This window comes from Neoarius graeffei, chromosome 14 (genome assembly GCF_027579695.1).
Source record: "Neoarius graeffei isolate fNeoGra1 chromosome 14, fNeoGra1.pri, whole genome shotgun sequence".
NCBI classification, from domain to species: domain Eukaryota; kingdom Metazoa; phylum Chordata; class Actinopteri; order Siluriformes; family Ariidae; genus Neoarius; species Neoarius graeffei.
In genome coordinates, this window is record NC_083582.1 from 25,673,123 (window position 1) to 25,961,480 (window position 288,358).

At 43.6% G+C, this 288,358-nt stretch overlaps 3 protein-coding genes and 1 pseudogene across 5 annotated transcripts; 2 read left to right on the top strand and 2 right to left on the bottom strand.

Moving 5' to 3' along the window:
* Window positions 1-57,720: 57,720 nt before the first annotated feature.
* On the top strand, window positions 57,721-59,250 carry med9 (mediator complex subunit 9). The gene is made up of 2 exons (XM_060938777.1): window positions 57,721-57,820; window positions 58,085-59,250. Exons 1-2 carry the CDS (start codon window positions 57,744-57,746, stop codon window positions 58,302-58,304), a joined length of 297 nt encoding a protein of 98 aa, XP_060794760.1. The 5' UTR covers window positions 57,721-57,743; the 3' UTR covers window positions 58,305-59,250.
* Window positions 59,251-62,007: 2,757 nt separating this feature from the next.
* Window positions 62,008-63,414, bottom strand: rasd1 (RAS, dexamethasone-induced 1). Its single transcript, XM_060938778.1, has 2 exons — window positions 63,089-63,414; window positions 62,008-62,945 (listed from the first exon to the last, which is right to left on the bottom strand). The coding sequence occupies exons 1-2, from the start codon at window positions 63,357-63,359 to the stop codon at window positions 62,425-62,427; spliced, it is 792 nt and encodes a 263-aa protein (XP_060794761.1). The 5' UTR covers window positions 63,360-63,414; the 3' UTR covers window positions 62,008-62,424.
* A 29,934-nt stretch (window positions 63,415-93,348) lies between these two features.
* Window positions 93,349-240,654, bottom strand: pemt (phosphatidylethanolamine N-methyltransferase). Of its 3 annotated transcripts, none has more exons than XM_060938780.1 (7): window positions 240,548-240,654; window positions 237,083-237,190; window positions 194,598-194,713; window positions 143,638-143,783; window positions 115,227-115,338; window positions 94,912-94,986; window positions 93,349-93,888 (listed from the first exon to the last, which is right to left on the bottom strand). In XM_060938780.1, exons 2-7 carry the CDS (start codon window positions 237,182-237,184, stop codon window positions 93,834-93,836), a joined length of 606 nt encoding a protein of 201 aa, XP_060794763.1. In that variant the 5' UTR covers window positions 237,185-237,190; window positions 240,548-240,654; the 3' UTR covers window positions 93,349-93,833. The 3 variants fall into 3 exon arrangements, with proteins under 3 accessions (XP_060794763.1, XP_060794762.1, XP_060794764.1); XM_060938779.1 differs by lacking the exon at window positions 240,548-240,654 and adding an exon at window positions 240,384-240,539; XM_060938781.1 differs by lacking the exons at window positions 93,349-93,888; window positions 94,912-94,986; window positions 115,227-115,338; window positions 240,548-240,654 and adding exons at window positions 130,122-131,633; window positions 240,384-240,539.
* Window positions 167,140-188,742, top strand: LOC132898629 (uncharacterized; annotated as a pseudogene).
* Window positions 240,655-288,358: the final 47,704 nt, after the last annotated feature.

Consider the following 288,358-nt stretch of genomic DNA (forward strand, 5'->3'; position numbering starts at 1 on the left):
AGCACAGCCAGTGCCAACTTGAAAAGGGGTATTAGGAAAGCTAGCATTCTGACAAACCTTGCATTAAGTGCAAGGAACTTATACAACAACTCTGACCCCAGACACATGTGGAAAGGCATCCAGACCATCACTGACAACAAACCAACTCCATTACTGACATCTTCAACCTGTCCCTGGCACAAGCTACTGTCCCCCATGTCTGAAGACAATAACCATCATACTGGTGCCTAAGCATTCTGTTGCAACATGCTTGAATTAATTCAGCCCTGTTGCACTCACCCCCATTGTAATGAAATACTTTGAGAAACTGCTTTTGAGTCACCTCATAGTGGGCCTACCACTTATGCTGGATTCCCACTAGTTTGTCTAGCACCCAAAAAGGTCAGCAGAGGATGCCATTTCCACTGCTCTTCATTTAAACCTCATCCACCTGCACAAGAACACCACCACAACCCTGATTCAAAAAAAGTTGGGACGCTGTGTAAAACGTAAATAAAAACAGAAAGCAAGTATGTGCAAATCCTTTTTGACCTATATCCAATTGAATACAATACAAAGACAATATATTTAATGTTCAAACTGAAACTCTTTTGGTTTATGTAAATATACACTCATTCTGAATGTGATGTCTGCAACATGTTTCAAAAAAGTTGGAGCAGGGGCAACAAAAGTTGTGGAATGCTTAAAAAACCCATGCGATGTTTGGAACATTCTACAGGTAAACAGGTTAATTGGTACATGGATACTGTTCATTGATTTTAGCTCTGCATTTAAGTGGTCACACAAAACTGGTCACCAATTCAATTACCTCCATCAGCACCTCCATTTGCAGTTAGATTCTGGACTTCCTAATCCGTAGGCCTCAGTCTGTTAGCTTAGGCAATCACAGGTCCTCTACCCTCATCCTGAACATTGGCATCCTAAAAAGCTGAGTCTGCTACTCTGCTCCCTGTTCAACCATGACTGCGTGCTGCTGCATAACTCCAAAATAATAAAGTATGCAGGTGATACCATGGTGGTAGGTCACATCACCAGCAATGATGAGTCAATTAGCAGCATGGTGTTCTGTTAATAACCTAACACTCAATGCCAGGAAGACCAAACAGCTCATTGTGGACTTCTGGAAATCCATTTACATCAGTGGGACTAGAGCATGCCTCTAGCTTCAAGTTCCTTGGCGTCCACATCTCTGAGGATCTGTCATGGCACCATAATGCTTCAATTCTGGCACAACAGCATCTTTACTTCCTGAGGAGACTGAAGAAAGTTCATCTGTCTCCCCAGATCTTAACAAGTTTCTTTAGCTGCACCATTAAGAACATCCGAACCAACTGCATCACAGTGTGGTATGGCAGCTCCACAGGGTCAAGAAAAAAACCCTTTCAAAACATGGTGAAACGTGCCCAACACATCATTGGTGCCCAACTCCAAGGCATTGAATACCTTCACGACAGGTGATGTCTGCACAGAACACATATCATCATCAGGGACTCCTCCCTTCCTGGTCACAAATAGTTTTTCTACTATAACCTAGTGTAATTACCAGTCATACTGTTATCTCCTCATTAGCTCCTGCACATATCTATCTATCTATCTATCTATCTATCTATCTATCTATCTATCTATCTATCTATCTATCTATCTATCTATCTATCTATCTATCTATCTATCTACAGTGGTGCTTGAAAGTTTGTGAACCCTTTAGAATTTTTTATATTTCTGCATAAATATGACCTAAAACATGATCAGATTTTCACACAAGTCCTAAAAGTAGATAAAGAGAACCCAGTTAAACAAATGAGACAAAAATTTTATACTTGGTCATTTATTTATTGAGGAAAATGATCCAATATTACATATCTGTGAGTGGCAAAAGTATGTGAACCTCTAGGATTAGCAGTTAATTTGAAGGTGAAATTAGAGTCAGGTGTTTTAAATCAATGGGATGACAATCAGGTGTGAGTGGGCACCCTGTTTTATTTAAAGAACAGGGATCTATCAAAGTCTGATCTTCACAACACATGTTTGTGGAAGTGTATCATGGCACGAACAAAGGAGATTTCTGAGGACCTCAGAAAAAGCGTTGTTGATGCTCATCAGGCTGGAAAAGGTTACAAAACCATCTCTAAAGAGTTTGGACTCCACCAATCCACAGTCAGACAGATTGTGTACAAATGGAAGAAATTCAAGACCATTGTTACGCTCCCCAGGAATGGTTGACCAACAAAGATCACTGTAAGAGCAAGGCGTGTCATAGTCGGCGAGGTTACAAAGGACCCCAGGGTAACTTCTAAGCAACTGAAGGCCTCTCTCACATTGGCTAATGTTAATGTTCATGAGTCCACCATCAGGAGAACACTGAACAACAATGGTGTGCATGGCAGGGTTGCAAGGAGAAAGCCACTGCTCTCCAAAAAGAACATTGCTGCTCGTCTGCAGTTTGCTAAAGATCACGTGGACAAGCCAGAAGGCTATTGGAAAAATGTTTTGTGGACGGATGAGACCAAAATAGAACTTTTTGGTTTAAATGAGAAGCGGTATGTTTGGAGAAAGGAAAACACTGCATTCCAGCATATGAACCTTATCCCATCTGTGAAACATGGTGGTGGTAGTATCATGGTTTGGGCCTGTTTTGCTGCATCTGGGCCAGGATGGCTTGCCATCATTGATGGAACAATGAATTCTGAATTATACCAGTGAATTCTAAAGGAAAATGTCAGGACATCTGTCCATGAACTGAATCTCAAGAGAAGGTGGGTCATGCAGCAAGACAACAACCCTAAGCACACAAGTCGTTCTACCAAAGAATGGTTAAAGAAGAATAAAGTTAATGTTTTGGAATGGCCAAGTCAAAGTCCTGACCTTAATCCAATCGAAATGTTGTGGAAGGACCTGAAGCGAGCAGTTCATGTGAGGAAACCCACCAACATCCCAGAGTTGAAGCTGTTCTGTATGGAGGAATGGGCTAAAATTCCTCCAAGCCGGTGTGCAGGACTGATCAACAGTTACCGCAAACGTTTAGTTGCAGTTATTGCTGCACAAGGGGGTCACACCAGATACTGAAAGCAAAGGTTCACATACTTTTGTCACTCTCAGATATGTAATATTGGATCATTTTCCTCAATAAATAAATGACCAAGTGTAATATTTTTGTCTCACTTGTTTAACTGGGTTCTCTTTATCTACTTTTAGGACTTGTGTGAAAATCTGATGATGTTTTAGGTCATATTTATGCAGAAATATAGAAAATTGTAAAGGGTTCACAAACTTTCAAGCACCACTCTATCTATCTATCTATCTATCTATCTATCTATCTATCTATCTATCTATCTATCTATCTATCTATCTATCTATCTACTTACAACAACACAATACTTTGAATAATTGTAATGATAAAGGTATTTTTTACTTACACTATATGGCCAGAAGTAAGCAGACACCCAACCATCACACCCATTTGTGCTCTCATTCCAGATCCTCCCCCACCCTTGCTCATACCTCCACTCAACAGGTCAGCAGGTCAACAGGACTCAACAGGGCTGAATTCATTCAAGCATGTTGCAACAGAATGCTTAGGCATCAGTATGATGGTTATTGTCTTCAGACATGGGGGACATGTGTGTGCATGTGTGTGTTCACTGCTTCAGATGGGTTAAATGCAGAGAGGAAATTTCACAAGTGTGTGATAAATAAAGCTGTGCTTTCTTTCTTTCTTTCTCTTCTGGGAAATCTTTCCACTAGATTTTGGGGAATGGCTGTGGGGATGTGTCCCTTCAACCACAAGAGCATTAGTGAGATCAGACACTGATGTTGGGTGAGGAGGCCTGGGGTGCAGTCAGTGTTTCAGTTCATCCCAAAGGTGTTCAGTGGTGTTGAGGTCAGGGCTCTGTACAGGACACTTGAGTTCTTCTGCTCCAAACTTAACACACTGTGTCTTCATGGAACTCCTGCGCTTTGTTTACAGGGGTATTGTCATTCTGGAGCAGGTTTGGGTCTCTTGCTTCCAGTGAAGGGAAAGTGTAATGCTACAGCAAAGAACAATGATACAATTCCATCCAATTTTGTGCTTCCAAATTTTATCTTGTACTTCCAATATTATGTTTATATGTCAAGTGTGTTATATGTGTAACAAAAATATTTAATATAATCTTTTATAAATGAATGACCATTACATTGCCATAAACATATACTGGAAATGGGCTGCATGGTGGTGTAGTGGTTAGCATGGTCGCCTCACAGCAAGAAGGTTCCGGGTTCGAACCCAGCGGCTGGTGAGGGCCTTTCTGTGTGGAGTTTGCATGTTCTCCCTGTGTCTGTGTGGGTTTCCTCTGGGTACTCCGGTTTCCCCCACAATCCAAAGACCTGCAGTTAGGCTGACATGGGGTGGCCTTGGGCTGAGGTGCCCTTGAGCAAGGTACCTGACTGCTACCTGGGCGCTCTGGTGTAGCTGTGTGTGTGTGTGTGTGTGTGTTCACTGCTTCAGATGGGTTAAATGCAGAGGATGAATTTCACTGTGCTTGAAGTGTGCATGTGACAAATAAAGGTTTCTTCTTCTTCTGAAATGATCTACTGTTATGAGTTCTACATAAATATTAAAGATTTGACTGGTCAGATGTTTCTTCAGGGTCAAGCATCTCAGATTTAAATAATAATAATAATTATTATTATGCAATAAAATAAATTGATTTTATATTATACAACCAAAGGCAGATGTGCAAGGTATAGGGTGTGTGTGTGTGTGTGTGTGTGTGTAAAGTTACCTTAGCAACTGATATTAAAAAGTAATCTTGTTGGAACCATGCTAATCACATATTTATAGTATGGTCTGTGTTGTGTTTGGTCTGGAGAAAAACTGGGCAGATTTTTGTGTACAAATTCAGAGTGTGTGAATATGAATTTGTGTGAGAGTGTGGGGCAAGAAAATGTTCACTGCATATGTACATGGAGGGGGAGAGAGAGAGAGAGCGAGAGAAGGGGCTGTAGGAGAGGGAGAGTGAGAGGAATTTTCCTCTACAGTTGTCTGGACATACACGTCAGTGATTTAATAGAGGCTCATGACCTCCTCCGGTCCCTCATCTGCTGGTCACAACAGGATGACGTTGCACTCTAAGTCCATTAAGTTGCCTATTAGGTCAATCTTTTGTGACACATTTTCCCCCACTTTTTCTTTAAACCAAGCTCTCCCCTCTCTCTCTCTGTCTCTCTCTTACTCACACACACGCATGCGTGCACGCATATGCATACACGCACGTCTGGGTTTAAGAGTGTGGCCCTGTTGTGACTGATTTCTTCTTGGTGGGACTCTGACAGGAATTATTACAACAACAAGGCCTTTAATGCAATACGCAAACTGCACACAAATGGCTCCAGAACAGTCACTCACACTCGCATCTGACACAGGTCAGACGTCATCTACAAACATACACTCATACACAGTGTATTACCCGTGCCTGCGTGTGGTACGTGTGTGCATGCATGTGTGCGTGTGTGAGACCACTTGTTGAGCTGTAGACTAGTAGTGAACTAAAAAAAAAAAAAAAACAACCTCCAGCATGGTCAAGTCCTTGTATGTGTGTGTTGTGAGTCAACTCTGCCAACTACCAAAAAAAACCAAATTTTGCGTTGGAGGCGGCAGTGTAGTGGTTAGCACTGTCGCCTCACAGCAAGAAGGTCCTCGGTTCGAGCCCAGTGGCCGACGAGGGCCTTTCTGTGTGGAGTTTGCATGTTCTCCCTGTGTCTGTGTGGTAGTCCAAAGACATGCAGGTTAGGCTAATTGGTGGCTCTAAATTGACCGTGGGTGTGAATGTGAGTGTGAATGGTTGTTTGTTTCTATGTGTTAGCCCTGAGGCCAAGTTTACATTAGACCGTATCTGTCTCGTTTTCTTCGCGGATGCACTGTCCGTTTACATTAAAACGCCTGGAAACGCCGGGAAACAGGAATCCGCCAGGGTCCACGTATTCAATCCAGATCGTGTCTGGTCCGGTGCTGTGTAAACATTGAGAATACGCGGATACGCTGTGCTGAGCTCTAGCTGGCGTCGTCATTGGACAACGTCACTGTGACATCCACCTTCCTGATTCGCTGGCGTTGGTCATGTGACGCGACTGCTGAAAAACGGTGCGGACTTCCGCCTTGTATCACCTTTCATTAAGAGTATAAAAGTATGAAAATACTGCAAATACTGATGCAAATACTGCCCATTGTGTAGTTATGATTGTCTTTAGGCTTGCCATCCTTCCACTTGCAAGTGGTAAGTGACGCGCATACCCGATATGCACTGGGATCACACACACAGCGGCTCAGTCCCGAATCACTGCTCGTGCGCTTCACTCACGCGCTCTGTGAGCTGCGCAGGGCCAGCGTGCGCACCCTCCAGAGGGCACTCGCTGTTCAGGGCGGAGTGATTTGGAGCGCAGGATGCCTGCGGAGCCAAGCGTATCCGTGTATTGGCGTTGCTGTGTGCACGCGAATCGTGTATTGGCGTTGCTGTGTGCACGCTAATCGTTTTAAAAATGTTAATCTGATGATCTGCTGATACGGTCAACCCCACCTGATGAGATGACCTGGTGACTTGTCCAGGGTGTACCCTGCCTCTTGCCCATAGTCAGCTGGGATAGGCTCCAGCTTGCCTGCGACCCTGTACAGGATAAGCGGCTACAGATAATGGATGGATGGATGTGTTGGAAGCAAAATTGCAACTTGTACCTTCCCCGCCTACTACTGGTAAAAACCATCAAAAGCACCCCCTTGACTTGAAACTTAAAGGAACAGTCCACCGTACTTCCATAATGAAATATGCTCTTATCTGAATTGAGACAAGCTGCTCCGTACCTGTCCGAGCTTTGCGCGACCTCCCAGTCAGTCAGACGCAGTCAGACGCGCTGTCACTCCTGTTAGCAATGTAGCTAGGCTCAGTATGGCCAATGGTATTTTTTGGGGCTGTAGTTAGATGCGACCAAACTCTTCCGCGTTTTTCCTGTTTACATAGGTTTATATGACCAGTGATATGAAACAAGTTCAGTTACACAAATTGAAACGTAGCGATTTTCTATGCTATGGAAAGTCCTCACTATAATGACAGGCGTACTAACACCTTCTGCGCACTTCGGCAGCGCATTGATATCTGAGCTCCGTATGTGACAGCGCGTCTGACTGCGTCTGACTGACTGGGAGGTCGCGCAAAGCTCGGAGAGGTACGGAGCAGCTCGTCTCAATTCAGATAAGAGCATATTTCATTATGGAAGTACGGTGGACTGTTCCTTTAAGCTCGTCAACTTGGGATAGTCTTCTCAAATACCAGACACAGTCTCAGGCCCTGTCCACATGGCAACGGATTCAGGTGAATCTGATAAAATTGTTTATCATTTCGGCCTGGCGTCCACACGGCACCGGCGTTTTGGGTGCCCCACAATGATATTTTTTGAGAACGGGTTCCAGAGTGGAAAAATCTGGCAACGGCGCCATTGCGAAGTTGTCTGGATGAGTAGAACGGATTTGTTTACGATGACGTCACAACCACATGACTAGAACAAGCAGCACTCTTGCTGTTTTGTATGAACCACTGCATTGCATTCACTTTTGTATACAGCTTTTCTTTTAAATAAACAAGTAACTGAACCATTTCTTGAATTTCTTTTTTTTATTGGATAAGACTGCTTTTCAAAATGTTCACACACAATATAAAAAGTTATATAAATTATATAAAAATGCTTTTCAAAATGTTCACACACTAAGAAAATTAAGTTATATAAAACTATGTACACTAATAAAACTAATTTGTACACACAGAAGGCACGATTTCCTCGCGTAGTCGCAGCCATCTTCTTCTTCTTGTTGTGTGTTTGTTCCTGACAGTGCTTCACAGCGGGTAGAAGAAGGGGTTTATGCGCATGCGTCTACTTCTTCTATTGTTCTGGTGTCTCCGATGGGACCGTCTTACAGCGCACGTAGAGGTGTGGCATGTGTATTGCATCGTTTTCAGCAAGCATTGCGTTGCCATATGTACCTGATATTTTACTGATCCGTTGCCCATGTGGACGCGATATTTTTTTAAATAAAATCTCGTTGCCGTTGTCGTGTGGATGTAGCCTCAGTGTTTAAGTCTAGATTGAAAACATATCTGTTTAGTCAAGGCTTTTGTTAATAGTTTTATTAGGTAAAGAAGTAGATCTGGAGGGTCCTCAGGCATAGAGTGTTTTGGTAAACTGGGATGTATGGATGCTGTCAGCCCTCCACTCACTCGCTCACTTGAGTTTGTTGACAGTGTAGTGGCTGCTGCTTTATGTCCCAGGGTGCCCTCATGCTTGTGTTACCTTCTGGCTCTCCCCTTTTAGTTATGCTGTCATAGTTAGTTTTGCCGGAGTCCCTGCTTGCACTCAGCAGAAAATGTATATTGTTCTTACTCATCAGGTGACATTGGGCATACCTAACAACCTGTGTTTTCTCTCTCTCTTTCTCCTCCCCCCTTCCCTCTGTCTGTCCCTTTGAGTTACATATTGATCCTGAGACACCAGTAAGATGCTGACCTCTTCTGCTCCTCAGACCTGCCTGATCCATCTTGATGCCCTACGTCTGGCTGGAGTCTCATCACATTGCTCCTGTGGAGGATGGCCCCATATGGACAGTTGAAAGTTGCACTTGGAATATGGCTCTGGACACTTACAGTTCTTACTCATCAGGTTCTTACTCATCAGGTGACATTGGGCATACAGTACCTAAAAGCCTCCCCCCCCCACACACACTGTCTCTCCCTCTGATTTACATATCAATCCTGAGGGACAGTCGAAAATCGCACTTGGAAGATGGCTCTGGACCCTTACAGTAATGCTTTTATGGCTGAAGACTACAGTCAGTTTGCTAACTTTAGGACTGCAGTTGTCATGAACAGTTTTGCACTCAAGTTTCCATCAATGAACACTTTATAACTTCAACAAAACAAACTTCATGTTAAAACTATAATGAATTTCCTGGTTTCACAGTTATACTTTGTGACTATATAGGATACCGTTATAGAAGCAAGTTATTTATAATCACGCTATCTGTTACCACCCAAATGAGGATGGGTTCCCTTTTGAGTCTGGTTCCTCTCGAGGTTTCTTCCTCATGTCATCTGAAGTTTTTCCTTGCCACCGTCGCCACAGGCTTGCTCATTGGGGATAGATTAGGGATAAAATTAGCTCATGTTTAAAGTCTTTACATTTCTGTAAAGCTGCTTTGCAACAATGTCTATTGTTAAAAGTGCTATAAAAATAAACTTGACTTGATTTTCACTTTGGAAGCATCCATATTTTACTTTGTTTTTTATTTTGTTGCCACTTAATGTCACGGGGAGAAATGATGTTAGTATAACTTGCACATTATACACTGCTAGTACAATTATATACAGCTAGGCATCTGATCGTCCTTTGAGTATCTGAAGGACACAAACATATCACAAACTTAATTGTACTTGTTTGATTCTTCTTCTTTCAGCTGTTCTCATTAGGGATTGCCACAGCAGATAATGTTATTTGATTCATACAGGGAAAAACAAAACAAAACAAACAAACAAACAAAAAAAATCTTTTGTCACTCTCAGATGAGTTGGTAGCCTCTAGTGTAATGAATTCAGACTTTATTTATGGAGCCACTCACCATTGACAGGAATAGTTTCCACTCACATGTTTTACCATACATATGAATATTTAATCTATAACAAATGAAATAAAGAGGGGACACAATGACCTGTCGGAAAGAGAGAGAAAGTGGAACTTTCCAGAAAGGTGGGATAGGAAAAAAAGCTGTCCATTGCCACCTCAATTATAGTGCTGCTATAATATACAGTGTACAACTGTGTGTGTGTGTGTGTGTGTGTGTGTGTGTGTGTGTGTGTGTGTGTGTTAGTTACAATTCCCAACACCCAAAATGAATCACCAAGCTGTGAAATACATCATCTACTTTCTGCTTTATTTAGATCTAACTCAGGAGTGATGACTCATGAACAGAGAGTGGGGGACGACACAATACGCTTGCGTGTGTGTGGGTGTGTGTGGGTGGGTGTGTGTATGTACGTGCCTCAAATGAATGAAGTCTGTACCAGGATTTGTTTTAGATGACAGTGTTTCAGAGCACATTTGTTTCAGAGGACAGTGTGATACCACACCAGACGCATTCGAAACAATGTTAAACACATTGTATATGTTTCTATTCATACTTGTGTTTCATTCAACTATTCATTTCTATTCATGTGCTGTTTATTTTAGTGAGACAGAGAAGACAGACAGACCCAGAATAAGAGAGATGGGTTTAATTAGTTATTTAATTAAGCAAGTTATTTGAAATGCAAGTAACAATGTACAGTACCAGGAAAGTCTATAGGAAAGAATAGAAAGAGGAAAGAATAGAAACATTTTTGCAAATAAGTAGACAAATATAAATGTTCAAAAATACAGATTACCATATATTCCAAATTATAGTTACTTTCTATCTCTGTGATTCAGATGACAATATACACTTACCGGCCACTTTAATAGGAACTTGTTCTTGATTCTAAGATTCCTGTTCTTGGCTGCAGGAGTGGTCTTCTGCTGTTGCATGCTGAGATGCTTTTCTGCTTCCCACAGTTGTAAAGAATTGTTATGAGTTACTATCCTTCCTGGCAGCTTGAACCAATCTAGTCATTTTCCTCTGACCTCTAACTTCAACAAGGCGTTTCCACCCACAGAACTGTCACTTACTCAATGTTTTTTTGTTTTTCGCACCATTCTGTGTAAACTCTAGAGAATGTTTTGTGTGAAAACCTCAGGAGATCAGCAGTTTCTGAAATACTCAAACCAGTCTATCTGGCACCAACACCCATGCCACAGTAAAAGTCACTGACATCACAATTTTCCAATTCTGATGTTTGAAGTGAACATTAACTGAAGCTCTTGATTTGTATCTGCATGATTTTATGCATTGTGCTGCTGTCAAGGGGTTGGCTGATTAGATAACTGCATAAAATAAGGTGACCAGATTTCTGAGAAGAAAACTGGGGACATTTTCAGTTCGGTGGTGTAAATATTAAAACATCTAATGTTTTCATCTTTGTAATAAAAAGGGGGGGACATTTCTGGTTTTCATGTATTTTGATCATGTGTATTGGCCTTCCAAGTTACTCCAGCTTCAATATTTCCAACTAGGCTGTGGGCGGCATGAGCAGTGGTCATTTTATATGCACTTCCAATTCTTTGTTTCCAAAATGTATTCCATTTATTTGCTCCAAAAATATCAACAGAAAAAGCTTCGATAATGCACAACAAACTCATAGGTAAACGGAACTTAATTCATATTCCTTCAAAAAGTTAGAAAGTTGTCAAAAAATCGTATTAAACCAACATCACGCCACCCAAGATTTGACTTGCAAACAAATTCTTACTCAAAGGCCTACCGCTGGGCTGCCAACTCTCACGCAATGAGCGTGAGACACACGCATTTGACTGTCTTCACACGCTCACACGCCTTACCTCCGATTTCTCACGCTAGAAAAAAATCTAGTTTATCTACAGTGGTGCTTGAAAGTTTGTGAACCCTTTAGAATTTTCTATATTTCTGCATAAATATGACCTAAAATATCATCAGATTTTCACACAAGTCCTAAAAGTAGATAAAGAGAACCCAGTTAAACAAATGAGATAAAAATATTATACTTGGTCATTTATTTATTGAGAAAAATGATCCAATATTACATATCTGTGAGTGGCAAAAGTATGTGATCCTCTAGGATTAGCAGTTAATTTGAAGGTGAAATTCGAGTCAGGAGTTTTCAATCAATGGGATGACAATCAGGTGTGAGTGGGCATCCTTGTTTATAAAAAGAACAGAGATCTATCAAAGTCTGATCTTCACAACACATGTTTGTGGAAGTGTATCATGGCATGAACAAAAGAGATTTCTGAGGATCTCAGAAAAAGCATTGTTGATGCTCATCAGGCTGGAAAAGGTTACAAAACCATCTCTAAAGAGTTTGGACTCCACCAATCCACAGTCAGACAGATTGTGTACAAATGGAGGAAATTCAAGACCATTGTTACCCTCCCCAGGAATGGTCGACCAACAAAGATCACTGTAAGAGCAAGGCGTGTCATAGTCGGCGAGGTCACAAAGGACCCCAGGGTAACTTCTAAGCAACTGAAGGCCTCTCTCACATTGGCTAATGTTAATGTTCATGAGTCCACCATCAGGAGAACACTGAACAACAATGGTGTGCATGGCAGGGTTGCAAGGAGAAAGCCACTGCTCTCCAAAAAGAACATTGCTGCTCATCTGGTTTGCTAAAGATCATATGGACAAGCCAGAAGGCTATTGGAAAAATGTTTTGTGGATGGATGAGACCAAACTAGAACTTTTTGGTTTAAATGAGAAGCGGTATGTTTGGAGAAAGGAAAACACTGCATTCCAGCATAAGAACCTTATCCCATCTGTGAAACATGGTGGTGGGAGTATCATGGTTTGGGCCTGTTTTGCTGCATCTGGGCCAGGGCGGCTTGCCATCATTGATGGAGCAATGAATTCTGAATTATACCAGCGAATTCTAAAGGAAAATGTCAGGACATCTGTCCATGAACTGAATCTCAAGAGAAGGTGGGTCATGCAGCAAGACAATGACCCTAAGCGCACAAGTCGTTCTACCAAAAATGGTTAAAGAAGAATAAAGGTAATGTTTTGGAATGGCCAAGTCAAAGTCCTGACCTTAATCCAATTGAAATGTTGTGGAAGGACCTGAAGCGAGCAGTTCATGTGAGGACACTCACCAACATCCCAGAGTTGAAGCTGTTCTGTATGGAGGAATGGGCTAAAATTCCTCCAAGCCGGTGTGCAGGACTGATCAACAGTTACCACAAACGTTTAGTTGCAGTTATTGCTGCACAAGGGGGTCACACCAGATACTGAAAGCAAAGGTTCACATACTTTTGTCACTCACAGATATGTAATATTGGATCATTTTCCTCAATAAATAAATGACCAAGTATAATATTTTTGTCTCATTTGTTTAACTGGGTTCTCTGTATCTACTTTTAGGCCTTGTGTGAAAATCTGATAATGTTTTAGCTCATATTTATGCAGAAATATAGAAAATTCTAAAGGGTTCACAAACTTTCAAGCACCACTGTATCTGATCTAGGCTACCCATTGTGTCATGCCAACCACTTGTGATCGATCAATTACGCCTTACGCCCGGCTAAACAGGCAGAGAGGTGTTCCCTTCTGTACACACTCCCCTATGGTAGGTGGCACATCTAATGATGCTGCACTCGCCGGAAGTTGGATAATTTCCTACCGTCAATTTAGAGGAAGAGGAGAGAGAAGAAGGTATCCGAGTTGAAGACGGGTGTCTCAGACAGGTTTGTACATATGCATGCCAATGTGTGGTGTTACTGGCGTAATTATGAACTTCTATAAAGTTTCTTAATCGTTTTAGCCTGTAAGTGTTGTGAGAATATTTAATGCCATATTGAGAGCTGTGTACTAGGCATGCTAAATCATTATAGGCCTCTTGCCGTGCCACAGTCTCTATCTTCCCCAACAAGCAGCACGGGAGAGCACCTCCTTAGCACACGTTTATTAAGGCGCATTTTTAGTTTGTTTACTGTATGTTATCATACTTTATGACTTTATTTGAAGCCATACTGGAAATGTTGTAAAATAAAGCAAGTAAGAGATAATATTACAAATGCAAGAAGAGCCATTAGCCACCATACCTATTGTTTATTTACAGGGTATTTATTTTTCATTATTTATGATGTATATTATGTAATTGCTCAGTTAAAGTAAATAAAGCATGGTCACCTGTAATATCAAAGAGCATGACCGTTTTGCTGTAGGCCTGCCTACCACTCAGAGCAGGTAAGATTCAGAATAAACACAAGAAACTTGTCCTCCAGGAAAAGGCATGTTGTTGTGACAGCGTAGATTTATTAAACCAACATGACTATTTGAATTCTTTCAAAGGTAAGATGTCCCGAAGGGTAAGACCACTGGCAGGACAAAAGTGGAATATTTTATTTTGACAGTCCAGCCAAGCCAGAAAAGGCAGACAGGACAGACAGAACAACAGACAGAAGAGCAACAAACAGGGCAGACAGAAGAGCAGGTTTATAGGGCTACAGGAACATTGGCAGTCATCTGTAGTTTTCTAGTGTGGGGGCTTTTAAGCCAAAACTTGGTGCTTTTGTTGGCCACAAGCTGAAGGCCTGGCAAGTCAGGGTGTGTAAGAATGTAGGTATGGCACAGCAGGCCACTCCAAAAATCCACCAGAATGCAGGAACATCTACTAAATCCAAAATCTCAACCCCCCCCCCCCCCCCCCCCCATTGTCCATCTCCAGCTGGACGACCCACAAACAAAACACCAGAATGCAGGGGGACAAGTGAATATCAAACTGAATACAAAATTCCCACTTACTGCGTGGTGTGCGGAAAAATTTTGCCGTCGACCCCCCCCCTCAAAAAAAAAAAAAATCTCACTCCAAGGAATTTTGAAAAGTTGGCAGCCCTGCCTACCGGGCATGACGTATGTAGAGCCAAGTGTAGGCGTGTTCAAGCTAATTACCAAATTAATGACCAAATTAACTAACAGACTAATAACTAATTATCGACACAAAATCTACAATAATTTAACAGTAAAGATATACAAATTCAGAACAAATAAATAAATAAATATCATTTTAAATTTTAAAAACATGAAATCTAGCAAAATGGCCATAACATCATGCATTGCATAAGAAGTGGGATTTTTCTCACTGAGTGCACTGTAGGCCTATTCTGCAACTGCTTTAGGTTAACATTAATGAAAGACAATGTGAAAATCTCTGGTATGGGTATATGTAGTTTAGATTTATATACTCTTAAATTGTAGGCTAGCTGAAATAGATGTTTTAGACCCATGAAAGTAAATATATTTAATTACCATATATGCCACTGGTAATGGACAATGTATTTGAAAATATACAAAACACACAACACAATTTAAACAAACAGTTTACTTCAATCCAAGTAAGTTCAATGTATGGTAACATATTATTATTATTATTATTATTATTGAGGATACAAATGATTCCCAATCTCCCATAGCTGAATTGATGACCTAACCTAAATGAGTAGCCTTAATCAAAATGTGCAGTCCACTACACATCATAACGAATTATACAAATTACTGATACTTTGGTAACATTACCATAAGCCTACAGCTTTACATAGCCAGCTACTCTGTGGGAAAACACACCAATTTGTGTGTAAGTTAGCTTATGCCATTGAACTGTTACAATTTTACCTCAGCTGGATTTCTGTTACAGCAATGCTACATCTAGCAACAACTTCAGCTGACTGATTGGCACTGCACTGAGCTTTCTCCTGCTAGCATTGGCCACAGTAGGCTACGGTTTGTTAGGTCAACCGCTACATCTCAATACAGTGTGACAAGCAATGTTATGTCATATACAACATCGCAATATGTAGCTTACACATTTAAAGGCTACATAACATAGATGGCAAACAATGTCACTTAGGCCTACAAGAAAAGACTATGGTTCACCTGTTCAGGAGCAGATGAAGCGATCTGTCAAAGCTGAATGAATGACTTCAGTTAAGGCAAAGATTCTAGCGCTCCACTAAAAAAGTTGTTCCTCAGCTCCACCAATCAAAATACTGGAAAGGCTCTCACCAGAGGTGTTCTAGAACATCTCTGCTATAGAGATCTTGCAGTCACGTGACCGGAAAGTACACAGCCGCCATCTTGTCGGTAAAAAACACCGCTGAATACTGCTGCACTCATATACAAAATGGATAAATTTCAACCGACGGACTACACGGCTCATTTTTCTAATGAACAGATAACTAGATATATGTTTAAAATAAACGACCTACAGATTAGTGACCCTTATGGCTTACCGGACGTAGTTTTCACGACCGTGTCAGTGGATATTGAACTGCCAGAGGTGGAATACCCAGACGTGTATAATTACCTCATTAACTTTCCCTCGCTGTTCAGTGGTGAAGCACTGTGTGCTTATAAATCTCTGGACAGTTATCTTTACAGAAATTCAGGATTTGTCAGCCACCCTCAGATGTGGCATCTTGTAAACAAGAAAATAACAATCCTCATTGGACGGGTAAGTCACTTAAGTATTACTAGTGCTGATACTAGATATATCAGTAGTATCTAGTATAGCACTGACCAGCCGATTATAGAATAGAATAGAATAGAATAGAATAGAATAGAATAGGGTAATTCCAGCTGTAATTCCAAATCGTCCATCTTGTTTACCATGGATCTGACGTTGGAGAGATAGAGGCTTGGCAGTGGAGATTTGAGTGGCTGTTTTCTGAGCTTAGTCAACAGGCCGGCTCTGCCTGAAGCCTCGCTTTTGCTTCCTCTCCCGACGCCGCCTCCTTCGCCTGCCAGACCCAATAACAATCCACGGAGACCCCGCTGGTCTCGCTATCTTGTCCGGAATGTTGTGCATGCAATGGAAATCGCTACAAACCGTCATTTTCTGCTGGAAACCAATGTCCAGTAAGTCCATACGGTTGTAGTGGATATTGAAGTCTGGTACAGATGAACAACACGCAGAAATACACACAAAAAGCCATTAAAAAACATGCACAGGTAGGGAGAGCTTGTAGCCGCAGCCGTTGTAGTAGAATTGTATATAGTAGGGTTTTCCAGAAGAAAAGGTAGAAGTAGAAGCAGAAGTAGAACCAGAAGTAGAAGGCGGAAATATGGCGTTTGACCGACAAGATGGCGTCTGTTACAATCTGGATCGGCTGTGACGTCACATGCAAGATCTCTATTGGCCTGAGCCCATCTTAAAGTGATCCACAAAACAATAAAGGCTTTGCACCATCACATGACCACATAGCAACAGTAACTAGGGCGCCATGACGGGGCACACTTCAGTGCTTCATTCAGCTGAGTTAATTGTTATTGATCAGTTTTGCCATGTTTTTGGATGTACAAATCATTTTGAACGAAATAAAGGCATCAGATTTTTTTAATTTACCAAAAGTAATTCATCTTCAGGGAAAAAATAGAGAAATTTCCAAACGTAGAAGGGGAAAATGGGGAAAACGCATTCAGCGGGACTCGGTGTCGAATGGAGAGGTCAAAAACCCTGTATAAATGTTTTGTGAAAGCTGTATAAATGTTTTGTGTCTGTTCCTTTAAATGAGTCATCTGTCTCTCACTCTCACACTCCACATAACAGTGAGAGCAACATGACATTATCATGATGAAGTGCAGACATTTTGTAAGCAGTGCTGGCAAGTGTAAGCAGGCTTCAAAGATGAAACCAGCAGAATCAATCTTCTGATTTTGTAGTGACATTAAGATTTCAGCTAAAATGGTTATTTATTTATTTATTTATTTTTATTTTTGGCTTGATGGTAGCTCCAGAGTGTGCTCAAAAGATAGATATACACTGCCAATCAAGAGTTTTTGAATACCTGGAGTTTGTTTTATTGCAGTTTAGTTAACAATTATTCACTGAATGCAAGGTGAATATCGGTAAATAACTGAGATATTATTATTCACCAATATTCACTGAGCCTGAGGTGGATAATTGTTATAGTATAACTACACTGGTGATTGTTTAAAAAAATGAAAAAAAAAAATTCAAACTTAAAAAGTGGCATGCAAATGTAATGCGCACAGACTTACAGCATGTGTGCAGACTTGTGTCACTTATCTATGCCGAGTCACATAAAATACTTTGTTTTGAAATAGATAAAATAAATCACAATTCTACCTTTGAATAGTTTTAGACTAGCCTGGCAAGCCAGACTAAATGTGAATATTTAGTCTGGCCTCGATCCGTAGACATTTCCGACAGGGGTGGGTAGGGACAACCCGCTGTCTTTCAAACTGTCTCTGTGCGTATAGGCCAACGCTCTGACCAATCAGCGCAACAGTGACTGTGACGTAGTCAGAGCGCGCAGTGGGGGAGACCTTGAAATAAATAATTTTTCAAAATGCGTATTAATTAATAAACAGGTTCTAGATATTACAGTTTTTCTCAAATGCTAAAACACAAAAGCCAATCCTCTAAACCAAATGACCAGTTGTCTAAACACATTTACTAAATCTAGCCATCATTTGCCAATATCATAAACACATTTCACATGAAGACACAATTCACAAAACACAACCCTCCGTTCTCATAAATCTAAACACATTTTTCCTTGCTAAAACACAAGTTGCAAAAGAACTCTGCTCATATTCTCAAATGAAAGCTCATGTGATGCAAAATGATTGCCACAGTCAGCAATATTTGAACACAATGAACACACCTGGCGTCATTAATTACACACAACGACTCAAAATTGAAGACACTTGTTGCTAATGCTGTGACCACATGTATAAAAGCAAGTTCAGAGTGCACAGTTTGCTGAAGATTCCAAACAAACACAATGGATGAAGGCAGAGTCAGGGGAAGAGGAATTCGAGTCAGAGGAGGGAGAGGAGCTGACCATGGAGGGAGAAGAGCTGGCCATGGAAGAAGAGGAGCAGGCCAACGAGGAAGTGGAGTTCAAATCAGAGGAGGAAGAGGTGCAGGCCAACGAGGAAGAGGAGGAGGCCAACAAGGGAGAGGACAAGGTCCAGGAGGAAGAGCAAGACAACCTCGCACCATCATTACGGACGAGATGCGAGCAACAGTCATTGACCATGTCATTATCCATGGCATGACAATGGCTGAAGCAGGACTAAGAGTCCGTCCAAACCTGAGTAGGTTCACCGTGGCCACCATTATCAGGGCATTCAGACAACACAACAGGTATTGTACTCTATTGCTTTCTTTGTCACAATACAGTTTTACAAGCCTGTGAAAGTAGTCTATTGGTTTCAAATCAATTGTTATTGTAAAACATGTCAATTGACAACACATGTTTCTTTCTTTAGAGTTGAAAGAATGCCACATAGAGGTGGGAGGGTTGCCATATTTACAGCGGCACAAGAAACCCTCATTGTGGATATGGTTCGTGAGAACAACCTCATCAGACTCCGGGAGATCAGAGACAAAGTCATTGCCGATAATGTCAACTTTGAGAGCATTGATGATGTCAGCTTGGCCACAATAGACCGAGTTTTCCGGCGCCAAAAGATGCGGATGAAACAGGTCTGTAGGGTTCCCTTTGAGCGCAACTCTGCGCGACACAAAGACCTACGTTACGAGTATGTGCAAGTAAGTATACATCCATCTTCACAGTACAGTTAGTGGACATACTGTGTTGCTCAGTGGCCTACATTACTTCTGGACAATACTGTGCTACCTGATTGACTGTTGTTCTGAACACCTGTGCACTTTCACATTTTCACAGACGATATTACAGTTGGACGCGATGGCCAGACCTCATGAGTACCTCTTCCTGGATGAGGCTGGCTTCAACCTGCAGAAACGAAGGCAAAGAGGCCATAACATCATTGGCCAAAGAGCCATCACTGAGGTTCCTGGCCAACGGGGGGGTAATACTACTCTTTGTGCGGCCATGGGTTCGGAGGGGCTTGTCCACCGGCATGCTGTCCTTGGGTCTTACAACACCCAACGTCTCCTCACCTTCCTAGAGGAGCTAAGAGACATCCTCCTGGACCGCCAACACCACCATCCTGGGCCCGCACATCCCATTTATGTGATCATTTGGGACAATGTCCGCTTCCACAGAACAAACCAAATCAGAGAGTTGTTCACCACCAACAGTAACCAGTTTTTAAACGTCTGTCTGCCACCCTACTCCCCTTTCCTGAACCCTATAGAGGAGTTCTTGTCATCGTGGAGATGGAAGGTTTATGACAGACAACCATACACTAGAGAGAACCTCCTAAGGGCAATGGAGCTGGCCTGTGGTGACATCCCAGTGGAGGCCTTCCAAGGATGGATGCGCCATTCCAGGGAGTTTTTCCCGCGGTGCCTGGCAAGAGAGAATATAGCCTGAGATGTGGATGTGATGTGGCCCCGATGCAGCTCAGCGACATGATGCCGCACAGTGATTGTGGTGTGTGTGTGGTGTGAATAAAGTAAATAAAAAAACTTCACACCCTGAACATGTTTTCAAGAGTACTGTTGTGTGCAGTAGATTCTGTTTTTGCATTGAGTTGTGTTACAGTAGTGTACATGCAGTATTTTCTATAGATTTATACTCTTCATATGAAACTCACAAATCTAAATGCCTAATCCTCTACAGAGATCTAAGATCCGTTACTGTAAAGTTTCAAAAAATATGCATTGGCAGTTATGAAACAAAGAACCTTCTCACAAATTGAGCATTGTGTTTTCAATTGTTTTGCTGTAGTGTAATGATGTGTATAGTGTTTACATTTTTGAAAGCTTCGAGCTGCTCTTTTGGTGTGAAAGTTTTAGTTTTGAAGTGAGAAGGTGTGGTTGTGTTTATGTAGCTTTAGAAAAGGGTGTTGTGTTTAGACATTGGGGAACATAGAGGAAAGGTTTGTGAAATGTGTTTTAGCATTTGAGAAAAACTGTAAGAAGTTTGGAGATAATGACCACAAGTTTGGAGTCTGTACCACATACTTAACATACACTCTTATTTTTTCCAAGTGTTTTTCAAGGGTTTGCTTAAACTGTTTTTGAGAGTTTTTATTTAGTGGTGTTTGGTGAAATAATTTCCCTTAAATTTAAAATAACGGGAAAATAAGAAACAATCAAAAAGTAATGTTTCAAAGCTGTTCATTAATTCTTCGTACTGCACAAACTAGCCCCATCCTTTTGGCTATGAGCGGAGCCAGCTGGTAGATCAGACTTTTGCCATAGCCGATCGGCAAAACAGCGAAAACATCCTTCTTGAAAAGGAATGAGCGGAGAGCCTCTTCCTGCTCATGTTTCAACGAAAACTCCAAGTCTAATTCTTCTAAAACTGATTCCAAAGCGGAGTCAAACGCGCGCTGTTCACTAGCGGTAGCCATCTTTCCTGCTGTGCTTTCTCCAGCATCGCACAGCTTTGTCGTCACTCCTGCAAAAGCCCGCCCAAAGAATCCAAACAAAAACCTTGCGTTGTGATTGGCGGGCACGATTTGATGCCCGGGGTGTTTTTGTTTATATGGTGCAAGGCTAGACCCATTCGCTAGGCAAAAATATTTTTGGCCGCTAGGCGGGTGGGTCTAGTTTACTAGGCTAGTTTTAGACCAAACTTCATCGCATATTTAGTGCTTTTAGGAACAGCATTTTCTTTCATAATTTGTAATTCTTCATCACTACAGTGATGCAGTTTGGCTGCCATTTTGCCGAGTCGCTCGGGGTGATTATCGAGAAATAATCTGAAACTTTCAACCAGTCAGCATGCGTGATTTCCTATAATCACCTGCATATTTATACTAATCACTATTATTGCCAAACAAATGATACAGAATAGCAATTAAAGAAGGAAAACTAAATCTTTGTGGAACTTATTAACTGCCCACTCTTAGATCCTATTCATTTTCTAAATGAGTGTTTTATTAAAGGCTGGAACACTTGTTAGGAAAAATAGTGATACTTGTCACCTCACAGCTCCAACAGGTCTGGAAGCTTACTAGTGCATTTCAAACAATTAGAATCTCATCTCATCTCATTATCTGTAGCCGCTTTATCCTGTTCTACAGGGTCGCAGGCAAGCTGGAGCCTATCCCAGCTGACTACGGGCGAAAGGCGGGGTACACCCTGGACAAGTCACCAGGTCATCACAGGGCTGACACATAGACACAGACAACCATTCACACTCACATTCACACCTACGGTCAATTTAGAGTCACCAGTTAACCTAACCTGCATGTCTTTGGACTGTGGGGGAAACCAGAGCACCCGGAGGAAACCCACGCGGACACAGGGAGAACATGCAAACTCCGCACAGAAAGGCCCTCGCTGGCCACGGGGCTCAAACCCGGACCTTGCTAAGCGAAGATTTGATTATTTTTAATAGGGGTTTGATTGCTTCTGGTAGTATTTGTTTAAGAAACCGCACAGGTAAGGCATCTCAGGAACTCAGTGAACATAATTCAGTTGGTTAGACTTTGGTAAATGATTCTAATCACACTCTTGATATGGTTGTATTGTTCTCTACATATCTTGTGTTTAAATTGTTTGACATAAAAAAAAACCCTCATCAAGTAGCAAGTCTTCACTATTACACACTGTTGGAATTCAGTTTGCTTCAGTCTTCTTTCTAGTTAACTTTGCTACTGTATTATGGAACCATTTAGGTTTTTTGTTGTCTTCTGTTAGGATGGCACGGTGGTGTAGTGGTTAGCACTGTCGCCTCACAGCAAGAAGATTCTGGGTTTAAGCCCAGCGGCTGGCAGGGGCCTTTCTGTGCGGAGTTTGCATGTTCTCCCTTTGTCCGCGTGGGTTTCCTCTGGGTGCTCCGGTTTCCCCCACAGTCCAAAGACATGCAGGTTAGGTTAACTGGTGGCTCTAAATTGTCCATAGGTGTGAATATGAGTGTGAATGATTGAGAGGAGAAAACCTCTATCATTATCCAGTCGAAGGCAACAGGAAATCACTACTGTAATGTTCCCTAGACACTTTGATGGCCATGTCACTGTAGTGATACGCCAAATAGATGGATGGATTAGGGTGGAGAGATGTGCTGATCTAGCAGCAATTAAAAAAAACCTATACAGAATTAAGAAAACTCTCCTTCTATGCAATTTAGATGATTACCAGTTTGTTTTTATTCCATTTATGTTCAAACTTTTACATAACCTTTTATAATGTGTGAGTGTGATCATTATTCCAGGGTGCTAGTTTTTTCTCTCTAATTATTTTTTGAGGACACTAATTACTGAGAGTGCAGCAGATCATTTACTTTCAGTCACTCAGTCAACATTCAGTCACTCAGTCAAGTTCTGTGGTATCAGATCCTTTACAAAAAATAAGTTTATTCAAATGTGCTTCTAGTATACTACTTTTAAACTAAAAATAAGAGCGTATGCTTTCAGTTTACTTTTTATTTACTTATCAGAGATATATTTAATAAAGTTATACATAAGTATACTTGGCTTATACTGAAAAGTGTATAGAAAAGTCGAAGTGGATGAAGCTTATACTTAAACTTTTGATCAAGATATACTTACAAAAGTATAATAAAGTATTAAAATATTTGTGCCTTATGTTTAAGTGTACTTGCCCTGTAGTTGTGCTTATCCTTTTGATAGTAGCCTATAAAATATTTCTTTTTCACGCATATTGGCTTCTTTGTGATATACGGCAGCATGTTTTCTGTCACTGCACTTTGCTGGGTTAGACAGCATTGTTGACTCTTAGGTATGTCTGTGGGTCCATATAAGTTTTTTTTTTTTAATTTCTCCTGAGTTGGATAATTTTTTTTCTTTAGAGCTTGGATGTCAATTTTAGTTGTCATTGCCATATTTTTATACTCTGGCATTTAATACAATGTTGCTTTAAATTTTACCTTTATAACTTACCTTTATAACTTCATTGTACCTTAAGGTACAAAACACTTAAATTGTCTACTAGTGGTGTGCATGAGTTAAGGGTTAGGGCTAGAAAACTAATAGTATACCTAGAAGGGTAATTGCAGTATACTTCAAAACTAAAAAGTGGACTAGATGTATATAACCAGTAACTAATAGTATATTTCCAGTATGCTATAAAGTATACTTTTATAAATTAAAAAGTGGACTAGAAGTGTGTAACGAGTAAACCAATAATATATTTCCAGTATACTACAAAGTATACTTTAGTAAACTAAAAGGTGGACTAGAAGTATAAAACAAGTAAACTCAGTATATTTCCAGTATACTATGAAGTATCTTTTTGTAAACTAAAGAGTGGACTACAAGTATAGAACTAGTAAACTATTAGTATATAAGTTTACTTGTGGTATACTTGCAGAACAAAATAAAAAATACTAGTTGTATACTCAGAGTTTACTTCTCTTAGACTTAAAGTATACTTTTTATAAACTAAAAGTGGACCAATTTAGTCCCAAGAAGTATTAGATTAGTTTACTTACAAGTATACTGTAAGTACATTGATATCAGTATACTTGGTACACAAAAGTATACTTAAGGAAATATACTTTAACTTTACTTAAGTATACTTAATAAAATGAACTTGAAGTATACTTCTTTTTGATAAGGGAAGGTGAACCCATTTTCCTCCATAAAGCTGAGTATGACTGTTTAACTGACATGACTGTTTGGTGTGGTACTGTAGCAAGGTGAAATGCATATACTGTACGAATGTATGACTAATGTATGACAGGGTATAAGATAGTCATCAGAGATCATTTCACACTGGACTAGTGTGACTACCCCCCCCCCCCCCACACACACACACACACCCAATATTCGTGGCTATCAATTTAGTTGTTATGAGTGGGTTCTGTTATATTCAGACAGAACCCTACTGAGTCTAAAATAAAACACTGCTGTCTTGTGTATGATCAAAATCAGTGTTCTTAATCAGTAAGTCTTCATCAGGTGCTGCTTTTTCTATTGAAACAACTAGATTTAAGAGGAAGTCTGCAAATTCCTGTAGAAATTCAGAATAGGGCCCTGCTAATCTGTAGATACTAATACTAATTAGGGGAGTCTTACTTGTTTTCAACAGCAAGACATCATTCATAACAGAGAGGCTTGTTTATTTAAAACTAATATTTCTCTACTTTCACCATGCCTGTAAGTGTGCTAAGTGCTTTTGTAGACAGTTGCTTTTTATAAGGTTCTCTATTTTTGTCTAAATGGAGGAGAATTGGTTGAGCTGGCATCTCTGACGTACACAAGATACGGCTGTTAATACTCCTATATGAGTCATCCATGTAAACGTTCTACACTGCTCTCTTTCCTTCATAATGGCTTTTGCCACTGCATGTAGCATTATTCAACTCAGAGTTATAACTGAAAGAATAAAAAGCACGACAGCATGGGGAGGTCATTTATTGTTATATCAGACTTTTTTTTATTGTTATTTCATACAAAGAAAATTCATTTTAGGAAAAGATTGATTTAATCATGAAGTGGCTGATAATGGGGCAATTACATTTTTAGCCGTAACACGTAACACTATCACTTGTTTCTTTGGCAACCTGATGCCATTCTGTGTCCCACTAAGGTTAAACATAGAGCAGTGTAAAGTTTGTGAGAAGGTCTCCATAAGCACTACAAACAGTCTAACGAAGAGAAATCAAATCATTCATTCTTAGATAAAATAGCACCAGAATTATTGGAACTCATCATTAAAATGAGCAGAAAATTCACAATGTCAATTTTCTGGGAAAAAAAATTGCTCAGTAAAGGAGAATAATGTGATCTAGGGTATTAAACACTGCACAAATTTTGAATACAATAAATGCTGCTCTTGCCTTTCCAATAATTAATATTTGATGAATTATAGTAATGGTAATAGTAATTATATTACAATAATATTTGGTTTTGGTAATTGTAAAAAGAGTCTGTACTTGAAGTCACATGAACATGAAGTCACATGACCACAGCATATACACTCACTAGCCACTTTAATAGGAACTTTTTGTTGGTTCTAACCCCTTCGGACATAATGTGTAAAATTGTACATATGAAGTTCCATAGCATTTTTCCTTGTGTCCGAAGGGGTTATGGTTCCTGTTCTTGGCTGCAGGAATGGAACCCAACGTGGGTTCTTCTGCTGTTGCATGCTGAACTGCTTTTTTGCTCACCATGATTGTAAAGAGTTGCTATGAGTTGTTCTACCCTTTCTGGCAGCTCAAAGCAATCTAGCCATTTTCCTCTGACCTCTCTTATCAACAGGAGGTTTCCACCCACAGAACTGTTGCTCACTCAATGTTTTTTGATTCATTTTGTATAAACTTTAGAGACTGTTGTGTGTGAAAACCCCAGGAAATCAGCAGTTTCTGAAATACTCAAAGCAGTCCATCTGGCACCAATACCCATGCCACAGTGATCACAAGAGATGTCACAGAGTGTGTCACAGAAATCACAATTTTTCCCATTCTGATGTTTGAAGTGAAGATTAACTGAAGCTCTTGATTTGTATCTGCATGATTTTATGCATTGTGTTGCTGTCAAGGGATTGGCTGATTAGATAACTGCATGAAACAGCAGATGGATGGGTGTACCTAATAAAACTGACCAGTGAGTGTACTCTGTGCTGGATGTGTATGAGAATCAATATTTGAGGAGTTGCAACTATAAGTAGTGATGCTACTAGCTTAACTTCATTCATTTAATTGGCATGGCAGTATGCTATTTTTAGAATAATGTCGTTTTTCCAGTAACAAGCTACTTTTTCACCAAGTAGTAGTGTAGCACAGCAAAATGTTGTACTGCATTCTCTGCTTTTATATAAGTTGAATATTATTTTTTAAATCAAACAAGCTACCAAGTGTAAACTGTACTGTATATACGGCTGCAACAACTAATTGACAAAATCAATAAAATGCAATAAGTTGGCAAAGAATTTCATGATTGATTATTTGGACTGTGTCAAAACACATTCCAAATAATCAATAATGAAATTCTTTGCCAACTGTTTTTATTATTGCATTTTATTGATTTTTTTAAACATGCTGTGGCATACAACGTCATTTCATATAGAATAAAAGCACATTTGATCTTGAGCATGTTATACAACAGAGAAAACAGGATCACTTTGGTATAGGGATAATGCTGACTTCTTTGAGGCATATGGGGACTGCAGAGAGAGAGCGAGAGAGAGTGAGAGGTTGAAGACATCTTGAAGTGAGTTGGTTGGAACAGTATTCGAAGACATGCCCAGATATACCATTGTGGCCTTGCTGTTTTGTGCATGTTTACACTCCACAGAGCTTGCCTCACATAATGTGTGTGTGTAATGTGAGTGTTGTATTACAAGCAAAAGGGATTTTAATAAATTGTTAGTTAAGGGATGGGCATGCTTACATAACCAAATTATTGTATTTTTGTATCCCTCCACCACTGGGTGTGTCCAGCCATCTGTCCGAGATTCTCGCTAGCTTGATATCTCAAAAACGGGTGATTGGATGTTTGTAGGATTTTTATGACATTATCATTGTAGCCAGCATTGTTATTGATTGTTAGAGCAATGAACTGATATTTGGGAATTGATTCAAACAGGGTTAAGGTCACAGCAAGGTCAGTGTCTGAAATGGTTTTTCTTCTCTTTTTTCCCTCTGAAATAACAATTTTTTTGTTTGTCATACAGAGACATTACATGTTCATGTTCAGGAAATCAATGCTCATTTTCTAGCAATCCAAGATTTTTGACCATGTGTTCAACCATGTGTCTGTATGAGATTTTCAGTAGTGCAATATCTTAAGAAGGAGAGATTGAATTGTTTGTTAGATATTTATGGAATTATCATCGTGGTCAGTAGATGTACTAATTAGAGCCTGAGCACCAGAGGTGCAAGGCCCTATTATTTCTGTATATATTTTTTGTTATTATTATTATTATTATTATTAGGGCAGGCGGCACGGTGGTGTAGTGGTTAGCGCTGTCACCTCACAGCAAGAAGGTCCGGGTTCGAGCCCCGTGGCCGGCAAGGGCCTTTCTGTGTGGAGTTTGCATGTTCTCCCTGTGTCCATGTGGGTTTCCTCCGGGTGCTCCGGTTTCCCCCACAGTCCAAAGACATGCAGGTTAGGTTAACTGGTGACTCTAAATTGACCGTAGGTGTGAATGTGAGTGTTGTCTGTGTCTATGTGTCAGCCCTGTGATGACCTGGTGACTTGTCCAGGGTGTACCCCACCTTTCGCCCGTAGTCAGCTGGGATAGGCTCCAGCTTGCTTGTGACCCTGTAGAACAGGATAAAGCGGCTAGAGATGATGAGATGAGTGTCCACCAGAGGCCATTGCACTGGAGGTGCAAGGCTCTATTGTTTCTGTAAGGATTCTTATTATTAGGGCCAGAGCACTGGACGTGCAACTGCACCGGAGGTGGAAGGCCCTATTGTTTCTGTAGGGATTCTTCTTCTTCTTCGGGCCTGAGCACCGGAGGTACAAGGCCTCTGGTGTCCACCAGAGGCTGCTGCACCGGAGGTGCAAGGCCCTATTGTTTCTGTATCGATCCTTCTTCTTCTTCTTCTTCTTCTTCTTCTTCTTCTTCAACACTTTGCCATTTTTGAGGTGGTTACCATGGGCAGGAAACTCATGAAATTTGGTACACACATCAGTCATGTGCACCACTACTCAGCGATAGGGGCTTGACCCCAGGTGTGTCTGGGGGACTCCAAAGCACCCCCAAATGTCATTGAGACTCCTGCCCAGGATATAGTTTCACATATCCATGTCAAATTTGGTAGGTGTGGCCCAAGTTGAACAAAATTGCAATATACATTGCATTAGTCATACTTAACAGGAAGTGAGTTATTTTTGGTTTTGTGTGTTTTGACAGGTGTTATATTTTAACATACTCCTCCTAGGCGGTTTGTTGAATTCATGCCATATTTGGTATACGTGATAATCAATATCTCATCTCATCTCATTATCTGCAGCTGCTTTATCCTGTTCTACAGGGTCGCAGGCAAGCTGGAGCCTATCCCAGCTGACTACGGGCGAAAGGTGGGGTACACCCTGGACAAGTCACCAGGTCATCACAGGGCTGACACATAGACACAGACAACCATTCACAGTCACTGATAATCAATATCTCGTCTCGTCTCGTCTTCTTCCGCTTTATCCGGGACCGGGTCGCGGAGGCAGCAGTCTAAGCAGGGAAGCCCAAACTTCCCTTTCCCCAGACACCTCGGCCGGCTCCTCGGGAAGAACACCAAGGCGTTCCCAGGCCAGCCGAGAGACATAGTCCCTCCAGCGTGTCCTGGGTCTTCCCCGGGGCCTCTTCCCAGGGGGACATGCCTGGAACACCTCCCCAGGGAGGCGTCCAGGAGGCATCTGAAAAAGATGCCTGAGCCACCTCAGCTGATTCCTCTCGATGTGGAGGAGCAGCGGCTCTACTCCGAGCTCCTCCTGAGTGACTGTGCTTCTCACCCTATCTCTAAGGGAGCGCCCAGCCACCCTGCGAAGGAAACTCATTTCGGCCGCTTGTATCCACGATCTTGTTCTTTCGGTCATTACCCAAAGCTCATGACCATAGGTGAGAGTCGGAACGTAGATCAACCGGTAAATTGAGAGCTTCGCCTTTTGGCTCAGCTCCTTCTTCACCATGATGGACCGGTAAAGCGACCACATCACTGTGGAGGCTGCACCGATCCGCCTGTCGATCTCATGCTCCATCCTTCCCTCACTCGTGAACAAGATCCCGAGATACTAAACTCCTCCACTTGAGGCAGGACTTCTCCACCAACCTGGAGAGGACAAGCCACCCTTTTCCGGTCGAGAACCATGGCCTCGGACTTGGAGGTGCTGATTCTCATCCCAGCCGCTTCACACTCGACTGCAAACTGCCCCAGTGCATGCTGAAGGTCCTGGTTTGAAGAAGCCAACAGGACAACATCATCTGCAAAAAGCAGAGATGAACTCCTGTGGTTCCCAAACAGGATTCCTTCCGGCCCCTGGCTGCGCCTAGAAATTCTGTCCATAAAAATTATGAACAGAACCAGTGACAAAGGGTAGCCCTGCCAGAGTCCAACATGCACTGGGAACAGGTCTGACTTACTGCCGGCAATGCGAACCAGACTCCTGCTCCGTTCGTACAGGGACCGGACAGCCCTTAGCAAAGAGCCCCGAACCCCATACTCCCAAAGCACCCCACACAGAATACCATGGGGGACACGGTCGAATGCCTTCTCCAGATCCACAAAGCACATGTGGACTGGTTGGGCAAACTCCCATGAACCCTCGAGCACCCTATGAAGGGTATAGAGCTGGTCCAGTGTTCCGCGACCAGGACGAAAACCGCATTGTTCCTCCTGGATCCGAGGTTCGACTATTGGTCGAATTCTCCTCTCCAGTAGCCTGGAGTAAACCTTCCCTGGGAGGCTGAGAAGTGTGATTCCCCTATAATTGGAGCACACTCTCCGGTCCCCTTTCTTAAAAAGAGGGACCACCACCCCAGTCTGCCACTCCAGAGGCACTGTCCCCAACCGCCACGCAATGTTGCAGAGGCGTGTCAACCAAGACAGCCCCACAACATCCAGAGACTTGAGATACTCAGGGCGGATCTCATCCACCCCCGGTGCCTTGCCACCGAGGAGCTTGCAAACCACCTCAGTGACTTCGGCTTGTGTAATGGATGAGTCCACCTCTGAGTCATCAGCCTCAGTCTCCTCAGTGGAAGACATGACGGTGGGATTGAGGAGATCCTCAAAGTATTCCTTCCACCGCCCGACAATGTCCCCAGTCGAGGTCAACAGCTCCCCACCTGCACTGTAAACAGTGTTGGCAGAGTACTGCTTCCCCTCCTGAGGCGCCGGACGGTTTGCCAGAATTTCTTTGAGGCCAACCGATAGTCCTTCTCCATGGCCTACCCGAACTCCTCCCAGTTCTGAGTTTTTGCCTCCGCAACTGCCTGAGCTGCAGCACGCCTGGCCTGCCGATACCCGTCAGCTGCCTCAGGAGTCCTGGAGGTCAACATGGCCCGAAAGGACTCCTTCTTCAGCTTGACGGCATCCCTTACTTCTGGTGTCCACCACCGGGTTCGGGGATTGCCGCCACGACAGGCACCGGAGACCTTGCGGCCACAGCTCTGAACAGCTGCGTCCACAATGGAGGTAGAGAACATGGTCCACTCAGACTCAATGTCCCCCGCCTCCCTCGGAAGCTGGGAAAAGCTCTCCTGGAGGTGGGAGTTAAAGACCTCCCCAACAGAGTGCTCGGCCAGATGTTCCCAGCAGACCCTCACCATACATTTGGGCCTGCCAGGTCTGTCCAGCTTCCTCCTCCGCCAGCGGATCCAACTCACCACCAGGTGGTGATCAGTTGACAGCTCAGCCCCTCTCTTCACCCGAGTGTCCAAGACATAGGGCCGGAGATCAGATGAAATGACTACAAAGTCTATCATCGACCTCCAACCTAAGGTGTCCTGGTGCCACGTGCACTTATGGACACCCCTATGCTCGAACATGGTGTTCGTTATGGACAAACCATGACTAGCACAGAAGTCCAATAACAAAACACCACTCGGGTTCAGATTGGGGAGGCCGTTCCTCCCAACCACGCCCCTCCAGGTGTCACTGTCATCGCCCACGTGAGCATTGAAGTCCCCCAGTAGCACAATGGAGTCCCCAGTCTGAGCACCCCTCAGTATCTCTCCCAGGGACTCCAAGAAGGCCGGATACTCTATACTGCTATTTGGGCCATAGGCACAAACAACAGCAAGAGCCCTCTCCCCAATCCGAAGGCGCAGAGAGGCGACCCTCTCGTTCACTGGGGTAAACTCCAACACATGGCAGCTGAGCTGGGGAGCTATAAGCAAGCCCACACCAGCCCGCCGCCGCTCACCACGGGCGACTCCAGAGAAGTGGAGAGTCCAGCCCCTCTCGAGGAGCTGGGTTCCAGAGCCCAAGCTGTGCGTGGAGGTGAGCCCAACTATCTCTAGCCGGTACCTCTCAACCTCCCGCACAAGCTCAGGCTCTTCCCCCCCAGCGAAGTGACATTCCATGTCCCAACAGCCAGCCGCTGTGTCCGGGGATCAGGTCGTCGAGGCCCCTGCCTTCGACTGCCACCCAATCCACACTGCACCAGTCCCCTACTGCTACCTCTGTGGGTGGTGAACCCACAGGAGGTCGGGCCCACGTCACCTCTTTGGGCTGAGCCCGGCCGGGCCCCATGGGCAAAGGCCCAGCCACCAAGCACTCTCATATGAGCCCCAACCCCGGGCCTGGCTCCAGGGTGGGGCCCCGGCTGCGTCATACCGGGCGACGTCACGGTCCTCGGTTTTTTCTCCATAGGGGTTTTGGTGAACTGCTCTTGGTCTGGCCTGTCACCTAGGACCTGTCTGCCTTGGGAAACCCTAACAGGGGCATAATGCCCCTGACAACATAGCTCCTAGGATCATTCAAGCACACAAACCCCTCCACCACAATAAGGTGGCAGTTCTAGGAGGGGTGATAATCAATATGTTGCTGATTTTAAATTGTGAAGGGATTTGCAATATCTTGCAAGATGTTGAAATGGCTAACCAATAAATTTATACGTTATGCCACACAAACAGGAAGTGTGTCCTAAATTCATCATGCATTGTCTGATATGGCTAAAACTTCACAGGTTATAGGATATAATGGTTCTGATGATATCCACATGCCCAAAGTGAACCTCTGGTATATTAACGCTAGCCTGGCTAACGCGACTTCAAAGCTCTCCGAGCATTTGGTCTGGCCAAGCTATTAAGCCAAACAGTTTCCCAGAGCCCGTGGTTGACCCGCCTCCCTGAAATGCCTCAGTTTGCTACTGGTTGAAGCCAGAAAAGGCTGTGACAAAGCTTAAACCAATCACATCACTCTTTCCTCTGACGTATGTGACGCGACGGGGCTAACTGGTAGATTAAACTCTTACTGAAGCTGGTTGGGAGCAAGGCAAAAACGTCCTTCCTTTCAATATATACCTCCAGGGCTGCTCTTTGCTCCGTTTTCAATGAGAACTTCCCGTTGAATGCTTTCAATACAGCATCTACCGCTGTGTTAAAGGCTTGCCGCTGCTCCATGTTCGTGATGTGAATGAAGCGCTTCCGGCATAGATTCTGTAAACAATCTATGGCTTCCGGTCGCAGTTCTACTACGTCACTGCCTTGAACACGCCTCTACCCAGGGCCGTTGGAGATGCTCAAAGTTGATTGGTTCCCGATTTTTCGGGAGCTTGGAAATGCTGTAGATAGCCTGCCTTGGCCAGACTAAGCTCGGAACAGGCTCTCGTGTTGCATCACGCTTAGGATGGGCGGGCCCAGGCTATATTAACACCACCATTTGGACCTGGACAGTAATGACTCCATTACCTAAAAACTCAAACTCATGAAATTTGGTACACACATCAGTCCTAGCCACCATTACTCAGGGATAGAGGCTTGACCCCGGGTGTGCCCAGAGGACTCCATAGCGCCCCCACATGCCACTGAGATTTCTGCACAGTATACAGTTTCACTTATCCATGTAAAAATTGGTAGGTGTGTGGGGTGCCCCAAGATGAACAAAACTGAAATGTACATTGTATTAGCCAATTTAATTGTGAACAGATTTGCGATATCTTGCATGATGCTGAAATGGCAAACCAATAAATGTATATGTTTCACCATGCAAACAGGAAGTGTGTCATGAATTCGCCATGCATTGCCTGATATGGCTCAAACTTCACAGGTTAGAGGATATGATGGTTCTGATGCTATCCACATGCCCAAAGTGACCCGCTGGTATAGCGCCACCATTTGGACCTGAACAGTAATGACTCCATTGCCTAAAAATTCATCACTGGTGGTGCAAACTTCAGATACCCAGGCTTTTGTCTCAAATCTCAGATGTGTGTGCATTGTACAATGAAAATGTGTGATAGGTTGCAGAACCGGAGGTGTGAGGGCCCCTCATCGCTGCTTGCGGTTATATTTAGATTTTGGAGTTGGTCCAAACTGGGTCAAGGGTCAAAGTCAGGTGACCTTTTCTAAAATAGTTTTTCTTCATATTCGAAGTACAGTATATAGCCAACTGTAGCAGTTCTCGTGTAGGGGTGGAGCACAGAAGACGGCAGGACAGAGTTCAGGTTGGTACAGCGTTTTATTGCTACACTTTTCAGTCTAACACTTAGTTCGAATTTCACAGACACACAAACAGAATCGGCGTCTGGTCCGGGGGGAGAGCTCCCCTGCTCTCGCTCTCCCTCCTTAAGTAGGGCACGGTCACTGGGAAGACACACAAATACAGGTTAATTGACATCAGGTGTAGTGATTCTGCCACTTACCTTCCCCGACTCCGCCCTCCTGTCACAGACTGGCGCTTGACCACACCCCCACTGCCACATACCCCCACCGCCCGACTCAGGCCGGGCGGCCGTCCGGCCTGCAGCCAACTCCCCCCCCCCCCCCTTGATGGGAGAGGAAGTCCACCACGACCATCTGCGCCCCCGGCCTGTGGACCACCTTGAAATTAAAGGGTTGGAGTGCCAGATACCAACGGGTGATCCGCGCATTGGCATCCTTCATGCAGTGGAGCCACTGGAAGGGTGCGTGGTCCGAACAGAGGGTGAAAGGGCGTCCCAGCAGGTAGTAACGGAGGGCGAGGACTGCCCACTTGATCGCCAAGCACTCTTTTTCGATGGTGCTGTAGCGCCCCTCACACACCGACAGCTTCCTGCTGATGTACAAGACTGGGCGGTCCTCCCCCTCCACCTCCTGGGACAACACAGCCCCCAGCCCTCTGTCCGACGCATCCGTCTGCAACATAAAAGGGAGAGAGAAGTCAGGGGAGTGTAAAAGCGGCCCCCCACACAGTGCAGCCTTTACCTCAGAGAAAGCCCGCTGGCATTGCTCCGTCCACTGGACCGGATCTGGTGCCCCCTTTTTAGTCAGATCAGTCAGCGGGCTGGTGACGTCTGAATAATTATATAAACCTACGATAATAGCCAGCCAGCCTCAGGAACTGTCTCACCCCCTTTTTGGTCTTGGGCCTCGGGCAGGCCACAATTGCTGCTGTCTTGTTAATTTGGGGACGCACCTGCCCGTTGCCCAAGTGGAAGCCTAGATACTGTACTTCCACCCGCCCAATCGCACACTTCTTTCGGTTGGCTGTGAGACCCGCTCGCCTCAGCGACCTAAGGACGGCCCTCAGATGTTCGAGGTGCCTCGGCCAGTCATAACTGTAGACGATAATGTCATCGAGGTAGCCGGCTGCATAAGTGGCGTGGGGGTGGAGGACCCTGTCCATCAGCCGCTGAAACGTAGTGGGCGCCCCAAACAGCCCAAAAGGAAATGTGATGAATTGGTGTAATCCAAACGGTGTGGAAAAGGCCGTTTTTTCTCGGGATAGTGGAGTCAAGGGGATCTGCCAGTACCCCTTTGTAAAATCCAGTGTCGAATAAAAGCGAGCCATGCCTAGTCGATCGAGCAACTCATCAATACGAGGCATTGGGTACGCGTCAAATTTAGACACTGCGTTGACTTTTCTATAGTCCACACAGAACCGGACCGACCCGTCGGCCTTGGGTACCAAGACCACCAGGCTGCTTCAGTCGCTGTGGGACTCCTCGACGATGCCCATTTCGAGCATGATCTCAAGTTCTTCCCGAACCACTTTTTTTGTGTGTTTGGGTAGCCTGTAAGGGCGGCTACGCACTACCACCCCTGGGGGCGTCTCAATGTGGTGCTCTATGAGGTCGGTGCAACCGGGCAGGGGCGAGAACACGTCTGAAAACTCGTTCTGTAACTGGGCGACCTCAGTGAGTAGGGTCGGGGAGATGTGGTCTCCACAGGGGACCGGAGAGGTACATGACGCCAATGCCCCTTTTTGAACCTCCGGCCCCAGCTCTGCCTTCTCCGGAACCACTGACACCAACACCACGGGGACCTCCTCATTCCAGAGTTTAAGCAGATTGAGGTGGTAAATCTGTAGCGCCCCACCCCTGTCCGTTCGCCTCACCTTGTAGTCGACGTCCCTGACCCGCCGTGTGACTTCAAAGGGTCCTTGCCACTTGGCGCTCAATTTGGAGCTCGATGTGGGCAACAGTACGAGTACCTTATCTCCTGGTGCGAACTCCCTAAGGCGCATACCCTTTTTGTACAGGTGGGCTTGCCGTTCTTGGGCCTGCCGCAAATTCTCCTGGGTTAGGTGGGTGAGCGTGTGGAGTTTTGCACGCAGGTCCATAACTTATTGAATTTCGTTTTTACTTTGTGAAGGTCCCTCCTCCCAATTTTCCCGCAGCACATCTAGAATGCCGCGCGGCTTACGCCCATATAATAATTCGAATGGGGAGAACCCCGTGGAGGCTTGGGGGACCTCTCGCACTGAAAACAACAAGGGCTTGGGCCACTTATCCCAATTACGTGCATCCTCACTTACAAATTTTTTAATTATATTCTTGAGGGTGCGATTGAACCGTTCAACTAAACCGTCCATTTGTGGGTGATACACACTGGTGCGGATCGGCTTAATCCCCAATAACCCATACAGTTCGCGCAGTGTCCGTGACATAAAAGTGGTGCCTTAATCAGTCAGAATCTCTTTCGGGATTCCAACTCGGGAGATAACGTGAAAGAGCACCTCTGCAATACTGCATGCTGAGATATTGTGCGGTACCCTCGTGCTGACCGATCTAATGGCCCGACGAGATCCATCCCAATTCTTTCAAACGGGGTCTCGATTAATGGTAGAGGGCGCAAAGGCACTTTTGGAATGGCCGCTGGATTTACTAACTGGCATTTGCGGCACGCCGTACACCACCTACGGACATCGCCGTGAATCCCCGGCCAATAGAATCGGGCCATTATTCGGGCTAGTGTCTTATCCTGCCCTAAGTGTCCAGCCATGGGATTAAAGTGAACTGCCTGGAATACCAATTCCCGGCGGCTCTTTGGAATTAAAAGCTGCGTGATTTGCTCTTTCGTCTGAGTGTCCTGCGTCACTCGGTATAATCTATCCTTTATAATAGAAAAATAGGGGAAGGACAGGGTGGCGTTTGGCTGAAGCATTTGACCATCGATTACTCTCACTTGGTCAAACGCATGCCGCAGAGTCTCGTCTCGCGACTGTTCTAACGGGATATCCGCAAGGGATTCCCCGAGAGAGAGAGGAGGAGCCTGTGGCTCCTCACTCTGACGCGGAGATGACGTAGATGGCTCTGTGACAGCTACTCCTGCCAAGGCAACACCGGGACCTCCCCCTGCTGACATATGGCAGGACCCACTCGTCACTAAACGGCTCATCAACTCCCCGAATCCCAGCCAATCAGTCCCCAAAATTATCGAGTGGGTGAGGCAAGGATTAACCGCCGCCTTTACTATAAATTTTTCCCCTCAGAAAAAAATGTGGACCGACACCAAAGGGTAGCTGTGAACATCCCCGTGCACACACAACACCTTCATTGCCGTGCACTGCTGTTGGAGGTGGCCCGGCTCCCCGCAGCGCCAGCAAACCGGCCCGGGCTTCCTCTCTGCACCGGTGTTCTGGGGCTCACTCACCTGAGGGGGGGGGGAGAGACAGACACGGAAGGGAGAAATGGGAGGGCACCGCGGGTGCAGCGGGCCGGCTGGGGTGGCGCCGGCCCCCACCTCCGCGGTGGGGGAATGGGGCAAGGACGGGACACAGGAGGAGAGAGAGAGAGAGAAGAGGAGAGAAGAGAAGAGGCTGTCTGCTGTCCTGCCGCCGGGACAGCTGCTAAATGGTCCTCCGCCAGCTCGATGGCCTGATCCAGCGACGCCGGGCGGTGGCACTGGACCCACTCCGCGGTTCCTGCTGGCAAGCGTGTGACAAACTGTTCCAGTACCACCTGGTCAACGATCTCCTCAGCGTCGCGGTTGTCGGCCCTCAACCACTGCCAGCTGGTGTCCCGGAGTTGCTGGCCAAACGCGAACGGCCGGCCGACTTCCTCCAAGCGCAGAGCGCGGAAGCGCTGGTGCTGCTGTTCGGGGGTGCGCTCCACACGCTGGAGGATGGCCCAGCAAAGGTCCGCGTAGGCCAGCCAGCGGTCGGCGGGGAGCTGCAGCGCGGCCAGCTGCGCCTCTCCCGTTAGCAGGGGGAGGAGGTGTGCCACGCGCTGATCCATCGGCCACCCCGAGGTCTCCGCAACTTGCTCAAAGAGCGTGATAAATGCCTCGGGGTCGTCCTGCGGGCCCATCTTTGTTAGGGTGAGGGGGGACGGGCCTGCGGTGGGAGCGTTGGTGGACCCCGCCGACGCGAGGAGGTGCCGGAACGCCTGTCGATCCTCTTGCTGGGCCAACACCAGGGCCTCGAACAGCTGTTCCTGCTCCTCACAGAGAGTGACTAGCACCTGGTGCTGGATTTGCTGGGCCGTGGCGAGGGTGTGGACCAGGTCGGCGAACGGGGAGGACTCCATGGGGCTGTTTGGCTTCTGCGCTCCAGGTCCCAGGTTTCAGCACCACTGTAGCGGTTCTCGTGTAGGGGTGGAGCACAGAAGACGGCAGGACAGAGTTCAGGTTGCTACAGCGTTTTATTGCTACACTTTTCAGTCTAACACTTAGTTCGAATTTCACAGACACACACACACACACAGAATCGGCGTCTGGTTCGGGGGGAGAGCTCCTCTGCTCCCGCTCTCCCTCCTTAAGTAGGGCGCGGTCACTGGGAAGACACACAAACACAGGTTAATTGACATCAGGTGTAGTGATTCTGCCACTTACCTTCCCCGACTCCGCCCTCCTGTCACAGACTGGCGCTTGACCACGCCCCTGCTGCCACACCAACATTTTGTGGATACCTGACCATCACACCCTTATGTGTTTATTTTTTTACCCAAACTTTTGCCACAAATTTGGAAGCACGTAATTGTCTAGAATGTTTTTGTACAATTTGTATTATTTCTAAATCCACTTTAAAGGTGGAAAAAGATCTGACATGATTGATTTTGGTTTCATTTTTTACTCCCTACTATAATAATGCCAAATGCAAAATGGTATGTTGAATTGCATGAATTGAACAAAAAACAGATCATAATAACAATTTTTCTGCACTGCAATTTGACACAAATTGAAAACAAAACAACAATAACAATAATTGGATTGCAAATCAGTGAGGTTGTATTCTTTAATTGAAAACAAAATTACAAAATTACAGCATTCGAAATTCAATGTACCTTCCTAATATACAGTTCCAAAATTTTGCAAGTGTTAAAACACCATTTTCATTATTCAAGAGGTAATATTCAACACATTATTTTTCAACCTCACAAAGTCTGTCTGCCAAAATTCAGGTTGAACATTTTGGTATCACAATGGATTGCCAATATACGATTGTAACCGATGCTGCGCAAAGCCTGCTCCAAGCTTTGGTGGTTATGTGACTGCAATTAAGCCAGCTGTTCTTCCTAAAAACATGGTTAATCTAGCTGCACATAAATTTTAGGGGCGCAGCTTTTAGCCACTTAGCGTACCATTCTACATTGAGGGCATGTGCCACTATTATACTTTTTAAAACAAAACAAAAAAAATTTAAACAGGGGCTTTTTTGTATCCCCTGTATACAGTAAAGATTATTTTCTCTTGCATTAATGTGATGAAACAGTGAATTGGAGACAACTGGTTTGACAGAGCATGATAACTGACCTCAGGTATTTAAGCCATGGGATGATTAAGCTAAGATATTTAATAGATAGCAAAAACTAATATGTTGTAACAAGCAATAATGATCCTGTCTGTATCTGTCGATATTCCTCAGTGATTGTTCCTTTACAGTTAAGTAATATTAACAGCTTCAAGCTAACAGTGTTTTACAAAAGAAATACAAAATGTCTTTGTTATGGCATACCCTGTGCAAGCCTTTATATTTTTTATTTTTGCTTGTACATTTTGTGCAATAAATTGACCTCAGAAATGAAAACGCTACGGTCACTTGCATGGGCGTAGCGGACACGGGGTACACGGGGTACATGTCCCCCGCACTTCCCGTATTTGTGCCCTCTGTCCCCCGCACTTTTTACAGCCATTACAACCACTCAATTCATTTTTAACACGTGGAAACGCGTTTTTCCGAGCCGCCTCTAAACGCATCATGAGCAGGCGGAGCTAAGGCGGCAAACAAACACCGCTGTCGTGTGTGATCAGAGACGCTTTAGAAAATATTGTACAAGTATCTTTGGTGTGATTCAGATCTGGGCAGTGCTTCTGTATGTTCAGCAAACCAGCCAAGAGGCTAAAGACTTTAGACAGTTTTTTCCAAACAAACCATGTAAGTTGAGTGATGCTGTTGAATGTAGATAATCTCATCTCATCTCATTATCTCTAGCCGCTTTATCCTGTTCTACAGGGTCGCAGGCAAGCTGGAGCCTATCACAGCTGACTACGGGCGAAAGGCGGGGTACACCCTGGACAAGTCGCCAGGTCATCACAGGGCTGACACATAGACACAGACAACCATTCACACCTATGGTCAGTTTAGAGTCACCAGTTAACCTAACCTGCATGTCTTTGGACTGTGGGGGAAACCGGCGCACCCGGAGGAAACCCACGTGGACATGGGGAGAACATGCAAACTCCACACAGAATGGCCCTCGCTGGCCACAGGGCTCGAACCCAGAACCTTCTTGCTATGAGGCGACAGTGCTAACCACTACACCACCGTGCTGCCCTGAATGTAGATAATGTTTAGCTAAAAGATGACAAATAGATGTCAATTTAGTTAGTTAAGCTAGCTAGCTAACTTAGAGGTGGTAGTAACTAGTTACATTTACTCCGTTACATTTACTTGAGTAACTTTTTGGATAAATTGTACTCTTAAGAGTTGTTTTGGGGGCGGCACGGTGGTGTAGTGGTTAGCGCTGTTGCCTCACAGCAAGAAGGTCCTGGGTTCGAGCCCCGGGGCCGGCGAGGGCCTTTCTGTGTGGAGTTTGCATGTTCTCCCTGTGTGGGTTTCCTCCGGGTACTCCGGTTTCCCCCACAGTCCAAAGACATGCAGGTTAGGTTAACTGGTGACTCTAATTTGACCGTAGGTGTGAATGTGAGTGTGAATGGTTGTCTGTGTCTATGTGTCAGCCCTGTGATGACCTGGCGACTTGTCCAGGGTGTACCCCGCCTTTCGCCCGTAGTCAGCTGGGATAGGCTCCAGCTTGCCTGCGACCCTGTAGAAGGATAAAGCGGCTAGAGATAATGAGATGAGATGAGAGTTGTTTTGTTGCAAAATACGTTTTAATTTTACTTGAGTAATATTATTCTAAAGTAACAATACTCTTACTTGAGTAAGGTTACTATTTTGGCTACTCTAAGATTACTCATTTCTGGGTAGAAAATAAGAATATAACTGTATTTGTGTTCCTTTGTTATTTTTGTAAAGATTTAATTTATTTTTGTGGTAGTTAAAGTTTAAAGTACATGAATTTGCTGATTATTATTACTGTATTCCTAATTCTATTTCAAAATGTTGTTTTCCACATTTTTTTTAATCTTTATTGCCACAATAGAAAGAGCAGGGTGAGAGAGGAGACAGTGGACCAGAGGCCAACAGGGAGGATTATGCAGGGTCACAGGTGAGAAGAGAATATAACTAGCTATGTCACTACTACTATTCTTAATTCTATTTATACATTTTACTTTGCACATTTACGATCTATATTATTGTAGGAGAAATTGTAGGAGAAATTATAACTGGCTAAAGAAATGTACATAGGATAATTATCTGGCTGTAGATGCTCCAGGGTCATTCTATGTCAACTCAACCAGAGTTTGGCAGCTTTAGATTTATAGATTTTGTCTTTAGAGTTTGATAGTGTATAATTTTAAAGAACTAAAGTCGGTTCCCTGGTGCTGTGCTGTCTGTGGTTATGTGGTTCTTTAGCTGCTAAGGAGAGGTGCAATTGAATGCGAGAGGATGATAAATCACTCAATAGACCTCTGAACAATTTGTCCCCCCACTTCTAAAATGATGGCTACGCCCCTGGTCACTTTTTCTTCAGTGGAATGAAAAGCCACCAAAGTATTTTCAGTGGATGAAAAGAATAGCTCATCTTCAGCTTAGCTATTTTAAATCAGAAGCAGTTGGTAGCCGGTAGCAAATTACTATTGCAAAATAGCTTCCCAAACACTGATGAGAACAGAATGTACTGATCCATATATACTGATGTACAGTGGTGCTTGAAAGTTTGTGAACCCTTTAGAATTTTCTATATTTCTGCATAAATATGACCTAAAACATCATCAGATGTTCACACAAGTCCTAAAAGTAGATAAACAGAACCCAGTTGAACAAATGAGACAAAAATGTTATACTTGGTCATTTATTTATTGAGGAAAATGATCCAATATTACATATCTGTGAGTGGCAAAAGTATGTGAACCTCTAGGATTAGCAGTTAATTTGAAGGTGAAATTAGAGTCAGGTGTTTTCAATCAATGGGATGACAATCAGGTGTGAGTGGGCACCCTGTTTTATTTAAAGAACAGGGATCTATCAAAGTCTGATCTTCACAACACATGTTTGTGGAAGTGTATCATGGCACGAACAAAGGAGATTTCTGAGGACCTCAGAAAAAGCATTGTTGATGCTCATCAGGCTGGAAAAGGTTACAAAACCATCTCTAAAGAGTTTGGACTCCACCAATCCACAGTCAGACAGACTGTGTACAAATGGAGGAAATTCAAGTCCATTGTTACCCTCCCCAGGAGTGGTCGACCAACAAAGATCACTCCAAGAGTAAGGCATGTAATAGTCGGCGAGGTCAGAAAGGACCGCAGGGTAACTTCTAAGCAACTGAAGGCCTCTCTCACATTGACTAATGTTCATGTTCATGAGTCCACCACCAGGAGAACACTGAACAACAATGGTGTGCATGACAGAGTTGCAAGGAGAAAGCCACTGCTCTCCAAAAAGAACATTGCTGCTAATCTGCAGTTTGCTAAAGAGCACGTGGACAAGCCAGAAGGCTATTGGAACAATGTTTTATGGACGGAGGAGACCAAAATAGAACTTTTGGTTTAAATGAGAAGCGTTATATTTGGAGAAAGGAAAACACTGCATTCCAGCATAAGAACCTTATCCCATCTGTGAAACATGGTGGTGGTAGTATCATGGTTTGGGCCTGTTTTGCTGCATCTGGGCCAGGACGGCTTGCCATCATTGATGGAACAATGAATTCTGAATTATACCAGTGAATTCTAAAGGAAAATGTCAGGACATCTGTCCATGAACTGAATCTCAAGAGAAGATGGGTCATGCAGCAAGACAACGACCCTAAGCACACAAGTTGTTCTACCAAAGAATGGTTAAAGAAGAATAAAGTTAATGTTTTTGAATGGCTAAGTCAAAGTCCTGACCTTAATCCAATGGAAATGTTGTGGAAGGACCTGAAGCGATCAGTTCACATGAGGAAACCCACCAACATCCCAGAGTTCAAGCTGTTCTGTATGGAGGAATGGGCTAAAATTCCTCCAAGCCGGTGTGCAGGACTGATCAACAGTTACCGCAAACGTTTAGTTGCAGTTATTGCTGCACAAGGGGGTCACACCAGATACTGAAAGCAAAGGTTCACATACTTTTGCCACTCACAGATATGCAATATCGGATCATTTTCCTAAATAAATAAATGACCAAGTATAATATTTTTGTCTCATTTGTTTAACTGGGTTCTGTTTATCTACTTTTAGGACTTGTGTGAAAATCTGATGATGTTTTAGGTCATATTTATGCAGAAATATAGAAAATTCTAAAGGGTTCACAAACTTTCAAGCACCACTGTGTATGGTGGTTGTTTTGTAAGAAGATTCGCACACAAATATTCACTATTTTTATTTCAGCTATGGTAGCAAGGACGACACTTTATAATGTATCCAATCTCTCAATTCTTCTCTCTTCTTCTTACAAAGACAACCACCATACACACATGTACACCAGTGGCGGCTGCTGGTTTTTAAAACAGGGGAAGCCCATTTTACGCATTCATCGTAAAACCTGTAGGCCGGATATCAAAGCATAGAAAGGTATGCCCCATTAGCATAGTGAACTAGACAACCCTACCTAGTGGCAGAAAGTATTTTTGCTTGTACATTTCATGTTATAGTCTGGCTTGCCAGGCTAGTGCCTCATATCCTTAATCAAAAATATCAAACATCCAAAAATCACTGGCTATTCAATGAAGAGCCTTGAACATCATACCCTGATATGCAACACAGAGTCTTTAACACAACACCCAGCTGTGCAACACATCCTTGAACATCTTCTGCAACACAGTCTGGAAATTCATAACCAGGTAGGCTATGCAACACACAGAACCTTGAATATTATACCCAGGTATAACCTATAACACAGAGCCCACCATTCTCTTAACATTACTGAACAATATACACACTTCAGATTCATGAACATGAACACTATTTATACACAAATTCTGCCCTCCGCTCCTTTTCCAGAAAATGGTCTGTGACCCTGTCATACCAGCTGGTTGTGCTTTCCAGAGACTTTACCAATTTCTGTTAGCAGCTAGCACTGCAGATCCCAATAAGGCTCAAGCTAGCCTACAACCAGATTGAACTACAAATGAAATAAACGAGTGAATTCACGAATGATCAAACTGATAGAATGGATGAAAGTTAACGGAGCACAACGAGTAATATTTACATTTATTTACAGAGTAATGTACAGAGACATCAATGAGAAGAACCGTTTATATGAAAAGAAATTCGGACAGCACTTTAGCACACGACTACACTTTCTTGACATCCGCTAGGGATTGACTGATCATACTTCCGTGTTCCTCGCCGAAGTACTGCCCTCCTCATGTCTTTCAAACACTACCTCCAATAATCCTTTATCAGCCCGGCTTCTTGTCCCTCCCACTGTCTCGTTTATCCCAGAGAAGCCCGGCTTCCCTGGAAGTGATGATTTTGTTGATTTTAACCAATAACAACTAGCCGAAATTGGCTGTTCAGAGCCGTCTCATAGACTGCAACGGATACCCGGCTGCCAGTCAGTGTTGCCAGATACTGCTGACGTTTTCCATCCCAAAATATGTTCAAAACCCGCCAAAATGCACTTAAAACCGCCCAATCTGGCAACACTGCTGCCAGTCCATAGAGCCCATTGAAATAAGAAAGGTTACAGCCTGGCAGCAAAGGTGATTCTCGTAGCGAACTGCAAGTTCGTCAGACATCACTCAAATAAGTTACAGGATAGTTATGAACATAAATACAATCTTGGGCATATATTATGTTACGCAAGTTATTGTTTTAATGAGAATTCAACGTCGTAGACGCCGCAGTTTGGGGAGAGAATTTTAGGGGAAGCTCGGCTTCCCTTGTTGTCTCTGAGAAATCGCCCCTGATGTACACAGCACACATAGCTGTTTGTTGTCTAAGCCTCTGGAAAAAGCCACAGATGGACAGATGCAGACAATGCAAATTAACATCAGGCTATTATTATCGGAAATTGGAAAACATACACACGCGCACACACACACACACACACACACACACACACACACACACACACACACACACACACATACATACATACAGTATATAGTGCTCAGCGTAAATGAGTACACCCCCTTTAAAAATTAACATTTTAAACAATATCTCAATGAACACAAACAATTTCCAAAATGTTGGCAAGACAAAGTTTAATATAACATCTGTTTAACTTATAATGTGAAAGTAAAGTTAATAATATAACTTAGATTACACATTTTTTCAGTTTTACTCAAATTAGGGTGGTGCAAAAATGAGTACACCCCACAACAAAAACTACTACATCTAGTACTTTGTATGGCCTCCATGATTTTTAATGACAGCACCAAGTCTTCTAGGCATGGAATGAACACGTTGCCGACATTTTGCAACATCAATCTTTTGCCATTCTTCAACAATGCCCTCTTTTAGTGACTGGATGCTGGATGGAGAGCGATGCTCAACTTGTCTCTTCAGAATTCCCCATAGGTGTTTGATTGGGTTCAGATCAGGAGACATACTTAGCCACTGAATCACTTTCACCCTGTTCTTCTTCAGAAATCCAACAGTGGCCTTAGATGTGTGTTTAGTCAAGTTGGAAAAGTGCATGACGACCAAGGGCACGGAGTGATGGTAGCATCTTCTCTTTCAGTATAGAGCAATACATCTGTGAATTCATGATGCCATCAATGAAATGCAGCTCCCCGACACCAGCAGCACTCATGCAGCCCCACATAAGGACACTGCCACCAACATGTTTCACTGTAGGCACCATGCATTTTTCTTTGTATTCCTCACCTTTGCGACGCCATACAGTTTTGAAGCCATCAGTTCCAAAAACATTTATCTTGGTCTCATCACTCCAGAGTATAGAGTCTTCATCTTTGTCAGCATGGGTCCTGGCAAACTCTAGGTGGGCTTTTTTGTGACTGGGCTTTAGGAGAAGCTTCTTTCATGGACAGCATCCATGCATGCCATTCTTCTGCAGTGTACGCCGTATTGTGTCATGGGAAATAGTCACCCCAGTTTGGCTTTTTACTTCTTTCGATAACTGCAGTGAACTTGCATGCCGATTTTCTTCAACCCTTCTCATCAGAAGATGCTCCTGTCGAGGTGTTAACTTCCATGGACGACCTGGATGTCTCTGTGAGATGGTTGTAGTTCCATCTTTCTTAAATTTTAGTACCACTTTTGCTACAGTATTCTGACTGATAAGTAAAGCTTTGCTGATCTTCTTGTAGCCTTCACCTTTGTGGTGTAAAGAAATTATTTTCTTTGGGGAATTCTGAAGAGACAAGTTGAGCATCACTCTCCATCCAGCATCCAGTCACTAAAAGAGGTCATTGTTGAAGAATGGAAAAAGATTGATGTTGCAAAATGTTGCCAACTTGTTCATTCCATGCCTAGAAGACTTGGTGCTGTCATTAAAAATCATGGAGGCCATACAAAGTACTAGATGTAGTAGTTTTTGTTGTGGGGTGTACTCATTTTTGCACCACCCAAATTTGAGTAAAACTGAAAAAATGTGTAATCTAAGTTATATTATTAACCTTACTTTCATGTTATAAGTTAAACAGATGTTATATTAAACTTTGTCTTGTCAACATTTTGGAAATTGTTTGTGTTCATTGAGATATTGTTTAAAATGTTACTTTTCAAAGGGGTGTACTCATTTACGCTGAGCACCCCATATATATATATATATATATATATATATATATATATATATATATATATATATATATATACACACGCATGCACACACAAACACACACAATTTGCATTCAAGCATCCTTATTCTGTATGAATGCTGTTGATTATAACCAAATACTTTCAATATTTAGAGGTGGGTTACATTTTTATGCTCTTTACATTTACAAATGTTTAAAACAGCAGCAATTGTTTTAACCATAAATAATCAGTATCTTGGCAACAAAATGAAAACAGATACAGTGGAGCAAAAAAGTATTTAGTCAGCCACCAATTGTGCAAGTTCTCCCACTTAAAAAGATGAGAGAGGCCTGTAATTTTCATCATAGGTATACCTCAACTATGAGAGACAGAATGGGGGGAAAGAATGATGATGATGATGATGATGATGATGATGCCCTTTATTGTCACTAGTCACATGTACCAGCGAAAATTAACCGTCAACCTGTCCGTACATATACAACATACAATTGACATAGGGTAGACAGGACAGGAAGACAGGGATAAAGATAAAAAGGAAACACAACATGAGGAGAGATAAGGAAAAAAAGAACACCCCCCCCACTATGCTCCTGTCAGGAGTACAGTGTGGGAACATTTAAAAAACCTTTGCATAAGCACACAACAACACAAGTACACTTTAAACACAGGACTTGAGGGGGGGAATCAGGGGTAGGGGTAAGGGGGATAGGGGGGAGGGGAGGCAGTAATCCAGTGCAAGCAAGCAGCCGTCCGCTCCTGCAGCCATGAAGGCGCTGGTCACGCACCCACTTGTCACACTGGGGGTAAAAAAGAATCCAGGAAATCACACTGTAGGATTTTTAATGAATTAATTGGTAAATTCTTCGGTAAAATAAGTATTTGATCACCTACAAACAAGCAAGATTTCTGGCTCTCACAGACCTGTAACTTCTTCTTTAAGAGGGTCCTCTGTCCTCCACTCGTTACCTGTATTAATGGCACCTGTTTGAACTCCTTATCAGTATAAAAGGCACCTGTCCACAACCTCAAACAGTCACACTCCAAACTCCACTATGGCCAAGACCAAAGAGCTGTCAAAGGACACCAGAAACAAAATTGTAGACCTGCACCAGGCTGGGAAGACTGAATCTGCAATAGGTAAACAGCTTGGTGTGAAGAAATCAACTGTGGGAGCAATTATTAGAAAATGGAAGACATACAAGACCACTGATAATCTCCCTTGATCTGGGGCTCCATGCAAGATCTCACCCCATGGGGTCAAAATGATCACAAGAACGGTGAGCAAAAATCCCAGAGCCATGACCTGCAGAGAGCTGGGACCAAAGTAACAAAGGCTACCATCAGTAACACACTACGCCGCCAGGGACTCAAATCCTGCAGTGCCAGACGTGTCCCCCTGCTTAAGCCAGTACATGTCCAGGCCCGTCTGAAGTTTGCTCGAGAGCATTTGGATGATCCAGAAGAGGATTGGGAGAATGTCATATGGTCAGATGAAACCAAAATAGAACTTTTTGGTAAAAACTCAACTTGTCGTGTTTGGAGGAGAAAGAATGCTGAGTTGCATCCAAAGAACACCATACCTACTGTGAAGCATGGGGGTGGAAACATCATGTTTTGGGGCTGTTTTTCTGCAAAGGGACCAGGACGACTGATCCGTGTAAAGGAAAGAATGAATGGGGCCATGTATCGTGAGATTTTGAGTGAAAACCTCCTTCCATCAGCAAGGGCATTGAAGATGAAATGTGGCTGGGTCTTTCAGCATGACAATGATCCCAAACACACCGCCCGGGCAACGAAGGAGTGGCTTCGTAAGAAGCATTTCAAGGTCCTGGAGTGGCCTAGCCAGTCTCCAGATCTCAACCCCATAGAAAATCTTTGGAGGGAGTTGAAAGTCCGTGTTGCCCAGCGACAGCCCCAAAACATCACTGCTCTAGAGGAGATCTGCATGGAGGAATGGGCCAAAATATCAGCAACAGTGTGTGAAAACCTTGTGAAGACTTACAGAAAACATTTGACCTCTGTCATTGCCAACAAAGAGTATATAACAAAGTATTGAGATGAACTTTTGTTATTGACCAAATACTTATTTTCCACTATAATTTGCAAATAAATTCTTTAAAAATCAGACAATGTGATTTTCTGGATTTTTTTTCTCATTTTGTCTCTCATAGTTGAGGTATACCTATGATGAAAATTACAGGCCTCTCTCATCTTTTTAAGTGGGAGAACTTGCGCAATTGGTGACTGACTAAATACTTTTTTGCCCCACTGTACATGTCATGTGACTGCAAATCCAATGAGTTAGGGCTTGAAAGTTTGTGAACTTTATGACCTAAAACATCATCAGATTTTCAGATTTAGTGTTGGTTAACATAGTCCAGGCTGAGTGTCCAGGCTGTCACCTGCAGAAGTTAATTCAGGGACGTTAATGTTAATGGTAATGTGTGTATGAGTCTACTATCTTTGCCAGTAAATCCTTCACCCTTACAATAACAGCTATTACCCATAAATCATTTATGCTCAAATACACATATATTATCCAATGGCTTCCTAATGACATATCAAACAAAACGTGTGCCACTGATAGGCTACAATTCCTCAGCAAACGTTAAATGGTGTCAATATACCCCTTGATAACAGTTTGATAACATCAAGTGAGAGGCCAGCCACAGTTCTGCCATCAACACGTCTGGTTCTATCTACAAATCATACATCATATATTTACATGGAGTGGAAAAAACAACCAGGACAGCTACTTATTAATGATTAATAATTGGAGCATTGTGTGTGTGTGTTGTTCCATGTGCTTTCGAGAAAACACATTGTAACTGTCATTTGCATCACAAGATCAGATAATTATGAATCAGAGTTCAGGTGAGGCATAATAATGTACATTAAGCAAGAAATGTATTGGTAAGGATTATTAGGCAACTATAAGGTGTCATAAGTAAAAAAATACAGTCACAAAATTGCTGGTGGCAAGACATGTAAGGAGTAAAGGTGCATTGTTATAGAAAAATCATAAACTGTGAGGTGGTGTGATAAAGTGGAGTTACTGTTACCACCCCCAGGTTGATTGTTTTTGAACATGTTTTATTCATCTTAAGCCTTTTTTTAACTAAAGAACAACACATCATGCATTTTACCACTATAAAAGTACATTTAATGTGGAGTGTCCAGGAAAATAAGTTAATTCCTGTTATTACTTACATTATAGCAACTCTAAACAGTTGTTCCCTTCATCAGACTCTCTTTTTCTCTCTCTTGACTTTAATAAAACAAAAGCAATTTATTTATTATGTCACAAAGGAACAATAAAGTGTAAAGGCCGACAATTGAATGCCTTATGTCAAATTAAATGTTGCTGGTAACAGTCTGAATGGTCCTTTTCATCTTTGATCCAGAGTACACAACATGCATTTCTTCCAAAAAAGACCTGGAATATGGATTTGTCTGACCACAATACACATTTCCATTGTGTGATGGTCCATCCCAGATGCCTCCGAGCCTAGAGAAGTCAACAGCGCTTCTGGACACTGTTAACATAAGGATTCCTTTTATGCACAGTAAAGTTTTAACTGGCATTTGTGGATGTAACTCTGTATTGTAGAGCTTGACAGAGGTTTGCCAAAGTAAACCCGAGCCCATGTGGTTATATCAGCTATAGATGAATGACGGTTCTTGATGCAGTGCCGTCTGAAGGATCGGAGATCATAGGTGTTCAGCTTAGGCTTGTGCCCTTGCCCTTTATGCACCGAAATTCCTCCATATTTCCTGAATTGTTTAATGATGATATGCACCATAGAGGTGAAATATCCAAATCCCTTCATATGTTTCTTTGAGGAACATTGTCTTGACCTGAACCCCATTGAAAACCTGTGAGGTGAGCTGAAGAGGAGAGAGCACAAGAGAAGGCCTAGGACCCTGGATAATCTGGAAAGATTCTGTAAAGAGGAATGGTCTCAGGTACCCTGCTCTGTATCTCCAGCCTTATAAAATGTTATAGGAGAAGACTCAGTGCTGTTTTACTGGCAAAGGGAGGTTGTACAAAGTATTAAATGCAGGGGTGCCAATAGTAGTGACACATGTGTTTGGTTGAAAATAATTATTTCTTGATGAGGGATTTGTTTTTCTCTGAATAAATTTATTTCAATTAAAGGTTGGATTTTTCTCATTTATTTCAGTGTGACATGAAACTACTTCAATAAAAAGATTTTTTTCCCTAACCTTTTTTACTCATCTTCACAAGGGGTGCCAATTATTGTGGAGGACACTGTATATTAACAATTGAAATGAAGTTGACCAGACAAAACATGACATATCTTGGGATCATACTCTCTGCAATGAAATACTGTCAGTAATGGTGTTGAGAGCACCAGCTCTAAACAAACTTCAAACATGGCTTCTCAGAACTACAACACCCAAGAACCACAGCGCCCTCTATCACCTGTCTATTAATTACACCTGCCACTCGTTTCCTGGTTCATCAGCCCTGCTACTTAAGCACCTTTCCCACTCAACGCGAAGTATTGTTCAGTGTTCATTCCTGGTTTACTGCCCTTGTAGTAAATATCACCTATGACCTCGAGTTCCCCCCAGTCCACCTGATTCCTTGAGACGGGAAGTTGTTTGTAAATTTCATCTGCCCTCATTCTCGTATTATTCTCATCATTCTCTAGTCCTGCCTGCATTGCCCAGTTTACTGGTCGACCAACCCTTGCTTGTCCTTCGACCACGATTCTCGTCTACCATTTTGGCTTTGTTTCTAGTTTGCTTCTCCCGCTCTTCATAAGTGCCTGCACCCTGACAAATACAAGTCAAAATAAATTCAGAAATCACTGCTTTCTTTTTATATTTGCATTTTTCATACCATCCCAACTTTTTCAGATTTAAGGTTATATTATTAGCTTTAGATTATGTGGAATGTCTACCACACAAGTCCCAGTGAATTACTATAAAAACAAAAATGTATCAGAATATATGCATTAATGAATGGCTTATATATTTATTGGTTTTACTGATTTTTTCCAAAGTCCATTACAAAGGCATGGGAATCAAAAGTTTGACTGTTCTTGTGTTTTGTGCAGGAAATCCAGACATAGGCTGAAAGATGAATGTGTCTAAAAATTGTATTGAATTAGTTGTTTATTGCTTTATTAATTTATTGCTTGATAATGAAGGAGCCAAGGTGAAGACTTTGCTATATTGGCATGGAAGTGATTAAATGGGAAACTCACTACTTCTGAAGGCAGTCTAGTATTTGTTTGTTTTTGCACCATGAAAAAGATATGAATCAGCTTCTATAAGATGAGGGAGAGATGAAAAGAACAGCAAAGTAAGACAGATGAGTGCAATCAGTGTGAAATGCAGTTACTGGGCCAATATTTGAACTATCTGTAAGAAGTAGTACTGGGGTTCTATCAGATAATGCATGGTTAAGAAACCATCATTGAATTACAGATGAGCGGAAAATCACCACTGCGGCACCACCATGTAACACTGCCTCCTCACAGCCCTGCTTTGAGGGACAAAGGCTGTCTGGCCATTTTATCAGCATATTCCCTCTAAGATGTGTGTGATTTTAAAATTTAAAATGACCATGGTAAGTTTGAGCCATGCAAGTTCAAATAAATATCTAACCTATAAATGGAACTTTAAAGTGCTGAGTGATATTTTGTGTCCACTACTGAACCTACTCTTTTGCTGCTCAAGGAGAAGAATACATGATCAACAAGCCTGCAATCACCCTGCAGCATCAGTGGACACCTGTGCTCCACACTCCTTGCTGCAGTCTGGTAGTATACCTCCACAGTCCTGATATAATGTGGCCTCAGTTTAGATGACTTCTATTGTAGTTATACAAGGGAAAGAGATATTGAATGCTGGTCAGCACACATTAGCTGGTGTGACCTTTGAATTTCAGGTTGAATTGCTGATGGTGTTAAAGTTAATTATGTTGAATTGTGCAACCCATCAAGCTAGTCTGTGACCTTTTTAATGTGATTTTTAACAGAAAGCAGTAAACAGTCCCAAGGAGCATGATGAAGCAAGGACGATTTATTTGCTACCTGAATATGTGTGTCTGGTCCCAATTAAAGATGAAGACTCCACTACTTCTGAAGGCAGTCTGGAGTAAAAGGAAGTAGAAATGTGTTGTTTACACTATAAAAAATTATTTTAAATAAATCAATTGATGGAAAAATATTTTCAGGAAAAAAACTTTCATTCATCCAAATATATTAACAGAGTTTGCTGAGGACTGAACATGTTTTTACACATGAAAAAGATAATTCATTTCATAGTTGTCAATTTAAAAAAAAAATGTTTAGAATGCTGTTTAAGAAAGGTTAGCAAATCAACTTTGTTCTTGTGTTTGTTCTGAGAACAACAGAGCTGTAACATGCAGAATGATCAGTAGTTGTGGGCGAGAAATAGAAAAGGGCTGTCCTGCTCTTTCTTTCAGAACAGCCATCATTATGCACTGATTATCATCTTGGTTTTCTCAATGCATTCCCATACAATTACACACTGCAGTGATGGTGCCTGTCTATCAGAAAGTTTGCTCCTACTAGTATCCTTGTAGGGTTTTTTTTTTCTTCTAACCTTTTCATTAAATAGATAAAAAGTGTAGATGAAGCAAGTCCTTACAGCAGAACTGACTCCGTGTCAAAAAAGGCAGAGAACAAAATGAGAACATTTCTTATTTACATAAGAACGTGGGTAATTATCATGCACACAGGAGGCAAATTAGTGGACAAAATTAAACAAATTAGAGCTGCTGATGAGTTTATTTTAAATTTGTAATTATGTTATTTAAATAATATTGTACACAAGTGCATATAACATGCAGTACGAGACCTGATTAACTAGGAAAAAGGGGGAAACAGATCAGAATTGGAACAGGGTGGATGTCTCTGTTTTTTTTTAATTAAACATCTGTTTTTGTATTTTCTGAGCCAAGTTCCAACTTGCCACAGACACAAAGAATATTGCTAAGAGACGATGAAGCAAAGTTTTCCCAGTATGTAAAATATTTTCCCAATAAATGTAAAAAGATGAATGAAATAATATTAATTGTTAGTAATTATGCATAGTTAGTAAGCCCTTCATGAGAGGGTGGAACGGTGATGCAGTGATTAGCACTGTTGCCTCACAGCAAGAAGGTTCCGGGTTCGAACCTCACAGTTGACAGGGGCCTTTCTGCGTGGAGCTTGCATGTTCTCCCCATGCCTGTGTGGGTTTCCTCCAGGTCCTCCAGTTTCCCTCACAGTTCAAAGACATGCAGATTAGGTAAAGATACCCAGCCACTGGGATTGTACAAGCCAGTGCCCAAGCCTGGATAGATTGGGGAGAGTTGTCTCAGGAAGGGTATCCAGTGTAAAAACTACGTGGAATCAAATCAAAATATATGGAACAGTGCTGCTGTAGCGACCCCTAAGAGGAGCAGCTGAAAGTAAGCCCCTCATGTGAATATTCTAATCCTCAGCCTCTTTATCATTAGCTTTGCTTCCTGCAGTGTCTCCAACTCAAATACATTATGTTCTTGCTATTTTGTTGTTACCACATTTCCATATCAGACTTGCTTTATAAATTGTTCCTTATTCCTCCTCATACACAGCAAACCAGTTCTCACAACAATCCTGTGCTCTTCAGTATGAAGTGATGTGAGCCCACATCAATCTCAGTGTTTAGCATAAACACTGTAATCACATCAGTTACACAGAATAATGTTTAAGAAGGGATGGTTAAGCGAACAATCTAAGAGTGTATAACATTTCTGAAGAACACACCCCGTGAAGCACGATGGAAAATCTTGTCTGTGTTACAAGGACATTTTAGCAGGTCAAACTGTAAACAAATGTACAAGATAGAAATATATACAGAGGGCTCCCCGACCTGCTACAAGATGAACACTATCATACCACTGCCAAAAAACTGATCAAGCAACCTGTCTCAATGACTACTCCTATAGTGATGAAGTGTTTCAAGAGAATAATCTTGAGCCACATCCAGACCATTGTACTGGATACTCTTGAGCCTCTCCAGTTCACAAACAGACCAAACAGGTCCACAGGGGATGCCATCAGCACAATACACACAGCCTACAAACACATAGGGACAGCTATGTTTGACTGCTGTTTATTGACTATAGTTCTTGTGTTCAACATGGTGATACCATCCAAACTCATCAGCAAACTTTCCACCCTTGGTGTGCCACCCACCATCTGTAATTGGGTACTGAACTTTCTTACGAGCAGACCACAGTCTGATAGAATGGGGTATCACACATCTAGGACAATAACTATAAAAACAGGCATTCTGTAGGGTTATGTACTGAATCCCATGCTCTACACACTCTTCACCCATGACTGTCTGGCCTCCCAACACCAAATTTGCTGATGATACTACAGTCATTGGACTGATAACTGGGGGCAATGAGTCAGCTTACAGGAGTCACAAGGCTAGCCTTGTGAAGTGGTGCCAGGACAATTGCTCCCTGAATGTTAATGAAACAAAAAAGAAATGATTGTTGACCCATGACGCTGGAGGGAGCAGCACTAACACTGCACATTGGTGTGACCGAGGTAGAGTGAGTGAGCACATCTTTGGTGTTCACATCTCTGAGTACCTGGTCTCACTTCACCTGATCTCACAACATGACACACCTTATGAAGGAATCTTGGCAACGTCTGTACTTCCTGAGAAGACTGAGGAAATTCAGCATGCTAAGCAAAATCCTCAGCAATTATTATAGCTGTACAAGCAAGAGCATCCTCACCAACTCCATCACAGTTTGTATTGGTAGTTGCACAGTTCAGGACCACAAGCCTCTACAGGATGGTAAACATCTCTGGAACAGCCTTACCAATGCTGGAGAATATCTACCAGACCAAGATCATCAGGAGTGCCCATGACATCATGAAGGACAATAGCCATCAAAAAGATACTACAGGTGTGTGAAAGCAAGGACAAGAGGCCATCAGGCTTGTGAAGACTTTTATCCTCTGCCCCTTCCCACAACATTGCAGACACAGACCGTTTCCTGTACAGATGATTCTTGAATTGAATGGAACTGAATTTAATTGAATCAATCTTATTTAGAATTTTCATTTATTACCATTTTATTTGGTGCTACAAAAGTGATCTTGAACAATGTGTTAACAAAAAAGCAAAGAAAAATGACAACAAATAAACATCATAGCCTGGAAGATGATGTGGATCATCATCACACACACACAAACACACACACACATCATCTATATATATATATATATATATATATATATATATATATATATATATATATATGCATGCAATATAATGATAGGGGAGAGGGGGAGACTTGGACAAGTTTTCAGCTTTTGTAGATTATGTGAAGTTCTTTGCAGGTAGCATTACGTTCATATTGCATCGGAGAGGATTTACTATACCCTCTTACCACAACATTAGTTTCTCAGCTTGTCATATATCCTTCACTTTTTTTGTGAGGAGACATGAGACATTGAGGGGAGACATGGGGCATTATGTTGGGAGACTTGGGACATAGTGGGGAGTTATGGAACAAAAATAAAATATTTAGGCCTACATGTTTAATTCTTATTTATTATCAAAACATGTAACATATGAACTGTATGAACACACAATGCTGGTACAGCTATAGAAAAATGCCAGTTTACCCAAACCTGACTCAACAAAACAGTTCCATGTTCAAGAAGGAATGAAATAAGCTTAATCCTCATGCAGCTACATGCCCACATTTTTAATCAACATTTTAAACAATTTTATATTGGTAAACCACAAGAAAAGCCTGTAACATGAACTGTCCCACATCTCCCATCTGGACATTTTGAAAATGAAATCCTTAAATGTTTTCCCCCGCAATTTAAATTTAATAAATAATACTATATATGGGGACGGCACGGTGGTGTAGTGGTTAGCGCGGTCGCCTCACAGCAAGAAGGTCCGGGTTCGAGCCCCGTGGCCGGCGAGGGCCTTTCTGTGCGGAGTTTGCATGTTCTCCCTGTGTCCGCATGGGTTTCCTCCGGGTGCTCCGGTTTCCCCCACAGTCCAAAGACATGCAGGTTAGGTTAACTGGTGACTCTAAATTGACCGTAGGTGTGAATGTGAGTGTGAATGGTTGTCTGTGTCTATGTGTCAGCCCTGTGATGACCTGGTGACTTGTCCAGGGTGTACCCCGCCTTTCGCCCGTAGTCAGCTGGGATAGGCTCCAGCTTGCCTGAGACCCTGTAGAAGGATAAAGCGGCTAGAGATAATGAGATGAGATGAATACTATATATGGTAACTCTAGGATACATACTTTAATTCCTAACAAATCCCAAATTCACCAGCATACCTTACACCATAGAATGGAAGTGGAAGTGAAGTTGAAAATACAAGTTTTGGTTGACAAAAATATTGAACTGCATGGCCCTTACTGCAGTGTCCAGCTTCGTAGTTTCAAACTAGGTTACTCTAAGGGGCCACATCTAACTTCTGATGTCATCTAAAACCTGATTGGTTGAAATTAATTTATGAGAATACCAACTGTCCCAAGTCTCCCTGCTCCCCCCATGAACGTCATAAAGGGTCAACAAAGAAATAAATGATTTTAAATACAAAAAAAGAAAACAAACAGGAGAAAAAACAAACTGAGTAAAATAATTATTATAATAAATTGAATAAATAAAAAAGACATAAAACGTTACCTTATGATTAATCAAGCTTTACAATATGCAATACTCCATACAAAAGAAAAGAGTCTTTATGTCTGTAATACTTTCACACTTTTCCAAAATGTTCAGGTAAGGTCTTTGACTCGTAAATTTGCTGGAATTTATATGAAATATTAGAGAAGGTGGACAGCAGAGATTCCACTTGAACATATATATGTTTGTTTCAGATATGATTTAAATCCACTTCATTTTGAGGGATGGAGGAGAAAATACTAAGACATTAAAGCGCTAGAACAAAGACCGTTTAACATTTTTTTAGGTCATAGTTTATTTAATAACAATGAAACGTCACATGACGTCAACTTTAGCGCTAAACCAATCAGCTAGTTGATTCAGTCACGCGTGCTTATGACGTTTGTGGGCGTGGTTGTAAGCAACAAACATGGCGGCTCCCGTGTCTGTGGTGGACGATGCGGAAGTTTACTCCTTTTTGCCGCTCATACACGATATTATCAAATGGTAGGAGTATTAACAGTACATATGAGAAATCCTGCGTGGTATGTAATCCGAATAAAATGTCAGTGACGGTGCAAGCTGTGAAGTTATTTTTGTTAGCTAGCTAACGTTAGTGTACCATCTCTTGTTATGGTTGACACATTTTCACTCTACTTTCCGAGACTGAAACGCGCGATCACACGCACTGCTTGTTTGTCTTTATTCAGATAACTTCTCAGCCCTCATAACTTACGGTAATGATAACCTGTATTCACTTTATACCAACAGCATGGACAAAGACAACCAGGATGTACACCAGGAGCTAAATAAGTTGAGGACGCGGATCCAGGACACGCGGGAACAGATCTTGGCCATGTCCGGCATCGACTTGAGCTCTGAGGTGCAGCAGCACAAACTCCGCACCCTGAGAGAACAAGTCCGTACCAAGAACCAGCTGTTACAGAAATACAAGGGCTTGTGCATGTTCGACATCCCCAAACCCTCCTGATGTCCACAGGAAGCATTAAAGAACTTTCGGACTCTTGTTTAAACGTCTTTAAAAGCAGACGTGTTGTGGATCCTGCTCTGAAATGTTGGTCTATATAAGGACACTTTTTTTTTCTTCTTTACAATCACTTTTGCATAAATCAGCATACCCGTGTTAACCTGTGCTTTTATTTTGCATAAATAAACTCAAGTGTTTAGTCTGTACATTTAACTATCTGCCATCAGTATGTCCATCTGTCAACATACAGATGTATGCTGATGGCACAGTTCTTTTATCTCATCTCATTATCTCTAGCCGCTTTATCCTGTTCTACAGGGTCGCAGGCAAGCTGGAGCCTATCCCAGCTGACTACGGGTGAAAGGCGGGGTACACCCTGGACAAGTCGCCAGGTTATCACAGGGCTGACAACAGTTCTTTATGTACATGCAAAAAACAAACAAGCTGCAAGCAAGTTAACTGCAGCCTTGGTCCATGTTTCTGAGTGGTTAAGAAACTCATGCTTACATTTAAACATAAAACAGTTTGTATGTTCTTTTTACAGAAACATGTTAAGAGACATCAACCTGATGTTTTAATTAATGGAGAAAAGCTCATGGTTGTATGAGCTTTTCTCATACAACCATATCTTGGTTTTGTTTTAAATATCTTGGAATCATTTTAGACTCTAACCTAACGTTCAAAAAACATGTTAAAAAGGTGATCAACACCATTAAATTCAACCTGGCAAATTTTAGACACATGCGACCATATTTAACAATAGAGGCAGCTAACCTCTTTATGCATGCCATGATCTTTTCTTACATTTCATATTGTTTCACAAGTTGGTCTCAAGCTAATAAGACAACTTTGAAGCCAATAGAGGTCCTATATAAGCAAACTAAATCAGCATACCTGTGTTAACCTGTGCTTTTATTTTGCATAAATAAACTCAATTGTTTTGTCTGTACATTTAATGATCTGCTATCGGTATGTCCATCTGTCAACATACAGATGTATGCTGATTACACAGTTCTTTATGTACATGCAAAAAACAAGCTGCAAGCAAGTTAACTGCAGCCTTGGTCCATGTTTCTGAGTGGTTAAGAAACTCGTGCTTACATTTAAACATAAAACAGTTTGTATGTTCTTTTTACAGAAACATGTTAAGACACATCAACCTGATATTTTAATTGGTGGAGAAAAGCATGAGCTTTTCTCATACAACCATATCTTGGTTTTGTTTTAAATATTTTGGAATCATTTTAGACTCTTAACGTTCAAAAAACATGTTAAAAAGGTGAATAACACCATTAAATTCAACCTGGCAAATTTTAGACACATACGACCATATTTAACAATAGAGGTAGCTAACCTCTTTATGCATGCCATGATCTTTTCTTACATTTCATATTATTTCACAAGGTGGTCTCAAGCTAATAAGACAACTTTGAAACCAATAGAGGTCCTATAAGCAAACTTTACACGTTCTTGACAAAAAAACAATCAGCTATCACCACTGTCATATTGTTAAGTATTGTTATTTAATTTTGATAGTTTTTTTTTTTTTTTTTACATTTTTTAGATGCTTGCCTAATTTTTTAAGATATTACATGGGCTTGCACCTCCCCCATTGAGTGAATTTGTGAAGCAGATGGATGGTAGTGCCAGGGTAACTAGGGCAACCACCCGAGGAGACTGTATGATACAACGCAGATATAGTAAACTTGGGCATACAGTCTTCTCAGTAAGGGCCTCTAACTACTGGACTAGTCTTCCTTGTGAGGTAAGGGAAAGTTCAAATTATACAACTTTTAAAACCAGGCTTGAGAGATGGATCAAAATTAACCAGTCTTGTAACCATGAATAGCCCTCAGGTCACACATCACTCTTATACAGTACAAAATTACTCATTCTTGTGCTGGGTGCTTGTATTGTTTTTTGTTGTTTTATGTTGCTGTACTGACCTGCCAAGGGACTACAGATGAAAATTAGCTAATTTACTAACTGGCACATTTCCATTTTTAATTCAGATGATGTTGATTAATGTGCATTGTCCCTTTTAAATAAACAAAATAAATGAAAAAATATTAGTACATGGGAATGATACGTGACTAATATCTACAGTAAGTTAGCACGGAAAAGGTTGAGATGTAACCATTTTACTGAATTGACCTGAACAAGTTGGAGGAAGTCTGCACAGATGAATTGGCTTTGTTGGGAACTACATGTTCTTTAGCATCAAGGTGAAGTGGGTTTGGCTAGCAAGTTGTCTTGCATATTCATTTGTATCCAGAAATGTGGGATAATTAAGCCAGTAACATGTTTAGAGCTAGCCCGGGGGGGGGGGGGGGTCATTTAAAGTAATGAATCAAAACTCAATGTATCTTCAGTAATCTTAAGCTTACTTTTAAACTGCTTGTATATGGCCAACTTTGCAAACAAGACTAGTGTGTGTAGTTTTCCTTCTGCATTTTATTCAGTGTATGTGTTCACTGAGGACATTTAAACTAAAGCTGTGTTCACATATATACTGGTACGATAGTGGTATAACTGTATCGATACAAAGTATACCGGTACAGTTTAGTGCATCTGTCCATGCTAGCGAGAAATGTTTGCGGTTTTCTTTCACGGTAGTTGAAATGCGCGTGTGCGAAATGTTTCCGTGGTTACCGAGTAACTTCCTTCCGAGAATATGGCGGATGAAACAACGTGTGTGTGCTTTTTGTTGTCAATGTACAGTCTGTATTTCTGGTGGTCATTTATTCAGTCGAATCGTATAAAATGCACGAGGCAGTTGAGAAAGAAACAAAGAAAACGAATCTCCCTTTCTCCCCCCTCACTTTCTCCCTCTTCCCTTCTCTTCCCCTCCCTTTCTCCCTCTTTCCTTCTCTTCCCCTCCCTTTCTCTCCCTTTTCCCCTCTTCCTCCTTTCTTCCTCCCTCTTTCCCCCCCTCCCCCCTCCCTTTCTTTGCTCCATGTAGCTCCACGGTCGTTTTGAGCCATTTTGATGTTTTATTTACAGCTGGAAAGCACGGGCGTATTGTATGAATAACCTGGAAGACATAGGAATGGTTCATTGCGCATGCGCATTATATTTGTATCGATACAGAGCCACTTCATCTGTCCACACTACAGCGAAGCGCTACAGTACCGATACTGTACCGGTACGAAACCCATATATTTGTGGGTTTCGTACCGATACAGTTATACCGCTACAGTACCGGTATAGTTGCTAGTGTGGACAGGTGTTGCGGTACGAAAGTAGTATCATATCGGTACAAAATCCCTAGTGTGGACAGGGTATTACATTTGTGGGTTTCGTACCGATACAGTTATACCGCTACAGTACCGGTATAGTTACTAGTGTGGACAGGTGTTGTGGTACGAAAGTAGTATCATATCGGTACAAAATCCCTAGTGTGGACAGGGTATTACATTTGTGGGTTTCGTACTGATACAGTTATACCGCTACAGTACCGGTATAGTTGCTAGTGTGGACAGGTGTTGCGGTACGAAAGTAGTATCACATCGGTACAAAATCCCTAGTGTGGACAGGGTATTACATTTGTGGGTTTCGTACCGATACAGTTATACTGCTACAGCACCGGTATAGTTGCTAGTGTGGACAGGTGTTGCGGTACGAAAGTAGTATCATATCGGTACAAAATCCCTAGTGTGGACAGGGTATAAACCCACTGCTGAGGAGTAATGACAGGAACAAAAGATGGATATATTCGTTTAGCAGTTTATTTAAAAAGACATTGGTCATAAAGAAAACATTCACAAGTTGCTCAGAAAGCAAGATTTCACGTTATTTTATAAAACAGTGAACACTAGCAGGCAATTTAACACTGCAGCTTTGCACGCGTGGCGTCTTTCACCACACCGATAATAAAAACGCAGATGGAAAAAAAAGTACTATTTTCTCACGAGCAGCTACTCGGGACTACCGAGCGCTTTCAGTGAGCCGAACAGTCAGTCCACTAACGGGAATCTCGCTGGTTTAATGAAGCGCGCGACCAGCGGGCGTCCAGCGAACGGTTCGAGTCGTGTGCGTGCGCACTCACTCAGTCTCTCCATTCGCGCGTGCGGTTCAACAACCGAGTATTTTCAATCTGAGAAGTCGCTCATGAGTGACGCGCTTAGCTGATGACACACCTGTCCTTGCTGTGGGCGCCACCGACCGCCTTTTCTTTGATGTACATGAGGTCGCTGTGCACGCTGGGGCGGCGCGCGAAAGGTGCAACCACACCGTACGCATCGCAGTCTTTCGGCTTCTTGCCCTTAAAGGACTTGCGGTGCAGCATGTCGCAGTACTGCGCTGAGACTTTGCGGTGCAGGTCAGGGCTCATCTCGTTGGGCAGCTTGGCCATGGCGAAGAGGCGGTGGAACATCAGGTCCACGTTGGTGTTGCGCTTGGCGGAGATCTCGAAGTAGGCGCACTGCTCATCCCCGGCCACGAGCTGCTCGATCTCCTCACGCGCCACTTCGCGCTGGAACTCGCGGTCTCCTTTATTCCCGCAGATCACCAGCGGCACGGCCATGTTCTCCTTCGTCTTGTTTTTCAAGCACGATTTGGTCTCATAGATCTGGTGCTTCAGACGCTGCACTTCATTAAACGATTCTCGGTTGTCCAGACTGAACACCAGGATGAAGACATCACCTGCGGAGCATGACAGAGTCGCATTAAACTCCGAGAGCAGTTCATCTCTAACAACACCAATGTCTCAGACATACTCAGAGCACAGCAAAGCAATACTGTATTTCAAAACAATAATACAGGAGGAGGAGGAGATGATGATTTACCTGTCAGTATAGATAGTCTCCTCATAGCAGGAAACGGATGATTTCCTGAGGTATCCAAAATATCCAGCTGGTAAACATCTCCTTTGATACTGTAAAGTTTTCTGTGGAAGTCCTCTATGGTCGGTGTGTACTGATCATCAAACCTTCCGGTGAGGAACCGGGACACTATAGCCGACTTGCCAACTTTAGTGGAGCCCAGAATAACCATCCTGTAGCAGTTCTTCGCCGGGATGTCAAACTCGTTCTCGGAGGGAGACATTTTCTTAATCATGGCTGAGGGTTACAGGTCCTCTAAATGAGAGAAATGAGCAGTCTGGACCTTCAGGACTTGGATAACTTGTGCGCTGCAGCTCCAGGTGGCGGGTTTATATATTATATGCAGCCTGTAGGGCAGTCGGACCCCGCCTCCTTTGGTGCGCGTCACTCCCACCCGCTGGTCAGCTGCACGCGCCCCTCCGAGGGTGGCCAAGTTGGGTTTGTTTGTTTCTCTTGTGAAGAGAGCATGCGCCCAGCGGAGTGCAAAAGACTGCGTTATTTTATAGCATGGTTAAACATGGACTCCTTTTAAATGAGGTATTGGTTATTAGCAACTAAGTAATATCTAGCAAGTCCCATTTATTGTGAATTTTAAAAGAACTAATCAGCTGGAAATGATAAAACCTCTCTGCAGGGGTGCCACTAGAAATTTTTGGGCCCAATGAAAGAACATAATTAATAGTGTAATTAGAGCGGCGGCTACAATTATCAACACCTTAACAATCTTTTGGCCGTTGCAAAAATAGCAAAGATTTTCAGTACGTCAATTGTGCATGAATAATTACTCAAACTTCTCATCTCATCTCATTATCTCTAGCCGCTTTATCCTGTTCTACAGGGTCGCAGGCAAGCTGGAGCCTATCCCAGCTGACTACAGGCGAAAGGCGGGGTACACCCTGGACAAGTCACCAGGTCATCACAGGGCTGACACATAGACACAGACAACCATTCACACTCACATTCACACCTACGGTCAATTTAGAGTCACCAGTTAACCTAACCTGCATGTCTTTGGACTGTGGGGGAAACCGGAGCACCCAGAGGAAACCCACGCGGACATGGGGAGAACATGCAAACTCCACACAGAAAGGCCCTCGTCGGCCACGGGGCTCGAACCCGGACCTTCTTGCTGTGAGGTGACAGCACTAACCACCGTGGCGCCCACAAAAATAGTTTTTATTTAAAATTTGTTTTACATAGACTTATATTTAGTACAAAATATCTTTTCTATAAATATATGGATGTCAGTGTTTACGTAAGTAATGCTAATATTTGTAAGCAAATGAACTGATAATGTTTAACCTGTGTCAGAAAATCTTTTTGTTCCACTTTCTAAAGCATTTTCATAGATCACATTTTGTTCATCATTCGTTGTGTGTATTAATTTCTAGTTTTGTGGTTTACCAATAAATTTCAACAGGCAATTGACATTGTAACCACATGAACATCCAGGTCAAAGATCGCATGTCATTCATCGAACCAAAACTTTATATTTTTACATCTAAAAATATAAAATGTCTACTGATATTGTAGTATGTGGTAAATATTTACAAAAAACTGAATGGAATAGAAAAATCTGAATATTTCAAGCATGCAATTTTTTTTATATGCTAGGAATTTAATTCTGGTCTAATTCTATTTATTGCAATAGGATTCCAAATACTCTATAAACATTCCATTCTGTTATGAATCAGAAAAAAGTTATTATAAATCATAGCACTTTTATTTTTTTAAAGTAGTTCAACAATGTTATACAAAGATCAATACATAACAGTTGTAAATGTCACTTAATTCCACAGGGTGTCGATAATGGTGGACACCAGTGAAAGTGATCACTATTACTGAAACATCACTTGACTTCTCAAATGCACGTTTAGATACAAAATGGCGACTGTCAAATGAAAGAGTAAAAAATAAAGTAGGACAAGGATATCATGAAATGTCAATGAATTTGATCAGTAAAAACATGTCCATGAGCTTTCCACCCATGAGCTTACCTGTAATGACAACATCTGGGTTTTTCTCAACTTGCTGATCATGCTAAAAAAGTTCCATCTCAGGTAATGAGCTGTATCATCAGACGACAAGATCAAAGGGTGTGTGTGTGTGTGGGGGGGGTCTTCCGGTTGATTAATTAACCAATAATAACTATTGTAACTAAAACTTATGTTTGTAAAATTATTTTTCATTGGTAAATCTGAAAAGGTGTCTAATTATGAACTGTCGATAATTGTAGTCGCCACTCTAGTTTTAGGGTTATTAGTGTAATTTTCTAACAAAAAACACATGAATTCAAGTCTGGCAAACACCAGTAATGACCCACTGGATCTGAACACCTCCACTGAATTGGTCACAGAAGACACAGACCTTGTTTATACCCTGATATTATTTTTCACCACTAGGTGTCAGTATTTAGTTAGTAACCTACCCAGGCTGTAGCTAGTAGATAAATTAGTAGATAAGTATAAACTTAGTGTAGACTGGATTTGCTGTCGCAAACATATTTCCAAATTCATCCTTATGTCTCCTTCATGTACTGACTCATTATATGCAGTTACTGAGTGGTTTTTTTTTTTCTTCTTTTTTTGGCTGTGCCAATTTAATAGAAAACACAGTAAATACAGTAATCAACAATGCAGTGAGGAAAAACTCAGCATTCATCAACTTTATTAAATAAAGACCTGAACAATAACAACAAATATAAATGTGAACAATGGCAAAACATCTAAACATGCAAGAGGTCAAATGGCAGAGAATAAATCCCTCAACCTCAAATATTTAGTATCTCAATGTTCAACAGCCCCAAATGAGCTAAATAACCACTGTACATACTCTACATACAGTTTTAAAGTGACTTATGGGCTCTGTTGTGCAACAGAGGGGAACTTTTTTTTTAACACAATAATGAATTTTACATCAACAAATTGGTCACACCATGCTGCCTGCTAATGGATGCAACAAAAACAGAAAATGGTATTCTTTCTGGCTGCATCATGGCTTGAAGAGGGCCCTGACTCTAAAGTATCCATAAACTTAACAATAAGGTACATAATTCAGAATCTGTCATCTAATCATACTAACACTGTGTTGTGAGAACTATGTGTATGTATTACTAACGTTTGGATGGAATGAGCTGCATGCTTGGTTAGAAATATTAGTTGATCATAAAGGGAAACAAATTTCTTAAAAGGGTGATCTTAAAAGTGGCAATGGCATTATTCCCTTTACATTTTAAGTCAAGCTATCTAACAGTCTTTTTAGCCAGTTTTTGTCCATTTCATATGCCAGTTGTACATTTAATTATTGGAATGTCTATATGAACGTTATCAGCTAAAATTGTACTTGCTTGCTATAGCTAGCTGCTCACATGGTTAATGCAGCATAAATACTAAAAATCGGTCTCAATGAGCCTTAACCCCAAAGCCCTTTATTCACAGATTGCACTGTAAATACATTATCAACAAAATACTGCTTACCTCCTTCTGTTTCAACTGGGAGGGGGGTTGAGGCAGGGTTTCCTAATCCTGAGACTGCATCTGTGCATGTTGAGGGCAGACCTCATTAGTGAACAAGCTAGTTATTAGCATGTATGTTAACCTAGCTGGCGCACTAGCTGTCTAGTGGACCTACAAATTCACTGAGCTCTTTGCAGACCAAAATTACATTCATTACTTGTCTCATTTTCAGTGGCAATAAAAGTAACCTATAAAATATTTAAGTAAAACGACAGTGCATTGTAAATTAAGTTGTTAGCTTGATCATTCAAGCAGTAGTTAAGCCACAATAATAATCTTCTGTAGCATTAATGTTAGTTTGTTAGGATAATAGCCACCAATGAAGATCAGTGTATAGGCTACCTTTCTTTGGGAAAACAAACAACAACCCTGAGTGACTATTGGCCCTCTCTCTCTCTCTCTCTCTCTCAGCTTTCTGCTCCCTCTCTTTACGTTTCTGGTAATCCGACTTCTACATGATGGTGCAGCTAACATTAGTGCTTGATTGGAAAGCACCAAACCTAACGCGGTGTCACACTGGCTCTGCCTACACAAGACTCATCTAATCTCATCTCATTATCTCCAGCCGCTTTATCCTGTTCTACAGGGTCGCAGGCAAGCTGAAGCCTATCCCAGCTGACTACGGGCGAAAGGCGGGGTACACCCTGGACAAGTCGCCAGGTCATCACAGGGGTGACACATAGACACAGACAACCATTCACACTCACATTCACACCTACGGTCAACTTAGAGTCACCAGTTAACCTAACCTGCATGTCTTTGGACTGTGGGGGAAACCGGAGCACCCGGAGGAAACCCACGTGGACACGGGGAGAACATGCAAACTCTGCACAGAAAGGCCCTCGCCAGCCACGGGGCTCGAACCCGGACCTTCTTGCTGTGAGGCGACAGCGCTAACCACTACACCACCGTGCCGCCCGCCTACACAAGACTGTACCATGTAATGAATAGGGAGAGGGGTGAAATATAAAGACTATCTATTCTAATAATTTTGTGGAAAATGGAAAACCAAACCAAAAGGTTGTTGCATTTGCTCAATATGAGACAATTATTAAAATATATTTTATTAAATTAACTTGCACATGGTAATAATATGAATATTGTCCTCTGAGGGCCCTCTGTCAATGCTGGGCCCTTAGAATCGTCCTAAGTCCCCCCCCCCCCCCCCCCCCCCATGACACCCCTGCCTCTCTGGCAACCTAGATCCTTCAGCCTGTTCAGAACATCAGGGTTTTTACTGTACACTTGAAAATCGTAGTGAAAAAGCACATGGTGTGTGCAAAAGCCCAGTGCATGCCTAATGATAATGTTAATGTCAAATTGGACTTGTTCATTAATATATAAACATCAGAGTGGCTCATTTAGTTAGAAGAGGTGCTTTCTTCCACAGGATTGCGTTTCAACAAATTCAGATATTAAGAAAGAGGCTGCATCTGAAGTACACTTTAATCCATGCAAGATGAACACTCAGGGGCGTGTTTAGCCTATTTTTGGGGGTGCTCAAGCACCCCCAAAAATGAGCTCAGCACCCCCTAGCTCAGCACCCTCAAAAACACTGCTTTTGGAAGTAATTTTCAGAAATAAGTGCCCTCGCGCACTGCGCAATGAATGTGTGCGCGGGCGTGTGTGTTCTTGAATTCACCTGTTAGGTGATAGTTCTATGACCAGTAAAATACCTCTCCCCCTTGCGTCCTCTCTGATTGGGTTGCCTGTCCGTGCGAGTGCTTGCTACGACATGGTGTTTTTTTTAACTGGATTCCACGCCGATGAGGAACTCGAAGTAGCACCTGAGTATTACTGGCATAGCGAGATGTGAAGGTACGGACTGGAGTTACAATTGTTAAACACAACACAATAATATGCATAATGCAATATTGATGTTCCCTGGTCTATGAACAGAATGATAAAAACGACATTTACCATCCATATCGAGATACTTTTGTGCAGAGCTGTACAAGTGCTACGGTGCTAGACCACCGTGTGTTAGTCAATTTTATTTAATGTAACATAGTGTTTACTAATGTAAACTAATGTAAAATCATAATAATACACACTTATTACACAATAACACATTAATTAACAATTACCACTGTTCAAAATGAATAGCTCCAACATTACAAATGCAGTAGTAGGTCTTGTTTAGTTAAAAATATAACGTAAATATTTGTGTCAGTGGTTGTAAATGTGTAGATATCATAGTTTATTGGGTCAGCTTCTGTTAAAACATTGCATAAGTCTAGTCTTGTCTAGTCTAGTCTTCTTGTCTAGTTAAGTCTAGTCTAAATGCGGAATAAATGTGGAAACACTGTCGTTCAAGCCAGGTGCCTCTGTCAGTTCTGGGGGCTAAGCACCCCCAAAGATCAGATGCTAGAATCGCCCCTGAATGAACACAGTAGTGATCTCTGGCCACATATTTATTATTCAGTCATAAGCATGTGCATTTGGTTATTAATGGTATGAATATTGAGCTTGTACTCCAAGATAATGGTTCACTGATGCATGAGAGAGACTGAAGGAAACACAAGTCAGTGAAACAGACCGAGACGAAGAACTGTTTCGATCCATATGGTCTGTTTGATCCACAAGGGGTCGCAAATGTCAGCCTATGTCAGGTAGACAGCTGAAGCTGTTTCATACATATAAATCATGTTGTTTTCTCATAACAAATGAACTGTTCCTTCCTTCCTTCCTTCCTTCCTTCCTTCCTTCCTTCCTTACACACACACACACACACACACACAATGTTTTCTCAGCATTTGCAGTTCAGTGAATACAGCAAAGCTCAGCTAAAGCTACTGTAGCTGTTGAAACACAAAACCCTCTCAAATCCATGTCCCTAAACACATTAGGATTGATGTATGTTGGTGGTCCACATGATTTCTCCAATTTGTAGAACCTGAGGGTTTCTCCTCAGTAAGCAGACATACTGTATCCGAGAATATGAGTACACATTTTGGACTTCACTAGGCATTCCAAGAATGTTTTGAATTAAAAATAATGGATCACACTTTTATGGGATATTTTATGTTACTTATTCTGGCAGTGTGGTCACAACATAAACAAATACACTATATAGCCAAAAGTCTGTGGACACCTGACCTTCACACTCTTCTGTAGTTCTTCTCCAAATAGTTGACAAAGTTAGAAGCACACGATTGTACACAATGTCTTGTGTGCTGTAGTAGCATTTCAATTTCCCTTCACTGGAACTAAGTGGCAAAAACAGCATGACTGTGCCTCTGTGTGCACCCCGAGGCATGCCAAGGTTGGAGTGGAAGTGAACCACATTGAACACTTTTGAGATGAACTGGAATGCTGACTGTACATCAGGTCTCCTTGGCTGTTATCAGCGTCTGATCCCACTAAATGCTCCTGTGGCTAAAGACACAAATCCCCACAGATACTTTACAAAATATAGTGAAAAGCCTTCACAGAAGAGTGGAGGTTATTATATTAAATCTGAAATGAGATGTTCAAAAAGCACATAATGGATCCTTTGTCATATAGTGTAGCTATTAGAGCTCTAATGACATTAAGTAATATTATAACTAATGGACATTCACCGGCCACTTTATGAGGTACACCCATACACCTACTGTTTTATGCAGTTATCTAATCAGCCAATCCCTTGACAGCAGCACAGTGCAAAATGTTGATACAAAATCAAGAGCTTTAGTTAATGTTCACTTCAAACACTAGAATGGGAAAACTGTGATCTCTGTGACTTTCATTGTGGCATGGGTGTTGGTGCCAGATGGACTGGTTTGAGTATTTTATAAACTGCTGAACTCCTGGGGTTTTCACACACAACAGACTCTCAAGTTTACACAGAATAGTGCGGGGGGGGGGGGGGGGGGGGGGGGGGGGGGGGGGGGGGGGATTGAGTGAGTGACAGTTCTGTGGGTGGAAAAATCTTGTTCATGATAGAAGTCAGAGGAAAATGGCCAGATTGGTCTGAGCTGCCAGGAAGGATAATCATATAATCACTCTTTACAACCATGGTGAGCAGAAAAGCATCTTCTGCAACAGCAGAAGACCACATTGGGTTCCATTCCTGCCAGCCAAGAACAGAAATCTGAAAATCAAGAGCAAGTTCCCATTAAAGTGACCGGTGAGTGTGTATACACAACTGTAACTTGTGTGTTTTCAGGTAGATGAATGATGAGTGTCCTAGATTGCACCTGAACAAAGAAATATACAGCAAGCTCTAATGACAAATGCATGATGGAACACTGGCCAGGCTAGAATGAGATAAAACAGGACATGAGGCTGCTTCATCAAATACTGCTTTGCTCTCCAAATTGGTAAATTAAATATTAATTAAATATATCATTTGTACTGATTCGCCCAGTAAAAATCTACCAATGCAACTGTTAGGGTTTTGCTGGGATTCGAACCTGGTTCGTTGGTGTGATGATCCAGCAAACCCCCACTAGGCCACCAGGGGAATGACTCAAATGCAGAGGCGTGAGGCGGAAGTAGAAAAAGTAACAAAAGGTTTATTTATACTATGTACACTATATACAATCCAGGGCAAAACAAAAAAAACAAAAACAAAGAGTATAATTCAAAAAGAAAAAGGCAAAAATGCAAAAGCTCAGAAGATCCACAAAACACAGTACAAAGGAAACTGGAGATAAACATAACAGCACAAAGACTCCGTGACAAGAGGACTGAACTCAGGGGTATAAATACACAAACTAATTAAGGACACAGGTGAAGATAATTAGGACTAACAGGCAATTAACAAAAACACAAAACACAGGAACAGTGGCGGCCTCTAGAGGCCAAAATAAACAAGACACGAAAAGGAAATAACAGCGGCCTCTAGAGGCCAAAACAGTCCAAGTCCTAACAGGACCCCCCCCCTCTAGGAGCGTCTCCTGACGTTCCCAGGGCGATCCGGATGGGCCGAATGGAAGTCCCAACACAGTTCTTTATCTAGGACATCCCGAGCAGGAACCCAGCAGCGCTCCTCAGGACCATAGCCCTCCCAGTCCACCAGATATTGCAACCCGCCGCGGACCCGGCGGGAGTCAAGCAGGCGATGCACAGTGAACACAGTCTGCCCCTGGAAGATGCGGGGGGGGTGGGGGGTTCCTAGGGGCAGGGGCATACGTAGACGTCAGTACAGGCCGCAACAGGGAAACATGGAAAGTGGGGTTGATCCTCAGAGTCCGGGGCAACTGGAGCCGGTAGGAGACAGGGTTCACCCTGCGCACCACCTTGAAGGGGCCAATGTAGCGAGGAGCAAGCTTGCGGTTCTCCACCCGCAGCGGAAGGTCCTTAGTGGACAGCCAAACCCGCTGCCCAGGGCGGAAAGTGTGTGCAGGTCTTCTGTGGCGGTTGGCCTGAGTCTGGTTGGTTCTGGAGGTCTGTATGAGGGTCTTCCTGACCTTGCTCCAGGTCTTGCGACACCGTCTCACATATTGGTTGACCGAGGGCACCCCCGCGTCCTCCTCCTGGTCCAGGAACAGAGGTGGCTGGAACCCGAATTGGCACTGGAATGGCGACAGCTTGGTGGCCGATGACTGCAGGGTGTTGTGGGCGTACTCTGCCCATGGCAGCCAGGTGCTCCATGATGTCGGGTTATCCATAGCCAGGCCTCGCAGGGTGGTTTCCAGGTCCTGGTTGAGCCTCTCCGTCTGACCATTGGACTGTGGGTGAAACCCAGAGGAGAGGCTGGCAGTGGCTCCGATGACCTTGCAGAACCCGTGCCACACTCGGGAGGAGAACTGGGGCCCTCGGTCTGAGACGATGTCCTGTGGAAGACCAAAGACTCGGAAGACATGATTAAATATAAGTTTCGCTGTTTCAAGAGCAGAGGGGAGTTTGCACAGAGGTATGAAGCGGCAGGCCTTGGAGAATCTGTCAACAATGACCAAAATGACCATGTTACCTTGTGACTCAGGGAGACCCGTGATGAAGTCGACTGCCACGTGGGACCAGGGACGCCGGGGAATGGTCAGAGGATGCAGGAGACCCTGGGGACGCTGTCGTGGGTTCTTGGTTCTGGTGCAAACCTCACAGGACAGGACAAATGACCTTACTTCCTGCTCCATGTTAGGCCACCAGAAGCGTCTTTTCAGGAAGTCCAGGGTCCTCCGAGCTCCCGGGTGGGCGGTGAGAGGGGAAGAGTGACCCCACTGGAGAACCTTGGCCTGGGCTTGATGTGGGACGTACAAGAGGCCCGGTGGCCCCGTCCCAGGACCGGGGTCCTGGCGTTGGGCTCGTCGAACAGCCTCCTCAATACCCCAGCGGACAGGGGCCACAATCCGGGACACCGGGATAATAGGCCCGACTTCATTCTCCCTGTTAGTGGCAGAGAACAGCCTGGACAGTGCGTCAGGTTTGGTGTTCTTGGAGCCGGGACGGTACGAGAGGGTGAAGTTAAACCGACTGAAAAACAGGGCCCACCTAGCCTGTCGAGGGTTCAGTCTCTTGGCTTGCTGGAGGTACTCCAGGTTCTTGTGGTCAGTCCAAACCAGGAATGGATGTTGCGCTCCCTCCAGCCAGTGCCTCCACTCCTCAAGGGCCAGTTTGACCGCTAACAGTTCTCGATCCCCCACATCGTACCGGGACTCCGCAGGACTCAGGCGGTGGGAGAAGTAAGCGCAGGGGTGCAGCTTTCCTTCCGAACGTTGAGAGAGTACCGCGCCGACACCACTGTCCGAGGCGTCCACCTCCACAATGAATGGTTGGGAGGTGTCCGGGAGGACCAGAATGGGTGCCGTGCAGAAGCGGGCCTTGAGGTCTTTGAACGCCTTTTCTGCCTGAGGAGACCAGCCATAAGATCCACCTGTCCCTTTGGTGAGGTCTGACATGGGTGCTGCCACAGAACTGAAGTTCCTGATGAACTTGCGGTAGAAGTTAGCGAATCCTAAGAACCGCTGAACCTCCTTAACGGACTTGGGAGTAGGCCAGTCCCGGACGGCCAGGGTCTTGGCAGGGTCCATTTGGAGTTGGCCTGTCCGTACAATAAATCCCAGAAAGGAGACCTCGGGAACATGAAATTCGCATTTCTGGGCCTTGGCGAACAGATTGTTCTGTAGCAGCCTCTGGAGAACCTGGCGGACATGGTGGCGGTGCTCCTGCATGGTCTTGGAAAAGATAAGGATGTCATCGAGGTAGACAAAGACGTACAGGTTAATCATGTCCCTTAAGACGTCGTTGATTAGGGCCTGAAAAACAGCTGGTGCGTTGGTGAGTCCGAAGGGCATCACCTGGTATTCGTAGTGCCCAGACGGGGTGTTAAAGGCAGTCTTCCACTCGTCTCCCTGTCGGATACGGATGAGGTGGTATGCGTTCCGTAGGTCCAACTTGGTGAAGACGGTGGCGCCTTGGAGCAGGTCGAAAGCAGTGGACATCAGCGGAAGGGGATATCGGTTGCGCACAGTGATCTTGTTCAGGCCCCTGTAGTCAATACATGGTCGAAGCCCCCCATCCTTCTTGCCGACAAAGAAGAAGCCGGCACCAGCAGGTGAGGTGGAGGGTCGAATGAACCCAGAGACCAGGGCGTCTTTGAGGTATTCCTCCATAGCCTTGCGTTCTGGCTGAGAGAGGGAAAACAGTCTGCCACGAGGAGGGGTAGTCCCAGGGAGCAAGTCGATGGCACAGTCGTAGGCCCGGTGCGGAGGAAGAACGGCGGCCCTGCTCTTGCTGAATACTTCCTTGAGATCCCAGTACTCTGTGGGAACTTGAGATAACTCGGTGAGATCAGGGGGCTCGGCAGGAGACACAGGAGAGCTAGAGAGCAGACAAGAGGCATGGCATGCAGGGCCCCATTCCACAACCTGGCTTGTTACCCAGTCTATGCGAGGGTTGTGGCGAATAAGCCAAGGAAGGCCTAGAATAACTGGGAACTCAGGTGAAGGAATCAGGTGCAGGGATATTTCTTCCTTGTGACCTTGAGACTGGAGGAAGACTGGAGAAGTAACTTGGGTGACTCTTCCATCACCTAACGCTTGGCCATCGAGGGCAGACACAGACAGAGGGACTTCAAGAGGTGCAGTAGGTATATTGATGCTTTGGGCGAAGTGAATATCCATAAAGTTCCCAGCCGCCCCTGAGTCTATCAAAGCTTGACAAGAGTGGACAGACTCACCCCAGGAGATGGAGACCGGGATGTAGATTCCTTGACCAGGGAGTCCGGGAGAGAGGGTAGGCCCCGTCACAACCCTCCCTCGGCTGGACGGGGCGGTCCTTTTCCCAAGAGTTCGGGACATGATGCTCGGAAGTGACCAGGCTTGCCACAGTAGATGCAGCACTTGTCCCTCCTTCTGCGCTCCCTCTCAGATGCGGAGAGGCGAGTACGACCCACTTGCATGGGTTCTGGACAGTCACTGAAGGAGGTAGATGGTCTCCAGGTAGAGGTAGGGAGGCTGGGGGGGCTCAAGGCTTGGTGGCGTTCTCTCATCCTGTTGTCCAGACGAATAGCATGTGAGATGAGGGTTTCGAGGTCACTTGGGCATCCAATAGAGGCCAGACCGTCCTTGATGGGGTCAGACAGACCATGGTGGAAGGCTGACACCAGGGCAGTCTCGTTCCATCCACTTACTGCTGCGAGTGTTCGGAACGAGATGGCGTAATCTGCGACGCTTCCTCCTTGCCGGATGGACATGAGCTTTCGGGCTGCGTCGGTACTGATGTCTGCCTGATTGAAGACCCGAAGCATCTCTTCAGAAAACAGCTGGAAATCAAAGCACTCAGGTCCCTGTCTTTGCCAGATAGCAGTAGCCCAGGCTCGCGCCTTACCAGCTAATAAGGTGATCACAAAGGCAATCTTGCGGCGATCCGTAGTGTAGGTGGTAGGCTGAAGCTCAAAGGTGAGTTGACACTGGGTAAGGAACTCTCGGCACTCACTGTGCTTGCCGTCATACCTCTGTGGTGCAGGAAGGCTGGGTTCACGAGGTGAAGAAGGCAGCATGGCAGGAGGCACTGGAGCAGGAGTGGGAGCTGGATCAGGAGCAGGAGATGCAGGCAGAGATGTCAGCTGTGCCAGGGTTTTCCCAATTTGCTGAAGCAGTTCCTCGTGGCGAGCAAGGGCCTCACGTTGGCTGGTGAGCGTACGTCCATGAGCGTCCATGGTCGCTCCGAAGCGTGTCAAAGCTGCCATAATTCCCTGAAGGTTGGCCGGGTAGACAGTTGAAGCAGCCTCTGCTGAGTCGGTCATGACGGAGTCTTTCTGTTAGGGTTTTGCTGGGATTCGAACCTGGTTCGTTGGTGTGATGATCCAGCAAACCCCCACTAGGCCACCAGGGGAATGACGCAAATGCAGAGGCGTGAGGCGGAAGTAGAAAAAGTAACAAAAGGTTTATTTATACTATGTACACTATATACAATCCAGGGCAAAACAAAAAAAACAAAAACAAAGAGTATAATTCAAAAAGAAAAAGGCAAAAATGCAAAAGCTCAGAAGATCCACAAAACACAGTACAAAGGAAACTGGAGATAAACATAACAGCACAAAGACTCCGTGACAAGAGGACTGAACTCAGGGGTATAAATACACAAACTAATTAAGGACACGGGTGAAGATAATTAGGACTAACAGGCAATTAACAAAAACACAAAACACAGGAACAGTGGCGGCCTCTAGAGGCCAAAATAAACAAGACACGAAAAGGAAATAACAGCGGCCTCTAGAGGCCAAAACAGTCCAAGTCCTAACAGCAACACACCACTGACATTTCCCTTTCCTTTACTGATTGTAGATTTTATATGCTTGAACTGTTTTTTTTTCTGAAGCTAATTAGCAACTAGTGATCTAACAGGAATCTTCCATTAAAGGGGACATATTATAAAAAAATTCACTTTTTCAGTGCTTGTGCACATGCATGTGGGTATCTGGAGCTTACCAACCCACAAACTCTGAAATAAGACACCCAGTCAGTTTCTTTTGGGCTCCTAGTTCAGAAAACATGCTTTAACATGCTGTTCAGATTTGGTTCCACTTTGTGTCATTAGAATTATGACCCCCTCATCTGAGTATTTCCACTCATGGCATGAGAACTGCCTCTGCAATGAATATCCATAAGGAAAATGCTACCTGATTGGCTGGTGAGAGAGGAGGGTGGAGTAAGCAGTGGCTCATTATCATTGAAAGGTTCCTTGACCGTTACTTGAATCAGCTGTTTTGAACAGGGCTGTTTAGACAGGGTGAGAAGGGACCTATGATGCTTTATTCTTGTGGTATTTTGACCAAAGCATGTCACAGACATTTCATTTAGACTTCAGGGAATTATGTCAACTTGTGAAAAAGGGGTATGATATTAAACTGGGAAGAACAGTAACATAGACAGTTCCAACAAAACTTCTGCAATACTTAAGCTGATAGAGGCTATAGAAACTCTATAGAGTTTACAGTGGTGCTTGAAAGTTTGTGATCCCTTTAATCAAATGAAATCAAATCAAATCAAGTTTATTTGTATAGCGCTTTTAACAATAAACGTTGTCGCGAAGCAGCTTTACAGAATTTGAACGACTTAAAACATGAGCTAATTTTATCCCTAATCTATCCCCAATGAGCAAGCCTGTGGCGATGGTGGCAAGGAAAAACTCCCTCAGACGACATGAGGAAGAAACCTCGAGAGGAACCAGACTCAAAAGGGAACCCATCCTCATTTGGGCAACAACAGACAGCCTGACTATAATATTAACAGTTTTAACAGGTATAACCCTCAACTGTCCTCATGGGGCCGTCCTTCACAGGAGCGGTGCGATAAAACTCTGACCAGACACAGGGCACCAGGATGGATCAAGCAGGTCCGAGGGGCAGAAGAGGCCAGCATCTCAATCCCAGGATCAACATGTAACTCAGAGGGACAGATTGGGGGGGGAGAGAGAAAGAAAACACAGGTTGTTAGGTATGCCCTAAAAATGACAAGTATTAAATCTGTGTGGTAGGCTCGCAGAGACGAGAGTCTTTATATCAGGCATAACACACAACAATGGCATGTTAATATGGTAAAAAATATATCATGACCTGCTCTGGCTGGATGCTTGATTGGGTGATGGGAGCACACTCCTCAGCAATGATGAGATGCAGATGGGACCCTTAGGGCTGGCCAAGACAATTCAGTTACATTTCACCAGGTCTGGGACATGCAACAGAATGTCTGACGGCCGATTCCCTGCAGGCTACGATAGCCAGTTGAGGTCTCCACCCTCTCCACCAAAAGATTTCCTGTTAACTCCATGTAACTCAGAGGGACAGATTAGGGGTGGGGGGGAGGGAAAGAAAACACAGGTTGTTAGGTATGCCCAATGTCACCTGAATAAGTAGGAACAGTATACATATTGCACCGAGTACAAGCAGGGACTCCGGCAACTAACTATAACAGCATAACTAAAAGGAGAGAGCCAGAAGGTAACACAGGCATGAGGGAGCCCCGGGACATAAAACAGCCAGCCACTACACTGTCAACAAACTCGAGTGAGCAAGCGAGTGGGGACTGACAGCATCCATACATCCCAGTTTACCAAAACACTCTATGTCTGAGGACCCTCCAGATCTACTCCTTTACCTCATAAACACCATTAACAAAAGGCTTGACTAAACAGATATGTTTTCAGCCTAGACTTAAATGCTGAGACTGTGTCTGATTCCCGAACATTACTTGGAAGGCTGTTCCATAACTGTGGGGCTTTGTAAGAAAAGGCTCTGCCCCCTGATGTAGCCTTCACTATACGAGGTACCAGAAGATAGCCTGCACCTTTTGATCTAAGTAGGCGTGGCGGATCATAGAGGAGCTGAAGTTCACTCAGGTACTGTGGTGCGAGACCATTCAGTGCTTTAAAGGTCAATAGTAATATTTTATAATCAATACGAAATTTGATTGGGAGCCAATGCAGTGTGGATAAGACAGGCGTGATGTGGTCATATTTTCTAGTTCTGGTAAGGACTCTTGCTGCTGCATTTTGAACTAACTGGAGCTTGTTTATGCACTTATTGGAACATCCGGACAGTAAGGCATTACAATAATCCAACCTGGAGGTAACGAAAGCATGGACTAGTTTTTCTGCATCATGCAATGACATTAAATTTCTTATCTTTGCAATATTTCTGAGATGAAAGAAAGCTATCCGGGTGATGTTATCAATGTGAGTTTCGAATGAAAGACTGGGGTCAATAATCACTCCGAGGTCTTTTACTGCTGCACGTGAAGAAACAGAAAGGCCATCCAGAGTCACTGTGTAATCAGAAAACTTACTTCTAGCTGCATGTGGTCCTAGCACAAGTACTTCAGTCTTGTCAGAGTTAAGCAGAAGGAAATTAATAAGCATCCAGTGTCTAATGTCCTTAACACATTCCTCAATTCTATTAAGCTGGTGTCTCTCATCAGGTTTTGCAGAGACATACAACTGTGTGTCATCAGCATAACAGTGGAAACTAATACAATGTTTATGAATAATATCGCCCAGAGGTAACATATATAGAGAAAAAAGCAGTGGACCCAAGACAGAACCTTGTGGAACACCAAACTTTACCTTGGTACGTCTAGAAATATCACCATTTATATCAACATACTGATAACGATCAGTTAGATAAGACCTGAGCCAGGAGAGGGCCATTCCCTTAACTCCCACAACATTTTCTAGTCTATCCAGAAGAATGGAATGATCAATGGTATCAAATGCTGCACTAAGGTCAAGCAACACAAGTAGCAAGACACAGCCCTGATCAGACGCCAACAGTGGGTCGTTTACTACTTTAACCAGTGCTGTCTCTGTGCTATGATGAGGTCTAAATCCTGACTGATACATTTCATGGATGTTATTCCTATGTAAATATGAGCATAACTGCTGTGCCACAGCTTTTTCAAGGATCTTAGAGATAAAGGGGAGGTTTGATATTGGCCGATAATTGGACAGCTGACAGGGATCAAGGTCAGGTTTTTTAATCAGGGGTTTGATAACTGCTAGTTTAAAGGATTTGGGTACATAGCCAATCATAAGAGAAGAATTTATTATTTTTAGAAGTGGTTCAATTACTCCAGGCATTATCTGTTTGAATAGATGTGTCGGTAAGGGATCTAGTACGCAAGTTGAGGCTTTTGATGTAGAGATTAATGAAAGTAATTCAGTTTCTTTTAGGGGAGTAAAACATTCTAACTGATGATCTGTCTCGTCTCGTCTCATCTCATCTTCTTCTGCTTTATCCGGGACCGGGTCGCGGAGGCAGCAGTCTAAGCAGGGAAGCCCAAACGTCCCTTTCCCCAGACACCTCGGCCAGCTCCTCGGGAAGAACACCGAGGCGTTCCCAGGCCAGCCGAGAGACATAGTCCCTCCAGCGTGTCCTGGGTCTTCCCCGGGGCCTCCTCCCGGGGGGACATGCCTGGAACACCTCCCCAGGGAGGCGTCCAGGAGGCATCCGAAAAAGATGCCCGAGCCACCTCAGCTGATTCCTCTCGATGTGGAGCAGCAGCGGCTCTACTCCGAGCTCCTCCCAAGTGACTGTGCTTCTCACCCTATCTCTAAGGGAGCGCCCAGCCACCCTGCGAAGGAAACTCATTTCGGCCGCTTGTATCCGCGATCTTGTCCTTTCGGTCATTACCCAAAGCTCATGACCATAGGTGAGAGTCGGAACGTAGATCGACCGGTAAATTGAGAGCTTCGCCTTTTGGCTCAGCTCCTTCTTCACCACGACGGACCGGTAAAGCGACCGCATCACTGCGGAGGCTGCACCGATCTGCCTGTCGATCTCACGCTCCATCCTTCCCTCACTCGTGAACAAGATCCCGAGATACTTAAACTCCTCCACTTGAGGCAGGACTTCTCCACCAACCTGGAGAGGGCAAGCCACCCTTTTCCGGTCGAGAACCATGGCCTCGGACTTGGAGGTGCTGATTCTCATCCCAGCCGCTTCACACTCGACTGCAAACCGCCCCAGTGCATGCTGAAGGTCCTGGTTTGAAGAAGCCAACAGGACAACATCATCCACAAAAAGCAGAGATGAAATCCTGTGGTTCCCAAACAGGATTCCTTCCGGCCCCTGGCTGCGCCTAGAAATTCTGTCCATAAAAATTATGAACAGAACCGGTGACAAAGGGCAGCCCTGCCGGAGTCCAACATGCACTGGGAACAGGTCTGACTTACTGCCGGCAATGCGAACCAGACTCCTGCTCCGTTCGTACAGGGACCGGACAGCCCTTAGCAAAGAGCCCCGAACCCCATAATCCCGAAGCACCCCCCACAGAATACTACGGGGGACACGGTTGAATGCCTTCTCCAGATCCACAAAGCACATGTGGACTGGTTGGGCAAACTCCCATGAACCCTCGAGCACCCTATGAAGGGTATAGAGCTGGTCCAGTGTTCCGCGACCAGGACGAAAACCGCATTGTTCCTCCTGGATCCGAGGTTCAACTATTGGTCGAATTCTCCTCTCCAGTACCCTGGAGTAAACTTTCCCTGAGAGGCTGAGAAGTGTGATTCCCCTATAATTGGAGCACACTCTCCGGTCCCCTTTCTTAAAAAGAGGGACCACCACCCCAGTCTGCCACTCCAGAGGCACTGTCCCCAACTGCCACGCGATGTTGCAGAGGCGTGTCAACCAAGACAGCCCCACAACATCCAGAGACTTGAGATACTCAGGGCGGATCTCATCCACCCCCGGTGCCTTGCCACCGAGGAGCTTGCAAACCACCTCAGTGACTTCGGCTTGTGTAATGGATGAGTCCACCTCTGAGTCATCAGCCTCAGTCTCCTCAGTGGAAGACATGACGGTGGGATTGCGGAGATCCTCAAAGTATTCCTTCCACCGCCCGACAATGTCCCCAGTCGAGGTCAACAGCTCCCCACCCGCACTGTAAACAGTGTTGGCAGAGTACTGCTTCCCCCTCCTGAGGCGCCGGACGGTTTGCCAGAATTTCTTCGAGGCCGACCGATAGTCCTTCTCCATGGCCTCCCCGAACTCCTCCCAGTTCCGAGTTTTTGCCTCTGCAACTGCCCGAGCTGCAGCACGCCTGGCCTGCCGATACCCGTCAGCTGCCTCAGGAGTCCTGGAGGTCAACATGGCCCGATAGGACTCCTTCTTCAGCTTGACGGCATCCCTTACTTCCGGTGTCCACCACCGGGTTCGGGGATTGCCGCCACGACAGGCACCGGAGACCTTGCGGCCACAGCTCCGAACAGCTGCGTCCACAATGGAGGTAGAGAACATGGTCCACTCAGACTCAATGTCCCCCACCTCCCTCGGAAGCTGGGAAAAGCTCTCCCGGAGGTGGGAGTTAAAGACCTCCCCAACAGAGTGCTCGGCCAGACGTTCCCAGCAGACCCTCACCATACGTTTGGGCCTGCCAGGTCTGTCCAGCTTCCTCCTCCGCCAGCGGATCCAACTCACCACCAGGTGGTGATCAGTTGACAGCTCAGCCCCTCTCTTCACCCGAGTGTCCAAGACATAGGGCCGGAGATCAGATGAAACGACTACAAAGTCGATCATCGACCTCCGACCTAAGGTGTCCTGGTGCCACGTGCACTTATGGACACCCCTATGCTCGAACATGGTGTTCGTTATGGACAAACCGTGACTAGCACAGAAGTCCAATAACAAAACACCACTAGGGTTCAGATCGGGGAGGCCGTTCCTCCCAACCACGCCCCTCCAGGTGTCACTGTCGTCGCCCACGTGAGCATTGAAGTCCCCCAGTAGCACAATGGAGTCCCCAGTCTGAGCACCCCTCAGTACCTCTCCCAGGGACTCCAAGAAGGCCGGATACTCTATACTGCTATTTGGCCCGTAGGCACAAACAACAGCAAGAGCCCTCTCCCCAATCCGAAGGCGCAGAGAGGCGACCCTCTCGTTCACTGGGGTAAACTCCAACACATGGCAGCTGAGCTGGGGAGCTATAAGCAAGCCCACACCAGCCCGCCGCCGCTCACCACGGGCGACTCCAGAGAAGTGGAGAGTCCAGCCCCTCTCGAGGAGCTGGGTTCCAGAGCCCAAGCTGTGCGTGGAGGTGAGCCCGACTATCTCTAGCCGGTACCTCTCAACCTCCCGCACAAGCTCAGGCTCCTTCCCCCCCAGCGAAGTGACATTCCATGTCCCAACAGCCAGCCGCTGTGTCTGGGGATCAGGTCGTCGAGGCCCCTGCCTTCGACTGCCACCCAATCCACACTGCACCAAACCCCTACTGCTACCTCTGTGGGTGGTGAACCCACAGGAGGTCAGGCCCACGTCACCTCTTCGGGCTGAGCCCGGCCGGGCCCCATGGGCAAAGGCCCGGCCACCAAGCGCTCGCATACGAGCCCCAACCCCGGGCCTGGCTCCAGGGTGGGGCCCCGGCTGCGTCCTACCGGGCGACGTAACGGTCCTGGATTTTTTCTCCATAGGGGGTTTTTGGTGAACTGCTCTTGGTCTGGCCTGTCACCTAGGACCTGTCTGCCTTGGGAAACCCTGACAGGGGCATAATGCCCCCGACAACATAGCTCCTACGATCATTCAAGCACACAAACCCCTCCACCAGAATAAGGTGGCAGTTCTAGGAGGGGATATTCTCAATTTTGTCTTTTTTTTTTTTAATGATATTCTCAATTTTGTCATTAAAAAAATTCATGAAGTCGTTGCTACTACATACTGCAGGTGTGCATGTGTTGATAGTGGACTTATTCCTGGTTAATTTTGCTACAGTATTAAATAGGAATCTAGGATTATTTTTGTTATCTTCTATTAGGGAGGAGAAATATGTTGATCTCGCAGCACTAAGAGCTTTTCTATACTTCAGGAAGCTCTCCTTCCAAGCTAATTTGAACACTACCAATTTTGTTTGACGCCATTTACGTTCCAATTTTCGAGTGGTCTGTTTTAATGTGCGAGTGTCATCATTATACCAGGGTGCTAATTTTTTTGTCTCTGACCATTTTCCTTTTTAGAGGAGGTACATTATCTAAAGTATGGCGGAATGTTGACTCTAAGCATTCAGTTGCCTGATCAAGTTCTGCAGGGGCTGACAGTGACCCAATCAAAGTTGACAGCTCTGGGAGATCATTTATAAAGCTCTGTGCAGTAGTTGACTTGAAAGTACGTTTAATACAGTAGCGTGGTGAGGTGCATATATTATTACTCAGACATATCTTGAATGAGATGAGACAATGATCTGAGATAACTTCAGACTGTGGAAGTATGACTATATTATCTACGTTTAATCTGAATGTTAGTATTAGATCAAGGGTGTGACCACCATTATGGGTCGGTCCTAGGACATTCTGCTTAATCCCGACTGAGTCTAAGATGGACAAAAACGCTGTTTTTAAAGGGTCTTCTGGGTTATCGAAGTGAATATTAAAATCTCCGACAACTAAAGCTTTGTCTAAGGAAATAACCAGATCTGAGATAAAATCTGCAAATTCAGAAAGAAACTCAGAATATGGCCCCGGAGGCCTGTAAATAATAAACAATGGAATTAACTGGGTAGACTTATTTTTCGAGGCTACATACATTATATGAGTATGAAGAACTTCAAATGTATTAAATTTATAACCAGGTTTTTGTGTTACACCTAGATAATCGTTATAAATAACCGCGACGCCTCCTCCTCTGCCAGTTAGACGAGGCTGGTGTATATAACTGTATCCAGGAGGACTCGCTTCATTTAATGCTATATATTCATTTGGCTTAATTCATGTTTCTGTTAAACACAGTACATTAAACTCCTGATCAGTAATGAGTTCATTAACCATTAGTGCTTTAGATGTAAGAGATCTAATATTTAATAGCCCCACCTTTAGATCAAAGGTGCTGGCAGCAGCTGTACAGTCAGTATGATCTAATTTTATATTGATTAGGTTACTGGAACAAACTCTCTGAAAATTTCTACCTTTTTGTTGAGCTCGGGGAACAGACACAGTCTCAATGTAGTGGGCCCTGAGTGACGACTCTGTGCAGCTAGCAGACAGTCGGTTTAGCCTGTTTGTCTGCTCCCTGGCCTTGGCTCTGGATTGTCAGAAATTAACTAGGCCTGTTCTGAGACTATGACCTATGCTGCAGGAAATGAGAGCAGCACCTTCCCGAATGGGATGGATACCGTCCCGCCCTAACAGGCCAGCAGTGCCCTCAAAATTAGCCCAATTATCAATAAAGCCCACACTGTTTTCAGAGCACCACCTGGACAGCCAGCAGTTCAGCGACCATAACCTGCTGTAAGCTACATCGCCACGCTGCATTGAATAGAATTTTCTATATTTCTGCATAAATATGACCTAAAACATCATCAGATTTTCACACAAGTCCTAAAAGTAGATAAAGAGAACCCAGTTAAACAAATTAGACAAAAATATTATACTTGGTCATTTATTTATTTATTTATTGAGGAAAATGATCCAATATTACATACCTGTGAGTGGCAAAAGTATGTGAACCTCTAGGATTAGCAGTTAATTTGATGGTGAAATTAGAGTCAGGTGTTTTCAATCAATGGGATGAAAATCAGGTGTGAGTGTTCTGTTTTATTTAAAGAACAGGGATCTATCAAATTCTGATTTTCACAGCACATGTGTGTGGAAGTGTATCATGGCACGAACAAAGGAGATTTCTGAGGACCTCAGAAAAAGTGTTGTTGATGCTCATCAGGCTGGAAAAGGTTACAAAACCATCTCTAAAGAGTTTGGACTCCACCAATCCACAGTCAGACAGATTGTGTACAAATGGAGGAAATTCAAGACCATTGTTACCCTCCCCAGGAGTGGTTGACCGACAAAGATCACTCCAAGAGCAAGGGGTCTAATAGTCGGTGAGGTCACAAAGGACCCCAGGGTAACTTCTAAGCAACTGAAGGCCTCTCTCACATTAACATTAGCCAATGTTCATGAGTCCACCATCAGGAGAACACTGAACAACAATGGTGTGCATGGCAGAGTTGCAAGGAGAAAGCCACTGCTCTCCAAAAAGAACATTGCTGCTCGTCTGCAGTTTGCTAATGATCTTGTGGACAAGCCAGAAGACTATTGGAAAAATGTTTTGTGGACGGATGAGACCAAAATAGAACTTTTTGGTTTAAATGAGAAGCGTTGTGTTTGGAGAAAGGAAAACACTGCATTCCAGCATAAGAACTTTATCCCATCTGTGAAACATAGTGGTGGTAGTATCATGGTTTGGGCTTGTTTTGCTGCATCTGGGCCAGGACAGCTTGCCATCATTGATGGAACAATGAATTCTGAATTATACCAGCAAATTCTAAAGAAAAATGTCAGGACATCTGTCCATGAACTGAATCTCAAGAGAAGGTGGGTCATGCAGCAAGACAACAACCCTAAGCACACAAGTTGTTCTACCAAAGGATGGTTAAAGAAGAATAAAGTTAATGTTTTGGAATGGCCAAGTCAAAGTCCTGACCTTAATCTAATCAAAATGTTGTGGAAGGACCTGAAGCGAGCAGTTCATGTGAGGAAACCCACCAACATTCCAGAGTTGAAGCTGTTCTGTACAGAGGAATGGACTAAAATTCCTCCAAGCCACTGTGCAGGACTGATCAACAGTTACCGTAAACGTTTAGTTGCAGTTATTGCTGCACAAGAGGGTCACACCAGATACTGAAAGCAAAGGTTCACATACTTTTGCCACTCACAGATATGTAATCTTGGATCATTTTCCTCAATAAATAAATAAATGACCAAGTATAATATTTTTGTCTCATTTGTTTAACTGGGTTCTCTTTATCTACTTTTAGGACTTGTGTGAAAATCTGATGATGTTTTAGGTCATATCTGATGGTATTTATGCAGAAATATAGAAAATTCTAAAGGGTTCACAAACTTTCAAGCACCACTGCAGATTGCGCCATAATCATGCATAGGTGTGCATCATTAACATCGCACGTGCGAGAGTCCACTTTCAGTCCGGAGCGCATTTGAGAGTCCAACTGGTGCACACTTCAAAGCACTCAAGTGGAAAATCCATCCTACCTTGCCCTGGGGATGAGGGCCTGATATTGGATGCTATGCCATCACCGCGTAGCTCTGGGTCGATGTGGCACTGGATACTTGGCTCAGGTGGGGGCTTGGGCTCAGGACAGGATTTGGACTCTTGGCTTGAAGTGGATTCAGGCTTAGAACATGACTTGGACACTGGACTGGACTCGGGCTCAAGCTTTGAACATGGCTTGGACTCTGGACTGGCCTCGGGCTCGAGCTCTGAACGTGGCTTGGACTCTGGACTGGACTCCGGCATGGGCTCAAGCTCTGGACATGGCTTGGACTCTGGACTGGATTCAGGTATGGGCTTGAGCTCTGTCTGTGCATCACTCTGGTCCTGATCAGGACCCAGCAGCAGGATGGCTGGGTGGCAGCGGGGCGACGATGATTTCAAAGCCGATTTGAGGCAGAGACCATGTCATTGTCCTCTGGCACTGGTTCAGGAACTGGCTGAAGTTCTGGCACTGGCTATTGTGTTGTAGCTGGCTCAGACACTGGCACTGGCTCTGAATCTGGAGCTAACACTGGCTCTGGCTCAGGCACTGGATCTGGCTCTGGCACTTGCAGTGGCTCTGGCTTGTGCTCTGGTTCAGATGCTGGCTCTGGTTCTAGCTCTGCTGGCTCTTGCAGTGACTCTGGCTTGTGCTCTGGTTCAGACTCTGGCTCTGATGCTGGTTCTGGCTCTTGCAGTGGCTCTGGCTTATGCTCTGGTTCAGGCACTGGCTCTGGTTCTAGCTCTAATGCTGGCTCTTGCAGTGGCTCTGGCTCATGCTCTGGTTCAGGCACTGGCTCTAGCTCTGGCTCTGACTCTGGCACTGGAGCTGGCACTGGCTCAGGTTTAGGTTTGTGTGCTGGCTCTGGCAGTGACTCTGGCTCGTGCTCTGGTTCAGGCTCTGGCTCTGATGCAGGCTCTGGCTCTTGCACTGTTTCTGGTTCTAGCTCTGGTTCAGGTGCTGACTCTGATGCAGGCTGTGGGACTGGTTCTGGAGTGACAGCTTCTAGGAGGAGCTCTGGAGCAACTGTCTCCTCTGCTGTCACTGCGTCGGCTACTGGAGGGAGCTCAGGAGCAATGGCCTCCTCTGCTGTCACTGCGTCAGCCTCAGGCGTGGTAGCCCTTCTCAAAAAATTTTTATGGGGGTCCTTCTTCTTTAAGGACTCATAAATGTACCAGAGCATGACCTGCAAAACATGTGAGCTCCAAAGGCACAGGTGCTGTATTCTAATGAGGGACTTGGCCCATTGGTGTGCTCATCCAATCAGCCAGGAAATCATGCCTCTTGTTCACATGGGTTCTGGAGGCTTGGGTTCTTCAAGGTCCGCATAAAAAGCACCACACTCTATGGTGAATCTACAAGGGTGATACTCTCCATCATAGGGTGTTGGAGCGTATACGCCAGTACACTGCCAGAAAAATAGGCCTGGAGGCTGAAGTACAAAATTCTGGAAGTGGCATGGCATGGTGTACTGGAACCGTTCTGCTACATCCATTTTTGTGGCTACTGCCTCACATACAGGGTGTAGCCACTATGTCATCATGTTGTAAGAATGTAAGAATGAGTGTAACAATCGTGCACTGCGCATGCAAATACGCATACACATGTTCTGATTAAAATGACCGGTGCGTGTATACAATTTGGTTCACCATTTGAAATAAATGGACTAAAGAAATCGCTTTCAGACATGTTTATGCTTATTACAGAGGGAAAGTGCATTCCTATTTTAAAATATACTCCAGGTTGTCCCCCTTTCCTCAACTTCTTCGGCCAGTGGTCCCATGTGTGATGTAGATGCGACGCACTTCCAAGTTGTTACGGGAAGTTGTCGAAAAGAGTATTGAGACCACTGAGCTCTAGTGCCAAGTCTTTTCTGGGAAATCAGAGTTTCGGTCATGGTGACAGCGCGTTCAGCCTCGGTTCGGAGATTTCAGTTTTGAAAATTGTAAGAGGTAAGAGTAGAATAATATAAAAGTACAGACACTTGGTATATTTTACTCAGACACACAGCTTGTGAACAGGCAAGGCAGGCAACTGCTTGGGGCCCCCTGGCCCAGGGGCCCCCCGAGAGTCGGGGCCTGAGGGCTTATTTATTTTGTTTTTTATTGTTTTTATTGTTCTTTACCATTGTATTTTCACATTTGGAATTTAAAAAACTTTGGTTTCATACATTTTTTGTTGGTGTCAGATTATTTATAACATATTGGTGATGAATACTGGTCAGAAGGGCCCCCTGGAAATTTTTGCCTGGGGCCACAACAGACTCTAGAATCACCTCTGATTTTACTTCTGTGATTTTTAAATTGTTCATTTTGGATTACGCTTCATTTTTGTGGCTACTGCCTCATAGAGTAAATATATATGATATATTTACTGTATGGACATGGTATCAGAAAACAATTTTATTTATAAGCAGTAGCCACATGTACCCATAGGGTACCTATTTTTTGGTGAAATATTCTGTCAGGGATTGGTAGTAGATGGATGCAAGTGTAGAAGTGTTTATTAGAAACAGCATGACAATCAGACAAACAATCCAAATCAGCAGACAATGTCATAAATGTGAAACTAGCAAAAGGTCGGGCGAGGCACAAATAGGCTAAATCAGGAAATGACAAACGGAAACTAGGAACAGGAAACAGGATCAGGTAACCAGGAAATCTACATGGGAAATCTAAGGCTCGGTAATGTGCACTGACGTGACATAATACTTCACACTTGAGTGTGTGTTTAACCATTCTTTATTATAGGTGAATAGATTGCACCTTAATCATGCTCAGGTGTGCGTCGTTAACAGCACCTGTGCAAGAGTCCACTTAGAGCGTGCTTGAGAGTCCAACTGGAGGTCTGACATACTGTTTTAGTGCTAGTTGTTATTTTTGTACTGTCCTTGTTGTTTGTACTTTTTGTTGTCGATATTTGCTTTATATTGTGTTTAGTTTATTGTCTGCAATGTTTGCACCCGCTACACTCTTGCACTTTGTTGTGATATGTAGATTTGTAGTCCTGTGATGTTTAATGTAGCACCATGGTCCTGGAAAAATGCTGTTTCATTGTAACTGTGTACTGTACCAACTGTATATAGTTGAAATGACAAAAAAAAAAACTTGACCTTCATCCTCATCACCCTCTGTCTTCTGCTGCCTCTTACTAGTTAATTTGGGGGGTCCATCTTTCTGATGTACTCATAAATGCTTCTTGTTTCATCCTGGATTGTGGTTCTGATACTCACTAATCCTTGCCCTCCCTGTTTCTGTGGCTTGTAGAATTTCAGGGTGCTGGACTTCAGATGGAACCCTCCATGCATTGTGAGGAGTTTTCGTGTCTTGACATCAGCTGCATCTATTTCCTCCTGTGGCCAGCCTACTATTCCAGTGACTGAAATATGACTAAAAAAAAAAAGCAATACCGGCTCAGGTGTTGCCCAGAGTAACAAGGTCCACAGGACATGCTGATGACAAGTGGGCTACTGAAATAACATATATGACGAGGGAAAAAAGGGTGTGTGTGTGTGTGTGTGTGTGTGTGTGTGTGTGTGTGAGATATAAAATGAGAGAAAGAGAGCTGCAGGCCCAGGGCCCAAGCATGCAAGAGGCCCACTGTTTGGCTGTGAAGGGTAGGGAATTGGAAAAGGACAAAAGATAAACTCATCTTACAGCTCAAATTCCAAAACTACACAATTACTTCAATTCATCTCCACATCTTAAGAACGGCATGAACAACCTTGATTCTACATGTATGTGCTCTTTTAACAGTTTCTAAGCCTCGGTCTCAGAAACAATTGGCTTCAAATGAAATTGAAATGTTTGAGACTGTACCACTCATTTCTACCATCACTCCACCAGAAGAGCTCCCAAAGTAAAAACGGAAATTCAGACATGGAGCAGGAAAATTATGTGAGTGACACATGATTGGCATAGAAGAGACAGAGTACAGAATCAGTGACAAAAAATAGGGCATCAGGATGAATCAGGCAGGCCAGTACCTCAGGAGTAGCATATGTAACTCAATTGGGGGGGGATGGAGTGAGAAACACAGATGTCATATGTCCTTTCAGCTGTCATGTGTTTGTATTTCAGAAAATGCAATAAATTCTGTTTTTAGTTTGTTAGTTATGTTTTTTAATCAGTTTAATTTCACCATTGCATCCAAGAGAGTACTTCAGGAGAGTAGTTGTTCTTTGGCAAGCTCATGTATACAGAATATACATTCGCTATCCACTTTATTAGAGCGGCACAGTGGTATAGTGGTTAGTACTGTCACCTCACAGCAAGAAGGTTCTGGGTTCCTTTCTGTGTGGAGTTTGCATGTTTTCCCTGTGTCTGCGTGGGTTTCCTCTGGGTGCTTTGGTTTCCCCCACAGTCCAAAGACATTTGGTTAGATTAACATGGGGCAGCCATGGCCTGAAGGTTGGGCTTAAGTGCTCTCGAGCAAGGCACCTAACACCCAACTGCTCCCTGGGTGCTGTAGCATAGCTGCCCACTGCTCTGGGTATGTGTGTGTGCTCATTGGTCACTTGCGTATGCATTAGGGTTATGACTGTGAAAGTGTTTTCAAAATTTCTACTTTCCTGATGTTGCATTTGGTGAACTTTTACTCATATATTACTTTTTGAAGTTATTTTTATTGGGTCATGCAAAAACCTCCCGCACCCAACATTTTGATAAATACATGTATATTAAATAAATAAATCATGATTATAAAATAAATTCATTGAAAGATGTGTAAAGTACTTTTATATAACAATAAATTGCTTAACAATTGTAATAATAATTATAATTGTTAATTAATACAACAATTATAATTATTATTACAACAATTGTTAAGCAATTTATTGTTATATAAAAGTACTTTACACATCTTTCAATGAATTTATTTTATAATCATGATTTATTTATTTAATATACATGTATTTATCAAAAGTGAGGTGATGTTGGGTGCGGGAGGTTTTTGCATGACCCAATAAAAATAACTTCAAAAAAGTAATATGTGAGTAAAAGTTCACCAAATGCAACATCAGGAAAGTAGAAATTTTGAAAACACTTTCACAGTCATAACCCTAGTATGCATGTGTGTTCACTGCTTCAGTTGGAGACATTTCACTGTGTACTTAAGTCTGTGCTTGAGTGTACGTGTGATTAAATAAAGGCTTCTTGTTCACCTGTACATTCATGCAGTTATTTAATAAGCCAATCATGTGGCAGCAGTGCAATGAAAAATTCATCAAGATCAAGAGATTCAGATAATATTTACTTCAAACATCAGAACAGCAAAAAAGGTAATCTCTGTGACTTTACCTGTGGTATAATTGTTGGTGCTAGATGGACTGGTTTGAGTATTTCAGAAACTGCTGATCTCCTGGGATTTTCACACACAACAGTTTCTAGAGTTTACAGAGAATGGTGTGAAAAACAAAACAAAAAAATCTTCCAGTGAGTGGAGGGTCTGCAGGCTGAAACGGCTTGTTGATGCGCGAGATCAGAGGAGAATCATCAGACTGGTCTGAGCTGACAGGAAGTTGATAGTAACTTAAATACTAAAATAAATGTATGAAGAATACAGCAGTTATGTTCTCCTCCGAGTTCTCAGGTGCCCTGTGATATTATATGAGAAGCAGTTTGAAAATATTTTTTTGTTACCCCTCACCCTCAGTATGCAGCATTCTGTAGTGCATTGTGTCTCTCAGCTTCAGTAATTATGTAGAATAGATGAATTTTTGTCTAATTTTATTCTTTATCAATGTGTGGTCAACATCTGCTTAAAGAATGACTAGAACTACAAGCTCATTAGAACACAGGAGACAGGTTTGTCAGTATATGATTGTGTAAAAAATTAACAGATCACGTTTTACCTTAGAGAAGACAATGTTTAGGTGTAGAATGTCTTTGCAGTGTACATACTGTAATGCAATGAAAGTGTATTTTATTTTACACCATTTTTCCATAGACAGATGTACAACTTCTACTCTCAATTGCTAACATTTTGTTCACAAAATAAGCATTTTTAAATACAAAATATTTAAATACAAATACTAGCATATGGCTAGTTTGGCTCAGTTTAATTTATTATGCACTGTTCCACTAGTTTTTAAGTCTAACTTTCAGTGTTTCAGTCCTTCTTGTCTTTCTAACATGAACATTTTAGGTTAGCTTTTACAGTGAAAAGTGTTGAGTTATTGATGTTCCTGGAGTAATTCATCCTCTATAGTGTAATGTTGAATTCAGGAAAACCTGAGAGGAACGTATTTGAGCTTAGTCACGTTAATATATGATGTTTTGCTGATCTAGATACAGTCCAAAACAGAGATGCTGGATGAATGACCATGTGATCGTAATGTACAAAGCAGCCAGCCATAAAAATGAGTGGGTTTGTTCACTCAGCCATCATCTAGCACTTGCTGTACACTGGAAAAATCTGATTTGTTGACTTTCCATGGATGGCATATGGAAAGGTCTCTCCAGGATTTGTGACACTTACTTCTGTTGAGTAAAGTGCAGTAAATCATCATGTAAAGACAAAGGAGTCAAGTTAGTTTTCCACAAATTGGATTATTCCTAATTATACTTCAACATTCACTGGGAACATTTGTCTATCTTCACCCAAAGACATTAATAAGTTTAAGTGAAAGAACTCTGTCTGACACTGTCTTCACAACCAGAATGACATCACACAAGGATGGTTCATGGGAAATCTTCATGCTTTTCCCAAATCAGCCATTACAGAAAGAAAAACGGTAAGGGCACTGACAATCTATTAACTAACCAAGTACTTTAGTGTCTTCCAGAAACAACACACATAGTTTAGTTTGTTTTAATAAGCATTATGTTACAGCACAAAATACAGTATTTACATGCACAATTTATTATTAGTCTGTATCGGGCAGACTGGGTTTTTATTTACTCAAACAACGGACTGATTTACAAATACTGCATATGTTTGCTGAACTGACTTTAGCTTTAGCAGACTGTCCTAGATAAAGTCGGCAGGGTCTCTAGGGATATAAAACTTAGCTAAGTAATAATCCAGAATAAGTACAATTAAAACACTGTGAGTACAAATAATATAAAGTTCTCACATCATTATGGTTTCTGTTTGCCCTCTGATACAACAGGAAATTGACTTACAGAAGGTTTTCCTTTAAAATAGAGCTGTTGCTTTAAATGTAAAGGTGACATCTGGAAATGCAGTTGCTCTGATTCTTTACTGCTACTTTTTCATGAACAGGTAACATTTAGAGTGGAATCTGGAGAGTCTGGGGCTCCGCTGTGATCCTCACGCAAACACACTCAAGAATTATTGGTGTTTGCTGCATAGGCTCTTTTGCTGATAGATTTTCTCCATGAATGGTCTGCAAATTCAACAGAATAAACACAGGGAGTGCGGAGGTCATAAATCTAGAGTATCACTGTATTGTACCAACCTGCTCCTGGCACAGACCAATTCATATGTGCAAACACAACACACAAATGTGAACTAACACTGCACACAACTGATCACATAAGGACCTGAAGGTAAACATCCCCAGAAACATATTCACACCCCATAAGAATGGTTTTAGCTGAAAATGGCAAGTGATTATCAATGACTAAGCAATCACAGAGAACTTCATAATGATAATTATGCAAAGAGGATCCTGAGAACAGGACTGCACTAGATTTTATTCAGCATGAAGAGAGTTTGCAGTTTTGCAAGGAAGTGCAGTGCTGTTAAGCAAGAAAAAATCCCATTCAGTATCTCATTATTAGAAGAAAAGCATCTGAAATTAGCAGTGCAGCTGAAATACAACATTAAACGAGTATCCAAGAATTCAATCGAATAAACACACTTTCTGATACATACTTTCTGAGCAGAACTGAAGTGGTGCCAGAAGATTAGACACATTTATGTACAAAAATGCAAATGTGATCTTTTTAAACCTTGTGCTTTCTGCACAATGTGCCCAAGCAATGACTCAGAGAGAGAGAGAGAGGAGAGAGAGAGAGAGAGAGGGAGGGGAGAGGAATTTAAGTTGTTGACTGCTTTGTTCATCATGATTTTCGCCACACGCTGAGGCCAGACTACTAATGAGCTGCTTCTGCTGTTGTTTTGTGTGTCCCTTAGTACTGTCTTTCTCTCTTTCCCTCTATCCCTTGGTCTGTCTGTGTACATGGATAGACCAAAATCTGTTTTTCAATCTCTGAATTTTTTTTACTTTCATCATTTCCCCACTAAGCCTTTTAAATGTGAGATGTGTTACCTGTATTACCTATTATAGATTTGGGTCTCAGATTTCACAAACAAAATAGGATTTTAAATGTGAGCAAAATGTTCTGAGTTAATCAATGAGAAATATCAAAATAAATTATACTGTAAAACATTTTATACACCTTACCCTTCATACGCGATGGCCACTCTGTAGCACAATGCTACCACTGCAGAGAGGAGAACCCCTACAAGACTGGCGTTCCTAAAACACACAAAGTATATAGGAGTGTAACAATCATGTAGGTCTTGAAATAAGTGTCATTATTTACATAAATAATATAATTATTTGAAATAATATTAATACCAGTAACAATTTAATTTGTCTTGGTTAAAAGTGTTATTGTTGAAAGTCCTCATTAACAAGCAACTAGCAAGCCACAGTTTCCCAGTGTGGATCACTTTTATTATGTTGAATTTGTAGAAATGTTGGATATTTTGGCGTGATGCCCTGTTTGCTCTCTGTTTTAGGTCTGTCTTTACCCAACATATTTGTTTCACATTTAGTTTCACATGAGACATGCACAAATAATATCTAAGATGGGGAAAAAAAGACACTAATATGAACATTACCGTTTTTGTTAATAGCTTTTTTTATTAGGTAAAGGAGTAGATCTGGAGGGTCCTTGGGCATACAGTGTTTTGGTAAACTGGGATGTATGGATACTGTCACCCCCCCATTCTCATACATTCACTTAGGTTTGTTGAAGGTGGAGTGACTGGCTGCTTTATGTCCTAGGGCTCCCTCATGTCTGTGTTACCTTCTGGCTCTCCTTGTCCCCCCCCCACACACGCTATTCCTGAGATACCAGTGATTCTGATCTCTCCTGCTCTCCAGACCTGCCTGATCCATCCTGATGCCCTACTTCTGGCTGGAGTTCTCATCACTTCGCCCCATGCAGGCACCCTAAAGATACACTTAGAACATGACTTTGGACAAGTAATACAAACAGTTTTGCTACGATGGCTGAGAACTACAAGACCCATGATAACTTTAGGAGTGCAGCTGTCATGAACAGTCTTGCACTCAAGTCTCCATCAGGAAACAGTTGATAACTTCAAGAAAATATACTTCACATTAAAACTATAATTAATTTCCTGGTTATAAAATTGCACTTTGCGACTACATAGAACACAGTTATAGAAGCGAGTTATCAATAATAATGTTCTCTCTTATCATCCAAATGAGGATGGGTTCCCTTTTGAGTCTGGTTCCTCTCAAGGTTTCTTCCTCATGTCATCTGAGGGAGTTTTTCCTCACCACTGTTACCTCAGTCTTACTCATTAGGGATAAATTTATTCATTCATATGTTGAAAATTTATAGCCAGAATTTGTATATTTCTGTAAAGCTGCTTTGTGACAATGGTTGTTGTTAAAAGCTCTATACGCATAATTTAATTGAATTTTTGCTTGCAGGATCTAAATACCCTACATACCCTTTGTAAATAACAGCTATCTGACCTCAGCCCCACCTTCTTTGTATGACCATGCCCTGAAATTTGGATATGACCTCAATGTTCTGTATGAGACTTTCCCATTTCGTGTGAATCCATGCAAGCAATCATGAGTTACAGCTTTTTGAGCAACACTCAAGTCTCTGCTTCATTAACATTGACTGAAATGTGTTTACAAATCTCAACAGTAAGCTAACTGGCTCTTGAGGCTATTTTGTTTGGGAGAACCCATGGAATCAGTAGAAAAAATGTTTGTAGGAATCACAGTTCATGAGGGGCGACACGGTGGTGTAGTGGTTAGCGCTGTCGCCTCACAGCAAGAAGGTCCAGGTTCGAGCTCCGTGGCCGGCGAGGGCCTTTCTGTGCGGAGTTTGCATGTTCTCCCCGTGTCCGCGTGGGTTTCCTCCGAGTGCTCCGGTTTCCCCCACAGTCCAAAGACATGCAGGTTAGGTTAACTGGTGACTCTAAATTGACCGTAGGTGTGAATGTAAGTGTGAATGGTTGTCTGTGTCTATGTGTCAGCCCTGTGATGACCTGGCGACTTGTCCAGGGTGTACCCCGCCTTTCGCCCGTAGTCAGCTGGGATAGGCTCCAGCTTGCCTGCGACCCTGTAGAAGGATAAAGCAGCTAGAGATAATGAGAGAGAATGAGACAGTTCATGAGATATAGGCTAAAACATAAAACCCTGTGCTACAGCACCACCATATACCAGGAGGGAGTATTACCTACTGACAAAATTTCATGTCTCTATGACTTTCAGTTTACAAGAAGAAGAATTGCAACAATTACAATATGGTTCCAGCACCTGCAGTGCTTGACCCCTAATTATGATCACAGACTTGCTGTTAAAAAAATCAGTACCAGAGTTAGCAACATTTAAAAAGTGGCTTTCAAAAAAAACCTCAAAACAGTTCAAGTCCAGAGAGGAGCTGAAAGAGCTCCAAGTACCATTAACATTCTTCTTTTCTTTGAGATTTAATCCCTTCATCCTTAATGAACTGTGTTTAAAAATGTCTGTATCTAACTGAATAAGATTCAGAAAGATTAGTCTACCATGGTACATGGATTCAGTCATAGACTCAACAACCCCATACAAGACAACTGCACAAATGTTGAGTTCATCAATTCATGGCAGGTTTCTCTTTTGGGTCATCAGTGCTAAAGTAGGATTTATTCTGTAACTACTGCAAAGTTCAAAGTCTTGACCACAAACCAGTATGAACTGAAATACTGGTGCAGTGGCATGATGACTCAGTGTTGTAAACAGAACAGCAGCATGTGTTGAGCTGAGTAGCAGATGATCAGGTGGTTTTCTCAAGCTGTTGCTTGCTTCCTTTAAAGGACGGCCATCAATCATATGTAGAGAGCCAGAGCTCAACATCTTCAGACCTGCATCATATCTAGCGCACTGATACTGAAAATATATAAAAATAAATTTATAGTAAAAATGCTTTCATCTTTTTTGTACAGGTCAATAAAGATCCATCCATCCATCATCCACAACCGCTTATCCTGTGCAGGGTCGCAGGCAAGCTGGAGCCTATCCCAGCTGACTATGGCTGAGAGGCAGGGTACACCCTGGACAAGTTGCCAAATCATTGCAGGGCTGACACATAGAGATAAACCACCATTCACACTCACATTCACACCTATGGTCAATTTAGAGCCACCAATTAGCCTAACCTGCATGTCTTTGGACTGTGGGGGAAACCGGAGCACCCGGAGGAAACCTACGCAGACACGGACAGAACATGCAAACCCCACACAGAAAGGCCCCTGTCAGCCACTGGGCTCGAACCCAGAACCTTCTTGCTGTGAGGCAACAGTGCTAACCACTACACCACCGTGCCACCCCATCAAAAAAGAAGCAGTCATAAACATATCTGTGACGTATTAATTTTGAAAAACTATAGTGTACATGGACATCAACATAGCATAGATCCATTTGACTACTGCGCTAAATAGTATGTAAAAATATATGGGGACACGATCTGTGTTATACTATACTTTGAGGTTGATGACATGAAAATAAGGTCACCTAGGCATGCATAACCCATACACTCTTTGTCCAAGAATTGTTTTGAACTATAGGCTATGTAGTCAAAGGGAAACATTTACATTTTAATTCACATAATAAACGTCACTGTGCCATCCAAAGTGATGATTTCCTACTATCTGGAGGATTAGTAATAGCAGGTGAGACATATTACTCAGCCATTAAATACAGTTTCTGGAAGCCTGAAATGAACACTGAACTCCCCATGCTTTAAAATTCATGGTGTGTTGGGTTACACTGATGAAACAGGTTAACCTGGGTAAAAAGGATGGCCTCACTGACCTGCAGCAGTTGAAGAGAATATGTGTATTTAAATTTTACAAAAGTCTTATGACCTGTGGGGTAAATAAGTCCAATGAAAGCAATGATACAATAAAACAAACATGAAAATATGGTTATACAACAGAACTATTTCCTCTCTTACCCAAAAGAATAAATTTGCTTAAGTAACAAATCCATGCAAATTCTGTAATACAACCCTGATTCCAAAAAAGCTGGGACAAAGTACAAATTGTAAATAAAAACGGAATGCAATAATTTACAAATCTCAAAAACTGATATTGTATTCACAATAGAACATAGACAACATATCAAATGTCGAAAGTGAGACATTTTGAAATTTCATGCCAAATATTGGCTCATTTGAAATTTCATGACAGCGGGGCAATAAGAGGCTGGAAAAGTTAAAGGTACAAAAAAGGAACAGCTGGAGGACCAAATTGCAACTCAATTGGCAATAGGTCATTAACATGACTGGGTATAAAAAGAGCATCTTGGAGTGGCAGCAGCTCTCAGAAGTAAAGATGGGAAGAGGATCACCAATCCCCCTAATTCTGCGCCAACAAATAGTGGAGCAATATCAGAAAGGAGTTCGACAGTGTAAAATTGCAAAGAGTTTGAACATATCATCATCTACAGTGCATAATATCATCAAAAGATTCAGAGAATCTGGAAGAATCTCTGTGCGTAAAGGTCAAGGCCGGAAAACCATACTGGGTGCCCGTGATCTTCGGGCCCTTAGACGGCACTGCATCGCATACAGGCATGCTTCTGTATTGGAAATCACAAAATGGGCTCAGGAATATTTCCAGAGAACATTATCTGTGAACACAATTCACCGTGCCATCCGCCGTTGCCAGCTAAAACTCTATAGTTCAAAGAAGAAGCCATGTCTAAACATGATCCAGAAGCGCAGACGTCTTCTCTGGGCCAAGGCTAATTTAAAATGGACTGTGGCAAAGTGGAAAGCTGTTCTGTGGTCCGACAAATCAAAATTTGAAGTTCTTTATGGAAATCAGGGACGCCGTGTCATTCGGACTAAAGAGGAGAAGGACGACCCAAGTTGTTATCAGCGCTCAGTTCAGAAGCCTGCATTTCTGATGGTATGGGGTTGCATTAGTGCATGTGGCATGGGCAGTTTACACATCTGATAAGACACCATCAATGCTGAAAGGTATATCCAGGTTCTAGAGCAACATATGCTCCCATCCAGACTACATCTCTTTCAGGGAAGACCTTGCATTTTCCAACATGACAATGCCAAACCACATACTGAATCAATTACAGCATCATGGCTGCGTAGAAGAAGGGTCCGGGTACTGAACTGGCCAGCCTGCAGTCCAGAGCTTTTACCCATAGAAAACATTTGGCGCATCATAAAACGGATCATACGACAAAAAAGACCTAAGACAGTTGAGCAACTAGAATCCTACATTAGACAAGAATGGGTTAACATTCCTATCCCTAAACTTGAGCAACTTGTCTCCTCAGTCCCCAGACGTTTACAGACTCTTGTAAAGAGAAAAGGGGATGTCTCACAGTGGTAAACATGGCCTTGTCCCAACTTTTTTGAGATGTGTTGTTGTCATGAAATTTTAAATCACCTAATTTTTCTCTTTAAATGATACATTTTCTCAGTTTAAACATTTGATATGTCATCTATGTTCTATTCTGAATAAAATATGGAATCTTGAAACTTCCACATCATTGCATTCCATTTTTATTTAAAATTTGTACTTTGTCCCAACTTTTTTGGAATCGGGGTTGTAGATCCCTTTGTTAAATAACACAAAAACCACCAATTCTAAATCCATCCATCCATTATCCATAACTGCTTATCCTGTGCAGGGTTGTGGGCAAGCTGGAGCCTATCCCAGCTGACTATGGGCGAAAGGCGGGGTACACCCTGGACAAGTCACCAAATCATCACAGGGCTGACACATAGAGACAAACAACCATTCACGCCTATGATCAATTTAGAGCCACCAATTAGAGCCACCAACTGTGGGTGAAACCGGAGCACCCAGAGGAAACCCACGCAGACATGGGGAGAACATGCAAACTAGTGTCTGAATCCCTTCGAAGCTGAAGATTGGCACCAGCTACTGTATGTGTTCACTGCCTCATCATCCACACCCAAATACTACAGCCAAACAGCTCATCAGTAGCAAACACCCACATCTGGTAATGAGTGATAAAAATAATAAGAAGCCCCAGAAGTAATCTGGATGACTTTCTAGGCAAATTAAGGATTTGGCAGTAAGCATGGGTCAGCAGAATTTGATGATTCAGCAGCTGAGACCACAAAAATTGGAGACTAGGGTCTTTTAACAGAATACTCCTTATAGTCCAACTAGTATAGTCACCTGCATAATTTCTCATTAGAGATTCACCTGGGCCCATAATGACAAAGTAGGTGAACCAATGTATACAACTCCAGACTCAGCAATACGTGATAATGGATCCATGCTGGCCTATGATAACTTGCAGGTCCAACTGGCAGAAATGAAATTATCCACTGCAGTGGCCGAAGCATCATTAGGTAGTTACACAATACCTACCTACCCCAAATATGCTTCCCATCCCCACACAGTGCTAGTCCGAAAATAACTTACTATGCCTTACATTTGCATGTGTTTGTTTTGGGGGGTTTCTCCCTTCAGTCTCCTCTCCAGCAGGTAAAATGCTGCTTAGTTGGATTAAGGTCTGGTGATGGACTTGGCCAGTCTAAAACCTTCCACTTGTTTCCCTGATGAAGTCCTTTGTTGTGTTGGCAGTGTGTTTTAGGTCAGTGTCTTGTCTTTTTTCAGTTACAAATTAGCTTGCTTTTCTCCAATAGAGAGATCTTTGGGCATCATGTTGGTTTATCCTTTTCAACAACAAATGTAAACCCCAATGGGTGAAAACCAGAGCTCAGACCAAGAGCAATCATTCAGAGCTATTAATTTTTTAATCAATCAATCTAACAGGGCACATCTGGGCAACAAGAAACACCTGTCAGCCATATGTTCCAATATTTTTGATCACATTGATTAAATGGGTGGGGTCCAACAAAGGCACCATGTTCTAATTGGTTCAACACATGTCGATATAAATATATGGAAATGAAAGGTGAAGTTCTGATCAACTGTCTCATGTTCATCTTTGGTCTCAAACCCAAATGTCTTCAGTGTATAATAAAAACAAAAGAATTAGCCGTCTGTTCACCTTTATCCTATGGATAAACATTTCTATCTTAATGGGAGTGGTCTCTTCCAGGGTGACTCTGTCTCCATCCTAAGGGCATGAGATATCGTTGAATGGTTTGATGAGAATGTTAATAATGTAAGTCCTAAGCTACATTATTGGGCATACCCTAACAACCTGTCTCGTCCCCCCCCCCCCAAAATCTGTCCCTGAGTTTCATGTCGATCCTGAGACACCAGTAAGATGCTGACCTCTTCTGCTCTTCGGACATGCCTGATCCATCCTGATGCCCTACGTCTGGCTGAAGTCTCATCACACACATTGCTCCTGTGGAGGACGGCCCCATATGATCAGCCGAAAGTTGCATTTGGAAGATGGCTCTGGACACTTACAGTAATACATTTATGTCTGAGGATTACAGTTGACTTGCTAGCTTTAGGACTGTAGTTGTCATGAACAGTTTTGCACTCAAGTTTCCATCAATGAACAGTTTATAACTTCAACAAAAGAGACTTCATGTTAAAACTATAATGATTTTCCTGTTTTCATAGTTATACTTTGTGACTCTATAAGACACAGTTATAGAGGCGAGTTATTTATAATCACGCTATCTGTTATCACCCAAATGAGAATGGGTTCCCTTTTGAGTCTGGCTCCTCTCAAGGTTTCTTCCTCCTGTCGTCTGAGGGAGTTTTTCCTTGCCACCGTGGCCACAGGCTTCCTCATTGGGGATAAATTAGGGATAAAATTAGCTCATGTTTAAAGCTCATGTTTAATTTTCTGTAAAGCTGCTTTGCGACAATGTCTGTTGTTAAAAGCGCTATACAAATAAACTTGAATTGTCATTTGCCCTTTGCAGTCACAGGATCTCAACCCAGTTCACACAAGTCCTATAGATGATGATTTTAATCTATTGTGTTACCATACGCTCACACCAAACACGGCGAGAGCATCAACATGACTGGAAGTCATTCATTTTCTTTGTGAGCCAGCATCTCTTGGTGGCAAGGTTGGTGGCAGCACATCAGAATAAAACTGAAGTCCAAGCAACTTTATGGTAATAAGCTATGATGCTGTTCTGCGGTAACCAATTAGAATTTAGAAGAGCACTGCTCTAAAGAATCCTAGAGAACACAGTTGTGCAAATTTTGGTTCCGTTCAAACCGTTTCCAAGTAGCCTACCATGGAGGAGAAACTGATAATTGCGGTGGTGGGTTTTCACATTATTTATGATGTGGCCCTGTTTGCATACAGGGACATAAAAAAACGAAGAATGGACCAAAGAGTCGGAAACTGTAGGTGTTTCAAGTGAGTTCGTGAAGTGCATAATATATTTTGTGAAAATAGGAGGAACTGAAGGCTAACTAGTACCAGAGAATGCAAAAGAGTGCTGGCTATTTATTTACATGTGACTTGAATGATGCTGTTGAATGGGAGGTGTTACGAAACAAGAGGTGCATGTTGGATATGTTAAAATGAAAGCAGACACTTTTGGTGATTTTTTTTTTTTTACAAGTAAAAACAAAAAGTCTACCCAATCTCCCTAATGGTATTGTTCATGATTTTTTAAAAATTATTGTAATAATTTAAATTATTGTATATTATTTATTATTATTTTAATATTATTAAGATATACCGGTCGACATGTGTTTGCTTTGCATCCCCTTTATATAAAGTTTGCAAGATAAAGCATTCTGAACAACCTTGAAGCCACCTATTTCATCTCCATGACAGAGCATCCACAAAATTACCAGTTGTTTGCAGGGTGGCGAGAGCGAATTTTGATGCCCTTGCCACGTTTAGTGTGAACATGGGGTTAGACAGCACTTCACCATCATCATCAAAAACACCAATTGTAGAATTTACACAAAGGAACACTGAAGTGATATTGGTGGCTCATGGTGGAACACTATTTTGTCCTTCAGTTGTGAAATTAAGTTACATAAAATATGATACAAGCTGGCGGCACGGTGGTGTAGTGGTTAGTGCTGTCGCCTCACAGCAAGAATATCCGGGTTCGAGCCCCGTGGCCGACGAGGGCCTTTCTGTGTGGAGTTTGCATGTTCACCCCGTGTCCGCATGGGTTTCCTCCGGGTGCTCCGGTTTCCCCCACAGTCCAAAGACATGCAGGTTAGGTTAACTGGTGACTCTAAATTGACCGTAGGTGTGAATGTGAGTGTGAATGGTTGTCTGTGTCTATGTGTCAGCCCTGTGATGACCTGGCGATTTGTCCAGGGTGTAACCCGCCTTTCGCCCGTAGTCAGCTGAGATAGGCTCCAGCTTACCTGCGACCCTGTAGAACAGGATAAAGCGGCTAGAGATAATGAGATGAGATCATACAAGTCCAATTTCAAAAAAGTTTCAGTGTGGAAAACATAATGTGATAATTTACAAAGCATGGAAACCATATATTTAATTGAAAATCGTACAAAGACAATGTATTAAGTGTTGAAAAAGAAAATTTATTATTTTTGAAAAAAATATAAGCTTATTTTGAATTTGATGTCAGCAACACGTTTTAAAAATGTTGGGACAGGGGCATGTCTACCACTGTGTTGCATCACCTCTACTTTTAACAACACACTGTAAACGTCCGGGAACTGAGACGAATTGTTGTAGTTTTGAAAGAGAAATGTTGTCCCATTCTTGCCTGATATACAACTTCAGTTGCTCAACAGTTCGGTGTCTCTTTTGTCGTATTTTGCACTTCATAATACACCAAATATTTTAAATGGGACACAGGTCTGGACTGCAGGCAGATCATTTTAGCACCCGGACTCTTTTACTACAGAGCCATGCAGTTGTAATACGTGCAGAATACAGATTAGCACTGTCTTGCTGAAAGAAGGAAGGCCTTCCTTGAAAAAGATGTTGACTGGATGGCCCATACAGCGATTTCCACTACAGAACTGTGGCTATTTTTAATGCAGTGTCTCCTGAGGGCTCAACGATCACAGCCATCCAGTATTGGTTTTCATCCTTGTCACTTGCGTACAGAGATTTCCCTGGATTCTCTGAACCTCTTTAATCATATTATGTACCGTAGATGATGTGATCCCCAAATTCTTTGCAATTTTACATTGTGGAACATTATTCTTAAATTGTTGAACTATTTTCCTCACACAGTCTTTCACAGAGTGCTGAACCCCTCCATATCTTTACTTCTGAGAGACTCAGCCTCTGTAAGATACTCTTTTTATACCCACTCATGTTACTGACCTGTTGCCAATTAACCAATTTAGGTGGGTTTTTTTAATTTATTTTTTTAACATTACACAAATTTTTCAGTCTTTTGTTGCCCCTGTCCCAACTTTTCTGAAATATGTTGCTGGCACTATATTCAAAATGAGCAGATATTTTCCAAAACACAATAAGACTTCTCAGCTTCACCATTTGGTATGTTGTCTTTGTACTATTTTCAATGAAATGTCAGGTTTCCTCCAGGATGTACCCTGCCTCTCGCCCATAGTCAGCTGGGATAGGCTCCAGCTTGCCTGCGACCCTGTAGAACAGGATAAAGTGGCTAGAGATAATGAGATGAGATGTCAGGTTTCCATGATTTGCATATCATCACATTCTGTTTTTATTTACATTTTACACAGTGTCCCAACATTTTTGGAATTTGGGTTGTACATTTTGAGAAAATTAAACGCAATCATATTGATGGGTGGCACGGTAGTGTAGTGGTTAGCACGGTTGTTCACAGCAAGAAGGTTCTGGGTTCGAACCCAGCGGCTGGCGAGGGCCTTTCTGTGTGGAGTTTGCATGTTCTCCCCGTGTCTGCGTGGGTTTCCTCCGGGTGCTCCAGTTTCCCCCACAATCCAAAGACATGCAGTTAGGCTGACATGGGGTGGCCTTGAGCTGAGGTGCCCTTGAGCAAGGTACCTGACCCCTGACTGCTCCCCGGGTGCTCTGGTGTGGCTGCCCACTGCTTTGGGTGTGTGTGTTCACTGCTTCAGATGGGTTAAATGCAGAGGATGAATTTCACTGTGCTTGAAGTGTGCATGTGACAAATAAAGGTTTCTTCTTCTTCTATTGTAAAAATATCTTATTTTTGGGGCGGCACGGTGGTGTAGTGGTTAGCGCTGTCGCCTCACAGCAAGAAGGTCCTGGGTTCGAGCCCCGGGGCCGGCGAGGGCCTTTCTGTGCGGAGTTTGCATGTTCTCCCCGTGTCCGCGTGGGTTTCCTCCGGGTGCTCCGGTTTCCCCCACAGTCCAAAGACATGCAGGTTAGGTTAACTGGTGACTCTAAATTGACCGTAGGTGTGAATGTGAGTGTGAATGGTTGTCTGTGTCTATGTGTCAGCCCTGTGATGACCTGGCGACTTGTCCAGGGTGTACCCCGCCTTTCGCCCGTAGTCAGCTGGGATAGGCTCCAGCTTGCCTGTGACCCTGTAGAAGGATAAAGCGGCTAGAGATAATGAGATGAGATGAGATGAGATCTTATTTTTGGTTTGTAGTAATTACCTGCAAACTGAAGGGGGCTTGTTAAGATTTCTTCTTTTGAACAACTTATTGAATATTTTTAATTTAAATTGTGATTTACATTGAGCGTTTCCTTTAAATGTGGGTCAGACACTTAGCAATTATGTTCCTACAGCATAGAAAATCTAATTTTAATTGTTTTATTTACGTAAATGACACACAGACAACTTTGAAATAGTCATTCAATCTAGTTTTGTTTCATCCAGCCTTAATTAGAAACACCACTGATTGTGAATGTCTTTAAAATGAGACAGATCAGCTTTCAGTCAGATTAGCTGACTTTTCCTTAAGCATTCAAATGCAAAACTCACACAGAATGCACTACTGCAGAATATATGCATCACATTCCAGAACAAACCCTGAAACATTTAAGTTTTAACTGGAGTGCAACACCTTGAACCCATTTGAAATATGACTTTTTCTACACAATATAGAAAGCATTCTGTTTTAAACTCTAATTTATTTTCTTTCTTTTTCTTTAAGTGCAACTAATTAACTAAATGTAGGTGAGTTAAGGAGACTACAAAAAACCTGCCAGAACAACCACCTTTACAACACTCCACCAATCAGGCCTTTATGAAAGAGCTGGATGGAAGCCACTCCTCAGTAAAAGTCACATAACTTGGAGTTTATTAAAAGGTACCCAAGGGATTTTTAGATTAATAGAAACAAGATTGCGTTGATGCTCTGATGCACCCAAGATTAAACTATGACAAAAATACATCTAAAGAGCAGTCTTTTCTTCCATAATAAAATAGCAGATGAGTGAGCCAATATTAAACTGGAATGATCTGCACCAGTTTTTTGAACTCTCCAATATGAACAGACACTTCTGGAAGCCCCACCCCTTTCCCACACTCTCATCCTGTTTCTGTCCAGTAAATAAAGAATGTTTAAAGTTCATTTATCTGAAATAAAATCTACCTGTGTATGTTTTACTGAGCTAACATCAGACAACTGTGTATTTAACATTAGTTAAATATCATGGGGCGGCATGGTACTGACATAGTGGTTTAGCACTGTTGCGTCACAGCAAGAAGGTTTTGGGTTCAAACCTTGTGGGCAACTGAGGTCTTTCTCTGTGGAGTTTGCATGTCCTCCCCATGTTTGCACGGGTTTCCTCGGAATGCTCTGGTTTCCTCCCACAGTCTAAATCCATGTGGCTACTCTAATGGCCCTTTTCCACTACCCTTTTTCAGCTCACTTCAGCTCGCTTCAGCTCACTTCAGCCCGACACGGCTCGCGTTTCGACTATCTAAGAACAGCACGACTCAGCTCGCTTCAGCCCTGCTCAGCCCCCAAAACTCGCACGGTTTTGGAGTGGGGCTGAAGCGAGCCAAACCGAGCTGAGTGAGGCTAGGGGCGTGAGCAGACACTCCCCTGTGCACTGATTGGTGAGGAGGAGTGTGCTCACATGCCCACACACGCCCCGCGAGCACGCTGGGATCTGTAAACACCGTAAACCCGGAAGAAGGAGAATTACGAATTACGAGAATTATGAAGCCTTATGCGCCTCGCCTCATCTATACGCTCTTGCCAGTATCTGTTGGCATTGTCGGTGACAACAAGCCACAGCACCAAGACCAGCAACACTAACGACACCATGTCCTCCATGTTTATTGTTTACTATCCGGGTCGTGAGACTACCGCTTAAAAGGTCACTGATGTCACTGTTTGCGCCGCCTAACGACATCACCTGACGTCCACCCACTTTCGCTAACTCCACCCAATGTGTCCACCCACTTCCAGCCAGCACGGTTCAGCGCGGATGTAGTCGAAATGCAACCCCAACAGCCCCACTCAGCCCAACTCAGCACGGCACGGCTCAGCCCAACTCAGCCGCGTTGGTAGTGGAAAAGCGGCATAAATTGCCCATAGGTGTGAATGTGAGTGTGAATGGTTGTTCGTCTGTGTTAGCCCTGCAATAGACTGGTGACCTGCCCAGGGTGAGCCCCAACTCTCGCCCAAAGTCAGCTGGGATTGGCTTCAGCTTCCTCCGCAACCCTGACGGATAAGTGATATACAGTGGTGCTTGAAAGTTTGTGAACCCTTTAGAATTTTCTATATATTTCTGCATAAATATGACTTTATCATCAGATTTTCACACAAGTCCTAAAAGTAGATAAAGAGAACCCAGTTAAACAAATGAGACAAAAATAGTATACTTGATCATTTATTTATTGAGGAAAATGATCCAATATTACATATCTGTGAGTGGCAAAAGTATGTGAACCTCTAGGATTAGCAGTTAATTTGAAGGTGAAATTAGAGTCCGGTGTTTTCAGTCAGTGGGATGACAATCAGGTGTGAGTGGGCACCCTGTTTTATTTAAAGAAGAGGAATCTATCAAAGTCTGATCTTCACAACACGTTTGTGGAAGTGTATCATGGCACGAACAAAGGAGATTTCTGAGGACCTCAGAAAAAGCATTGTTGATGCTCATCAGGCTGGAAAAGGTTACAAAACCATCTCTAAAGAGTTTGGACTCCATCAATCCACAGTCAGACAGATTGTGTATAAATGGAGGAAATTCAAGACCATTGTTACCCTCCCCAGGAGTGGTCGACCAACAAAGATCACTCCAAGAGCAAGGCATGTAATAGTCAGCGAGGTCACAAATGACCCCAGGGTAACTTCTAAGCAACTGAAGGCCTCTCTCACATTAACATTAGTTAATGTTCATGAGTCCACCATCAGGAGGACACTGAACAACAATGGTGTGCATGGCAGGGTTGCAAGGAGAAAGCCACTGCTCTCCAAAAAGAACATTGCTTCTCGTCTGCAGTTTGCTAAAGATCTTGTGGACAAGCCAGAAGGCTATTGGAAAAATGTTTTGTGGATGGATGAGACCAAAATAGAACTTTTTGGTTTAAATGAGAAGCATTATGTTTGGAGAAAGGAAAACACTGCATTCCAGCATAAGAACCTTATCCCATCTGTGAAACATGGTGGTGGTAGAATCATGGTTTGGGCCTGTTTTGCTGCATCTGGGCCAGGATGGCTTGCCATCATTGATGGAACAATGGATTCTGAATTATACCAGCAAATTCTAAAGGAAAATATCAGGACATCTGTCCATGAACTGAATCTCAGGAGAAGGTGGGTCATGCAGCAAGACAATGACCCTAAGCACACAAGTCGTTCTACCAAAGAATGGTTAAAGAAGAATAAAGTTAATGTTTTGGAATGGCCAAGTCAAAGTCCTGACCTTAATCCAATCAAAATGTTGTGGAAGGACCTGAAGCAAGCAGTTCATGTGAGGAAACCCACCAACATCCCAGAGTTGAAGCTGTTCTGTACAGAGGAATGGGCTAAAATTCCTCCAAGCTGGTGTGCAGGACTGATCAACAGTTATCGGAAACGTTTAGTTGCAGTTATTGCTGTACAAGGGAGTCACATCAGATACTGAAAGCAAAGGTTCACATACTTTTGCCACTCACAGATATGTAATATTGGATAATTTTCCTCAATAAATAAATGACCAAGTATAATATTTTTTGTCTCATTTTTAACTGGATTCTCTTTATCTACTTTTAGGACTTGTGTGAAAATCTGATGATGTTTTAGGTCATATTTATGTAGAAATATAGAAAATTCTAAAGGGTTCACAAACTTTCAACCACCACTGTGTATAATGAATGGATAAATATCATCAGACAACACTGTGAAATTATCAACATAAGACATCAGGTGTCTAAAATTTAGGGTAAAATCATGTGTCCCATATCTCTGTCTTGATGTCTCAGTCCCTCTGTTTTACTGTCTGAGTAAGATATCCTCTGAAGAACTGCCAATAGTCCACTGAGAAATGTGTGACTAAAAAGAGTTGGGAGCGCAAGCCAAAAACTCAGCATATGGCCAAGGCAGGCTCTGAATACCACCATGCTCACACATGTCTAATGTGTTTGGGAAAGTAGCTTAATTCTAATAAATTAAGTGGTGATGTGTGAAGTGTTCCTTTTTGTGTGGCTAGCTGTAAGCCTATCAAGTACCTGGTTCTCTGCTGCATGAACATTTTGACAGTTTTACAAAGTGGATTTAAAAAACCACTGCAAAAAGACTGAAAGATGCAGAGAATAAAAGAGAAAGAGGCCACAGGAGCAGACTTTGGGAGGACATGGGCCAGTCACTCCAGCAACAGCTGCCTAGCAACCAAGCCAGGCAGTTGCTCGTAAATGATTCGCCATTGTTGCCATCGTAACCACATGTAGGTACGTGATTTACACATCCACTAAGGGAGAAAGTTGAGTGATGAAAAAACAGTTGCATCATAATTCCACTGGAGCTTAAAGTGCTTCAGACACAGCACTGTTTGTATCATTGCATTTTCAAGCACATATTGCTATTTCATTTCGAGTTTCATTTGTGCTTTTAATGAAAATTAAGATATGAATTAGTAAGACAACATGATCATTAAATCTGTTGAACCCATTTTTGCATTTGTGGTTTTAGAAGTAATTATCATTCTGAAAGAAATCAGTATTCTGAGTGATTTACAATGGTGTTTGCTGAAACTAAATAATAATAATAATAATAATAATAATAATAATAATAATAATAATTTAATAATAATAATAATAATAATAATAATAATAATTATTATTATTATTATTATTATTAGTAGTAGTAGTAGTAGTATGCTCTGGCCCCATCCCAATGCGGCATGGCGATGTATTTTACAGCAGATTATGGTCGCTGAACTGCTGGTTTTCCAGGTGGTGCTCTGAAAACAATGTGGGCTTTATAGATAATCGAAGTAGTTTTGAGGGCAAAACTGGCCTGTTAGGGCAGGACGGTATTCATCCCATTCGGGAAGGTGCTGCTGTCATTTCTTGCAGCATAGATTAGATTAGATTAGATAGAACTTTATTGATCCCTTTGGGAAGGTTCCCTCAGGGAAATTAAAATTCCAGTAGCATCATTATAGGATAAACAGAGAATAGAATAGAAAAAAGAGAGAACTTCTAGATAAATTAAGTCTTAGAAAACTTCTAGTGAAATAAATTAAGTATTTATATATACAAATATATTAAGAAGATATGAAAAAAGTCCAGCAGGAGAGGTATTGCACATTTATATTGCACATTGTCTAGTATTGCTTTTTTGTCCTGTTTTTTTGTTTGTTGTTTTGCTCCTGTTTACCCCCGAGAGGAGTTGTACAGTCTGATGGCATGAGGGACAAAGGAGTTTTTAAGTCTGTTACTCCTGCACTTGGGAAGGAGCATTCTGTCACTGAACAGGCTCCTCTGGTTGCTGATGACGGTGTGCAGAGGGTGACTGGCATCGTCCATGATGTTCAGTAGTTTGTCCATAGTCCTCTTCTTTGCCACCGTCGCCAGAGAATCCAGCTTCATGCCAACCACAGAGCCGGCCTGCCTGATCAGTTTGTCCAGCCTGGATGTGTCCTTCTTGGATGTGCTGCCCCCCCAGCACACCACGGTGTAAAACAGGACACTGGTGACCACGGACTGATAGAACATCCACAGGATGTTAAAGGACCGCAGCCTCCTCAGGAAGTATAGCCTGCTCTGTCCCTTCCTGTACAATTGGTTGGTGTTGCAAGTCCAGTCCAGCTTGCTGTCCAGCCACAGCCTGAGGTACTTGTAGGAATCCACAGTCTCCACCTCGACTCCCTCAATCAGAACTGGTCGTGACCTTGGTCTGGACCTCCCAAAGTCAATGACCAGCTCCTTGGTCTTTGAGGTGTTGAGCTACAGATGGTTCCTGTTGCACCAAACGGCAAAGTCCCTCACCAGGCTCCTATACACCTCCTCTCTGCCGTCCCTGATACACCCAACGATGGCTGTGTCATCGGCAAACTTCTGAATGTGACACAGCTCCGAGTTGTAGCAGAAGTCTGCGGTGTATAGGGTGAAGAGAAGAGGGGCCAGCACCGTGCCCTGGGGTGCTCCGGTGCTGCTAATTACAGTGTGACCAGGTGACCAGGCAGGGGTCCACTTGCATCCTGTTCAGTTTGTCCTGAAGCAGTAGGGGCTGGATGGTATTGAAGGCACTCGAGAAGTCCAAGAAGAGGATCCTTACTGTGCCCTTTCCCTTATCCAGATGCGAGTGGACTCGGTGTAGCAGGTAGAGGATGGCGTCTTCCATACCAACACCTGCCCGGTACGCAAACTGCAGACAGTCCTGGGCATGTTGCACCTGGGGTCTGAGGAGGCTGAGGAAGAGCCGCTCCAACGTCTTCATCAGATGTGAAGTGAGTGCCGGTCGGAAGTCGTTCAGCTCGCTGGGCCGGTTCTTCTTGGGAACTGGAATGATACATGATGTCTTCCAGAGGGTGGGCACTCTCCCCAGCTGCAGGCTGAGGTTGAAGATGCGTTGGAGTGGTTCACCCAGTTCAGCAGCACAGGTCTTCAGTAGTCAGGGACACACCTTGTCTGGGCCTGCTGCTTTCCTGGGGTGAAGCTTCCTCAGTTGACCTCTGACCTGGTCTGCAGTAATGTATGGAGGAGTCTGTGTTGAGGTGGGGGGGAGGGGGATGCTGTGATGACTGGGAGGAGGTGTGTTGAGGGAAGAAGGAGAGATGGCTGCAGTGAGGGGGAGGGTGGGGGGGGGGGCGTGGGCTAGTTGAACCGGTTGAAGAAGTCATTCAGCTCGTTTGCCCTCTCCACTGTCCCCTCAATGACTCTGGTCCTTCTGTTGTGGCCTGTGATGTTTTTCACACCTTCCCAGACCTCCCTCATGCTGTTCTCCTTCAGCTTCTGCTCCACCTTTCTCCTGTAGCTGTCCTTAGCTTCCCTCACACAGCGTTTCACCTCCTGCTGTGCTGCTTTCATTGCCTCCCTGTCCCTGAAGGCGGCCTTCTTCCTGTTGAGGACAGCTTTGACTTCCTGTGTCACCCATGGCTTGTTATTAGGGTAACACCATACAGTCTTAGCGGGGGAGACCACGTCTGCACAGAACTTGAGGATAGCATAGCTCATAGTCTCAGAACAGACCTAGTTAACTTCTGACAATCCATAGCCAAGACCAGGAAGCAGACGAACAGGCAAAACGGACTGTCTACTAGCTGCACAGAGTTGTCACTCAGGTTCCACTATATTGAGACTGTGTCCGTTCCCTGAGCTATAAAAAAGTAGAAATACTCTGAGAGTTTGTTCTAGTAACCTAATTGATATAAAAAATTATATCATACTGACTGTACAGCCACTGCCAGCACCTTTGATTTAAAGGTAGGACTATGAAATATTAGACCCCTTATGTCTAAAGCGCTAATTGTTAATGAATTTATGACTGATCAGGAGTTTAATGTACTGTGTTTAACAGAAACATGGATTACACCAAATGAGTATGTAGCATTAAATGAAGTTAGTCCTCCTCGATACAATTATATACACCAGTCTTGTCTAACTGGCAGAGGAGGAGGCGTTGTGGTTATTTATAATGAATTTCTAGGCATGACACCAAAACCTGGACATAAATTCAATATGTTTGAAGTTCTTTATACTAACAACATATGTAGCCACAAAACAAGTCTAGCCTGTAAATTCTGTTACTTATTATTTACAGGCCCCCAGGGCCACATTCTGAGTTTGTTTCTGAAAACAGACCTTCTGAAAACAGCATTTGTGTCCATTCTAGATTCAGTAGGGGTTAATCAGAAGGTCATAGGACCTACTGATAATAGTGGTCGCACTTTTGATCTAATTCCCCATATGGAAAGTCAAAAGTCGCACTTGGAAGATAGCTCTGGGCACTTGCAGTGTTGCTATGATGGCTGAGGACTACAACTGCCATGATAACTTTGGGACTGCAGTTGTCATGAAAAGTTTTGCACTCAAGTCTCCATCAATGAATAGTTGATGTTATTTATAATCATGTTATCTGTTATCACCCAAATGAGGATGGGTTCCTTTTTGAGTCTGGGTTCCTCTCAAGGTTTTTTCCTCATGTTGTCTGAGGGAGTTTTTCCTTGCCACTGTCACCACAGGCTTGTTCATCATAAATTTATTAGGGATAAAATTAGCTCATGTTTAAAGTAATTAATTTTCTGTAAAGTTGCTTTGCAACAATTTCTGTTGTTAAAAGTGCTATACAAATAAACTTAAACTTGATTTGATTTACTGTATTTTTTTATCATTTACTATTTACTGTTTGATGATCTCAAACACATTAAGAAGGCAAGAAATTGCACTCATTAACTTTTCAGTTAACAAGATACACCTCATCTCATCTCATTATCTCTAGCCGCTTTATCCTTCTACAGGGTCGCAGGCAAGCTGGAGCCTATCCCAGCTGACTACGGGCGAAAGGCGGGGTACACCCTGGACAAGTCGCCAGGTCATCACAGGGCTGACACATAGACACAGACAACCATTCACACTCACACCTACAGTCAATTTAGAGTCACCAGTTAACCTAACCTGCATGTCTTTGGACTGTGGGGGAAACCGGAGCACCCGGATGAAACCCACGCGGACACGGGGAGAACATGCAAACTCCACACAGAAAGGCCCTCGCCGGCCCCGGGGCTCGAACCCAGGACCTTCTTGCTGTGAGGCGACAGCGCTAACCACTACACCACCGTGCCGCCCACAAGATACACCTGTTAATTGAAAAGTATTCCAGGCGACTACCTCATGAAGCTGTTTAAGATAATGCCAATAATGTGCCAAGTGTCATAAAGGTAAACGGTGGCTACTTTGAAGAATATAAAATGTAAAACATTTTTGTTTCTTCTAACACTTTTTTGTTTACCACACAATTCCATATATGTTCCATATGTTATTTCATAGTTTTGATGTCTTCAGTATTGTCCTACAATGTAGAAAATGAAATGGTTTTGTAATTATTATTGAATAATGGCAAATGACCAATGATTCAGGTTAAATATGGAGGGAAACACTTCTGTGCAGGTTTCTACATTAGATTTTCCTCAAAAACACATCTCTCACACACACACACACACACACACACACACACACACACACACACACACACACACACACACACACACACACAACTCACATTAAGGCCAGGCCGAGGTAGTTGACAGTGCTTCCCCAGTACATTGGGTTATCCATAAGGTTAAAGGGAAAACTGGTCACCTTCTGCTGCATCAGGATACCAAAGTAATCTCCTGTCAAAACAAATGAGAAAAATTAGTCAGTCATTCTCTTTGTTATACAGCCATGGATGAAAATAACCACTACTCAAAATCCTTCCATGTTTTTCCTTACAATGCACAGCAGCCTCTCAAGAGCACATACTCCATTAGACTTCAAAAAACGCTGACCTTTAGAACACTGCCTCTACTAAGACATCTTCCAAACACCTAAGATGTTTAAAAAAATTAATTCAGATATCAAAATGGAGGATGTTCCTTGATCGTGACACACACCACCGTTTATTTGTTCCATGCTCTTCTCCATACCTCTGTCAAGTCAGTTGCTTGTGCGATCAATCTGCATAGCTTCTCCACTGCAATACGTTTTACAAATGTGATTTTTCTAAACAGAAAACACACTATTTGTATAATTCATACACCAATCAGCCATAACAATAAAACTACCTGCCTAATATTATGTAGGTCCCTCTTGCCTTGTGTCACCACAAAAGCTCTGACCAGTCAAGGCATGGACTTCACAAGACCTCTGAAGGTGTGCTATAGTATCTGGCTCCAAGATGTTAGCATCAGAGCCTTTAAGTCCTGTAAGCTGTGTGATGGGTCCTCCATGAATTGAATTTCTTTTTCCAGTGCATCCTACAGATGCTCAATCAGACTGAGATCTGGGGAATTTGGAGGCCAAGTCAACACCTTGAACTCATCAAACCATTTCTGAACAATTTTTGCAGTGTGCATTATCCTGCTGAAAGATGCTACTACAATTAGGGAATACTGGTGCCATGAAAGGGTGTATGAAGGGCCTGCAACAATATTTAGGTAGGTGGTACTGTACCGTACATGTCAAAGTAACCTCCACATGAATGCTAGGACTTGAGGTTTCTCAACAGAACACTGACCAGAGCATCACACTGCCTTTGCCAGCTTGCCTTCTTCCCATAGTGCATCCTGGCGCCACTATCATACACACAGCACCCACTCCCCCTCTTATAACAGCACCACCACTGGAACTATATAGGACCTCAGCCACAATACACACATTACACACTTATATATACCTATGTGCAATCCATTTTAATGGCACTAACTGTGACTGTTACTATTATTGATTGTGCTCTCCTTCAAGTGCAATAATTTTCTCAATCACTGTAACTGCTACTTTATTTATTCTAAACCCTCCCCCCCCCAAAAAAAAAAAAATCTGTTTTGTGCAATATACTTCCAACTTAATATTTTATTCTGGGAATATACTATATATGTTATACTTTTTTATAGGTTTAGCTTACTTTTTAAAAAATATATATATAATTTTAACCTTAACTAGGATTCTATGTGCTTGCTCCAAACAACATCTAACATCATTGTACTTGTACAGTGACACCAAAGGTGTATTGTATCCTGCCATTTTTTCCCTAGGTAAGCGATGTACACACACCTGGCCGCCCACATGATGAAACCCCCACCACCACACACACACACACAAAAAAAAAAAAAAAAAAATTCATCAGATCAGGCCACCTTCTTCCATTGCTCCACTGTAAGTATTTTCGGCCATGGACAGGGTTCAGCATAGGTATGCTGACCAGTCTGCGGCTATGCAGTGTGTTCTTACAGATTTCTATCTTAGTCAGCATTAACTTTTTCAGCAATTTGTGCGACAGTAGCTTTTCTGTGGGATTGGACCAGACGAGCTAGCCTTATCTCCCCACTCGCATCAGTGAGCCTTGGGTGGCAATAACCCTGTTTGCTGGCTCACTGGTTGTCTTTCTTTGGACCACTTTTGGTAGGTACTAAACTCTGCATTAGAGAAACTCCCCACAACACCTGCCATTCTGGAGATGCTCTGACCCAGTTGTTTAGCCATCACAATTTGGCCCTTGTCAGAGTGACTCTCATTACTATGCTTGCCCATTTTTCCTGCTTCAACACATCAAATTTGAGAACCAACTGTTCTCTTGCTGCCTTATATATCCCACCCCTTGTCAGGTGCCATTTGTAATGAGATAATCAATGTCATTCACGTCTCCTGTCAGTGGTTTTAATGTTATGGCTGATCGGTGTACGCATTACGTCAATCATTTAAGCACAAGTACAGTGGCATGCAAAAGTTTGGGCACCCTTACTGAAAATGTCTGTTACAGTGAATAGTTAAGTGAGCAGAAAAGGAACTGATCACCAAAAGGCATAAAGGTAAAGACGACACATTTCTTTTCAGTGTTTTCTGCAAGATTTGTGTATTATTTTTGTTTTGTACATTGGAGAGTGAAAAAAGAAAAGGAACACCATGCAAAAGTTTGGGTGGAAATCATTGTATGGGCTCAGGAATACTTCAGAAAACCATCGTCTATGAAAACAGTTCATTACTGCATCCACAAATGCAAGTTAAAATCATATATAAACAATATCCAGAAACACCACCACCTTCTCTGGGCCTGAGCTCTTTTACGATGGACTGAGGCGAAGTGGAAAATTGTCCCGAGGTCTGACAAGTCATGGAAACCATGTCTTCCAGGCTAAAGAGGAGAGGAACCATCCGGCTTGTTATCAGTGTATAGTTCAAAAGCCAGCATCTGTGATGGCATGAGGGTGCATTAGTGCAGATGACATGGAAAGCTTGTGCATCTGGGAAGGAATCATTAATGCTGAATGATATACTGTATACACATTTCAGAGCAATATGCTGCCATCCAGATTAAATCTTTTTCAGGGAAGGCCTTCCTTCTTTCAGCAAGACAATGCCAAACCGCTTTCTGCACATATTAAAACTACATGGCTCCACAGTAAAAAGAGTTTGGGTGTTAAACTGACCTGCCTGCAGTCCAGACCTGTCTCCCATTTAAAACATTTGGTGCATTATGAAGCACAAAGTACAACAAAGGAGACCCCAAACTGTTGAGCAACTGAAATTGTATATCAGGTAAGAATGGGACAAGACTTCTCTTTCAAAACTACAGAAACTGGTCTCCTCAGTTCCCAAATGTTTACAGAGAGTGTTCTTAAAAGTAGAGGTGACGCAACACAGTGGTAAACATGCCCGTGTCCCAACTTTTTGGAAATGTGTTGCTGACATCAAATTCAAAATGAGCTTATATTTTTCAAAGAACAATAATTTGATACGTTGTCTTTGTACTATTTTCAATTAAATATAGGGCTTCCGGGGCAGCACGGTGGTGCAGTGGTTAGCACTGTCGCCTCACAGCAAGAAGGTCCTGGGTTCGAGCCCAGTGGCCGGCGGGGGCCTTTCTGTGTGGAGTTTGCATGTTCTCCCCGTGTCTGCGTGGGTTTCCTCCGGGTGCTCCGGTTTCCCTCACAGTCCAAAGACATGCAGGTTAGGTTAATTGGTGGCTCTAAATTGACCGTAGGTGTGAATGGTTGTTTGTCTCTTTGTCAGCCCTGCGATAACCTGGCAACTTGTCCAGGGTGTACCCCGCCTCTTGCCCATAGTCAGCTGGGATAGGCTCCAGTTTGCCTGTGACCCTGTAGAACAGGATAAGCGGCTACAGATAATGGATGGATATAGGGCTTCCATGATTTGCAAATTATAGCATTCTGTTTTTATTTACAGTTTACACAGAGTCCCAACTTTTTTCGGAACTGGGATTGTATTAAGAAGTTTAAGTTCCATGGGACTGTAGCCAACCTTCCTGGACATGACTGCAAGAAGAAAATCCACCATGGACTGATCAGACAGGTAGTGCCAACAATAGGCAAAGAGCCAAGGACAACTTCTAAAGAGATAAAAGTTTAACTCCAAGGTCAACGTACATTAATGTACAATCGATGTTTGTACCATCTGTCACTTTTTGAGTAACAGTGGGCTCAAGGGAAGAAGATACAGGAGGACTCCATTACTGAAAGAAAAACTAAAAAAAAAAAATTAAAAAAAAAGAAAAAGCCAGGCTGGAATATACTAAAATGCATATTGACAAGCCACAGTGCTTCTGGGAGCATGTCCTTTGGACAGATGAGACAAAAATCAAGCTTATTGCCAAGTCACATCAGCTCTATGTCCCCCAAAAGAAAAAAAATGAAGCTTTCAAAGAAAAGAACACCATACCTACTGTGAAACGTAGATGAGGCTTGATTATGATTTGGGGCTGCTTTGTTGCATCTGGCACAGGGTGCTGAGACAAAACTCAAGCTTCTTGACAAGTCACATCAGCTCTATGTCCCCAAAAGAAAAAAATGAATCTTTCAAAGAAAAGAACACTATACTTACTGTGAAACATGGATGAGGCTTGATTATGATTTGGGGCTGTTTTGTTGCATCTGGCACAGGGTGCTTTGAATCTGTGCAGGGCACAGTGGAATCTCAAGATCATCAAGGCATTCTGGAGTGAAACGTACTACACAGTGTCAAAGCTCTGTCTTAGTCACAGGTCATCAGTCCTCCAACAGGATAAAGACCCAAAACACACAGCTGAAAGCACCCAAGAATGGTGAAAAACAAAACATTGGACTATTCTGAAGTGGCCCTCTATGAGCCTTAATCTGAATCTGTGAACATCTCTGGAAAGAGCTGAAACATGCAGTGTGGAGAAGGCACTCTTCAAACCTGTGAAAGCATCTGGTAGTTTGCTCAGGAAGAGTGGGCCAAACTACCAGATGCAGAAGTGTCATTGAGAGGTACAGAAATCGCATGTTAGCAGTAATTGCTGCTAAAGGTTATGCAAGAAAATATTAAGTTAAGGGTACCATCATTTTTGTCCATGCCATTTTCATTTGTTTTATTATGTAAAATATTTAGTTGAATCAAAAATCAAAAGCAAAGTCTGATGTGTTATACATGGAATAAACGATGATGGATGCCATTACCTTTTGCCAGTTTCGAGTTACTTCAGAGATAGTTGTGGGTTCTTTTTTTCATGGAAGGGTACGAACAAATTTGTCCACATCTGTAGATTTAGAGCATAAACTTAAATTTACAATGGTTGTAAAGCTGAAAATTTAAAAATAAATATGTTTTAAATTGCTGCAACCTGTTGGAAGGTTTTGTAGTATGACTTGTATATGTAATATGACTATTTCATCAACATGAATGTGGGGCTGAGTTTCTGATATGTTATAAACACTACTTATAATGCATCATGTTGACAATTAATATTATGGCCATCCACGTCGTGAGTGATGAACTTCTTTCTGCTTAAAGCATCTCTCCTGCAGAAATAACATATAGGTTTCCCGAGAGGCTTGGCATCCACTGTTCAGCGCTGTGCGCCATTTGGATCTGTTGGTAGCAACTGCTTCCCAACTATCCAGGTTGATATTAAAGGCTTTAAGGTTCCTTTTGAGGACATCCTTAAAACGGAGGCAGGGATGTCCTTGTCGGCAGGAAGTATTAACCAGCTCTCCATGCAGCAAGGTTTTAGGGAGATGAGTATCATCCATCCCATGAACATGACCAGCCCAGCGGAGATAATGTTGATCAGAGAGGAAGTGTCAGGGCCTTCTAGGCTTTCAGAGAAGGCTCAAACATATCAGCATTTCAAATGTTATATTTAATTTCTTTCATTCTTTAATTGCTTTCATTCTTTCATAATGTCATTAAAATTATTCTCTTCTAATTTGGCCTCATTTTCTATCAAATTTGCTTCAGAAATTAAAGGATTGCTGTCCTGAAAACATTAGAGTTACCCCATGAGATTTTTTTGTTTGTTGTCTCTAGGCTGAGAAGGGTTTAGAGCTGGCTCACTCATTGGTTAGGACTTCATTGCCGGGACAGAAGGCCATGGCAGTGTATGTTTATGTAGAAAGTGACTGATGAATTAACCAATCAGATTTTGATTTATAGTGGGAGGGACCAAAAATTTATCACCCTAGGACTTGAAGGCCAACGTGAGCTTAACTGCGAGCTGGCATCGTCAGTGTGGTTGTGAAGTCACCTTCCAGATGGTGTTAGTAGTGTTAGTGAATGCTAATAAAGAAGTCAAGCCAGTGCTATCGAGAGCAAGTAGCACAGGCTAACGACCAAGAAACTAAGATTTCTGTCTCCAGACTCTTCTTCCACATACACTCGCCACAGTATTTTTCACTCAGACTTAAGTATTAATTTCCCTATGTAATTTACGTAGTTACTTTTAAAATCAACATTGACAATTACGCACAACGGCACGTCCTGGCAGCCTGCCGCTAATCCCTTGCAAAATCCTTTGCTCTGTTGCTTTTTTGGTGTGTCTGGCTAACTTTTGTCTGAGCTGAAGTCCTAGCTCTAATAGTAATGATTCACCACTAATGTTGATTCAGGATGGGGTAAAGATCACAGGAACCTGTTCTCTCAAGCACAACATAGTTTTTTGGGACACAGTCCTGCCAGCATACACCAAGTATGGATCAAAGGCAGGGGCGGACTGGCAATCTGTGCGTTCTGGAAAAGTCCAGAACGGCTGTCCGGTCTACGGCCGTCAGCCCTGTTCAATAACCAAAATTTTCAGTCTATCAACTAACAACAGGTGGTGCTAAGATGATAATTTATCTGTCAATCATTATTCCATAGGCCTAAAAGCCAACAAAGCAGAGTAACGTTAGTGTCTGTCAACAGAAAGATGGCAAGCAGAAAACGTAAGGAGAAAGGTGGATGGGAAAAGTTAAAACAAAAGAAAGTGAAGTCACTTGAAGAAGATGCTTCAAAATGTAGAAAGCTCACAGAGCTTTTTGGCAGCAGTGCAACTGCAAGCAGCAGCAGTAACGTTCATGTCACGTTATCACCAAGCGAGACTGAGAACCAGGTGGACATCCAACCTGACCAACCACATGCTGATGATGATAGTCATGATGAGGGGCCCACCCACACCCACACAGAGAACATGCACGCACAGTGGGCAGAATAAATAAATAAATATGTTTGTGGGTAAATTATATGGATCTGTGATGCCTGCTGGAAGAGAAGAGCAGGGAGGATTGAGAACCAAGCGGCTGTGGTTTGTTTACACACGATACTAAAATTTGTAGCGTCCTAGCAACCATTGCAAAGATGAGTGCAAAGCCCAGAAATTCCTAATTGCCTGGGCAAAAATGATAGAGGATTTATCTTGTAGTGTCCTGATCCCCAGATCTTTAACCCAGCCACATATAAAAAGTTGTACTCCTCCATGCTCTTCCAGGTTTTCATCTGTTTGTCCGTGTAGAACGATGTCTGCAGCACCAAGTAGCTTGAGATATCGGGGAACTCAACGGATGGATAATTTTCCAGCTCATAATGAATGAATGAATACCTTTATTTAAACATGATAAGTTGATCAGCAGAGCTGGTGGGGTTATGTACAGACACAAATAATTACAAACAGAAAAGACTGAAAATATACACAATCTTTAAAAAAATCTTAAAATCTGTTGATTATCTGTTAATCATCTTCACATTAATTAATTAATAGTATGAATAACTATTGTCTTTGCATTTAGTTCTGGCTACAATAGGATCAAAATTTATTCTACTCATGTCAAATTTAGCTAGTAAATTTTTCTTTCATAGAAAAAATCCTTCTGTGTTAGCATGTAAGGATCTATCCCATTGAGTGGTTTCTATATCCACTTCTTTTGAGTGTACTTCTTGGTTTTAATAACTTGCTTGTTTGCTGGACACAAACATGGCAATAAGCTCTTGTGTTAATCGATCAGACTCCACTTTTGGATCATTAATCCCTTTTGACTGAGAATGCCCTTCATGTATGGTTTTATGTTGGCTTCTGGCACATCCATACAGTTTTAAATACAATACCTACAATTAAAAACAATTTATTTTTATTGTATTTATTTAATTCCTGGGCTCCCATCTGTGATGGGGAGTAATGTTGCATCCCATTAATACACCTTACAATAGATTATTAGATTCTAATAGAACAGATGAGCCAAAATAAATCTTTTTGGGGGGATGTTTTTAATGGACCCCGATTCATTACAAATATGATTAATTAGATTAGATTAGATAAAACTTTATTGATCCCTTTGGGAGGGTTCCCTCAGGGAAATTAAGATTCCAGCAGCATCATTACAGATAAACAGAGAAAAGAAACAGAGAAAAACCTCTAGATAAATTAAATTAAATTAAGTATTTACATATACAAATATAAAAGAATAAGATATGGGGAAGAGAGGAAGGGGGAGGGGGAAAGGGGGGAGAAGTGGGGTTAGGGTAAGTGTCTGTGTGTGTGTGTGGGGGGGGAAGCAGGAAAGATGTTGCACTTTATATTGAGTTACATGTTGATCCTGGGATTGAGATGCTGGCCTCTTCTGCCCCTCGGACCTGCTTGATCCATCCTGGTGCCCTGTGTCTGGTCGGAGTTTTATCGCCCCACTCCTGTGAAGGACGGCCCCATGAGGACAGTTGAGGGTTATACCTGTTAAAACTGTTAATATTATAGTCAGGCTGTCTGTTGTTGCCCAAATGAGGATGGGTTCCCTTTTGAGTCTGGTTCCTCTCGAGGTTTCTTCCTCATGTCGTCTGAGGGAGTTTTTCCTTGCCACCGTCGCCACAGGCTTGCTCATTGGGGATAGATTAGGGATAAAATTAGCTCATGTTTTAAGTCATTCAAATTCTGTAAAGCTGCTTCGCGACAATGTTTATTGTTAAAAGCGCTGTACAAATAAACTTGATTTGATTTGATTTGATATTGCACATTATAGTGCACATTGTCCAGTATTGCTTATTGTTAGGCTAGGCTACTGCTCCTTTCCGTCCTCTGTCCTCCTCTTATCCCTCCTCCCCCCCAGAGAGGAGCTGTACAGTCTGATGGCATGGGGGACAAAGGAGTTTTTGAGTCTGTTCGTCCTGCACTTGGGAAGGAGCATTCTGTCACTGAACAGGCTCCTCTGGTTGCTGATGACGGTTTGCAGAGGGTGACTGGCATCGTCCATGATGTTCAATAGTTTGTCCATAGACCTCTTCTCTGCCACCATCACCAGAGAGTCCAGCTTCATGCCAACCACAGAGCCGGCCTGCCTGATCAGTTTGTCCAACCTGGATGTGTCCTCCTTGGATGTGCTGCCCCCCCAGCACACCACGGTGTAAAACAGGACATTGGCGACCACAGACTGATAGAACATCCACAGGGGTTTCCTGCAGATGTTAAAGGACCGCAGCCTCCTCAGGAAGTATAGCCTGCTCTGTCCCTTCCTGTATAAGTGATTGGTGTTACAAGTCCAGTCCAGCTTGCTGTCCAGCCACAGCCTGAGGTACTTGTAGGAATCCACAGCCTCCACCTCGACTCCCTCGATCAGAACTAGTCGTGACCTTGGTCTGGACCTCCCAAAGTCAATGACCAGCTCCTTGGTCTTCGAGGTGTTGAGCTGCAGATGGTTCCTGTTGCACCACACAGCAAAGTCCCTCACCAGGCTCCTATATTCCTCCTCTCTGTTGTCACTGATACACCCAACGATGGCTGTGTCATCGGCAAACTTCTGAATGTGACGCAGCTCCGAGTTGTAGCAGAAGTCTGCGGTGTACAGGGTGAAGAGACGAGGGGCCAGCACTGTGCCCTGGGGTGCTCTGGTGCTGCTAATTACAGTGTCAGATGTGATGTCCTTCAGCCTGACGTACTGCGGCCTGACAGTGAGGCAACTGGAGATCCAGGTGACCAGGCAGGGGTCCACTCGCATCCTGTTCAGTTTGTCCTGAAGCAATAGGGGCTGGATGGTGTTGAAGGCACTCGAGAAGTCCAAGAAGAGGATCCTCACTGTGCCATTTCCCTTATCCAGATGCAAGTGGGCTTGGTGTAGCAGGTAGAGGATGGCGTCTTCCACACCAACACCTGCCCAGTATGCAAACTGCAGACAGTCCTGGGCATGTTGGACCTAGAGTCTGAGGAGGCTGAGGAGGAGCCGCTCCAATGTCTTCATCAGATGTGAAGTGAGTGCCACCGGTCGGAAGTCGTTCAGCTCACTGGGCCGATTCTTTTTGGGAACTGGAACAATACATGATGTCTTCCAGAGGGTTGGCACTCTCCCCAGCTGCAGGCTGAGGTTGAAGATGCGTTGGAGTGGTTCACCCAGTTCAGCAGCGCAGGTCTTCAGTAGTCGGGGACACACCTTGTTCGGGCCTGCTGCTTTCCTGGGGTGAACTTCCTCAGTTGACCTCTGACCTGGTCTGCAGTAACGCATAGAGGAGTTTGTGTTGAGGTGGGGGAGGAAGGGGCTGCTGTGATGACTGGGGGAGGTGTGTTGAGGGAAGAAGGAGAGATGGCTGCAGTGAGGGAGAGGGTGGGGGGGACGTGGGCTGGTTGAACGGATTGAAGAAGTCATTCAACTTGTTCACACTCTCCACTGTCCCCTCAATGACTCTGGTCTTTATATTGCGGCCTGTGATGGTTTTCACACTTTCTCAGACCTCCCTCATGCTGTTCTCCTTCAGCTTCTGCTCCACCTTTCTCCTGTAGCTGTCCTTAGCTTCCCTCACACAGCATTTCACCTCCTGCTGCGCTGCTTTCATCGCCTCCCTATCCCTGCTCCTGAAGGCGGCCTTCTTCCTGTTGAGGACAGCTTTGACTTCCTGTGTTACCCATGGCTTGTTATTAGGGTAACACCGTACAGTCTTAGCGGGAGAGACTATGTCTGCACAGAAGTTGAAGTAATCTGTCAGACAATGTGTCAGCCCCTCTATGTCCTCACAGTGTGGGCTAAGCAGCACATCCCAGTCCGTGATGTCATAGCAGTTTCTGAGGGCATCTGCCATTTCAGGGGACCACCTCCTGATGGAGCTAGTTGTTGCAGGCTGCCTTTGAACCAGGAGGGTGTACTTCGGCTGCAGAAGAACCAGGTTGTGGTCAGACTTCCCTAGTGGGGGGAGGGGTGTGACTCTGTATGCATCCCTCATGTTAGCATACAGCAAGTCAATTGTCCTGTTGTTCCTTGTTGGAAAATCCACAGCCTGGTAAAAAGCAGCCAAAGTAGAGTCCAAAGCAGCGTGATTAAAGTCCCCAGAAATGATCATAAATGCCTCAGGGTGCTGTGTCTGCAGCCTTGCTGTGACAGAGTGAATCCTCTCACATGCAACGGCTGCGTCTGCCTTCGGAGGGATGTAAACACAGATGGTGATCATATGACTGAACTCCCTCGGCAGATAATATGGCCACAGGCTAATGGCTAGCAGCTCCAAGTCCGGGCAACATAAAACTGTCTTTACAGAGATATGTCCTGGGTTACACCAGCGGTTGTTAACATAAATTATGAGTCCCCCACCTTTGCTTTTCCCGCATGTGTTAGTGTCTCTGTCGGCTCTCACAGCAGTGAATCCCCGCAGGTCCACATTAGCATCCGGTACGAGATGTGTTAGCCATGTCTCCGTAAAGATAAATAAGCTGCTCTCCCGGTAAATCCGCTGGTTGTTCAGAGCGGAAAGCTCATCGACTTTATTCGGCAGCGAGTTCACATTCCCCATGATAATGGAGGGAATGGATGGTTTGTAGTGCCGCCGGTTGTCCTCTAGCCTAGCCTTTAGCTTAGCTCCAGCCTTGCAGCCCCTTGGTTTCCTCCTCAGCTCGGCCGGGATGGGGTGTCGTATCCCGGCTCGTCCCATTGTTTTCAGGGCCAGCAGCTCCTCTCTCGAATAAGTGAGAAAACTGGCTCCTGGTTGCGTGTTAAAGTTAAATATATCCATGTTATATAGTAAAACACACTATGTCTTCGTAAGAAGAGCAAAAAAGTAAAAAAAAGGTGGAAAAAAGAGGTTTAAAGAGCTAAAAACTACAGAGCTACTGGAGAGGCAGCCGTCTCAAACAGCGCTGGTGTAAAGCCTATAAAGAATAGGTGGGCCTCGAAGCAGAAAAGGTTGAGAACCCCTGCTTTAGATAATGTAGCTCCACTTAAGCTTGTCATATGACTTTCTCCGTATCCACATTCCGGACGGCATCGCACAGACACTGGGCTTTCCGTGGATTACAATCCCAGCTTCGAGGAGCCAGTGGCGGCGGCGCAGAGAACATAAGCAAAAGAGGGGGTGCCGAGCCGGCGTGCTAGTGAGGCTAAGGAAGCAGCCGCACAAACCACTGCTTCCAAGCATTTTTCTCTCTAATGTGAGGTCTCTTGTGAACAAACTGGACAAGTGGAAGCTGCGGATTGCAACCGATAATCTTATCCGGGGCTGCTGCATTCTGCTGATCACGGAGACATGATTGAATCCACTCATACTGGACATGGTTATCGAGCTAGCAGGCTACACAGCACACCAGCAAGACAGGTCGGAAAGCTCTGGTAAGAAAAGAGGAGGGGGGCTATGCATTTGTGTAAACAACAGCTGGTGCACGAATTGCACAGTAGTCGCTAGACACTGCTCTCCAGATGTGGAGTTCATGACAATTAAATGCAGACCCTTGTACCTCCCCCGTGAGATTAATGCTGTACTACTCACTGCTGTGTATATAGCACCAGATGCTAATGCTAGCTCGGCTCTGGGGCTTTTGCACGACACCATCAGCAACAAACAGAACAAGTATCCCGAGGCTGCTCACATAATTTCCGGGGACTTTAATCATGCTGATCTGAAAGCAGTCCTCCCCAAATTCCATCAACACAAAGTGTACAACCAGGGGAGAAAAAACACTGGATAAGTTGTACACAAACATCAGACAGGCCTACAGGGCTAAAGCCCTAGCACACCTTGGCCAGTCTGATCACATGTCCCTGCATACACCCCCCTCCGGAAACAAGATCCCATTACGACCCAGACTGTTAGCACATGGCCTGAGGATGCCTCCCACCAGCTACAGGACTGCTTCCAAAGAACCGACTGGGAGGTTTTTGCTCACCAGGACCTGGAGAACTACACTACAGCAGTCCTGGATCACATCAGATTCTGCACGGACAATGTCACCAGGGACAAACGTATAAGGATTTATCCTAGCAGGAAGCCCTGGATGACAAAAGATGTCCAGAGCCTGTTGAAAGCCAGGAACACTGCTTTCAGGTCAGGGGATAAGGCACTCTACAGTGCAGCTAGAGCCAACCTGAAAAGAGGCATCCGCGAGGCCAAGGCAACATACAGAAAGAGGATAGAGGACCAGCTCAGGAGCAACAACACCAGGCAGGTGTGGCAGGGTGTCCAGCACATCACCAGTTACAGATCCAGCAACTCCCCGCCCATGGAGGGAGACTCTTCTCTGGTAGAGGAGCTGAACATCTTTGCCCACTTTGAGGTGACACCAACAGCAGCTCCATCACAGCCGCCTGTCCACAGCAGCCTCACACTCATGGTAGAGGAGTGTGAGGTGAGGCGGGTGATGAGGAAGGTGAACCCAAGGAAGGCTGCGGGACCCGACGGTGTGATGGGACGGGTGCTGAAAGACTGTGCAGATCAACTGGCTGGAGTCTTCACAAGGATTTTTAACCAGTCCCTGTCTCAGGCCATTGTCCCATCCTACTTTAAGTCCTCAACCATTGTACCACTGCCAAAAAAAACTAACATCAATACCCTGAATGACTACCGCCCAGCGGCACTTACACCTGTTATCATGAAGTGCTTTGAGAAACTGGTGCGGAGTCATATCCTTGCCTGCCTGCCTGCTGAGCTGGACCCTCTTCAATTTGCTTACAAAGCAAATAGCTCCACGGAGGATGCTGCATCCACAGCACTTCACGCTGCACTGACCCACTTGGAGCAGCAGGGGAGCTACGTCAGAATGCTCTTTGTGGACTTCAGCCCGGCGTTTAACACCATCCTCCCACAACGACTGGTGTCCAAGCTGGCGGACCTTGGGCTTCCAACACTCACCTGCAGCTGGATATTGGACTTTCTGTCAGGCTGCTCCCAGAGGGTCAGGCTGGGTTCCCACACCTCCACTGCTCTCAGCCTGAACACCAGCTCGCCACAGGGTTGTGTACTTAGCCCACTCTTTTACACCCTCTACACGTATAACTGTGTCTCCACCCACCTCAGCAACAAGATTGTAAAGTTCGCAGATGACACGACCATGGCCGGACTTATCTCGGGCGAGGAGGGTGAGCTGGCATACAGGGACAAGGTGGAGCGGCTGTCAGAGTGGTGTAAAGTCAACAATCTGCTCCTCAACACCACAAAAACAAAGGAGCTGGTTATTGACTTTAGGAAAAACAAAACTGACATCCAGCTACTCATCATCGGCGGGGCCTGTGTCGAGAGGGTCCTGGTGTTCAGGTTTCTCAGCATTGAGCTGGAGAATGACCTAACCTGGAGTGCCAACACCAAGGAGCTGCTGAAGAAGGTGCAGCAGAGACTGCACTTTCTGAGAATCCTCAAAAAGAACTGTCTCCCCCAAAATCTGCTCCGGGCCTTCTATCACTGCTCCATAGAGAGTGTGCTCATGTATGGACTGTGTGTATGGTATGGCAGCTGCACGTCCTCAGAGAAGAAGGTGCTCCACAGGGTCGTTAGGGCAGCAGAGAAAACAATAGGCTGCCCCTTCCCACCCTGGAACAGATTTACACCTCCAGATGCCGCAGGAAAGCAATGGACATTTCAAAAGACTCTTCACACCCCAGTCATTGTCTCTTCCAGATTTTGCCATCAGGCAAGAGATAAAGAGCAATGAAAACCAGGACAAACCGCCTAAAAAACAGTTTCTATCCCAAAGCAATCATGGCTTTAAACTCAAATGTGCAATTGAACTATTCTTGGCTCTATCCCCAATGTGCAATTTGTGTGTGTGTGTGTATATATATATATATATATATATATATATATATATATATATATATATTTTTTTTTTTTTTTTTTTTTTCTTCTTAGTGCAATCTGTGTACATACAGAACCAATACAATTCTGTTTATACTATTTTATCAGTGCAATCTGTGTACATATAGAACCAATACAATACAATTCTGTTTATATTCTGTTTATACTATTTTACCAGTGCAATTCTGTATACTTTACTATTTATTTTTATACTTTATTTGTTTTTATTTTTTCTATAACTCATAATGAGTCAACAGCACCTTCAATTTCGTTGTACCTTTGAAAAAAGTGATAATGACTGTGGCAGAGGGGGCATGGTCAAGTGTCGGTCTGTGAACGGAGGGCGGAGTCGGGGAAGGTAAGTGGCAGAATCACTGCACCTGATGTTAGTTAACCTGTGTTTGTGTGTCTTCCCCAGTGACCGCGCCCTATAAAAGGAGAGAGAGCAGAGGAAGGGATCTCTCTCCCCAACTAGACGACTTGTGTGTGTGCATGCGTGTGTGACTGGGAGAGTGTGAAAAGCTGAAAAGCTACAAATAAAAAGAGTTTTTGAACTCAGTTCTGGCCTGCCGTACTTCTGTGCTCCACCCACCCGCTCTGATTTCTACAATGACAATAAAGACTTATCTTAAAAGAAAAATTATTAGAGAGAAAAAAATAGCACCTTGGTATAACGATTACACTTGCACTTTAAAACAGACCACTCGAAAATTAGAACATAAATGGCATCAAACAACATTGGTAGTGTTAAAATTAGCAAGGAAGGAGAGCTTCCTGAAGTACAAAAAAGCTCTTAGTGTTGCTAGATCAACATATCTCTCCACCCTAATAGAGGATAACAAAAATAATCCTAGATTTCTATTTAAAGGTAGACTGCCTTTCAGATTTTTCAAGTTTAGGTTATTGTAATGCCTCTCTAGTATAGTGGACACTGAAACAGGCAGGTGGAATCAAGTTCACTTTTGGTTTTTATTTTCAACCGGTAATCAAAACAAAATTTGCTTTTCACCGGCCTTGACAAAGCTTCACTGTCCCAATGCACGGGCGTGCTTTCGGTCAGGGGAAGAGATCCTCACTCTTTGCTCCTCTCCCCTTTTATCTGCTCCCTCTCACTGCACACACACACACACACACACACACACACACACACACACACACACACACACACAGCACATTAATTCCCAACAGGTGCTTCCTCTTTGCCACTCACCCTTCCCCGGCCTCGCTCTCCATTCACAAACCGGCGCTTGACCATGCCCCCACTGCCATATGCCCCCATTGCCCAACTCAGGCCAGGGAGCCATCCAGCCTGCAGCTGACTCCCCCCCAGCTGGGAGAGGTAGTCCGCTGCCATCATCTGTGCCCCCGCTCTGTGGACCACTTTGAACTTAAAAGGCTGCAGAGCCAGATACCAATGGGCAATCCGGGCATTGGCATCCTTCATGCGGTGGAGCCACTGGAGTGGGGCATGAGCCGAGCAGAGGATGAAAAGGCTTCCCAGCAGGTAGTAATGGAGGGTGAGGACCACCCACTTGATGGCCAAGCACTCGTTATTGATGGTGCTGTACTTCATCTCCTGCATGGAGAGCTTGCGGCTGATGTACAGCATGGGGCATGCTTCCCCCTCCACCGTTTGGGACAAAACTGCCCCCAGCCTTCTGTTCAATCCATCGGTCTGCAACACAAAAGGAAAAGAGAAGTCAGGGGAGTATAAAAGTGGCCCCCCACACAGTACATCTTTTATCTGGTTAAAGGCCTGTTGGCATGGCTCTGTCCACTGGACCAAATCTGGTGCTCCCTTTTTAGTGACGTCAGTTGGCAGCCTGGTGATATCCAAAAAATTAGACATGAACTGCCTATAATAGCCAGCCAGCCCCAGGAACTGTCTCACTCCCTTTCTGGTCTTAGGTCTTGGGCAGGCCATAATCAATCTGGGGACGCACCTGCTCATGACCCAAGTGGAAGCCCAGATATCGTAATTCCACCCACCCAATTGCACACTTCTTCAGGTTTGCCGTGAGCCCCGTGCGCCTCACCACCGCCCTGAGATGTTGTAGATGCCGCTCCCAATCATGACTATATCATCTAAGTAGGCTGCTGCATATGCATCGTGTGGATGGAGAATTTGCTCCATGAGACACTGAAATAAACATCGCAGGGGCCCCAAACAACCTGAAAGGATGGGTGACAAATTGGTGTAAACTGAACAGAGTGGAAAAGGTAATTTTTTTAATGAGATACTGGCATCAAGGGGATCTGCCAATATCCCCTTGTTAAATCCAGTGTCAAGTAAAAGTGAGCTGCATCTAACCGATCGAGCAGTTCATCAATGCGAGGCATTGGATATGCATCAAATTTAGACACCGCGCTGACTCGGGAACCAAGACCACCAGGCTGCTCCAGTCACTGTGCGACTCCTCCATTACCCCCATCTTCAGCATAACTTGGAGTTCGTCCCGAACCACATTTCTTTTGTGCTCAGAGAGCCGATATGTACAGCTGCGCACCACCACACCCAGGGGGGTCTCAACGTGGTGTTCTATGAGGTCAGTGCGCCCAGGGAGGGGCAAGAACACATCAGAGAACTCCTCCTGCAAACTAGTGACCTGTGCTCTCTGGGACTGTGAGGAGTGGACCGGGGTGAATTGGGCCACACTTTTTAAGACTTACCTCCGATCCCAGCTCTGCCCTCTTCGGAACTACCATCACCAAAGCCACAGGAACCTCCAATCTCCATGATTTTAGGAGATTGAGGTGGTAAATTTGACATGTATCGCCGCTTGACCTCATAGTCGACCTCCCCAATTCGCTGTGTGACCTTAAAGGGCCCTTGCCACTTGGCAAGCAATTTTGAACTTGAAGTGGGCAGTAAAATGAGGACTTTCGCTCCCAGTGCAAATTCCCTTAGCTGTGTCCCTCTGTTGTACATGTGAGCTTGACGTTCTTGGGCCTGTAGCAAATTCTCCTTGGTTATGTGACTCAGTGCATGGAGTTTTGCTCTCAGGTCAAGAACGCATTGAATTTTGGTTTTGCTTGGAGAAGGCCCCTCTTCCCAATTTTCTCCAATGATGTCTAGGATACCGCAGGGCTTGTACCCATACAGCAATTCAAACGAGGAAAACCTAGTGGAGGCTTGTGGGACCTCGCGCACTGCAAACAACAGAGGGTCTTGACACCTGTCCCAATTTTTAGCATCCCCGTGAATGAACTTACGAATCATATTTTTAAATGTTTGGTTAAATCGTTCAACCAGCCTGTCCATTTGCAGATGATAAACACTAGTATGAATCTATTTAATCCCCAATAATTAGTACAGTTCACGCAGTGTGTGTGACATGAAAGTAGTGCCTTGATCAGTCAGGATTTATTTTGGAATCCTGACTAGGGAGATAACATGGAAGAGTGCCTGGAAGGGAGGGGGCAAAATGGCGTTTCTGGTGTGGCCGCTCGATTCACCAGCTGCTATTTACGACATGCTGCACACCACCTGCGGACATCAGCGCGAATCCCTGGCCAATAGAAATGGGCCACGAGACAATTTAGTGTTTTATCCTGCCCAAAATGCCCAGCCATAGGATTATGATGAGCCACATGGAATAAAAGTTCCCTATATCTCTTTGGGACCAACAATTGTGTCACCTTTTCTTTTGATTGAGTGTCCTGCGTCACTCGATAGAGCCTATCCTTAATAATAGAAAAGTATGGGAAGGAAAACGCAACGTTAGGCTGGAGGATTTGGCCATCAATTACTTTCACTTGGTCAAAAGCGTGTCTCAAAGACTCATCATGCGCCTGCTCCAATGGGAAATCCCCCAAGGGGTTCCCCAGAGAGGGAGGAGGGCTCTCCCCACTCTCTGTGTCATCATGACGTGGAGCTGATGACCGCCTCCCCAGCCAATGTTGTGGAGGGATTCCCCTGTGACGTGCTACTGCAGGAACCACCCACTACCATCTGTTTCATTAATGTTTTAAACCCTGGCCAATCAGTTCCCAAGATCAGCGGTCGGGTGATGCTCGGGCTAACCGCCACCTCTACATTATGCTTTTCTCTTCGGAAATGAATAGAGACAGGCATTAGTGGATATTTGTGTATACCACCGTACACACACTTAACCTTCACCAAACGTGCATTCCCCAGTGCCCTGCACTGAATCACGCTTTGATGTATGAAGGTCTGATTACAACCTGAATCCACCAATGCCTGATGTGTACCCCTTGAACACTCACTAGTATGCAGCACATTCTAGTTCAATCTGGCGCATCGGGGATCCGCACCACTGCTCCAACCTCCATCACCTGGCACTGGTCCTGGAAGTGCCCAGGCTCCATGCAGCGCCAGCACACCGGCCCAGGCCTCACCTCTGCACTGCTGGGGTGAGGAACACTCAACTGTGGGGAAGACACAGAAACATAAGGGGAAGAGGAACCCTGGACTTAGGGAACTGGCTGCGGGGGAATCGACCCCCGCTTCCATGGTGTGGGGAGAGGACAGTAGGGAGGGGAGGAACAAGAGGAAGGGGGCACAGAACGAGACAGAGAGAGAAAGAGAGAGAGAAGAAGCTGGATGTCCACCTGCCACTGGAACTGCTGCCAGATGGTCCTCCACCAGCTCAATGGCCCAATCCAGCGATGTCGAGCGGTGGCACTGGACCCATTCTGCTGTCCCCCTCAGCAGCCAAGCAATGAACTGCTCCAGCGCCATCGCGTCGATGATTCCCTCAACATTGCAGTCCTCTACTCTCAGCCACTGTCAGCAGGCGTGTTGCAGTTGCTGGCCGTAGGCAAAGGGCTGGCCAACCTCCTCCAGCGTCAGGTCACAGAAGCACTGCCAATGTTGCTCTGGGGAGTGGTCGACTTGCTGGAGGATTGCGTGCTTCAAGTCTGCATACACCAGTCAGTTCTCTGTGGGTACTTGCTGAGCTGCAAGCTGCGCTTCGCCAGTCAGGAGCAGTAACAGGCGGGCCACTTGCTGTTTGTCTGGCCACCCCCACGCCTCTGTGGATCACTTGAACCAGTCCATAAATGCCTCCGGGTCGTTGTGTAGCCCCATTTTTGTGAGGGTGACATGTGGGAATACCGCAGGCTCTGGGACTGGGGCACTTGCAGGGGTAATGAGGCACAGGAGTGCCTGGCGGTCGTCTTGTTGGGCCCGCAGCAGAGCCTCAAAGCACTGCTCCTGCTCTGTCTTCATTGCAACCAGCGCCTGGTGCTGGTTCTGCTGGATGGCAGTGATGGCATGAATCAGCTCACTGAATGGGGAGGACTCCATGGCAACAGCTCTTTTCCAGTGTCCTGGGTTTCGGCACCAGTGTAATGTCTCCCTAGTATAGTGGACACTGAAACAGGCAGGCAGGATCAAGTTCACTTTCAGTTTTTATTTTCAACCAGTAATCAAAACAAAATAGGCTTTTCAGAGGCCTTGACGAAGCTTCACTCTCCCAATGCATGGGCGTGATTTCAGCCAGGGGAAGAGATCGTCACTCTCTGCTCCTCTCCCCTTTTATCTGCTCCCTCTCACTGCACACAAACACACACAGACAGCACATTAATTCCCAACAGGTGCTTCCATTTTGCCACTCACCCTTCCCCAGCCGCGCTCTCCATTCACAAACCAGCGCTTGACCATGCCCCCACTGTCCGACTCAGGTCAGGGAGCCATCTGGCTGTGTCTCCCTGCTTGTATTGCTTGACCCTAGTGTAGCCTTTGATATCACTGATAATTTTATTCTCCTGGATAGACTAGAAAATGTTATGAGAGTTATGGGAACGGCCCTCTCCTAGCTCAAGTCTTATTTAACTGATCGCTATCAGTTTGTTGATGTAAATGGTGATTTTTCTAGACATACTGAGGTAAAGTTTGGTGTTCCACAAGGTTCTGTCTTAGGCCCACTGCGTTTTTCTTTATATATGCTACCTTTGGGTGATATTATTTGTAAGCAAGGTATTAGTTTCCACTGTTATGCTGATGACACACAGTTGTACGTTTCTGCAAAGCCAGATGAGAGACACCAGCTTCATAAAATGGAGGAAATGTGTAAAGGACATTAGACACTGGATGCTTATTAACTTCCTTCTGCTTAACTCTGACAAGACAGAAGAACTTGTACTAGGACCACATGCAGCTAGAAGTAGGTTTTCTGATTACACAGTAACTCTGGATGGTCTTTCCGTTTCTTCACATGCAGCAGTAAAAGACCTTGGTGTGAATCATTGACACAGGACCGCGAGTTGGCCTAGTGGTTAGTGTGTCCGCCTCTCGATCAGGAGACGGTGAGTTCTACTCACGGTCGGGTCATACCAAAGACCATCATAAAAATGGTACCTACTGCCATCTGGCAAGGCACGCTGCAATACAGATGTGAGTGGGAAGTCAAACTTTCGCAGTTACCAGAGGACTAGCCCCCCCACTGTAACCCTAGCTATGTAATAGGCGAGAGGCTGAGGGCTACGGAAACAGAGATTAGCGCCGCCCTATGCACCACATGGCGTGGGAAGGACTTTGATTGATTGATCACTGACTCCAGTCTTTCATTTGAAGCTCCTATCGATAACATTACATGGATAGCTTTCTTTCATCTCAAAAATATTGCTAAGATAAGAAGTGTCACTACATGATGCAGAAAAACTAGTTCATGCTTTTGCTACCTCTAGGTTGGATTATTGTAATGCCTTACTGTCTGGATGTTCCAATAAGTGCATACACAAGCTCCAGTTAGTTCAAAATGCAGCAGCAAGCGTCCTTACTAGAACTAGAAGATATGCCCACATCACCCATCTTATCCACACTGCACTGGCTCCCAATCAAATTTCATATTGATTATAAAATACTACTATTGACATTTAAAGCAGTAAATGGTCTTGCACCACAGTACCTTAGTGAACTTCTGGTCCTTTATGACCCACCATGCCTACTTGGATCAAAAGGTGCAGGCTATCTGCTGGTACCTCAGATAGTGAAGGCTACAACAGGGTGCAGAGCCTTTTCTTACAAAGCCCCACAGTTATGGAACAGCCTTCCAAGTAGTGTTTGGGACTCAGATACAGTCTCAGTGTTTAAGTCTAAGCTGAAAACATATCTGTTTAGTCAAGCCTTTTGTCAATAGTTTTTATTAGGTAAAGGAATAGATCTGGAGGGTTCTCAGGCAGAGAGTGTTTTGGTAAACTGGGATGTATGGATGCTGTCATCCCCCCACTTACTCACTCACTCAGGTTTGTTGACAGTGTAGTGGCTGGATGCTTTATGTTCCAGGGTGCCCTCATGTCCATGTTACCTTCTAGCTCTCCCCTTTTAGTTATGCCGTCATAGTTAGTTTTGCCAGAGTTCCTGCTTGCACTCAGCACAAAACGTATATTGTTCCTACTCATCAGGTGGCATTGGGCATACCAAACAACCTGTGTTTTCTCTCTCTCTTTCTCCTCCCCCCTCCATCTGTCTGTCCCACTGAGTTACATGTTGATCCTGAGACACCAGTAAGATGCCGACCTCTTCTGCTCCTCGAACCTGCCTGATCCATCCTGATGCCCTATGTCTGGCTGGAGTCTCATTACATTGCTCCTGTGCAGGACGGCCCCATATGGACAGTCAAAAGTCACACTTGGAAGATGGCTCTGGACACTTACAGTAATACATTTATGTCTGAGGACTACAGCTGACTTGCTAACTTTAGGAATGCAGTTGTCATGAACAGTTTTGCACTCAAGTTTCCATCAATGAACAGTTTATAACGTCAACAAAACAGACTTCATGTTAAAATGATAATGATTTTCCTGTCTGCACAGTTATACTTTGTGACTCTATAGGACACAGTTATAGAAGAGAGTTATTTATAATCATGCTATCTGTTATCACCCAAATGAGGATGGGTTCCCTTTTGAGTCTGATTCCTCTTGAAGTTTCTTCCTCATGTTGTCTGAGGGAGTTTTTCTTTACCACCGTCACCACAGACTTGCTCAATTGGGATAAAATTAGCTCATGTTTAAAGCCTTTAATTTTCTGTAAAGCTGTTTAGCGACAATGTCTGCTGTTCAAAGTACTATACAAATAAACTTGACTTGGCCATGAGCACCCAGCACTTCAGGCCATGCTTCGTGTCATGTGTTTGAGCCCACATGAGCATTGAAGTCACCAAGGATCACCAGACATCCACCTCCAGAGACATTACGAATGAAGGAGCTCAGTTGATTGTAGAACACTTTGCATTGTCGTTGGAGGTCAGTGTAAGGGCGTAAGCAGCAATGATTGTGATTGGGCCACAGTCAGTAAGCAGACGAAGTAAGAAGGGGCATGGGGAGATAGGGACAGGCTGTTCCATAGAAAGTAGCAACTTGTTGTGAACTACAAATCCAACACCGTGCATTGGTCTCTTGCCATCAGGATAGCAATTCCAGAAAAGGGTATAGTTTCTTTCCTGGACAGAACCAATGCCAGTCAACCATGTTTCACTCAGAGCAGCAACAAACACATGGAGGCAGGACAGTTCTGTATCAATCATAGCAGATTTTTGTGGTAATGGGTGGTTAATATCAGAGCTGACTCCAAGGTAATGCATGTTTCAGCATGCGATGGAGGTATATGTGGCAGTCGCAGGATGACAATCTGGCCATGCCTGCCATACATGTAAACCTTGCTGAGCAACGACTGCACTCTGAGGGGCAGGGTCTTTTGACTCTGTGTCCAAACTTTTGACTGGTACTGTATGTATGTGTATGTACAGTGCCTGCCACGATTATTGGAACCCCTTGTAAACATTAGTAAAAAGGGTTCGAAAAAAATATATCTTTTGATGAAATAGCTTCATCTCACACTGACAAAAATGAGGAAAAACCCAACCTTTAATTGAAATAAATTTATTCAGAGAAAAACAAATCCCTCATCAAGAAATAATCATTTCCAGCAAAAACACATGCCACTATCACTGGCACCCCTGGAAATTATAGTGAACACAATGTAACTGAAGCATGTTTCCCATTTAAATTGTACATTTTTAAGTTGACTGGAGTGTGTAGGAACTTTCAAGCTGTAATCCACGACTTCCTGATTAACTTACAGTGGTGCTTGAAAGTTTGTGAACCCTTTAGAATTTTCTATATTTCTGCATAAATATGACCTAAAACATCATCAGCTTTTCACACAAGTCCTAAAAGTAGATAAAGAGAACCCAGTTAAACAAATGAGACAAAAATATTATACTTGGTCATTTATTTATTGAAGAAAATTATCCAATATTACATATCTGTGAGTGGCAAAAGTATGTGAACCTCTAGGCTTAGCAGTTAATTTGAAGGTGAAATTAGAGTCAGGAGTTTTCAATTAATGGGATGACAATCAGGTGTGAGTGGGCACCCTATTTTATTTAAAGAACAGGGATCTATCAAAGTCTGATCTTCACAACACACGTTTGCGGAAGTGTATCATGGCATGAACGAAGGAGATTTCTGAGGACCTCAGAAAAAGTGTTGTTGATGCTCATCAGGCTGGAAAAGGTTACAAAACCATCTCTAAAGAGTTTGGACTCCACCAATCCACAGTCAGACAGATTGTGTACAAATGGAGGAAATTCAAGACCATTGTTACCCTCCCCAGGAGTGGTCGACCAACAAAGATCACTCCAAGAGCAAGGTGTGTAATAGTCGGTGAGGTCACAAAGTACCCCAGGGTAACCTCTAAGCAACTGAAGGCCTCTCTCACATTGGCTAATGTTAATGTTCATGAGTCCACCATCAGGAGAACACTGAACAACAATGGTGTGCATGGCAGGGTTGCAAGGAGAAAGCCACTGCTCTCCAAAAAGAACATTGCTGCTCGTCTGCAGTTTGCTAAAGATCACGTGGACAAGCCAGAAGGCTATTGGAAAAATGTTTTGTGGATGGATGAGACCAAAATAGAAGTTTTTGGTTTAAATGAGAAGCATTATGTTTGGAGAAAGGAAAACACTGCATTCCAGCATAAGAACCTTATCCCATCTGTGAAACATGGTGGTGGTAGTATCATGGTTTGGGCCTGTTTTGCTGCATCTGGGCCAGGACAGCTTGCCATCATTGATGGAACAATGAATTCTGAATTATACCAGCGAATTCTAAAGGAAAATGTCAGGACATCTGTCCATGAACTGAATCTCAAGAGAAGGTGGGTCATGCAGCAAGACAACGACCCTAAGCACACAAGTCATTCTACCAAAGAATGGTTAAAGAAGAATAAAGTTAATGTTTTGGAATGGCCAAGTCAAAGTCCTGACCTTAATCCAATGGAAATATTGTGGAAGGACCTGAAGTGAGCAGTTCATGTGAGGAAACCCACCAACATCCCAGAGTTGAAGCTGTTCTGTACGGAGGAATGGGCTAAAATTCCTCCAAGCCGGTGTGCAGGACTGATCAACAGTTACCGCAAACGTTTAGTTGCATTTATTGCTGCACAAGGGGGTCACACCAGATACTGAAAGCAAAGGTTCACATACTTTTGCCACTCACAGATATGGAATATTGGATCATTTTCCTCAATAAATAAGTGACCAAGTATAATATTTTTGTCTCATTTGTTTACCTGGGTTCTCTTTATCTACTTTTAGGACTTGTGTGAAAATCTGATGATGTTTTAGGTCATATTTATGCAGAAATATAGAAAATTCTAAAGGGTTCACAAACTTTCAAGCACCACTGTAGGTACAAATAGGAGGTGACACACAGGCCAACTTCCTTTAGTCATCCATCAACATGGTAAAGATAAGAGAACACACAAACCAAATGAGCACAGGCAGACTAGAGCACAGGCTTTGGTCAGACTGAGGAATCCGCCTCAGTACAAAGATTGCTGTGTATCGCACAGTTGTACTGCCACTGTTTCTTTATTGTTGTCACATTAAACACCTAGACCAATTCCACCTCCAATGCTTTCGTAAGATCTGTGGCATCTGGTGGAGGGACAGGTTGCCAAACACAGCTGTCCTGGAGTGATGCAATACAGAAGGAATAGAGGCTTTTCTGATCAAAGGGTAATGCCACTGGACAGGGCATGTTGTCAGAATGGACGACACCTGTATACTCAAGGCTCTATTCTATGGAGAGTTAGTACAAGGCCATCACAGACAAGGTGGGCAGTACAAGAGGTATAGGGATACTCTGAAATCCAACCTCAAAGCATACAATATCCCCACTGACACCTGGGACAGCCTCAAATCAGCTTCACTGGTGTTAGAAGCTTTGAACACCACTGCATCCACCAGCTTCAGTAGTGTCGAGCAGCACATCACACAACTCTGCAAGATCCAAGACCCCCTGGCAAAGATTTTGTTTGCTTGGACTGTCAATGTAGATGTTGATCAAGAATAGAACTGATCAACCACCGAAGAACATGTCAACCAAAGCTAGTAAATTTGAGCTCAGAGAGAAAGGAGATCCATCGATGACGACGGCTCAGTCCATCATCATCTTATATAGATTCTGTGCCTCTCCACTCTTCCTCCTGACTCTAGGACCATGATTTCCAAATGAAAACCAAATTTGCTTTCATTTGAAAAGAGGAGTTTGGACCACTGAGCAACAATCCAGTTATTTCTCTCCTTAGCCCAGGTTAAGATGCTTCTGACATTATCTTTGTTTCAGGAGTGGCTTGATATTAGGAATGCAACAGTTGTATCCCCTTTTCTGAAGATGTCTGTGTGTGGTGGCTCTTGATACACTAACAGCAGCCTCAGCCCACTCCTGGTGAAGCTCTCCCAAGTTCCTGAATACACTTTTCTTGACAATCCTCTCAAGGCTGTGGTCATCCCTGCTGCTCGTGCACCTTTTCCAGCTAGTCTTTTCAGCAATGACCTTCTGTGACTTACCCTCCTTATGGACAGTGTTGATGGATCATCTTCTGGACAACTGTCAAGTCAGCAGTCTTCCCTATGATTGTGGTTGTGTGTACTTAACTAGACAGAGATACACAGTATTTATACTGCTTTACTCAAACCCAAAATAAAATATTCTCATATTTTGAGATTTTTTTTTGTGCTGTAAACCATAATTCTCAAAATTAAAACAGAAAAATGTTTGAAACATTTTAGTTTACATGTAATGAATCTAGAATATATTGAATTCCACTTTCTTAAATAACTGATGGAAAATATATACATATATACACACAGTATTGTGCAAACATCTTAGGCACATGTAAAGAAATGCTATAAATCAAAAATAATTAAATTAAATGTTTCAACATTAAAAAAAATACTATAAACAGCAGTAAGCCATAATAAATGAAACAAAGTTAATATTTGTTGTGACACGACCCTTTGCTTTAAAAAATAGCAGTCTCAAGTACAATTAGTGAAGTTTTATAAGGAAATGAGCTGTAGGAATTACTGAGCATCTTGCAGAACCAGCCACAGGTCTTCTGGACATTTTGACTGTCACACTTAATTTTGCAGCAAAACTCTGCAGCCTTCGTTATAGTTTCTTTTTTAATCTGAAAAGTGGTCTCTTATGTAAAATGCTGCTGAAGTACAAAAAAAAAATCTGTAACATTTAATTTTGTGCTAGAAAATGAACATCGGGAACTCTAAAATGTTTTTGTACTGACTCAATAATGTAGAAGTCAAAAAACAGAACTCTATAACAAAGTTTGTCTGAAAAAAAATAGGGTGCCTAAGACTTTTGCACATCTATCTATCTATCTATCTATACACATACATACAGTGCTGTGCAAAAGTCTTAGGCATATATATTTCCACTGGGTACCCTTCCGGACACAACCCTCCCCAGTCTCTCTGGGCTTGGGACCGGCAGTAAGTATGCACTGGCTTGTACAACCCCAGTAAACAAACTATGTTTATATCTGCATGTTTTTAGACTGTGGGAGGAAACCCACGCAGACACGGGGAGCACATGCAAACTCCACACAAAAAGGCCCCCATCGGCCGTGAGGTTCAAACATGGAACCTTCTTGCTGTGAGGCGACAGTGCCAACCACTACACCACTGTGCTGCCCATAGACACATTGTAAAATGATCAGTTTAACTGGTTTTACTATTCAAAGGTGTACGTGTGAGGAACATGAACATTTTTGTTTTATTCGATAAACTACTGACAACATTTCCCCAAAATTTCACATAAAAATATTGTCACTTAGAGCATTTAATTGCAGAAAATGACAACTGGTCATAAGAACAAAAAAAAAAAAGAAGTGTTTTCAGACCTTGAATAATGCATAAAAATCAAGATCATATTAAATTTTAAACAACACAATACTCCTGTTTGAACTTAGGATGTACTAACTCTCCATAGAATATAGAACTCCCCCGCCACACACACACACACACACACACACACACACACACACACACACAGCCTGTCATTTTACTGAGAAAATGGGTACAACTGAGACCCCTTCCATAAATGTCACGTAAAAATCTCACCACATCAAAAATGATAAGAATTACTTTGTTAAAAAACATGTTTTTAAATATGTTTATTTGTCTTAGATTATGTGGAGTGTCTGTTGCACAAGTCTGTGTATGAGCGGTTATGATATAAACAATAGTATCTTAGAAAAAAAGCATTACTATGTTGTTCATGAATGTTTGAATACACAGGGGGTATGTGAATATTTACATCATCATGGTCTGAAAGACACAGTTTGCTAGATGAGATGAATATATGAATAAATTTGCATGATTTGAATGTGAAGATGAGTTACCTACCGAGGAAAGTCCCAGTGAAGCCCAGGGCCAGGAAGCTACTGATAACGAACAGTGAGCCGACTAGCATGAGAGCTGTGCCCATGTAATACACCTGCACTCTGTCCAGCAGCTCCATCTTTGGTTGGCTCTTCATGGCTACTGTAATACTAACAGTATAACAGATTATGTAGATTTTACAACCTTTCATTTTAAAGCAGTTGCTTTCTAATTTAAAGTCTATATTCAAATTAAACACTTTCAATTTGTACAAAGAACACAGATTCACTGATGTGAAGCAACATATATGCCCCACCCCCAGTTAGAACATTTGCAGCCTTGTGGTCCTATTTGCCATTTGACTGTAAGGTCGGAATAGGTCCATTTTCATTTTAAACTTTAAAAGGCTCATGAGCACCCTCTATGCACCCTTAATTTGCTATTGGGTGACACCCACATTGTTACAGAGGACCAAACAATGAATGAGCATGTTAAGAGCAGGGAATAGCAAGGTGGATGAAGCCAACAGAGAAGAAGTGTCTTTCATGCAGATGTAACTTTGTTTTGAAAGAAAAGGTTTGCAGGGGCTTTGGCAGCAGTAAATGTACATTAAACGTAAACTATAGTGTGTATGACATGAGGTCTTTTACTAACACTAGTTAACAAACAGGACTGTTGCACTGGCAGTTATGCTCAATATCAGTGCATGCATCTGTAAGCTGATAGGCCTGTGTTTCTTCTCATTGTGTCTTTAATCAATGTGAGTGGACTTGTGTTTTAATCTTAAAAACATTCAAGGGACCTCATCAGTTCTTTACCAAGATAGTCCTCTGGATAGGTGGCCAAAGCTTCTAGCTGGCCAAACAGGTTGAATAAATAGGTGGCCAAAACAACCCATTATAAATAATAACAACAACAATAATAATAACAACACACACCTCCTAACCTTCTGATGTTTGGGACGTTTTACTGACACTTTAAATTTATCCGAGAAAGAACTGAATTATTAAGTGCTATTTGTAGCACTTACGGTACACTGTAGACATGGCAAGAACAAAAGCATCAAGAAACTTTTAATAACATCTTTAAAAGCATGAAAATGTAAATTATTCAGGGAGAATTTATAATACAGTTATCTATTGTAGAACAGCAACAGGAGAAATTAATGAACACTTTGTCGAGTGTCGTTTTTTTTTACTAGCCAGGTCAGATGTGTTGTTCAGGCACACAACAGGTACAGATACCAAGAACAACAGAGGACCTACAAATACAGATAAACAGCTACCTTTCAACACAAACAAAATTTTTTAAATTATAATCAATATCACACTGGAGTCATGTTTCTGGTACTTATGCAATCTTATATTTTAGTGTGTGGATACATTCTTTGTGCAAAAAAAAAAAATTTCAGGGGTTTTAAAGATGGACTTATAATATAACACTAAGGAGAACAATCTCTAAGAAGAATACTGATATTATTGTAACCTGAACATCACCATCAAGAAGACAAAGCTATGATCAGTGCTTTAACTAACAATGAAATACATACAGCCCTCTTTTTCCCCTCATTTGTTAGCTTCATTTAATAGTTTATCATTTATACTCTTTATTCTTATCATTCATCCTACCTAGTGACTTTAAGTGAATTTTATCAACATACAGCTGATATGTTATCTTCCATCTCAGCCAGTTTAAAACTTGAATTTAAAAAATGATTTTAAGCAATAAAGGAAAAGTTACACAGTCAATATAATCTTAGAACTACCACTTCATGATCTTATTTATTTTCAGGCTTATAACTTGAGAACAGGCAGAACTTTCCCTTCAATTGTAAAAAAATAAATCAGAAAATGTTGAGACAGCATGTTGAAATTGAAATTAAAAGTGAAAACAATGATTTGTAAATCATATTTGACCTGTACTGCACTCAAAGCAATTCAACAATATATTATTTGGTGTTTTACCTCATGAAGTTTATTGTTTTATTGAAAATAAACACATTTCAATTTTGATTTTTGTGATCTCACCTCATTATCTCAAGCTGCTTAATCCTGTTCTACAGGGTCGCAGGCAAGCTGGAGCCTATCCCAGCTGACTACGGGCGAAAGGCGGGGTACACCCTGGACAAGTCACCAGGTCATCACAGGGCTGACACATAGACACAGACAACCATTCACACTCACATTCACACCTACGGTCAATTTAGAGTCACCAGTTAACCTAACCTGCATGTCTTTGGACTGTGGGGGAAACCGGAGCACCCGGAGGAAACCCACGCGGACACAGGGAGAACATGCAAACTCCGCACAGAAAGGCCCTCGCCGGCCACGGGGCTCGAACCCAGACGTTCTTGCTGTGAGGCGACAGCGCTAACCACTACACCGCCGTGCGGCCTGATTTTTGTGATACATTTAAAAAAAAAAAAGTTGGGACGGTAGAGCATTTACCACTTCATTTATTTAATTCATTAAATAAATGAAGTTGATCAGACAACACATGAAATATCTTGAATTTGCAAAGTAAATTAAGAAAATCACTTTTTTTTAAATTTGCATTTTCCATATTGTCCCAACTTTTTGTATGTAAAGATAATAACAATGGCTGAATTATAGTATGCTTGGGGGGGGGGATGGACCACTGAGAGTGATGAGTCAGCGAAGCTAAAATCTTCTCAAAAGACTTTGTTTCACTCAGTATTACTATGTAACAGCATTACACTGATAAAATATATTCAGAGGAACAGATGGCACACTGGCTTACATTTACACAAACAATTTATGCCTACTAAAATAATATTACAATAACATATGAAATAATAAGAAGGTAAAGTACTAATACTATGCAATCATGATGCATATTATATTCTTTATTAAAGTAAAACAAAATCCAAAAATAAATGCCATTAGCTGATCACAGCAAGTGCCCTGATGTGCCCTCCGTATGTTTAAATTAAAAATAAAACTTTATAACAATAATTGTTCGGTTCTTCCTGATTTTCCCACCGAACGGGGCATCAAAAGAGCACACTGGAAGGTTATAACTCGTCTTTGGTTTATTTTATTTTAGTCAACAATTTGCTTCAGTAGCTGTACATGCAACAGTATTTGGCAAATTGTGGACAAAAATAAAATAAAATAAACCAAAGACGAGTTATAACCTTCCAGTGTGCTCTTTTGATGCCCCGTTCGGTGGGAAAATCAGGAAGAACCGAACAGTTATAAACCGACGCCCACTGCACCGGAGGAAGTGCAGCAAATTAATCCCTGGGACTGATTCAAAAAGGACTCAATTATTTGCTTGTGGAATAGCCAGCCTGTCACTCCTGTGCCTGCCTGCACCATTGTCCAGCCCTGCCACTGACTACATAGCCCATTGACGAGGATAAAGGAGTTCTAAAGGCCCATTGGTGGCAACAGTTAGCTCCCCGGTCAACATAAAAGGAGTACAAGTAAAATGGCAGACTTGGATAAATTTAAAAGTGCACGTTCAAGAGCACAAGCAGTATTCACCAAGAGGGCCAACGCACTCACCAAGCCAGGACTATTGGAGTCAACTGAAATTATTAAAGAATGGAAAAGTTTCAAAGCTGACTTCTCAAAAGTCACTGACGCGGGGTATGAGTATGTAGAAGTTCTACGGGAAACCCCTGGTGAAGAGGCTGAAGCATGCGCAAATGAGATTGAGAAAAAGACCCAGGAGTGTGAAAATCGCTTCCTGGAAGTTAAAAGGACCACTCAAGAGACTTTCAAGCTGTAAACCTGGAATAATTATGCTGAGGAGGCATTTTTTAAACAAGCCAAAGTGGCTGAGTCTGCTGTCACACAAGCCGAGGAGGAGGAAATCAGTTCTCAAGACTCGTTCAAGGACCGCAGACTGAGGAACAGAGTCCTGGACCGTGAGATTGTGGAGCTTGGACACATGCTGATGGAGTGGGAAGAGCTGATTCCGGGACCAAAGTCCTTGGACCTGCAAATGTGTTATGGTGGACTGAAAAAGCGAGTCCTGGTATTGTGTGACAAGTTGGAGGAAGACGAAGCAGAAGAGCTGAGGAGTGGAGGAAGAAAAGGAGTGGATGGAGACATCGCTGCTGATCGAATAAAGGATCCTTCCTTCCTCTCCCTTCCTGACCTGTCGGTTGACACAAAGATGAAGCCCCGTATGAATGTCGGGGTGTCAATTATAAACACTCAGCCACCTTCCCGGCAAAGTAGCCCAAGATCAGCTCAAGTAGACAGTAATTCCAAGCCCCAAATCAGCCTTCAACGAGCATGATTGCCCACATTCTCTGGTGAGATGAGGGACTATTATCGCTGGAAGTGTGAGTGGGAGGACTTGCAGGAATTGGGCAACCCAGAAGGTGTGGACTGCATTGCAAAATTCCACCTATTAAACAGTTTAGATGAGAAGGTCAAAAAGGAGCTTGTCCTAACCAGTTGTGGATCAACTAAAGATGTGTTTAAATTGCTGGATAATAAATATGGGAACAAGGCAAAGATAGTTTTGCTCATCATCAACGAGGTCCAGTCTCTGCCCCCCATCAAAGGAAACAACCCGAGGAAAACAATCGAGCTCATTCAGGCTGTGGAAAGAGCGCTGTGCAGCCTCCAGATCCTGGGCGAAGAGGATGCTGTAAAAAACCGCATTGTTGCTCAATCCCTAGAAAGCAAGCTGCCCAGTTCTCTTAAGAAGGAGTGGATAGTGTATAAAATTGACCCTGCAAATCATTTCTCTCCACTAAATCACTTTGATTCTCTCCTGGAATTCCTAAAAAAGCAGGAAGAAATTTTGGAAGAATTGGATCAGTTGGAGCAGAGTCCAGCAGAAAAAGGCCCTGGAGGTCTCACAGGCCACTCAAATAAAACAGTCCAGAAGTCTTTCACCAAGTCTACGGCAGGTCAAAAGGATGATCAGCTAAGCTGTCCTGTCTGTGATGGTAACTCCCATGCCGGCAAGCTGTTTTCTTGCAAAGTGTTCAGAGAACAAAACTTTTCAAGTAAAATGGCCCATGTGAAAAAAATGGGGTTGTGCACTAAGTGTTTACGGTCTCACCCCAAGGATGGGAAAGGATGTACGCCCAGATTTCTCTGCTCAAAGGTAGACTGTCGGAAGGAAGGGGGTTCGGACCACAACTACCTGCTGTGTTCTAAGCCACCAACTGCTAAAAGGGACGGTAGCAGTGAAGGGCAAAGTGGCACAAGAAACAGAGGGAAGGTACCCCTGGGCCTAACCACTCAACAGGAGGTGTTCCTAGCTGAGCTCACTCCGGACCTGCGGGAAAAGTACAAGAAGGCGTTCTCAAATAAGGTGTCATCAACTGCTTGCACAGAGTACAGAGATGGGGCAAAAGAACATCCAGTGGTGATGATGCTACTGGAGGTCACCACAAACTCCGACTGTTTAATCGGCACCTTGATTGACCTTGCCTCCGACACAAATTACATCACCCATGTGGCGGCTGATCGCCTTGGACTGTGTGGTGAAAACATTAAACTTATAGTCCATGGAGTTGGGGGCATGAAGAGGACTGTCCTGACCAAACGTTACTTCCTGCGGCTGAAAGTGAAAACTTCCAAAGGAAAAGTTGCAGTGCACAAGATCCTTTGCTATGGCCTTGAGAGCATTGCAGAGGTAACTTATGCTGTATCTCCTGAGCGGCTGCAAGAGTTCTTTCCAAATGTGTCAAGGGACGAATTGGTCCGTCCCACAAAGATAGACCTATTGATCAGTCACCGAGAAGGTCGACTTGTTCCCCAGCCAATCAACATTGTGGGGGACCTAGTACTTTGGGACGGTCCATTGGGTAAGACCGTCGGAGGAACCCATCCCAACCTTATTGAGAGGGTGGACTTGACTGTGCACCGCTCTGACACCCACCTTGCTAGGAGTATGAGGTCAGCCTCAGCTGTATACACAGAGACAATCATACCCCAGCAGGGAAATGCCCAAGCCTGGAGCACAGCAACGTCCAACAAGGAAGTCCTTGAATGGTTTAAGTGGGACAGCATAGGAGCGGCCTGCAGTCCTCAGTGTGGTGGCTGTAAGTGTGGCACGTGCCCCCCAGGAGGAAAAGAAATGACCCTTAAGGAAGAGCGGGATCTTGAAAAAATTAAAGACTGCCTTACTTACATGCTGGCAGACAAACACAGTAATTCTCCTCATTGGGATGCTGCATATCCCTGGAAAGGAGATCTTACAATGCTTCCAGACAATCGGCAAGCAGTGGAGGCAACATTTAAAAATATGGAGAAACGTTTGGAAAAGGAGCCTGCATGGAAGTCTCCATACCGGGACCAAATCAATGAAATGGTCTCCAGAGGAGCTGCTGTGAAACTTTCACAGGAAGAAATTAATGTTTGGAAGGGGCCCAAATGGTATATTAGCCATCTCGTCGCCCCTAACCCTCATTCTTCTTCAACCCCTGTAAGAATTGTTTGGAATAGCAGTCAGGAGTTCCATGGCATAAGTCTTAACGATCTCCTTCACAAAGGCCCTGATGTCCTCAACCCCATTAGGGGAGTCCTTTTGCGGTTCAGAAGTGGATGTTATGCTGCACTGGGTGATGTTAAGAAAATGTATAACTCAGTGTGGCTTAAAGACAATGAAGTCCACCTCCATCGTTTTCTATGGAGAGACAACCCAGAAGATGACATTGAGGAGTATGCAGTCGTTAGGGTCAATATTGGCGACAAACCTGCGGGTTGTATCGCCCAAGTTGCCATGAAGGAAACGGCCAGCCTTCCTCAGTTCGCTAACATGGCTGAAGAACGGCGAGTCCTAACTGAGGACAGTTATGTGGATGATATTCTAACCTCCCACAATAATCTTGAGACTTTGAAGAGGATCATTAAAGGAGTGGAGGAAATTCTGGAAGCAGGAGGCTTCTTTCTTAAGCCTTGGGTCCTGTCTCATCAAAGTGGGAGGAGTGAAGATCTTTCTGGTCCCAGTGAAGATGGTGCTGCACCCAAGACACTAGTACTGCCTAATCAAATGTCCGATAGTGAGAACAAAGCACTTGGCGTTGGCTACGAATCCGGAACAGACCAACTTCGGCTTCTCACATCTGTTAACTTTTCAAAGAAAAGGGGAAAAATGAGGACTGGACTCAATCTGCATATGGATGAAGTCAGGGAAGAAACGCCCAACCCCCTGACTCGACGTATACTCCTTAGTCAGATTGCTGGGTTCTATGACCCAATTGGTCTTGCCTCACCAGCAAAGCAGAAGGGAGTGATGTTGGTTAGGGAGTCATTCCAGGAGGCTGGTAAGAACAACCAGGACACGTGGGATGTCCCACTTTCGCCCAAGCTTCAAGATGCTGCAGTAAACCTTTTTGAAGAATATGTGAGACTGGGCCAGATTAGGTTTAATAGGAGCCTTACACCACCTGATGCCTTAGGCCCACCGATGGGAATAACATTCTCTGATGGAAGCGAGTCCTCATACGGAGCTGTACTCTATCTCCAGTGGGAGACTAATGGAGAAGTCATAGTGACCTTAGTAGAGTCAAAAGCAAAGCTGACACCCCTTGATCAAAAGGGAGATGTGATAAAGGCGGAACTGTGTGGTGCGGTTTTTGCTACTCGTCTTAAGAAGTACTTTGAAAAGCATTGCTATATAAAAGTCAGGTGCTGGATTCACTTTGTGGACAGCCAGACAATCCTGGCAGCCATACAGAAAGACAGCTACGGTTACCAGACCTTCTTTGCTAACCGAATTGGTGAGATCCAGAAGGATACTCAAGTGGAGGACTGGAGATGGATCGAAGGCAACCGAAATATCGCTGATATACTTACCAGAGGTGCAACTCCTGAGGAACTCGATGAAGGCTCAGAATGGCAACAAGGCCCCAAATTCTTGCAATTGCCTGAATCAGAATGGCCAATGAAGATGGTCAATGAAGTCATATCTTCTGCTGCTGAAGTTGTGGGAAAATTGCAGCGAAAGGCCTTTTCGGCAGTGGCTACTCGGGCCCAGTCAAAAGCAAAAACTGAGTCCAATACCACAGAACACCCTGACATCAAGGATGAAGGAGCCAAAGATGGATCGCCTTCACAACATGTATCAAGTACAGTATCTGCAGACAGACAAAGACTCTGGGGAATTGGGCTGGTGCGCCTTGTCAATCCCGAGCGCTTCAGTTCTCTGTCCAGATTGTGCGCTGCAATAGCATGGACGCGACGAGCTGCAAAAGTTTGGCTGGGGAAATGCCAGGTCCCTGTGCATCCAAAGTGGGAGGTAACTTGCCCTGCATTGTCCGCTGAAGAAAGGGCACAAGCCTTCCAAGACCTGGTCCTTGCAGCCCAAAATGGCAGTCAGTTCCGGGACTCGACATTGAACCGCTTGGTTGTGTACAAGGACAAGAACTCAGGACTCCTCCTCTGTGGAGGCAGAATCCAGTCCTGGACTGTAGATGGAGCAGCTGTTCCTCTCCTCCCCTTTAAATCCTGGGTTGCGACCTTGGTGGCAAGAGAAGCACATGATGAGAATCATGAAGGTGTTGCTGCCACTCTATTACGCACCAGAAAAAGGACGTGGATTGTACAAGGGCGGAGAATAGTGAAGAAAACTGTTATTAACTGTGTCACTTGCCGCAAATTGAAAGTAAAGACTTGCCAGCAGATGATGAGTGATCTGCCAACTGAACGCTCACAGCGTGCCCAGCCATTTGAATATACAACCTTGGATCTCTTCGGCCCCTTTGAAATCAAGGATGCAGTCAAAAGGAGAACAAGCAAAAAGGTCTGGGGCATAGTGTTCTGTTGTATGGCATCAAGAGCGGTTCATGTGGACATTGTTGACGACCAGTCATCTGAGAGTTTTCTCCAAACTTACTCTCGCTTTGTAGCGTTGAGGGGCCATCCAAGAAAGCTGTGGTCAGACATGGGAACCAATTTTATTGGAGCTAAACCTGCCCTACATGACCTGCAAAGTAATCTAGCCATCTTAGAGCAAGCAGCTGGTAGGAATGGAACAGAGTGGGAATGGAACTTCCACCCTGCTGATGCGCCTCACCGAAATGGAGCTGCAGAAGCCGCAGTTAAGCTCATAAAGCGAGCACTTACAAGCCTTGGAGGAACCACAAGCTCACTTACCTGGGGTGAAATCCAAACCCTCTTTTACCAGGCAGCCAATCTCACCAATGAAAGGCCGATTGACGCCAGAGCGCAAGAACAGGAAGATTCCATAGAGTATTTAACACCTAACTCTTTGCTCCTTGGGAGGACCAATAAAAGAGGAGATACAGGTGGAATAGACCTGTCCACCCACCCCTGGCGCCGTCTCCGTGCCATCCAGATTGGTGTTGACATCTTCTGGAAGAGGTGGAGTGAACTTGCAGGACCTAATCTATTTATTCGACCTAAGTGGCACCAGATGAAGCGGAATGTCAAAGTTGGCGACATTGTGTGGATTGCTAACCAAAACGCCTTGCGGGGTCAATTCCGACTCGGACGAGTCCAAGTAGTATACCCAGATAAGAAAGGACTGGTTAGGGATGTTGACGTGAAGACTTGTGCTGGCCTTCCTGCTCCTCTGGCAGTTGGGCAATCCAAGAAGAATCTTGAGCAGTTGACAGCGGCTGTCACCCTACGGAGAGATGTGAGGAGATTGGTAGTCCTCCTTCCTGTGGAGGATCAGTGATGTTTGACGTCATGGGCTGATATTTTCAGCCCCAGCTTTGGAGGCACTGCCTCAGGACCTTAAAATCTAGTTCCTGGAGACACTGCCCGGGATGTCCATCACTTTAATCTCTCTCTCTCTTTCTCTCCTTTTTGGGCGGGAAAGGACTGGAAAAGTATATTAAAAAAAAAATGTATTGTGATGTATAATGGGTTTGGCTGTGACCTCCTTGAATCATTTTTTGATTAGTCGGTCAAGTGGGAGGTGTTGCGTTTGTTAAGTCACTAGTGAGTAGGAGGAGTCAAGTTGGGCAATCAATTAAAGCAATTGGATGAAATGAGTGGAGAGGACTTTCTTACTTACCTTGTTAAAGTGTTTGGAGCTGGTAAATCCTCATAGGCTGGTTTGTATCCAATGAAATTTAGAATGTATAAAAGTTGGAGTGCGCACAAAGTCAGTATTGCCACCTTGTCAAGAGAGCTACACGGCACCGGTAAGCTGCTGGTTTTATTCATTGCGCTGCTTGGGTTTGGTCTGCCGCTGTGCATGACGTATTGTTTGCTTAGTTAAGTCCTCTCCTTAGTTGTTGTGACATTGTGCGTGTAACGGTGGCTTAATAGTGACAGTTTGTTGTCCTGTGCTTCCACTCGCATCATATGTTTAAAACATTTCCTGGTTGCAGAGCAAGCGGTGCATGCTGGGTAGTGTAGTTGCTTGTTGGCAAATACTTACCTGTGTTGAGTAAGCTGGTAATGTAGTCCAGTTGAGACATTGACGTACTCAGTGTGGCTTTGGCTTTATTGTGAAGAAATGAAATCAGCATTTGGCCCTATACATTTGTCATGCTGCTTTGACTTGACTTGTCAGAATGAAATGTATGCTTAGTTGTTTGTGCATAGACATTTATTTATTGGTGTCTTGATGTTAAATATATTTAAGAGCCATCAATTAAATTAATAATTGTTGTATTTATAGTAAAGTGCTGTTGCTTATGGATGTTTGTATGAACACTTGATTTATATGTTGTGGGTTATACTGGTATTTATCAATTGTATTGTGGTTTTATTTGACTGTGTATTATGTGGTTTACATTGTTAGCTTCATATGCGTCAGAATTGCTGGTTTACAATACAGCCTTCTGTTTTACAGGTTTATAACCTGCCAAACGCTGCTGCTGTACTGCCACTAATGTACTGTACTGCCAAATACTGTTGCATGTACAGCTACTGAAGCAAATTGTGGACTAAAATAAAATAAACCAAAGACGAGTTATAACCTTCCAGTGTGCTCTTTTGATGCCCTGTTCGGTGGGAAAATCAGGAAGAACCGAACAATAATGTATCCATTTTAAATGTTATGATATTGCTAAAAATAGGCTTACCTGGATGCAACCACTTGCACTGAAACCGGATATCTGCCTGTGACGTAACCGGATCACTAGTACGCCGTTTGCCTTTGTGACACAGAGCCATCAAATAAAGGCTTCTAATTCTTAAAAAAGAAGAAAAAATTGCCAGCCACCACTGCTCTCTCTGTGTTTACTGCTTCAGATGGGTGGAATACAGAGAAAGGATTTCACTGTGTTGTAATGTATCGTTCACTTGCAAGTGACATCAAAGCAAAATAGAAACCCAGATGTTGGCTATGTTGGTGGAGATACAAATGCAAGGTCAAGCGACATTCCGTACATAGTCACGCATCTGCAACTCTCTTGGTTTTTCCACTGCTTTAAGCATTTTTTTTTAGCTATGCCATATCTATGCCATATCTTTGTGCATATATGGTTGTGGTCACAACAGTACTCGTGACCGCGGCACATTCCGAATTTTTAGAATTCCGTCCGTGATTCAGAACGAAGGCGAGGAAACTCTGAGGCTGAGTACGGAGAGGAGAAGAGCACGGCTGAACAACATCGGTAGGGCTGATCTAACAGAAGCTAAAACCAAAACAGCTTGTGTAAAATGATTACAACAATAATCATTTTATCTCAGGTGAGATTCAAAAGCTCTCTCAATATCATGGAAGAATTTTGTGTTGCTAGAATTTTGCTAAAAAATGAGCATTCTCTTGTTGTGGTTCACTCAGTCATTGTTATAATTTTAACACGTGTATTACCATTTCACTTCTAGGAGTGCCAGCAAAATTATACAATAGAAACAATCCAGACTGGGCACCCACTCAGAAAATGGGCTATGTTTTGTCCAAGGTCAGACTTCATTCTTCGACAGCCAAACCAGATAGAACGCGATATCTGGGTACTCGATGTTCGGTAGAAGTGTCTTATCTTGAGAAAAGTCTGACTTTTTAAAATAATATGGGTCAAAACCACATGTCTATCTTCTCTTCGTATCGAATCTTCGCTGGACCATTCAAATCGTGATAATACTGAGAAAATTCAGCACTGTTTACAGACACACTTTCAGCGGCTGTCATCCTAGTTGCTTTGTATATCCACCATTATGGCGGACACTCATGACGTAGCACATTTTGATCGTGTGGTTGCAAGTCATCTATATGTGACAAATGAAGGCTTCTAATTCTAAAAATCTCATTAGAAATTTTCTGTAACCATTTGAGTTTTACTGGCAACAAAATCTTCAACTCAACATAAAAATATAAGGAAAAGTTTAATTTAAAAAAACAACAACAACCCACCACTGTGTAGCTGGCAATGGAGTTTATAGGCAGCAAAATGCTCCCAAACACTGGGTATGAGTCTGCTCACTGTTTACGTGTGTGTGTGTGTGTGTGTGTGTTCACTGCTTCAATGATGAGACTTTTTTTTTTACAGCACTCTGGCATCTTCAGGATTGTTTATAACAATTTAGAAGTGATGTATACACTAGGTCTCAGCCTGGGTAAGTTATGTAGGGTGTAAATGACGTCACAATCTCAGATTCTGTCGCGTAATTTGTACTCAGAGCGCAATACCTGAACCTCAGAGACCATAAGATATCAGCACCCAGGAACATTGTTTTCTTTAAAAATAAAATCTGTACACAGTATCCAGGTACAAATATGAACAAGAGAACACTCAAACATGTCTTGTATGGATATTGTCAGGAGTTTACTTTGGGGGTTTGTTAATCTTTAAATTGAGCATCATACAAAGCTCTTAAGCAAATTCCCCTTTGCCCTTTTTACCAATTATAACTCCGGTTTTTGCTACTTTGCCAACATTATTTCAATATGTTTTAAAGACTGGGGCAAAGAGCTAATCTATGCATTTGTTTTGGAAATATTTACCAACAAATAAATTCCACTCTGTGTCCATTTTAACGAGTTACATGAGTCAGTGACCTTTGACCTCACTGACGACTTACCAGAGCACTACTGACCAATCGGTAAGCAAATGTTTTCACATCATTCGGGCATCTACTGAATTGTTGTAAAGCTGTTATGAAAAGGTCAAATAACAAACCAACAAGCATGTTTGAGGCTACATCCACACGACAACGGCAACGAGATGTTATTTAAAAATATATCGCGTCCAAATGGGCAACGATCAGTAAAATATCAGGTCCATATGGCAACGCAACGCTTGCTGAAAACGATGCAATACACATGCCACACCTCTAGGGGCGCTGTAAGACGGTCCCTTCGGAGACACCAGAACAATAGAAGAAGTAAGGACGCATGCGCATAAACTATTATGCGTGAGACTTCATATTAGCCACAAAGTCAGGAAAATCTGTTCGTAAAATTACATTATAATGACCAAATACAATGAAAAGTATTTTTCCAGTCTCACCTGTGAAAGGTAATCCCATGTGATCTCGTTTGGACGGCAAACCTGTTGGTACAGTTAAACGCAGCTAATCTTTATTCTCCGCTTTGACCTATCCAATATGGCGGCGAGGATGGCGTATGATTCTACGCGGAAGGCGGCGTCTTTAATGGTCCGGAATAAATTGAATGCTACACGCTGATGGGTTAATTTGCTCTTCTACGCCCTTTTTGAGGAATGTATTGTAGGACTTAAAGCAACATCTGAAGAGGTGAGATCGCTCCTTTTTTTCCCTATTTTTGCTGGCGGGATTGACTCTGCCCTAAGGGCAGAGTCTCTCTCGCTCTCTCTCTCTCACTTTGCACCATTACACAATAAATATTCACAGTGAAAATATTTTGTAAGTGCGTTTCATGAACCAAGTTATAGGATTTGTTGATAACTCGCATCGAGTTCGTTACACTTCTACCCGGCGTGAAGCACTCACAGTCATGTGGTTGTGACGTCATCATAAACAAATCCGTTCTACTCATCCAGATGACTTCACAACGGCAACGTTGCCAGATCTTTCCACTCCGGAAATCGTTCTCAAAAAGATTGTGTTTTGGGGCACCCAAAACGCCGGTGCCGTGTGGACGCCAGGCCTAAACGATAAGCATTTGTATCAGAGTCACCTGAATCCGTTGCTGTGTGGACAGGGCCTGAATTTCATCTGCCCAAATGTTACTTGAGTGTTACGGAAGTTGATATCTGTAAGTTACGTGAATTTATTGTATTTTATGTCCAACTGTCAGAAATGAGTATATTTATAGAATGAGGTCATAACTTTGAAATATACAGTATTTAAGAATACTGTTGGTAAAAGCCTGATGCAGTATGGTGCAATGTTGACCACATTCTCTTTCGATCATCAACATTGAGACAGTTGATTGCCTAAATTTATATTAGTACATTTTATTTAGTATATAATTATTACTATAGAGAAGCAGCGCGTGGCTTCTCTACAATAATAATAACTCTGTTTCTCAACAGCACCTGCATTGATCACATGCTCTGGATGATGCACAGTTGTTCCTAGTTCAGTAATTAGTTGTTTGCTAAAAACCTGAGTTTTGTGCACATTTTTTGTCTTGCGTTTGTCGTTTTCCTGCTGCGTTGCTCAGCCCGGTGCTTTGGTTATCATGTTAGTTTTGCGTTTTGCTCCTGTCAGTAAAACTCTGCACCTACAACCGTCTCCTGCTCCTGTGTGTGCCTGACAATTACAGTTTGGTTTGATTGGTTTTCAAGAAGAAAGTTATCTTTCTTATGGAAAAACAAATGAAATAGCAATTCTGCAATTTGCCATTGCAGATCACTGCTGCTTCTGTCATGATTGCCATTTCATTATTCTGCAAGTCTGCACAAGTTGAGGAAAATTAGGTTACAGCAGATGTGTAAACAACATGTGTAAAACGTGGGTCACACATAAACTGACAGACAGACATAGTCGGTCCCTGATTTAGTTATTCTCTATTCATTTTAACAAGGATAATCTATAACAACAATAATAAAGTATACTAGGATATAAATATATTATATTTATATTAAAATAGTAATAATTGTATAAATATATAATATAAAAATATTATAATTATGTTACATTTGAAAAGTCTGGATTTTCTTGTTATTTTACACTAAATATTTGTCCTGTTATGTACGGTATGATTGGGTGAGTAAATGAAGATCTTGGTGAATCTGTTTTGTAACACATGTTGATTCTTATTACTTTCTTACACACGTTTATTATTCAAGGCTGTTATTACCATTCTGTGAATTAAAATGAATCATATAATGCTGTTTAGTTGTGCAGAAGAAATGTAAATAATCAAATGTATAGAACTGAAGTCATTTTTAACCTCTGTATTTCCAGCTTTAAAATGTCTCATCAGTGGTATAGACTGGTATTTTTATTATTTTTGTAAAAAGCTATTGAATATGCCATAGATAATTATTTTGTCTTTAACATATACTGTACTTCAGTAATTATTAAATGATTTCATACAAAAGATGTACGTCTGTCCTGTTACATTAGTTATGACAGGTGTATGTTAGGTCATGAAATAGATAAGAATTACAAGGCTGGTTATCTTCAATGTACATTTTATTGAAACTATAGCTTTGTAACTAATATGCATGCAACAAAGTCTGTCAGTTTTGATTTTTAAATTTTGACCCTTTTGTCCTCTTTATACAGCTCTAAAACAAATAATGAGCCATTTATATCTGTTTAGTGCTCAAAATAATTGTCTGTTTTAGGATTAATATTTAAACTGGAGGTGGATGTGGTCTATACCAGAATTTTTTGTCTCTCTGTATATATACACACACACACACACACACACACACACACACACACAGGTGGGTACACATTATTTTATTTATTCCGGTACACGTATTCAAGTAACTTTTTCTAATAAATACCAAAATACTTAGTAGTTTTAATGTATACTTTTCACTCTTACTCCAGTACATTTGCAATTTAAAAACGTATTCACACTCCATTAGACTACACACTTCTCACTACTTTTGTTTAATTTATTAAAATTTTTTTATTCACATACGCACAGCTTCTACAACATTGACTGCTCCGATACGTGGAGTTTGAACAAACAAATAAATGCCAGGACTATGATAAATTTTGTGAGATTAAATGGTGTTGTGACTTTAGTATTGGTTTAAAAAAAGGTGCGCTTTTATCGTTCCCTTTCACTTTTCAGTGATGGTTTATTCAGCACACATACACAGTTCTGTGTTGCTCAGCTTTCTCTCTCCCACAGTTCTTGTCTCTCTCCTCTTTATCCTGGAAGATTTATGAAACTAACCTGTGGCAAAATTGCCTTAATTTATGTTATTTGCTAAATATTTATTTCATTAAAAAAAACAAACTAGAAATAGGACATGAATGAGCAGATTTTATTTGTATTTATTAGACAAGCAGTTAAATTTTTTATTTTGAGCATAACCAATATCTATTTGAATATAATACATTATCCATCCATCTAATCCATTTTCTATACCGCTTAAGAGGAAGACATGACATAAAAGATTTGGCATTGAAACTGCAACAAACTGCCTCTAACTCACTTAACAGAGCCGTGCCTTTAAATACCTCACTGAAAATGTCTGTGAAGATTCACAGTCATCCAGGTCATAGTAAACTGTGGGTGGTAAAAGAGAACAACTGGACTTGCTTGAAGATTCTTGAAGACGTTTCACCTCTCATCCGAAAGGCTTCTTCAGTTCTGTCTGACTAATAGGGAGTCTCAGGTATTTATCCTCTCATGGATGAAAAGCAATCCTAAGGTGTCGTTGAGTCATCCTGTTGGTGTGGGTCACTGGGGGCTGGATGTAAACGGCCTAGAGAGTCGTTGGGGTGATCAATGGATTGTTGGTTCTCTGTCCTCCTGTGAGTCACTGAAAACAGCTGGGTTTTGGTGTGCATTCAGTTGTCTGGGAAGTGTGCCAAGGACTGCATTGTAGGTAGCTGATAAATGATGTCTTAGACCAGCCTTTCTCAACCAGGGTGCCATCTGGCTTCGTTAGGGGTGCTGTCAAAAAATTACATATTCTCATCTCATTATCTCTAGCTGCTTTATCCTGTTCTACAGGGTCGCAGGCAAGCCGGAGCCTATCCCAGCTGACTACGGGCGAAAGGCGGGGTACACCCTGGACAAGTCACCAGGTCATCACAGGGCTGACACATAGACAACCATTCACATTCACACCTACGGTCAATTTAGAGTCACCAGTTAACCTAACCTGCATGTCTTTGGACTGTGGGGGAAACCGGAGCACCCGGAGGAAACCCACGCGGACACGGGGAGAACATGCAAACTCCACACAGAAAGGCCCTCGCCGGCCACGGGGCTCGAACCCGGACCTTCTTGCTGTGAGGCGACAGTGCTAACCACTACACCACTGTGCCGCCCATTACATATTCTAACGTTGAAATAAATAAAATGAATTAAAATTCCAAAAAACGATAGTTACACTAATGCAGATCATTGCCGCCTCATGCATCATCAAAATTTGTCTCATGGCCCCCTTTCCCATGTCACAACGTCACTGCCGAGGTCAGCGTATGGTCAGCATGACTGCGTATATTTTATATGGGGGTGCCTTGAGAAAACGTGCATACTTCTGAAGGGTGCCGTGACTGAAAAAAGGTTGAGAAATGCGGTCTTAGACCACCACCTCTGTTCAGTGATGGCCGTTCCAGGTTGACAAAAATGGCTTCTTTAACTCCTCGCTCATACCAACGATCCTCTCTGGCTAAAATGCGCATGTTGCAATCCTGAAATTAGTGTCCTTTGTTAAGATGAAGATAGACAACAGAGTCCTGGCCTGAGGAACTGGCTCTCCAGTGTTGAACCATGCACCTGTGAAGCGGTTGTTTTGTTTCCCCAATATACGAGTCCGTGCATTCCTCACTGCACTGAATTGCATACACTACGTTGCGCTGCTTGTGTCTGGCTATTCTGTCCCTAAGGACCAGTTTCTGCTTCAGGGTGTTACTGTGTCTGAAATGTACCGGAATGACAATGTTCTTGCGTTTGTTCCTGCTATCCTCCTTGTTCGTTATGTTCCTTTTACTGCTCTTGAAGAAAGCCCAGTTGGGATACCTGCAGTTCTGAAGTACTTTCTTGATGTGGTTCTGCTTCTTCTCTTTTCCCTCAATCATTGTAGGAATGTTCTGAGCCCTGTGTTGCAAGGTTCCAATGACCCCCAATTTGTGTTCCAGTGGGTGGTGTGAGTTGAAAAGTAGGTATTGGTCTGTGTGTGTGGGTTTCCGGTAGACATCAATGCTCAGGCTTCTGTCTTGTCTAATGTGTACATCACAATCCAAGAAGGCTAGATTATTCCCACTGACGTCCTCCCGAGTGAAATTGATGTTGATATCCACTGCATTAATGTGCTTAGACAAGGCTTCCACCTCATGGGTTTTGATTTTAACCCAAACCCATGAGGTGGAAGCCTTCTCTAAGCACATCAATGCAGTGGATATCAACATCAATTTCACTCGGGAGGACGTCTTCATCTTAACAACAAAGGACACTCATTTCAGGATTGCAACGTATGCATTTTAGCCAGAGAGATGAAATGAGGATCGTTGGTATGAGCGAGGAGTTAAAGAAGCCATTTTTGTCAATCTGGAACGGCCATCACTGAACAGAGGTGGCGGTCTAAGACATCATTTATCAGCCACCTACAATGCAGTCCTTGGCACACTTCCCAGACAACTGAATGCACACCAAAACCCAGCTGTTTTCAGTGACTCACAGGAGGACAGAGAGAACCAACAACCATCTTTGTTTCAGACAGCCATCTTCTTTCTATTTTTCCCGGGGGAATTCTACAGTTATTTGGTGTTGCCAGCTGAATTTTTGGATATTGTAGTGTAATATTTTCCAAGTCCCCAACAGCAAAGCAGGTGGAGGAGGAACCATCACGCAGATTCCCAATGACTGAGGAGGCAGATGAGAGCAATGCCAGACGGACTGGTTATAAAGCATGACTCTGTTAAGTGAGTTAGAGGCAGTTTGTTGCAGTTTCAATGCCAAGTCCTTTATGTCACATGTTATATGTGCCATAGCAGAATGCCTTGAAATCATAGTGCGTGGGCCATTTCCTTGCATGTTGAGGTGCCCCTTAAAGAAAGCCACATTTAAGGCTCTTTTTCTTCCAAGTGTAATGTGGTGTTTGCATACTGATGTAGTAGATCATCTAGGTACCGTTCAACTACTATTAACCCCTTCGGACACAAGGAAAAATGCTATGGAACGTCATGTGTACAACTGTACACATTATGTCCGAAGGGGTTAAATTGTCACTGAGTACTCAGACACACTATGTACTGCTTTTTGTGTACTAATAGTATGGAAGTATGAGTATTCGGACACAGCCTCTTTGGGATGCTATTTTTAGACCCAATCAAGTTACTGATCATTGCCAATTAACCTAATTAGTTGTGAGATGATCCACTGAGTGGATTTTTTTTAGCATTACAGTTTTTCCAGTCTTTTGTTGACCCTGTTTTTAGACTTTTGAAAAAAAAATAACTTTTTTGAAACTTCTTGTTGGCACTAAATTCAAAATGAGCATTTATTTTTCAAAAAAACCAATTTCTCAGTTTCAACATTTGAGATGGTGCCTCTGTACTATTTTCAATGAAATATAAGGTTTTCATGATTTACAAATCATCATATTCTGTTTTTATTTACATTTTATATAGCATCCCAACAGGGCTTTTGGAAACAGGGCTGTAAATCTGAACCCTGTAACTATGCCCTGGAAACACTGGAAAACAATGAGAATTTGAACAACTTTATTTTGTAACTTTATACATGTAATTACAGTGGAACGCAGTTACAATACAGATTGCTAATGACATGAAAACCGTTGTAACACGGTAAGCTCAAGGCTCCCAAAAACTTTATGCAATTGCATTCGATAACTCAGCAGTCTCAGACTTGGAAGAAGAATTACCTGAAAATGCGTTAAGATGGTTTGAATGCAATAATACTTCTGCAGCGAACATCATGCATCTACGAAACATGCTACATTTTGTCCGACTACAGGCCTACACGAGATTTCAACAAACAAAAGTTACAGACTTTTTCAGTAAAACCAAGGACTAAATTGTGCTGTTATGTGCTATGCCTGAACTGTGCTTGCTGCATGGTAATTGCCCTATTCTTTGAACACTTCTCGTTTACTTATTACATGCAGTTAATTATTACATGATTGGCCATATTCTTCTCACTGCTATTGTAATTTTATAATGACTTGTAATTAATGCAGTGGTGCTACTATGCTGTATAGAATTATGCCTACAATTGTTCACAGCAGGCCAAAACTTGTACTTTTAATACCTTGCAATGCAAACATAGGATGTCACTATAGAAAAAACGAGTTTTGTAAAGAATACATTTTATATATACATATATGTAAATAAAATTAATTTAAATAACATACACAAGCATCCATTGCTCTAATCCAGGACAGGTGCAGTCTTTGAGGTGCACGCTGCTCAGAGTGCAGAAGTGTGTGAGTGAGAGTTCGAAGTGCGCCAGATACAAATGTGAGCGGATATGACAGAAAGCAAAATATTTTCTCATTCTCATCTCATTATCTCTAGCCTCTTTATCCTGTTCTACAGGGTCACAGGCAAGCTGGAGCCGATCCCAGCTGACTACGGGTGAAAGGCGGGGTACACCCTGGACAAGTCACCAGGTCATCACAGGGCTGACACATAGACACAGACAACCATTCACACTCACACCTACGGTCAATTTAGAGTCACCAGTTAACCTAACCTGCATGTCTTTGGACTGTAGGGGAAACCAGAGCACCCGGAGGAAACCTATGCAGACACGGGGAGAACATGCAAACTCCGCACAGAAAGGCCCTCACCAGCCATGGGGCTCGAACCCGGACCTTCTTGTTGTGAGGCGACAGCGCTAACCACTACACCACTGTGCCGCCCGCAAAATATTTTATTCCATATTACTGATATTGACATATTGACAGTCAACAATACATACTGACAGTCAAAAATGAAAAAAAAAAAGTTATCAGTATGATAAAACCGATCATAGTTCTTGCGATTTCTTCATCGGATATCTTCAAGAAACTGGTTTAACTTAACAATAAAGCTCAAAGAATGTTTTCTACTCGAGCCATGCCCGATTTTCCATAACGTTATAACATGGATTCACTCATAACATGGTCGGATTCTTTGGATCTCAACTATTGTTTTATAACTGTGCTCCGCTGTATGTAACTTTATTCAACTCTTGAACCAGATGACTTGTGAAACTTTCTGGCAAGCTTTCTATCTTCTATCTAATATGACGGAGTAAGCAAATTTTTAAACAATCTTTTTCCAAAATCAAGAAACACATTTACAGTTATAACAGCTATAAAATAATACTATTTTTTTATCAGATTTGATTTTTTTTGGGGCTTGTTACATTCCTGAAAGGTCAGAAACATTTGATGGGCACACTATCAGATCTTCTCTAAAGCTGGACACACTTGGAGTGTTTCTGAGGTTCTTTAAGCAGCATTTCATTATAATACCATATCATTTTCCCAAAAATTTTTTCATAATGCTGGATAAAATAATTTAAGAAGAATGAAAAACACATACGTAATATACAAATTTATACTTTTTAAAATTTATTTCAAATTATTCAAAATGATTTCTATTGACAAAGACCCTCCAAATAATTTATTCATATTCAGTGACACCCCGTGTGTGTGTGTGTGTGTGAGTGAGAGAGAGAGCGCTAATAAATAACTACTTGAACCCAGATGGTATCCACAGCCATAAGACAAAGCAAAAAAAAAAAAAGACAACTGATTGAAAATAAAACAACCGTCACACAAAACAAACCATGAGCCTGCCGTGCATGACTGTCAACGTCTGGGTGTACCATCCCACTGAGAGTGCTATGAATAGCTTCAGTGCATCATCTTTCTATAAATCACGAAATCCCACTTTAGTGCAAGGGCTTTCGAGGATAATCTTTTACTCATAAAACTGCGAATGACAAACAGAAATAAAAGACATTATGTATGCACAAATGAATCAGAATTACACTGGGATTGGTATCGTGAATGCATTAATATGCATGTGTAAATGTTCCCTGAGTTCCCTAAGTAATGTTCCCTGATAACCTAAGTGTGGATTTATATTTATTTATTCTTCATATCAAAAACAACTGTAGACTAAAGTGGCATTTTTTCATACTTGGTTGTAAAAAATCAGGCATTTTGCTTTCAGTTGCAAGTGAACTGCAGCTCACTCGAACCAAGTGGATTTAACTCAGGTCATTGACTTGGCCATTGCAAATCATTCCAGTTTTGAAGCATTTGGCTGATTATGAGCAGATAATATAACCCTACCTGCTTTTGTCAGCAGTCACATCATTAATAAATACTGTCATATCAATTAAAGTAGTATTCTGGTTGAACAATGTTAGCTACTGATAAGTCCACTAAATGCTGTAGTGTTACAGTAAATGCAAGAATGTCCGATAATGTGCAAAATTCCACAAGCTGTTCCTCATGCATGTTTCTCTATGCCAGTATATACAGTGTGTACAAAAGAGCCGTCATTGCCAGTGAAGCAAGCCATCAATCAGGTGAAAAATTTAATCAAACCCATTAGAGCAACATAGCCAACATAGCAACAATGTTATGCATGGCCAAATCAACTATCCATCCATCCATCCATTTCAGCACTTCTTGTACCTGACATTTACACTTGCATGTCGCTCTGGATAAATGTGTCTGCTACATGCCATGTAACGTAATGTGTCAGAGATTATGCTTCCTAGATATGTGAAAGAGTGTGTTCTCTCCAGTATAGCCCTGCTTGCCACTGTGATGGCATGAAGTTTGCAGAGCCAGTGTCTTCGGCACGTTTATGTCAAGCCCCATCCATTCATAGACCAAGTTTAAGGACGCAACGATCATTTGGAGGCCGGCTGGAAGAAGGGAAATGCCAGCACTACTGGAGTTTGAAGAGGTCGATTCAGGAGGTCTTGGAATGGGCTGAAAGACAGACATCGGAGATTGGAGACATTGCTTTCCTGTATTCACAATGATAGTGAATGCATACACCATTGTTCATATCAAGTGTATTTCTGGAGAGGAAGGTGGCAGCAACAAGATAGAGGTTGAATAGCAGTGGTGCCAGAAAGCAGCCTTGTTTAACGCTGACCGTGACTTTGAACGATAGAGAAGTTTCACCACCAGCAAGAACTTTCACCATCATACTGTCATGGAATTGAAGGAGTATGGTGAGAAATCTTGGGGGACATCCAAATTTTTTGGAGGCGACTCCACACCATCTCACTTGACTGTATCAAAGGCCTTACACAGGTCGATGAAAGTGATATCTTACTGATGTTTTCTGGCTTTTTCCAGTAGTTGAAGACCAAAAGATCATGTCGATTGTGCTGCATTCAGAACGGAAGCCAGTTTGTGACTCCAGGAGTACTCCTTCAGCAACCTGGTAAATGAATCAGTGGAGCATAACATGGGCAAATATCTTGCCAGCAACATCCAGAAGTGAGATGCTGTGACTGTTGCCACATGTAGAGTGATCCCCTTTTCTCCTGTAGACAGTGACTATGGTGGCACACTTCCAGGAGTCAGGGATGGTGATGGTTGGGGATGGAAAAGAGATTGGGGAGTTTCAAAAGGAGGTACAGGCCTCCATATTTGTACACCTCCAGGAATTGTTTCTCCACTGGGGGCTTTGTTCTTCAAGGCTTGGATTGCATGTCAAACTTCATTGAGGGTGGGACATTCATCAAGTTCTTTAACCATGGAGAGTGTGACATCCCGAGTGGCTGTGTCTTGGAGGGGCGCTATATTCCACGGAGATGGCTCCAACCACTGGCAGCTATAACTCCATCTGGTGGTGGAGTTGGGAACTTCACCCCCCGGCACACAACACGGCAACACACCTGTGGCCAATGAGGGCCTAATGAGCAAGAGGGCTTTGTGAGAGCTCAAAACTCTCAGTGTGAAGGTGGAGGAGAGAGGTTCATGGACTCTCTTGCTGAGTGGATCCTGCTGGGTGAAGTATTCATCGAAATGCTTATCTGGAATTCTTACCTGAGGGATTTTTCACTGAAATACTTGCCTGTGTTATGAACGCCTGCTACTGGACCGCCACCGGGCTGAAGACTACAGGGACTGTTGACTGGACTCAAAGTAAGGCAGAAGATTTTGTTTCTTCCGTGAAAAGGATCTTGGACTGAAGGAAGCCTGCCTATAATTTTGTTATTCTAAAGCCAGAGACATTGAGTTTGACTTTTGGGAATCCATCCTCGTTTGAACATTGGAATTTGAGATACCTTTTCTGTTTCATCTCCTGGCATCACATTAAAAATCTTGATTTATTCTAACCTTTGTGTCCTTGCACTAATTGAAGGGTCCCGCTGAGAGCTGGTCAACCTCTCGTGATATCACAGGAATTTCTCAAGGACTGCGGGGTCAGATGGGTGGATACTGTTCAGGAGTTCCCAAAAGTGCTTATGCCCAGCCATCAAGCTGCCTGTTTGTAATTCTGGCACAAGCCTCTCGTGTGGGTGGATTTTTCTAGGGATATGTCCCCATTGACTAATGAGTTTTTGAGTGACAGCTCAGTAACCAGGTGTTCCAGAGAATTCAATTCCTCTGTTTCCCCTTCAGTGTGCATGTACAAAATCACAACGTTTTCTCCTGTTGCTGTGTTGAGGGGTAATGTTTGTTTTATCATCATGGGTAAGGTACATAAATTCATTCATCATGGCACACCATCAGCTTGTTCACAGTGTGCTGAGTGCAGGATGTTTAGTCATTCTTCCTCCATCACTAGTGATAGCTTCATTTGTGATAAGTGCAGAGTAGTTAGCTCTATGATGGAGAAGACTGCAGCATTAGAGGTGCACATCCAGACTTTATAGAGAGGGTAAGTGAGAATGAGAACAGTGTAGTTTCTGCAGAGGAAAGTCTGGATGCCCTAGGTGGAGTTAGTAATTCCCCAACTCCGGCATTAGAGCCCTCACAGTGGGGTGAATGGGTGACGACTTAGCAGCATAAACATAGAGCCAAAACTACCACTGAAGTTCGCCCATGGGAGCATCATTCCTCTCCGCTTCACATGCCAAACAGGTTTGCTCTTCTCAGTGATGCACCCACTGAGAAACCTGAAAGAGCTCTGGTTATAGGAGACGCTATCACATGGCATGTGAAATTAGCTAGGCCTTTAGGGACACCAGCAGCTTTAGTCAGGTTGTAGTATCGGACCAGGTGGGTGGAGCACAGAAGCACGGCAGGCCAGAACTGAGTTCTCAAAAACTCTTTTTATTTTTAGCTTTTCACACTCTCCCAGCCACACACACACACACACACACACACACACACAAGTCTTCTGGTTGGGGAGAGAGCTCCCTTTCTCTGCTCTCTCTCTCCTTTTAAAGGGCGCGGTCACTGGGGAAGACACACAAACACAGGTTAATTCCCATCAGGTGCAATGATTCCACCACTTACCTTCCCTGACTCCGCCCTCCATTCACAGGCCACGACTTGGCCATGCCCCCGCTACCACATACCCCCACTGCCCAACTCAGGCCGGGGAGCCGTCCGGCCTGTACCCGACTCCTCCCCCCCCTTGACGGGAGAGGAAATCCGCCACGGCCATCTGCGCCCCCGGCCTGTGGACCACCTCGAACTTAAATGGCTGGAGTGCCAGATCCCAACGGATAATCCGCGAGTTGGCATCCTTCATGCGGTGCAGCCACTGCAAGGGCGCATGGTCCGAATAGAGGGTGAAAGGGCGCCCCAGCAGGTAGTAGCGGAGGGTGAGGACCGCCCACTTGATGGCAAGGCATTCCTTTTCTATTGTGCTGTACTTGCCCTCATGCACGGACAGCTTCCGTGCACTGGATGGTCCTCCCCCTCCACCTCCTGGGACAGAACAGCCCCCAGCCCTCTGTCCAACGTGTCCGTCTGCAAAATAAAGGGGAGAGAAAAGTCAGGGTAATGTAACAGTGGCCCCCCACACAGTGCAGCCTTTACCTCAGAGAAAGCCTGCTGGCATTGCTCCGTCCACTGGACCGGATCTAGTGCTCCCTTTTTAGTGAGATCAGTCAGCAGGCTGGTGACGTCCTAATAAGTAGGTATAAACCTACGATAGTAGCCAGCCAGCCCCAGGAACTGTCTCACCCCCTTTTTGGTCTTGGGCCTCGGGCAGGCCGCAATCGCTGCGGTCTTATTAATTTGGGGACACACCTGCCCATTGCCCAAGTGGAAACACAGATACCGTACTTCCACCCGCCCAATCGCACACTTCTTTGGGTTGGCTGTGAGACCCGCTCGCCTCAGCGACCTAAGGATGGCCCTTGGGTGTTCCAAGTGCCGCAGCCGGTCATTACTGTAAATAATAATGTCGTCCAAGTAGGCGGCCGCATAGGTGGGGTGGGGGCAGAGGACCCTGTCCATAAGCCACTGGAACGTAACAGGCGCCCCCCCAAACAGCCCAAAAGGAAGCGTGACAAACTGGTGTAAGCCAAACAGTGTGGAAAAGGCCGTTTTCTCTCGGGATAGCGGAGTCAAGGGAATCTGCCAATATCCCTTTGTCAAATCCAGTGTCGAGTAAAAACTAGCCATGCCTAGTCAATCGAGAAACTTGTCAATACAAGGCATTGGGTACGCATCAAATTTAGACACCGTGTTGACTTTTCTATAGTCCACACAGAACTGGACCGACCCGTCAGCCTTGGGAACCAAGACCACGAGGCTGCTCCAGTCACTATGGGACTCCTTGATGATGCCCATTTCGAGCATGGCCTCGAGTTCTTCCCGAATCACCTTTTTTTTGTGTTCGGGCAGTCTGTAAGGGTGGCTGCGCACTACTACCCCCGGGGGAGTCTCAATGTGGTGTTCTATGAGGTGGGTGCGGCCGGGCAGCGGCGAGAACACTTCAGAAAATTCTGTTTGCAGCTGGGCAACCTCCATGAACTGGGTGGAGAGGTGGTCTCCACAGGGGACCGGAGTGGTGGGTGATGTCAATTTTCTTTTTTGAACCTCCAGCCCCAGCTCTGCCTTTTCCAGAACCACCGACACCAACACCAAGGGGACCTCCTCATTCCAAAGTTTTAGTAGATTGAGGTGATAAATCTGTAACGCCCCACCCCTGTCCGTTCGGCTCACCTCATAGTCGACGTTCCCGACTCGCCGTGTGACCTCAAAGGGTCCTTGCCACCTAGCGATCAATTTGGAGCTTGACATGGGCAACAACACGAGTACTTTATCTCCCAGTGTGAATTCCCTAAGGCGCGTGCCCCTGTCGTACAGGCAGACTTGACGTTCTTGGGCCTGCAGCAAATTCTCCTGGGTTAGGTGCGTGAGTGTGTGGAGTTTGGCACACAGGTCAATAATGTATTGAATTTCGTTTTTACTGGTTGAAGGTCCCTCCTCCAAATTTTCCCGTAGCACATCCAGAATGCCACGTGGCTTACGCCCGTATAATAATTAGAATGGGGAGAACCCCGTGGAGGCTTGTGGGACCTCTCGCACTGCAAATAACAGGGGCTCAAGCCATTTATCCCAGTTGCGTGCGTCTTCGCTTACAAATTTTCTCATTATGTTTTTGAGGGTGCGATTAAACCGTTCGACTAAGCCATCTGTTTGTGGGTGATAAATGCTGGTGCGGATAGGCTTAATTCCCAGTAACCCATACAGTTCGTGCAGTGTGCGTGACAAACGTGGTGCCTTGGTCAGTCAGAATCTCTTTGGGGATTCCGACTCGGGAGATGATGCGGAAGAGTGCTTCTGCAATACTACGTGCTGAGATATTGAGAAGAGGCACTGCTTCCGGATATCACGTTGCATAGTCCACCAGGACTAAACTAAAGCGATATCCTCATGTTGACCGATCTAATGGCCCAACGAGATCCATCCCAATTCTTTCAAACGGGGTCTCGATTAATGGCAGAGGGCGCAAAGGCACTTCTGGAATGGCCACGGGATTTACTAACTGGAATTCGCGGCACGCTGTACACCACCTACGGACGTAGCCGTGAATCCCTGGCCAATAGAACCGGGCCATTATTCGGGCTAGTGTCTTATCCTGCCCCAAGTGTCCGGCCATGGGATTAAAGTGAGCTGCCGGGAATATAAATTCCCGGCGTCTCTTTGGGATTAAAAGTTGTGTTACTTGTTCCCTAGTCTGAGTGTCCTGTGTCACTCGGTATAACCTATTCTTAATAATGGAAAAATAGGGGAAGGACGGGGTGGTGTTTAGCTGGAGAGTTTGACCATCGATTACTCTCACTTGGTCAAACGCATGCCGCAGAGTCTTGTCTCGCGACTGCTCTAACGGGAAATCCGTGAGGGGAATCCCCGAGAGAGGGAGGAGGAGCATGCTACTCCTCACTCTGACGTGGTGATGACGTAGACGGCTCTGTGACAGCTGCTCCTGCCAATGCCACTCCGGGACCTCCCCCCGCTGAACTATGGCAAGCCCCACTCTTCAATAAATGCATCATTAATTCCCGAAATCCCGGCCAATCAGTCCCCAAAATTATTCAGTGGGTAAGGCGAGGATTAACCGCTGCCTTTAATCTAAATTTTTCCCCTCGAAATAGAATGTGGACCGACACTAAAGGGTAGTTGTGAACATCCCTGTGCACACACAACACCTTCACCAATTGTGCTCTTCCCAATGCCTCGTCTTGCACTAGGCTTTGGTGGATTGAGGTCTGATTACAGCCAGAGTCCACCAAAGCCTGACACATATCCCCTTGGATACTCACCAGTATGCGATACGCTCCGGCCCGATTGAGGGCGGTCCCTGGCGCGTCGGGGATCCGGACCACCACGCCCACCTCCATCGCGAAGCACTGATGCTGGAGGTGCCCCAGTTCCCCGCAGTGCCAGCATATCGGCCCAGGCTCTCTCCCTGCACCTGTGTTCCAGAGATCACTCACCTGAGGTGGAGGAAGACACAGACAAGGAAGTAGGAAACAGTAGGGCACCATGGGTGTGGCAGGCCAGCTGGGGGGGAGCCAGCTCCTGCCTCCACGGTGGGGGAATGGGGCGAGGACAAGGAACAGAGGGAGATATGGGAGACACGCTGTCCTGCCGTCGGAACAGCTGCCATATGGTCCTCCGCCAGCTCAATGGCCTGATCCAGCGACGCTGGGCGATGGCACTGGACCCACTCCGCTGTCCCTTCCGGAAGTCGGGCAACGAATTGCTCCAGCGCCCCCAGATCGACGATTCCCTCAGCATCGTGGTTGTCGGCCCTCAGCCACCGCTGGCAAGCATTGCTGGCCAAACGCGAACGGGCGGCCAACCTCCTCCAGGCGCACCGCGCGGAAGTGCTGCTGTTGCTGTTCCGGGGTGCGACCCACGCATTGGAGGACAGCCCTGTGGAGGTCTGCGTAGACCAGCTGGCTGTCGGCAGGGAGCTGTAGCGCGACCAGCTGTGCCTCGCCCGTTAGCAGGGGGAGAAGGCGCACGCTGTTCCACCGGCCAACCCCACACCTCTGTTGCCTGCTCAAAAAGAACAAGGAAGGCTTCGGGGTTGTCATGTGGACCCATCTTCCTTAGGGTGAGGTAGGGAGGGTCCACGGCGGTGGTGATCGTGGACCCCACCGACGCGAGCAGCTGCCGGAACACCTGGTGATCTTCCTGTTGCGCCAGCACCAGGGCTTCGAACCGTTGTTCCTGCTCCTTCCGGAGGGCGATCAGTGCCTGGTGCTGGCTCTGTTGGGCTGTGGCAAGGATATGGACCAGGTCTTTGAAGGGGAAGGACTCCATGTGGCTGTTCCCTTCTGCACTCCGTTTTGGGTTTTGGCACCACTGTTGTATCTGACCAGGTGTGTGGAGCACAGAAGCACAGCTCAAAACTCTTTATTTTCAGCTTTTCAGCTAAGCCTTTCACACTCTCCCAGCCCCCCCCCCCCCCCCCCCACACACACACACACACACACACAAGTCTTCTGGTTGGTTGAGAGAGCTCCCTTTCTCTGCTCGCTCTCTCTCTCTCTCTCTCCTTTTAAAGGGCGCGGTCACTGGGGAAGACACAAACACAGGTTAATTCCCATCAGGTGCAGTGATTCCACCACTTACCTTCCCTGACTCCACCCTCCATTCACAGACCGACGCTTGGCCACGCCCCTGCTGCCACAAACTGTAAATGCCTAGGTCTTTGTGGACATTCTCTTATTCTGACAATAGTTTACGTTATTATTATGAGTGTGTGTGTGTGTGTTTATCAGGCAACCTGAACATTTGTTAGACACAAATAAACTACATTGCATGGCACAATAAGTAGTCTGTGTTATTATTTTAGCTGTACTTGCTGTATGAGATTAACTATGAACATATTAACACAAACAATACAGTGGACGTGAACAGCTAGAGTCTTCTCTCCCGCTCCCTCTTTTAGCAGAAGGATTCAGTCAATTCATTGTATTCAGTCATGTGACTTTTGCTTGTGAATTTACTTCAGGTGATCAGGCAAACCAATTATCTTTGCTGCCATTATGCAAAGAACTATTGAAACCATCTCTGACTCTTTTCACAGTTTAGAGGCCAATGCACAGTCAAGATACCTTCAGAAAGTTGTTCTTTGCAATGGAATAGACCCTTATACGTTAGCAAATAAGGATTTTTCCTGAGTTGGAAAATTATTCATCTTTTAGCTCACTGTTCAGTCTCTTGTGCTCCCCTTCCAAACAAACATTCTTGCATGCAAGATCTGTCTGGCATGCTACATCGTGTCCCACACTGTCAGGCTCCTCATGGATTCCTTGTGGTTCTGGCATCTTGATTTTCATTATTTTAAGAAAAATCAAGCAAGGCCTCAGCACCCTCAGAACGTTTGTGCTTTTATTCTCACAATTTTGCTTGTTCTTTGTACCTTTTACTATCCTCTGATTGTTCTTTCACCTTATGTCCTAAGTTCAGTGTAGGAGCCCAATCTACATCATCCCTGTAAAGACTGCTAGGACATCCTGATAAAGTGGAAACATGTGCATTGGCTTACAATATGGCAACCATGATCAAACAGTAAACAAAAACACATCCAAGCACTTAAGCGTCTCTTGAACTCCAATGCATCACGAAATAACGGAAAATGGCGAGAAGTCATTTGCGAATCCAAATGAAATAAATCGGATGAATTTACAAACCTTTCACAAGGTGATCACTGCAAATTCAACCATTCTTGGACTCAGCTCCCTTCGACTGCAGCAAAAGGTTCAAGAGCCACCTTTCTTGGTGTCTTTTACTAAAATTCTTTGCTCTTTGATCCTTTTTATCACTTCACAGGGAACCCAGAAGAAACTTATCAGTTTCATGGTTTGCTCGATATGAACAGCCCAAAACAACACAAGTGCAGGGCATTTTAACAACTAGCATTACTATCACTGAGGTGCCTTGCTTTGTGAACAGTGAGCTTGGTTGACCACCACTTCATGTCTTGCATATCTAATGCGGTGATGTGACATCACATGCAACCCAAGAATTAAAGTGAATATTTTATCCACATTATTATATTTGTTTCTATCACTCCCACGAGAGGTGCCCTTTAAACAGTTTATAAAATGGGACAAGCAATTGTCTAGACATTTGAAATGCTCAATAGGGGCCTTTCACATGATGTCATTGTAACTGTGGCTTTGTTTAAGCAGCCATGTTGCCAGGCAAGCTTTGAGTTTGACCATAACTGGCACAAGTGTACATGAATGATTGTAAGCCCAATTCAGTAAACATCTACAGATAAACTTGTAGAAGTTACATCTAAAAGAACAATGCCAGAGACCTATAGCGCTTTTGGATGTAATAACAGATGTGGAGATAAGCCTGATTTAACTTTTCACTGCTTCCCGGCAAATGCAGAAAGATGAGAAAAATGTCAAGCTGCAGTTAAACAGGAAGACTGGATGCCAACAAAGCATTTCTGTGTGTGGAGAACATTTTATATCATCAAGTTAGTGTGAAAGTTCTGCGCAACATTAAAATGTATATCTGGATGTGGGTTTTGGACATGGTGTATTTTATTAGAGGTCATGCTTGGCTCAACTAGCAGCATGTTTATTATGTACTGATAATGTAAACTAGGCTAAACACCATAAAATATGCTAGATCTAGGCCCTGGCTTGTTTATTACTATTAGAGGTCCACGTCTGAGCTTACCCTTGTCATAATAATGCATTTTACTTTATCAGGAATTTCACATAACATTCCAGCATACACAAAACCTACCTCAAAATATCTGTACTTTTGTAGGCCTTTAGCATCTCTCTAGTGTATTTAAAAGTCCCAAATACCAAACAGTTCAGGATGTCGTAGGGTCCCAAATCCGGTAGCTGGTTTGTCATACACTTTTCAAGTGGAATAAATATATTTGTGGGTAAATTAAGAAGAAACAGTCTTTATTTTTGTCACATGTATACTCAAGCACAGCAAAATTCCTCCTCTGTATTTGACCCATCTAAAGCAATGTGCATGCACGCACACACAGTGAGCATAATAAATACATTTGTGGGTAAATTATATGGATCTAATGTCTGCATGTTTCAGCTTTTGGATGTAACGGGATCTACTGGTATAATATAAATTTTTTATCATTCCAGAAAAATTGTACTGACTGCAGTCATCTCGATTTTCATTATTAACGGTCATGGCTGTTTCTTTGTTTGCCTAGTAATATGACGGACGCTGCGTGAAAAACAAAAATCTGTGACGTCGGTGAAAGGCCCCTATATTACCCAATTTACCAGTAAGTGCATGGCTATACATTTTCTTAGAAATGATCATCAAGCTGCTCACTTAACCTGGCTATTGGTATAACCCTGCTTACAACAATAAGTGGAGTCAAATCAGTGAGCTGATTTTGCATTAAAAGTTTGGATGGATGGACATAAAGCCAAACAAAACCCAAAAAGTAAACTCCTTTATATGACAGATAATATCCATACAAGACATGCTCAAGGGTTCACATATTCATACTTGTACCTGTCAGGGTGCAGGCACTTACGGATGCATGTGCAGGGGAGAGCACAGAAGCAAACTGGAGACCAACCCGAATCACAAGACAAGAATCATAGTTAAGAAAACAGGCAGGGGTTGATCGATCAGCAAACAGGGCAACAGAGACTAGACTAGAGAGCGAGGGGAGATAAATGAGAAACTAGGTCAAGGAAACAGGAAGGCTGACTAAGCAAACAAATGGCTCGGTATGTAGGAGTAAACACTGAATAATACTTTGCATCTGTGAAGTGTGAGAGGGAGGCTTAAGTAGCAAGGGAAGTAATTAGTGGAATGAAAGACGGGTGCAATTAGAACTCAGGTGACAGAAGGCGCTGTAGATCTTGGGAGTTGTAGTTAATAGAATCCGTGTTTGTAGTTTGTCTCGAGCTGTCGCTCTCAACGCAGTTACTGACAGTACCTGTATACTGTGTACAGATTTTATTTTAAAAGGAAAACAAATGTCCCTGGGTGCTGACATCTTACTGTCTCCAAGGTTCAAATATTGCGCTCTGAAGTATAAATCATGATATCACTTACACGCTACATGACTTGGATCTCATGGACACATCACTTCTAAATTGTTGTGAACATCCCCAAAGATGCCTGATGTCAAGCATTTGAGTGTAAAAATAAGCCAGATCACTGATCAATTTATGTGACATGCTTTTGTTTGTTTTTATTCACTGAGAAAAGCGATCTTTTTAGATGGCAAAAATCACATTGCTATGGCAACAGGACTGTTTCCTAGCATCTGTGTCAGTCCTGTGTGTGCGTTATCAGTACTATGCATTGTCAGTACTGTGGCGTGTGATTTAAACTTCATAAAAGTGAAGTCTGTTGATTGGTGGATTTTGTTGCCAGTATAAAAATCACATGGTTACTGAACATTTCTGATTAGATTTTTAGAATGAGAAGCCTTTGTCACATATACATTAAAGCAGAGTGAGATACTTTCTTTGTATTTAACCCATCTGAAGCAGTGAAAACACGGATGTGCATGCGCACACACACACACACACACACGGGATGCTCTGTGATTTTTTTTTTTTTTTTTTTTTTTTTTAGAATTAGAAGCCTTTATTTGATAGTTCTGTGTTACTAATCACATTGCTATGGCAATGGGACTGTTTACTAGTATTTGTCTCAGTACTGTGTGCATTATCTCGCTGAGTAAGATTTGACATTAACGGAGTACTAGTGTGCTATTAACGTCACAGCCGGATATCCTGGTTCAGTGCAATTGGTTGCGTCCAGGTAAGCCTATTTTTTTAGCAATATCATGACTTTCAAAATGGATAAATTGCTGTTATAATGTTTATTCTTACAACCCTGATTCCAAAAAAGTTGGGACAAAGTACAAATTGTAAAAAACGGAATGCAATAATTTACAAATCTCAAAAACTGATATTGTATTCACAATAGAACATAGACAACATATCAAATGTCGAAAGTGAAACATTTTGAAATTTCATGCCAAATATTGGCTCATTTGAAATTTCATGACAGCAACACGTCTCAAAAAAGTTGGGACGGGGCAATAAGAGGCTGGAAAAGTTAAAGGTACAAAAAAGGAACAGCTGGAGGACCAAATTGCAACTCATTAGGTCAATTGGCCAGAGGTGGAAAAACCCAGGTACAGAAAGTAAAAACCCTGCCACATTTTTGCTCCAACCAATTCAATGAACCAGCTGATCCTAATTACCACATCCCCTAAGCCAGGTTGATGAGCTAATTGGTGAAATCACCTGTGTTGAGAGCACAGGCAGAAGGAAAACCTAAGCAGGACTTTTACTTTGTCAATCCAGTTTTTCCACCTCTGCAATTGGCAATAGGTCATTAACATGACTGGGTATAAAAAGAGCATCTTGGAGTGGCAGCGGCCCTCAGAAGTAAAGACGGGAAGAGGATCACCAATCCCACTAATTATGTGCCGACAAATAGTGGAGCAATATCAGAAAGGAGTTCGACAGTGTAAAATTGCAAAGAGTTTGAACATATCATCATCTACAGTACATAATATTATCAAAAGATTCAGAGAATCTGGAAGAATCTCTGTGCGTAAGGGTCAAGCCCGGAAAACCATACTGGGTGCCCGTGATCTTCGGGCCCTTAGACGGCACTGCATCACATACAGGCATGCTTCTGTATTGGAAATCACAAAATGGGCTCAGGAATATTTCCAGAGAACATCATCTGTGAACACAATTCACCGTGCCATCTGCCGTTGCCAGCTAAAACTCTATAGTTCAAAGAAGAAGCCGTATCTAAACATGATCCAGAAGCGCAGACGTCTTCTCTGGGCCAAGGCTCATTTAAAATGGACTGTGGCAAAGTGGAAAACTGTTCTGTGGTCAGACGAATCAAAATTTGAAGTTCTTTATGGAAATCAGGGATGCCGTGTCATTCGGACTAAAGAGGAGAAGGACTACCCAAGTTGTTATCGGCGCTCAGTTCAGAAGCCTGCATCTCTGATGGTATGGGGTTGCATTAGTGCATGTGGCATGGGCAGCTTACACATCTGGAAAGACACCATCAATGCTGAAAGGTATATCCAGGTTCTAGAGCATATGCTCCCATCCAGATGACGTCTCTTTCAGGGAAGACCTTGCATTTTCCAACATGACAATGCCAAACCACATATTGCATTAATTACAGCATCATGGCTGCATAGAAGAAGGGTCCGGGTACTGAACTGGCCAGCCTGCAGTCCAGATCTTTCACCCATAGAAAACATTTGGTGCATCGTAAAACGGAAGATACGACAAAAAAGACCTAAGACAGTTAAGCAACTAGAATCCTACATTAGACAAGAATGGGTTAACATTCCTATCCCTAAACTTGAGCAACTTGTCTCCTCAGTCCCCAGACGTTTACAGACTGTTGTAAAGAGAAAAGGGGACGTCTCGCAGTGGTAAACATGGCCTTGTCCCAACTTTTTTGAGATTTGTTGTCATGAAATTTAAAATCACCTAATTTTTCTTTTTAAATGATACATTTTCTCAGTTTAAACATTTGATGTCATCTATGTTCTATTCTGAATAAAATATGGAATTTTGAAACTTCCACATCATTGCATTCCGTTTTTATTTACAATTTGTTCTTTGTCCCAACTTTTTTGGAATCGGAGTTGTAATTTAAAACATGCAGAGGGGCACATCAGGCCACTTGCCATGATCAGCAAACGGCATTTATTCTTGGGTTTTGTTTGACTTTAAAGGTGACATATTAAACCCCTTTTCCACAAGTTAACCCAGTTCCCTGAAGTATTAATGAAATGTCTTACATGTTTTGGTCAAAATACCAGAAGGATAAAGCACCACAGCACCTTCTCACCTTGTCTAAACAGCCTTGTTTAGGATAATTTGAGTGCCTGTTCCTTTAAATGATGAGCTACTGCTCACCCCACCCCCTCTTCTGCCAGTCAATCAGATAGCATTTTCATCATGAATATTCATGGAGGTGTGGTGATTTTATATCCTTATTGTAACCACCCACATATGTAACCACCCACACATTCCTTGATGTAATAGCATAAGCCATAATTTGGCTTATGATGACTGTATTTTGATTCATATGTAACCACACATACAGCTGTCATCATACAAGCAATAATTTGGTTTATGATGATTGTATTTTAATTCAAAGCCAGTCATGTTGATTTTCAGTGAACAGTTAATGAAGTTGATATTACAAATAGATTAATCAAAGCTTTATATTGTTAATGGAACCTTGAAGCATGTGTTGAACTAGAAATAACCTTAAAACCAGAACCAAGCCTTATTTGGATGTATATTATTGGAATGACCTTAAAAGCCTTGTTTGGATACATATTTGTCACTTAGCACAGGTGGTTTGTTTTAATATTAAGAATAATCAGGGAAGTCGGTCCTTGAATTGAGAACAATGCAGTTCACTTTGGGAATATTGGAAGAGAGAGGTGGAAATGTATCGCTATATAGAGTAAGTCTGGCATTGGTGGAATACTATAAAAATGGACGATTTGAGATTTGGAACCAGTTCACTCTGCAGACTGAACTCGGTCTTTGTTAATTGATTTAATAAAGGTCTAAACTTTTCTGCAACCTCTTTGACTTCGAATCGTTTTTGCTCGGGAGAGTTTAAGTTTTTAGTGTTTCCACGACAAAAGGCAGTTCTCAAGCCATGAGTGGAGATACTCAGATAAGGGGTGGTATAATTCTAATGGGCTCCCCTAGATAGAAAGTGGAGCCAAATCTGAATGGCTTGTTGAAGCATGTTGTCTGAAATGGGCAGTCCAAAAGAAACTGACTGGTACCTGCCTTCCACCAACATGAACCACATGCTAGTTCTGGGCTGGTGCAAATTGGGGATGGATACTGGTTCAACTTGTGAACCTTCTCAGAACTTCTAAACTTTTCCATGGGCTAAAGAGCAACATCATAGCATCAATGAAAACGTCTCCGCTTTCCCAGCCACTAGCCCTGCTTGTGCCTTTAGCCAGCCCACCATGCTACCCAGCCTCGCTAGCACCATTAGTCCACCATGCTACCTGGCCTTGCTAGCGCCATTAGCCCACCACATGAGCACTGCTAGCACCAAGCACAACAACAATGACAGAATATATAATCTCTTTTTCTTCTTCTTTGGATTAGTCAGATGGTAGATGGCCTGTAGTGAGATGCCAACACTAGCTTTGTTTTTTTAAAAAATGGCAGTTTCAGCTGGTTTCATTGATCATGATAATCCTGCCCCTAGCCCCTGACATAAGTGGTTCTAGCCCAGCAAAGAACTGGTGCTGCTCTGGAACCATTTTTTCCTGGCTAAAATCCAGTTCTTTGTTGAAATGCAAAGAATTGGTTTAAGATTAAGCACTAGCCCTGGAACTGCCTTGATAGAAAAGGGGTACGGGTTGTCTTATTTCAGAGTTTGTGGGTTGGTAGGCACTCCAGATACCCAAATATATGTGTACAAGCACTGAAAAAGTGAGTTTTTCATTATGCATCTCCTTTAAGAGATTCTAAAATCAAGATACAGCTTAAGCTGCTTAGTTGCCAGTATAAGTTGTCCAAGGTTCCTCGGACCAATTTATTGGCTGTGGATCTGATATGCTGTTACCTCCCTCTGCATGATGGCTAACAATAAGGAACTTGACAGATTCTAAGACCAGCGTCAGTGATTGTTACATAGCTACAACACACTCTTTGTTAGGTTTTGATCTGTCTGTATTGAAGGAGGTTGAATCGACAAAGTATGATCTAGGAATGTAGACCTCTGGTGCCTAGAAGATTGCCTCACAGATATCTGGGAGCAAACAGTCACTGACGCAGCTGTTCAGAGATGTTTCTCCTTTAATGTAGGACAAACGTGTGTGTGTGTGTGTGTGTGTGTGTGTGTATATATATATATATGAGTGATTCCATGCTTATGGGTACTGAAATGGGGACATGAACTTATTTTTAAAAATTCACCTAAAGCCATTTCTTTTTTTTACCATCAGGTCACAAAACATGTATTCTTTAATGAATGATATGTTAAAAGATAACTTTAATTTTCTGAGATGTAATAAAAACATATTTATATGCCAAAGTCAAGCCTATGAGTTCCAAAATGATGTCTGTTACATTACTTCTGTTACGATTGTCCATCTCGCGTCTGTTACAAATTAATTACAATCTAGCTATATACCATGTTAATCTTATTGAAAGAATGTGTATGTTTATTCTACTACACATGTTTATTAATTATATTTGCTAAAACATCACCTTCCTATGTTTCAAAAAGTAATTCTACATTGTTAAAATTGAGAATATATATGTCCACAACACTTCTGTTACGTTCTGACTTTGGCATATAAATATGTTTTTATTACATCTCAGAAAATTAAAGTTATCTTTTAACATATCATTCATTAAAGATTACATGTTTTGTGACCTGATGGTAAAAAAAGAAATGGGTGTAGGTGAATTTTTAAAAATAAGTTCATGTCCCCATTTCAGTACCCATAAGCGTGGAATCACTCATATATATCTCATCTCATCTCATTATCTCTAGCCGCTTTATCCTTCTACAGGGTCGCAGGCAAGCTGGAGCCTATCCCAGCTGACTACGGGCGAAAGGCGGGGTACACCCTGGACAAGTCGCCAGGTCATCACAGGGCTGACACATAGACACAGACAACCATTCACACTCACATTCACACCTACGGTCAATTTAGTCACCAGTTAACCTAACCTGCATGTCTTTGGACTGTGGGGGAAACCGGAGCACCCGGAGGAAACCCACGCGGACACGGGGAGAACATGCAAACTCCACACAGAAGGGCCCTCGCCGGCCCCGGGGCTCGAACCCCGGACCTTCTTGCTGTGAGGCGACAGCGCTAACCACTACACCACCGTGCCGCCCACTTATACTTATATATATATATATATATATATATATATATATATATATATATATATATATATATACACACACACACACACACACATTCAAGAGTGTGTTGTTATGTGATTGGATGATGATTTAAAAAGCTGAGTTGTCTGTGTATGACAGAGTAACATAAATGGGTGATGAAGCATTACATCACTGGTTTAGACTACACTACTTTATGAAAGAAAAGAGACATTATGTACCATTACATCACCCATCAGCATCATAATCTCATGAAAGACAGACATTACTGGTCAACATAACCTTCACTAAGTAGGCATATCAGATAAAAATTCAAATTCAATCCAAATTGCTTGAAACTGGTCTTACTGAATTCAGAACTGAACGCAGAACAACATACTTTTTACAGAATTAAAATGTTTATCCGTTCTTGAGATATTACAAATCAAAGATTGAAAAAAAGGCTTAATTTTTAGAAAACTGATGTAATATGTATTAACATGGTACAAAATGGGCCTCATTAACGAATGAGATCAAATGTTTTCTTCTTTTTGATTTTTCAAGATATTTACATGGAAAAACAGCAGGCACACAGATGGTTGTATACTGAATACAAAGTTTTTTAAAAAAATAGTAAAAACAAATTATGCAAGTTAGTATTTAATATTATGCTAATCCAGCCACTGGGGGTGCATAAGCATACTCTTGGTGCCGGTCCCAAGCCCGGATAAATTGGAGAGGGTTGCATCAGGAAGGGCATCCGGTGTAAAACTGTGCCAAATCTAATAGAATGAAAAGAGAAATACCATACTGGATCGGTCGGGGCCGGGGTTAACAACGACCGCCTCTGGTACTGTTGGTCAACAGGGTGCCGGTGGAAAGTGTGCTACTGTTGCGCCAAAACAGAGAAGGAGAAAGAGAGGGAGGAGGCGTGTTAGAAGAGAGTGTGAAAGATGGAAGGGAAGGAGCTTAGAATTGAGGGTAGGAACACTGAATGTGGGAACATTGACTGGCAGAGCGAGAGAGTTAGCAGGTATGATGGAAAGAAGGAAGTTGGACGTTTTGTGTGTGCAAGAGACGAGGTGGAAAGGAAGCAAGGCCAAGAACATTGGAGATGGATGCAAGTTGTTTTATTATGGAGTCGATGGAAAGAGAAATGGTGTTGGTATTGTTTTGAGGGGAGAGTTGGTCAACAGTGTGATTGATGTGAAGAGGGTGTCAGAGTGATATGCATGAAGTTGGAGATTCAAGGAGTGGTAATCAATGTTGTGTGCGTGTACGCCCCACAGGTTGGATGTGAGAATGAAGAGAAAGAGTCTTTCTAGGAAAAGATGGATGAAGTGGTAGAAAGTATACCGAGGGAGGAGCGCATGCTGATAGGAGCAGATTTCAACGGACATGTTGGCAAGGGAAACAGAGGAGATGAGGACGTGATGGGCAGATATGGTGTAAGAAAGAAATGTGGAAGGGCAAATGGTGGTTGATTTTTCAAAGAGGGTGAATTTGGCAATAGTCACTACATACTTCGAGAAGAAAGAGCAGCACAGGGTGACGTTTAAGAGTGGAGGAAGATCTACACAGGTGGACTACATACTCTGCAGAAGGGGTAACCTGAAGGAGACTGGAAACTGTAAAGTGATGACAGGGGAAAGTGTAGCTAGACAACATCAAGTGGTTGTGTGCAGGATGAGCTTGAAAGTGAAAAAGAGGAAGCGTGAAATAGTGGAGCCGAAGATTAAGTGGTGGAAACTAAAAGAGGTTGAACATCAGAAGGAGTTTAGGGAAGAAATGAGACGAGCATTGAGTGGTCATGGAAGTCTGCCAGAAGATTGGAATACTACTGCTGTACTAGTAAGAGAGGCAGCAAGGAAGGTGCTAGGGTGGTCATCAGGAAGGAGGAAGGAAGACAAGGAGACATGGTGGTGGAACAAAAAGTGCAGGAAATTATAAAAGAGAAGAGGCTAGCAAAGAAGAATTGGGACGAGCAGAGAGACGAGGAAAGCAGGCAGTTATACAGAGAGACGAGACAGAAGGCAAAAAGAGCGGTAGCGAAGGCGAAAGCAGATGCATACCAGGAGTTGTACGAAAGACTGGAGACCAAAGAAGGACAGAAAGACCTGTACAGACTAGCTAGGCAGAGAAACAGGGAAGCGAGGGATGTAAGAGTGATGAAAGATGTAAATGGAAATGTGCTGACAGAGTGTATTAAGAAGGTGGAAAGAGTACTTTGAGGATTTATTAAATGAGGAGAATCCAAGAGAGAAAAGGTCAGATTCACTGGAGACAGCAGGAAGCAGAGTTGGTTAGTAAGGATGAGGTGAGGGCAGCCATGAAAAGAATGAAGACTGGGAAAGCAGTCGGACCAGATGGTATCCCGATTGAGACTTGGAGATGTTTGGGTGAGACGGCTGTGGAGTTCCTAGCGAGATTGTTTAATAAGATCCTAGAGAATGAGAAAATGCCAAATGAATGGAGAGTGTGCTAGTCCCAATATACAAGAATAAGGGAGATGTACAGAGCTGCAGTAATTACAGAGGAATAAAATTGATGAGCCACACCATGAAGCTATGGGAAAGGGTATTGGAAGCGAGATTGAGAAGAGAGGTAGCAATCTGTGAACAGCAGTAAGGGTTTATGCCAAGGAAGAGCATGTCGGATGCAATTTTTGCTTTAAGAATGTTAATGGAGACGTATAGAGAAGGCCAGAGAAAGCTACATTGTGTGTTTGTAGACCTGGAAAAGGCATGTGATAGAGTGCCGAGAGAGAGATGAGTTATGGTACTGTATGAGAAAGAGTGGAGTGAATGAGAAGTATATTAGAGTGGTACAAGACATGTATGAGAACAGTGAAACAGCAGTAAGGTGTGCAGTTGGAACAACTGAATGGTTCAAGGTGAAGGTGGGACTCCATCAAGGATCTGCTTTGAGTCCTTTTTTGTTTGCCATAGTGATGGATAGCTTGACGGACGAAGTGAGGCAAGAGTCACCATGGAACATGATGTTTGTGGATGATATTGTGATAAGTGGTGAAAGTAGAAAGGAGGTTGAGTTGGGTTTGGACAGATGGACGTATGCATTGGAACGAAGAGGAATGAAGGTGAGCAGTAGCAAAACAGAATACATGTGCATCAATGAAAATGGGGATGAGAGTGTAGTTCAGATGCAAGGAGCAGACGTAAAGAAAGTTGGTGAATTCAAGTACCTGGGGTCAACTGTGCAGGAAAATGGGGGTTGCGATAGCGAGGTGAGAAAGAGTGCAGGCAGGGTGGAGCAGTTGGAGAAGGATTTCAGGAGTCATTTGTGATAGGAAAGTCCCAGCAAAAGTGAAAGGTAAGATGTATAAGACAGTAGTGAGACCAGCTGTGATGTATGGATTGGAGACCGTACCCTTAACGAAGAGACAGGAGGCAAAGTGGGAGGTAGCAGAGTTGAGGATGTTAAGGTTTGCGATGGGAGTGACAAGGTTGGACAGGATAAGGAACGAGCACATCAGAGGGACAGCACATGTGGAGAGCTTGGGAATTAAACTAAGAGAGATGAGACTGAGATGGTATGGGCACATCCTGAGAAGAGATGCAGAGCATGTGGGAAGGAGAATGTTGAGGATGGAGCTGCCAGGCAAATGAAAACGAGGAAGGCCAAAGAGGAGATACATGGATGTGTTGAGAGAGGATATCAAAGTAGCAGGTGTGGTAGAGAAGGATACGGAAGACAGGGAGCAATGGAGACGAAAGATCTGCTGTGGCGACCCCTAATCGGGAGCAGCCAAAAGAAGAAGTATTTAATATTACGCTAATTAGATAAAAACACGTTAAATCAGTACACTCTCTTCGTCAAAGTTTCACCAAATGGCTTTATTTATGCAATATAAAGCTGATCTTAACCCTCATTTATACATCACAAAGAAGGAAAAATCAATGTTACAGTTACAAAATATGCATAAATAAGCATTGAATGTCATTCACATCTACCACTCTCTATCAAAATAAAAGAATATACCCTCTTTGTGCTCTGTAGACCTTTGTATTTCTAAGTAGGGCCTACTAGTGTCCATATAAAAGAATATAAATGATTTCGATTAATATTCACAGCTTTCAAGGCTAACCTCAAAAAAAGGAAAAAAAAAAGTGTGAGCCACATCCAATAAAGAATTCTGTTTAAATGAACTGAAATTGACACTCACGTTTCTGACATCTGTTTTTTTTAAATATCATTCTGACCACTAAGATATCAATATTTTTCATCAAAAACAATTAGTTATATTCTAAAATAGTTATTTTTTATTTACATGAATCAGTTTGATTTGAAAGAAAAAAGTTGGTAAAGCTATGAAAACTCGCTTCAAAGTCTTCCATGAATCATAACATCAAAACTAGCTGACCGAAATTTTTGCTGAATATTTAATCAGAAACAGTGAGAGCTAGAGAACATCCCTATAAAAGTTATCTGATTGATATTCACGAGTAACCCAGTCAGAAATCGATCAGAAGAGAGCCTGACCACTTTCCCGTGACTTGAAAAGCACTGGCCGTTCCCCGACGTCACGCGAGCAGTGTGTGTATGCTGTTGTACCAACTTCAAACTGCCGTTAATCCCAAAGTACTGAACAGATTTTAATGAGATAAATCTCTTTGGAAAACAGAAAAAAGCTTTTTAATGATAGGATTCACGATAGAAAATATTCAAGAGTTAAGCAATAACAGAGTTGGAAACTTAAATGAGCGTCTGCATGCACAATTTTCACAGCACGGACAGCAAGTGTCTGATATGCCTACATTAAGCAGAGAGCAGAATGTGTGAGCGAAGACAAATCTCAAGGATTTAACTAACCAAAATAAGTAGCAATCAGAACAGCCTGTTCCAGTTTCAAGCATGCCAAATATATATTTCTAGCTCTCTTGAATGTGAAGATATACTCATGTTTGTCCTACAATAAACTAAGAAACATCTCTGAACAACTGTGGCTGTGTCAGTGACTGTTTGCTCCCAGATTGATCCATCAGGCAGAATCTCTTGGGCAGCAGAGGTCTACAATCCTAGATCACACTGTCAATTTAACCTCCTTTGCTACAGACAGATCAAAACCTAACAGTTTATAAATAATCCCATGATGTTTCCTAGGACCAACTGGATGGTAGTGTTTGGTTAACCTAGTTGCACACATACACGCATTGTATAAGTAGTCCTATGGTATCTCCTAGGGCCAATTGGAAGAGACTGATTTGATCCATCTGATCTTGATTCCTCTGATTTTGATTTGTCCAAGTTATCCTCATCTCTGAGTGTTTGAGAATAAGAAGGCCGTTGAGTCCTACTCAACCACATACGGTACATTCTAAAGCTGCCATATACTGTGTGGATATGGTCTCAGTGGTGTTCCCAGAGACAGATTGAGAGGTTTAAAACACTCCAAGCTAAGAATTAGCTCCCAAGATTATAATTTGCTGAAATTTTACCTCATGCCACCGAGGAAATTCTCCTCCTTTGTGCTTTCTTTTCTCTTGCGTGTGTGTTGTGTTTTGTGTGCATCAAAATGGGTGGAAAGAAGAACAAATATAGGACTTCAAATTAATTAATGTACAACAAGGTTATTTTGTGGAACTGTTCATTGATAATTTGGCTAATGGACAACTCAACCTGAGTAAATTTTGATGAGAGCTATTTTTTAAGCATTAGTTTGATGGTAAACGATAAAACATCATGGTCGTGCTCATAAGAAAAAGGTTGATAACACTGACAGAGAAGAGAGTAACTCAAAGTGTAAAGTTGACTAAATCTGTAAATTTGTGTGTGTGCAGGCTTCACTGCCTCCTTTAACCCCACTGTGTTAAAAATATCTGAGTTTTATTCAGTATATCACTATCAGTCCTGACTCTGAGCAGACTCCCCCTGCTGAAAAACAAAAATGTAAACGCTGTCCACTTTTAGCAAGCTGTAATGTTTGAACAGTCAGGAATAAATTTCAATCCATTTCCGATCTCCCTCAAGTAACAGGTGTTAAACAACCTCGAAACTGCATGGAACGAGCATGCTTCAGATGGTAGGCAGTTCACTATGCGTTTCATCACCATCTTTTTGAATAACGTGCTTCCTGAAAATGCTCGCATTTTAAGAATTTCCACTGCAGATGCTCTCAATGATGTGAGCTGCAAGACTCAAGACTTGGTACGTAATTTTAAGATGTAATATTTTCTTAAATCACTGTATGTCATGAGCTCAAATTGTCAGATTGAGCAGTTTTTCTCCTAAAATTAAAATACAATCTTGTTATAGAAGAGTTTCAAATATGAAGATGAAGAATTCTAGTAACTACTAGATTTCTCTCTAGAACACTACATTAACAGTTATTGCACTTGATATTCAGAAATAGAAAAAATATTAAAAAAAGAATAAAACCATTAATTCCACAAAAGAATGCCAAACATATATTTCTATCAGTGCTCCCTGATTGAGCCATAAGGCAGAATCTCTTGGGTGGCAGAGGTCTACATTCCTCGATCATACTTTGTCAATTCACCCTCCTTCAGTACAGACAGATCAAAACCTAACAGTCAAACATTTGGGTTGAAAGTGCATCATTTCTACCCGCACAATCATCACTATTTTGTGAAAGAAGTAAAAGGCAACACAAAAAGTTGTATACATATACACTCACCAGTCAAGTTAACAGGAACACCTGTACACCCACTCGCTCATTTATGCAGTTATTTACTCAAGCAATCATGTGGCAGCCTCATGTTTGTGTGATGGTCAGGTGTCCACAGGACACTGCCAAATAGGACCAGATTTACTAAACAGGGCAAATGAGTGTGAGGCTGCAAGTTGTTTTTTATTTAAAAAAAAAAAGCCACACACACCAAAAAGTACTGATGGAGGGGCCAGTTCTGATCAATTCAACGTGCAGATTAATGAACACAAAACACAGCCAGTTCCTTTCAAGAATGTCCAACACAATCTACCAAGAGCAGCACAAATTAGCATACTGTCTCAAACGGGTACAGAATAACATGTTGGTAATCGATATGTTCTGATAACGTCTTCCTCTGTCATTCCAAATAAATTAACATGAGTAGAGAAAATTCTCTCCCTTCTACCATGTGCTCTCTGTTCAAGCTTGCTCATTAGGGATAAATTTATAAATTCATATGTTTAAAATTTATTCTAGAACTTATATGTTCAGTAAAGCTGCTTTGTAACAATGTCCATTGTTCAAAGCACTATAGAAATAAAATTGAGTTCTCAGCGGTGCCTCCTGGTGGCAACAATCGAAGCCATGTCAAGCACAAAATGGGTCAAGATGGGGTTTTGGTGTTAAATAATGGCACAATTGTCAGTAAATTGACAACTGCAAACCTGAGTAAATCACGTTGCATGATTTGTTTAAATACTCTCCCCCAAATTTTGCAGGCTGAAAGGGAAACTGCTACAAATGGAAGAACGTCAGCCACAAAAATACTTTTCACTGTGCATCTTTAGTAAATTCTGATGGTAGTTAACACCATAAGAGGATTTGTGCTGGTAGAAAACATTATTAAGTCAGGCCCAATAGTGCATTTCTAGCATTGTATCCGAAGTAATGTAACAGTATTCACCCTGTAAGTACACCACTAAACTATTGTTTGTTACTGTGCCCAGGTTTAAAAATGTGAAAGTTAAAGTATTTTCCACCATCAGGAAAAGCAAAGGCGTAAAATGTACATAATACCTAAACTATGTACTTCATAAATATTTCAGAATGGAATAGATGTTCCTCTCTTCTGTTTACTCTCTGATGATTTTTCCTTTTTTCAAATCCCATAACTGCTCACGTCAGAGAATCATACAAATACAAAAGACTTTACCCATGAATGTTGAATTATGTATACTGCGCTAAACAGCTGCCCTGCCATGGAAATTTTCCCCTCACTGCCCTCTGGTTACAAAATCCTCCAGCAGATACAGAGCCATGAGCTCCAGCCAATGAGGTCAAAGACAGTGAAGAGAACACAGGACAACAGCAGTGAGGTGCCACACACACACACTTCAGATTACTTTTTTTTTGGGGGGGGGGGGTTAAAACAAAAACCCCACAGACTAGAAACAAGGGCACTTTAAAAATACTAAGGGGCTGAAAACTGGATTTTTTAAAATTATTTTTAGGAAGCAAACAACTTTGTGGTACTTGGCAGCCATGATGCTCACTTAAAGTGCATATTCTGGACCAATTTCATTTTTTTTTTTTTTATATGAAAGTATGTTCCTTTACACACTCATCCAGAAGGGTAATTTTGCGCAAGGCCATCTGTCTACAGCAGAAAAAAATAAAATAAAACGTGTCTGGAAAAATCCCAAGGGAGTCTGGAGCTAGATTCATGACGTTATCTGCGGAAGCGCCAGCAGGCTGCGCGAGCTTGCACAGTTTCAGTGCACAGCCTGTGTAGAACAAGCGCTCCCATTTCTCTCTCATTGTCCGGTCTTTTGGAAAACGATGAGTACTAATCCCATCAAGATTGGTGTTGCTACACGCTCCTACGATACATCTGTTAACCATTGTAATAATTATGTGATAACATTGAAGAAATTTGCAGAAAACCACCAGGTCATTTTCTCATAAACAAACCAGCGCTGACGTAGGATTCAGAAAAGGCGTCCCGCATGTGACGTCACGAAAATCAATGTTTCCCAGGAAAGTCCAAATGGCAAGTTTTTTTTTCCAGAGGCGGACCAATTCGCCTCAAATGGCTTGATTTCAACTGAATTTTTCTGGTATTGCGCAAGGTAAAAAAATTGCACAAAATGCAAAATGTGACAAATATCTGACCAAAGTTTAATATAAAATAGGAGAATTACATTGATTTTGCTCCTGAATTTACCTGTGATATGCACTTTAAGATGATGCCTATAGTTTATAATAGCTTGCTGGCAGACTGCTGCTGAACTTTAGCCCTTAAGAAGCTCTACTGTCCGACACAAAAAGTCTGAGAAATCATTGCTTGTAAAAGTGTGGAGTAATTTAAGAATCTTAAACAGCTTGCTCTTTTGTTAATTTAGATACTGTGCTGAATAAGAATTTAATATGACTGTAATGTACTATACTATTATAGTGATTTTAACATTAACAATTTCTAAGAAATTTACTACATCATAAAATACAAAACATACCAGACAGAATGAGCAACATGGATGAACAGTAGCTCAGCTTTATGCTTATTTGATTTTTAAAATCAATTTGAAAAAGCATCTACAAATAAACACATGGGACTACAATGTGCTGTAACATTTCAACATTCATTCCAAAAGGTGCTCAACTCAGAGAAATCCAACCTATTATCACTGTGGCAGCGAGGGTGTGGTCAAGTGTCAGCTGTGAATGGCGAGGAGTCAGGTTGAACAAGCAGGTAACGTGATGAGTTACACGTGTTTAATTACTAGCTGTCTATTAAAGTGTGTCTCTGTGTGCCTTCCAGATGGCTAGTAATGAGAGAGAGAGATGCGTCACTCCACAAGTGTATAGTGTGCCTGTGTGGTAGTGGTAACTGAATCGCGTAACCCAGGAGAATTTGCTACAGGCATGAGAACGTCAATCCCACCTGTACAACAGAAGGACACAGCTAAGAGAATTTGCACCGGTAGATAAAGTACTCATTTTACTGCCCACATCAAGCTTAAAATGACTCGCCAAGTGGCAAGGGCCCTTTGAAGTCACATGGCAAATTGGGGAAGTCAACCATTAGGTCAAGCGCACAGATCGGGGCAATGCATGTCAAATTTACCACCTCAATCTCCTGAAACCTCAGAGAGAGAAGGTTCCTGTGGCTCTGGCGACGGTAGTTTCGGAGAGGGCAGAGCTGGGACCGGAGGCAAGTACAAAAGGTGTGGCCCAATTCATCCCGGTGCCCTTTGGAGACCACCACTCAGTCTGTCCCAGAGAGCACAAGTTATCAGGTTGCAGGAGGAATTCTGCAATGTGTTCTCACCCCTCCCTGGTCACACTGACCTCAGGGCACCACATAGAGATTCCCCCAGGGGTGGTGGTGCACAGACGCCCGTATTGGGTCCCCAAGTAAAAGAAAAATGTGGTTTGGGGTGAACTCAAGACAATGCTTACATGGGAGTAATTGAAGAGTTGCACAGTGACTGGAACAGCCCGATGGCCTTAGTTGCCAAGACAGATGGGACAGTCTGGTTCTGTGTGGACTAAAGAAAAGTCAACATGGTTTCTAAATTTGATGCATATCCGATGCCTCGCATTGATGAACTGCTCAATTGCTTAGGCATGGCTCGCTTTTATTCAACACTGGATTTGACAAAGGGATATTAGCAGATCCCCTTGACTCCATTATCCCGTGGGGGGCCTTTTCCACTCCATTTGGTTTACATCAATTTGTCACCCTTCCATTTGGGTTATTTGGGGCCCTGCAACGTTTCAGCATCAAATGGACCGAATCCTCAGTCCCCACAATGCATATGCCGCTGCCTATTTAGATGACATTATTATTTATAGTAATGATTGGCAGCAGCATTTACAACATCTAAGGGCTATCCTGAGGTTGCTGAGGTGCACTGGGCTCACAGCAAACCTAAGGAAGTGTGCAACTGGATGGGTGGAAGTGTGGTATCTGGGCTTCCACTTGGGTCATGGGCAGGTGCATCCCCAAATTGATACGACTGCAGCAACTGCGGCCTGCCCGAGACCCAAGACCCAAAAGGGGGTGAGGCAATTCCTGGGGCTGGCTGGCTATTACAGGTGACTCGTGCCTAATTTTTTTTGGATGTCACTAGCCTGCTGACTGACTTCACTAAAAAGGGGCCACCAGATCCGGTCCAGTGGTGGGACCCGTGCAAATGGGCTTTTGCTCAAATTAAAGCGATTTTGTGTGGGGGCCCGCTGTTGCATTCACCTGACTTTCCTTTTTGTTTTACAAATCGACGTGTCTGACAGAGGGCTGGGGGCAGTTTGGTCCCAAATGGTGGAGGGGGAGGAACGCAATCAGCTGCAAGCTCTTGATGCGAGTATTGAAGTACAGCACCATAGAAGTGTTCAAGTGGGCAGTCCTCACTCTTCAGTACTACCTGCTAGGATGCCCTTTCACCCTCTGTTCCGACCATGCCCTGCTCCAGTGGCTCCACTGCATGAAGTATGCCAATGCGCAGATCACTTGTTGGTATTTGGCCCTCCAGCCCTTCAAGTTCGAGGTGGTCCACAGGCCAGGGGTTACAGATGGTGATGGCCTGCTGCAAGCTGGACGGCTCCCCAGCCTGAGTCGGGCGGTAGGGTATGTGGCAATGAGGGTGTGGTCGAGCGACAGCTGTGAACGGCGATGAGTCAGGTTGAACCAGCAGGTATTGTGAGGTTTTACACCCATGTTTAATTATTGGCTGTCTATTAACGTATGTCTCAGTGTGTCTTCCAGATGGCCAGTAACGAGATAGAGAGAGAGAGCTGTCTCACCCCACATGCGTTTGTGTGTGTAGTGTGCCTATGTGGTAATGGTAAAGTCACTGAAAAGTGAATGGTAGAATAAAGTGCACCTTGAATTTTCACACCTGTCTCCAGTTCCTCATTGTCCCAAATACAGAAAGTTGCTACAGTCATTATCCGTGATTTCTGTTGCATTATGATATTGCCTTTGTGTTTTTTTTTCTTAAAAAGTTGCCCATTTGTGAATTCTATCAATTTGAATGCTCAGTGAGTTATTTGTATTACCTGTGACTGCGGTAAACATTGAGAAGCAGAATGACAGCACCCAGGCAGTAGCAGGCCACATAAGGGCTTTTAAACATGCGTGTCAGACCTCGTGTTCTGTGTTCCCATCTGGCAACCTAAAATACATAAGAGCAGACATCAATAACATTGAACGAGTACTGTTGCTTAAAGGTCCTAGTAAGAGAGTACTGTTGCTTAAAGGTCCTAGTAGGATATTGAGTCAGATCTTAAACCTCTGGGGTCGAGAGCTTCGCCAGGGAAGCTTGGCAGGTTTAGAATGAGTAGGTCATGTATTTAGCTAAATATCTTTGTGAGTTATCATACAAGCATGATAAACATATTGACAGGAAAGTGTAAAGTTTCTATGTGCCCACTATTGAAAAATATTATATTTTTCAAATTACCTAAATTAGATGAAACATAAAACTTGTTACCTTACTCAGTCACACCGGAGTCGGCGTGCTGAGCTCACATGCTAACAGAATGATAATCACTTTCACTCTTTTGGTTTCAATTGGGTTCTCTATCACCGTGGGAATGCCCACCGCAAATAGGATAAAATAGGTCAGCCATAGTTTAGGCTATTTGGAGGTAAAACTTATTGTGAGATGACATTCGGTTTTATGTGCTTCGGATGATTCGGACAGCGATTCGATTCAATCTTCAGAACTGCAACACTGATGAGTGGTGCCTTTTTTTCTTTTTTTAAACTTCGACCCGATCCAGCCGAAGATCAACTCAAGTAAATGTAAATATTTATGAGCACATCGGTTGATATGCGTACACTGTAGTGCATATACAGGAAAAAATGACACTGCAATTTTCCAGAGTTGAAAGGATTTTCCTAAAAATAGCTAATTTTGCTCTACTTTGAGTTTAGAGAGTAAAATTTGGAGTTGGAGCAAAATTAGAGTAACTGTGTAACAGAATTGGTTGTAGCTCTGAACTGAGTAAAATAGAACAAGAGTTAATTTCAAGACACACACTTTATGCTTTCCTATGTGCCCACTACCAAATAATATATTTTTCAAATTACCTAAATTAGATGAAACATAAAACTTGTTACCTTACTCAGTCACACTGGAGTCGGCGTGCTGAGCTCCCACTTACGCGTTCATAAAAGAATATCATGCCGTTAGCATGTGAATAGTCTTTTATGAATGCGTAAGTAGGAGCTCAGTGCTCCAACACCGGTGTGACTGACTGAGTAAAGTGACAAGTTTTATGTTGCATCTAACTTAGGTAATCTATTTTAGGTCAAATACCAAAATAAAGTCAAATACCAGATAAATGAAGCTGTTGTAAAAAGCAGTTTTAGAACGGTGTTAGAATGTGTGAAAAAACATTACCTTGCCCATTGTGACGAACCATTTTGATCACTTGACCTGATGGGATTAAGAGTTGGCAGTGGGAGGGGTATTCATGCTTCCCATTGAATGGAATTTTTTTTACTCTTCTCATTGAATGCCCCTCCCACTCCCAACTCTTTACCCCAAAACAATAGGACATAAATTTTTTGATGGCCGGTTAATTGTCCAAAAACAATGGAGCAGATTTAAGTTTTTGTGCTTGATACATTCCCAAGACTGAACAAAATCACCTCAAGTGACAAATGGTTTGTCACAATGGGTAAGGTAATGTTTTTTTCACACACTCCAACATACACACACACACACACACACTGCATAGATATTATTGTAGCTAAACTTGTGCTGAATACAAAAAAAAGTCATATGACCTTGAAAATACTGCTTAGATTTGTTGAAATTGACAAAATCAGAGTATGCCAAAATCATTAGAGTGCCAGAAAATACCCTCAGACCCCATAAAGATTATTAATCCATGAATGCATTAATCTATGCAATTCAAAAAAGTGGATGCATTTTAACTAGCTTTGTGGGGTTTAGGTGAAAGCTAACTGACTTTCCATCAAGATTACCATACAATACCACACAACCTCTGTGATCATTTTACAGTCTCCAGAACACATACTTTCACTTTAATAAGCATGTTCAAAGAATGAGCTGATGACCAGCAGAAGTTGGAGTTGGAGCAAAATTACAGAGTAACTGTGTAACAGAGTTGGTTGTAGCTCTGAACTGAGTAATAGTTCTGTGGGTGCCAAACGCCTTGTTGATGAGAGGTCAGAGGAAAATGGCTAGATTGGTTTGAGTTACTAGGAAGGCTTTAACAACTCAGCAACTCTTTACAACCGTGGTGAGCAGAAAAGCATCTCAGCATGCAACAGCAGACGACCACATTGGGTTCCACTCCTGCCATCCAAGAATCAAGAACAAAGTCCCTATTAAAGTGAAAGTGGCCGATTACACACGCACGCATATTCAGGCCTTGCTATAACCCAATTAGTGCATACTGCAGCATTGAAGATTCTGTTCCCTAGGCGTCTCATACATGTTACAGTTGCATGCATGACACACCTCTAGCCAGTTATCATCTGTTTGCTTCAAGCTACTTCTGTTGTCTTCCTAATATCTAAGTTACCTTCGTTTACGTTACTCAGCACTCCCACTGAACATCTGCTTATGAAGATTTATCTACCTGTACCGAAAATGTAAGCAAGTGTGGAACATTCAGTAATCTGTACAACAACTAATTGCATGCATTTTGGATATAGACTTACTCCGGACACATGAGAAAGCACAAACACTGCCACAGAAGAATAATAAACAGTTTATAAATAAGTAATAAATAAAAAGCAAATGCCAAAGATTTAGTCCCCCTTTGCTGCTAGATCTTGGAGTTTGTGTTTATTTGCAATAATGTGGAAGCAGTGCAATGAATAAAAACATGCAAATATGGGCAAACATCGACCTTCAGAACCGGGGGAAAAAACGTGACCTCAATGTTGGTGCCAGATGGACCGATTTGAGTATTTCTATAACTACTGATCTCCTGAGATTTTCACTCTCACACACACACACACACACACACACACGCGCGTCTCTAGAGTTTACACAGAATGGTGCAATAAAGAAAAAAAACCATCCAGTGAGCAGCAAGTCTGTGGACAGAAACTCCCTGTTGATGAAACAAAGAATAGCCAGACATTTTCAAGCTGACAAAACTGCTACAGTAACCGAGATAAAAACTATGTACAATTGTGGTGAGCAGAAAAGCATCCCAGAATGCACGTGTTGAATACTGAGGTAGATGAGCTACAACAGTAGAAGACCACATCGGGTTCCACTTCAATCAGCCAAGAACAGAAAACTGAGTCTGCAGTTGGCACAGGCTCACCAAAACTGGACAGATGAAGCCCGGTGTGATGAATCTTGATTTATGCTGAGGCACACAGACCATAAGGACAGAATTTGGCACCAACAGCATAAATCCATGGGCCCAACCTGCCTTGTGTCAACAATCCAGGCTGGTGGAGGTGGTGTAATAGTGTGGGGAACATTTTCTTGGCACAATTTGGACCTATTAATACCAATCATCACTTGATTGCCTGAGCCTATTTGAGTACTGTTAATGACCATCTACAGGAATTGCGTGATGCATTCATTTCAACATGGACCAAAATCTCAAAGGAATGGTTCCAAAAAAAAAGAAAAAAAATGTTGCAATAAAATGTTTCAGATTTCAGATTCTTCAAAGTAGCCAGCGTTTACCTTGATGACACTTTGCACACTAGTGGCATTATCTTAACCAGCTTCACGAGGTCATCACCTGAAATGCTTGTCACTTATCAGATATGCCTTGTCAAAAGTCAATTAGTGGACTAGTTTCTTACCTTCTTAATGCGTTTAAGATCAAACAGTAAAAAGTAAATAATAAAAATACAATAAATAGCCCTATTCCACAACTATAGTAATCCATATTATGTCAAGAGCTGCTCAACTAATTAAAGAAAAATGACAGTCCATCATTACTTTAAAACATGAGTCTTTTAATTAAAAAAAAAAAAACACATTGAATTAGAAGGCGTGTCCAAACTTTTGACTGGTGCTATATACGAATCCAATTTCCAGAAAAGTTGGACTATTTTCCAAATTGCATAGCGGAAAAAAAGACAAAAAAATTTAATTAGGAGGAGTGTCCAAACTTTTGACTGGTACTATGAACCCAATTTCCAGAAAAGTTGGACCATTTTCCAAAACGCAAAGCGAAAAAAAAAAAATCTGAGCTTTATTAATTCACGTGAGCCTTTATTTAACCGATAAAAGAACAAAGAAAAGATTTTCAATAGTTTTACTGACCAACTTAATTGTATTTTATAAACTGTAGCGCTTACGGAGTGTGGGTGGAGCACAGAGGACGGCAGGACAACGCTTTAGATACAGAGAAGGCTTTTATTTCTCAACTTTTCAGTTAAATCGCCAGTTTCTAGTATGCGGCGTAACACACACACACACACACACACACACACACACACACACACACACTGTGTTCTGGTCCCGGGTTGCGCTCCCTCTGCTCTCCCTCTGCCTCCTTAAATAGGGAGCGGTTACTGGGAAAACACAAAACACAGGTTAATTACCGTCAGGTGTAGCGATTCTGCCACTCACCTTCCCTGGCTCCGCCCTCCTGTCACAGACTGGCGCTTGACCACGCCCCCGCTGCCACATACCCCCACCGCCCGACTCAGGCCGGGCGCCCGTCCGGCCCGCAGCCGACTCCCCCCGACGGGAGAGGAAGTCCGCCACGACCATCTGCGCTCCCGGCCTGTGGACCACCTTGAAGTTGAAGGGTTGGAGTGCCAGATACCAATGGGTGATCCGCGCGTTGGCATCCTTCATGCGGTGGAGCCACTGGAGGGGCGCATGGTCCGAACAGAGGGTGAAAGGGCGCCCCAGCAGGTAGTAACGGAGGGCGAGGACCGCCCACTTGATCGCCAGGCATTCCTTCTCAATCGTGCTGTAGCGCCGCTCACGCACCGACAGCTTCCGACTGATGTACAGGACGGGGCGATCCTCCCCCTCCACCTGCTGGGACAAAACGGCCCCCAGCCCTCTGTCCGACGCATCCGTCTGCAACAAAAAAGGGAGAGAGAAGTCAGGGGAGTGTAAAAGTGGCCCCCCACACAGTGCAGCCTTTACCTCAGAGAAAGCCCGCTGGCACTGCTCCGTCCACTGGACCAGATCTGGCGCCCCCTTTTTAGTGAGGTCAGTCAGCGGGCTGGTGACGTCCGAATAATTAGGTATAAACCTACGATAGTAGCCAGCCAGCCCCAGGAACTGTCTCACCCCCTTTTTGGTCTTGGGCCTCGGGCAGGCCACAATCGCTGCTGTCTTATTAATTTGGGGACGCACCTGCCCGTTGCCCAAGTGGAAGCCCAGATACCGTACTTCCACCCACCCAATCGCACACTTCTTCGGGTTGGCAGTGAGACCCGCCCGCCTCAGCGACCTAAGGACGGCTCTCAGGTGTTGCAGGTGCCACTGCCAGTCGTTACTATAAATGATAATATCGTCGAGATAAGCGGCCGCATAGGTGGTGTGGGGCCGGAGGACCCTGTCCATCAGTCGCTGAAACATAGCTGGCGCCCCAAACAGCCCAAACGGAAGTGTGACGAACTGGTGTAAGCCGAACAGTGTGGAAAAGGCCGTTTTCTCCGGGGATAATGGAGTCAAGGGGATCTGCCAATATCCCTTCGTCAAATCCAGTGTCGAGTAAAAGCGAGCCGTGCCTAGTCAATCGAGCAGCTCATCAATACGAGGCATTGGGTACGCGTCGAATTTAGACACCGCGTTGACTTTTCTATAGTCCACACAGAACCGGACCGACCCGTCGGCCTTGGGAACCAAGACCACCGGGCTGCTCCAGTCACTGTGGGACTCCTCGACGATGCCCATTTCGAGCATGGCCTGAAGTTCTTCCCGAACCACCTTTTTTTTGTGTTCGGGTAGCCTATAAGGGCGGCTACGCACTACCACCCCCGGGGGCGTCTCAATGTGGTGTTCTATGAGGTTAGTGCGACCGGGCAGGGGTGAGAACACATCCGAAAACTCGGCCTGCAACTGGGCAACCTCCATGAGTTGGGTCGGGGAGAGGTGGTCTCCACAGGGGATCGGAGAGGTACGTGATGCCAATGTCCCTTTTTGAACCTCCGGCCCCAGCTCTGCCTTCTCCGGAACTACCGACACCAACGCCACGGGGACCTCCTCTTTCCAGAGTTTAAGCAGATTGAGGTGGTAGATCTGTAGTGCCCCCTCCCTGTCTGTTCGCCTTACCTCATAGTCGACATCCCCGACTCGCCGTGTGACCTCAAAGGGTCCTTGCCACTTGGCGATTAATTTGGAGCTCGACGTGGGCAACAGGACGAGTACCTTATCTCCCGGAGTGAACTCTCTAAGGCGCGTGCCCTTGTTGTACAGGCAGGCTTGCCGTTCCTGGGCCTGCCGCAAATTCTCCTGAGTTAGGTGGGTGAGCGTGTGGAGTTTTGCGCACAGGTCCATAACGTACTGAATTTCGTTTTTACTCTGTGAAGGTCCCTCCTCCCAATTTTCCCGCAGTACATCTAAGATGCCGCGTGGCTTACGCCCATATAATAATTCAAACAGGGAGAACCCCGTGGAGGCTTGGGGGACCTCTTGCACTGCAAATAACAAGGGTTCGAGCCACTTATCCCAGTTACGTGCGTCCTCACTTATGAATTTTTTGATTATATTTTTGAGGGTGCGATTGAATCGTACAACTAAACCGTCCGTTTGTGGGTGATAAACGCTGGTGCAGATCGGCTTAATACCCAGTAGCCCATACAGTTCGCTCAGTGTTCGTGACATAAACGAGGTGCCTTGGTCAGTCAGAATCTCTTTCGGGATTCCAACCCGGGAGATGACGTGGAAGAGGGCCTCTGCAATACTGCGTGCTGAGATATTGCGAAGAGGCACCGCTTCCGGGTATCGCGTTGCATAGTCCACCAGAACCAATATAAAGCGGTACCCTCGTGTTGACCGATCTAATGGCCCGACGAGATCCATCCCAATTCTTTCGAACGGGGTCTCGAATAATGGTAGGGGGCGCAAGGGCGCTTTTGGAATGGCCACTGGATTTACTAACTGGCATTCGCGGCACGCCGTACACCACTTACGGACGTCGCCGCGAATCCCCGGCCAATAAAATCGGGCCATTATCCAGGCTAGTGTCTTATGCTGCCCTAGGTGTCCAGCCATGGGATTAAAGTGAGCCGCCTGGAATACCAATTCTCGGCGGCTCTTTGGAATTAATAACTGTGTGACTCGCTCTTTTGTCTGAGTGTCCTGCGTCACTCGGTATAATCTATCCTTCAAAATGGAAAAATAGGGGAAGGACCGGGTGGCGTTCGGCTGGAGCGTTTGACCATCGATTACTCTCACTTGGTCAAACGCGTGTCGCAGAGTCTTGTCTCGCGATTGTTCTAGTGGGAAATCCGCGAGGGATTCCCCAACAGAAAGAGGAGGAGCCGGCGGCTCCTCGCTCTGTCACGGAGATGACGTAGACGGCTCTGTGACCGCAGCTCCAGCCAAAGCGACACCGGGACCTCCCCCTGTCAAACGGCAGAACCCACTCTTTACTAGGCGCGTCATCAAACCCTGAAATCCCGGCCAATCAGTCCCCAAAATTAAAGAGTGGGTAAGGCGAGGATTAACCGCCGCCTTCACTATAGATTTTTCCCCTCTGAAATATATGTGGACCGACACCAAAGGGTATCTGTGAACATCCCTGTGCGCACACACAACACCTTCACCCCCTGTGCTCCCCCCAATGCCTCGTCTTGCACCAGGCTTTGGCGGATCGAGGTCTGATTGCAACCCGAATCCACCAACGCCTGATATGTAGCCCCTTGTACACTCACCGGTATGCGATACGCTCCGGCCCAATCGAGGGCAGCTTCTGGCACGTCGGGGATCCGCACCACCGCGCCCACGTCCATTGCTCCGCACTGTTGCTGCAGGTGGCCCGGTTCCCCGCAGCGCCAGCGAACCGGCCCGGGCCTTCCCTCTGCAGCTGTGCTCTGGGGCTCACTCACCTGAGGGGGGGGGGGGAGAGACAGACACAGAAGGGAGAAATGGGAGGGCACCACGGGTGCGGCGGGCCGGCTGGGGTGGAGCCGGCCCCCGCCTCCGTGGTGGGGGAATGGGGCGAGGACGGGACACAGAAGCGGGGGGAGAAAGAGAGAGAGAAGAGGAGAGAAGAGACGACGTCGTCGGCCGTCCTGCCACCGGAACAGCCGCCAAATGATCCTCCGCCAGTCCTACGGCCTGATCCAGCGACGCCGGGCGGTGGCACTGGACTCACTCCGCGGTTCCGGCTGGTAAGCGGGTGATGAATTGCTCCAGCACCACCTGATCGATGATTCCCTCGGCGTCGCGATCGTCGGCCCTCAGCCACCGCCAGCAGGCGTCCCGGAGCTGCTGGCCGAACGCGAACGGCTGGCCGACTTCCTCCATCCGCAGCGCGCGGAAGCGCTGGTGCTGTTGTTCGGGCGTGCACCCCACGTGCTGGAGGACGGCCCGGCGAAGGTCCGCGTAGGCCAGCCGGCGGTCGGCGGGGAGCTGTAGTGCGGCCAGCTGCGCCTCTCCCGTCAGGAGGGGGAGGAGGCGCGCTGCTCCATCGGCCACCCCGAGGCTTTGGCGACCTGCTCGAACAAGGTGATAAACGCCTCGGGGTCGTCCTGCAGGCCCATCTTGGTCATGGTGAGGGGAGACGGGCCCACGGCCAGGGCGCTGGTGGACCCCGCCGACGTGAGGAGATGCCGGAACGCCTCACGATCTTCCTGCTGGGCCAGCACCAGGGCTTCGAAGTGTCGCTCCTGCTCCTTTCGGAGCGTGACGAGTGCCTGGTGCTGGCTCTGCTGAGCCGTGGCGAGGGCGTGGACCAAGTCTGCGAACAGGGAGGATTCCATGGGGCTGCAAGGTTGGTGCTCCACCTTTCCCGGGTTTCAGCACCACTGTAGCGCTTACGGAGTGTGGGTGGAGCACAGAGGACGGCAGGACAACGCTTTAGATATAGAGAAGGCTTTTATTTCTCAACTTTTCAGTTAAATCGCCAGTTTCTAGTATGCGGCGTAACACACACACACACTCTGTGTTCTGGTCCCGGGTTGCGCTCCCTCTGCTCTCCCTCTGCCTCCTTAAATAGGGAGCGGTTACTGGGAAAACACACAAAACACAGGTTCATTACCGTCAGGTGTAGCGATTCTGCCACTCACCTTCCCTGGCTCCGCCCTCCTGTCACAGACCGGCACTTGACCACGCCCCTGCTGCCACATAAACATAAATGAAGTTAGAATTTGATGCCTGCAACACACTCAAAACAGCTGGGACAGAGGCATTATTACCATGGTGTTACATCACCTTTCCTTTCAGTAACACTTTTTAATTGTATGGGATCTGAGAATACTGTTGCAGTTTTGCAATTGGAATTTTTGTCCATTCTTGCTTCATACTTGTCTATTGGAATTTTTGTCCATGCTTGCTCTTCAGCTGCTTGACAGTCCGTAGTCACCGTTGTCAGATTCTCCTCTTCATGATGCACCATACATAGGAGACAGATCTGGACTGGCAGCAGGACAGTCAAGTACATGTACTCTGTCTACAAAGCCATGCTGTTAGAGCCTGTGCAGAATGAGACCTGGCATTGTCCTGCTGAAATAAGTATGGATTTCTCGGGAAGAGACATTGCCTTGATGAATATATCTCTCTAAAATCCAAATATGTGCCTTCGTGTCAATGGTCCCTTCACACATGTGACTCATCCATGCCGTGGGCACTGATGCCCCCCATACCATCACAGATGATGGCTTTTGCACCCTTCTCCAATAACAAACTAAATGGTCATGTTCATCTTTGGCACGGAGAACTCTACATCTGGTTTTCCCAAAAACAAGTTGAAATGTATACTCACCTGACCACAGCACATGCTTCCATCATCTTTTAGCTCATCCGAGATGAGTTCAGGCCCAGAGAATTTAGAGGTGTTTCTGCATAGAATTGATGAATGGCTTCCTCCTTGCGTAATACAGCTCACGCAGTCCGCCGCTGCAACCTGAAACTTCACTTCAACATCACTCTCTGCTTGCTGATTTTCCGTCAGGTGATTGATTATAGCTCCTCTACACAGTATTCGGAATGCTGCTGGTTCCTCCCCAAGACAGGCTCTGTTTCACATCATCTATGCACCCTGATTCAGGACCACACACTTTTTTGCCAACAAGCGCTTCATCCTCAGGGAGACTGGAATGTCTATTGTCCATGCTTCTCAGTGGAAGAACCGGCTTCACACTTTCCCACCAAAAGAGCCCCATTTCTTGACTCTTTCCACCAAAAAAAAAAAATCTACATCTTCAGACAATATGGGCAATAACACTTTACTTTTCTTTGTCCTTACTGTTACACTGATTTTTTTTTCCATTACTCAGTGGCTTTCTGTATTTTCCCCAGTGTTTATTAATATAAAGTCAGCTCAGAATGAAAACTATAGGCTAAAGATTCTTCAGAAAGTATGTCTCAAATTTGCACCAAGAGTTACAAATGATTTAGAATAACACAATTAAATCATTTCCATATCCACATGGCATGTGTGTACACCTTATGTGTCGCAGGCCAGCCAGGTACATTATCATGAGTACAGTGCATTATGTTCTAATGAGGCACAGGAATAAGTGTGAACGCTTTGTTAAGTGGAAAGGTCAGGTGGTGACAGATGAGCATTACTTGATTCCCTTTCTTCTTGTGCTGGAGTGGAAACACCATGTTCTCTCATTACGAAGTGGAAACATGGATCAGGGCTCTGGTGCTTTTCCCCCAGGACTGTTCTGGAACTGGACAGCTTCACCAGATCTTATCTAACTACTTTTCACTGCACTGACAAAAGCATCATTTTCATATTGGTGAAATGTTGGGTCAAGAAACACGCTCAGTAAAGGGATCAAAGTACATTTCTTATGTATGTTAACAAAATGACAATTTAGCTACAGTTGGCTGAATTATAGCATCACTTTTGTAAGGAAACTACATCTCTGCAATAGCATTACTTTAAAAAACAACAACAAACAAACAAACCCTTATTTACATAATAGTCAGCATTATCAGTGCTGATCTGAATAGTATTTTCAGTAGAGTTGGAAATATGGCCAAAAGATACGGTATTTTTCCCTATTTCGGTCACTCGATATCACAATATAGCATTTCATACTAGTCAGAGTTTTTAAAGAATAAAACATTTATTCCTGTGTTTTATCAGAACAAAGTGTAAATGTCACCTCACTAGATGCAGAAAGAGCATTCAACAAAGTAAACTGGAGATTTTTTATTTACCACGTTGGAAAAGTTTGGCTTTGGAGAATCATTCATTCACTGGATAAGGATACTTTACAAAATCACCCGTGGCTGCAGTTACAACTAACAGTAGTCACTAACTAACGACAGTCATTTCTCAGCGCTTCAAACTACAACAGAGGACCAGACAAGGATGCCCTCTCTCTCCTGCTCTCTTTGCAATCTTTATAGAACCCTTATCTAGTTACTGCTATCCAACAGAATGACATCAGTGGAATTTCAATCCTGAACTCAAGCCATAAAGTCAGTCTTTACGCAGATGATATACTGCTATACACACACATCAATATCACTTCAGGAAGCTTTCAAACTCATTTCATTTTTGAACATATCACACTACTCTGTCAACTAGACAAAATCAATAACTATACCTCTCAATGAAGCCAAGTGGAATGATGCAGTCCAGAACCAAATTTCACTACCCCTCACCACTGACAACATCAAATACCCTGGAATCAACATCTCCCCCAAGCTGTCAAGAGTTGTTTCAGCTCAATTTCACCCCCATGTTAAAACAATAGAAGATAATTTAAAATGCTGGAATAACCGCCCTCTTTCCCTTATGGGATGAATCTCTACAGTAAAAATTAATATTCTGCCCAAAATTAACTATTTGTTCACAACGACTCCTGTCCAACCTAACTCAAACTGGTATTCCATGCTTGACTCAATATCAAAATTTTACTGGAAAATTTAGAAGTTAAAAGTTTAGAGGTGTCAAATTTTCAACATTATTATTAAGCAAACCAATTACAAAAATCATTACCAAAACACATGGCTTGAAACAGAACGATCAGAATGCAGAGACATTGATATCAAAGACCTTTCTTGATCAAAACCATTAAAAACCACCCCCATTATAAAAACCCAGTCATCTTAACAACTCTGACAGCCTGTTGGAAGATAAATACAATGACAACACACACACTCCAATTTGGTCAAATCCAGACTTCTTGGTCAATAATACCACAATAAAATCTTAAATTTGGAAACAAAAAGGAATCTCCCATCTCCATCACATATTTAAAAACAACACTCTTCTCAGCTTTGAATAATTTTAAACCAAAATCGATATTGCATTTAAAAATCTCTAACAGCCTCCTTTACTCAAAAAATTGATTACGATATTTGACTCTCAAACAGCTCTCAAGAATATAAACTGCTATCTATTATATATCCAACCATTACCATAACCAAAAACAAATGGGAAGATGACTTCTCCATCTCTACTGATGCCAATTTCTGGGAACAAATCTGCTCTAACATTTTCACAATGACCTCATCTATAAATATACAATTAATACAATACAAAAGTACAACACAGAACACATCTCACTCAACATAAAATATACAAAATGGGTTTCAATATCTCTGATATACAGTATATGTTCTCACTGCTCACTCAATACCACAGACACCTATATCCATGCTACATGGCACTGTCCACCAGTTCATCAATTCTTGGAATGTGTCACCCACATCATATCTTTGGTTCTGAACTGCACCATCCCACTATCCCCAAAGCTCTGCTTACTTGGAGATCTAACAATTCTTGACCCACAATATCATAGCCCAATTAGTTTTAGTTGCTCTTGCCATTATCAATAAAATAATACTCATGAACTGGAAAACTAGACATAAACTCAGTACATTATTATGGACTCAAATTATAGAACACATATGATATGGGGGGGGGGGATCCGAACACTTTTTGCAAACCTGCAAACCACTTATTTCCTTTCTAAATTTGCCTGTGGGCTGATGCCACTCCTACATGTTCTTACCCGCTTGTGCATGCTTTTATGATCCCATCAAAGTCCTCATTATTATCAAATATTATTGTTATTTCTTCTGGATATAATTGCTTATATTACTTTATACTCCTCTCCTCCGTGTGTAAATATGATTTAATTTGACTTGGTTGCTGTTTGTTCAATTAGCTCTCTAGCCTCTATACGCATTAGTGTTTGTGTGTGGTTTTATATATTACATACACTTATACATATACAGTTGCAACCAGAAGCTTACATAGAGTTTAGAAAAAGACAAACTTTTTCTCCATGTCTGACAGTAAAATTGAGGAAACCTTTCCTGTCTTAAGTCAGTTAGGATCCCCCCCAATTTTTTTATTTTTTATTTTTGCAAAATGTCAGAATAATCAGAGAATTTTTTTTAGAGAATTTTTAATTACTTTCATCAAAGTCAGAAGTTTACATACACTTTGTTAGCATGCGGTAGAATTGCCTTTGAACTGTTTAATTTGGATCAAGCGTTTTGGGTAGCCTTCCACAAGTTTTTCACAATATCTTGCTGAAATTTTGGCTCATTCCTCCTGACAGAACTGGTGGAATTGAGGCAAATTTGTGGGCCTTCTTGCTCGCACATACCTTTTCAGTGCCACCCACAAATTTTCTATAGGATTAAGGTCAGAGCTTTGTGATGGCCACTCCAATACCTTCACTTTGTTGCCCTGAAAGGAGATACGCAGAACCTTTATTTTAAAATACATTTCTGAGTGGATAGTATCTCCATCCTTGACTCTTGTAGGCTGCATAAATGGGAGTAAAAAAAATATTTTTTTGAGAGTTAAAATCAACCACAAAGTTGGCATTCGAGCTGCCCCGCTGAGCAAGCCAGCCCTGAGTGCGTGACGTCACAGCAGGAACTGGTTTTAAGGCCGAGGGCTTTGACGGCTATAGACCAAAAGTCATATAAATAAAAATTTATGGTGAAAGTAAGAACTACCATTACCAACTTTCTCAACTAAGACTGATCTGACTTCATTAATTGTGGGTTGACTCTCATTAAAACAGGACAGGCATTATAACTTGTGCAACATACAGTGCTCAGCGAAAAAGAGTACACCCCCTTTGAAAAGTAACATTTTAAACAATATCTCAATGAACACACAATTTCCAAAATTGTTTAACCCTAACTTATAACGTGAAAGTAAGGTTAATAATATAACTTAGATTACACATTTTTTCAGTTTTACTCAAATTAGGGTGGTGCAAAAACATGAGTACACCCCACAACAAAAACTACTACATCTAGTACTTTGTATGGCCTCCATGATCTTTAATAACATGTTGCAAAATGTCGCCAACTTATTCATTCCATGCCTAGAAGACTTGGTGCTGTCATTAAAAATCATGGAGGCCATACAAAGTACTAGATGTAGTAGTTTTTGTTGTGGGGTGTACTCATTTTTGCACCACCCTAATTTGAGTAAAACTGAAAAAACATGTAATCTAAGTTATATTATTAACCTTACTTTCACGTTATAAGTTAAACAGATGTTATGTTAAACTTTGTCTTGTCAACATTTTGGAAATTGTTTGTGTTCATTGAGATATTGTTTAAAATGTTATTTTTCAAAGGGGGTGTACTCATTTACGCTGAGCACTGTACATGTACATGCATGCATTTTCACCGATAAAACGTAAAAGGCTAATTAAATAAATCAGATGAACTGAGACAATCACATTCTGAAGCAAATTAAATAATCTTATACTGGTAACTTAAATACACAATTCAAGTTACATGTATTAATCTAAATGCAGGTAAACAAGTAGTGTTGTTTTTGTTGTTTTGTATCCAAATGCGAGTCACAGCTTACCCATCTGTGTTCTCGCTTCTTGAAGTCTGAGCTTGTGGCTGATTGTTTCAAAACAATCTGACTTTCAGTTGTTTGTTCAGTTCTCCGTTCATTCGCTTCTTCCACATAAGGACAAGATATTGCTGCTGATGCAAGCATATCCAGCGGAGAAATCAGACAGCTGGTCCACTCATTCTCCATACCAAGTACTCCGCCATTACTGCTCGGCTCAGGCAATTACTAAAACCCAGGACGGGACATCACCAGTTTTAGCAACGACCACGGGGAGGTCACTGCCCAAGTGATAATGTGTCATGTCCCGTCCCAGGGTTTTAGCAACAACCTCACACTCTGGGAAAACTGGTGCAACTGAACTTACTTTCCTTTTCTTGTAGTTTTCTTCCTTTAATTGTTGGTACTGCACCCTCTTTCAATATGGGCTTATAGCCAATGCTCCTCAACAGATCAGAGGTTTCATACAAGTCTTCAGTAAAACGTGCAGAGCAGAGGAGAGACCACTTTGTAGGCGCCCAATGTGCCTGTGAACTTCTCACAAAACGCGTCCAAGTCTTTGCAGTTTGAACATTCTTGGGCCATGAATGCAACGTAAATCCACCTTCTGTCCTATTGCTGCACCCGCCAGCAGCACATCTACATGACATGGCGATAAATTAGCTCAAAATGGAAGTTCGAAGTTGCAGTCAGCTCTGTGTTTTAGTATAGCAGAAATGGCAATGAGACCGACAGCATTCCTGCAGTGACGTCACAGATGTCAAGGTCATTCACTCAGACCACTACCTCTATGAATCATTTTAATCATAAAAATTACTATATTCGATTTATTGTTAATGCTTAAAACTATTCCTATGCCATTCTTGAGGTCTCCAGGCATTTATAAACAAAAAGTGAGGCCATGGTATCTCCTTTAAACCACTTTGCAACTAATTTAGAGGTATGCTTGGGGTCATTGTCCATTTGGAAGACCCATCCACGCCCAAACTTTAACTTTTTGGCTGATGTCTTGAGATGACAGTCTACTTTGTGAAGTGTACCAGTCCCTCCTGCAGCAAAGCAGCCCCACAACATGATGCTGCCACCCCCATACTTTACGGTTGGGATGGTGTTCTGAGGCTTGCAAGCGTCTCCCTTTCTCCTCCAAACATAACAATGATCATTATGACCAAACAGTTAAATTTTTGTTTCATCAGACCACAGGACGTGTCTCCAAAAATGTAAATCTTTTTCCCCACGTGCAGCTGCAAACTATATCTGGCTTTTTTTATGGTAGTTTTGGAGCAGTGGCTTTCTCCTTGCTGAGTGGCCTTTCAGCTCATGTCGGTACAGAACTCATTTTACTGTGGATAATGATACTCTCTTACCAGTTTCAGGTCAGCATCTTTACAAGGTCTTTCACTTTTGTTCTGGGGTTCATTTGCACATTTCGTACCAAAGCACGTTCATCTCTGGGACACAGAAGTCGTCTCCTTCCTGAACGGTATGATGGCTGTGTGTGATTTTAAATGTGATATGGCTCACCTGGACTGATTTCCTAACATGCCATTTGAATGTAGAAAGGCTTGGGCCTTTGTCTTAAAACAATACAATGCACTAATGATGTTATGCAGTCACAAAATACACACACATACAGTATATATAAAAATAACTCCTGTGGTGTTGTTGTACTTAGCTGTTAATGCGATTACTCATATTTCAAGTGGTATTTCTCAGGCCCCTCATTTGCAGAGGTGGAAAAACTGGATTGACAAAGTAAAAGTCCTGCTTAGGTTTTCCTTCTGCCTGTGCTCTCAACACAGGTGATTTCATCAATTAGCTCATCAACCTGGCTAAGGGGATGTGGTAATTAGGATCAGCTGGTTCATTGAATTGGCTGGAGCAAAAATGTGGCAGGGTTTTTACTTTCTGCACCCGGGTTTTTCCACCTCTGCTCATTTGGGATATTTTTCATGAACTGGCCCTCATTATGAATTAACTGAATAGCCCTGGTCTAGACTATCCTGGAACTCAACCCATAAGTGAAAATAAAGGGTTTTGCTGCCTGCACTGACTGCCATTCGCAACCATACATAAAACCACATTCTAGGCGCTGGTCACTAGATGGCACTGTTGCATAATTTGACCTTGATTCTGTTCCTGGCATCCTGGAATTGGAAAATGAAGAAGTGTGCTACAAAGTGTTTTTATTTCAAATCTAATTTTGCCATTTAAATTTTGCCCCTTGTGTATTTGACAAGGTAAAAGACAGTAAATTTAATAATGTTGAATTGTGCCAAAATCAGCCCTAGATGCCACCAGAATGCACCATTTGAAGTCTCTAATTTCAAAATTTTCTGGGAAGCATGCCCCCAGACCACATTAGCAGCTTTTGGGGCCCTCAAGGCTGGGCCAGGCTCTGCATTAGTAGCACCACTCTGATATTTTTTTTTTCTGGGGAAAGCCCTGAACACCTGTGCCCTGCCAGTCAGCAGATAAACGGCTGGCATAATAAGTTGGCTGAAGGAGGCAACAGAGGCCACTGACATCAGGACAAGAAAACTCCTGACAATGCACAGATGGTTTCACCCCAATTCTAGCATACTGAGGCTGTATGCTAAGAGGAATAAAGGAGGCTGAGGACTAGTTAGCATCAGAGCCACTATCCAGAATGAAACAAAGTACATTGGAGAGTGATGAAGTGCTTAGCGAATACCTCAGGCAGCAGAAACCCAAGAAGGAAGTGCAAGAGGAACCATCATGGAATGACAAACCACTGCAAGGGATGTACCACTGGCAGATAGAAAAAGTGGCTGATATTGAAAAATCCTACCAGTGGCTACATAAAGCTGGACTAGAAGATGGCACAGAGGCACTAATTATAGGTACAAAGGAACAGGCCCTAAGCACAAGCTTGAAAGAGGCCAGGGTCTACCACACGAGGCAAGACCCCAGATAAGACTGTGCAAAGATGCCCCTGAGACAATCCAGTACATAACAGTAGGGTGTAAGATGCTAGCAGGAAGAGCGTACATGGAACACCATAACCAAGAGGCTGGTATAGTGTACAGAAATATCTGTGCTGAGCATGGATTGGAAGTCCCAAGGTCAAAGTGGGACACACCTCCGAAGGTGGTTGAGAATGACCAAGCTAAGATTCTGTGGGACTTCCAGATACAGATGGACAAACTAGTAATGGCTAACCAACCAGACATGATAGTGGTGTATGAATGGGAGAACAAGGTTGTGGTGATAGATGTGGCAATACTAAGTGACAACAACATGAGGAAAAAGGAACTTGAAGCTTGAGAAGTATCAAAGGCTGAAAGAAGAAAAGATGTGGAAGATGAAGACAACAGTGGTCCCTGTGGTGATAAGAACCCTCGGTGCAGTGACCCCCAAACTGGAAGAGTGGCTCCAACAGATCCCAGGAACATCATCAGAGATCGCTTGTCCAGAAAAGCGCAGTCCTAGGAACAGTCAAGACACTGTGCGAGACCCTCAAACTCCCAGGCCTCTGGTAGAGGACCTGAGCTTGAGGGAAAAACACTATCTATCTATCTATCTATCTATCTATCTATCTATCTATCTATCTATCTATCTATCTATAAAATACACATGCAGGGGCTAAGGATGACTATTCTTCATGGCTCTGGTCATCCAATTCCTGGATAACTACCTTCCCGTGGGGCACCCATTTCAAACAAGAAGTTATTTCAGAGACCGAGTAAGGGACGGTATACTTCCTGGGCAGTGCTTGAAGAAGACGGATGGCTGAAAGGTTTTGGTACACAGACATGTTGACTGATGACACCTGGTGAGAAAGAAACTCTGAAAAATCTGCAGTTGATACAGCTACCAATCATCTTGCACTGCTTGTCATTGGATTCTAGCTGTGGATACTCAGAGGGTGGCATGTGTGTAGCACAAGCATATGCTGCTACAAACTTCTTGTGCCGATATCTCTTCAAAGTCCTGCAGCAATGGAGGAGTGGTGACATATACAGACTTAACGAGTTGGAAGTATACAGCCATGAATCTACACGTAGGCAGCTCAAGGGTTATCTTAACGTTGTTGCTGGTTTTTGGAACAGGAACCGGCTTGGGCAGAGCCTTTTGTGACTGAGCAGCCCTTTTTAGGGAGAATTCTGCTCACCCAAGTCTTGGAAAGGGTCTAGAAAAGTTGACATCATCATCTGTTCCACTAACAAGCTGGTCAGCTATCTGCGGCTGACGGCTGTTCACACCAGCAGGGCAAACAAGAGAAGTAACAATTATGCAAAGGAAAGAATCAAATTGAAATGTTGCTACATGAAATGTAAGAACACTTCTTGACTGGGAGGAATCTGCAAATCCAGAACTGCTATTGTAAATCAGAGAGTTGGCTAGATATAATGTTGACATCGCTGCACTTTCGTAGACCCGTCTGAGTGAAGACCAGCTTTCAGAAAGGGGTGCTGAATACATTTTTTTTCTGGAAGGGCAAAGCGGAAGGAGTGAAAAGGAAAGGGGGAGTAGGTTTTGCTATTTGGACAGAGTTTACTAAACAGCTGCAGCAACCGTGCAGAATTAGCGATCAGATCATGTGGCTAACTGTGGATGTCTCATCTCATCTCATTATCTCTAGCTGCTTTATCCTGTCCTACAGGGTCGCAGGCAAGCTGGAGCCTATCCCAGCTGACTATGGGCGAAAGGCGGGGTACACCCTGGACAAGTCGCCAGGTCATCACAGGGCTGACACATAGACACAGACAACCATTCACACTCACATTCACACCTACGGTCAATTTAGAGTCACCAGTTAACCTAACCTGCATGTCTTTGGTCTGTGGGGGAAAACGGAGCACCCGGAGGAAACCCACGCAGACACGGGGAGAACATGCAAACTCCACACAGAAAGGCCCTCGTCGGCCACGGGGCTCGAACCCGGACCTTCTTGCTGTGAGGCGACAGCGCTAACCACTACACCAACTGTGGATGTTTTATGACTTATTTCAGTGTAAGCTCCTAAATTACATAGCAGCCAGGAATCTATCATGCCTTTTTATCAAGACCTGTGGGACTGCATCACATTGATACCAAATGCAGATAAGATCTTCTGACTTGAAGATTTCAATGCATGTGTGGGAAGCAATCATGATACCTAGACTGCTTTAGGATGATACAGCATAGGCAAGCTGAATACTAATGGTCTTCTCCTGCTGCAACTGTGTACAGAGTTTGAATTAGTGCAATGTGCGACACTTTCTACCAGCAAAAGGTTATCCACAAGATAACATGGATACATCCAAGATCAAAGCATGAGCACATCTTGAATTATATCATCACACAAAAGCAAGCCCTCCAGGATGTTTGTACCGTAAAGGTAATGCATGGTGCAGGATGTGGTACAGACCACAAACTAGTACACGGCAAGATGAAGAGGCGTATCAGGAAGAAAGTGAGTGCAACTGGGATCAAAATGCCAAAGCACATTGATGTGTCCAAACTGCAAAATCTGGAAATGTGTGAAGCTCTCAGCAATACACTTGAGAACATTGTCTTTGACGGATCCTGGGAACAGTTCAAAACACAAGCATACACAGTAGGTGTTGATGTTCTCGGTCTTAAGGAGACGAAAACACTAAGACTGCAGCATCATGCTCATCAAATCACTAAGCTCCTGGAAAAGAAAAAGAGGTTGCATGAGAAGCTTCTCAGTCTGGATAGTCCAGTGTGGATTGCTACAGAGAAAGCCTTCAAGGAAGCAAAATCAAGACTGCAGTGCGAGATCCGACAGATGAAAAACAAGTGGTAGTCTGAAGTTTCGACAGAAATGCAGAGAGCTTATGACTGCAAAGATTCGAAAGCACAAACAGACAAGTCTTTGGTCCACAACCCTTGACAATGGTGCCCTTGAAGTCAAAAGACGGTTCTGTCTTCAAAGACCGCGTAGGAATTGTAGCTCGAGGGACTGAACACTTTACAGATCTATTTGACAATCCATCAGCAATTGATGAATCTGTTATTAACGGGCTTCTGCAAAAAGAGATCATAGCAGAAATGACGACAGACCCCACTACTGAGGAGATAAAATCTACCATTAAAGAAGTGAACATAGGGAAAGCACCAGGTTTGGATGGAATAACTGTTGAACTGTTGCACTTTGGAGGAGATAATGCTGCTATTGCAATTTATGTGCTCATTCTAGTTGTATGGCATGGTGATCCTGTTCCTCAAGACTGTGTAGATGCAATTATGCTGTCACTTTATAAAGGCAAGGGTTCCAGGTCTGACTGTGGTAACTACCAAGACATAATCTTGCTAGAAGCAGTATGGAAAGTTCTCTCCAAGGTCCTGTTGAATCGACTGACAAGATGGGATCTGCCCTGGTGTCATCCCAGAAAGTCAATGTGGATTCAGAGCTGGATGGGGTACTATGGATATGATCATCTCTGCTTGCCAACTTATGGAGAAGTGTACTGAACAACAAATTTGTGGACTTGATCAAGGCCTATTAAGCTGGTTAAACATTTCAACAAACTCAGAAGGACATCCAAGCTTCCCGAATATGATCCAGAGAGCACTACGGTTGACAATACTGTCAACCGTAGTGCTCTCTGGATCATATTCGGGAAGCTTGGATGTCCGTCTGAGTTTGTTGAAATGTTTAATTTGGTGACTGACCCCTTGAAAATGGTTCCTCCAGGAACGATGACGTTTCTGTTGTCAAGACAACGGAAAAACTAAAATACAAGAGCATTTTGTTTTGTGCACAAGAGCATTGTGACGTATCTTTCTGTTTTTGTATTTTAGTTTTTCCGTTGTCTTGACAACTGAAAAGTCATCGTTCCTGGAGGAACCATTTTCAAGGGGTCAGTCACCAAAGGGTTAACCAGCTTAATTGCAACATGAAGGCAAAAGTAAACTTTAATGGGTTGCTTTCTGAGCCAATTCCGGTTGATAATGGTGTGAAACAAGGAGATATACTAGCACCCATTCTGTTCTCCATTTACTTTGCAGGGATGCTTGCATATGTCTTTCAAGATTGTGACATCAAGGTCTGCATTCACTTTAGAGCCTCTGGCAAAGTCTCCAACCTACGACACTTCAACACCAAGTCGAAAACTTTTCAGACTCTTGTCTGAGAACTTCTTTATGCAGATCTCATTGCTCATATGAAAGAAAACATGCAGATGATAATGAACATCATCTCTAGAGCATGCACCGCTTTCATACTCACCATCAGCCTAAAAAAAAAAAGATCAAGGTTATGTACACGCCGTCAATTGAGCCCAAAATCATGGTGGAAGGAAAAATACTTGGAGTGATGGACAGCTTTGTCTATCTCAGAAGCACACTCAGTAGAGATGGCACTCTCGATGCTGAAATAGATCAAAGAATAGCAAAAGCCAGTACTGCTTTTGGAAAACTCAAGAAACAAGTCTGGTCTGTTAATGGTATCACAACAAACATGAAATTCGGTGAGTATGAGGCTTCTATCCTTATAGCTTTATTGTATGGATCTAAAACATAAACAACCTATATGCATCATGTTAAGCAACTGAAAAGGTTTCATCAGAACTGCATCTGGAGAATCCGAAACATTAAATGGACCTCTTACACACCAGACACCATTGTCCTTGAGAGAGCATGTAACACAAATATTGAGAGAAAGATAATTCTGAATCAAATGTGTTGGGCTGATCATATGGTTCACATGAGTGATGGGAGGCTCCCAAAATTGCTATTCTGTGGTGAGCTAACCAGAGGGAAAAAGCCACAGCATAAACCAAGGAAGCGGTTTAAAGCTCATAGGCAATAGTTTTAATTTTATGCACATTTGAAACTTTATATGTTAAAAAAAAAACCTCTGTAATTTTCTTCTGGTCCCAAGAAGTATTGTTAATAAGTAATAATTAAAATAAGTTAGCATGGATCATGGCAAATTTCTGTTCAGCTATTTTTGTGATCACTCAGCGCATGATGTCATTTAAGACAAACAAACCGCTTAAGTTGAGTCCACAGATGGCAGGCTAACGTGGCCTACCGGTGCACCGTCAAGTAATCGTTACCTATATCCACTAGGGAGGGCGGTTTAATTATTCTTCAAAAGGCCTCTTATTTAGTATTACAACGAAAGTAGGAATTTATAATAACTACCAGGATAAATTGTTTGGGCGCGAGTCTTGCTGAGGTCTGGCGTCACCACGATCACAGTCGGCCGAGTCGCTGTCCGATTCTGAGGCCGCACGGTCAAACCAGTGAGCCACATTCACCGATTGCTTTGTAACACCCATAGGTTCATACATATATGGTTTCACCTCTCAGTATTCAATTTGGAGAGTTCCTACTTCAAAATCACTATCAGACGTTTTACACAACCTCTCACGACCAAAGTCCGTACACGTGTGCTTGGTTCGCAGGTAAACACAGAACTGCTCCCGGTCTCTTTGGCTTAAATGACATCACGACGACTGTCCCCTGGTGGTGAAAGTGTGCATAAGTGAGACGTAAACAAACCTTCGGAAATTGGGCAAAACAGTATATTTTAACCGTTTTATTCAATTTTAGAGTGCAAATTAGACACTAGGAAGATTGAATTCGCTTTTTGGGTCGTTCTTCTAGACAATAAAGTTGATATTCTACGTTTCACCTCCGACCATTGCCTATGACCTTTAAGGACGTCCTGAAAAGCAACCTTAAAGCATTGGAAATTGACATGGACAACTGGGAAGCATTGACTGAAAGCTGTGCATCCTGGAGGAAGCTCATCAGGGATAAATGTAGTAGTTTTTGAACAAAAGCATATGGAGTACGGTGCATTGAAGCGTGCACTCCATAAGCAAGATGAGAGTACAGTGCCTATCGATGTCCAGCAGGAATTAAAGTGTACCATATGTCCAAGTGGTGGACTTTTTTTTTTTTTAAATAATTGTAAAGCAACCTTGGGTGTGAGAAAGGTGCTATACAAGTTGAAATTATTATTATTATTATTATTATTATGTGGACATTTCCTTCTGTCAAGAGCAAGTTTGTAAACCGCCTCAAATCCCAGGAGCAGAGGCAAAACTAAGCAGTTTATGAGGAAGTTTTACCACCATGTCCAGCAAGGTACATCTGTCCTACATGTGGCTTAGTTTGTAAGTCAGCTGGTGGGTTAACGAGGTACTCCAAAACACACAAAGATGTTCCTCAGCCAGCAGTTTGGAAAGATGGAAAGTTCAAGTGTCACATATGTGAACATTCATGCAAGAGAGAAGCTGGGTTGAAAAGTCACCTGCAAGCACATGGTCATGCAGTGAGAAAATGAAGAGATAGCGATCTTCTGACAAAAAGGAGCAATCTCTCTCTCTCTCTCTCTCTCTCACACCACACACACAGTCACACCTGCACGCACTGGCACGCACAACAGACTTTCTTTCATGCGCGCTCTGAACAGCACGTGCAACAAACTCTCACACGTGCTGAACAGTGCACGCCTTTAATGACCAAGGCCTGCCTCAGATTAAGGTGCAATCAACACGCCCATAGGAGGACTCCGAGTACTCACACACTTCGTGAATTATTGCACTGTGAGTCACCATTACCGAGTCTGTTTGTCTTGTAGTCTTCCTGGTTTCCTAATTCCTGTTCTGTGTTATTCTGATATTGTCTAGCCCTGTTTAGCCTGTTTGTGCCTCGCCGGACCCTTTGCCTGTTCTCCGTTTATGACTGCAGCCTGCCGTTTCGAATTGTATGCCTTTTTCCTATTTCTTTTATAATAAAGACTCTTCTGCAAATACTGCCGTCTCCAGTCCCATCAACCTGCATCCCAGTATACTCCGCCTGACTGACACACACACGGACCTTAATACATCATCTTTTCTCCCTTCTGGACCATCAAAACCATATAAAAACATTACACACATTAAGTAAACAGTCAGAATGCAACAATAGAAATTGCTTCGTACAAAGTACACTATCACGACTTGCACCAACCAACTACATTGCTCTAATTTTATACACACACACACACACACACACACACTCCACAAAATCAAGTCGTGCATCAGCTGATAGCCGACAAGGCGTGTAGCACCGAGTTGGCTATAAGCCACGCACAATGTGATTGAGTGGAATAACTGCTTTATTCTATCCACATTCACTGGATTTTGAGAAATGGAGCATTTTTATTTTTAGCAAATATGATAAATAAAAACTTTATACAAAACTTGCGACACTATTTCCGCTTATAATGTAAACAAACCAGCGAAATGAGAGTAGCAATTTGTGAAAAATGCTGTAATAATTCATGAAAAATAAAGACACACATTCATACCATCCAGAGGGCGGCACGGTGGTGTAGTGGTTAGCGCTGTCGCCTCACAGCAAGAAGGTCCGGGTTCGAGCCCCGTGGCCGGCGAGGGCCTTTCTGTGTGGAGTTTGCATGTTCTCCCCGTGTCTGCGTGGGTTTCCTCCGGGTGCTCCGGTTTCCCCCACAGTCCAAAGACATGCAGGTTAGGTTAACTGGTGACTCTAAATTGACCGTAGGTGTGAATGTGAGTGTGAATGGTTGTCTGTGTCTATGTGTCAGCCCTGTGATGACCTGGCGACTTGTCCAGGGTGTACCCCGCCTTTCGCCCGTAGTCAGCTGGGATAGGCTCCAGCTTGCCTGCGACCCTGTAGAACAGGATAAAGCGGCTACAGATAATGAGATGAGATTCATACCATCCAATATTTATTTCAGATTTTGTTGCTTTTTTGTATTTTTGGGGGTTTTGTTTTCAAGAAGAGTTTTTACTTCATCCTCAGTTAGTTCAACAACATGCTCCACCATTATTTTATTTTCTTCTTTACGGTTTTTTTGGCAGTTGGCAAACCAACTTAAAGGTGCATTACTGCCACTTGGGCTGGCCTGTGAAACAGGAGATATTGGGGGGGGGGGGGATAACTATATTCTTTTAGCCATTTCTCATCTCATCTCATTATCTCTAGCCGCTTTATCCTTCTACAGGGTCGCAGGCAAGCTGGAGCCTATCCCAGCTGACTACGGGCGAAAGGCGGGGTACACCCTGGACAAGGCGCCAGGTCATCACAGGGCTGACACATAGACACAGACAACCATTCACACTCACATTCACACCTACGGTCAATTTAGAGTCACCAGTTAACCTAACCTGCATGTCTTTGGACTGTGGGGGAAAACGGAGCACCCGGAGGAAACCCACGCGGACACGGGGAGAACATGCAAACTCCGCACAGAAAGGCCCTCGCCGGCCACGGGGCTCGAACCCGGACCTTCTTGCTATGAGGTGATAGCGCTAACCACTACACCACCATGCTGCCCTTAGCCATTTCTGTTTCTTTTAAATATTTGATAAAGTGATCTCTGACTTGGTGCACTCCGCCATTTTGTTTTATAGTCAGAGTGTGCGATTGCTCATATCCAGTGAATGTGGATAAAATAAATATAAATCTGGAAAAAATTGAGAGACCACTTAAAATTTTTTTTCTTAAATCAGCAAATATGTGCAGCAGCCATTTCATTCCAGTGTCTGTACTAGAATTACAACACAAGCACAGCTCATTCTACTAGGTACTGATTAGGTGATCACCTGACTCAAATCTTATATAATGAAAAGTATAAAAACCACGACTGTGGTCATCACCATCCTCTTGCAATAGGACCAGTTTGGACAGCAAAAACAGTGCTAGTAGTACCTTAAATTTAATTGGAATACAAAAATATCATCATGCCAAAAGAGTTAAAAAGAAAAGTTTTGAGTGAGAAAAGGGTTCAATTCTGGCTTTACTAGCAGAAGGATACAATGAGCATCAGGCTGCTTCCATCTTCAAAATTTCAAAGATGGCAATTAATAAGGTCAAGCAGCAAACGCTGGGGGCAAAAACGCTACAGACTGGCAGAGGGCAAAAACAACTCTCCACTGACTGAGATGATCAACTCCTTCGACTGTCACTCAACAATTGTAGGATGACTTCAAGTGACCTACAAAAAGAATGGCAAATGGCAGCTGGGCTTAAGTGCGCAGCAAGGACAGTTTGAAACAGGCTTTTCCAGATGGGGTTGAAGTCATGCAAAGCTAAAAAAAAGCCCTTCATCAATGAGAAGCAAAGAGGAGCCAGGCTGAGGTTTGCTAAAAGACCATAAGGACCATAGAGGACTGGAGTAAGGTCATCTTCCCTGATGAGTGGAATTTTCAGCTTTTTCAGTAATGAGGTTACCCCTGAAGTAGTAATGACCTTGCGCCTGAAAGTAGTTCACATAAATGAACCAAAATTGACGGAAATGAAAGCCCATTTCCCTACATTCTGGTTCATTTATGCCAACTACTTTCATGTGCAAAGTCTACTACTTCAGGGGGAAACCTCATTACTACTGCAATCAATGTGACTGAAAATAAGGCTGAAAATGAGGATTGCCACACAGAACGGATCTGATCACTTGCAATATGAGGTGGATAGTTAATCAGGAAGATCTGATATAGGTCCAATATGCCAAAAAATCAGATTTGGACTGACAGTGTGCCTTTACATATCCGATTCATGGCCATGAGGCATGAACGAGAACGGTCAGATCAGAATTCATGCGGCTTTTTGCCTATACACATGTGCCGAGTGCTGTCTTCACCAACCAGCACTGGCAGCACAGCAAAACAACAAATGGAGGAGAGCTACAGTAGCTGCAAAAACAGGAAATACTAGCCATCTGCTTTTTTTAATATCATCTTTGACCTGATCTTGTACACCTGAAACTGTTTGCCGTCATCTAGAGCAAAATATGATGCACACATTAGCTACCATCATGCGGGAGTTGTTACAAATGTTTTTTGCTGTTGGTGATGCAGAAGACTCATGCAAAAACATTAATGTGCACATGCGTGCACATAAAGAGAACAGATATGCTCAAGTTAAAGTTAGATACAGGTCATTTGTAATGATTAATGTGAACTGTCAAGACCTGTATGGGACCTGTATTACATACGTTTTTGTGACAGCGCGCATATGGGAATTTGATTTTATACAGTGTGCAAACATTAAATTCTCTGTCAAACTCAAGAAATCAGCAACGAAGACCCTTGAAATGGTTCACTAGCACAACCCTTGAAATTATCTAAGAAATTGAGTGTACCGTGCATCAGGATCATCGGCTCACCCGGACTTCTGCCCCTCCTGAAGCATTACTGCCACTCAAAACCTTACCCAGCTTGTTGCTTCTTTGCCATAAGCTTGCTGAAGGATTTCAACAATTGGGCTCCGTTGCTAATTTCCTGAGTTTGACACAGAACTTGATGTTTGCTCGCTGCACATGTTGCCACAAAAATATGTATAACACAGGTCACAATGTTGACAGCAGATATCGACATCAATAATGACGTCACATGGCATACTGACTCATGAAAGTTACTGCTCACTCCTGGTGCACATGCATGACTCATCCTCAGACTGATTGGAAGGGCGTTCCGATACAATCATTGAACTCATTCCACTGATAGATGATTGTGATTATATACGGTAAGTGTAGGAATCGTTGAAGGTGGGTGGAGCACAGAAGCACGGCAGGCCAGAACTGAGTTCTCAAACTCTTTTTATTTTAGCTTTTCAGCTCTTTACTCTACACTCTCCCAGTCACAAGCGCACACAAGCATTCTGGTTGGGGAGAGAGCTCCCTTCCTCTACTCTCCCTCTCCTCTTATAGGGCGCGGTCACTGGGGAAGACACACAAACACAGGTTAATTCCCGTCAGGTGCAGTGACTCTGCCACTTACCTTCCCTGACGCCGCCCTCCATTCACAGACCGACGCTTGACCATGCCCCCGCTGCCACATACCCCCACTGGCCGACTCAGGCTGGGGAGCCGTCCGGCTCCGGCCTGCAGCTGACCCCCCCCGACAGGAGAGGAAATCTGCCACGACCATCTGTGCCCCCGGACTGTGGACCACCTTGAACTTAAACGGCTGGAGTGCCAGATACCAATGGGTGATCCGCGCGTTAGCATCCTTCATGTGGTGCAGCCACTGCAGGGGCGCGTGGTCCAAACAGAGGGTGAAAGAGTGCCCCAGCAGAGAGTAGCGGAGGGCGAGGACCGCCCATTTGATGGCAAGGCATTCCTTTTCTATTGTGCTGTATCGGCCCTCGCGCATCAACAGCTTCCGGCTGATGTACAGCACTGGACGGTCCTCCCCCTCCACCTGCTGGGACAGAACAGCCCCCTGTCCGACGTGTCCATCTGCAAAACAAAGGGGAGAGAAAAGTCAGGGGAGTGTAACAGTGGCCCCCCACACAGTGCAGCCTTTACCTCAGAGAAAGCCCGCTGGCATTGCTCCATCCACTGGACCGGATCTGGTGCCCCCTTTTTAGTGAGATCGGTCAACGGGCTGGTGATGTCCGAATAATTAGGAATAAACCTATGATAGTTCCTGGGGCTGGCTGGCTACTGTCTCACCCCCTTTTTGGTCTTGGGCCTCGGGGAGGCCGCAATCGCTGCTGTCTTATTGATTTGGGGACGCACCTGCCCATTGCCCAAGTGGAAGCCCAGATACCGTACTTCCACCCGCCCAATCGCACACTTTTTCGGGTTGGCTGTGAGACCCACTCGCCTCAGTGACCTAAGGACGGCCCTTAGGTGGCTTAAGTGCAGCAGCCAGTCATTACTATAAATAATGATGTCGTCCAAGTATGCAGCCGCGTAGGTGGCATGGGGGCGGAGGACCCAATCCATAAGCCGCTGGAACGTAGCGGGTGCCCCAAACAGAAGTATGACGAACTGGTGTAAGCCAAACGGTGTGGAAAAGGCCGTTTTCTCTCAGGATAACACAGTCAAGGGGATCTGCCAATATCCCTTTGTCAAATCCAGCATCGAATAAATAGTCGATTCAGCAACTCGTCAATATGAGGCACTGGGTACGCATCGAATTTAGACACTGCGTTGACTTTTCTATAGTCCACACAGAACCGGACCGACCCGTCAGCCTTGGGAACCAAGACCACCGGGCTGCTCCAGTCACTGTGGGACTCCACGACGATGCCCATTTCGAGCATGGCCTCAAGTTCTTCCCGAACCACCTTTTTTTTGTGTTCGGGCAGTCTGTAAGGGCGGCTACACACTACCACCCCCGGGGGCATCTCAATGTGGTGTTCTATGAGGTGGGTGCGGCCGGGCAGGGGCGAGAACAGGTCAGAAAATTCTGTCTGCAACTGGGCAACCTCCACGAGTTGGGTCGGGGAGAGGTGGTCTCCACAAGGGACCGGAGAGGTACGCAATGTCTATGTTTCCTTTTGAACCTCTGGCCCCAGCTCTGCCTTCTCCAGAACCACCTACACCAACGCCACGGGGACCTCCTCGTTCCAGAGTTTGAGCCGATTGAGGTGGTAAATCTGTATCGCCCCACCCCTGTCCGTTCGCCCCACCTCATAGTCAACGTCCCCGACTCGCCGTGTGACCTCAAAGGGTCCTTGCCACTTGGCGATCAATTTGGAGCTTGATGTGGGCAAAGTACGAGTACTTTATCTCCCAGTGCGAACTCCCTAAGGCACGTACCCCTGCCATACAGGCGGGTTTGCCATTCTTGGGCCTGCCACAAATTCTCCTGGGTTAGGCATGCGAGTGTGTGGAGTTTTGCGCGCAGATCAATAACGTATTGAATTTCATTTTTGCTCGGAGAAGGTCCGTCCTCCCAGTTTTCTCGCAGTACATCTAGGATGCCGCGCGGCTTACGCCCATATAATAATTCGAACGGGGAGAAACCCGTGGAGGTTTGTGGGACCTCTTGCACTGCAAATAACAGGGGTTCGAGCCATTTACCCCAATTGTGTGCATCCTCACAAACAAACTTTTTAATTATATTCTTGAGTGTGCGATTGAACCGTTCGACTAAACCGTCCATTTGTGGGTGATAAAGGCCGATGCGGATCGGCTTAATTCCCAATAACCCATACAGTTCGCTCAGTGTGCGTGACATAAACGAGGTGCCTTGATCAGTCAGAATCTCTTTGGGGATTCCGACTCAGATGACAACGCGGAAGAGCACCTCCGCAATACTGTGTGCTGAGATATTGCGAAGAGACACTGCTTCCGGGTATCGCGTTGCATAGTCCACCAGAACTAAAATAAAGCGATACCCTTGTGTTGACCGATCTAATGGCCCGACGAGATCCATCCCAATTCTTTCGAACGAGGTCTCGATTAATGGTAGAGGGCGCAAAGGCGCTTTTGGAATGGCCGCTGGATTAACTAACTGGCATTTGCGGCATGCCGTACACCACCTACAGACATCGCCGCAAATTCCTGGCCAATAGAACCAGGCCATTATTCAGGCTAGTGTCTTATCCTGCCCCAAGTGTCCGGCCATGGGATTAAAGTGAGCCGCCTGGAATACCAATTCCCGGCGGCTCTTTGGAATCAAAAGTTGTGTAATCGGCTCCTTAGTCTGAGTGTCCTGCGTCACTTAGTATAATCTCTCTCTCATAATGGAGAAATAGGGGAAGGACGGGGTGGCGTTTGGCTGGAGTGTTTGACCATCGATTACTCTCACTTGGTCAAACGCATGCCGCAGAGTCTCGTCCCGCGACTGTTCTAACGGGAAATCCATGAGGGATTCCCTGAGAGAATGAGGAGGAGCCTGCGGCTCCTCACTCTGACACAGAGATGACGTAGACGGCTCTGTGACAGCTGCTCCCGCCAATGCCACACCGGGACCTCCCCCTGCTGAACTACAGCAGGCCCCACTCTTCACTAAATGACTTATTAACTCCCAAAATCCTGGCCAATCAGTCCCCAAAATTATCGAGTGGGTAAGGCGAGGATTAACCACCGCCTTTACACTAAATTTTTCCCCTCGAAAAAGAATGTGGACCGACACTAAAGGGTAGTTGTGAACATCCCCGTGCACACACAACACCTTCACCAATTGTGCTCCCCCCAATGCCATGTCTTGCACCAGGCTTTGGTGGATTGAAGTCTGATTACAGCCAGAGTCCACCAACGCCTGATATGTATCCCCTTGGGCACTCACCGGTATGCGATACGCTCCGGCCCGATCGAGGGCGGCTCCTGGCACATCGGGGATCCGGACCACCGCGCCCACCTCCATTGCCGAGCACTACTGCTGGAGGTGCCCCGGCTCCCCGCAGCGCCAGCAAACCGGCCCGGGCTTTCTCTCTGCACCGGTACTCTGGGGCTCACTCACCCGAGGGGGGGGAAGAGACAGACAGAAGCAGGAAACGGGAGGGCACCGCGGGTGCGGCGGGCCGGCTGGGGTGGAGCCGGCCCCCGCCTCCACGGTGGGGGAACGGGGCGAGGACGAGACATAGAGAGAGAGAGAGAGAGAGAGAGGGGAGAAGAGGAGATCTGCTGTCCTGCCATCGGAACAGCTGCCAAATGGTCTTACGCCAGCTCGATGGCCTGATCCAGCGACGCCGGGCGATGGCACTGGACCCACTCCGCGGTCCCTTCGGGTAGTCGGGCGATGAACTGTTCCAGTACCATCAGATCGATGATTCCCGGGGCATCGTGGTTGTCAGCCCTCAGCCACCGCCAGCAGGCGTCCTGGAGTTGCTGGCCAAACGCGAACGGCCGGCCGACTTCCTCCAGGCGCAGAGCGCGGAAGCGCTGTTCGGGGGTGCGCCCCACACGCTGGAGGACGTCCCGGCGGAGGTCTGCGTAGACCAGCCAGCTGTCAGCAGGGAGCTGTAGCGCTCAACTTGTCTCTTCAGAATTCCCCAAAGAAAATAATTTCTTTACACCACAAAGGTGAAGGCTACAAGATGATCAGCAAAGCTTTACTTATCAGTCAGAATACTGTTGCAAAAGTGGTACAAAAATTTAAGAAAGATGGAACTGCAACCATTTCACAGAGACGTCCAGGTTGTCCACGGAAGTTAACACCTCGACAGGAGCGTCTTCTGATGAGAAGGGTTGAAGAAAATCGGCATGCAAGTTAACTGCAGTTATCTAAAGAAATAGAAAGCCAAACTGGGGTGACTATTTCCCGTGACACAATACGGCGTACACTGCAGAGGAATGGCATGTATGGATGCTGTCCACAAAAGAAGCCTCTCCTAAAGCCCAGGCACAAAAAAGCCCGCCTAGAGTTTGCCAGGGCCCATGCTGACAAAGATGAAGACTACTGGGACTCTATACTCTGGAGTAATGAGACCAAGATAAATGTTTTTGGAACTGATGGCTTCAAAACTGTATAGCATCGCAAAGGTGAGGAATACAAAGAAAAATGCATGGTGCCTACAGTGAAACATGGTGGTGGCAGTGTCCTTATTTGGGGCTGCATGAGTGCTGCTGGTGTCGGGGAGCTGCATTTCATTGATGGCATCATGAATTCACAGATGTATTGCTCTATACTGAAAGAGAAAATGCTACCATCACTCTGTGCCCTTGGTCGTCGTGCACTTTTCCAACAAGACAATGATCCTAAACACACATCTATATGTGACCACTCACCGAATCCAGGGACACATGTCGGCCGAAACGAATCCGAGATAATCGCAAAAGAAGCATTTTTTTTTCGAAATTTGTGATTTTTGTTTTTTTCCATCATGTGCAAGTTGAGATCTTGAAGAATGCAATCAGTATTTCAGATAATAGATTGTTTTGTTGGAAAAGCATACATTTTTTGTTGCAAATTGTCTCGTTTTTGTCAGGACTGTAGCCTGCTGGGGGGTGTGGGTAAATTACCATATGGGCCATTCACATGAAGATTTAAGGCTACGTTTACACTAGACCGTATCTGTCTCGTTTTCTTCGCGGATGCACTGTCCGTTTACATTAACCCCCCTGAAAAAGCGGGGAAACGGGAATCCGCCAGCGTCCACGTATTCAATCTAGATCGTATCAGCTCCGGTGCTGTGTAAACATTGAGAATACGCGAATACGCTGTGCTGAGCTCTAGCTGGCGTCTCATTGGACAACGTCACTGTGACATCCACCTTCCTGATTCGCTGGCGTTGGTCATGTGACGCGACTGCTGAAAAACGGCGCAGACTTCCGCCTTGTATCACCTTTCATTAAAGAGTATAAAAGTATGAAAATACTGCAAATACTGATGCAAATACTGCCCATTGTGTAGTTATGATTGTCTTTAGGCTTGCCATCCTTCCACTTGCAAGTAGTAAGTGATATGCGCTGGGATCTCACACACAGCGGCTCAGTCCCGAATCGTGGCTTGTTCACTTCACTCGCGCGCTCTGTGAGCTGCGCAGGGCCGGAGTGCACACCCTCCAGAGGGCACTCGCTGTTCAGGGCGGAGTGATTTGGAGCGCAGGATGCCTGCGGAGCCGAGCGTATCCGCGTATTGGTGTTGCTGTGTGCACGGCTAACGGTTTTAGTGTAAACGCGAATCGTTTTAAGAACGTTAATCTGATGATCCGCTGATTCGACGTAATGTAAACGTAGCCTAAGTCATTTGGGTTTTTTTTCCGTGAATCAGCTGTATGATGCGGGCTGAGCGCATGGCTGCTTAACCTGCATACAGGCGTGTGATTTCACTATGGAATGAGTTACTAAACAGAGCGCAGAGGAGCAAACACCGCGAAGCAAACAGACACTCGGTATTTACATCGGAGATCACCATTTCTAGCAAAAAAAAAAACGCAACCTCGTTTTCCAGATTGAATGGAATACTTGAATGATTGGATGATACACGGACCGTTCTAGGATTACATTCCATCGGAGGCATTGGTGTGTGCAAGGCGCCGTTTCTCTTTCTGATGGGGTAAGTTTATTAATCTAAGGCTGTGTGGTTATTTTTGCATGTAACGGAGAGTGTTGTGGTTTGGTTAAGCCTAGGTCACAACCGGACGTATGATTTTTTGGCCGTGTGATTTTTGGCGTTTCCCAAATCACTGCGGGTTTTTTTTTGTTCACGGAGAAAGACACGCGTTGGCCGTAAGTTTGTCTTGCAACCTGAAAAAAACGTAAGCGCCCGCAGAGTTTGTTTGACAAAGAACCTCTGCGGCCGGTCTGCGGCTCGAAAATCAGCACATCACACGCGCGCTCTCGTGCGTTTCATGCGCGCTCTCCGCGCGTTTCTTGCGTTTTTTGCATGTAGACCGGCCGTAGGAGCGCATACTGTACGGCCGGTTGTGACCGAGGCTTTACATGAAACTAGCATTGTATTAGTTGTGTCATCATCATGCTATCTTTCTTTTTTACGGTGTGAGTAATTTTTCAACCACAAAGCGTTAAAGTATACTTTAGGACTTATTTTTGTACTTCATAATTGTGTTGGGCATACTTTGCATGGAAGGAAAATTGACGTGGTGATCTTTGTTTACATGAAAGTAGTATCGTGCTAGCTCGTAGGGGGTAGGGCTTTCCTTAATATCATGCAAATGAGCACCATTATGTGCCCACCCTACACCCAGAGTAGCTGAGATGGAAAACTTTGAGGGCGATTTTCTCCCTTTTCTGTTTTAAGAAGTATACACTTTCAAAAGGCCACACATTCTTCAAATATTGTCAGATCTCCACATAGAAGGCATCACTGGAAAGCTTAGAAACTGTACTTTCTGAATCTGTCAATAACTCAAAATGCCCCCGGGCAGACATGTGTCCCTGGATTCTGTGATCTGCCACATATTGCTTGTATAATGTATGGGCGCTGTGTGAGACGGCTGCCTCTCCAGTAGCTCTGTAGTTTTTAGCTCTTTGTTTTTATGACTTCTTCAATCGATTCAACCAGCTCACGTCCCCCCCACCCTCTCCCTCACTGCAGCCATCTCTCCTTCTTCCCTCAACACACCTCCCCCCAGTCATCACAGCAGCCCCTCCTCCCCCTCATTCCCCACCTCAACACAGACTCCTCCATGCATTACTGCAGACCAGGTCAGAGGTCAACTGAGGAAGCTTCACCCCAGGAAAGCAGCAGGCCCGGACAAGATGTGTCCACGACTACTGAAGACCTGCGCTGCTGAACTGAGTGAACCACTCCAACGCATCTTCAACCTCAGCCTGCAGCTGGGGAGAGTGCCCACCCTCTGGAAGACATCATGTATCGTTCCAGTTCCCAAAAAGAATCAGCCCAGCGAGGTGAACGACTTCCGACCGGTGGCACTCACTTCACATCTGATGAAGATGTTGGAGCAGCTCTTCCTCAGCCTCCTCAGACTCCAGGTACAACATGCCCAGGACTGTCTGCAGTTTGCGTACTGGGCAGGTGTTGGTGTGGAAGATGCCATCCTCTACCTGCTACACCGAGCCCACTCGCATCTGGATAAGGGAAATGGCACAGTGAGGATCCTCTTCTTGGACTTCTCGAGTGCTTTCAACACCATCCAGCCCCTAATGCTTCAGGACAAACTGAACAGGATGCGAGTGGACCCCTGCCTGGTCACCTGGATCTCCAGCTACCTCACTGACAGGCCGCAGTACGTCAGGCTGAAGGACATCATGTCTGACACTGTGATTCGCAGTACTGGAGCACCCCAGGGCACGGTGCTGGCCCCTCTTCTCTTCACCCTGTACACCGCGGACTTCTGCTGCAACTCTGAGCTGTGTCACATTCAGAAGTTTGCCGATGACACAGCCATCATCGGGTGTATCAGTGATGACAGAGAGGAGAGTATAGGAGCCTGGTAAGAGACATTGCTGTGTGGTGCAACAGGAACCATCTGCAGCTCAACACCTCGAAGACCAAGGAGCTGGTCATTGACATTGGGAGGTCCAGACCAAGGTCACGACCAGTTCTGATTGAGGGAGTCGAGGTGGAGACTGTGGATTCCTACAAGTACCTCAGGCTGTGGCTGGACAGCAAGCTGGACTGGACTTGCAACACCAAACACTTATACAGGAAGGGACAGAGCAGGCTATACTTCCTTAGGAGGCTGCGGTCCTTTAACATCTGCAGGAAACTCCTGTGGATGTTCTATCAGTCCGTGGTCGCCAGTGTCCTGTTTTACACCGTGGTGTGCTGGGGGAGCAGCACATCCAAGAAGGACACATCCAGGCTGGACAAACTGATCAGGTGGGCCGGCATGAAGCTGGACTCTCTGGTGACGGTGGCAGAGAAGAGGTCTATGGACAAACTATTGAACATCATGGACGATGCCAGTCACCCTCTGCACACCGTCATCAGCAACCAGAGGAGCCTGTTCAGTAACAGAATGTTCCTTCCCAAGTGCAGGACGAACAGACTCAAAAACTCCTTTGTCCCTCAGGCCATCAGACTGTACAACTCCTCTCTGGGGGGGAGGAGGGGTAACAGGAGGACAGAGGACGGGAAGGAGCAGTAGCCTAGCCTAACAATAAGCAATACTGGACAATGTGCAATACAACATGCAATATCTCTCCTGCTGGCCCCCCTTCTCCCCCTTTTTTTAATTTTTCCTCCTCCCCCTTCCTCTCTTCCCCATATCTTATTCTTTTTATATTTGTATATGCAAATACTTAATTTATTTTAATTTATCTAGAAGTTTTCCTCTATTTCTTTTCTCTGTTTATCTGTAATAATGCTGCTGGAATCTTAATTTCCCTGAGGGAACCGTCCCAAAGGGATCAATAAAGTTTTATCTAATCTAATCTAATGGTCACTGTTGGATTTCTGAAGAAGAACAGGGTGAAAATGATTCAGTGGCCAAGTATGTCTCCTGATCTGAACCCAATCGAACACCTATGGGGAATTCTGAAGAGACAAGTTGAGCATCACTCTCCATCCAGCATCCAGTCACTAAAAGAGGTCCTTGTTGAAGAATGGAAAAAAGATTGATGTTGCAAAATGTCGCCAACTTGTTCATTCCATCGCCTAGAAGACTTGGTGCTGTCATTAAAAATCATGAAGGCCATACAAAGTACTAGATGTAGTAGTTTTTGTTGTGGGGTGTACTCATTTTTGCACCACCCTAATTTGAGTAAAACTGAAAAATGTGTAATCTAAGTTTATATTATTAACCTTACTTTCACATTAGAAGTTAAACAGATCTTATATTAAACTTTGTCTTTTCAACATTTTGGAAATTGTGTGTGTTCATTGAGATATGGTTTAAAATGTTACTTTTCAAAGGGGGTGTACTCATTTACGCTGAGCACTGTATCTGAAGCAGTGAACACACACAAGTGAGCAAAGAGCACACATGCACACACAGAGCTGTGGGTAGCTATGCTACAGTACCCAGGGAGCAGTTGAGAGTTAGGTGCCTTACTTGAGGGCACTTCAGCCTAAGGCCACTCCAGGTAAACCTAACCATATGTCTTTGAACTGTGGGGGAAACCGAAGCACCCAGAGGAAACCCACACAGACACGGGCAGAACATACAAACTCCACAAAGAAAGACCTCCGATTGGCCACTGGGCTCAAACCCATAACCTCCTTGCTGTGAGACGAGAGTGCTAACCACTACACCACCGTGCCGTCCCGGGTCTATACACAGCAGTATTACAAGACTGCAACACAAGGATACTTTATTGATGATCTTAAAAGCTAGACAGCCTTTCAATTTCATAAAATTGGTGAAATTTAGTTCCCTCTGAAATTTGGTCATTGTGATATGTTTATTTTTGTCATATCTCAAAAAAGGCCATTCTGTGGCTGGGAAGTTATTTAATTTGAGAGGATTCCTTCGCAAATAATATGCATAAAATCGTTCGCTTCACACAGTCAAGCAGACAGAGGAAGTCCGTGTGCACATGCGCAGGTTCACCTTCTTCTCCTTTTGTGTTTTACAGCAGCTGGTATCCAGTGTTGCATTACTGCCATCTACAGGTTTACCTTGTCTGTGCACTGACAGTTCCATCATTCTGTCACTAAACGAACAGCTGATCACACCTAGGTGCTTGCTGACCACCAGTATTTATTAGTTTGATCCTGCGTTTCCTTTCCTTCACAACATAACGTCTTTTCTTCTCGCTTTCCATTACTGTAGTCGGTCTTTCACGTTTCATTCGCACACTCATGTCCTCCATTTTTTTCTCCGGTTTCAAATTTGTATTCCACAATGCCTTGCGTAAACAGGGAAAGCCCACCACGTGATGCATGATAGAGTATCTTGAATTGGGTCATGGTGAAGCAGGAAAAAAACAGCGGAGAATTTAAGGCCACGTGGCCCTAAATTCATTAACTGTTCTATTTTTAAAAACCTAATACAATTGGAAGTCTATAATTTGAATTCAGTAGCTTTTGGTCCACTAAACAAAAATAATTGGGTGTCAGGGGAAAATTCTTTTTATAACCTACACCTGAATAACCTGAAATACAGTCTACCTTTAATTAAGGACAAGGAATCTTTTATTGATGATGTATCTCATGACGGTAGCAGCAGAATGAATTCAAAAGTCTACAGAAACATTTTGTCTGCCAATTTACAGAGAAATACATCCAATCTAACTGGGAAGAGTTTCATGCAGCAAGACAATGACCCAAAACAACAAAGGACTTCATCAGAGGAAAAAAAAAAAGTGGAAGGTTTTGACTGGCCAAATCAATCACCAGACCTTAATGCAACAGAGCATACATTTCAGCTCCTGAAGAGGAGAATGAAGGGAGAAGTGCCACAAAACAAAACAACTGGAAAAAAGCTGCTTTACAAGCTAAGGTTGGGCAATGTCATATACCAGTTTGGTAGAGAATGTTCACAGTGAAACACTGCATTGAAGAATGACTGAAAAAAGCCTGATTTTGTTCCAGATGTTTTGAAATTTACCTAGGTGCCGTTTGGCATATTGTAAACATTACTGTATACCAAACACTGGCAAAATAACGGCTTTTTCCTGGCAACTCAACTGTGCAGCCCATTTTTGTTTAAGTACCTCCTTATTGTACATCTTGAAACAGCCTTATTGTGCTTATTCTCTTTTTTACAGAGAAGCCTGTATTTCAGCTGAAGTTCTTTGCATCCTGGACAATTTTCCTGGCAATCGTGGCTGAAATCTTTATTGATCTATCTGACTGTGGCTTGAATCCCTACTTTTACATTTCTTTATCAGAGTTTGAACACTACTAATTGCCATTTTCAAATGTTTGGATATAACTAATAGCTTTTCCTGATTTATAAAGTTCAACAACCTTTTCTTGTAGGCCCTTTAATGGTTCTTTCACTTTCCTCATGGCTCAGTGTCCAGCAAAGTCAGCACAACCCTGGACAAAATGTGCAGTGGTCTCTCAAGAGCGAAGAAACCCACTGACTATTTATACACAGACACTAATGACAATCAAACAAGTGGCAGGTGTGGAAACTTAACCTTAATAGCCATTTAAATCTGTGTATGTCAACTTGTGCAAATATTTTCAGGACAAACATTCAAAGGACTGTTAGCTTTTGATCATTTGGGTGATTTCAGTTATTGTGATTTAAAAAGGGCACACACACAATTATGTGATAATAAATGGCTTCACCTGACCACTATCCCTAAATAACAGAAAAGTTTTCTGTGTGATCAGTCATACATTATCCAGAAAATAGCTAATATGGTATGTCACAAATTCTGCCAGGGTATGTAAACTCATGAGCACAACTACATCTGCACCTCACCAACCACATAGTTTAAAAAAAAAAAAAAGTTATTTTTACTCAAAGTAAATTTTAAATAAGTTAATTTTTATTTTGAGTGGATTTTTACACAAGTATTTTTTTTTCCTTTCCTTTAGTACAGCGAGTAATATAATTTGGTATTCTGTGTACTTATTTTCCCCCACCTGGTTTCTGAGTGCTGGTTTAATTTTTGGAAAAAACTGACTACATATTGAAATGTCTTGTGGTTTATATTATTTTATTTATTATGTATTCAAATTGTATATAAAAGTGCAGCAACCCATTACAAATTAAAAGATTCAATGCTGACCAATTGAGATTTATATTAGTGAGTTAGTCTACTTATGTGTAAATTTACACACACTTGAGTAGCAGTAGAATACAAAGGTTTTTCTGAATATATGGGATTTTTTAATGAATTACTTGTGTAAACGCTTATCAGAAAAGTTTACACATAATTAGTATCCAGTTTGATAAATGAGGCCTAATATTATGTGTGGGTAAAAGCATCAAGTTCTCACTTCTGGATGTAACCTAACAGAAGCCCATACTAGCAAACTAATTGGAAATAATTAATAATACATCACTTCCACCAAATTTATAATAAGACATCGACATTTCTGAATAAGAAATACTTTTTTGAATTTTTTTCCAGATTTTCTCCATAATTTAGTCATGGTCAGTTCCCATCAGACAGCTCTCCTTTATCACATGAAAGCTACTAAGCAGGGAAGGTGAATTGCTGCTCATATCAGGAGTGGTGTAACACACTATCCGGCCACTTCTGTATGCATGAGCTCACAGACACCCATGACTGGATAGTCAGTGCGTTTACATGCACATAGAGAAAATCGAATTTCTGCCGTAGCTCGTCTGAAATCGAAGCTCTAAATGGCATGTAAACACCTTAGCTAGGCTGAAATTGAATCAAACTTGATTTCTCGCAATCGAGCTACACGACCTAGATTATGCGATTTTTGCCGAGCTACTTAGTGCATGTAAACCCTATCGAGCCACGCAGTCCAGCTACTTACTTCAGCACTGCCCCTTCCGGAAGTGACGAGTGACGAGACCACAAGCGGGAAACACAACAGCCTTGGTCAGGAAAAAAAAAAAACAGCCTCGGTCGGCATGACACTTCACCTTAGCCGCCCACTTTATTAGGAACACTTCTGTTCGTACATACAAACTACAAACACTCTTCTTAGAGTTGAGTTTATTTTATTTTTAAAAGGGACAGTGTACAAATTAAACATTATCCTTGTGGTAAGGACAGATGTCTGTACCAGGTTATAGCAGTACATGCTAATTTCCGCCTGTAGTCCCTTTGTTTATACCAGGGGTCTTCAATCCTATCCACAAAGGGCCAGTGTGGCTGCAGGCTTTCATTCCAACCAAGCAGGAGCTACACCTGATTTCACTTGTTTAATCATTTCACCCTCGTCTCCAGTCAACAATCAAGTGAGCCTCCAATTTGGCTGTAATGAAAGCCTGCAGCTACACCGGCCCTTTGCGGATAGGATTGAAGACCCCTGGTTTATACTCTTGAATAGCTCTTCTTCATGACGACAACCGGAAGTGTACCAACACGATGGGGCGTGTAGTGCCACCTGTGGCTCGGGTGCACAATGCACCTCATAACAATAGCTCGATTTAAACACTGTGCATGTAGGATTGGATTTCTCTGGCACCCCTGCTGGGACCCTTTGCTCGATTACTGACAATAGCTCGATTTGGATGTGCATGTAAACGTAGTGAGTGTCACTTATGACTGATAGAGGAGAGAGTATACCACCCCTCCCTGAAAGGGTGGCCAATTTTGCTCTCTTGGGCTCCCTGATTTTTCCCTGTGGCAATATCAGAATTTGAACTTGTGATCTCCAGGTGATGTTGATAGGACAAATGCTTTTTGGTTGTGCCACTCGGGAATCCCGTTTCTGTGTAATTCTATATAATAAATAAAGTTCTGTAAAATTCACTAGTGTGCTCTAACTAACAATTACTGTTAGAGAGAAACTGCAAATTATACTGCTATACGTTTGATATTTACAGCAGAAAAGCACAGTAAATTCAAATTCATATTATTTCACATTCAGTATTCTGCAGATAAGTTGTGAATTACAGCCACACACTACTCTCTGCCCAAGTGCTGAGCTCACCACATTCCAGAAGAATGGGTTGAACATGATGGAGATAACAGCTATGCAGAAACTGGGCTCTTTCAAATCAATGTGCTTCGTTACCTCGTGCAACACCGACATGTCTGCCTGAAATAAATAAGAAACAGAAGAAAAGATCAGTTCACCTGTGTCATGTGTCTCAAGGCAGCTGCACACAAGCACTATTTTGTTTTTTGCAGTTGTCAGATTTGTCCATTTGTCCAGGATTCTCATTAGCACAATATCTCAAGAACAGGTGGTTGAATGTCTGTCGGATTTTTTGGAACGTTCACCATAATCAGCAGATGAACTGATTCAAATTTTGGAATTGATTCAAACAGCATCAAGGTCACAGCAAAGTCAAATGTCCAGTTTTTCTTCAATAGTTTCCTTCTTGTTTGAAGAATGTTTTAAGGATATTTCAGGCATACAAATTAGTAACGGGCAGCACGGTGGTGTAGTGGTTAGCGCTGTCGCCTCACAGTAAGAAGGTCCGGGTTCGAGCCCCGTGGCTGGCGAGGGCCTTTCTGCGTGGAGTTTGCATGTTGTCCACGTGGGTTTCCTCCGGGTGCTCCGGTTTCCCCCACAGTCCAAAGACATGCAGGTTAGGTTAACTGGTGACTCTAAATTGACCGTGTGTGTGAATGGTTGTCTGTGTCTATGTGTCAGCCCTGTGATGACCTGGCGACTTGTCCAGGGTGTACCCTGCCTTTCGCCTGTAGTCAGCTGGGATACAGTGGTGCTTGAAAGTTTGTGAACCCTTTAGAATTTTCTATATTTCTGCATAAATATGACCTAAAACATCATCAGATTTTCACACAAGTCCTAAAAGTAAATAAAGAGAACCCAGTTAAACAAATGAGACAAAAATATTATACTTGGTCGTTTATTTATTGAGGAAAATGATCCAATATTACATATCTGTGAGTGGCAAAAGTATGTGAACCTTTGCTTTCAGTATCTGGTGTGACCCCCTTGTGCAGCAATAACTGCAACTAAACGTTTGCTGTAACTGTTGATCAGTCCTGCACACCGGCTTGGAGGAATTTTAGCCCATTCCTCCGTACAGAACAGCTTCAACTCTGGGATGTTGGTGGGTTTCCTCACGTGAACTGCTCGCTTCAGGTCCTTCCACAACATTTTGATTGGATTAAGGTCAGGACTTTGACTTGGCCATTCCAAAACATTAAGTATATTCTTCTTTAACCATTCTTTGGTAGAACGACTTGTGTGCTTCGAGTCGTTGTCTTGCTGCATGACCCACCTTCTCTTGAGATTCAGTTCATGGACAGATGTCCTGATATTTTCCTTTCCAATTCACTGGTATAATTCAGAATTCATTGTTCCATCAATGATGGCAAGCCGTCCTGGCCCAGATGCATCAAAACAGGGCCAAACCATGATACTACCACCACCATGTTTCACAGATGGGATAAGGTTCTTATGCTGGAATGCAGCATTTTTCTTTCTCCAAACATAACACTTCTCATTTAAACCAAAAAGTTCTATTTTGGTCTCATCCGTCCACAAAACATTGTTCCAATAGCCTTCTGGCTTGTCCACGTGATCTTTAGCAAACTGCAGACGAGCAGAAATGTCCTTTTTGGAGAGCAGCGGCTTTCTCCTTGCAACCCTGCCATGCACACCATTGTTGTTCAGTGTTCTCCTGATGGTGGACTCATAAACATTAGCCAATGTGAGAGAGGCCTTCAGTTGCTTAAAAGTTACCCTGGGGTCCTTTGTGACCTCGCCGACTATTACACGCCTTGCTCTTGGAGTGATCTTTGTTGGTCGACCACTCCTGAGGAGGGTAACAATGGTCTTGAATTTCCTCCATTTCTACACAATCTGTCTGACTGTGGATTGGTGGAGTCCAAACTCTTTAGAGATGGTTTTGTAACCTTTTCCAGTCTGATGAGCATCAACAACGCTTCTTCTGAGGTCCTCAGAAATCTCCTTTGTTCATGCCATGATACACTTCCACAAACATGTGTTGTGAAGATCAGACTTTGATAGATCCCTGTTCTTTAAATAAAACAGGGTGCCCACTCACACCTGATTGTCATCCCATTGATTGAAAACACCTGACTCTAACTTCACCTTCAAATTAACTGCTAATCCTAGAGGTTCACATACTTTTGCCGCTCACAGATATGTAATATTGGATCATTTTCCTCAATAAATAAATGACCAAGTATAATATTTTTGTCTCATTTGTTTAACTGGGTTCTCTTTATCTACTTTTAGGACTTGTGTGAAAATCTGATGTTTTAGGTCATATTTATGCAGAAATATAGAAAATTCTAAAGGGTTCACAAACTTTCAAGCACCACTGTAGGCTCCAGCTTGCCTGCGACCCTGTAGAACAGGATAAAGCGGCTAGAGATAATGAGATGAGATGAGACAAATTAGTAACAAGGAAGGCTAGACATTTTGACCGCAGAGCCATCCCCAACAACTCCATTGGTGTCAAGTTTGACTTAGAGAAAGTGTCACAACAAAGCTCTAAAACTCAACTTTACACATCACACTTGTAAGCTTATTGAGTTATTCACCCACATTTTGTTGAATGAACAGTTTATGTTTAGTGAAAAAGAGCATATTGACCTAGCATTTCGAAAAACACTCCCACAAACGTGTAACTTAGACTGGGGTTCTTACACTTTAGCCAGGAATGTATTTAACTGCTGTAAGAGATTCCATGGAAATTCAAAGGATTTAACCCATTCAATTCAAGGGTTTAAGTCAGATTAATGACTAATAAAGTAAGAAATAATAACTCAATAATAAAATGACTTTGTCATAGTAGGTTGTGTTACCACTAAAAAAATTAAGCCTGAGAATTACTGTCTTATTAGACTACGACTGAAAACATATTCCTGGACCATTTTCTCCCCATTTCATAACAATATTTACCCTTACAGCATTTACTCTTATCCACAGGAACTTGGAAATAAAACCTGTAACATTATCCTCTCTGAGTACAAAGCAGTCTTTCAGATATCTACTGCTTCAAGAACCATATTTTGTTTAAAAAAAAAGTGAGTCTGATCATCACTACACCAGCACAAACATCAACAACCAGGAGAAAGATTCAAGGCAAAATCAGAGGAGCAGGTCAAACAAGGGGACTTTTATATGATCAGAGTAACAGAATTCATATCTTTACTACTACAAAGGAGTATTTTGACATTCCGGGGATTTTAAGGCCACACGTTATATCACTTGACAGAAATATGGCAGTTCGAACACATGTTTTTGACAAAGCTCTCTCTCTCTCTCTCTCTCTGCGTGTGTATACCTTGCTAAAGTCCACTTTATCGAACCCTCCACAGCAGTCAGGATTAATCGCAGTGATCGCGGCGGAATTCATGAAAACCTCTTCCTTTCATATTAACCCTAAACCACAGAACATGCTCTTCTTCAATAAACAGCAGTTGTGAACATTTAAAGAAATATTATAACCTCAGACCAGTGCTGTTTCCAATGTAGGTATGACACTTCAACTTTAACCTAATGCTAAAATGAATTGGAGTTCAGTCTTCTTCTTCGTCGTCGTCTTTGGAGTTTTACGCACTGAGCTCTATATAAAATCTGGAGAGCTCATAGCCTAGTCCCCGCTGTAGAGACGAGTGAAGCCATCTGGCCGCCATATTACCACTCCCATCGCGTGTATTTGGCTTGTGTGTTAAACCGTAGTATCCATCAAATTTGCCCCAAGAAAAGGATCTCCTGACTTTTTCCCTCTTTCATTACCTCCTCTTATTTTCTCAACTTTACCCACATTCCTTACATATTGTTACAATTTGTAAGGATATTCCTATAAATACAGATCCTTATTGTTTTTTTCCTTTTCCAGTTCAGTCTCTTATCCTTTTTTTTTTTGAATGGCTTTTTTTTTTACTACTATATTTATTTTTACGGAGATTATTTCAGTTTTTCTCTTATACAGTGTACCTTTCTCTTTCATATATTTCTTCATCCTTTATATATACACACACAAACAGGTGAAATGTCCGTCCACAACCTTTGACCTGACTATTTGTACAGTTCACTGCTGTACATTTTTCTTCCAACTTTTCTCACGAACTACATAAATAACTTGACCAATTTTGTGTAGCTTCCAGTAGTCTAAATGACAGTTCCGCTCTGTGATGGGAGTGGTAACATGGCGGCCAGCTGGCTTCACTCTGAAGAGCCTATGAGCTCTCCATATTTTATATAGAGCTCAGTGGTTTTACGGCAGTTGGTATCCATTATTCAAAACCTAAATATAAAATTTTCTCCCCTTCAACGAGTCCCCACACCCAAGTACATCTTTAATCCTGTTCTCCACTCATCCTAGTTTCTGTAATCATGGCCCTTCTTTCCTCTTCATATTTCCTGCATGAAATCAGGACCTGCTCCACTGTCTCCTTTACTTGACACTGATGACAATAACCAGTTGGAAGTTTCCCTATAACCAAAAGTCAAGTCAAGTCAACTTTATTGTCAAATATGCTATACATGCTCGACATACAGCACAGATGAAATTTCAGTCCTCTCTGACCCACGGTGCAAACAGGCAATGCAATAAATAAAAATAGAATAATTGAAAAAACAAACAATATAAACAGTATAAACACTCTAGATAAGAACTAGACATAGACTAAACACTCAAACAAACAATATAAACAGTATAAACACTAGATAAGAACTAGACATAGACTAAACACTCAGACAATATAAACAGTGTTAACACTAGATAAGAACTAGACAGAGACTAAACACTCAAACAGACAATATAAACAGTATAAACACTAGATAAGAACTAGACAGACTAAACACTCAAACAATATAAACAGTATAAACACTCTAGATAAGGACCAGACGTAGACTAAACACTCATATATACAGTACATACATACACACACACACACGTAAATTGGTGCAAATAAACAAACAGTCAAGGGCACTTGAGGTATAGCAGGTAAACATGAAATAAGTAGTATAAACAAACTAGCAGCTGTTAAGGTGAGGTAGTGTGGAATAGTACAAATGAGCGAGGTAAAGTGAGATGTGCGGTCCCTGAGTTCAGTGTTAATGAACGATGAGATGTATGTATGTGTGTGTGTGTGTGTGTGTGTGTGTGTGTTGGGGGGGGGGACTGTGAGGATGGACCACCTCCTTCCTCATTCTTCAGGATTCCTGAGTTTACTGGGACCTACATGAGTTCAGATTGTGCAGAGTGTGGTTTATTTAGCTAATTTTACTTGCAGACTTTTGTTGAAATAAAGGCCTCAACATACAAGCAGTAATATGCACACAATGACCATAAATTCAATTGAAAGACACAAATAAATAGGTAAAGCTTGATGAAAATAAAATCATGTAAAACAATAAAAGAGGAAAACGAAGGAGAAAAAGACAGGTGTAGTGGATTGATAAATTGTGGCAACAATTTCTTTAAGCTAAAGTAAACTAGAGCGGCAGCTACAATTATTGACAGTCCATAATTATCGACACCTTTTCAGATTTACCAATTTCTCATCTCATTATCTCTAGCCGCTTTATCCTGTTCTACAGGGTCGCAGGCAAGCTGGAGCCTATCCCAGCTGACTATGGGCGAAAGGCGGGGTACACCCTGGACAAGTCGCCAGGTCATCATAGGGCTGACACATAGACACAGACAACCATTCACACTCACATTCACACCTACGGTCAATTTAGAGCCACCAATTAACCTAACCTGCATGTCTTTGGACTGTGGGGGAAACCGGAGCACCCGGAGGAAACCCACGCGGACACGGGGAGAACATGCAAACTCCACACAGAAAGGCCCTCGCCGGCCACGGGGCTCGAACTCGGACCTTCTTGCTGTGAGGCAACAGCGCTAACCACTACACCACCGTGCCATCATTTACCAATTTAAAAAAAAACAATTTTATAAAGGTGAGTTTCAGTTACAACAGTTATTATTGGTTAATTAATCAATCAGAAGACCCCCCCCCCCCCCGCCCTTTGATCTTGTTGTCTGATGACATGGCTCGTTACCTGAGATGGAATTTTTTTTTAGCACGATCAGCAATTTGAGGTAAACCCAGATGCTATCATCACAGGTAAGCATGGGGGAAGATCATGGACATGTTTTTACTTATCAAATTCACCAATATTTAATGATATCCTTGTTGAAACCTACTTTGTTTCTTACTCTTTCATTTGACAGTCGCCATTTTGTATCTAAAAGTGCATTTGAGAAGTCACGTGAGGTGTCAATAATAGTGATTACTTTCACCGGTGTCCACCATTATCAGCACCCTGTGGAATTAAGTGACATTTACAACTGTTACATATCGATCTTTGTGTAACATTGTTGAAGTAGCTGAAGTACTTTAAAACAATAAAGGTGCTGTGATTTATAATATTTTTTCTGATTTATTACAGAATGGAATGCTTATAGAATATTTGGAATCCGATTGCAATAAATAGAATTAGACCAGAATTAAATTCCTAGCATATAAAACATTACATGCTTGAAATATTCAGATTTTTCTATTCCATTCAGAATTTTTTTTTTCGCAGTTTGTTGTAAATATCTACCACATATTACAATATCGGTAGACATTTTATATTTTGGTTCGAGGAATGACTTGCGACCTTTGACCTGGATGTTCATGTGGTCACAACCTTTATTTGTCACATGCACACTTCAAGCACAGTGAAATTCATCCTCTGCATTTAACCCATCTGAAGCAGTGAACGCACGCACACACACTCAGAGCACAATTGAGTTACAATATCAATCGCCTGTTGATATTTACAGGTAAACTACAAAACTAGAGATTAATACAAACAACAACAAATGATTAACAAAGTGTGATCGACAAAAATACTTAGAAAGTGGGTAGAAAGTGGAGTAAAAAGATTTTCCGACACAGGTGAAACATGATCAGTTAATTTGTTTACAAACATCAGAATTACTTCCTCATTTACGTAAGCACCGACATTGATATATTTATATAAAATATATTTTGTACTAAATATAAGTCTATGTAAAACAAATTTTATATAAAACCTATGTTTTGTTAACTTAATACCACATGCCGATTATTTTTTAAAAATAAATAATCATCTGAATATTGATAATTGTGGAACGGTGTTGATAACTGTGGACAAAGGTGTTGATAATTGTGGAATGGTGTCACGTGATCTGATACGCTAAATAATCAGTAATCAACTTGTTTTTTTCCAGTGGAAGTTTGAGTAATTATTCATGCACAATTTACATATTGAAAGTCTTTTCTACTTTAACCCTGTTAAACAGTAACCCAACCGTAAGTAAAGCAAATGCACCCAAGGAAGCAGTGATGATTTCATTGGTCAATGTCATACCTCATGTTCTATTGGTTGGTTAATTTTGATAGGGTTATATCACCAAAATCCGAGAGAGCACACAGAAACCATTCTCCATTTTGTCTGTGATTGCAGGTCCACAGTTTGGCCACCCCTCCTCTCCCTCTGAGGAATCCTCTTGAGGATTTCCCGCTGGAGCAGACACAAGACAAGACTCTGAGACGTGCTTTTGACCAAGTGAGAGTAATTGATGGTTAAAACCTCCAGCATAACGTTGCACTTTCCTGCCCATATTTTGCAGTGATTAACGATAGGCTATATCAAGTGACACAGAGTCAAGAAGAGATGACACATTTGTTGGTCTCATAGAGCCATAGGAAATTTTTATTTCATGCGGTTCATCATAATCCTATTTAGGTAATTTAGGGCAGGGGTTCTCAACCTTTGCAACTTTTTTTTTTTTTTAGATATTTTTTTGGGCTTTTTGCACCTTTATTGGATAGGACAGTGTAGAGACAGGAAACGAGCGGGAGAGAGAGAGACGGGAAGGGATCGGGAAACGACCCCGGGCCGGAACCGAACCCGGGTCGCCCGCATTCACGGCACGGCGCCCCAACCACCTGAGCCACGACGCCCCCAACCTTTGCAACTTTAAGGCCCACTTATTCATACTTGTAATGAATTGGGGCCCATTAGAAAAGATCCCCAATTATTTTGGCTCATCTATTCTATTAGAATCTAATAATCTATCATAAAGTGTCTAAATGGAATGCAACATCACTCCCTGTTACAGATGGGAGCCCAGGAATTAAATAAATACAATAAAAACAAACTTAAACTGTTGTAGGTATTGTATTTAAAACTGTATGAATGTGCCAGAAACCAACATAAAATCATGCATGCAGGGCATTCTCAGTCAAAAGGGATTAATAATCCAAAAGTGGAGTCTGATCAATTAACAGAAGAATTTACTGCCATGTTTGCGTACAGCAAACGAGCAACTTATTAAAATCAAGAAGTACATGCAGAAGTGGATATAGAAACCACTCAATGGTTCCTTACACGTTAACAAAGAAGGATTTTTCCTATGAGTTGGAAAATTATCCATCTGTTGAGTTCCCTGACATCTCAAACTACCTGGTGCTACGGACATCGTTCTACACTGACAAACAGATGAAAAGCTGAAAGAACATGGAGGCATACAACTTTTTACGTGTGGATGGGTTAAAGTTCTGGGGATCAAGACACCACAAGATAAATTCTGTATCGTTTCTGTCCAGGCAAGTAGGAATTTCTGAGCTTTTTGTATGCGTCTTCACAATAGTTGCTAAGATGCTACAAGTTTTAGTATTGGGTGTAAACAAACCACAGCTGCTAGATGCTCAATCCTCCCTCCTCTTCTCTTCCAGGTAAATCATTGACAAACGTCCACAGAAACACCTTTAAAGACCTGGGTATTACGTATATTATATATGCAATAGTTTACAATATGGTGAACATGATTAAACAGTAAACAAAAACATATCTGAGGACTTAAAGCATCTCATGAACTTCAAAACATCACAAAATAATGGAAAATAGTGAGAAAAGTAATTTGTGAATCCAAGCGAAATAAATTGGAAGAATTTAAGTCAAGTCAAGTTTATTTGTATTGTGCTTTTAACAACAGACATTGTCACAAAGCAGCTTTACAGAAAATTAAAGACTTTAAAAGTGAACTTGCTGCAATGACCTGGCGACTTGTCCAGGGTGTGCCCTACCTCTCGCCCATAGTCAGCTGGGATAGGTTCCAGCTTACTTGCAACCCTGTAGAACAGGATAAGCGGTTACAGAAAATGGATGGATGGAAACATGAACTAATTTTATCCTTAATTTATCCCCAATAAGCAAGCTTGTGGTGATGATGCCAAGGAAAAACTCCCTCAGATGACATGAGGAAGAAACCTTGAGAGGAACCAGACTCAAAAAGGAACCTATCCTCATTTGGGTGATAACAGATAGCATGATTACAAAATAATTTGATTCTATAGTGGTGTTCTATATAGTCACAAAGTACAACTGTTTAACCAGGAAAATCATTATAGTTGTAACATGAAATATGTTTTGTTGACATTATAAACTGTTCATGGATGGAAACTTGAGTGCAAAACTGTTCATGACAGCTGCAGTCCTAAATTTAGCATGTCAAATGTAGTCCTCAGCCAGATATGCATTACTGTACGTGTCCAGAGCCATCTTCCAAGTGCGACTTTTGACTGTCCATATGGGACCATCCTCCAAACAAACATAGGGCATCTGGATGGATCAGGCAGGTCAGAGGAGCAGACGAGGTCTGCACCACTGGTGTCTCAGGATTGACATGTGTAGCAGGTGGAATTGCGTCCTACTCCGCAATTCCCCTGGGATCTGCCTGGATTGGATTTTTGTTTGCTGCCTTTCATTGATGTGGATGGGTTGTATTGCCCTTTGAGTTCTACTGATGCCAGAAGACTGTCAGTCATGCATGTTTTGATTTAATGGCTGCATGAGATTGTATGTAACAACATTTGTTCTTTTTTTTGTTTGTCTTGTTTGTTTGGTGTATTGGTGCGCGTGTGCACGTTTGTTTGTGTGTGTGTGTGTGTGTTGGTGTGTGTGTGTGTGAGTGTTTGTGGTTGACTGACAGTTGTTCACCCCATTCTTTTAATAAGGGTGTCTGCACCCCTACGGCGGGCTGGAGTGTCTTTGCAAGCAGCTTCACCATAGTTAAACTAAGTAGTTTGTACTGTGCCAGTTGGGTTTGTATTGACATTGTATGCACTGTGTTAAATCCTGTGTTTTAAGCTCTTTTTCTCTTTTATATTTTTTTGGACAGGTGTGGTTGGGCCTAGGCAACCGGCAGGCAGATCTTGCGGTGGTGGACCCCTTTTCACTTTTCTTGCTGTGCCGCATGACAGGTGTTTATTTTATTCTTTTTGTGTTTATTTCTTTTGAGAGTGGTGTGTATTCTGGGATTCCTTTTTCTTTCGCTCTGATTGCCGTGGTAAGCCTCAGCCCCGCCCCCAATTACCTTCTAACCTTTGCACAGGCTTTCGATAAGCAGTGTAGCTACCTGTTTTGTATGTAGGTGGGTGTTGCAGCCGCCCTAAGTAATGTTCTTTTTTCTTTTTTTTTTGTATTGTATTTGGTAAAGGGGTAGAGAACCCCAACTGTGTCTGTGTGGATTACCACAGTCTCCCAAGATTTTAAGTGCATGTGTGTCTGAATTTAAAAACTGATTGAAAAGAATTAATAAATTGTTTTTTGTGGAACTCGCGTCTCTTCCTTGAAGTGTGAACGAACCTGGGTGTCTATTGAAGTAAAAAAACAAAGAGGTTAGTAGTTGGCCTGAGGTGAACCTCCCTCAGGTGGCATAGTCGATTGTTACAAATTCCCTGGCCTCTGCTACATTTTGGCGTAGTCAGCAGGATCACACTTCTTGTAGGCAGAGACGTGGAGTTTTTTTGTTTGTTTTCCATTTTGTTTATTTTTTATATGGATTGAGAGCTCAAACGAAATATTGGGGGTGCAGTGTTTGGGTTTTTTTTGTTTTTGTGCAGCAACAAAACAGCAGCCTGAAGAAACTCAACCCCGGCCTCGGTTGCTGCTATACCGGAGGATGATCCTCCTGGTGAGGAGGATATTTTGCTGTTGTCCTCCGTGGTAGCGCCACTTCACCCTGCACCGGACCTTGGTGTTCCTTATTTTATGGCGCCCCGGGGCCCTTTGTCTTGGCAGCTGTATCTAGTTTAAACCCTCCCGTAGCAGAGGAGAGTATTACAGTGTCATTTGCCCCTATATTGATGTGTCTATAGGAGGGGTCAATGTTTTATGCCTTCTAGACACTGGATCCATGGTGTCTACAGTTACTGAAGGTTTCTTTTTATAACAGTTTGAGCCGTGGGGCCAAGATCGTTTCCACTCTTGCCACTGGCTCCAGCTGAAGGCCGTCAATGGCCTTGTCATCTCTTATATCGGTTATTTGGAATCAGATGTGGCTTTCTGTGGAAAAGTCATTCCCCGTTGTGGTAGTTTGGTCATGAAGGACCTGTCTGGGGGTCCAGTTGCTATTTCGGGGGTTTTTGGGATGGATGTTATTAGCCGATGTTATTATGAACTATTTGGCACCTATGGCCCCTCTGGTTTGTGGGTCATCGTCGGGGCGACGATTTAAAAAGGGGGGGTAGAATGTAGCAGGTGGAATTGCGTCCTACTCCGCAATTCCCCTGGGATCTGCCTGGATTGGAGGAACAGGTTCACTTAAATTACGGGGCGGGCTTTTATTTGGTTATAACTAGACTGGATTGAGTCCTTGGTAGCCCTGTTGCTTCCTTCTGCGTTACTTCCGACAGTCTGGGGGTTGAGTTGGTGGCGTGGGGTACGCACTAGCTGGTGCTCCTCGCTACAAACGAGTGTTTATGCTCACATTGTCTTTCCTGCCATGATTGCTCGTAGTTTAACTTGTTGCTGTTGTTGGGGCATTTAAGTCATTGTGGGCTGAAGCATTTGCGAGGTAGGTTAATTGATTTTATTATCATGCACCGTCAGTATTTTATATCCGTAGGCTTGGGTTAAACTGTGTTTTTATTATTTTAGCTTCACTACGGAGATTTTCTTGCACCATCATTGGTTCAGAACAAGACCAAATATGTGGCATTTAATCACTCGGTATGTATATATAATATATGGATGTTTGTAACATTCCGTGTCAGTATAGTAGTATTAGTAACAATCGGTTTGTACTCAATGTTTACAGGGCGGGCAGTGGCCAGCGTCTAGGGCAACTCCACACCACCCCAGGCTGCTGTTTTGTTGGGGTTGGATTGTAGTCCCATTTTGTTTGCTGCCTTTCATTGATGTGGATGGGTCGTATTGCCCTTTGAGTTTTACTGATGCCAGAAGACTGTCAGTCACGCATGTTTTGATTTAATGGCTGTATGAGATTGTATGTAATAACGTTTGTTCTTTTTTTTGTTTGTCTTGTTTGTTTGGTGTATTGGTGCGCGTGTGCACGTTTGTTTGTGTGTGTGTGTGTGTGTGTGTGTGTGTGTGTGTGTTGGTGTGTGTGTGTGAGTGTTTGTGGTTGACTGACAGTCGTTCACCCCATTCTTTTAATAAGGGTGTCTGCACCCCTATGGTGGGCTGGAGTGTCTTTGCAAGCAGCTTCGCCATAGTTAAGCTAAGTAGTTTGTACTGTGCCAGTTGGTTTTGTATTGACATTGTATGCACTGTGTTAAATCCTGTGTTTTAAGCTCTTTTTCTCTTTTATATTTTTTTGGACAGGTGTGGTTGGGCCTAGGCAACCAGCAGGCAGATTTTGCGGTGGTGGACCCCTTTTCACTTTTCTTGCTGTGCCGCATGACGGGTGTTTATTTTATTCTTTTTGTGTTTATTTCTTTTGAGAGTGGTGTGTATTCTGGGATTCCTTTTTCTTTCACTCTGATTGCCATGGTAAGCCTCAGCCCTGCCCCCAATTACCTTCTAACCTTTGCACAGGCTTTCGATAAGCAGTGTAGCTACCTGTTTTGTATGTAGGTGGGTGTTGCAGCCGCCCTAAGTAATGTTCTTTTTTCTTTTTTTTTTGTATTGTATTTGGTAAAGGGGTAGAGAACCCCAACTGTGTCTGTGTGGATTACCACAGTCTCCCAAGATTTTAAGTGCATGTGTGTTTGAATTTAAAAACTGATTGAAAATAATTAATAAATTGTTTTTTGTGGAACTCGTGTCTCTTCCTTGAAGTGTGAACAAACCTGGGTGTCTATTGAAGTAAAAAAAAAAGGGGGTTAGTAGTTGGCCTGAGGTGAACCTCCCTCAGGTGGCGTAGTCGATTGTTACAAATTCCCTGGCCTCTGCTACACATGTAATTAAGAATTAGAATTAAGTAAACTAGAAAAGTGTGGTGTTAGAGGAGTTGGGTGGAGCTGGCTGTCAAGCTATCTAAGAAACAGGCAACAGTTTGTGCAGATAGGTGACCATAAATCTGATTTCATGAACATTACATGCGGGGTACCACAGGGGTCAATATTAGGTCCGAAATTATTCATATTCTATATTAATGACATATGTAGAATTTTGCGAGTACTGAAATTTGTTTTGTTTGCAGATGACACCAATATTTTTTGTTCCGGTGAGAATTTGCAGCAGACTTTAGAGACAATCACAACTGAAATAAATAAACTAAAACTATGGTTTGACAAAAATAAATTATCATTAAATCTAAGCAAAACAAAGATCATGTTGTTTGGGAGACACAAAATAGATTGTAATGTAGAATTGATAATAGACAATACTAAGATAGAAATGGTACAGGAAATTAAATTTCTTGGTGTGATTTTGGATCATAAAGTCTGCTGGAAACCTCATGTAGGATACGTACGAGCAAAACTGTCAAAGTGCTCGGCAATTCTGTGGAAAACAAAATATATTCTTGATTGCAAATCTTTGCATACTCTATATTACTCATTATTTTTGCCATATCTGACTTACTGTGTCAAAGTCTGGGGAAACACCTACAAAACCACTCTGCAGCCGATATGTACAATACAGAAAAGAGCAATAAGGACAATAAACAAAACAGGAAACAAAGATCACACAAACCCACTATTCATAAAATCACACACGTTGAAATTTATGGATCTGGTCAAATTCAGAACAGCACAAATAATGTATAAAGCGAGAAATAATCTATTGCCAAAAAATATACAAGGAATGTTTAGTGAGAGAGAGGGGAGATATAATCTAAGGGGAGACCTAAATTTAAAAAAAAACAAAGGTTCGAACAAATATGAAAAACATGTGCATATCAAGCTGTGGGGTGACTTTATGGAACAGACTGGAGACAGAAATAAAACAGTGCAAATATAAATCTGTTTAAAAAAAGGGACAAAAAATATTTTTAAGCAAGTATATAGAAGAGGAAGTATGTTAACAGAGGATGATGAGGGATAAATAGAATAGGGTTGATTGTTATATTAGAACTAACTTAGTATATGGTATATATGGTATATATTTATTTATGGGGATAGTTTATATATTCATATTTACAGGGATAGGTAAGTAGTAGATATTTATTTTTGTAATTATATATTTATATAGATATTTATGAAGTGTATATATGGTATATAGTATATATATTTTTGTAATTATATATTTATATAGATATTTGTGAAGTGTATATATGGAATGTAGTATATATTTATTTTTGTAATTAAATATTTATATAGATATTTATGAAGTGTGTATATATATGGTATGTAGTATATATTTATTTTTGTAATTATATATTTATGTAGGGGGTGGCACGGTGGTGTAGTGGTTAGCGCTGTCGCCTCACAGCAAGAAGGTTCTGGGTTCGAGCCCCGTGGCCAGCGAGGGTCTTTCTGTGCGGAGTTTGCATGTTCTCCCCATGTCCGCATGGGTTTCCTCCGGGTGCTCTGGTTTCCCCCCACAGTCCAAAGACATGCAGGTTAGGTTAACTGGTGACTCTAAATTGACCGTAGGTGTGAGTGTGAATGGTTGTCTGTGTTTATGTGTCAGCCCTGTGATGACCTGGCGACTTGTCCAGGGTGTACCCCGCCTTTCACCCGTAGTCAGCTGGGATAGGCTCCAGCTTGCCTGCAACCCTGTAGAACAGGATAAAGCGGCTAGAGATAATGAGATGAGATGAGATATTTATGTAGATATTCATGAAGTGTATATATGGTATATATTTTTATAGGTGTATTAATGAAGTTTGGATTTCGGGGTAGTTAAAAAGGGGTGGGAAATTAAAAAAGTATTGTACTTCTTCCCACTCCTTTTTCGAACAATGTGCGGTGTATTGTAATGTCTTAGCTCTTTATGTCACTTTCTTGTTTTCTTTCTTTTGTATGTACAAATAGTTACATACATTTTTTTATACATGTTCGAAAAAAAATAAATTCAAAATAATTCAACAAAGAGGGACAGACAGAGGAAAGAGACGGGGGGGGGGGGGACCACAGGTTGTTGGGTATGTCCAGTGTCACCTGATGGTTAAGAACAGTATACTGCTTGCACTGAGTACAAACAGGGACTCCAGCAAGACTAACTATAACAGCATAACTAAAAGGGAGAGCCAGAAAGTAACACAGTTATGAGGGAGCCCTGGGACATAAAGCAGCCAGCCACTACACCGTCAACAAATCCAAGTGAACGTGTGAGAGTGGGGGGCAGGATTCATACATCCCAGTTTACCAAAACACTCTATGCCTGATGATGCTCCAGATCTACTCCTTTACCTAATGAAAAAAATATTAACAAAAGGCTTGCCTAAACAGATATGTTTTCAGCCTAAACTTAAACACTGAGACTGTGTCTGGGGTCCAAACACTACTTGGAAGGCTGTTCCATAACTTAGCAGCTTTGTTAGAAAAGGCTCTGCCCCCTGATGTAGCCTTCACAATACGAGGTACCAGCAGATAGCTTGCACCTTTTGATCTAAGTAGGTGTTGCAGGTCATAAAGGACCAGAAGTTCACTTTATTATCACTTGTTCTACAAGCAAATCTGTGGTGGATTTCCCAAAAGCCTCTTAACACAAGAACATCCTAACTAGGAGAGAGTGTTCATTGTGCTGGTTGCACTACCATTTAATGATGATCGTTGTGCTACAATGCTTTTGGGGAACTCAGCACTGATCAATTCCAAGGGGCTGAATACTTTTCCAAAGCACTGTATGTTTAAACATATGAACAAATATTATCACTGAAACTTTGCTTCCCTGGTGTTGCCTCCACAAAGAATCCATTGTAGATTTTTCATATCCTGCTTTATCAGGGGTGTAGTTGTGGCAGTTTATAACATGACAGTAGCATGAAAAGTCATTAACTGTCTTTCAACTGAGTATCTGAATGTTTCAATGGTTTCCCACAGGGGTCCATGAAGCATAACCTTTTTTTTAATTAGTGGAAATTCACAACCCACCTTTATTAACACTTTTTAAATGATTGAGTTCTTATTATTAGTCTGTTTCACTAACCACTTGAATTAAATGGGTTTAGGCAAAACATCACAAACTCAATAAGCCAACAAATAACATCTCAATCGAATCAAATGTGTTTCTTCAGTGAAAAGTCTCTGAATAAAAGCCTATATGACTCCAATAATTAGCAAAATGTTTTGTAAATAGCCAAAATATATTGTACGCATTTAAAGGAGTGTGTAATATCTAAATAGCTGGTTTATAAAATAAATCTGTATGGAAAAGCTGAAAATTGTAACACACTTGTTTTCTCGAAACTGCATGCAACTGTGACTTTTTAAATTACACAAGTCCACCACTTTTTTGACTGTTTGAGGGGGAAAAAATCAGGAGGATTCATCCTAATTGTTATCAAATTATGTTTGTGATCTACTCAAGCAACACATTTCAAGCATTAAAGTGTTGAAAATGTGTTAGTTTCTTTTTTCAAAATATTTTTCAAATGTCCCACTTTATCAAATATGATTGAGAATGTGGGCCAGCATGCTTTGGGTAATCTGGGACAATCATTTAAGTTTTTATACATTTAGGGACCTCCTGAAGTTGCATATATACAGATAGGTCCATATATATTTGGACACTGACACAAATTTTCTTTTTTTACCTGTTTACTGAAACATATTCAAGTTATAGTTATATAATGGCATAAAGTCCAGACTTTCAGCTTTCATTTGAGGGTATCCACATTAAAACTGGATGAAGGGTTTAGGAGTTTCAGCTCCTTAACATGTGCCACCCTGTTTTTAAAGGGACCAAAAGTAATTGGACAATTGACTCAAAGGCTATTTCATGGGCAGGTGTGGGCAATTCCTTTGTTATGTCATTCTCAATTAAGCAGATAAAAGGCCTGGAGTTGATTTGAGATGTGGTGCTTGCATTTGGAAGATTTTGCTGTGAAGAAAACATGCGGTCAAAGGAGCTCTCCATGCAGGTGAAACAAGCCATCCTTAAGCTGCAAAAACAGAAAAAAACCCATCCAAGAAATTGCTACAATATTAGGAGTGGCAAAATCTACAGTTTGGTACATCCTGAGAGAGAGAGAGAGAGAGAGAGAGAGAAAGAAAGAAAGAAAGAAAGAAAGAAAGAAAGAACTGGTGAACTCATCAGTGCAAAAAGACCTGGACACCCACAGAAGACAACAGTGGTGGATAATCGCAGAATAATTTCCATGGTGAAGAGAAACCCCTTCACAACAGCCAACCAAGTGAACAACACTCTCCAGGAAGTAGGCGTATCAATATCCAAATCTACCATAAAGAGAAGACTGCATGAAAGTAAATACAGAGGGTTCACTGCACGGTGCAAGCCACTCATAAGCCTCAAGAATAAAAAGGCTAGATTGGACTTTGCTAAAAAACATCTAAAAAAGCCAATACAGTTCTGGAAGAACATTCTTTGGACAGAGGAAACCAAGATCAACCTCTACCAGAATGATGGAAAGAAAAAAGTATGGCGAAGGCATGGTACAGCTCATGATCCAAAGCATACCACAACATCTGTAAAACACGGTGGAGGCAGTGTGATGGCTTGGGCATGCATGGCAGCCAGTGGCACTGGGTCACTAGTGTTTATTGACGATGTGACACGACAGAAGCAGCCGGATGAATTCTGAGGTATTCAGAGACATACTGTGTGCTCAAATCCAGCCAAATGCAGCCAAACTGATTGGTCGGCATTTCATAATACAGCTGGACAATGACCCAAAACATAAAGCCAAAGCAACCCAGGAGTTTATTAAAGCAAAGAAGTAGAATATTCTTGAATGGCCAAGTCAGTCACCTGATCTCAACCCAATTGAGCATGCATTTCATTTGTTAAAGACTAAACTTCAGACAGAAAAGGCCCACAAACAAACAGCAACTGAAAACCGCTGCAGTAAAGGCCTGGCAGAGCATTAAAAAGGAGGAAACACAGCGTCTGGTGATGTCCATGAGTTCAAGGCTTCAGGCAGTCATTGCCAACAAAGGGTTTTCAACCAAGTATAAGAAATGAACATTTTATTTACAATTATTTAATTTGTCCAATTACTTTTGAGCCTGGCGGCACGGTGGTGTAGTGGTTAGCACTGTCGCCTCACAGCAAGAAGGTCCGGGTTCGAGCCCCATGGCCAGCGAGGGCCTTTCTGTGCAGAGTTTGTATGTTCTCCCCGTGTCTGCGTGGGTTTCCTCTGGGTGCTCCGGTTTCCCCCACAGTCCAAAGACATGCAGGTTAGGTTAACTGGTGACTCTAAATTGACCGTAGGTGTGAATGTGAGTGTGAATGGTTGTCTGTGTCTATGTGTCAGCCCTGTGATGACCTGGTGACTTGTCCAGGGTGTACCCCGCCTTTCGCCCGTAGTCAGCTGGGATAGGCTCCAACTTGCCTGTGACCCTGTAGAACAGGATAAAGCGGCTAGAGATAATGAGATGAGACTTTTGAGCCCCTGAAATGAAGGGACTGTGCTTAAAAAATGCTTTAATTCCTCACATTTTTATGCAATCATTTTGTTCAACCCACTGAATTAAAGCTGAAAGTCTGAACTTCAACTGCATCTGAATTGTTTTGTTCAAAATTCATTGTGGTAATGTACAGAACCAAAATTTAAAAAATGTTGTCTCTGTCCAAATATTTATGGACCTAACTGTAGTTATTTGGTCACATCATATAATTTTATATAACCCTGCTTTGCTGTAGTATAAAATGATAAACTAAAGAGATGTAGCACATGGTCTACAGTCTGTCCTTGTCTGTTTAAATTGATTATTTGGTTAGTGCCAAGCTTGTTATCTGGTACTTAGCTAAATGTAGTGATCCAGCTAACTTATTTAACTGATTGCTATCAGTATGTTGATGTAAATGGTGATTTTTTTTAGACATACCGAAGTAAAGTTTGGTGTTCCACAAGGTTGTCTTGGGTCCACTGCTTTTTTCTTTATATACAGTGATATGCAAACGTTTGGGCACCCCTGGTCAAAATTGCTGTAACTGTGAACAGTTAAGCAAGTTGAAGATGAAATGATCTCCAAAAAGCATAAAGTTAAAGATGACTCATTCCCTTTATATTTTAAGCAAAAACAATTTTTTATTTTCATCTTTTACATTTTCAAAATGACAAAAAAGGAAAAGGGCCCGAAGCAAAAGTTTGGGCAACCTGCATGGTTAGTACCTAGTAACACCCCCTTTGGCAAGTATCACAGCTTGTAAACACTTTTTGTAGCCAGCAAATAATCTTTCAGTTCTTACCTGGGGGATTTTCACACATTTGTCCTTGCAAAAGGTTCCAGTTCTACAAGTTTCTTGGGCTGTCTTGCATGCACTGCTCTTTTGCGATCCAGCCACAAATTTTCAATGATGGTCAGGGGACTGTGAGGGCCATTGCAAAACCTTCAGCTTGTGCCTCTTGAAGTATTCCATTGTAGATTTTGAGGTGTATTTTGGATCATCGTCTTATTGTAGGACTCATCCTCTTTTTGACTTCAACTTTTTTACAGATGGTGTGATGTTTGCTTCCAGAATTTGCTGGTATTTATTCGAATCCATGCTTCCCTCGACCAATGAAATGTGCCCTGTGCCACTGGCTGCAACACAACCCCAAAGCATGATCGATCCACACCCATGCTTCAGAGTTGGAGAGGTATTCTTTTCCTGGAAATTGGCACCCTTTTTTCTCCAAACATACCTTTGCACATTGTGGCCAAAAAGTTCTATTTTGATTTCATCAGTCCACAGGACTTGTTTCCAAAATGCATCAGGCTTATTTAGATGTTCATTTGCAAACTTTACTAGAACTAAAAAATATGACCACATCACCCCTGTCTTAGCCACATTGCATTGGCTCCCAATCAAATTTCGTATTGATTATAAAATACTACTATTGACCTTTAAAGCACTGAATGGTCTCGCACCACAGTACCTGAGCAAACATCTGGTCCTTTATGACCAGCCATGCCTACTTAGATCAAAAGGTGCAGGCTATCTGCTGGTACCTCGCATAGTGAAGGCTACATCAGGGGGCAGAGCCTTTTCTTACAAAGCCCCACAGTTATGGAACAGCCTTCCAAGTAGTGTTCAGGAATCAGACACAGTCTCAGTGTTTAAGTCTAGGCTGAAAACATATCTGTTTAATCAAGCCTTTTGTTAATGGTGTTTATGAGGTACAGTAAAGGAGTAGATCTGGAGGGTCCTCAGACATAGAGTGTTTTGGTAAACTGGGATGTATGGATGCTGTCAGTCCCCCACTCACTTGCTCACTCGAGTTTGTTGATGGTGTAGTGGCTGGCTGCTTTATGTCCCAGGGCACCCTCATGCCTGTGTTACCCCCTTTTAGTTATGCTGTGATAGTTAGTTTTGCCGGAGTCCCTGCTTGTACTCAGTGCAAAATGTATACTGTTCCTACTTATTCAGGTGACATTGGGCATACCTAACAACCTGTGTTTTCTCTCTCTTCCCCCCTCTCATCTGTTTCTCTGAGTTACATGTCAATCTTGAGATTGAGATGCTGACCTCTTCTGCTCCTCGGACCTGCTTGATCCATCCTGATGCCCTATGTCTGGTCGGAGTCTCATCACATCACTCCTGTGGAGGATGGCCCTGTATGGACAGTTGAAAGTCACACTTGGAAGATGCTCTGGACACTTACAGTAATGCTTTTATGGCTGAGAACTACAGCTGACTTGCTAACTTTAGGACTGCAGTTGTCATGAACAGTTTTGCACTCAAGTTTCCATCAATGAAGAGTTATAACATCAATGAAACTGACTTCATGTTAAAACTGTTAATGTTATAGTCATGTTGTCTGTTGTTGCCCAAATAAGGATGGGTTCCCTTTTGAGTCTGGTTCCTCTCGAGGTTTCTTCCTCATGTCGTTTGAGGGAGTTTTTCCTTGCCACCGTAGCCACAGGCTTGCTCATTGGGGATAGATTAGGGATAAAATTAGGTCATGTTTTAATTCATTCAAATTCTGTAAAGCTGTTTTGCGACAATGTCTATTGTTAAAAGCTCTATACAAATAGACTTGACTTGACTAACTAGCACATAATCAGATAGCTCTCCAGCCACATTAGTCTACAAACTAGCACCCAAAAGTTAACTAACCCTACTTGGGCTAATGCCAGTAGAACAAGTTTTTTTTTCATGGAGAAGCATTATAAAATTGTACAAAACAAGTCCCTCTACTTACAACGCCAATTCCACAAGAATTGAGATGCTGTGTAAACTGTAAATAAAAACAGAATGCAATAACTTGCAAATCATGGAAACCCTATATCTCATTGAAAATAGTACACAGACAACACATCAGACGTTGAAACTGAGAAATTTTATTGTTTTTTGAAAAAATATATGCTAATTTTGAATTTGATGTCAGGAACACGTTTCAAAAAAGTTGGGACAGGGGCATGTTTACCACTATGTTGCATCACTTCTTTGTTTTAACAACACTCTGTAAACATTTGGGAACTGAGGAGACCAATTGTTGTAGTTTTGAAAGAGAAATGTTGTCCCATTCTTGCCTGATATACAACTTCATTTGCTCAACAGTTCGGGGTCTCCTTTATTATATTTTGTGCTTAATAATGTGCCAAATGTTTTAAATGGGAGACAGGTCTGGACTACAGGCAGGCAATAAGGTCTCTGCACTACTCAGTGACACTAACACCTATGAAACTCTGAGACGAGCTCCAACCAGTGGCTACAAGAAAAGATAATCGAATGTTTACAAAGGCTACAGAAAGAAGAAACCCTTGACTGTTGGGTTGAAAAAAAAGAAATATGCTCACTCGTTTGGATCCAAGCAGGGAAAAAGAATCTTTATTATTGGTTTCTCAATGCAAAAGAAACACAGAACAAAGAAAATGGTTCCAGGCATGTGTGATTCCCCTTCATACAATGGCATTTTACATTCTTGTAAAATATTCTTTTAAAACCATAACCCAATCAAAAGCCAGAATTTAAACTCTTACTATAGAAGGAATTGTCCTTTCTCAATATATAGGTCTCTTTTAGGTATTCTCTCCTGCTTTTTACTGGACCCAAGAGGATTCACACCATCCTTTCCCCTCATGTTTCGCACATATGCACATGGCATGAACCACACGCGTGCACGCACACACACACACACACAGAGCACTGGGTTCATGAACGGGTCATGAACCCCAAACACATACAGGGCTATACTAAAAAATCCATTACATTTCCCTCCTTTGTTAATTTCATTAACACCTTTTTCAAGCAAAAGATATCAAAATTAGACATCAATTCCTACACTCCACAATCAGGTTTTAGCAGGAACATCGTTAAATATTGACTGGAAACAATTATACTGCTTTTTTTTCCGAAGAATAGACACCTCTGGTCTCAGCAATCAGATAGTAAAGAAAAATCAATGCAAAGAACAGATATATGCATTTTAGCTAATTATCATTTTAATAATTTCTTCATCTGCAAAAAGTAGGCTATAATCTTTATCTTGGTCTGGGAATTCACCTGGATCCATTTTCACCAGGACTTGGGTTTGTAGATGTATGGTCATTACCCTTTGCATCGTAACTGACATGCATTGCATCAAACATGGAGCACACAGACATATCAAAATTACCATCAATATTACAGGGATGATCATGTTCACATACGTTGCCCATTGTCCAAACAAGCCATCTCCAAGTGCCCTCTCTATGCTCGTCTTGTCATAATTGTCTTGCCACTTCCTTCATTTGATCGATGGCGAGTGTGATGTTACCACGTTCATCATCATTTGCTGGAACATGGGTGCAACATTCTTCTCCAATCATTGCACAAACTCTACCTTCTTTAGCTAATATGATGTCTAACACCAGTCTATTCTGAGTTGTCATCAATCATACTGCTGTCAGTTCTTGTTTAGCCCCTTCTAGTGCTAGAGTGGTGGTGTTCACAAATGTGGCAAGTCTGCTCCAACGTCATCTAATAATGTGTCATCTCCAACTGATTCCATAACTGAGTAAGGCCATACTGAGGGAAAAAAGCATGCCAGAACTTCTTCCATATAGACTCTAGTTGATGTTCAGGAGGTGGGAAGTCTTCGTCAGTGATTGACCTTCTTCTTCATTGTGATGAAGCTCGGTCACCATGAATGGTCATAGAAATTTTAAGTTGAGTAAAAGCACATACTCTAGTCCATCCATGCGGCAGGTAATAATATGTTAATTCTCCACATACCCAGTACCAGTCAGAGTTGTACCCAGTGTACCTCGGAATGTAAACCGTATCAGCTCGTCTGTGGACTCCAGGGTGTGCCGGCGAACACGGAGGATCTAGGTAATAACATGACTTGTAAGCTCCATATGTGACTGCACAAGAGTCACCCGTAAGGCTACCCAATGGGTGCACCAGATGTGCTCCCGTCGACTTCACACACACAGGGAATTTGTAACCTTTAGTCAACACTTGCAGTCCTACATCAGGGCTGCCAAAGGCTTTAGGTCCCCACTTGAATTCTCCTGGAGTTCTTAACATTTGCAGTTCTAGACTGTGCATAAGGTTCGGTGTGGAAGAGGGGCAATTGTTCACAAATAGACCAGCAATGACATACTTAGGCCCTCCAGCATTTCTGGAAAATAGGACATTTACCATGGCCCTCAGAGTATCATTCAGGATTGTTCTTGTGGGTTTACATGCAAAAGGTTGAGCCGATGTATGGGGAATCAGGGTGCACACTGCATATGGTTCTGTAAGGTTTAGACTCTTCACCATGTAGTTTGCCTATTTCCAAAACTCATTGTGGATGATGGGCACAAAATTATTAGGGCCTGTTTCACTTGATCTTTGCTGCTACATTTCTGGGAGTAAGCAAGATAAGGTAACTGTGACTCCAAGCGCGATCAGTGCAGCCCATACAGCTTTTACATAATACTGGAATGGATTCATCATGATGTCAGACATGTAAGGAGAGGCTCCATACAGTAAAACCTTGCCTATAGCTGACACTGACTGGTGTGCCGAGTGCAGGCATGCCCGTTTACACAGTCTTCCCACCATCAGTGAGGCACAGTAATACTCTACACAGCCACTAGCTTACGGCCTCGGTCTTGTCCTCTCCTTCTAGGGGTGGTGCTTTCTTGCAGTGGCTGGTTTGTATCCATGTGGCCCTTTCCTTCACCTTCACAGCTGTCTGAGTCATGAGCAACACCTGATATGGTCCTAGCTCCCTTTGATTTCTCCAGCATTTTCTCCTGAAGTCTTTCATCACTATCCAATCTCCAGGCTTCAAATCATGTAGCGTAGTTTCAGCTGTCCTTGGTAGTGACTCCTTTACCTGCTCATGGGTGAGACATAATACAAAAGAGAGTTCTGCACAATAATGCAACATTTCATTTTCTCATAGGCTCATAGTCAGCTGTGGAACTGGCTGAGGGCCTTTCCCAGTATTTGGCAGTCTGCCAAAGAGTATTTCAAATGAGCTCAAGTTCATTCTTGCTCTGACTCTCGTACACATATATAAGCATACAATGGGCAGGGCCTTAACCAAATTGAGACACGTATCTTCGTAACATTTAGCCAATGTTTTTTTAGTGCCCCATTTTCCCACTCTACTGCATCCCCGCTAGCTGGGTGATATGCACAATGTTGTTTCAGATCAATTCCCAGTGTTTCTCCCACCTGTTTCTAAGGCCCAATCCCAATTCTAATTTCTACCCCTACCCCTCCCCCTTCCCCTCCGCCTTCCCCTTGGACCTTCCCCTTGAAACTGAGCTACAAGGGATAGGGCTTGAAATTCAACCCTTACGTATTGGGATAGCCCTTCAACGATCGCATATGTCATCGCGTACCTCCGTCAGTGTTTACGTTAGCAAAACGCGACCAAATGCGTCATTGGCTGCGACCAGCCGCTACAGTCAGAGCCAGAACAGAAATCTCTGCTGGCAGGGTGTGATTTGTTAACTAACACCACTGAATGGGATATCTTTGGCGCTTCGTGCACCACATCCGACAGAATGAGGTGTCAGAACACTCATGTAAACAATAAAAGCGAGAATAACAGAACAAAACGTACGCAGTAAAGCAACCGAAAACAATACTCACTCCCAAAGCTTTTTAGCAGCAGCTTGGATTTCAGAAATCACTGCTCATTCTCAGCTCGAAAGCGAATCAAGCGGCGTGTTTCCTCTGGATAACAACTTAAAACACGTAAATAATGGAGAAAATACATTTATGACAATCTTTCGCCGCGGGAACCGCCATCTTTCTGAAATCCGCATGAAATCTCGCTGAAATCCGCATGGCATTGTGGGAAATCACTCAAACCCCTTCATTCGGAGTCAGCTCCAGGAAAATCTCCGTTTGGAGGGGTACAGAAGCCCTCCCCCTTCCCCTACCCCTCCGCGTTAACTGGGATTGGGATACCCCTACCCCTTCACGTGAACGCGCAAAATGGAGGGGAAGGGCCAAGGGGTTGGTCCAAGGGGTGAAATGGGATTCGGCCAAAGTCTGATTTACAAACGTAGTTCTGTAATCACTACTAATCTTCCCAGGAATACCCCATCTGGGAATGATTTCAGTTAGCAGAGCTTTCAATACATCTACATCTTGTTTGGAAGTGAGGAATGCTTCTCCACAGGAACTGCAGCAGCAGAGCTTTCACTACATCTCTTACATCTTGTTTGGAAGCGGGGAATGCTATCTCCACAGGAACTGCAGCAGCAGATGCAGCAACCAAGTGAGCCATGTCCCAAGGGCCCTCCAAACTCATGCTGAGTGCTAACACAAATACTAACAATACTAACCTTGTTATAACATATCTACTATTACCAGACAGTATTTTTTCCCTTCTGTGGGTGTCAGTTCAATAAAATCCGTCCGCAAACTTTCAATCGGTGTCTGTGGTTGTGGGTGTGCAGCCTGTGCTACCTGTTGCTACTGTACATACCAACATCCAGCTCTAATCTCTTCATTAAGTTTGCGGATGACACAACTGTGGTGGGTCTCATCAACAATGGCGATGAGACAATCTACAGGAGTGAGGTGAGCTGCTTGGCCATGTGGTGCAAGGACAACAATCTCCGCCTGAATGTGGAGAAGACGAAGGAGATTGTTGTGGACTTCAGGAGAGCGCACACCCAGCATGCTCCACTATCTATCGATGGTGCTGCAGTGGAGAGGGTGAGCAGCACCAAGTTTCTGGGTGTGCACATCTCTGAAGACCTGTCCTGGAGCAACAACACCGCATCACTGGCCAAAAAAGCCCAACAGCATCTGTACTTCCTCTGCAAACTGAGGAGAGCAAGAGTCCTGGTCCCCATCATGCACACATTCTACAGAGGCACCATCGAGAACATCCTGACCAGCTGCATCACTGTGTGGTATGGTGCCTGCACCACGTCCAGCGCATCGTGAGAGCAGCTGAGAGGATCATAGGTGTCTCTCTCCCTTCTCTTATGGATATCTATAACTCCCACCTCACCTGCAAAGCCATCAGGATTGCAGGTGACCCAACCCACCCATCTCACAGCCTCTTCAGTCTGCTGCCTTCAGGGAGGATCAATTTTAGAGTCACCAGTTAACCTAACCTGCATGTCTTTGGACTGTGGGGGAAACCGGAGCACCCGGAGGAAACCCACGCGGACACGGGGAGAACATGCAAACTCCACACAGAAAGGCCCTCGCCAGCCCCGGGGCTCGAACCCAGGACCTTCTTGCTGTGAGGCGACAGCGCTAACCACTACACCACCATGCCGCCCCTTCTCCAAACATAACGCTTCTAATTTAAACCAAAAAGTTCTATTTTGGTCTCATCCGTCCACAAAACATTTTTCCAATAGCTTTCTGGCTTGTCCCCATGATCTTTAGCAAACTGCAGATGAGCAGCAATGTTCTTTTTGGAGAGCAGTGTCTTTCTCCTTGCAACCCTGCCATGCACACCATTGTTGTTCAGTGTTCTCCTGATGGTGGACTCATGAACATAAACATTAGCCAATGTGAGAGAGGCCTTCAGTTGCTTAGAAGTTACCCTGGGGTCCTTTGTGACCTCACTGACTATTACATGCCTTGCTCTTGGAGTGATCTTTGTTGGTCAACCGCTCCTGGTGAGGGTAACACTGGTCTTGAATTTCCTCCATTTGTACACAATCTGTCTGACTGTGGATTGGTGGAGTCCAAACTCTTTAGAGATGGTTTTGTAACCTTTTCCAGCCTGATGAGCTTCAACAACGCTTTTTCTGAGGTCCTCAGAAATCTACTTTGTTCTTGCCATGATACACTTCCACAAACGTGTTGTGAAGATCAGACTTTGATAGATCCCTGTTCTTTAAATAAAACAGGGTGCCATCTCACACCTGATTGTCATCCCATTGATTGAAAACACCTGACTCTAATTTCACCTTCAAATTAACTGCTCATCCTAGAGGTTCACATACTTTTGCCACTCACAGATATGTAATATTGGATCATTTTCCTCACTAAATAAATGACCAAGTATAATATTTTGTTTCATTTGTTTAACTGGGTTCTCTTTATCTACTTTTAGGACTTGTGTGAAAATCTGATGACGTTTTAGGTCTTATTTATGCAGAAATATAGAAAATTCTAAAGGGTTCACAAATTTTCAAGCACCACTGTATATATATATATATATATATATATATATATATATATATATATATATATATATATATAAATAATGAGTGTTTAATCTATGTCTAGTTCTTATCTAGAGTGTTTATACTGTTTATATTGTTTATTTCAATTATTCTATTTTTATTTATTGCATTGCCTGTTTTCACCGTGGGTCAGAGAGGACTGAAATTTCATCTGTACTGTATGTTGAGCATGTATAGCATATTTGACAATAAAGTTGACTTGACTTGATTTGACTGTTGCCCCTGACCTATGTTGTGTGTGGCGCAAGTGGCATACTCACAAAATTTTGGCGCAAAATTTGTGAATCCTTTTGTAAACCAGAAATGCGCAATAGTATTGCTCATTCCCACCTTTGACACATGGTCACAACCATGTGTCAGTTTCGCAAAATAAGGGAAATGACACTTAGGCAGACATGGCTTGAATCCATCCATACCATACCAAATACCTTGTGTATGAATACAACCTGCTCTTCTCCAAATCTGGCATTCTTCTGATGTAGCCCTCATCTGTAAATCATGTAAGTCAGCAACAGGTGTCCCAATAAGGTTAGTATTGTTAGTATTTGTGTTAGCACTCAGCATGAGTTTGGAGGGCCCTTGGGACATGGCTCACTTGGCCACTGCATCTGCTGCTGCAGTTCCTGTGGAGATAGGATCTAAATCATTAGTGTGAGCATCACATTTACAAATGGCAAGTTGCTTAGGTAAAAATATGGCTTCTAGGAGTGAAGCTATTAATGTATGATGGGTGCCACAGTGTGCCAAAATCATGTGCTACCCCAAAGGCATACCTACCATCAGTATATATTGTGGCTTTCTTCCCTCCTGCTAGTTTACATGCTTTAGTGAGGGAAACCAACTCCACAGCTTGAGCTGAGTAGTTGCCTGGAAGTGAACCAGAAAGCAGGGTTTCATGATGTGTAATGACAACATACCCAACCTTATTCAGGCCTGGGGCCATGCTCCTCAAGGCTGAGCCATCTACAAAAAGGACTAGGTCAGGGTTGTAAAGAGGAGTCTCTTGTAAGTTAGGATGAGAACAGACCTGATTAACCATTGTTATGCAACAGTGGGTTTCCCCATGTCCTTTGACAGGAAGCAAATGCTGGGTTCAAAATGGTACAGTGTTTCACTGTGATATTGGGCATTTCCAGGAGGACAGCATTGTATCTCAGCCACCTGGCAGCAGATAGATGAAATGTTTTTTGTTCAAGCAAGAGCATAGAGACAGTATGTGGAACCAAAAGCATTAGTTCAGAATAATCCACAATATCACGTGATGCTACAACAGCCTTTTCAGCAGCTGTGACTGCCCATAGACAAATGGGCATCCCTGCTGCTACTGGATGTAGTTTAGTGGAGTAATAGGCTACCAGTCATAACTTACTGCCATGTTCTTGTAAGAGAACAGACATTATACAACCCTTTTTCTCATCTACAGTCTGAATGAATGGACAAAATGGATCAGGAATGCCCAAGGTGGGTGTGTTTGAAGTGCCCAGTTTGAGATTGAGAAAGGCTTCTTCAGCTTCATCTGTCCATGTAACAGCATCAAGGGCCTGCAATCCTTTTCCATGAATCAGACTGCTGAGGGGAGCCTCAAGAACAGCATAATTCGGTATGAAAGTTCTGCAATATGAACACATGCCTAAGAATGACATCATCTGTTTCTTCGTGACAGGTTTTGGCAAATTCTGGATCACGGCCACCCTATCTTCTCCCAGCGCCTTACCTTGCACAGAGATATCGTGACCCAAAAACTTAACCTCGGTTTGTACAAATAGCAGTTTATGCAGACTAGCCTTATGGCCCTCTCCTGCAAGATGTTGCAACAATTTTATGGTGTCCATTCTACATTATTCTTCGGAGGGTGCGGCTAAAAGAAGATCATCCACATATTGGAAGAGGGTGGTGCCAGGGGTGAGTTCTACTGTAAGGTACTCAAACTTTGTCTGAGCATTTCATTGTAAATAGTGGATGATTCACAGTAGCCCTGACACAAACATACGAATGTGTATGACCTGCCCTCAAACTGAAATGCAAACCAGAATTGACTATCTGGATGCACAGGAACACTGAAAAATGCATTTGCCAGGTCGACCACAGAGAAGTGTGTGCTTTCTGGTGGTATTTGTGACAAGATAATATATGGATTTGGTACATTAGGGGCTCTAGGCTGGACCACAATGTTTACTGCCTGTAAGTCTTGAACAAAACACCACTCTTCAAGCTCACCTGGCTTTGTGTGCTTTTTGTATGGGAAAATCAGAGTGTTTACTGGTGAGTATGTGCACAGAACAATTACCCCACCTTCTTCAATGCTTTGAATACCAGTTGAATTCCCTGCACTGCTTCCAGTTTCAGCAGATACTGTTGTTTGCATGGACAGAAATCAGACTTGGGAGTTATTACTACTGGCTTGGCACTTTTAATAAGGCATACATCATGTTTACCTTGGGCCCATAACTCACATGGGGAGTCAGCCATCAGCTGCCTGAATTGATAACTTGTGTGTTTGCCTGGCCAGGCTCTATCAGCTGTTAGTTCAATGTTTCTGTGGCAGCGGGGGCATGGCCAAGCAGCAGTCTGTGAATGGAGGGTGGGGTCAGGGAAGGTAAGTGGCTAAGTCATTCCACCTGCTGTCAATTAATGTGTGTGTGTGTGTGTGTGTGTGTGTGTGTGTGTGTGTGTGTGTGTGTGTGTGTGTGTGTGTTACAGGGACGGAGCATAAAAGGAGGGGGCGAGCAAAGAAAAGAGGCTCCCTCCTGACCACAATACATGTGTGAGTGAGTGAGTGAGTGAGTGAGTGAGTGAGTGAGTGAGTGAGTGAAAGAAAGCTGAAAAGCTAAATTAAGTGAAATAAAGAGTTTGTGTGTGACCATCAACTCTCGCCTGCCATGCTTCTGTGCTCCACCCACATCAGGAACTGCTACAGTGGTGCCGAAACCCAGGATGCAGAGAAGGGAACCACCCCATGGAGTCCTCCCCATTCGAAGAGCTCATCCTTGCCCTCGCTACTGCCCAACAGAACCAGCATCAAGTGCTGATCGCCCTCTGAAAGGAACAAGAGCAACACTTCAAAGTCTTGATGCTGGCCCAGCAGGAAAATTGCCAGGCATTCCAGCATCTGCTCACATCAGCGGGGTGTCGACCATCACTGCAGCCGGCACCCTTATGAAGATGGGCCTGCAGGATGATCCAGAAGCATTCCTCACACTCTTCGAGCAAGCAGCTGAGGCGTGGGGGTGGCCGCTGGAGCAGCGCCTGGCACACCTCCTTCCGCTCCTGACTGGCGAGGCGCAGCTTACAGCACAGCAGCTCCCTGTTGACAGCTGACTGGTGTATGCTGACCTGAAGAAAGCCATCCTGAAGCGGGTCAGCCACTCCCCGGAACAACATCACCAGCACTTCCAGACGCTGGCATTGGAGGAGGTTGGTCAGCTGTTTGCATTTGGCCAGCAACTCCGGGACGCCTGCTGGTGGTGGTTAAGGGTGGAAGACCGCGATGCCAATGAGATCATCGATCTGGTGGCACTAGAACAGTTTATCTCTTGACTTCTGGAAGGAATGGTGGAATGGGTCCAGTGTCATTGCCCGGTGTCGCTGGAACAAGCCATTGAGCTGGCAGAGGACCGTCTGGAGGTGGCTCCAATGGCAGGCAGATGAGGTGTCTCCCCTCATTTCTCTTCTTTCTCTTTTCCCCTCCTGTCTCTCATTCCCCTCCCCACCCTGTTCCCCTGCCGCGGAGGCGGCAGCTGGCTCCTCCCCAGCCGGCCCATCATACCCATGGTGTCCTCCCATCTTCCTCTTCTGTTTCTGTGTTGTCTCCTCCTCAGGTGAGTGACACCCATAACGCCAGTGCAGAGGGAAAGCTTGGGCCAGTGTGCTGGCACAGCGGGGAGTCGGAGCATCTTCAGAGTTGGAGCTCCACCAGGGAGGTGGGAGCTGTGATCCAGATCCCCGATGCACCAGAAACTGCCCCCGATCGGGCCGGAACATATCGCATACCAGTAAGTGTTTCAGGGGATACATATCACGCTTTGGTGGATTCCGGTTGTAATCAGACCTCAATTCACCAATGCCTGGTGCAAGGTGAGGCATTGGGGAAAGCACAAGCAGTGAAAGTGTTGTGTGTGCACGGGGATGTTCACAATTATCCCTTGGTGTCTGTCTATATTCTATTCCAGGGCCAAATGCATAGAGTAAAGGTGGTGGTTAGTCCTCGTCTCACCCACTCATTGATTTTAGGTACTGATTGGCCAGGGTTTAAAAAGCTGATGGAATATTTAACACGTAGTGAGTCCTGCACTAGTAGGTCACAGGAAGATCCTGGTGTGGCATTGACTGGAGAAGCTGTCACAGAGCCGTCTATGTCAGCACTGCGTCAGAGTGAGGAGCAGCCCGCTCCTCCTCCCTCTCTCAGGGATTCCCTTGGGGATTTCCCGTTAAAGCAGTCACGAGATGAGACTCTGCGGCATGCGTTTGACCAAGTGAGAGTAATTGATGGTCAAACTCTTCAGCCAAGTGCGGCACCGACCTTCCCTTATTTTGCTATTATTAAAGATAGATTGTACTGAGTGACGCAGGACAATCAAACTGGGGAATGAATAACCCAATTGTTAATCCCAAAGAGCCATAGGGAACTCGTATTCCATGCGGCTCACTTTAATCCCATGGCTGGACACTTAGGGCAAGATAAAACACTAGCCCGAATAATGGCCCAGTTCTATTGGCCAGGGATACATGGAGATGTCTGTCGGTGGTGTGCAGCATTCTGTGAATGCCAATTAGTAAATCCCGCAGCCACTCCAAATGCACCGTTGCGCCCTCTTCCTCTAATCGAGACCCCATTTGAGTAAATTGGGGATGGATCTTGTTGGGGTCATTAGATCAGTCAGCATGAGAGTATTGCTTTATTTTAGTTCTGGTAGACTATCAACGCGATATCCGGAAGTAGTGCCTCTCCGTAATATCTCAGCACGCAGTATTGCGGAAGCGCTCTTCCGCTTTATCTCCAGGGTCAGGATTCCAAAAGAAATCCTGACAGACCAAGGCACTTCGTTTATGTCATGCACACTGCGCAAACTGTATGGGTTATTGGGGATTAAGTCTATCTGCACCAGTGTCTATCACCCACAAATAGATGGCTTAGTAAAGCGATTTAACCAAACACTCAAGAACATAATCCAGAAATTCATAAGTGAAGATGCACGTAATTGGGATAAGTAGCTCAAGCTCCTGTTATTCGCAGTACAAGAGGCCCCACAAGCCTCCACGGGATTTTCTCCATTCAAATTATTATATGGGCATAAGCCACGTGGCATTTTGGATGTGCTATGGGAAAATTGGGAGGAGGGACCTTCGCCTAGCAAAAACGAAATCCAGTACGTTCTTGACCTGCGCACAAAACTCCACACCCTCACGCACCTAATCCAGGAGAATTTGTGGCAGGCACAAGAACGTCAAATCTGGCTGTATGACGGGCACGCGCCTTAGAGAGTTCACGCCGGGAGACAAAGTGCTCGTATTATTGCCCACCTCGAGCTCCAAATTAGTCGCCAAGTGGCAAGGGCCCTTTGAGGTCAACGGTGAATTGGGGACGTCAACTATGAGGTGAGGTGAACGGATAGGGGCGAAGCATTGCAAATCTACCACCTTAACCGTTTAAAACGCTGAAATGAAGGGGTCCCTGTGGCGTTGGCGTCGGTAGTCCCGGACAAGAAGGAGCTGGAGCCAGAGGTGAAAAAGATAACATCTCGGACCACGCCGGTCCCTTGTGGAGACGACCTCTCACCGGCCCAACTCATGGAGATGGCCAAATTGTAAAAGGAATTTTCCGATGTGTTCTCGCCCCTTCCTGGTCATACCCACCTCATAGAACACCACATCGAAATGCCTCCGGGGGTGGTAGTGCGTAGCTGCCCTTACCGCTTGCCCGAACACAAGAAAAAGGCCGTTTGGGACGAACTCAAGGCCATGCTCAAAATGGGCATAATCAAGGAGTCCCACAGTGACTGGAGCAGCCCAGTGGTCCTGGTTCCCAAGACCGACGGGTCGGTCCAGTTCTGTGTGGACTGTAGAAAGGTCAACGTGGTGTCTAAATTTGACGCATACCCAATGCCTTGCATTGATGAGTTGCTTGATCGGTTAGGCGCTGCTTGATTTTATTTGACACTGGATCTAACATAGAGATATTGGCAGATCCCCTTGACTCCTCTATCCCAAGAGAAAACGGCCTTTTCCACACCGTTTGGATTACACCAATTTGTCACGCTTCCTTTTGGGTTATTTGGGGCACCCGCTACGTTCCAGCGGCTTATGGGCAGGGTCTTCCGCCCTCACGCTGCCTACGTGGCTGCCTATCTGGATGATATAATAATCTACAGCCATGATTGGCTGTGGGACTTGGAACACCTGAGGGCCATTCTGAAGTCACTGAGGTGAGTGGGCCTCACAGTTAATCCGAAAAAGTGTGCAATTGGGCGGGTGGAAGTACGGTATCTGGGGTTCCACTTGGGTCATGGGCAGGTGCGTCCCCAAATTAACAAGACTGCAGTGATTGCGGCCTGCCCAAGGCCCAAGACCAAAAAGGAGGTGAGACAGTTCCTGGGGCTGGCTGGCTATTATCATAGGTTTATACCTAATTATTTGGACGTCACCAGCCCATTCACCAATCTCACTAAAAAAGGGTCTCCAGATCCAGTCCAGTGGACGAAGCAGTGCCAACAGGCCTTCTCTGAGGTAAAAGCTGCACTGTGTGTGGGGCCACTTTTACACTCCCCTGACTTCTCTCTCCCCTTTATTTTTCAGACTGATGCATTAGACAGAGGGCTGGGGGCCGTTTTGTCCCAGGAGGTGGAGGGCGAGGAGCGCCCCATGCTGTACATCAGCTGGAAACTCTCGATGCATGAAAGCAAGTACAGCACCATCGAAAAAGAGTGTCTTGCCATAAAGTGGGCGGTCCTTACCCTCTGATACTACCTGCTGGGGCACCCTTTCACTCTCTGTTTGGACCACGTGCCCCTCCAGTGGCTCCACTGCATGAAGGATGCCAATGCGCGGATCACCTGTTGGTATCTCGCCCTCCAGCCATTTAAGTTCGAGGTGATCCACAGGCCAGGGGCACAGATGGTGGTGGCGGACTTCCTGTCCCATCGGGGGGGAGTCAGCTTCAGGCCGGATGGCTCCCCGGCCTGAGTCGGGCAGTGGGGGTATGTGGTAGCAGGGGCGTGGCCAAGCAGCAGTCTGTGAATGGAAGGAGGGGTCGGGGAAGGTAAGTGGCTGTCATTCCACCTGCTGTCAATTAATGTGTGTGTGTGTGTGTGTGTGTGTGTGTATTACAGGGACAGAGCATAAAAGGAGGGGGAGAGCAGAGTAAAAAGGCTCTCTCCCGACCACAACGCATGTGTGAGTGAGTGAGTGAGTGAGTGAGTGAGTGAGTGAGTGAGTGAGTGAGTGAGTGAGTGAGTGAGTGAGTGAAAGCTGAAAAGCTAAATTAAGTGAAACAAGGAGTTTGTGTGTGACCATCAACTCTCACCTGCTGTGCTTCTGTGGTCCACCCACATCAGGAACTACTACAGTTTCTTTTAGTTAACACCATGAATTTTAAACTAGTTTGGTATGTTTGCAAGCTTGGCCTATTTTTCACGGATGGGTCAGAGGTGTATTCCCAGTCAGCAGTATTCAAACACCGTCTCATCCAGGGCCCCAAATCTTTCCACCTGTCCTGCTGCCCCTTTGCCAGGGATACATGTGGCACACTACCTGGCACAGTAAAAGGACACATTTCTTTCAATTTTATGTATGCTGCACACCTATGTCTGTCCCAAAACAACCTATCTAATACCAAATTTTTACTTTTATGCTGCGACTTAAACCACACTTGCTCAAAATGCTCATCTGAACCCCCCTTTGACGCATGTGCAGTGTAATGTAATGCATCTGGAAGCATGTACTCAGTGTCAGTTGGATTTGTGCATTCTTTTACAAGGTGCACCAGCAAGATATTTACTGATCCCACTGCCGTGGGCACTAAATGCCACATATACACATACAGCCATGGCTCACAGCTGTGCTTTAAGCAAGATGGCGCCGCGGACGGTTGCCTCGGTACTTTGCTTTCTTGTACTTTCTATGTTTCTGTGTATTTGTTGTGTTTCTTGTGCTGCTTCTCTGGTCACATACTCCAGAGAAGAACTTATAAACACTGGAATAACCACCAGTAAAGTTTTTTCATCAGCTTTCATTGATCTGGAAAGTTTTCCAGAGCTACTTGTTGGAGGAGCAGCAGCTCTCTATGGATTACACCGAGGACGCCAGAGACACCGGGGGAAGCGAGCCGGCACGCTTGTCAGGCTGAGGCAGCGGGGGTTTCGCACTGCGCTCCAGTCTATTCACCTGGCTAACGTCTGCTCTCTGGCCAATAAGATGGACGAACTGCTGCTCCTCAATACAATCAACACAGATTTTAACAGATCTGCTGCCTTGTGCTTCACCGAAACCTGGCTCAGTGAGCACATCCCAGACTCTTCTCTCCATTTGCCTGGATTTCACCTGCACCGAGTGGACCGCGAAACGGAGCTCATGGGGAAAACGAGGGGAGGCGGAATCTGCTTTTACATTAACGAAGGTTGGTGTACTGATGTCACAGTTCTAAACAAATCATGCAATCCTCATCTGGAGTCATTATTCATAAACTGCAAACCGTTTTATGCTCCGTGAGAGTTTTCCTCGTTTATTCTGGTTGGAGTCTACATCCCCCCTCAGGTGTGTATTAATGAGGTGTTACAACACCTGGCTGACCAGATAAACAATGTGGAGAAAAAACACCCGGACTCTTTGCTCATTGTTTTGGGGGACTTTAACAGAGCAAACCTCAGCCACGAACTGCCAAAATATAAACAGCACATTAAGTGTCCCACCAGGGACTCTAACACTCTGGACCATTGTTACACTGTTTTAAAGGACTCATACCACTCTGTCCCCCGTGCAGCCTTGGGACTATCTGATCACTGTATGGTTCATCTTATCCCGTCCTACAGGCAGAAGCTGAAAGCTGCTAAGCCTGTAGTTAACATGGTGAGGAGATGGTCCGATGAGGCCAAAGTGGAACTACAAGCCTGCTTTGACTGCACTGATTGGAGTGTTTTTGAGGCTGCAGCCTCAGACCTGCATGAACTGACTGATACTGTGACATCTTACATCAGTTTTTGTGAGGATATGTGTGTGCCTACCAAAACCTACCGCATATACAACAACAATAAACCCTGGTTCACTGCAAAACTCAGGCAACTTCGACAGAACAAAGAAGAGGCCTACAAAAGTGGAGACAGAGTTCTGTATAATCAGACCAGAAACACACTCAGTGCGTTTACATGCACATCCAAATCGAGCTACTGTCGGTAATCAAGCTAAGGGTCCCAGCAGGGGTGCCAGAGAAATCCAATCCTATATGCACACAAGGAAATTGAGCTATTGTGTGAGGTACATTGTGCACCCGAGCCACAGGTGGCGCTACACGCCCCATCGTGTTGGTACACTTCCAGTTGTCGTCATGAAGAAGAGCTATTCAAGAGTATAAACAAAGTTATCAGTTCCGTGTTCACAAGAAGAACGACGACGAGGATAGCAACATCGATATATATATATATATATATATATATATATATATATATATATATATATATATATATATATTCAACTCCTTAAGCTGAATGAGCATGAACTCTATCTCCTCATTGCTCCAGAAGTGCACTTTTCTACTACTGTTGTCATGCCGACCAAGGCTGTTGTGTTTCCCGCTTGTGGTCTCGTCACTCGTCACTTCCGGAAGGGGCAGTGCTGAAGTAAGTAGCTCGATTACGTAGCTTGATAGGGTTTACATGCACTAAGTAGCTCGGCTACAATCGCATAATCTAGGTCGCATAGCTCGATTACGAGAAATCCAGTTCGGTTCGATTTCAGCCGAGCTAAGGTGTTTCCATGGCATTTAGAACTTTGATTTCAGTCGAGCTACAGCAGAAATTTGATTTTCTCTATGTGCATGTAAACGCACTGACTGACAATGGAGGTGAACGCAGCTAAGAGGAGCTATGCTGATAAGATTAAAAACAGCCTTTCAGCAAACGATCCGACGTCAGTGTGGAGAGGCCTGCAGAACATTACTGACTATAGGAGACCATCCCCCAACACTGCAGTGAACCATCAACTGGCTGACGAGCTGAATGTGTTTTACTGCAGATTCGACACATTCACACCTCTCCCCCTTCAGTCATTAAAGATCCATTTACACCCCCTGCCATTCTGCCACCCCCCGGCTCTGACCCCCCACCAGCACTCAAGATCTGTGAAGAGGATGTCTGTCAGCTTTTCCGCAGACAGAAGATCAGGAAGGCACCTGGCCCAGATGGTGTGTCACCCTCCTGTCTGAAGGTCTGTGCTGACCAGCTGGCTCCCATCTTCACCCAGATCTTTAATAGATCCCTGGAGCTGTGTGAAGTCCCCTCATGCTTCAAATGCTCCACAATAATCCCAGTTCCTAAGAAAGCCAATATCACAGGACTGAATGACTACAGACCTGTTGCCCTCACATCTGTAGTCATGCAGTCCTTCGAGAGACTGGTGTTGTCATACCTGAAGGACATCACAGACCCCCTGCTGGACCCCCTGCAGTTTGCCTACTGGGCAAACAGGTCAGTGGATGATGCAATAAATATGGGTCTACACTACATCCTGCAACACCTTGACACTGCAGGGACGTATGCCAGGATCCTGTTCTTGGACTTCAGTTTGGCATTCAACACCATTGTTTCAGACATCCTCCACATCAAGCTCATCCAGCTTACTCTGCCCTCCTCCACCTGTCAGTGGATTACAAACTTCCTGACTGACAGGAAGCAGCAGGTGAGGATGGGGGAGCATCATATCCAGCACTCGGACTATCAGCACTGGTGCCCCTCAAGGGTGTGTGCTCTCCCCACTGCTCTTCTCCCTTTATATCAACAACTGCACCTCAAGAGACCCATCTGTTAAACTCCTGACATTTGCGGACGATACAACGGTCATCGGCCTCATCCAAGATGGTGACGAGTCTGCATACAGATGGGAGGTTGAACGGCTGGTCTGTTGGTGCGGTCAGAACAATCTGGAGCTGAACACGCTCAAAACTGTGGAGATGACAGTGGACTTTAGGAGGAGCCCCCCCACTCTGCTGCCCATCACCATCACCAACAACATTGTGACTGCTGTTGAAACCTTCAGGTTTCTGGGTTCCACAATCTCTCGGGACTTGAAGTGGGAGACCAACACAGTCACTATCATCAAAAAGGCTCAGCAGAGGTTGTACTTTCTGCACCAGCTCAGGAAGCTCAACCTGCCTAAGGAGCTGCTGACACAATTCTACTCTGCCATCATTCAGTCTGTTCTTTGCTCTTCCATCACTGTTTGGTTTGGATCGGTCACCAAACAGGAGAAGAACAGACTGCAACGGACAATAAGGTCTGCAGAGAAAATTATTGGTGTCAACCTGCCCTCCATCCAAGACCTGTACCTGTCCAGAGTCAGGAAACGGGCAGGTAACATCTCTGTGGACCCATCACACCCTGGTCACAAACTGTTTAAACTTCTCCCCTCAGGGAGACAATATAGATCACTGTATGCAAAAACAACCAGACACAAGAATAGTTTCTTCCCTCAGGCTGTCTCTGTGATGAACAGCTAAAATCCGGATTCATATATCAGTAATATCACTTGCAAAATATCTGCACACTCATACTGTCATTCTGTGCTCACTGTTACTTATATTATATTTATAGTTACTATTTCATCTTTGCACTATGCACCATATTGCACCAAAAGGGAATATCCTTTCTGTGATGAACAGCTAAAATCCAGATTCATATAATATCACTTGTAAAATATCTGCACACTCATACCATCATTCTGTGTACACCGTAGACTTTATATTTATTTATCTATTTCATACTTGACCTACCTGGATTAGTTTGCACTATGCACCTATTGTACCTTTTTTTGGGGGGGGGGTTGTTTTTTTGTTTGTTTGTTTGTTTTGTGTATATGCTATTTATCTGTTTTTGTACTATGAGCGCTAAGTGAAACCGGAGTCAAATTCCTTGTGTGTGTCCACATACCTGGCAATAAAAGTGTTTCTGATTCTGATTCTGATTTACTAGGATTAAGTCAATTTCATCCCTCTTTGAGGGACCTACCACTCGTAGCCCCTGTGGTGTGCTGGTTAAGCTAATACCCAGTGTACACATTAAATCACAGCCTATTAGATTAATTGGACAGCAATGTGATAACAAAAATGAGAACTTAAAGCTTACCTTCCCAGCATAGCTACAATGTTGGGGCATGGAGAATTTTTCATTCACAGCTTGGCCTGGTGTGCAGGAACCTCCCACTGAGCTTCGGCATCTCAGTGAACTCAGAGGCTTTGTTGGTGGAATGACTTGCCTCTGAGTTGACCAGGAAATCCCATGTCCAACGTGTGGACACTCAGGATAGGTTAGGACCATGGTGAGCATGGCTTTGGGCAGAGTGTCTTCCTTCTTTCTGTTTGCCTTTTCAGTCCGTTATTTCACCCACTTCTCTGCGTGCACTGTGTGGCTAATTAGTTCTGCCAATCTGCACATTTCCCAAGTGATGCAGTTGTCTTTACATGCTCTAGCAAGCTCTGACCTCATACCATTCAGCCAGGTGTTCTTCAAATGTGCTTCATACGGGGTCATCTCATCATTACCTTCTGGTTTCGGCAACCCCGAGTGAGCATCATGTACCTCCATGAGCCTCTGGAGGTACTGCATCACAGTTTCATCATCTCACTGCTTGCAGGCGGATACCTGATTCATGTCCATTCGGACTGGGAATGCATTTTTCAGTGCCTCACACAGTCTGTTGAACAGCTGGTATGTGTTATTAGCCTCAGCTTCTAGGTTTGGCTGCACAGCTTGCATGTTCTTGACCCCAAGAGCACCAGATATTTTATGCATGTCCAGGCCCAGCTGCAATGCATAGACATGCAGGAGCTTGAAAGACATGGGCTTAAATTCAGCACAGAAGACTCACAGCTGCTCTCCAGGCTTCTCTCCTCCCACAACCCTAGGATCTGGCAGATGACTACTAGCCAGCAGAGGTGGAAAAACCCGGGTGCAGAAAGTAAAAACCCTGCCACATTTTTGCTCCAGCCAATTCAATGAACCAGCTGATCCTAATTACCACATCCCCTAAGCCAGGTTGATGAGCTAATTGGTGAAATCACCTGTGTTGAGAGCACAGGCAGAAGGAAAACCTAAGCAGGACTTTTACTTTGTCAATCCAGTTTTTCCACCTCTGCTAGCCAGCTGTCTGATGTTTTCATTGGTCAGTGGACAAGCACTGGGCTGCCCTCCAGTCCGACCACTTCAACCATTGGCATGGTTATGTTGACCTCTTCCCCCATGGCTCCAAGTCCCCCCCCCCCCCCCCCCCCGCTGTAGGTGTGGCTTGCCACAGGAGAAAAAGCTGTCTCAGCCTCTGCTCTTATTCTAAAAGAATACCTCTTTTAGGTATTCTTTCCTACTTTTTACTGGACCCAAGGGGATTCATACCATCCATTCCCCTCACATTGCACACATAGCATGAACCACACGCGCACACAAACACAGCACTGAGTTCATGAACAGGTCATGAACCCCTAACACATACAGGGCTATACTAAAAATTCCATTACACCGTCTACAATATCACTGGCTGTATCCCCAAGATGCTGTCCCATGCTTATATGGACTCCCTAAGATTCACAAAGAAGGGTCCCCTCTTAGGCCCATCAGCAGCAGCATAAACTCCGTTACTTACAAGTTTTTTTTTTACTCAGTTTTTTTTTCATTTCTGGTTTCCGGTTGAGAGTATGTCGTGCGCATTCTGGCTGCCGCTTCTCACTGGAGCGTTTTTATTTTATTTTCTCTCCTTTTTTATTTTTTTTCTTTTTTCTGTGTTTGATGTTTGTTTGAGTGTTTTTGTCCACTGGTTGTGGTGTAGCTCCGGACTCAGTTTTGGGCGTTGGTTCCCTCCAGGCCTTGGTTCACTGTGGGTGATGCCTGTGCTCCCAGCTATGGATTGCAGTGAGCTCGTTGCTCATTTTAACATTGTGGTTGTCCAGCGCTCTGTGATTTAATGCTTGGCGTGATGTTCCAAGAGATGTTGCTTGGTGGTGTCGCGGCAGCTGTGCAGGCAGTTTGGGACATACCAGCACTCTGCGTGGTGGTGCTTCTATGCTTGCTCTGTGGATCCATGGCGTGGTGTTCGAGCGATGTTGCTGGAGGCATCACGGTGGCTCCAGATGAAACCATGGTATCCAATGACGTGATCTCCTTGCTCAATTGCATTCCAACCATGGAGGCTTTGAAAACTGTATGGCATAGATTGCTACATGACAACACCCTCCACAATAGAACCAAACTTAACCCAGACCAGATATGCCAGCTACTGGATCTCTGCCTAAACACCACCCATTTCCAATTCAATGGTTAATTTTACAAACAGAAACACAGCTGTGCCCTGGGCTTTCCAGTATCTTCCATTGTGGCCAATCTGTACATGAAAGTGGTACACAGGGTCCTGAACTCCTTCGGTGGAACAGCACCGATCCACTGGTTCAGATACTGTATGTGGATGACACATGGGTCAAAATCAAAACCCAAGAGGTGCAAGCGTTCACCAAACACATCAACTCAGTGGACAGAAACATCAAGTTCACATCATCAAGGAAAGATGTTAAGGATAATAGTTTGCCTTTTTTGGACTGTGACATCCACATTGGAGAAGACAGGGGCCTCCACATTTGGGGTATACAAGAAACCCACACACACAGACCAATACCTATTTTTTGACTCACACTACCCACTGGAACACAAGCTAGTTGTTATCAGAACTTTACAACACAAGGCTGATAATGTACCCACCAGCACTCAGGCCCAAAAGGAAGGACACAAACACCTGAGGGAGGCCCTTAAAACCTGTGGTTACCACAGATGGACCTTTTGTGAAAATGGCGACACGTTCCAGAAAGAACACCAACACTGTGGATGATGAGAAGAAGCATAACAAGCACAAGAACATAGTTATTCCATATGTGTTTGGGGTATCTGAGAAACTCAGGAGGATCTTTAACAAGCACCGTATCCCTGTATTTTTCAAGTCCAGTAACACACTCCGACAAAGACTAGTACACCCCAAAGACCATACACCACACACGCAGAAAAGCAACCTGTTGCATGCTGTCCAATGCAGCGAGGAATGCTTGGACCTGTACACTGGTGAAACCAAACAACCTCTAAACAAATGTATGGCCCAACACAGGAGGGCCAACTCTTCAGGCCAAGACTCTGCTGTCTATTTACCCCTAAAGGAGAAGGTACAGTCTTTTGAGGACAGCAATGTATGCATTTTGGACAGGGAAAACAGATGGTTTGAAAGAGGAGTAAAGGAAGCCATCGATGTGAAATTGGAAAAACCATCACTCAACAGAGGAGGAGGTCTGTGATACCACTATCTCTCACTTACAATGCTGTCCTTTCATCCTTACCCAGGAGATTTAACACCTTAGCCTCCAAGAACAATGATTGTTCACAAATGGCCTCGTGTGACTCCAACAACTCTAATGACCCCAAACAACTGTTGTTACACCAGAATGGAGCACTAACAAAGTTGACTCCAAAGACTTCATCACACCCTGGAGCACTAAAGAAACAGTGACATCAGTGACCTTAATAATGACTCCACAGAGGTTAATTACCTGGGTTCTCACACCAACTGGTCAGACTAGCCCAGTCTAGTCAGACAAGCTGATAAAATGAATGGATGAAGCCTCTTGGATGAGAGGTAAAACGTCTTCAAAGACTTAAAACCAAGTCCAGTTGCATTCGATTCAATTTCCTTGAAGGTGTACTCAACACTTCTGTAAAACAGGTCAGTGTTGCATGATCTGATCAAGAACATGTTCCAGACAATGCTTCTAAGTAAGTCCTAAAGTTTGCCATCTGACCTTGTCTGCTTGTGTCCTGTCTTTTCCAAGTGCTGTTCCATTTTCTTTGATGCATTTTAATTTTTACTGCTAGAATTATGATTCCAGACAATGGAACCCCAGAAGACCATATTTTCATTATTTATATAGTGTATATATACAGTGACTTGCATAAATATTCCTCCTTTAACAGAATGCTTTTGTTTATTGGACAGCGTGGTGGTGCCATGGTTAGCATTGCCGCCTCACAGTAAGAAGATTCCAAGTTCGACCGTCATGGCTAGCAGGGGCCTTTCTGTATGGAGTTTGCATGTTCTCCCCATGTTTTTGTGAGTTTCCTCTGGGTGCTCCGGTTTCCTTCCACAGTTAAGACATGCACATCAGGTAAAAACACTTAGCCACTGGGGTTGCACAAGCCAGTGCATACTTGGCCCCGGTTCCAAGCCTAGATAGATTGTGGAGGGTTGTGTTAGGAAGGGCATCCTGTGTTTAAAAAAAACAAAAAACAAAAACAAAACCTATATCAAATATGCGGATCATGATGATCCGCTGTAGCGAACCTTAATGGGAGCAAGAAGTGCCTTTTTCAAGTACAATGTATACAAGGATTCCTTTTGAAGAAGAAGAAGAAGCCTTTATTTGTCACATGTACACTCAAGCACAGTGAAATTCATCTTCTGCATTTAACCCACCTGAAGCAGTGAACACATGCATGCATGCACACACACATATACCTGGAGCAGCAGGCAGCTATGTGACAGTGCCCAGGGAGCATTTGGAGGTTAGGTGCCTTGCTCAGGGCACTTTAACCCAAGACTGCCCCATATTAACCTAACCGCATGTCTTTGAACTGTGGGAGAAACCGGAGCACCTGGAGGAAACCCCACACAGACATGGGGAGAACATGCAAACTCCACACAGAAACACCTCTGTCAGCCACTGAGCTCGAACCCAGAACCTTCTTGCTGTGAAGTGATAGTGCTAACCACTACACCACCGTGCCGCTCACACAGTGCAATATAATGGTGCTCTGTAGGATGTTCAAATATTGGATTTTTTTAAAATAACCAAATACTGATTGATACTGGAGATGTAAAGTCAGGTATCCCAAACCCCTCACTCTGGCTCTGTGGCAGCATTCCTTAGTATTTTCTTAGGCTGCATGAAGTCCCCACAATGGCCGAGATTTCCCCCAAATGGGTTCATTTTGCACTGTAAATTTTACTTGAATTCCCTGCCCAAACCCAGATCAGATGAGAATGAGAGAGTCAAATGTGTTATCCTGGTTGACAGGAAGAGCTTGTGAGTGGGAAAAAATCTGGTCCAAAAAAACATGGACATCCAACCCTAACTAATATAGCCTGAGAGCCTTACTAACATGTCCTGAGACAGGTGTTCTTTGCTCCCAGCAAGAGGACAGGAAGCAGAAGGACAGTTGAGGCTGTCCAGGCCAAGGCCTCCCCTGCTTGAAGCTGGCAATGTGCTCTCACTCCTCTTACGAAGAGGAGCTGTGGGTACCCAGATATGAGGCAAGTGTACAATGTATTTGTTGCTATATGCATCTCAGACTTGTTGCTGATCTTTTGGAGGATGTCATTTGGCCTGCCTTCTAACTACAGTGAGAATGTTACTGCTCTGCTTACTGATTTCACAGGGGATGTTGTTCCTTGACCCAACTTTGCTAAGTACATCAGTGCTGCTCCTAAGCAGTGCCAGCCATAAGGACTGGGCACTTTGCGAACATTCTGCACAGGGGCCCAAAATCCCCTTTTGACTGTTTTCGTGCTTCAGGAGTCACAATTTAAGGGACAGTGGGTGCAGTCCTTTTGTTTTGGGTTCATGCCTTATGGTTTTATTTCTTTTGAGTCTTGCTTACGCCCATTTTCCTACATGAGTTTAGTGATCGATTTTGTTGGTTTTTGGTTTACGTACTTTACCCTTGTGCATCTATAGCTTTGTGCATTGTTGTAGCAAAAGTCCAAGCCATGTTTCTGGTTTAGACCTCTGTTTAAAAAAAACACACACACTAAGTTCACCTTAAATCACGGTCAGTAAACTTGCTGAGAATGTTCAGACTACAAACATGGACACTCTGAACTACACTCCCCAAGATTCACAGTGCCCTCTGTCTCCTGACTACTGATTACAGCTGTCACGCATGTTCCTAATCACCTCTCTCCCTACTGTAAGCCACTCACTCACTTAACTCCAGTGTGAAGTATTGTTCTGCTCTTTCCAGTTCATAACAAGCCTTGTTATTTCCGATTGCGTCTTGCTATTCCTATCTCACGTTTTGGCTTTGTTACAGTTTGCACCCCACTCTCCTCTGCACATACATCTGTAAGTGCCTGCACCCTGACAATCACATTTTAGGCACAAACTGTCCATATGTGCAACTCTTTTGCAGCTCTTGAATAAGTTTGTAGTTACATCTGTGGTCAGAATAGTAATGTGCACAATTTTGTTAATAAATCCTCACTTCATTCACTGGACTCCATTCTGAATATGTCCTCATGATTGTAAACACTTATTATAGCATTGAAAAGAGAGAAAACACAGAAGTACCAATAAATACAGTTTAACTGTAGCATTTATACATTTTGACCCCTTGATACAGTGATACATGAGACCAGTGGCGGCTGGTAGTCTTTCAAACAGGGGAGGCTGGTCAGTTACGATATTTCCAGATTTTAAAAGAAAAAAGAAAAAACACATCAATTTTGCCCATACTCTTGCCTCTGATCTGGCTGATTGTTGGCAGGGTCACAAACTGTGAAATAACAGGTTCTTTTGGCCCATTAGCCTACTGTCCAATATACATGATGGTGGTGTTGGGGGGGTATATTTTAACATTTTATATTTTAAAATTGTGGCATGTTGTTTAAAAATTGATCATTATTGAAAGCAGCTCTTTGTCAGGAACCTCAGCAGTAACAGCAGAGTGTTCTGGAATAGGCACAAGCACTGACCTTGGGGAGCCAAACATAGAGCTGGGTGCCACACATTTCATTCAATGACACTTTCCCTATATTTTACTTATTTTGACTGAGAAATGTTTTATTGACAATTTTGATAACCCTTCACTTTTAATCCAGGTCTGTAGTGTGAAATGTTCTCAGCTGTGTTTTTGTTTAAAAATGTTTTCCAAATTGTAGCTGTGTTTAATTCATATCCAGAGAAATATATATTTCAATATAATATACTCAGCATAAACATTTTAAATAGATTCTATATTTTTGGTCCATCCATGACATATTACTAAAGTAGCCTAGTTACTGTTGTTGATGTGGGTCACTTGCTGTTAGCCAATTCACTTTCTTGTACCAGGAGAGCTGAAAGGAACGAGTATTATTCCCTACCTTTTTCACCAAGTCAATTTGAGGCGTTAGTCTACCCTGCTCTTTAATTTTAATTTTTTACTCGAAAGGAAGACTGGCAAATGGCTTCGCCAAAATTAAATCAGCAATGCTTGGCATCCGTGCACAGCTTTTTTGCTAGCTGACTAGCCCCCTCAAGTTCAAGTTCAGTCACTCAAATAAATGAAATTTCTGGAACTAAGATAGCAAACTTGACAACACTATATTTACACTTTATTTACAATGAAAATATATACAAACTAAAAAAGCTGGTAGAAACCGTATGTAATGAATGAAATCGAAATGTAAGCTGATCTCTTACAATACACCACAGCACTTGCGAATCTGCATGGGACTGAACTGAGATTCACCGCTGCCTGTCTATATTTGAAACGAGCTGTCAATCAAAGAAAATATCCGTCCGCTTTCACCAATCCCCAGTCTCCTCGCGGAAACTGCCATGTCCCTCCCACTGTGAGGCTCGGAGTCTGTGGGCAGGCATTTTCGCAGTATTTGTCCAATAACCGTCTTGCATTTTGAGATTGAAAAGCGCATAGCTCCCAAATGCCATTGAAGTCCACTGAGGCTGGGAGTCCGTGAGACTCCGTGGGCGGGCGTTTTCGCAGTATTTGTCCAATAATCGTCTTGCATTTTGATATTGAAAAGCGCATAGCTCCCAAATGCCATTGAAGTCCACTGAGGCTGGGCTGCATTGCGCTGTCACGAGGGGGAGAAACTCACGCACACATTAGGCGAACTGGGGAAAGTTATAACGGAATGATTAAGCACTGTAGTTGGGTTGAGCACATTGTGGCAGCGGGGGCGTGGTAAAGCGCCGGTCTGTGACAGGAGGGCAGAGCCAGGGAAGGTGAGTGGCAGAATCGCTACACCTGATGGTGATTAACCTGTGTTTTGTGTGTTTTCCCAGTAACCTCTCCCTACTTAAGGAGGCAGAGGGAGAGCGGAGGGAGCGCAACCTGGGATGAGAACGCAGAGTGTGTGTGTGTGTTTGTGCGTTACGCCGCATATTAGAAACGGGCGATTTAGACTGAAAAGTTGTGAAATAAAAGCCCTCTGTGTATCTAAAGCATTGTCCTGCCATCCTCTGTGCTCCACCCACACTCCGTAAGCGCTACAGTGGTGCCGAAACCCGGGAAAGGTGGAGCACCAACCTTGCAGCCCCATGGAATCCTCCCCGTTCGCGGTCTTGGTCCACGCCCTCGCCACGGCGCAGCAGAGCCAGCACCAGGCACTCGTCACGCTCCGAAAGGAGCAGGAGCGCCGCTTCGAAGCCCTGGTGCTGGCCCAGCAGGAAGATCATGAGGCGTTCCGGCATCTCCTCGCGTCGGCAGGGTCCACCAGTGCCCCGGCCGCGGGCCCGTCTCCCCTCACCATGACCAAGATGGGCCCGCAGGACGACCCCGAGGCATTTATCACCTTGTTCGAGCAGGTCGCCGAAGCCTCGGGGTGGCCGATGGAGCAGCGCGCGGCGCGCCTCCTCCCCCTCCTGACGGGAGAGGCGCAGCTGGCCGCACTACAGCTCCCCGCCGACCGCCGGCTGGCCTACGCAGACCTTCGCCGGGCCGTCCTCCAGCGCGTGGGGTGCACGCCCGAACAACAGCACCAGCGCTTCCGCGTGCTGCGGATGGAGGAAGTCGGCCAGCCGTTCGCGTTCGGCCAGCAGCTCCGGGACGCCTGCTGGCGGTGGCTGAGGGCCGACGATCGCGACGCCGCGGGAATCATCGGTCAGGTGGTGCTGGAGCAATTCATCGCCCGCTTATCAGCCGGAACCATGGAGTGGGTCCAGTGCCACTAGCCGGCATCGCTGGATCAGGCCGTAGGACTGGCTGAGGATCATTTGACGGCTGTTCTGGCGGCAGGACGACCGACGACGTCGTCTCTTCTCTCCTCTTCTCTCTCTCTTCCTCCCCCCCTTCTGTGTCCCGTCCTCACCCCACTCCCCCACTACGGAGGCGGGGGCCGGCTCCACCCCAGCTGGCCCGCCGCACCCGTGGTGTCCTCCCGTTTCTCTCTTCTGTGTCTGTCTCTCCCCCCCCTCAGGTGAGTGAGCCCCAGAACACAGCTGCAGAGGGAAGGCCCGGGCCGGTTTGTTGGCGCTGCGGGGAACCGGGTCACCTGCAGCAACAGTGCGCAGCAATGGAGGTGGGGGCGGTGGTGCGGATCCCCGACGCGCCAGAAGCTGCCCTCGATCGGGCCGGAGCGTATCGCATACCGGTGAGTATACAAGGGGCTACATATCAAGTGTTGGTGGATTCGGGTTGCAATCAGACCTCGATCCGCCAAAGCCTGGTGCAAGACGAGGCATTGGGGGGAGCACAGGGGGTGAAGGTGTTGTGTGTGCACGGGGATGTTCACAGATACCCTTTGGTGTCGGTCCACATATATTTCAGAGGGGAAAAATCTATAGTAAAGGCGGCGGTTAATCCTCGCCTTACCCACTCTTTAATTTTGGGGACTGATTGGCCGGGATTTCAAGGTTTAATGACACGCCTAGTAAAGAGTGGGTCCTGACGTTTGGCAGGGGGAGGTCCCGGTGTCACTTTGGCTGGAGCTGCGGTCGCAGAGCCGTCTATGTCATCTCCACGACAGAGCGAGGAGCCGCCGGCTCCTCCTCTTTCTGTTGAGGAATCCCTCGCAGATTTCCCACTAGAACAATCGCGAGACGAGACTCTGCGACACGCATTTGACCAAGTGAGAGTAATCGATGGTCAAATGCTCCAGCCGAATGCCACCCCGTCCCTTCCCCTATTTTTCCATTTTGAAGGATAGATTATACCGAGTGACGCAGGACACTCAGACGAAAGAGCAAGTCACCCAGTTATTAATTCCAAAGAGCCGCCGGGAATTGGTATTCCAGGCGGCTCACTTTAATCCCATGGCTGGACACCTCAGGCAGGATAAGACACTAGCCCGGATAATGGCCCGATTCTATTGGCCGGGGATTCGCGGCGACGTCCGTAAGTGGTGTACAGCGTGCCGCAAATGCCATTTAGTAAATCCAGCGGCCATTCCAAAAGTGCCCTTGCGCCCCTTACCATTAATCGAGACCCCGTTCGAAAGAATTGGGATGGATCTCGTCGGGCCATTAGATCGGTCAACACGTGGGTACCGCTTTATATTGGTTCTGGTGGACTATGCAACGCGATACCCGGAAGCGGTGCCTCTTCGCAGTATCTCAGCACGCAGTATTGCGGAGGCCCTCTTCCACGTCATCTCCCGGGTTGGAATCCCGAAAGAGATTCTGACTGACCAAGGCACCTCGTTTATGTCACGAACACTGAGCGAACTGTATGGGCTACTGGGTATTAAGCCGATCCGCACCAGCGTTTATCACCCACAAACGGACGGTTTAGTTGAACGGTTCAATCGCACCCTCAAAAATATAATCAGAAAATTCGTAAGTGAGGACGTACGTAACTGGGATAAGTGGCTCGAACCCTTGTTATTTGCAGTGCGAGAGGTCCCCCAAGCCTCCACGGGGTTCTCCCCATTTGAATTATTATATGGGTGTAAGCCGCACGGCATCTTAGATGTACTGCGGGAAAATTGGGAGGAGGGACCTTCACAGAGCAAAAACGAAATTCAGTACGTTATGGACCAGCGCGCAAAACTCCACACGCTCACCCACCTAACTCAGGAGAATTTGCAGCAGGCCCAGGAACGACAAGCCCGCCTGTACAACAAGGGCACGCGCCTTAGAGAGTTCACTCCGGGAGATAAGGTACTCGTCCTGTTGCCCACGTCGAGCTCCAAATTAATCGCCAAGTGGCAAGGACCCTTTGAGGTCACACGGCGAGTCGGGGACGTCGACTATGAGGTAAGGCGAACCGACAGGGAGGGGGCACTACAGATCTACCACCTCAATCTGCTTAAACTCTGGAAAGAGGAGGTCCCCGTGGCGTTGGTGTCGGTAGTTCCGGAGAAGGCGAAGCTGGGG

What these genes read in the sequence shown, in the direction of transcription:
- rasd1 (XM_060938778.1), bottom strand. Translation starts at nt 63,359, where the DNA reads ATGATTAAGAAAATGTCTCCCTCCGAGAACGAGTTTGACATCCCGGCG. An exon ending in GAGACTATCTATACTGACAG is followed by an intron (nt 62,946 to 63,088) that starts GTAAATCATCAT and finishes CATGCTCCGCAG; the next exon opens with GTGATGTCTTCATCCTGGTG.
- med9 (XM_060938777.1), top strand. Translation starts at nt 57,744, where the DNA reads ATGGCGGCTCCCGTGTCTGTGGTGGACGATGCGGAAGTTTACTCCTTT. An exon ending in ATACACGATATTATCAAATG is followed by an intron (nt 57,821 to 58,084) that starts GTAGGAGTATTA and finishes TTATACCAACAG; the next exon opens with CATGGACAAAGACAACCAGG.
- pemt (XM_060938779.1), bottom strand. Translation starts at nt 240,455, where the DNA reads ATGAATTCCGCCGCGATCACTGCGATTAATCCTGACTGCTGTGGAGGG. An exon ending in ATAAAGTGGACTTTAGCAAG is followed by an intron (nt 237,191 to 240,383) that starts GTATACACACGC and finishes TATTTATTTCAG; the next exon opens with GCAGACATGTCGGTGTTGCA. An exon ending in TACCTCGGCCTGGCCTTAAT is followed by an intron (nt 94,987 to 115,226) that starts GTGAGTTGTGTG and finishes TGTGTGTTTTAG; the next exon opens with GAACGCCAGTCTTGTAGGGG.